A 272393-nucleotide genomic window follows, 5' to 3' on the forward strand; every position below is an offset into this window, starting at 1 on the left:
GGTCTGCTGCTGTGAATTTTACACCTCTCCCGCTTAGCGGAGAGTGTGGTGTGGTAGAGGACATCTCCCCGAACGTGTGGGTATGTCCAGATAGTTGCCTCGCGGAGGCCTCTTTGTCCAGTGTCCATTCTGGGTCCGGAAACGGTACTTTTTGTCAGCATTGACCCCAGTAGAAGGTCTGCTGCTGTGAATTTTACACCTCTCCCGCTTAGCGGAGAGTGTGGTGTGGTAGAGGACATCTCCCCGAACGTGTGGGTATGTCCAGATAGTTGCCTCGCGGAGGCCTCTTTGTCCAGTGTCCATTCTGGGTCCGGAAACGGTACTTTTTTCAGCGTTGACCACAGTAGAAGGTCTGCTGCTGTGAATTTTACACCTCTCCCGCTTAGCGGAGAGTGGGGTGTGGTACAGGACATCTCCCCGAACGCGTGGGTATGTCCAGATAGTTGCCTCGCGGAGCCGTCTTTTGTCCAGTGTCCATTCTGGGTCCGGAAACGGTACTTTTTGTCAGCCTTGACCCCAGTAGAAGGTCTGCTGCTGTGAATTTTACACCTCTCCCGCTTAGCGGAGAGTGGGGTGTGGTATAGGACATCTCCCCGAACGCGTGGGTATGTCCAGATAGTTGCCTTGCGGAGCCGTCTTTTGTCCAGTGCCCACTTTATAAAGTCCATGCACTCCAGTGAATAGCATCCATTTAGATAACTTTATTATTATTATTATAAGGATTTAATTACTTATTCTTACACAGAAACATAATGTGTGTCTTATAGCATCATATAGCATCATTTAAATGCTTAATTTGTAGTTTTAATGTGCAAATTAAACTTTTTTTCAATACTCTAGAGGGTACTCTTATTTTGAAGAGATCGTCCACCGGAAGCCTTAAATCTGTTCATTAGATCTGTTCACTAGACGCTGCCCTAGATGAGCTCACTAGACGCTGCCGTGATAGGATAGGTCGTCCTGTTGTAAACAACAGCGTATCTTCTGATTCTGACGTTTCCAACTTGTAATGTAATAATGCTTGCCTTGCACGAAGAAGTTATAGTTGCATCTCCTGCTCCTTATTCTTTGCATAGTAAATCTGCAACGTAGGGGGGGGAAAACTAAACAAAACAAAAAAATGCCAGAAAACGAAGTGTTCTATTCGGAAACTATGTCCATTGTGGAGATTGTTATTGAAGCTTCAGTTGATGTCATCTGCCGAGGAGGCACACAGAAAGACCACAAGGTGCTGCATGATAACTGGAAGGTGAGATTAATAGTTCACTCACTAGCAGAAGTTGTCATAGGAGTCACAAGTGTATAATTATGTGTACGTATTTAATTGTTATGATGAATTGAAAATGGTGGACCCTGATGTCTTGTGCTTGTTTTTCATGATTTCGTCCACAAAGTACCAGGTTTGTTGTATTGACTTGTGCTTTCGTTTGAAATGTACCCATTATATTTCTAATACATACTGTGAAATAAAAAGAATCAATCAATCAGAATGTTGTTTTGTTTTTAGTTGTGTGGTTGATCAATGCATGTATTTTGGGAGTTGGTCACACAATATAGCCGCAATTTGCGGACACGGCCATATTGGATTTATCGGGATGCATTCTGGGTAGGCAATTGTGCAATCTGTTTTGAGTGTCAACTCAAAACCAAAGATGCACATTCTGTATTCCTGAAATAACTGTACACTTACAAACAGGCTGCACAGTATGTGATATAATGGGAACAATATCATTTTGTGAGATAACATGAGTCCTGCTAGCTTGGGTCCAAACTATAGACCACACTTTCAGCACATATCCAAATGCAAAAAAAGTAGATCATGTCGAAGACTTGATTGTATTAAGAACAAAATTAGTCCTTTGTTTTTGGAAATTAAAATGGATCTATTCTAGCCTGGCATGCCGCATGGCCAGACTAATATCACTGCAGTCTGCAGTGATATTAGATATTAGTTTGTTTTGCTCTGGCAGATTTGTCTTGTTTCCAAGCTAGATATATTCATGTTCTTAATCTGTGTCCTCTCTTAATAATAATAATAATAATAATAATAAAACTTTATTTGTATAGCACCTTTCATGACATCAAATGCAGCTCAAAGTGCTTTACAGAACAATGGAGAATAAAATAAAAGCAAAGCATAAAAGAAAAGCAAGGCAACGACATTAAAAAACAAGCAGTAATGCAATACAGTGAGGACATGAATAACAAAAAATATAAGATCACTTAAAGGCAATGTTGTAGAAGTGGGTCTTGAGCTGAGCTTTAAAAATGTCTACAGAGGCTGCCTGACGAAGGTACAGAGGGAGCTTGTTCCATGCCGATGGCCCGTAGAAGCAAAAAGCTGCTTCCCCGTATTTTTTAGTTGCCATTTTTTTAGGCAAAGCGAGCAGGCCAGCAGTGGAAGACCTTAGCGGGCGGTTTGGGACATATTTAGGCAAGCAGTCATGTAGGTAGGAAGGTTAACATCACAGAATAAGAATAATAATAATAATAATACAACTTTATTTTAATAGCACTTTTTTAAACAAAGTGCTTGAACAATCAAAACAGCAATAACAACAGAATAAATCAATAATGAAATGGCAGTAGAAAATGCAAAATAACAAACAAACAAGATATTAATCAAGGAGATACAAAGGCCATTCTATAAAAATGGGTCTTTAGGAGGGATTTCAAACTTGAGTTCAAGGTTGTACTTTATTGTTCCATCTTGTGTACAGGTACATAAGAGTAAAACTTATTTTTGTTGGCTTCCTTACAGACAATGCAGCAGCATATAGATGGCATGGCATAACATTCAAACAACAAAACCCGGCCCCTATTGGTAAACATTGGCACATAGTCACATAGGTTAGGAGTGGACATAGGGGCAAAGCTGTTCCTTGGAGTGTTTGCACCACTCAAACAATCAGACCAGTCTGAAGCGAATGGTGCAACAGCACCCCCTATTGGTACTCTAAACATCGGCACACAGGGACATAGTCACATAGGTTGGGACATAGGGACAAAGCTGTTCCTTGGAGTGGTTGCACCACTCAAAAAATTAAATAGTAACATATGTGCATGTTTTCCCTGTAGTAGCAAACTATGTGAACAGCTTCACAGTAAGTTAGCCTCAGTTCCCCTGGTAGGCGGTTCCAGTGCAAATTCTAAAGGTTAACCACTTCAACTATTGAAAGATACACCTTGATTTATAAGCTCGTAGATCTGCTATTTTCACGGAATGTTCCAATATCTCGAAATATACTCAGAATAGGTAAGCTGGGGTTTGTAACACGAATAAACCAACACACATTTCTTCTTTGCAATTTCCATTCCCAGGCCCAACATGCCAGCATCCTCCACTCGATGGCACACGAGGCGACTCGAAAGATCGACAGCCTCTTTACCCAGCTTTCCTCACCACTGCTCAGGGAGAACGAGGCGCTGCGCACTAGGCTGAAAGGTGAGCCTAGGGGTGGTAGTATAGTAGGGACGATAGTAACTGCATCGAAAAACCGATTTTAACCCATTCTGACCTGAGATCAGATTCATACGAGGTTTCCACTGGACACACACTGGTCTGATTAACCCATTCTGACCTGAGATCAGATTCTAAAAATGTCAGTCGTTCTTCGATTTTTCAAAAATAGCAGACCTACAAGCTCGTATCGCGCCACTCGGTGGCGCGATATGAGCTTGTAGATCTGCTATTTTTCAATAGCTAAAGCATAACATGATGCTGACACCAAAATGAGTGCCCGGTCAGAATGGGTTAATTTCAAGAATCAAAGTATATCCAAATGTAAACGGCAACTGCAAATATTCGGTTTGATTGTATCAATACTATGTACTTGTGCATTGTATTTAGCAATGTTAAGAAGAAAAAAAGAAAAAGAGGGGTTTAATATCGCTGCACTTGGTCTATTGATAAATGTGTGTATTCTCTGTGTTCATGTCAAGGTACGGATTTGTCTATGTGTTCATGTTCAGATATTATCTATTTACCAGATAATCACTGTTTACTTATTTATGTCCATATTCATCCACATGTTTCACAATTTCTTTGCTAGTTTTCCGATTTTAAGTCATTGAATGAATCGTATCGCCATGATGAACCAATATCATCCATGTATCGTATCAACCATGTATTGTTGTGATACGTATTGTATCCATGTTAAAAGGTATCGTTACACCCCTAGGTGTGTCCGAGAAGGTCGAGGTCGCAACGAGGTGGAGAGAAAACGTGCTCAAAGGCTCTCCGGTCCTTTTCGAAGGTACCGGCTTAGTCTATCAGCTGAAGCCACTGGGGAAGCTAGGAGGAAAACCACCGCTGACCAAAGTATCGCCCGCACCCACAGTGGTGCCGACGGTGGCAGTGCTGCGCATAGTCGTACCGACTGCAGCAGCAGCAGGGGCCCCTCTGCCGCTGTGTAATGGAAGTGATACTGGTAAGCTAATCCCACATAACTCAATAATACATTTTAGAACAGTGGTTTTCAACATTTTTCATATCAAGGCCCATTATTTGGGATTTGAGCCACGGACCACCATTTAGTCTAGTCTAATTTTGTAGACTTGTTGTATGTATCCAACCAGCAGTTGTTCCCTATGGAGACACAAAGTGTCTCCTTGGCTCTGGTGACTGATATTGTTCTAAAGTTTTTTTTCAATAACTTGGGGGAAATGAAAATAATCATACCAGTACTAATCCTACTAGTCTGAATTGACCAGGCAGTGTATTTTGCCCAACAGTGGAGCCACTGGCATATATTCAGTTAAGCACGTGGCATCCTCCCATAGAGTGTATCGATCGCTACACCGTAGATGTAACAAATACCTGAAATGTATTTTCATATTTTGGTAATAATTCCTTTTTTCCCCTCTCACCCATAGGCCCCTGTGATATTGGCAACACAAGCATCAGGCCAGAATCTAGTGAAACTGAAGGGCAAACTGCACAGACCACGAGTTCCGCAAAGAAGCCAAAATGTTTTGTATGTGAAGTCTGTGACAGGCGCTTTAGAGGTGAGGGTTATTTGAAGCAGCACATGAGCATTCACAGTGAACAGAAGATGTTTGGCTGCAACCAGTGCCCGAGGCGCTTCAAGAAGATAAACAATTTGGAGCATCACCTGTTGCACCATGAAGAAAAGAAGCTTGAAAAGGAGCCCGTGTCTGTCAAGTGCCCGCTCTGTGAGAAGGTTTTCAAATCTAAAGATCTTTTGAGAAGCCACCAGCTTGTACATACAAATGCGAGACCTTTCAAGTGTGTAACCTGTGGAAAGGGCTTCAAAACGAAACGTTGCTTAAAGAACCACCAGCTTGTTCATTCTGGTGAAAAGCCACATAAATGCATACAGTGCGGAGAGAGTTTCAAATATGCTTTTTCACTAAAGTGCCATAAGACCGTACATACTGGCCAACTTCTGTACAAATGCACAGTGTGCGCTAAGGATTTTGGTTCGAGGAAATCGCTTACGCAACATCAGAAAATCCATTCAGGGGGGTTTACGTGTGAGGTGTGTGGAGCCAGCTTCACACTCGAAAACAACCTAAGGAGGCATATGCGCTTTCACACAGGCGAGAGGCCCTACAAATGCAAGGTTTGTGGCGAGAGTTTCAGGCAAGGCGAAAAGCTGAAATCCCATATGCTTCTCCATGGCGCCGCTAAGCCCTTCATGTGTGATCTATGTGGAAAGACCTTCCTCTACAACTGCGAGTTGAAGAAACATATGACATTACAACATGATCCCGCGATTATCGGACAGGGAAGATCTACATACGCGCAACGGGGGAGACCGCGCGGCCGAGACCGAGGGAACCGCAGAGTGATATATCGTACAGACAGGACGATAGAGGACGTGTCACAGTTCAGTTGTAAAATATGCCGACGGAGCTTCAACACGACTTACATGTTAGAAAGGCACGAGCAGTGGCACCACAACGGGCCGAAGCAGTACACCTGCGGCGAGTGTGGCAAATCTTTCTTCTACAAGAATACCTATGTGTACCACCAAAGAACCCACACCGGGGAGAGGCCCTTTGCGTGCAGCGTGTGCGGGAAGAGCTTCATCATTCACCAGTCTCTGAAGTCCCACATGCTGTTGCACTCTGGAGAGAGACCCCACAAATGTGAGCAGTGTGGCAAGGCGTTCAGGTTCTACACAAACTTCACCAGACACCTACGCATCCACACGGGAGAGAAGCCATATGAGTGCGAGGTGTGTGGGATGAGGTTCAATCAGATGGTTCACGTTAAGTCTCACATGCAGATTCACACCGGGGACAAGCTGTATTCCTGTGACAAATGTGGACAGGGATTTTCAGACTCAAGACAGTTCAAGAAACACAGTTGTAGAAATTATTAGGAAGCCCTTTGGAAAGAAGTTTACAGAACCCCCCCCCACCTCAGGAGTGACTACATCCTTTCCTTTTTCTCTACTACACATACAATAATACTTTGACATCTTTATTGATATATGTACAATGCATACAACTTTATCAAAATGATAAAAACACAATAAGCTGACAGCATATTGCCATTGTGGTCCTTTAGGGTGTACATAAAATGATGCACTGATGAATAAATGACTGAATGCTTGTTAGTGATGAAGTGCAAGTGAGTGCGCAGGGCTGCACATAGAAAGTATATACGGCTGGGTACAGATTTACCACTGGGTGTGCTTACCACACCAAGAGAGAGGGGAGGACAACAATTATGATGCTTAAATGCTTTTAGAGCAGCAATAGGTAACTTTTTAACAATAGCATTGTAATAGCGACGTGAAAATTAAACTTAAAGTCGCTGAGAGGCGATGGGATGGGCCATGTTGTCAGACACGCTCCGCCGCAAACAAAAGGAATTCGCTGGATCCAAATGATGCATTTTAAGGGTTTTATTAAAGCAAGGTAGATAACTCATAATGGTGCTCAAACGTAAAGCAAAATGTCCACAGCTACAAAGTAAATAAAATAAATGAAATAAAGCGGTCAACAAAAAGTATGGCTTCCCACACCCCCTCTCTCTCTGTGTCCACAGCAGGTGAACAGGTGATGTTAAAGGTAACCTTGGGTCCGCCCCTATGCCCGTCAATCATCCACATCAACACCAGTGACAGCCTACTCATTTCATTGACCGAATGTATAGTCAACATAACCAAACCATTTCATGGCTCTTACAAGCATATTACCGCTTACCGGTATGTTCCACAAAATTAACAATCATCCTTCTTTAAATGTATAGAATTGGGGGACCCCTGCTCTGGGCTTGACTATTACTATGTATTGGTGAGATAACTTTAATCATTTATCATTTATTTGCCAAGGCAGGACCAAAGATTGTTAATTTAGGAAGATACACCATCCTGATTGGGATTGGACTCGGAGCCACTAGAGGTGACCAACACAAAGCCTACAAATTGTCTACTAAGTGGATGCAAATCTCACAAACGTCCTATGGTTTACTGGTGGTTACTCCTGTGGAGTGTGGACTGTTGCTGGGATCATTATTATTACTACTACTACTATTAGTTGTAGTTATTTTTTATTTTTTTCTACTAATTATTACTATTAGCAGTACCTAGTAATATATTATTAACCAATATTAAGTATTATTCATATATCAATCTCCTTAATCCAGGCAGGATGTGATCATACTACAACTACACGCCAGTAGGTGGCGTGGGCGGTGTGTACCTTAAAAGCTTTGGTTGCAACCATATAAATTATAAAGCATAGGCCTATAAGGCGGATCATGAAATAATGGGCGCGTGGGCCACTGACATGCACACGGTCCCCCCGCCCTGAATGGGAGCAGTTTTTTTCTTTTTCGCCGACGCATAATTATGACATTCACACGCACACACACACACAAATGGAACATGCATTGTGTGTGAGTTATGGCTAGTCAGTGGCTTGACTGGGAAGGGGGGTGTAGGCGGGTCTTTGGAGTTCATCATGTCCCGTGCAACGGGCAGGCAAGACACATGTCAGGCCTGGTTGCATCAGTTTTCCACCAAATTTCCGTCAGGGCAAATGGACTGTTGCATCATTGTTAAAGGTATATTCAGTGATTTCACTCAAAAAGCCTTAGGTTTCGTTTTTGGCTGGGACCCAAGCCTTTCATCCAATCAGGATAGAGAGCCAAAAACGAAAACTAAGGTTTTTTGACCCCCAGGCGTTAACTGGGGACAGGGAGGAACTCCTTATATGGTCAGCACACTCTATAGTAGAGAGGATTATCACAACAAAACAAAAAAATAAGTGATATTTGAATTAAGTGAAATCACTGAATATACTTTTAATCGTTGTTGAACGTTGTTGGATTGTATATGAATAGTCAGTATGTTGCTACATATTCTCTAAACAAACAAATCAAACTCCTTAGCCATCTGGTTTTAGATTTCATGGTACTGTTTGTAATCTCTTGAATGGCCTGAGTGTGAAATTACTTTCTTTTAGATGCTACAGCAAATAACGGTATTGCAGGTGAGGACCAAACAAGGCATCATGACATCCAGAATGTCATGAGTGAAGGAGTGTTTTCCACAACTCATTTGAGTCATTGACACCAACCACTAAACCAATTGTGCTACATTATTATTTTTAATAATACTGACTAGCCATACTGTATATATGGCTGATGTAATAGACTGGTCTCCAAGTACTCTTACTTTGTTGTCTTCACCAGGCCGAAGGCATGGGGGAGAGTATGTTTTGCACTTTGTCCGTGTGTCCGTCCGTCCGTTATCAGCTAATCTCCGGCACCGTTGGCCCGATCCATGCCAAACTTTGCACACACACTCCCTGGATGCCAACGACGAACCTCTGCTCCAAATATTTCTCAACGGCCTGTTATAGCGCCACCATGAGGCCGAATTAGGCAAAACACATTTCTGTAGATTACTCGTACACATTTTATCCATACATCACACAATTCGGTATACACTATCTCCATAGTCATGTGATCAACATGGAGCGGCACCATTTCCCATGTTCCATCCTGATTGGCTGAGATTGGCTTCCAAAGCTCACACGATTGGTCCGTTTCGAAAAAATGCCACAAATCACAAACTATTATACACATATATCATTTTCCATCCTAATTGGCTAACATTGGCTTTCAACGTTTGCAGGATTGGCCCGTTTTGAACAAAAAGCCTCAAATCATCCAAGGCAAGAAGAAATGGCACCCTTTTCACATTGGCCTATTATAGCGCCACCAGGAGGCCACAACCTGACCTGCCCTGGTGGAGACCTGTGCCGATGGGCACTTTATCTAGTTTCTTATCATTTTGTCCCTCAATTTTGTAACCCATCCTTCACCCGGTCCCAATGCCTAAGCTGTGATCCTGGGCGCTACTCTCCCTCTGCCAACCTGGGGAGAGCCAACTGAGCTCATGCTTACTTAAATGCATGAGGAGTAAGCAGGCTGCTATTTATCACCTGCCTGGGGGGCGGGGGGGACCTGCCTTAGGGGACACAGGGAGAACATGCAAAAGTACTCTGCATGAGTATAACACAACCAGAACCTTTTTCATGTATTTATACATTATTAGAAAGATATGGTATCCAGTGGACAATTACATCACAGTTGGATGAACTAGACTTTACGGACAACATCACTCTGCTCTCGCATAGTCATAGACAGTCAGGGTGGAACGCATGCAGACGTCAGAGCCAGATGATTTGGAGCTCTAAACAAATAAGCCAGCGGACAAAGCTCAGACTCTCAGCTCAAACGTCAAGCCACTAAGCTAGTACTATTTTACCGATCAGAGACGTGGAGGACAACAAAGACGAATGATGAATGTGCAAACATTCCTCAATAGCTGCCTGCTGAGGATCCTGAGCATCCGCTGGCCAGACACCATCAGCACTAAAGAGGAAGAGGAGATTAAGAGAAGAAGGTGGGGTTGGATCGGGCCACACGCTCTGGAAGCCATCACGAGACAACAAGCCCTTAGATGGAACCCGCAAAGGCACAGGAAAGAGGGGAAGGCCGAAGAACACCTAGCACAGGGACCTTGAGACTGACGTCAAGCAGTGTGAACTGATTTGGAAACAGCTGGTAAAGAAGGCCCAGGATAGAGGACTGGTTGACTAGTCAAACGGCCTATGCTCCATGAAAGGAGCGATATACATAAGAAGAGAGAGGCATTAGAAAGGTTGACCGTGGTGGTTATGACTCGAGAAACCAATGGTTAATAGCAGAAATGAATTTGGTTGTGTGTGAATTATGGCCAGTCACCGACCTGTGCGAAGTTGGGACCGGTCGGCGAATATATTAATCTTGTCCCGGGCAGACACACAGCCTGGTTGCATCAGTTGTTTACCATCGAATTTCAGCCAACAATGGCCTGTTGCATCATTGTCAAATGTCAATTGGTGTGAACAGACAATGGCGTGCTATATCACATGTTCTTTAAACAAACACATCAATTAACTCCTGTTACAGGCTGCAGCAAATAACTGCATACGGGCACTGCATAGACATGATGACATCCAGAGGGAGAAGTTCCAGGTTCCACACCCTTCTCTAAACACTGATTGGCTGTAGGAGGACCTCTAATTTCTCTGGTCATCAGCATCACGAGTGAAGGAGTGTTTTCTCATTTTCAGTGAATGGCTCAGTTTTTGCTCATATGTGACAGAGGTACACTGCAGTCACATAATGATAGGATGAAGTACGGAGCTGGTTCATCAGTCACTAAACCAATTGTGCTACATTATTCTACTGAATAGGTAAGTGCCTTTATTTGCAGATATATTCTTATACTGTACACACAGTATATTATGCTTTGTGGATTTGTCCACATACTTGCCTATACTGTTTATTGAGTATGTGCAAAAACAGAGTAGTAATACTTTTAAATAAAACTATAAGTCAACTGTAAACCCATTAAAGAAGACAGTGGATGATGGATCTATATTTAAGATGTCTTTTTTAGATGCAGTGAGAGAGTTCACCTATACATAACTTTATATTGGGCAAGGAAAGAAACATTTTGGTTATTGCCCTATTATTTATTGAATCCTTGTCAAGTGACAACTGATAAAATGAGTGTTTTTATGCAGAAAATAGAACGGTTCCTGTCAGCATCCAAGAGAGCAGAGGCAGAGAAGGCAAAGGGTTTTTAGGGAAACGGATGAAAGTGAATCTTCCCTTGATGTGTACCTTTTGTATATAATCCATTGCTTAGAATATAGACAAATTACAAACTGCTTTAGGGGGAGTATACATTGCTGTGTCTGACAAGAACATTGATCTGATTTTCATTCTCTCATGCTCTATTCTTTGCCCAGACAGATCATCTTTGGTTATTCGGCTGCTGTCCTCCTGTGAGAGCTCACCAAAATCAGCCATCATGGAGGTATTTTACATCAACTCCTCTTTGCTGCTCATCTCTCAAAGACCCATCAACTACAGCCTTGGAGAGAAGACAGAGTACGAGAGCTGCAGACACATGCCAGCTCTCTTATTGTGGTACCTGATTTTACAGGTCATTAACATGTTGCTAGGAATTCCAGCTAACATACTGGTGCTGTGGCTCATTCGCAAGAGCAAGGGGGAATCATCCACCTCGGATATTTTCATCGTGCACTTGGCGGTGCTGGATATCCTTTTCTGTCTCACCATTCCACTGGAGCTCGCCAACAAACTCTATCCGACACCCAGCAGCACCTGGTACGCACTGCACTTCATCTACGGCGTGAAAGACTCCTCGCCCATTTTCCTCTGCTGCATCTGCCTGGACCGCTACATGGCTGTGCTCCACCCCATCACCTTCAGCAAACTGAAGAACCGCCACCACAGAGCCGTCCTGGTCACAGTAGTATGGCTCGTCACTCTGGCATACTCCACCGCCAAGGGAGCGGATGTGATGGTCAATTCTTACAGGGTCTTCACTGCCATGATCCTGGCGGTGTTTGTCTTCATGGTGTTCTGTAACATTGCAATCCTTTGGGCACTCGGGCAGTCGGGGCCCGGGCGCGATGAAAGGCATCCTGTCAAGAAGAGAGCCTTCAAGATGGTTCTCATCATTTTGGCCATCATAGTCTTTAACTACTTTCCACCTGTAGCATTATTCCCTTTCAAGCACTACTTTTCTCCTGATGTGTTCCGTTGCTATATTCACTATATTGCATTTGGATTGATGGACTTCAGCAGTACCATCCAGCCTCTGCTGTATCTGTCCAAGGAGAGGTTGCCAAGGCCTATGTTGCCAAAAATGCCAAAGTAACCTAGAGTCACAGAACTAATTTGGTGAAGCGGCAGTGGCTCAGGGGTAGAGTAGCCTCAAGCCTGTAGAGCGGCTGGATGGGACCTGCAATGTTCCCTTCCCAGTTTGATTATGCGTAATCTGGGGGCCCGCAGGCTCCCCCAGAGTTAGTGTTGACGTGTCCTTGAGCAAGACTCTGAACCATATGCTCTGAGCCTCTGAACCCCTAATTGCTGCTGTGCAGGTTGGTGCCTTGCTAGCTCTGGTCCATAGCTCTAATGCTTCTATGATTTAAATAATGCAGGGCAGAATCATAGAACAGAGCAAGTGCCTTGCATGGTGTATGAATGTGTGTGTGAACTGTGAATGGGTGAATGTATACAGGCTAATGCACAATGTAGGCCTACTGTACGTAAATGTAAATGCATATAAACGCTATATAAATGCATCATTAACCATTTATCCTTATTGCTCTTGTATAAAGAATGATTGTAGAATTTGCAGATGTCGTTTTTTCTATGTTTATTACATTCAAAATGTGTCATAGATATTAAACGAAAGATGCTAAGTTATTCTGAATAGAATTAATATGGTCTCCACACACCGAGCGCAAATTCGGATTTTTAAGCGGCGTTTCTCCATCAATCAAATCAAATCAAATCAATAATCTGTACATTATGTATTTATTATTTTATTTATCTTATTCATTTAAGACATGAAGTATACACAAAAGACAAACTCCACATTGAATTCAAGTACACATTTCAAAATACCTGGTTATGAAGCCATATTAATCAGTTGCAGTAGTCCTATAATCATACATCATACTTTATACCTTAATTAGTCTCGCTTGTACCCTGACTTGCAAATACTTGGTGGCAATAGACATAGCCTATATACCGTATTTCCTGTGTTCTTAGAACATTCATCTTTAAAAGCAGTAGGGCTGGTAAAACAGTTAATTAATGGGCATACTATAGCACCTCACAATATTAATGTAGAATAACATTGGGAATCTTGTAGATCACATTTTTTTACCACATGTTAAAGAGTGTATATGCTATAAAAGCAACTTCATATAATTAAGAATCTATGTGCTGCATTGCCGGTGGTGTGTCCCTCCATCAGAGCCTTCATCATATCCTTGCCTGTGTGCGTCTCAGATGCTTTTTAAGAGGGGAAGACATTTTCTTTGTTGTGGAACAGCTCTTGTCGTTTCAGGTGGGTGGTCAGATCTGCAGACACACAAATGGGCCATACTCCTCCCCTGTAGTGTGCATCCTCACTCCTCAGGTGCAGTTTGTGGCTGTCAGCCAAAGTACATTTACCATGATTGCCATCATTTTCTTCAATTAAACAGGTGGTCAGAATCACCTCTGAAACAAATAAGAACCATACCCCTCCCCTGTGTGTCAGTTGTCAGATGCATTTTGAGGCTGCTATAGCAACCACTGGTGGAATGTGACTATACAACGTACATTTACCATAATTGCTATAATTGTTGATTTAATTAAATCGGTTATATGTGACAATGCCATCCTCACTTGTAGGTGTAATTGGACACAGTATAAGGGTCCCCAAACAGGTACAGGCTCAGAATAAGCAGAACCAGAGGCTGATGTAACCAGAGCGTCATGTTTACTCCACAGAAGCAATAACACAGGTTCACCAGGCTGTAGCTTTGGACCAAAAATAATATTAAATTAAATAAATAAAAATAAATAAAGAGAGAACTGTATCCAAACAATTAATAGCAACATTGGGATGTAGCCTACAAACTAGCGATTATATTGTTTAAATGTATGGTGTTACTACTCCATAACTAATGATGTGGAATACTGTTGAGTAGGTCTAAAATACATTGCATCGCTGCATCCGAGAAACAGCGCCATCTAGTGATTGATATTATTATAGCCTACTCGTGCGTTAAAAAAAGATGAAGAGCCACAAAACACACAAAGCAAAGCATGTGATGTATGTATATATTTGGCCTGACTGTGAAATCGCCGACGGGAAGTTAGTATAAGTGTATGCTAAAATCCACTGACTGTGAGTGATTCGCCAGGCTGACGCACTAGGTTTCATCTCATCAGACAGTCTGTGCCTCTTATTGTCTGAGATGGACGGTCGGTCACTGCATGGTGGTCGTTGAGTGACATTTTTTAAATAAATAAAGCAGTGGCTGGCTGACCATCACCACCGTAGGCTACAGTCAGTGTGACAGTGACGTATGAATCTGATGCTGCTGGATGGTGGTGGCTGCCTGGCTGGTGGTCCTGATACAGAGACTACCAGACTAATAATACTCAATATGTTACTTATTACAAATTACTCCTTAAAAAAGTAATAATATTATATTACATATTACTTGGAATCGAGACTATTATATTATATTACATTACATATTACTATTGCCCCCCTACCCACAAAAAATGACATAAGTCAGCTTCTTTTAGGACTGAATCCAATTGTTTTGAATAATAATAAGAAGATTCACCAATCAGCCTATAGCAGCAGTCTCTTTTTACGAAATGTTTTCAAATGGTGGCCAACAAATCCTGAGTAATATATCTAAAAACCTTGTACCTTACACTACTCTCCTTATGGGTAAAGTAATAATAATATACAGTAATACATTACTAGTAAGTAGTAACTATAGTTGCCCAACTTGCCCAACACTGCAGACTACTGGGACATATGATCTGGTTACTATACCTAAATGTAATGTTGTAAGTGCTAGTTTGTCAGCTTTCACCCTTGTCCATAACAAACCCACTGATGCACCCATTCTATGGGTTTATTCTTTACAGTGAATTGGCTTCTACATGTAAAATTGGGTATTTTGTCCAAAATGTTAATGTTAAATAGTGTATAGGCTACCTTGCATGTTCATCATTATCAGACTTCATTTTCTCCCTCAACGTCTTGTTTGTTTTATTATTATTAATATTATATATGATTAATTCTATTACTATCAGTATTTCAATAGAACATTTAGAGACATACAAATATACGGTACACTTCTATAAAAACCAGGAATCATCATTATAAAGAAAGTAAAAAAGGGGGAAAACATGATGGGGGGTGGGCTCAATTAATTAATAATGTCTTCTTAATTAGTTTTCTACCACTGTTAGGTTCAGGTGGGTGCGCGTGCACGAGCGCGCGCGGACGGTCGAGAGCAGCAGTACGCGCTCGCTCGCTCACGCGCGCGCACAGCACAGTCCTCGACGTCGTCATCGCCCTCCCTGCCCGCTGCTCCTCCTCCTTCGGTCGTACAGGAACATGATGGAGTAAACATGGCTCACAGTCACAATAGAAGCTCTTTCTTTGAAGGTAAGAATTAGGCAAACGTACGGTGCAACAGACAGACAGGCAGGCGGGCAGGCTCGGTGGCGGCCACACGGCGACAAGACGGTAGCGTACCGACCCACCGACCTACCCTTAGGCAATATTATTACACTGTAAAACCAGTGAACATTTTCTGGTTCGCTTCCACACACACACAACACAAAAAAAAGTGTTTGGGTCCAACACGGGAGCGTTAGCTAAGCTAAGCTAAGCGTTAGCAGAGATAGCGTTGACTTCAACGCTATCTGGGCTAACGCTTAGCTTAGCATCGGCTCCTTCCCACCACCCCCGGCGACGGACGGGGTCCACACAGTCGATATTATTATCAACGACGCCGGCTTGACCGCCTCGTTAGGCTCGTTATCCGGAAAGGAGGCGGAGGAGGCCAAGGGCACTTCGAGCTAGGCATTAATGGGGAGGGGGATGTTGAGTAGAAAAAAACAATAATAATAATAAATAAATAAAAACTGGCCTTGCTAAGTGCTGTGTTCGCTGTCATTATAGCGCTGACGTTAGCTAACTGGCTGGCTGTGTACGGACTGTAGACACTAGACAGGGCCTTCCTGTCGCCTGGCTGTGCTTGTAGGCAAGCTAACGTCATGTATATTATAGCAGGTTAATGGCTGTGCCTTTCCAAACATTTTCATGTACGTCAATGGACATTTGAACAGATTTGGAGACCCCAATAAGATAAAGATCTTAGTCGTTGGATCCAGTACATAATCCTACAACAACTGTCTACTGTAGGTGGGGAGAGAAAGCTAACGGTCATCCTTAAACAGTACAGTCTATCATTCTGGATTATATTCTAGCTACTATAGTAATAGTTGGTGAAATTATAGTGAAGTGAACCACTTTAAACGTGGCGTCCCTATTTTGTGAATGCCATTGGGGGGGGGGGGGAAAGCAGATAAAGCTCACAGTGCATTGCATCTCGACACCTGAGCTAATTGTAGATGAGCTATTTGTGAACTATGGCTTAAGTGGTGTTACTAATTTGTCTGGGGACCCCTGGGGGTCCCCAGACTACACTGAGAACCTCTAGTGTATAGCACAACAACCTGAGCTTGTTTAATATATGAATAATAAGCAAACTGCTAATCCACAGTTCGCATATTAATACTAAAGTCCACTTCCGTGCCACAGGCTGGATAATAGATTGGTTTTCTAAGTTTATGGGAAAAATATGTAACCAAAACTACATTGTAAAATCCAGAGTATTCTGGGTCCATTTGGTTACATTTTGCACACACTCAGTGTTACAAATGGATAATGAGCTTGTTTAATATATGAATATAAAGCAAACTGCTAATCCACAGTTCGCATATTAATACTAAAGTCCACTTCCGTGCCACAGGCTGGATAATAGATTGGTTTTCTAAGTTTATGGGAAAAATATGTAACCAAAAATTAATGACCTTAGCTACGGTCTGTCTCTACACCATCATAGCACGAAGTCTCTGTACCTACAAATTCCATTCTGAACAGGATAGGTTGGCAAATGTGCCAATAAATAGGAATCCCGTAGCCTACATCAGATTCTAGAATACTGTCTGCATGTACTACTGCATAATACTAGTTTTGAATTGACCTATAACAGTAGCCATAGTTCATGGCAGGTAATGATGTAGAAGATAAAACAAAGCCGCAGTTACAGTGTTGGTGCTATGGATTTGTACCACCATAGCATACACGGTATGAAAGCCCTCTTTCAGATCCTTCGCACTCCCTCACCGTACTGTAGCTGCATGGGGTAATAGACATACACTGGTAGCCATTGAAGAAGTTCACCTTCTTGCGTTTATCCGCGGCATCTGTGCCACATTTACACAGTATAAAATAAAACTCCACCGTCGTCGGTGCCTTCTGAAGGAGTAGATGGAGCTGAGCAGGAGTATTTCAAGTATGCAGTAAAAACAGTGACGTCTAACAGTAGTAGCTACATCTGTATCTAGGTGAATGTAGGGCAGCGATTGAGGTAATTACTAATTGGGTCTAGATAGTCTTGATCTAGAGGCCTAAACTGCTGGCTTATGGACAGCAGGACTAGTTGATGTTGTTAACCATAACAATTTGAATTTATATTAAGTTTCTTTGAACACAGGGACAATATTATTAAATGTACCCCAAAATGGATAGTTCAGCTTCTAGCTACAGCACTCTTATTCTTCCAACAACATGGATAACAAATGGATTGCATAGCCTATTTTACTGGTCATGGTCATGGATGTAGACTTGTATCTGATATGCAGCTTTGTAAACCTTTGCTTGGATTTCTGAAAACAGCCAGCCTCATAAAATGTCATCATGGCTTGACAAATCTTAATCTTTAAAGTCAAATTGTCAATGCAACTTTCACATTGTTCCCTGAATCCTTGCTAACATGAGAGGTACACTGCAATGACGACGTGCATATTTTTTTAAGTAACGTGAGTCCTCACAGAATATGTTTGTAGGGATTGCCATTTACCAGCAGTAAATATAACATTTCCACATTGTGGCTTAGCACGGGACTAGCTGTCTAGAAGATCATCTGTCTGTCCCTGTGTCTAATGTATTTTTCACATTATGCTTTATACTGTATACTTTAATGTTATAATGTAACATAAGTCAATGGGGCTCTGATTGGGCTGACACTATGCCCACATTTGGAGTCATACGTCATATAGATATGCAATAAACAACTGATGTCATAGATAATTAATGTTACAGGTATAGCAGACAGAAGCAAACTGCTTGAACATTATTAAACTAGCTCTCACCATCTGAGAAACTAATTAACGTGTCTGTTCTGTTTACCATTGAAGTAGCAGGATCAGCATTGATATCAAGCACCACATTTCAATATAATCACTTATTTTATTTCTGAATCTTTGCTATTGTCAAGACAACACGAGCATAATTACTACCACAGTGGCATTGGTGACCACAAAATGCAGCTTATTTTTTTTTAACCAGCCATTTTGGAATGCTAACAACTGTTCATGCTAACATGCAGCTTTATCGGCCACCCTAGCTGTTTTTTAAACCGTGAATTGTACACATTCAGCTGGCAGTGTTCTGCAGTGAGAGCCAAGCAGGGTTATTTGAACATTCCAAACATAGTGTCACAAGGAAATAACCCCAAAGGGGAGGCACTGTCTCAGGAGGCATAGCGGCCGTCTGGGTCTGGGAGCCAGAAGTTTTCTGGTTCAATCCCTGGCTCATCCTCCTGGCTTTGTGTCAAAGTGTCCTTGTCGCGAGAAACTGAACCTCTACTAACTGCTACCGATGATGAGCAGGTTCATGTCGTGCGGCTCGTGCCTATTTGGCTCTACCATCGTGTCAGTCAGTGAATGTGTTGTGTGAATGTAATACACATTGTAAAATGGATGTGTTGTATCATGCTGTATTATAACAACACAAACTATTATATTTAGCCTACAATAAGCCACTCCCGACCTTATGTACAAAAATAATTTAGCTGATGAGTCTGACCCATTGTCTGCTGTGTCATGGATCCTGTTGAACTGACCTGAATGAATCCTGTGTGTTCTCCTTATTCTTAATTGCTGTTCTCATGGAAGCTCTGGAACGAACTGAGGGGAGGCGAGGTGGAGGCTACAAGCACACCTGGGGTTATTCCCTCTCCAATGACAGCGAGGAGACCAGACATGAGTAAGCACTTATCTAGCCTTTATTTTCTGCACCAACCTCTAAAATGCACACACACACACAACACAAACAAACACGCACACCACGCCACGCACCACTGTCCCCCCAGCATGCATTCACTTGCTTTCCGGCACGTACAGTGCATCCATAAATATACTTGTTCTATGATGTTGAGTTTGTATGTCCTCATTACACTTGGATCCTATTTTGTCCCCTCAAGCGTCCTATTTATCTGTGCTGCGTACAGAATAATTCATCATGTGTACTGTGTGTATACTATTTTTATTTTTATTGTCATTGCTCTTATGAATTTCCACAATGAACACAAAGCAATGGGCTGCGATACCAGAATGTCCTGTGAAGCTGGAAAGTTGAGGCAGCAGAGCACTAGACCATTTTCACAAGCCTGAGAGACATTCTTCTGCTTCAGGCTGTACAGTACACACAAAGTACAAAGATTTTCAGCCTGCCGGTTTTAATTGTTCAAACAATGTAAATGTGCCAGATGCACGTCTCCTTAACATTGTGTCGCATGGCACCACAATAGCACTGTTGATGTTTTGCCTAAAGGAATGTAGCCATTTACAGTAGTCTGTCTTCTTTGGAAAGTACCTTGTAGGGATGTAACACATTTGCGAGACAGTACCTACGTACCTATTATCTCTGGTCAGAGCACGCACAGATCACTGTGACCATGAGTAGATAATAAAGAGTGAACATTTTGTTTGATCACATCTCATGTTGCGATTGCAATAACCAACCAAGTTTATCACACGTGGCAATATGTCCACCGCAGCCCTAGTGCGTGCGGCATTCCTATTTCCTGCCTACAATACATGTGATGATGATACATACTAGTGAGGTCAAGGTTAATGCAGAATGTACACATTTAGAATATTGGCACCCCCGCTCATCTTTCCTCTCGTCTCCTCTCTGTCCTCCAGCTTGTCGGTGATGACCATGGAGGAGGTGGAGCGACAGCAGACCTCCCCGGAGGGGAAGAAGGTAACAGGCTATTAGGCGTGCACGATTATGAAATTATGACCGATATCCGATCTCCGATTATTTGCAGGGTCATATCTGCCGATACTGATTCTAACCGATTCCGATATTATACGGATTATGCTGCCTTCAAACATTAGAAATACACAAAACAAAAGCGACAGAGCCATTGACAGTCACATTATTATTGCGTCATCAATATCTGTGAAAATAATCTGGATTTGTTTTAGACCGATCCGATACCGATATGGCATTTGTATAGCCTATTTCGATATGCTACAGATTATATTGTACATCACTACAGGCTATACCTCCTTCACTTCTCCCCAAAGATCTGTTCTACGTTCTGCCTTGTTTGTGGCTGCTGCTCTTCTCTCTGCTTGCTTTCATTCTTTTTCTTTTCTTTCAAGATCTTCGTCTTCTCTACCACATCCTGTCTTCGTTCACTTCCTTGCCGCCTGTTCTCTCTCTCTCTGTTCCATTATCCCTCTTTCTCTCTTTTATTATTCTCCTTTCCTCTTAGTCTCCATCTGCTGCTACCTGTGTCCACCCCCATCCATGACTCACCCTCACTACATCTCTGATCTCTGCTGCTGTTGTCAATCAGGGACGCTCTCTCTCTCTCTCTCTCTCTCTCTCGTTTGTTTGGCTGTTCTATGGATTGTCATCTGTGCCAACCGCATCATTGGCATCTGGTGTCATGGGGCAATTGCACCCTGGAGGTCCAATGCACAGCTGGCAGCACTGGCACTGACTCATTCTCTATGGGGGGTTGTCCTTGTGGTTCACGAGGTGGAGGCGATGGTGTTATTTGGGAGTAGTAGTACATTGTATTCCATTTATGTCGTATTATATTTTACACTAGGAGTGTAGCAACCAAAAAGTAAGTAAGCCATTGAATTCAATTTAGTTCAGTATGAAAGTCAAATTTAGATTCGCTTAAGTTGAGATAGTTAATCCAACAAACTGAAATCTATGAAAGGAAATCTATTAAAAAGGTTGATCTGCGACACAATTTATACAATGTGTGTTGTGGGTTCCTGCTTCATCTCTCTCTCAGCTAAGGGGTCATTGGGCTGAAATTAGTGTTATGATCGGCTAGGCCTGAAAAGCTAACCCCTTTTTTATCATACATTACACATACAATACATGTGGTAGTATGTGGATCGAGCTGTTATATTTGTCTCACTTTTCACAAAGGAAATCTACTAGTTGGTTGGAAGTAGTGCTGCACAATTAATTGAAAAAAGACCGAGATCTAGATTCAGACAATCTCATTTCTAAATTTGAGCAAGAATCGTGCAGCACTTTGGCTGTCCAGTTAATTTTAGCTACAAGAGGCTTTAAGAGAGAGGTTTAAGTCGAGCACTTTGATGTCGTCTCACTGCCACATTTTGAATGTAGTAATGTCAGCAACTAGAGACGGACTAAAGACAATAAATATCTTCATGGTAAAAACTTGGAATCGTGTGAAAATCGTAACCTCAATTTCCGGTGTGGCACCGGAAAATGTATTGACTGTAGTAGCGTCCATGAACGCTGACTCAGACTTACACCAGGAAACTATGTGTTTTCCTGCATGGTAACGGCTTTACTCACTTTATCACACTGTATATTATATTAAACAGATGTGTGCTCTAACCGTAATGGTTTCTTTCCAAGCAGATGCCTCTGCTGCGTTAAGTAATCTGTTTCTCTCTCTCTCTCTGCCAGTCTCCATCCCTTAGGCACTTCTTGGCGTCGGATCCCTTGAGAACGTATGAAAGAGGGACAAACAATCACAGTAGGCCTCTCAACAAACTAGCACCTGGCAACTTTGGCAAGAGACTCGGGTATGACATGCAAGGATTGCCTAGATCTGTGTTTGTTGCTTTCACGCGTCATTATGGATTACAGTTCTCAGTCTGATTTCACTCATCTGGATTTCATAGAAGCCAGCATGCCTTCTATGGAAGCATGTTGTGCAACGATAATAGCCGATATACAAGCTCTCAATGCGTCACTAGATAGGCTATTTTGGGTCATTATTTTTTAGATTAGAGCATTTGAAGTGGTCAAACTAGCAATCTGTTCAGAAGCATCATCCATAGATTGTTAATACTCTCGGATATTTCATATAAAAGTCAAAGCCTCAGTCTGATTCCTTCACCTAGTTGGCTGTATGTATGAAGAACTGCAGGAACAGTGTTACTAAAACATCATAATGTTACATATTGTGTTAATTGTTTAGGACTTAGCGCTAGTGTAGGATTTGATAATGTTTCGTAATTCACAAATCGCACATTAGGACTTTGAAATACAAACATTTTCAGTCGTGAGATATGGAACCGATGAGAATTTCACATTAACCCATTCTGACCTGAGATCAGATTTAAAAAATGTCTTCTACATCCTGACAGTTTTCTGAAAAAGCTATGTTTCTACGTCAGTCGTTCTTCGATTTTTCAAAAATAGCAGACCTACAAGCTCATAGCGCGCCACCGAGTGGCGCGCTATGAGCTTGTAGATCTGCTATTTTTCAATAGCTAAAGCATAACATAATGCTAACACCAAAAGGGGTGCCCGCCCAAAATGGGTTAAGGACCTAGTGAAATGAAAAAAGTTTTTTACACTTTTAGACCATTATCTGTGGCCATCATATGGGCATACAGTACGTAACAATGGATGCCAAAACAATGGGAACATTTACATTGTTGTGTATTTTTTTATCAAAAGTCCATAATTTCTTTTTATTTCACGCACATTTTTATTTTCCATTTCACCTGGTCTTAATGTACCAAAATAAATGTTTTTCTATTGTGACTATATCAGCTGTGTCTGACAGACCATTTGTTACTCTTTTTGCAGTGATCTCCCAGAACCGGCTATCCATAACAGAAACAACTATTGCATCGTCAGTCACACTCACACGCCAGGTGTCGTCCTACAAGGACGCAACTTTCAACACGCAATAAGGAAACCAGTCCAAAGGTGAAAATACAGGTCACTCAGTCGGGTTCAATCTGGGGTTTGTGTTTGTGTTTGTACATGTATATATATTGTATGTATTGTATATTGACCATTGGTATCCGAGTAGTATCAGGATCTTGGCGTGAAATCACACATTTTGCCTACACGTAGGCTACTGCATAGGAGAGTGCAATGAATGTTGGTGGTTGTGACACATATTTTGAGCATAGAGGTATGCTCATGCATAAAATGAGTGGCAGATCGAGTTTAATGTAATTTAATGCAATCAAATAGGACGTTTCTGTAAAAAAGTTGATCCCCCCCCCCACTCAGTAGGCGTTAACTTCCGGGTATGATGATGATGTCACGACGTCACGTGCATTCTGCTCTATTCATTGTTTCTCCTATGTATTGTTATCTCTGAGCACGCACAAATAACCCATTCTGACCTGAGATCAGATTCATACGAGGTTTCCACTGGACACACACTGGTCTGATTAACCCATTCTGACCTGAGATCAGATTCTAAAAATGTCAGTCGTTCATCGATTAAAAAAAAAATAGCAGACCTACAAGCTCGTAGCGTGCCACTCGGTGGCGCGCTATGAGCTTGTAGATCTGCTATTTTTCAATAGATAAAGCATAACATGATGCTAACACCAAAATGGGTTCCCGTTCAGAATGGGTTAAATTCCAAATCAACTGCAAGATTGTTTTGGCAATAAATGTTTGAATATTATGTGAATATTCTCCATTTATAACAAGTCCAGGGTCAATTTTATTTTCAGAAAACCATATTGCTTCAACTCGGGTTAGTTAACTTACCTGAGTTACCGGAGCATATCAGCATTTTGAATCAAGTTAACATCAGGTATCCGGGTATAATGTCGACAATCGACATTGAAGCAAATCAACATTCTTCACTGATAAGGAGGATTATCATTTTCTGCTGAACTTGACAAAAAAGTCAACTTAGACTTCACTCCATTACATAGACCAGTGGTTTTCAACCCTTTTCATGTCAAGGCCAATTATTTATTCTGCATTTGAGCCATGGACGACCATTTGATGACATCTAGCCTCTCAGCCAAAACCAAAGAATATTTTTGTCCACAATTCCATGATGTAAATTAAGTAATGCAGATGTTTAACAATTTAACTCTTGAGAGCGTGAAATGAAATCAATGGACCCGTACTTCATTTGGTTTCATTTTACGCTCTCAAGATCTATAGGGGTCCATTTGGTTACTAACTCTCCATAATGTAGCTGCATGGGACCACCTGGAACCCCCTCAAGGACCACTGGTTGAAAACCACTGACATAGACTGCTGAGTGCTGACTGCAAGGCCTCCCAAAAAGAACAGATTATTATTATTTAGTACCACTGTATGAACTTCATTCTAGGGGGAACACTGAACATTGTTTTTTAAATGCCCATGCAATTTTAAGATGGTTTTGAGCCTTTGTCAATATAATTGGGGCTTGGGAATATGGGATCAATAAAAGCAAATGAAAGGTTACATTCATACATCTTCAATTTAAACCCATGTCTGTCAAACAAGTACTGTACATTTAAATGTTGCCAAAAACACGGGTGGAGAGAGACTTTGCTTTAAGTGTAGACCACTAAATGCTTTAGTGAAACAAGACTCTTCTTTTTGTTCTTTTTTAAGCAGCCTTGACTTTAAGGAAAGGTAAGCAGTCACTCTTGAGCCCCTTGCTTGGCTCAGAACTGGAATGCGAGCCATTGCATGCCATGCACTTTTTGATATACTCTCTCTCCGTCTTAAAAATAATACAAATAAATATTATACACACGCACACAGAGTATAACATTTTTATGTATAACTTTTTTGTGTGTGTCTCTTAGTTTGTACATTGACCTTTTGAGCTGCATGCTGATTTCTTCTTGCCACCTTTTTGTTATGGCACTTGTGGCTGGCCATGGGCCTGGAAGGGATTTTGCTTTCTCTCCGTTAGTCAAAGCTTATTTCTATAGAGTGTATTGTTCAGTATGTGAGTTTAGGCTAATGATATATTCATACATGCGATTAAAAACATTGCATTACAACATTATAGCTGTTTGTGATTTGGAAATGGGTAGTTTATGTTTTCTTTACAGTATATACAGTATCTGTATCAGAGTTTTAAACAGTACAGACATGCTGTACTTTATCTGAGTTTTAACCCATTCTGAACGGGAACCCATTTTGGTGTTAGCATCATGTTATGCTTTAGCTATTGAAAAATAGCAGATCTACAAGCTCGTATCGCGCCACCGAGTGGCGCGATACGAGCTTGTAGGTCTGCTATTTTTGAAAAATCGAAGAACGACTGACATTTCTAGAATCTGATCTCAGGTCAGAATGGGTTGATCATACCCAGTGTGTGTCCAGTGGAAACCTCGTATGAATCTGATCTCAGGTCAGAATGGGTTAAAAGGTACAGACAATAAGAGTGTGTCTGTAGTACTGGCTTTAGTGCATGTTATCGCTGACATCTCTAACCAACCTTTGGCCTGATCCTAATTGCGAAATACTGTAGTTTGGCCTGACACGACTAATTATCATACATTTTAGGCCCGACCCGGACCTAAAACGTTGTGTCTGGTTTGGGCAGAATTTGAGAACATAACAGAATTATTTTTATTTTTATTAAAAAAAAAATGCAATACATTATTTTACTAAGGAGTCCGAGGCCCAACCCGGCCCTACTGATTAAGCATACATTTTAGGCCCTGCCCGAAAATGTCGGATCGGGCCAGGTTCGGGCAGAATTTGAGAACTATCAAGAATATAGGATTTTATTTCTGCCACTATGCCCATGTTTACCCTGTTTTTAATTACATGATTTGGGTTTATTTTCTGTACACAGGGGGTTTATAGTCGGTACTCAACTATTGACAGTTTTATTTAATGTTCTGGCTTATTTTCTTTTAACGCATTTAGACCAGAGGCAGTTTTTTATGAAAGACAACCTAAAACCTGAGGTCTTAATGAGAAATTTCACAGAATTGAATCCGGGAATCTGGATGGAATCCGGAAAAGTACAGAAAAAGACTACAAAACTACATGCAGACATGCACGCTTTCCCGGCTTCAGAGATAAAGCAACCCTGCCACGGCACCCGGTCTAAAGGTCCTTTCAAACGGGCAGCGATTAACACGCCTAGTAATTCATTTTCAATGAGACGTACCCGCGTTTTTTTTGTACACGCAGAGAAGTCAAGCGGCGACAATGCAAGCGTATTTATTTATGTGAGTGCGGTCCCGTGAAATTGTCGCGTGCATGCTCGTGTCGTGCACAAGGCTTACCAGAATTCTGTTCTGGTTCTTTTTTTTTACGCTTGCGTTGGCGCGCCCCTCATGAGCAGACCTGTCGTTGATCCAGGCAACAACGTCTGCGTTAATCCATGCCAGTTTGAAAGTACCTTTAAGGGGTAAATAACGTGGCCATGTTAGCCCGTCTAAATGGGTTAACGTTGACCAGGAAATCCGCAAAACCAACCAAAAAAAATGAAGACCTGGAAACGTAACAGCAGTTTGCAAAACTAGGTCAATTGAATTGAACATACTATTTGCTGAGTCTTGCTAACCAATATCATCATTTCTTTTACCCTTCCAGAAATAACTTCTGCCCTACGCAGCAAGCAGTTGAAGTGGACAGCATTGTGCTCACCTGTCCAGATATAACAAGTAAGCAGCATCCACATTCATGAGAAAGTCACCACATCTTGTTTGTGAAAGTTGAGTGTAATTCTCTGTTTAGGGTGGTTGACAATTTGCAGCAAGCAAACAAACAAGCATTTCAGGGAGAACACGGTGTTCCTGTGTGTGCACGTGAAGCACGTGCAGGTTTTGTACATGTGTTTGTGCATCTGTGTGCGTGCGTGCACGTACTGTGTATGAGAACAAATGCAGTATACTGTATGTACTGTGGTGTCGATACACGTGTCCCTGCTGTGTGTGCTCTGTAGCATTGACGGGCACATTTTGTGGCTTTGTTTGCGGGGCTGCGGATCTGGGCAGAGTCTCCTGCCTGCTGTCTGCCAGAGAGGGGGATCAGAGCCCTCTCAGATTAATCCACAAAGCCCCTGAGAGAGGAAGGAGGAGTATCCATGCCTTTCTGCCTCCTTCCATCTCCCTGTCTGCCTCTTATTTCCCTACCCCCCGTCTTCCTCTTTTCCTTCTCTATCTCTATACCTGTCTCCCTGCTTCTGTGTCGTATGCCTGCCTGCCTGCCTTCTCTGCTCCCTCTGTCTTTCTCTCTACCTTCCTCTCTGTCCTTCCCTAAGTCCCCGTCTCCTTCCCCTCCCCTCTGTGCCTGCTTCCCTTTCACCCTGGCAGCAGCATCAGATGAGCAAAGAGAGGACGGCTCATCACACACTCGCATAGACAAGCTTAATACGGCTGTGTATAGCTTTGCCAAGTCTCTGAATCCAGGAAATGATTAGAGGATTTCTGTCCAAAAGTGACCTTGGTGACGAGCCTTATTTAATCATCATCTCAACATCTTTGAGTATTTTCTTTCTTTTTATGAACAAAAACTGGAAGCGAAAGAGTAGCTGAAAATGCAAGGAAGTCATACGATGTGAGCAATTTGTGTGGCCTTCCAATATGCTATTGGGCAATTTGATTTCTTGGAGCACAAGGTTAAAAGTTGAGTTGATAATGAGGGGTGACATCTTGGAGGAATTTCAGAAACTCTGGCACACAGAAACTACTCAATGCATTTAGGCTAATCCATGGTGGGCCTTCACAGACGGGCAGCTCTTTGAAGTTGGTTTCTCTTAGTTTGTAATACTTTAACTAAACTACTGCTGAAGTTTGTCCATTTATATTTTGTATTTAATACATTCTGAGTAGCCAATTGTGTTTTACCCCGTTTTCTCCCGTCTAGTCTCAAGTATAGTTGTGCCAAATGGATCTTTATGATCCATAGGGTTCCATTTGTAGCTCTAAGAGGTAAACACATTCAGCAGTCAAATGATTATCACTGAACGTGAAGGACCATGACAGATACCTGTTAACACATTTGGTGTCTCATCCTATAAATTAATTATGCCGGGCGCTCATGACCAGTAGACTCGTATAAAGTCAAAGTCGTACGATTTGTCACACACGTTACCACAGTGAAATTTGTTATCCGCATTTGACCCATCTCTTGGAGTGGTGAGCCGCAGCCGTGGAATCATTTGATTAGTTGATTTGGCGTTTGATATCGCTATAAGAAAGCCTCGCTGTGTTTCATCTTTACAATTTACAATTTAGGCATTTAGCAGACGCTCTTAATCCAGAGCGACTTACAAAAATCAAGAACAAAAGCATGGGAATACATCACAAAAGCATTTATCATAAAACATGCGTAAGCTAAGAAAGTAACAGTGGAATATCTATATTATGAGACTATACATATAAACTATATATATATACTACTATGCTATACATATGTACTATGGCGTGCTATGACTATATACAATGCAATTATAGTGCCGTCTACATAACATGCTATAAGTCTGTATCAGGTGCTATCTAAGTCTACAGAAATGCTATCTAAGGGGGGTAGGGTAAGTGCTATGGGCCATGATGGAGTCTAAAAAGGTGGGTTTTCAGACTACGGCGGAAGATTGGGAGTGATGCTGCAGTTCTGACTGCAATGGGAAGTGCAGAAGTTTTGGAGCCAGAAGGGAGAAGAGTTTGGGACGTGTGGAGCGTTGTCCCGGCATTTTAGTGAGGGTACTTCCAGCTTCCCTGCGTTGGCTGATCTGAGTGCGCGGGAGGGTTTGTAGGGTTCAATCATACTTGCAAGATATGGGGGAGCCATACCTTTGGTTGCCTTGAATGCCAGCATCAGAGTTTTGTATTCTGTGCGGGCAGCGACCGGGAGCCAGTGGAGGGAGCGGAGCAGGGGGGAGACATGGAATCGCTCTGGTTGCTACGGAGGCTTGCTAAGGCCTCGCCAGCACTGCTTCTGTTTCTTCATAGCTTCTGTATTAGCCGCAGCCTTTGCACGCTCTTTTCTCCGAAACTACGTCGCTGTCCGTGGTTTTGAACAAATCGCCGATGTTCGGAGGTCATTTGTGAATATCTGGTGATCGCGATTGGAACATTGGCGTTTTCTAGAGCAAGAATTGGCCTATTTTAGCTCGCTAGCATTAACACTAATAATATAGCATCCAAGATGGAACCCAAAACCGGATGTGCGTCATACTAAAACAGATTCTGACCACCACTTCCGTCCACCAGGTGGCACTCAATGTGCACGGAGCCTGCCAGAAGCGTAGAAAGCATAGATTAACTTTAGTCTTAGTTAACAGCGTAGCCTACGTTTTCTAGGCTTTATATTCTTTGATCCATGTTTTGATCGGATCGCATCGATAGCTGTCTCTCATTAGCATCCCAGTGTAAAGTCAGGTAAATAAATGCCAGAGGTGGGACAAAAATTGAATCTTTTTGTTTCTCAACTGATTCTGATAGAAAATTAGGTCTACTAGCCAGGATAAAAAAAAATCTACCCTAATCTGCTCACTGCTAATACCCTAAATTTGCCTTAATCCAAGATGGCCCTATTGATAACCTATTATAAATCAATATTTTCTACATTTCATTATGCTTTAAGTAGCATGTGACGTGTCAAACTAGGGGGTTTTCATGATTCTGAATCTATTCCAAGCATTAGTTTTGCATGAAAAAGTGGCTATGGCAGAATTTAGCCCAAGGAATGTTTTCGTGCAGAAACAAATGCTTAGAATGGATTCAGAATCCTGAATAACCCCTAGTTTGACATGTCACATGCTACTTAAAGCATAATGAAATTTAGAAAATATTAGCTTATAATAGGTTATCAATGGTGGCATCTTGGATTAAAACAAATTGTGAGCAGATTAGGGTAGATTTTTTATCCTGGCTAGTAGACCTAATGTCCTGTCAGAATCAGTTGAGAAACAAAATTATAACATTTTGTCCAAACTGAGTGGATCTTTTATTTGAAGATGCGCGCGCATCTTTCCGACAGCAGGCACTGTGATACTCGCGGCCGGGTTTTTTTTGCACCGAGCGAGAGAACAACCGGTCAAGACACCACACACAGCATTACGTCATCGTAACATTGGGTTACGGATATTTGGCTCTTCAACATAAGGGTTGAAAGTGATAGATGGTGAAGCGATAAATAGATTAATAAATCCTGGCGGTTAAACGGCTAACAGCAAAAAGCATGAGGATATAGTCCATAAACATTGAATATACTGTAATGAGTAGGCTATATCTACAGTGAATATGAATGTGCAGACAGTCTATCAACCATGAATAGGAGTAAGTCTCATTATCCTTAGTTGTCTAGTAGACTTAGTACATTGCCTTTTAATATGTATTTATTTTTCTGTATGTGTCTGCCTCTCCCCCTAAACACATCTCAGAGTACACACACATTTGCACTTTTTTTGTTTTATCAACTCTTCAAGACCAAATGAAATGGCTTTTCACTACCATATTGTGATATGTGAGATTATTTCTTATTGAAACGGGCTGTGTGCTTCTCAACAAATGATAGCCGCGATGGAGGCAGTAGGAGAGTGTTGTTCATTGACTGATAGGGGATTCACACTGAGTCCATTTGATTCAAACTGTTCCCAAATACGGTTGCCTGGTCCCCTCTGGCCATGATTCACAATTTCACATTGGCCTTGATTCTTCTGCACCCGAGTACACTTCATTCAATTGTATTCAATGCTTTCACATTGCATCGATCTGTATCCGAGTACACTTAAATCGGTCCCGATGCGGTTCCGGGAACGGTTGGGTGATCCGCTCCCGGGAACGGTACGCAGCATTCACACTACCACAACATCTGCCAAGTGGTCCTGAGTGCGCATCCGGGACCATAGTGTGATGTGAATCCCCTATGAGTCGGTCAGTGCAACATGTTTAGTTCGTTCAGCTGACTGTCCAGTCCCCTCGGGCTATGAGATTGATAGGCAATTCACTCTGAGACGGACTGAATCCGTTTCATTGGAACCGTTTCCGAATACGGTTGCCTGGTCCCCGATGGCCATGATTCACATTGCCCGAGATTCAACAGTGCACCCGGGTACACTTGCATAACACACTTTAATCCTCCAGATTGCGGTGTGCTTGATGGCTGGCACGCCCGGACAATGACCATCAACTCTGCGACATTGTCTCAAATAAATCCAGACACACTGAATTGCCTCTTTGGCTCTTTGCCGTTATACTACTTCACTGTCAGCCTGCCTGCTATTCACTGTCAGTCAGTTCTGTGCTCCAGTGTCGTGTTTGATATTAGTTTGCTATGGATTCTACTTTAGCATTATTAATTTGTTTTACTTTGGAAACTATGCCAAGCAAAGCCCAAGAGCCACGTGTAGTCTGCAGAATAAGATCAGCGAGTACTGCGGTGCTGCGTGTATACGCAGATTCAACAGGAGACGGACGCTGTTGAGAAATGATGCTTGGCTCGTCGACTAGAGATTATGTCACGTTCTTAAAAGAAAACAGTCCACTTCCTTCTTTAGGTACGCATGCATTCACATTGGAACGATCCGTATCTGAATACAGTTCAACGGTCCAGAGACCCGCCCCCCATGCGCTCCCGGGGACGGTTGGGCGATCCGCTCCCGGGAACGGTACGCATCATTCACACTACCACAACATCTGCCAAGTGGTCCCGAGTGCGCACCCGGGACCATAGTGTGAATCGCTCCTGAAACTCTCAAAGCTCTTGTCCTGCGCTATGAGACAGTGTAAAATCACGTTCTGATTCGTCTGCTTCTGAGTTTTCACCTAACAAACACCATAACACTATTGATATTAATGCAGACCTGTCGTTGTGTCTGTTCCGTCCCTCCCTCCCTGCTAGATGAAGATCACTTGAACATAAAGCGACGTGTCCCACAGAAGAGGAAGCCCCTCCTAGAAGGCTGCAGTGGTTTCCCCTCTGCTATTAAACCTACACTGGTAAGATCACAACACCAGTAATAAACATATATTGGTTTACATTGGGTAATACAAAAAGTGATTTTCTTTGGTTAAAATAAGTGTTAAAAAGCTCTATATTGTGATTGTACTCATTGCTATAGGGTGTTTGTTCAGTAACAGGAGTCTCTATGTCTCTCCAGCTTTTTATTAAACAGAAAATGCATTTTCAGAAACCGAAACTAGGATACCAATTTTATCCAATCGGGATAGAGAATACAGTCGGGATACAGATTACACAAGTGGAATTGTAAGTAATGACACAAATGAGCAGACAAAATGGAACTGGAACACTATAGAGCACCGAAGTCTGACGTCACTTTCAGTAGAGGGCGTCAGTCCCCAGGTTCATGTATTTGTTTAGTTGCATTGAAATCCCCATTGAGGCGATTTGAGATCGCCTCATATAACAACTGTTAGAAAAATAAACATGTCACCCCGGCCGCTTCACTCATATGGATATGAAGAATCAACTGACTGAGAGAAAACGCTAATGTTACTGCTGCTGAATTAGTTAGTTAGTTATATATGAGTGACTGACTGTTGCAAACGATACAGAGACACCTCCCTGACAATAACGCCGAGACAGCTTGTTTATTTTTGGACCACAACGCTTATAGTAGACGATATTAAGATCACCCCATGTTATTCTCCATAGAGAAATTACTTCCGCGAACCAGGGGAATCGTCGGGATCGTCTGGCTGAAATTTTGTCAGCTACCTGGAAATGTATTTTCTGTTTATTAAAGAGATGAAGAGACAGGGAGACCCCTGTTACTGAACAAACACTCTATAGCTATAGCAATGATTACTATCAGAATATTGTGATTTAACCTAACAAAAAACTTTCTGTTTTAACCAAAAATGTTTACTTACTCTACTTTTTTATTTATCTTTTATATTTTTTATCCCACGATTTTGGAACCCCTGTGTCAATTATCTAATGTGATCCTGGGCTCTACACACCCTCCACCAACCTGGGGGGCAGTGGACTGACCTCATGCTTCCTTCTATGCATGAGGAGTCCAAGCTGCTTCTTTTCACCTGACGGGGGAGTTTCCCTGGTTGGACGTAGCGCGTTGAAGGAACACGTTATTCCAACCAGTTCCGTGCCCCGGCTGGTCAGGGGACTGGGGGAGGCAGTTTCACTTACTCTACCTTTAGTGACTCAATAAGTAATCTCTCAAGAACGGATTCCAAGCTACGCTACTGAATCTGTCGGCAGGGCCATTCAGAACGTGTATACTAAGGTTGGGCGATATGCAAAAAAAAATCGTCTGTCCAAAGATTGCCGATGGACGATATATTCGTTCGTGTTATAAAAGTAAAGTGAGAACAGCTCACTGCGGTTCGCAAAAAAGCCAGATCTACAAGCTCTAAAGGCGTCACATCCTGCCTGTTTTTGCAGCTTCGGTGTCAGAAAATAATAATAAGATAAATTAATTACAGGCGGAGATGAAGTGAAGTTGAACAGACAAGCCGCAGCTAGCTAAGCTAACATCACCACCACTGGTGACAGTGTTGTTAGCTTATCTTGTTGCAATGCTAACGCGTTGTCACTCGATCCTAGTCTATTCCTTTTCTTTATTTATTTTTTTTCCCCCTCGACTTCACGGCCGTGCATTGAAGCACGTCGGGGGATGAGACACGAGACAGCAGTGTTAACTCTATATTATTTAACTGGTTCCGGACTGGAGTGACAGACGTAAACATAGCAACATAGCCTGCCCTACAGTAACTGCTTCTCCCCGCCCCGGATGGTCGGAGCGTCGGACCCCAATGCTGCTGGGGGTTGTTGCGGGCTGCTGCTTGGCCAGGAGCATACCATTACAAGGGGAGGAGGGGTTTCTACCGGCAGCTGCTGGCCCAAATTGATTTGCATTTTGCTCACACTTGTACAGGCTACATTTGAAGAGTTGAATTTTCGATAAGATTGAGTATTATTTTGCTAAATAAAAAATAAAATTAAAATCCTATTGGGCTACAAATGCCCAATAAAAATATTCGGCGATAGATTGCCGATATATTCGTAGCATCACCCAACCCTAATGTATATATACAATACAATGAATACATTGTTGTTAGTGGGAATGAAAACATAGGCGCCCCAGAAGAGGGCCTAAGGGCCGATTCATACTCCTATTTTACCGCTGTTTCGGCGCTGTAGTGCCGAAATGATTTCGGCTCGTCAGAAATTTTCAGTAGCACCGAAGAGCCGACTTTAGGACGGTACCCGCCCCCCCGAACCTCAAATGACGTCAAATTGTAGGCTCTACAGCGCCGAACCGACTTTTATTCGGCTCTAAAATAGGAGTATGAATCGGCCCTAAGATGGAGCAAGCGCGCAACACCTGCTATCCACGTTCTGTTTTTTCCTTTTTGTCTCCACCAGGCCGAAGGCATGTGGGGAGAGTATGTTTTGCACTCCGTCCGTCCGCGTGTCCGTCCGTCCGTTTGTGTGTCCGTGTGTCCGTGTGTCCGTGAACAGCTAATCTCGGCCACCGTTAACCCGGTCGATGCCATATTTTGCACACACTCCCTGGATGCCAACCATGAACCTCTGCCCCAAACTTTCCAGAACGGCCTGTTATAGCGCCACCAGGAGGCCGCTTTGTGCAAAACAAGTTTTTCAATGCCATATTTTGCACACACACTCCCTGGATGCCAACCATGAACCTCTGCCCCAAACTTTCCAGAACGGCCTGTTATAGCGCCACCAGGAGGCCGCTTTGTGCAAAACAAGTTTTTGCACAGTACACCTACAGATTTTGTCCAAACATCACGCAAATTGGTAAACAGTCTCTCTAGAGCCATTCAACGAAACGGGTCTTTCAGATTTATCAGACTCCATCCTGATTGGTTAAGATTGGCTTCCAAAGTTCACAGGAGTGCTCAGTTTCAAACTAAATGCTGCAAATCATGAACACATCGCGTGATTTCCGTGAAATTGTGCACCCACATTCCCACTAGGCCGAGGACGAAATGCCACATGAACAATTTCAACTCAGCCTCAAGGTGGCGCTATAACTGGCCGAAAAGTGTTTTTACCTCTAACTGCACGGATCTGTGGATAACCTGGTGGAGACCTGTGCCCGGAAGGGCACTTTTTCTAGTTTTGCTGATGGGTTCCCAAATTGGTCGACAAGAGATGCACTTTGAAGTCATTATTCATAGATAGTTTCAGTGTCTCTGTCATCTGTTTGACCGGACTGGGATATGTGTAGTTCCAAACTGATGGGTAGGACGGACACATACCTAGGTTTGGGCAATTAACCGGAGATGTATTGAAGTCCAGAAGCATGTTTTTTATGTAATCTACCCTTCGCTTACCGGCGTTTTCCATGCTGACCGTGGTGCACTGGACACACCTGGTACAAATGAATGTACTACTTTCACTACTGGAATCAATTTAATCCTTTTAATCTATCACATAACATAATTTTGTTTACTTTTGGGTCAATTTTGTTATTAAGTAGCCGTGCTTGTAGTCTGCTGTTCTTGAGGCAAACGCCTGAAGTAATCGTGACATCGATATTGCCCAGCCCTTCACATACTCGTAACTAATATAGTATATAACATGGTTTTTCTCATCCATCTGCAGCCTATGCGACCAGCTGTGCACATAGCGTTTTGTGGGGAGTGCAAGACGCCGACGGCGAGCCAGGACGGCGGCTCCAAGTGTCAGAACTGTGGCAGCAGCCTGGCCCTGCCCCCTTCCTGCCAGCACGTCCAGCAAGCCCCTCCCCCGTCCTCGTTGGCCTCCCGGCCCCCCTTCCGCTCGCAGCCCCCCACCTCCCCCGGACCGGCCGCCAACACCATCTCCACCAATGCCACCTTGGCCACCGGCGTCGGCAGCCCCCACATCATCAGCAAGCCTCCGGTCTTCTACGGGCCGGGATCGACCATGAGGGCGCCGCGCATGGAGATCCTCCCGGTGCGGATCACGAACGCCAGGGGTGGCCTGCTGCCCCACCCCAATAATAACAATGCCAATGGGAGGGCCGCGGCAGTGGGACTGGCGGGCACGGCGCCGAGCTGCTGCGGCTCCAGGATCTCTCTGACCAACAAAGGAAAGAGGACGGCGGCGTCCAGGCAGCAGCATCAACTCAACGATCCCAGTAAGTTCTCCAAGGGGGTACAAGGCAGTGGTGCAAAAAGTACTCGCATGTTTTCCTTAACCCATTCTGACCTGAGATCAGATTCATACGAGGTTTCCACTGGACACACATTGGTCTGATTGACCCATTCTGACCTGAGATCAGATTCTAAAAAATGTCAGTCGTTCTTCGATTTTTCAAAAATGTCAGACCTACAAGCTCGTATCGCGCCACTCGGTGGCGCGATATGAGCTTGTAGATCTGCTATTTTTAAATAGCTAAAGCATAACATGATGCTGACACCAAAATGGGTGCCCGGTCAGAATGGGTTAAAGGGGAATGCCATTCAATTTCAACATTGAACTGTCATAAAATATAACTTAGAGATCATCGTACTGTTCATCATGACTGCACTTGTATGTGTCTTGATGAGAGAATAAATAGTGAAAAGTTGAATGGAATGTTAATTCACCAGCGTTGGTAATTCAGTATAAGACTGAGGATTTTGAAATGCAACTGCGTTTAGTAACACTGACACAGAAGACCTGCTGCTGAGTCGCTCCAGGTCAGCCATGAATGAAATACGTTCACAGCTGCTTGCGTGCCGTTAGAGACTAGAGAGAAGATGAATGTTTGATATTTAAATGTAGCTGAGCCGTATTGTCCTAGCCTGACGCTCAGTCCCGCTGTTAACACACGTTCTCTTGGTTTCCCCCCCAGTTGTACTGTCCAGTGACGAAGAGGAGGATGTGGACAATGCCAGCACAGGAAGTGTCAACCGGTTGGACAGCGTTTCGCCTCGGCCGGCGGACTCCGCCCACTCATCTCCAGCGCCCTCTGGTGGTAGGGTGGAGGCGGCGGTGAAGAGCAGCGGGGAGCAAGAGGACATCATGAACTCCGACTTGTTCAACGACATCGACATGAAGATCTCGCTAACCCGGAGGTCTCGAATGAAAGATCCGGTACAATGAATTTAATAAACGTTTGCACAACACCTACTGTCCATTCATTCTGTTTTATGACTGACAACAAAACAAGTGTGCTTCTAAAGGCCATGTTTAAAGATTAGATTTCACATGAAACCATGCCATGAACTGGTACCATGTTATTGTTCAAAATTGTCAAATTGTCTGAACCTTCTGACTTTATTTTTTTAGTATGTTTGCAGCAATTTTTAAACTGCTTTTGACACCCAGATTTCACCATCTTTGTACCACCTGGTTGTCTTTGTAGTCCCTTACAGAGGGATTAGAGAGGTCTGTACCTCCGAAACACCTCAGCCAACCTTTCTTCAAATCTGTACGCAATATCGGTGGCAGGTTGCAGAAATAAAACGTCTATCAATCACGAGTGAATTGAGTGGCTGACCAATCCCATGCAGTGATCCATTTGGTTGTTGTGGGGATATTCGAGTTGGAAAATCTTAGAGGCGCAAGAAATGCCAAAACTTGTTTTCGCCACAATTAAGTTATTCTCTTCTCATTAGCTTGCCGAACTTGGTTTCCGCAAGGAGTACACTGCAGCCTTTAATGTTAAACAGTGCCCTTTCTGACTGTGATGTTAAATGCAATCCTCCCATTCCTGAAGAAGATCCTAAGGGATCGAAACGTTGAATCAAATAAACCAGTGGAGCTGAGTTTTTCATATCAGTGTTGCAGACTCTATTTCTTCTCTTGTACTGCCTTTTGTCTAGCACCTGGGCTAGAGTGGAGGTGCATGCTCTATTTCCTTTGTTAAATGCAATCCTCTCCCCATTGCCTCCATTTTGCAGCATGGAAACTTTAGCATGGACTCGGACTCTCCCAGGATAAAGAAATCCAAACCATCTGACAAGTGTGGAAGCATCATTCTGGAGTGTCGGAGTGTGAGGGTTGGGACGCTTCGCAGGATGGTGACAAAGCCCGTCATAGTAAGTCATTTACAGTACACCAACGCCATACATGAGAACATTTCTGACATTGTGGACACTCTGTGTTGGCTGAACCTCTGCTACTCACTAACTGCAAGGGGTCTGATGCTAAATGGATCCATTCCAGACCAGTGTTATGCTGGGTAAAGTGGAACATAATGAGGGGGTGTGTGGATAACGTCGGGAGGGGATGACTGCACCACTGTGCAGTGGTGGATGACTGAGCTGGGAAGGGTTTCAGCATATGAGCGTTTTATCTCACAGGTTGCAAAATAGATCACACCTGTATTTACTGAAATGGGGGACATATAATCGGGGTCGGCTGGTCCGTTTGCGGCCTGTGGGCCCAGTGGAGGGCTGGTGTCGACACGCAATTATTTGCATACAGTAAATGTTTGTTTCTTTTCAGTTCTCCATAGAGCACATCCAGCTTGAGACTGAAGGTAAGTGAAAATCCTTTCTATCTGATGTTCAAGATATACTGTATCCCATCTCATAGTTCCATATGTAAACATGTTGACAAAGCAAAAAGCAAGCAATCAAGTTGTTGCCGTTTCCAGTTATGCTTTTATAATATATCTCTAAAACGTAAGGCCCAAAGATGCTATGGGAATGAATAGTGAACGATTATGGTATGTGCATGACAGACGAACATCAAAGCAATCTGGAGAGATTTCTTTCGAAAAAAAGAAGAAAAAGGTCTCATCCTCTGTACTAGAAGGATCATTAAATGAAAAGGGTCGTCTCTTCACTCAAAGTTTCTAAATTAAATAGATTAAAGTTCTCAGTCATGTGGATTACAGAGAAGCCAGCATGTCAGCATGTCTTCTATGGAAGCATGTTGCGCAGCGAAAATAGGCAATGTAGATCGTCTATTTTCAGTTATTTGTGACTTTAAATTCGAAGTGGTCAAACTAGCGATAGAATGAGGAGTGTTTGAAGAGTATTTGAATTGTTCAAAGTAGCAGAATAGAATACATGTTCAGAGAAGCATCTTCCATAAAATCCTAATTTTGTATCAGATATTTCATGAAAGCTTAATGTTAAAGCCTCAATCTGTGATTTCGTCACCTGCTTGGCAGTATATAGAATAACAAGATCATCATAGTATAGTATAATATATATATAGTGTGTGTGTGTGTGTGTGTGTGTGTGTGTGTGTGTGTGTATATATATATATATATATATATATATATATATATATATTTAAGTATAGTATAATAAATATATTAGAATAAAAATGTTTCAGTCGTGGGATTTGTCTTTGCCTTATTCCATGAGTCCACGATATGAACAGTAATCGATGGCCAATGGTGACTAGATATGTGCATCTTTGGTTTGTCCGTCTGGGCAGCCAACAGTAAGTGTGACGCGCTGGAGAAGGTGAGCCTCCGGGCATCGGAGCTGATCAGCTGCGAGTGGTGCTGCGTCCGGAAGCTCCCCGTCCTGTTCTTCCAGACCACGCCGGAGGAGTGCCTCCGCCTGCGTACGCAGCTCAACATGACCCGGGAGAAGGGAGGCCAGTGGTACGACTCTGCTGGGGGCCGTGAGTACATTTAATGAACAACATGTTAACTTTACATTATATGAACTACGCGTTACGTTTACATATGTGAACTACACGTTGAGTTTAAACCACTGCATGCTGCAGTGGTTTCTCAATCCTTTTCATTTCAATTAACCCATTATTTAAGGAGAATTCCTCCTTAGCTGTTTCTTTATTAAATTCTGTGGATTCTGAAAAGGTAGGCGTGAGCTAACGTCGGCTCACGGTGAACCATGGACTATGTTTTCACATCATATACGACAGATGTAAAACGGGTTGTGCGGAACTCTCCTTTAAGACCTGATTCTGCAAACGTCTTCTGAATCCTGACAGTTTTCTGAAATACATGTTTCTATATCAGTCGTTCTCAAACTATTTCATGTACACAATTATATGTAATTAGCCTGCAGACCCAAAGCAAAGATTTTAGTTAAAATGTTCGCTGTGGAAGAATGTATATTCAAAGTTTCGCACACGTTTTCACGATTTTTCAAAAATGGCACCTCTACAAGCTCGTAGCGAGGCACTTGGTGCAGCTTGTAGAACTTGTAGATCAGATATTTTTCAACAGCTAAAGTGCTACAATGGCATTTGCCATTGTAGCGTGTGATAATAATGTTCGTTCAACCGGTGTTTTAGTGTGTATGCGTTACAAGGGTTTGTGTGTCTGTGACTCTTAGAGTAAGACCCGCTCTACTCTGTCAGACTGTCTCTGATTGGCTTACCCTGAAATCTGGCCCTACGTTAGCAAATCAATGAGAAGCCATGTGGGCTTACAGATCTGTAAGGTTGATGTTTATCATTTAAACCATGTCCATGAGGAGGCATTGTGTTGAGATAATGCATATGAAACCTAGCAATTTTTTTCAGTCTGAGATTTTATTTAGCATTCATCCATGGGTACTACAGGTTATCAAATCAGACAACCCTCCAAACGTTGACAGACTTACAGTACACACAAACATCCCACACCACAGCGGTGTGTAAGATCAGACAGGAGTTTTCTGTAAAAGTTGTCATTTAATTGTCTCCCAATTATAATGGTATTACTTACTTACTTACTTACTTACTTAATGCCCTTTACGCCGGCTGGCATGTAGGGCAGCCACAAAGGATCTCCACTTCAGTCTTTATAGATCCCCAGGTGTGATGCAGGGTCTTCAACTCTCCCTCCACTGTCCTACGCCAGGTGTTCTTGGGTCGGCCTCTTTTGCGTTTGCCCTCTGGTGTCCAGTGAAGTGCAGTTCTGGTGATGTTGCCTTGTTCTCTACGTATTACATGCCCAATCCATTTCCACCGCCTTCTCATAAGGATGGTATTGTCTTTCTATAATTCAGTTCTTCTTTGTCACTTCAGATTTCCCTTTTTTTTAACGTTTAAAAAAAACCAAAATGGTCTCATCCTCTGTACTAGAATGGATCATTAAATGAAAAGGGTCGTCTCTTCACTCAAAGTTTCTAAATTAAATGGTTTAAAGTTCTCAGTCATGTGGATTACAGAGAAGCCAGCATGTTGTCTTCTATGGAAGCATGTTGCGCAGCGAAAATAGGCAATGTAGATCGTCTATTTTCAGTTATTTGTGACTTTAAATTCGAAGTGGTCAAACTAGCGATAGAATGAGGAGTGTTAGAAGAGTATTTGAATTGTTCAAAGTAGCAGAATAGAATACATGTTCAGAGAAGCATCTTCCATAAAATCCTAATTTTGTATCAGATATTTCATGAAAGCTTAATGTTAAAGCCTCAATCTGTGATTTTGTCACCTGCTTGGCAGTATATAGAACAACAAGATCATCATCAAGGATGGTATTGTCTTTCTATAATTCAGTTCTTCTTTGTCACTTCAGATTTCCCTTTTTTTTTACGTTTTATTTAAGGGCTTGAGATGCAGCATCTCATTTTCGAGGGTGTTCCATAAAACATGAAACTACAAGTATAACGATATATGGCTTCCTCACCTTCTCCCCCACACCCCACCAACCACCACACCATCAGCTGTTGAATAACAGAAGAAAGAAGGGCACGTTGCAAATACATCAGTGTATATGTCCCCACAGGTACAGAAGCATAAGCAAGTTGACGTAGACCTATTATTAAACACTTTATACTCCACTTTTCTCTTTAGGGCAGCCTGTACGTCAAACTCAACCAAACAAAGGTAAATATCGAGAAAGGCATTCCTATTTCTCGGAGGAATGAAGGTTGAATTCTATTTCTGAATGGTGTGGGTTTTCCTACAATAGAATTGGTAGTGGGGTGAAGCCACGTCTAGTTTATAACACATTTTCACATTCCACATTAGATTGTCCATGTCCATTGACTGTCACTGGGGACACGGTTGCACTGGAATTAAAGAGTTCTTTGAGTCTCAATGTGCGAAAAAAAAACTATGTTTTAAAGACTGTCTTGATAAGCCTTTGTTAACAGCGCTAGTGTGCACAGTTCTGTGTTCTGATAGCTTTGGTTGAAAAGTTTAACTTTACCGCCTGCATGTTTTGCTCCTGTCTTTTCTCCAGAGTCAGACGAGAAGTACATTGTTCTCATCTTCGAGAACGGACTGCATATGAAGGAACAGATTATCCTGGAAGAGATTTTGGTGGAGATCGGAAATAGCAACAACCTGACGGACTTCCCCGCCAAGCTGACATTTGATGAGGCCAACATCCGGCTGGTCAACTACAACAAGGCCACCAAGGAGAAGGAGGAGAAGGTCAGGGCTTTTCCTTTCCACTGCTATGCAGGCCGCAGTGTTATTTTTATTTATTTTGTATTTTTTCAAAACTTTTATCCCTCGATTTTGCAACCCATTTTTTCACCCGGTGTCAATTATCTACCGTAATTTCCGGACTATAAAGCGCACCTGAATATAAGTCGCACCAGCTAAATTTAGGGAAAAAACCAAATGTGTACATACTGTATACAAGCCTCACTGGACTATAAGCCGCATAGAGGCCATAGAAATAGATTTAGAAGGTCCCCTAGTGGCCGTTAGCTGTAAAAATCCATACATTAGCCTATTAACCGTTGTATAGGCCGCAGGGTTCAAAGCATGGGGGAAAAAGTAGCGGCTTATAGTCCGGAAATGAGGGTAATGTAATCATGGGCACTACACTTCCTCTGCCAACCTGGGGAGGGCAGCGGACTGACCTCATGCTTCCTTCTATGCATGAGGAGTCCAAGCTGCTTCTTTTGAGTTGTGGCAGGCCGCAGTGTTGATTTTTATCGACTAAAACTATGATGAAAAATCTTCGACTACCTTTTTTCACTGACGAAAACTAAATGGAAACTATATGAAAACTAAGCTACGATGACTAAAACTAAGACTAAATGTATTGACAATTTTTTCAACAAATGAAAAACTAGACTATAATGTTAAGAAGGGACTAGTGGAAATGAAAATAGCAGATCTACAAGCTTGAGCTTTTATATCTGAATTGGGATTTGTGTGTTTGCGTGTACCAAATTTGTCATGATTTGATTGGCTGAGCACTGAATGTGATGTATGTGACGATAAGAGCGCCCCTTTACTTCACACAAGTGTGATTTTTGAGGGACACTAGCCCCTCCTATATTAAACTATTAGTGTAGATTTTCGTCTTGCATAAACATTAAATTCCTATTGACAATGAATGGAGAATTTTCGTCGTGTGTCTGAGCAAATCGACATATTGCGTAATGATGATGTACGATCACTTCACACGGGTGTTTATTTATACTTTTACAATAGCCATTGATATTTTTGAGGGGTGCCATGCCCATCTTTGTGCGTTTGTGTGTACTACATTTGTGATGATTTGATTGGCTGAGCCAGCTTTGTGTTTGTGTGTACCACATTTGTGGTGATTTGATTGGCTGAGCACGGAATGTGATGTATGATGATAAGAGCGCCCCTCTTGTGATTTTTTTTTTATAGTTCTTGTATTTCCAGTACATAAAAATAGTTTTATTTTGGCATGGGTACCATCTAGGAGTGACTGGATAAACCACCATCCCCTTCACATGCAATACTTTTTGTCTCTCTGCAGTCAATGCCTAACAACATCACCCCGGTCACACCAGTTTCACCGGTCACCACGGTTGCCCAGGTGAGTCCTGTGCGAACGCGGATGACCACCCGCCAGCAGTCCAGCACATTCTATGGGGATGACGAAGAGGACATGGGCGAACTTCAGTCCACCTTCTCTGGACCAATCCTCAAGTAAGCGGCGTCTGTGGGTCACGTCTACACAGAAACGTGTCTGCTAGACCAAAGTTTCAGGCGGTGTTGTGTACAAAGATCGGTGGAGAATTGTCTTGAATGCTTTGCTTGTGACCTGAAGTCTGAATGGTGATTTATCTGAATGGTGCTATCATGCAATGCATACACAGAAAGAGACTGAGAGAGATGGAGGAGACAGAGACAGAGGAGAGAGGGAAGCTAAGAGAGAGTGAGAAAGAGAGTTAGGGAGAAACTCCAGCCTGGAAGTCTTGGACACTAAACCGTCCACTTTTTATCTCTATGACACCTCCATTTTTCGGACGCAGCTTACCCGGGGAGCGACCCACAGGCTCGAAATTAGAGTGAAAAAATGTATGGAATTTTTAAATTCCAAATGTGTAGGAACCCTGAAAATTGCATCATTTCAATTATTCAAGTATTCAATCAAAAAGGGTGTAAGTAGTTAACACCTAGAACGGCTATTTGTAACCATTAAATCAGGACGCCCAGCGATTCGTTTCTTCAGGGCCCATTTCAAGGTGCACAAGGCTGTAGCTTGGATGTAGCTAGATGTAGCCAAAACACCCCCGAGGCGATCGACGGGAAGTACGAATACTTCTAACGCGACAAGCGACCGTGATGGGCCGTCAAAAACATTTAACATCAGGCCCAGGCGGTGGCGTAACCGTCTGGGACTGGTAATCCAGTCGCAGTGTGCCGCGGGTTCGACTCCCGAGCCCGACACGGCCTTTACTGCATGTCTTCCCCCATCTCTCTCCCGTTTCCTGCCAGCCTACTGTCTGTCCCTTAAAAAAAAACAATAAAAGGCGTAAGCCGCAAAAAGAATATCTTAAAAAATATATATATATATATTTACATCTAACTTTGGTTAGAATTGGACGGATTGATTTAGATCAAGAGTTATTCACGTTTTAAGATTTTCGATCTCATCCACTGAAATGGAGGGGGACAACTTTGGATGACGTCCCAACCGGAAATGACATCGAATGTTGCCCAACAGGCCTGTGGAGCGGTGCGCTTGGTTATGCGTTCGGTTATGATATTAATGTTCCGTCCTGTGATTATTCTCCATCCTGAGCGCTGAGCGTAACTATTTGATAGGATGGAGACCTCCGTTTATACAGCTCAGGGTGTTAATAACGGCTTGATTATAATTTATTACGGTCATCATGGTAATATTTGTTTTCTTTTGCAGGCTCATAATATACCCCCCTCCCCCAGCCAAAGGAGGTATAACTGTTAATAATGAAGACCTTCATTGCCTTAATGACGGAGAGTTCCTAAATGATGTCATCATAGACTTTTATTTAAAGTGAGTTTTATTCTTTGTTTTTTTTCTAACTGTAGTCAAACGTGCAAATTGTTGGTGTCGGGTAGACATGTTTTTTTTGTAAATTAATTCACTAATTCACAAAACACAAAAGTGAGACACTCTTGTATGATGAAGGAAATGGCAAGTTGTGAGCTTGTAGATCGGCTATTTTCAGTTGTTAACAAAATAGGAATGTTTTTGGACATACGTTTCTACCCGACAGCAACGAAACACTATATCTTTGCGTTCCAACATTTTAATTACCACACTCGACAATTGCATTGCTAACGGCTCCTTTGTTTTCTTTCCTCCAGATACGTAGTTATGGAGAAGTTGAAAAAGGAAGATGCGCAAAGGATCCACGTGTTCAGCTCTTTCTTCTACAAGAGGCTGAATCAGAGAGAGAGGCGGAATGTTCCAGATATAGCCAATCTACCGTGAGTGTGGTCCTCCTCGGCAGCGCACAATTCAGCACAAGGGACCATACCTGTGGTCTGGCATGTTTACAACATTGATTGCTCACTTGACATTATTGTGGACCCAATTGCAAGCTTGTATATGTCTCCCTCCCCCTGTGGGCATATGTGTGTTGAATTTGAATCCTGAAAAGTAACAGTGTTGGACAAGTATGAGGTTTCCAGTTTCCACCCGACAGAGACAATATCACATGAGCTAGAGCAGGGGTGGGCAACTTTGAAGATTGACAGGCCCACTACCTTTCCACCCTTACTCCAGAGAGCCACGTTGCATATAGTCGTAGCAAAAATAGCAGATCTACAAGCATTTTTAGCTCAGCTTGTTCAGCTGAAATCCTGAATAATGTTTAGCCATTTTTTTATTGGAATCCTGAAAAGTTTTTTTAATTTAATTTCAAATGCATGTAGTTATAGTTATGTTAACTTTATGAACAAATAGAAATTCATTGGACATAAAAAACCTTTTAATACTAGTAATTAACTGAAATCAATAATATATCAATGTTCAGATGTGTGCGTGCGTCCGTCCGTGTAGAGTACACATTTTTTCCCTATAACTGCACCCTCCCTCAACGAAAAACCCTTGACCTGCATTTTTCACATCTTATAGTGCCACCAGGAGGCCGACTCCAAAAATCCCCAAAATCTATAGATATTTCATATTTTATCCTAATTGGCTAACATTGGCTTTCAAAGTTTGCAGGATTGGCCCGTTTTGAACAAAAAGTCTCAAATCATGAACGCAGCGTGCAATTTACGTGAAATCTTTCACGCACTTTCCTACTAGGCTGAGGAATATATCCCACCCTTTTCACATTGGCCTGTTATAGCGCCACCAACAGGTGGATTTTTGCAAAACACATTTTTGGAACAAAATGCCTCAAATCATCCAATTGCCATCCATCAAAGGCGTAAGAAGAAATGGCACCCTTTTCACTATTAGCACCACCAGGAGGCCACAACCTGACCTGGCCGGAACTGCACAGTACTGCACCCCAATGCACGGTACTGCACCCCAACGCAACAGTGTTGTGTACCGAATTATATGTACAGGGCTGCACACAACTTTTTTTGGTCTAGTACTCAGAGGAGCACGTTGTGTCAGACAGTCAGACACACATGGCTCCTCGGTGCAAAATAAACAGTGTACACTACAAGACTTTACGATAATAAGGGACAGTATGTCGGGACACGCTGTTGTCGTGTTGATAAGCTTCATGTTGTGCAGCTGCAGTGCCAGTCCGCAATGCTTTGCACTCCTCCCACTCCACTATGGCCCGGTGCCTAGGCTGTGAGAGACGGCATCGCACACGAGCAACTTGCTCCAGCACCCGGAAAACAAACACAGGCACAGCGGTCGAATGGGAAGAGTGCAAAGCATCCAAAGCATGCCCTTTTACAACTTTTACTTTTTAGTTCGCTCCACATCTGAAACGGAGAAGCCGAACCATTTGTGTCAGATTTTCTCAGTAGTAAACTCTTATCCTCCTGTCAACCGCCCTCCTTCCAGCAGTGAGCAGCATGGAATCCTCCCTAGTTTGAGTAAGGACGCGCTGTGATTAGCCACAATGGCCAGTGCACTTGTGCAAGACGTGCTGTGATTGGCCAGTAGTAGCTACTTTGAGTGGCAGTCAGTGGGAAATGCTCTCGCCACAGAATTTACTAGTATTCTGGCCATAATAATCATTCTGGGCGGCTCCAGCTGTTGGTACGCAGAAGCACTTCCCGGCGATTGATTGACAGCGCATAATTAATTTTGACGACGCATGCGCACTGGCGCATGTATGAAGTCCTGGACTGTTAGGCTCGCAGCCTTTCTAACCAACTTGCCAAACGATTAACTTTTTTTCAACAAACCCCTCCATTGCGAAAAGAAATGTCCACGCATTACTCCTCTAGAATAATCATAATCGCCTATATAGTTTTTATTTCCATTTATGGACTAAACGAAACCTTCCATGTGTTTAACCTTAAACTCTCTCCTCCAGTCAGCTCTCATATTGCTAACAGAGTCCTGTCTTTCTCCCTGTGGTTGCCAGAATCCAGAAGAGGAAGCACAATAGAGTGAAGAACTGGACTCGACATGTAGACCTTTTCCAAAAAGACTTCATCTTTGTACCCATCAATGAGTCGTGAGTCTCCCAGTCTCATTTATAAATGTCCCCTTGACTCCCCTACGCGCTACTGCTGTAGTGTGGAGCAGGCTGCTTTATCAATACACCCACCATACACACATACTGCTGTAGTGTGGAGCAGGCTGCTTTAGCACTACACCCACCATACACACATACTGCTGTAGTGTGGAGCAGGCTGCTTTAGCACTACACCCACCATACACACATACTGCTGTAGTTTGGAGCAGGCTGCTTTAGCACTACACCCACCATACACACATACTGCTGTAGTGTGGAGCAGGCTGCTTTAGCACCTCACCCACCATACACACATACTGCTGTAGTGTGGAGCAGGCTGCTTTAGCAATACACCCACCATACACACACACTGCTGTAGTGTGGAGCAGGCTGCTTTAGCACTACACCCACCATACACACATACTGCTGTAGTGTGGAGCAGACTGCTTTAGCAATACACCCACCATACACACATACTGCTGTAGTGTGGAGCAGGCTGCTTTAGCAATACACCCACCATACACACACACTGCTGTAGTGTGGAGCAGGCTGCTTTAGCAATACACCCACCATACACACATACTGCTGTAGTGTGGAGCAGGCTGCTTTAGCACTACACCCACCATACACACACACTGCTGTAGTGTGGAGCAGGCTGCTTTAGCACTACACCCACCATACACACATACTGCTGTAGTGTGGAGCAGGCTGCTTTAGCAATACACCCACCATACACACATACTGCTGTAGTGTGGAGCAGGCTGCTTTAGCAATACACCCACCATACACACATACTGCTGTAGTGTGGAGCAGGCTGCTTTAGCAATACACCCACCATACACACATACTGCTGTAGTGTGGAGCAGGCTGCTTTAGCAATACACCCACCATACACACATACTGCTGTAGTGTGGAGCAGGCTGCTTTAGCACTACACCCACCATACACACATACTGCTGTAGTGTGGAGCAGGCTGCTTTAGCAATACACCCACCATACACACATACTGCTGTAGTGTGGAGCAGGCTGCTTTAGCACTACACCCACCATACACACATACTGCTGTAGTGTGGAGCAGGCTGCTTTAGCAATACACCCACCATACACACATACTGCTGTAGTGTGGAGCAGGCTGCTTTAGCAATACACCCACCATACACACATACTGCTGTAGTGTGGAGCAGGCTGCTTTAGCAATACACCCACCATACACACATACTGCTGTAGTGTGGAGCAGGCTGCTTTAGCAATACACCCACCATACACACATACTGCTGTAGTGTGGAGCAGGCTGCTTTAGCAATACACCCACCATACACACATACTGCTGTAGTGTGGAGCAGGCTGCTTTAGCAATACACCCACCATACACACATACTGCTGTAGTGTGGAGCAGACTGCTTTAGCACTACACCCACCATACACACACACTGCTGTAGTGTGGAGCAGGCTGCTTTAGCACTACACCCACCATACACACACACTGCTGTAGTGTGGAGCAGGCTGCTTTAGCACTACACCCACCAAGTGTGTTCTGGGGAACACACTATACTATTACAATTACAATGCATCACATTGGATGCATTATTTCCAAATGTTATACATTTGGAAACCTGTGAAATGGAATATCCTGGATCATTTCGGATATACTTAGTTAGCATAGTGTGCAAAAACGTGGTAAAGTTTGAATTTGGTCTTATTATTAGATAACTGTATAATGCTTGACAAAATAAATAAATAATACTAAGTATATTTAATGTTAGTTATTCTAACAGAATTACTGTTAAGTTGAAGCATCAGTAGTTGTCGTTATGAAATCAAATGGCAGAAGATTGGCTCATTTTTGGGAAAACAAGACATTGCACCAAACTCTTCATGTTGTATTCTGTCATTCTCCATAGAGCCCACTGGTACTTAGCAGTCATTTGCTTCCCGGGCCTACGGGGCCCCGAGTACGAAAGCAACCCCCTGTACCAGAGCCCCTGCCCAGCCTCTGCCAGCGCCCCAGCCTCCTCCTCTTCCTTGGTGCCCCCCTCGGAGGACCACCTAGCAGACCACTGCCGACCTCTGTCCCCAGAAGGAGATGACGTAGTGGGCTCTGCGCTGCACCGGTCCCCTGGGGGGCAAACGGAGGCGGACGTGAACCGCGACCAGGCCAAGGACAGTTGTGCTTTTAGCAACGGGGCACCTCAAGAGACCTCGAGTGCTGCAGGAGCACCCATGGTTAACGGTGTGCAGGGCGACGCTGGGCCTCATTACAAAAGTGAGTCGCTCTATTTCATTCATTTAGACCTGAGGATGCATCTGTGTCGTTGTCACCTTATAGCTTTAAGTTTAGCTGTTGAAAAATAGAAGATCTACAAGTTCATAGTGTGGCACTCGGTGAACTTGTAGATCTGCTATTTTTGAAATGTTTTGAAAACGTGTGCAAATCATTGAATATATATTCTTTCACAGCTAAGGTTTTTAACTCAAATTTTTGTTTCTGGGAGGTCCCTGAAACGACATTTTTTGAGATGGGGTCCTTGACATGAAAGAGTTTGAGAACCACTGATATAGAAACATAGATTTTTCAGAAAACTGTCAGGATTTAGAAGACATTTTGTAGAATCTGATCTCAGGTCTCAATGGGTTAATTTTTTTAACTTTTGTAAAGAACCTTTTAGATTTGGTTTCAGATAAGCGTTGAGGCATTTTTCTCTTACCCATGGAATCAGCGTAATCCCCTATAGATCATTACAGAATGAAGTCCTGCTTTACTAATGCTTCTTCTTGCAAAAAGCTGGTTACAGGCCTCTTCCTGTCGCAGCTCGATTATGGCAATACTGTCTACCGCTTTGCTAGTTCCTCAACTCTGAGCAAACTCAACCCCTTGTTTGATGCTGTATTGAGGTTCATACATTGGTATATTCTCACTTATAAAGCCATTCTTGGCTCCCACTCTCCCACTGCATTTGTTCTAAATTTGAACTTGTCCAAAACTCTCTCAACCTCACAGATCAAATGCTTGGCTGCGCTACGTTGTGCCCTCAAAGAAATCTGAGGCTGGAAAAAAAGCCTTGCTTATTTTGGACCCTGGTCTTGGAATGACCTACAGACCAGACTCAAACTGGCTGTGAATCCCCTAGTGAGCTTTAAAAGGATTGCCATCATGGGCACAATTCCCAAACACTGCTCCTGCTTTGACGTATAGCAAATGTTCTCTTGCTTTGTAGTTTACTAGCAAATTAGTTTTTATTTATTGGTTTGCGTTACTAGACGTTCTCCCTTTGAGCTTCTTCGGTAGTGGGTACTGTATTTATGAGCATTGTATGATTGTCCTGTGTTTTGTCGTGTATTTAAAGGTATATTCAGTGATTTCACTCAAAAAAACCTTAGGTTTCGTTTTTGGCCTGGGACCCAGCCTTTCGTCCAATCAGGATAGAGAGTCAAAAACGAAACCTAAGGTTTTTTGACCCCCAGGGGTTAACTGGGGACAGGGAGGAACTCCTTATATGGCCAGCACACTCTATAGTAGGGAGGATTATCACAACAAAACAAAAAAATAAGTGATATTTGAATTAAGTGAAATCACTGAATATACCTTTAATATTTATTGTTACTGGCAGAGCTGTGTCACTTATTTTGCCTCTTCACTTGCCCAGTTCACACTTTGTGAAAGAGACTTCAGTCTCAATGTGGTTTTTACTGGTTAAATAAACAAATAAAATAAGGGCTTCTCAAACTTTTTTAAGACCACAATCCCATATTAGAGGGAAATTTTTGGGGCATCATTCATTTCATTTTCTAATGTGTACATGACTCAAAGTCTGCAAATACTTTTGAGTGCGCACAACTCCAGGTATGGACTAGTATTTTATTATTTTATTTTTCTTGTTTTTTAGGTGCGTTGCACAGAATCAGCGTGAGTTACGGGTCGGGGAAAGGAAGTGATGACAACTTTACCTTCTCTGATGACCAAAGCTCCTGTCAGGTACTCGATTCTATGGTTTTAGGAAACCTCATTATGTCTTGTCTCCTGTTGCCAGACTGTTTGTTGCCTCTCGCAAATTTTCAAACACTTCCGTCATACAGTCTGGAGCAACGGAAGCTCTATCATGAGTAAAATATAAAGCGGAAGTGGAGCCTCCTCCCCACTAAGCATATATAGCTTGTTGCTTAGCAGAAAAGGAAATAAAAAAATAAGCTCTAAAGATATTTTTTAAAACAGTCATTTACAAAAAATAAATAAAAGCACACAAAGTTAAAATATATTGAAAAGAGGTTTCTGCCCGACATTGGACCAGACATTGAAGTGATGCTGTCATTCAGAGCAGTGTGTTGCCTGGGTATATCGCTCAGTCAAAGCTTTCACCTAACGGTTCCATTGTTGTTTCCACGTGCAGGATGAGTGCAGTGAGGATGGGACTTTGGCTGAGGAGCCTGTAGTACATCCTGACAACTCTGCCTGGACCTCCAACCCCAGCCTCTGTAAACAGTGAGTCAAACACAACTTCTGTGCTGTCTTTACTTTTTTGCATCCCTCACAATGAGCTTGTACATCTGGTATTTTTGGAAAGGAATGTTGGTGCAGTGTGGAAAATAGAGCACACATAGTAGGTCAAGTTTCCCAAACATTGGGGGTTTAAAAAAAGTCTGAAAAATACACACAAATATTAATTCAACATTAATAGAAAAATATTATATAAAAACAAACAAACAAAACACATTAATTGACATAACATTGATGATAGTGCTGTCAAACAAGTCTATGAATCTATGAAATCTATGAAAGGGTTTGGTCTGCAACATCATTTTATACAATATGTAGTGTGAGTCCCTGCTTCATCTCTCTCAGCTAAGGGGTCCCTGCTTCATCTCTCTTAGCTAAGGGATCCCTGCTTCATCTCTCTCCTAAGGTGTCCCTGCTTCATCTCTCTTAGCTAAGGGGTCCCTGCTTCATCTCTCTTAGCTAAGGGGTCCCTGCTTCATCTCTCTCTGCTAAGGTGTCCCTGCTTCATCTCTCTTAGCTAAGGGGTCCCTGCTTCATCTCTTAGCTAAGGTGTCCCTGCTTCATCTCTCTTAGCTAAGGGGTCCCTGCTTCATCTCTTAGCTAAGGGGTCCCTGCTTCATCTCTTAGCTAAGGGGTCCCTGCTTCATCTCTCTTAGCTAAGGGGTCCCTGCTTCATCTCTCTTAGCTAAGGGGTCCCTGCTTCATCTCTCTTAGCTAAGGGGTCCCTGCTTCATCTCTCTTAGCTAAGGGGTCCCTGCTTCATCTCTCTTAGCTAAGGGGTCCCTGCTTCATCTCTCTTAGCTAAGGGGTCCCTGCTTCATCTCTCTTAGCTAAGGGGTCCCTGCTTCATCTCTCTTAGCTAAGGGGTCCCTGATTCATCTCTCTTAGCTAAGGTGTCCCTGCTTCATCTCTCTTAGCTAAGGGGTCCCTGCTTCATCTCTCTCAGCTAAGGTGTCCCTGCTTCATCTCTTAGCTAAGGGGTCCCTGCTTCATCTCTCTTAGCTAAGGGGTCCCTGCTTCATCTCTCTTAGCTAAGGGGTCCCTGCTTCATCTCTCTTAGCTAAGGGGTCCCTGCTTCATCTCTCTCAGCTAAGGTGTCCCTGCTTCATCTCTCTCAGCTAAGGTGTCCCTGCTTCATCTCTCTTAGCTAAGGTGTCCCTGCTTCATCTCTCTTAGCTAAGGGGTCCCTGCTTCATCTCTCTTAGCTAAGGGGTCCCTGCTTCATCTCTCTTAGCTAAGGGGTCCCTGCTTCATCTCTCTTAGCTAAGGGGTCCCTGCTTCATCTCTCTCTGCTAAGGTGTCTCTGGTCTGAAACACGTTTAAGCTACTCTAAAACAATGAGTCAAACATGCTTGCATACCACTGTCAAAAAAAGAAAAGAAAAAGTCAATCTGTACTTTGACCACTAGTGGGAGCTATTGTACAGCAAAAAACGAATACATCATGCTCTGGATGTCAGGAAAATGGCTGCAGTTTGTTTTAAGAATGTTCTGATCTAGTTTGGAATGTGTTTAGATAGAAGGGCCATGTTTTTGGATGAATTAGTGAGATGGTGTGGGTAGTGTGTGTGTGTGTGTGTGTGTGTGTGTGTGTGTGTGTGTGTGTGTGTGTGTGTGTGTGTGTGTGTGTGTGGATACAGACTAACTATGATATTTCGGCTGAATATTGCTATTGTGATGTGTATTTTGTGATACCTGTGCACACGGCTATGATGACGTTCATCTGTATGTCTTTGTTTGTTCCTCACAGGCCTTGTATTCTCATCATGGACTCCCTACGTGGTCCTACCAGGTCCACAGTGGTCAAAACCTTGCGAGAGTAAGTATTTTACTGCTGCTATTATTGAGGGCCTATGATGTCCAGCTTTTGGTGTGTGTGTGTGTGTGTGTGTGTGTGTGTGTGTGTGTGTGTGTGTGTGTGTGTGTGTGTGTGTGTGTGTGTGTGTGTGTGTGTGTGTGTGTGTGTGTGTGTGTGTGTGTGTGTGTGTGTGTGTGTGTGTGTGTGTGTGTCTTCACACAAACATTGAAGACGAAGGTGAGGATGCAAATTCTGATTGGCCAGAATGAGATTATGAATGATGTACAAGAGAACCCCTCCCTCACTTCACACGGGTGTGATTATTGTTAATACTTAAAACATTTTAAAATAGTTTGAATAGCCTATCTACAAGCTCACTATGTGTCGATGTATATGGGCTAGTTTAATTATTTTTAAATGTTTTTCAAAACCGTAAAATATGGCTAATACCTTTTAAGCATAAGGGGTAAGGCGGCACACAAGATAGGTCCCGATATCGGCTCTACTAAAGTTGCAGCCTGACTCAAAGTTGTGTGTTCGATGCCTTGGAGTCTGAGAGTTGGTGTAGAGAGAACAGGAGCAGACCAAGCACAGAACTAAAGGTCAAATTGACTAAATATTGAGCGTTTAAAAGGTTAACTGTCCTAAAATACACTAATCCGACATATAAATGGTAAAGATAATGTATGTCAGTAAGTCAGTCTATGAAGCTGATGTTGTTTTGTGAATATGGAAAACGGGTGCGCTTTGGAAAGGGTTACGTATCAGGACAGGAGTTCTAATAAGTTCAATTATTTTGTAGATTGTAATAAAACAGGTGGTGAACATAACCCATTCTGACCGGGCACCCATTTTGGTGTCAGCATCATGTTATGCTTTAGCTATTGAAAAATAGCAGATCTACAAGCTCATATCGCGCCACCGAGTGGCGCGATACGAGCTTGTAGGTCTGCTATTTTTGAAAAATCGAAGAGCGACTGACATTTTTAGAATCTGATCTCAGGTCAGAATGGGTTCATCAGACCAGTGTGTGTCCGGCGGAAACCTCGTATGAATCTGATCTCAGGTCAGAATGGGTTAAAGAAGGCCCAAGGCAGCTCTGTTCGGTTCAAGTAGAAAATATTTTATTACATAAAAAGGCGAGGGTTAAAAAAAACCCTGCAGTCTATAAAATCTATGAAAACCTGGAGGTGCGTAAATGATGATGAATGATGGTGCATTATGATTGTTTCAGGTAAAGGATGATGGTGCATTATGATTGTTTCAGGTAAAGGATGATGGTGCATTATGATTGTTTCAGGTAAAGGATGATGGTGCATTATGATTGTTTCAGGTAAAGGATGATGGTGCATTATGATGGTTTCAGGTAAAGGATGAAGGATGACGGTGCATTATGATGGTTTCAGGTAAAGGATGATGGTGCATTATGATTGTTTCAGGTAAAGGATGATGGTGCATTATGATTGTTTCAGGTAAAGGATGATGGATGATGGTGCATTATGATTGTTTCAGGTAATGGATGATGGTGCATTATGATGGTTTCAGGTAAAGGATGATGGATGATGGTGCATTATGATTGTTTCAGGTAAAGGATGATGGTGCATTATGATTGTTTCAGGTAAAGGATGATGGTGCATTATGATTGTTTCAGGTAAAGGATGATGGTGCATTATGATTGTTTCAGGTAAAGGATGATGGTGCATTATGATTGTTTCAGGTAAAGGATGATGGTGCATTATGATGGTTTCAGGTAAAGGATGATGGTGCATTATGATGGTTTCAGGTAAAGGATGATGGTGCATTATGATTGTTTCAGGTAAAGGATGATGGATGATGGTGCATTATGATGGTTTCAGGTGAAGGATGATGGTGCATTATGATTGTTTCAGGTAAAGGATGATGGATGATGGTGCATTATGATGGTTTCAGGTAAAGGATGATGGTGCATTATGATTGTTTCAGGTAAAGGATGATGGTGCATTATGATTGTTTCAGGTAAAGGATGATGGATGATGGTGCATTATGATTGTTTCAGGTAAAGGATGATGGTGCATTATGATTGTTTCAGGTAAAGGATGATGGTGCATTATGATTGTTTCAGGTAAAGGATGATGGTGCATTATGATTGTTTCAGGTAAAGGATGATGGATGATGGTGCATTATGATGGTTTCAGGTAAAGGATGATGGATGATGGTGCATTATGATGGTTTCAGGTAAAGGATGATGGATGATGGTGCATTATGATTGTTTCAGGTAAAGGATGATGGTGCATTATGATTGTTTCAGGTAAAGGATGATGGTGCATTATGATTGTTTCAGGTAAAGGATGATGGTGCATTATGATTGTTTCAGGTAAAGGATGATGGTGCATTATGATTGTTTCAGGTAAAGGATGATGGTGCATTATGATTGTTTCAGGTAAAGGATGATGGTGCATTATGATTGTTTCAGGTAAAGGATGATGGTGCATTATTGTTTCAGGTACCTGGAGGTGGAGTGGGAGGCCCGTAAAGTGACGCGGCGCAGTTTTGCGAAAGAAGTGATGAAGGGCTCCAGCCCACGTGTGCCTCAGCAGGACAACTTCAGCGACTGCGGAGTTTATATCCTGCAATATGTGGAGAGCTTCTTTGAGGTGAGACGCAGATATTTATGCCTAATCGAAAGTAATTAGAATAGAAAGTATAGAATTATTAAATATATGTCAGTAATTTCTTTGTATTGTCTTCCCTGTTCAATGTTTGATGCTCCAGTTTTCAACGACAGAAACAATTAATTAATGTATGACAATTAATCGTCAACATGAATCCTGTAATCGTGACAGCCCCAGGTGGGTGGGGTCTTCACATACTGTACTGTTGCTGTCGGGCAGAAACCTCTCCCTCCCCCCTTCATAAATGAATGCCGTCACACAAAAGTAGCAGATCTACAACTCGAAACGACACGTTATGAGCTAGTCGATCTGCTACGTTTGCAATGCTGAATTTGGGGTTTCCGCCCGACAGAGACGATGTCCTCCTTTTCTCATTTTATATACAAGAACAAAACATTCTCTAAGTTAGTTACTACCACCCTTTTGTACAATGCTGCATACTTCCAAAGACACACTACTTGCCGCACTCAAATGTTGGGTTATTCCTTTTGTTGTTGAGGGGTTGTTATTGTTAAGTTGTCTTTGGGCCTCGTCCTCTCTCTCTCTGCAACCTTCCTTCCTCATGTAAAATACATAAATGTTAAATAGTGGTGTTTTCTTATTTTCCGTCCTCCTGTCGTCAGAACCCCATACCCAGCTTCCACCTGCCAGTGAACCTGTCCGACTGGTTCCCTCAGCAGCGGATGAAGACGAAGCGCGAGGAGATCCGGGAGCTCATCCTCAAGATCCAAACGCAACAGGAGCAGGACATGAAGGAGAGTGGCGTGGGCCCCTCCTCTGCTCTGCTGGCGCCCCACTCTCCCGATGAGGAGCCCGAAATCGAAGAGACACAGCTGTACTGACCCCAGGGCCTAGTTGGTCATCAACTCCTACATGACCACAACGACGACAACAAAAAAACTGAAGTAAAAAAAAAAAAGACTCGGAAAGCCTGATTCCTCTTCACCCTCCCCCAACTGGTTGGCACCGCCAAGTTAAAAACTCTTGAATGCGGTGCAACGTCCTATCAATTGCCCATGACTTTGCTAGCCCCCTCCCCCCAGCCTCCAAGGCTTTCACCACAGAGGGGCCAATCGTTGATTGTAATGCTGCTGGTGTTTTCACTCCCACCCTCCATATATTCCTTCCATTAACCATAGACATGCAGACACACACGCGCACACACACACACACACACACAAACACAATTTTTATTAAATAAAAAGAAACGTTAACTGTACATATGTTTTTTTTTCTTTCTGCTGCCTTTGTAATTTCACCGTTTTCTGCCTCGTTTTTGGCGTGACAACAACCCTCACCGTTAATTTATGTTTTCAATAGATGTGTTATCTGGATCTGTGCGGAATTATAGTACTGTCATGCTCTTGCATCTTATTTTCTTTTTATGCTTAACGAGTGGTGTAGAAAAAAAAGAGGAAAGAAACAAGAAACTTAGCTGTCATTTGTTTTATTATGTATTTATTGTTTGTTTTTTTCTAATTAAAAAGGTGGTACCACAGCATAAAAATGCACAGAAACCAAACGGATGAGGGGGGTGGTCAATGGGACATTACAATGCATGAGAATATAGGGCACATTTTAGATGGTGGAATCACTCAACCAATCAAAAATGGCAAAAGTAGGAGATCTACGAGCTCCAAACATGCTGCGCTGTGTTTCGAGCTTGCAGCTTGTACTTGCTTAAGTACAGTAGGTGTGTTCATTTACCAAAAAAGAAAAAAAAAAACCCACAAAGTGAAGATTGAAGGTATTTCATCATGGGTGGATCATAATAACCCCCCAATGAATGATTTTTAAATAAATGGCCAATTTACAAGCTCCAATCTGATCCATGATATGTCGCTTATTTTTTTATTTTATTTTTTTACCTGAGCCCAATTCTAAAAACGCCTTTCCGAAAACCTTCAAATTCTTATTCAAAAAGGAAAATGATGACGTTGCAAACTTGCATGCACGGTGACTGCCAGGATTGTACAAATAAGTACTGCAATACCGGCCATACATGGTTAGTCAGATTAATCTATTATGAAACAATAAAAATAAAAAAAATCTGTGATTTGTTAATATATAGGCTACTATTAGAAATGTAATGATCACAACAAAAAACATCCATTATTCAATTAACCTCCTCGAGCAAGGAGTTCTACATTTTCAATGTGGCTAATGCCCAGCCCTAGTCAGAGTCCAGAACAATATTGCTGTCATGGTATAGTAAATATAAAGTGTGAGGATGTCAAATTCCATGTGAAAATTGACCTTTGTTGTCCCAAATTATTACATTTTCTCACAATGCCAGACCTGCGTAATAGTATTTCTTTATGCAATTCAAGGAGTTGTGGACGGATTTGAAATTAATTAAATTAAGTTCTTGGATCTTTTTGGAGGTACTACTTCTTGTGTATTTAGGATACATCTAACTGCAAATATAATTCCTCCACAACAAATCTGACTATATTCCTCAGTCACAAATCGACATGCAAAACTTTTAATTGCTACACGTTATTTGAAACGGATACATTACACAAATCCTTCATAATTATTCTATTCCGATTGCCTTCCAAAGTTTGCACGAGGGGCCTATGTCAAACAATTCACCCCATAGTTGACTCACAAAACCATTTGAACCTCTAAACCAGTGGTTATAAAGGTTTTCTGAGCTCTGGTCCACTTGCAAATTTCTCCAAGGACGATTCTTTTCAAAGTGAAGCAAATGTGAAAATCACACCCGTGTAAAGTGAGTGGTGCAACTCTGTGTGGGGGTCCCCGGAAGTTCCAGACCCACAGGACCACGGCCAGGGTGCCGGCACGGTTCCGGCGAGCCGCCACAAGTCCGAAACGGTAGAGAAATGACAGAGTTACCGTGTGGGGGTCAGTCTACTGTACTGTACTGTACTGTACTCTACTGGCACACCCAAAATCATCATATATACAGTTAATATGTTTGTGTGTGTTTCACGCACAGGTGGTGAAAAACAAATGCTATTTTTGTGCTCAGACCTAGCCACCCAGCCACACACATAGCTCCATAAGGGAGTGGTTGCACCACTCAAAATATTTTAATGAACAAAACATCCCCCACACTGCTCTTGCTTAGCAGAAACGACGTTTCGGCCCCACTGGACCTTCATCTTTGTGTCTCCATCATCCATCTTCAAGCTTATCTGTAGTCGGGGCGCAGGGGCAACAGCTCCACCAGAGAACTCCAGACTCCCTCCCCAGAGCAACATTAGTAACTTCCTCCTGGGGGATCCCGAGGCGTTCCAAGGCCATTGAGTCGATGTGATACCATCTGTGCCCTGGTCTGTCACGGCGACATGCCTCGAAAACCTCCCTATGGAGACGCTCGAGAGGCATCCTAACCAGATGCCTATCTCTAGGGAGATGCCAGCCACCTGTCGAAGAAAACTCATTTCGTCCGCTTGTATTCGCAACCTTATTCTTTCGGTCATGACCCATACTTCCTGACCATGGTAAGAAGATTGCTCGGTAGACACTCTAGACAGAGAGCTTTGCCTTCTGCCTCAGCTCACTTTTCGTCACAACAGTGCAATACAGTGACTGCAATACCGCCTCTGCTGTTCCCATTCTCCGGCTGATCTCCTTCTCCGTCCTCCCTTCACTTGTGAACAAGACCCTGAGATATAGTTAAATTCTTTCACCTGGGGTAATGTCTCATTCCCTACTTTCTTTGTGTCTTTTTGTCTTTGTGTCTTTTAAAATGAAATTGGAAATGGTTAAGTGTGTCTAGTATAAATATTTAACCTATGAAAAGTATTAACAAGAGACTATTGACTATGATTGATCTATTGGCAACCAGATCGTTTTTGAGGGGCGCTAGCCCCTCCAATGTCTGGCTTTCGCAATTATGTCATATGGCAGCCAAGTCTATGGACTATTAATGTTTGTTCAGAGCACTTTTAACAGAGTGGCAGCAAAGTTTATGGACTTTTAAAGGTATATTCAGTGATTTCACTTAATTCAAATATCACTTATTCTTTTGTTTTGTTGTGATAATCCTCCCTACTATAGAGTGTGCTGGCCATATAAGGAGTTCCTCCCTGTCCCCAGTTAACCCCTGGGGGTCAAAAAACCTTAGGTTTCGTTTTTGACTCTCTATCCTGATTGGACGAAAGGCTGGGTCCCACAGCCAAAAACGAAAACTAAGGTTTTTTGAGTGAAATCACTGAATATACCTTTAATTGTGTGACGACATGTGTGACGACATGTGACATGTGACATGTTGAGTCAATATAAATGACATCCTGCGCCCATCACTTTACACCGGGGTGATTTGCATTTGAGGGAAACGAGGTGGAGGCACCAAGCGCCTTCTATGAACAGCGGCAGACCAGAACAACTGTTTTTAACACCCCCCATGCCATGCACGCTGCGTTTTAGACAGAAAATACAGCAGCCAGAATGATCATTAAAGAATATCAAGTCGTCCTGCCCATTTCAGTGGAGGAGTACCATGTGGGCCAGCTGTACTCGACCGCACAGGCTAGTAAGAGAGAGACGGGCGGAGGGCAGGGCGTGGAGGTGGTGGTCAATGAGCCTTACGAGGAAAATGGCATGAAAGGCCAATACACGCACAAGATCTTCCACATGACGAGTAACCTGCCTAGAATCGTCAGTATGCTGGCGCCGGAAGGTTCTGTTGATCTCCACGAGAAGGCCTGGAATGCATACCCTTACTGTCGGACAATTACGACTCACCCATACTTTGACAAGGACAACTTCTTCATTAAGGTCGACACGTTGCACAAGCCGGACATAGGAGAGGAGAATGTTCACGGATTAGACGCAACTGAGTGGGAGAATGCCGAGGTTGTTCACATCGACATTGCAAGTAAAGTATCGAAAGGCGACTACAAGCCTGATGAGGACCCTGCTATCTTCAGGTCAGAGAAGACAGGAAGAGGGCCCCTGGGACCTGACTGGAAGAACGTTGCGAGTGACTCCAGTGGTCCTCGCATGTGTGCCTATAAGCTAGTTACAGTCCAGTTCAAGTGGTGGGGTCTGCAAAGTAAAGTGGAGAACTGGGTACACGGCAAGCTAAAGCGCTTGATCACCCTCTTCAATAGACTGCTGTTTTGCTGGATTGACAAATGGATCGACCTGTCAATGGACGAAATACGATGTATGGAGGAAGACACTCAGAAGCAGCTTGATGAGATGATGAGGGAGAAAGGCGAATACAGCGGCATGGTTTTGGAGTGACTAATGGTGAAACTAATGAAACTGACACAAAACCCAGAAAAGTCCAAACTCGACTAGTCCCCGACTAGTCTATTTGCCAACGAGGCCAACAGCAGCTATTGACTCTGCCAGGCCGAAGGCATGCAGGAGGAGATTACGTTTTCACCTGTACAGTATGTCTATCTCACAAACCACTGCACTGATAAGCACCACATTCTTTGTTCACGCTGCCAGCCGGAACTCAATCCCTCAACTCAATTTGTTTTGTGTGAATTAATAATCTCTACAAGCGTTCACAGTGTATCACATTGTGATGTGTTGTGAGCTCCATTTTCACAAAAGTGAGCTTGTAGATCTATTTTCACAAAATTATTAAAATTGGCTATTGGAGGGCCGACGGGTGGGCGACACACAGCTGTGTCAATCACTCCGAAATAGCCATAAACATATACCCGATACACCCTTATGCATGTCATTAGAACTCAGATATAACCAAAACAAATCACACCCGTGTGAAGTAAGTGGTGCAACTCCGTGGGTGGGTCCCCGGGGGGTGTGTGGGGGGGGGGTTCCAGACCCACAAGGAACGCACCCAGGGTGCCGGCCCGATTCCGGCGAGCCGCTCGCGTCCAAAACGGTTGAGAAATGACAGTCACCGTGTGGGGGTCCCTCTACTGTACTGTACTGGCACACCCGAAATCACCATATATACAGTTAATATGTGCGTGTGTGTTGTCCCTGTGATGCAATATGTCTTGTTGCACGTTGACCCACGTTGACCACTTGACCCACATTCTAGTGATTCAACGCATGGAATTTTAGCGTTAACTCCTTGCAACCGTTTGGACCCAAGGAGTTGCATGGTGACCCCTTTGGTGTGGTTAGGGCTTAAGGTTTAAAGTGCTCTAAACAAACATTAAAAGTCCATAGATGTGGCTGCCACTCTGTTAAAGGTGCTCTAAACAAACATTAAAAGTCCATAGACATGGCTGCCACTCTGTTTTTAAAATGCTCTAAACAAACATTAAAGGTCCATAGACTTGGCTGCCTTGGCTGCCACTCTGTTAAAGTGCTCTAAACAAACATTAAAAAGGCTGCCATATGACATAATTCCAAAAGTTCCATGTTAACTATGAATTATGTTCTGTTATAAGCTTTCAGCTTCTACCTATTCCTTTTGATCACCTTCGTGTTTTGTAACAGCTTCCATTCATTGTAAATATTGTATTTGAAACTGAAGGATGATCAAATAAACTGAACTAAACTAAACCAGACTTTGGAGGGGTTAGCCGCTAGAGCCCCTCAGAAAACAGATAGGCCTACTCAAATATACTAAATATGAACTTAAAGACCACTTCACCCATTTTCAACCTATCTTCACTGCTCATTATAATATGGTACAATATGGTAAATATGGTACAATTAATTTTTGTCTCAGACAGTTCAGAATCCTCCTATACCAAAAATCCAAGAATCCAATCCAATAGAAACTGCAATATTTTTGTTCCTGTAAAGGGAAGCCATTGTTCTCGCGTTTAAAAATAAATAAATAAAAATAAATCACACTTGTGTGAATTGAGGGGTGCACTTATCATCATACATCATCATACATCATCACATTCTGTGCTCAGCCAATCAAATCATCACAGTCCGTGGTACAAACACACAAATCTGTGCATAGGAGGGAGTTCCTAGCGCCCCTCAAAAAGGTGTCCTCCGAGACATAGATACGGTAGAAATAATAATTATTATATAATTATATCAGTGAGATGACATTTTACGTCATCATAATTTCAATCATAATTCAAGTCCATATACACTTGGCTGGGCCTGGAAATGTATCATTATAATGGTTCTCAACAAACCATAGACTTGGCATAAGATAGCCTGACGAAGGTCGTGTAGGCCGAAACGTTGCTGTTTCTTTAACTAAAGTTCTTCACTGCATTTGAAGACAGTATGCAGGAGTCCTTCTTTTTTGAGGGCGCTAGCGCTTCCTGTACAGCTTTTGTCCCCACACGTCTCATATTTGCCATGATGTCATCACTCATCAACCTTCTGATCAAAGTATAGGTGACAAAGCTTCAGCAAACAAATGCCTTCTAAATCAGTTTGGTTCTCACATTTGAAACATTTTCAAAAATAAGAGATGTATACTGCTCACTGCACTGCGCAAAGTGAGCTTTTTTATCTGATATTTTTGAATAGCCAATGCAAAAATAATCTAAAATAACACAGATGCTTTCCCAGTTTTAATAAGCTGAGTTGAGCTGAGTGAGTTTTGTGTCTTTTATGCATGCCCAAACAAACCTCATGTCAGAATGGGTTGAAACTTTCCACAGTGTTGTGTTAAGATCTGGGGAACTTTTTGAAATGTTCCATACTTATGGAACATAAATACTTACTTATAAGCTTTTGTTTTAATTGCTGGATGTCAATGGAGAGGCGGCTTCAGTTGAAATGTCGCCCAAATATGGAGATGACTATGTCATAGTACTGATGTCGTAGTAGTGACATAATATACCTGCATGGCTGACATCATAGACTGGCTTCCAGGTTCTTTGTTCCTATATTTAATTTGAGCAGAGCTGGCAGCTCAGGTACCTGGCAACAATGGAAGCGAGCTTTTGTGTGGCATCTCGTCTGAATTCATGTTCTTAAAGTTTTTTTCCAAATACAAGCCAGATGTTGACACAGAATATCAACAGAGGCCACACAAGCATGTCAGACTCGGACAGCGACGAGGACAGCCCCTTCTCTCTAACTGGCTTCCTGTTTGGAAACATCAATCTGGAAGGCCAGCTTGAGGATGACAGCATTCTAGACGTTGAGACCAAGAAGCACCTGGCTGGTTTGGGTTCCCTGGGTCTGAGCTCACTCATCGCAGAGATCACGGAGGGGGATGAGAAAGAAGAGAACAGGGATGCTGAGTTTTGGGAGAAAAGCACAGACGCAGATGCAGTTGATTACTCTGACATCAGTGAAGTTGCTGAAGATGAGACAACAAATTATTCCCAGGCCATGGGAGGTCTGCAGCCAGCAAGGAAAACTGATGATGATGAGGATTATGATGCAGACTTGGAGGATAATAATTCTAATCTCATGCACCCCCCTCCACCTCCAAGTTTAAGTACACCCGGCAAGACAGAGGAACCCTCTCCTCAGACCACTGCAAGTGGGGAAGACGGTGATACCATCATCCCACCTTCCGTCATTGCTCCCTCCTCAGAAGATAAGATGGAATTCAGCACATTGTCAGACTCTGAGTTAAAGACTGACCATACGTGTAAGGGCTCTGGAGCAGGTGGGCCGCCAGGGAGCCTCACCCTTCCACTGGCTGGCATCATGCAGAAGGATGCTGCCAAAGCCTTACCAAGTGCCACTGAGCTCTTCCCGGAATTTAGGCCTGGGAAGGTGCTTAGATTCCTACGACTGTTTGGTCCCGGAAAGAACATACGATCGGTATGGAGAAACGCCCGAAGAAAGAAGAAACGTAAGCATCGTGAGCACCAGCCCCCGTCTCCGGAGAACGAGCCCATGGAGCAATCCCTCGAGAAGAAGTCTGCTTGGACTTACGACTACCCTCCCGCTCCACCATCAGAACAGTGTATCTCCGATGACGAGATAACCATGATGGCGCCTGTAGAATCCAAGATTTCTAAGACATGCTGCGACAGGGACAAGGACACAGAGTCTCAACCCAGTGTTCCGGAGTGGCGACATGGTCCTGCTCAGCTGTGGTATGACTTGCTGGATGTACCCGAGGACGGCACCAACTTCAACTACGGCTTCAAAATGAAAGAGGAGCAAGGGGATAGTGGTGAGAAAGACAAACAGGGCCTTGAGAATGAGCTGTTCTTGATGGTCACCCAGCTCAGGTGGGAGGATAACATCATCTGGGACGGGGAGGGCATCAAAATGCAAAAAGTGAGTCCAACAGGTCTTTCTGGAAGTAAATCCCAGCTGGTGCCCCCCACATCTCCAGCCAGGCCCAAAGCATCTTCGATATATGGCTCGAAGCAGGACAAAGACAACCATGACTATCAAGCCTCTCTTGAAGGCAACTCCCCATATTTCCCCATCTTCCCCATCGATAGCGGGGAGCTGGTATATCAACGCTGGGAGGACCACATAATTTGGGATGACCAGGCAATGGATTGTCTGCTCACGCCACCCGTCCTCACTCTGGACAATGATGAGGACATCATTCTTGAAATTCCCGACGAGAAGGAGGAGAGAACGTCCAACTCCCCGTCCAAAGAGGACAAAAAAGAGTCGGTGATGAAGAAAACACGGATGCTGTTGGGGAAGACGGGGGTGATAAAGGATGACCCACAGCAGATTGTCTCTCAGCCTGATGTAGTGAAAGACCCTTGGAATCTTTCCAACGACGAGTTCTATTACCCCAAACAACAGGGTCCGAGAGGGAGCTTTGTTGGCAATATAATTCAGCACTCCACCCCAGCCGCGGAGCTCCAACAGCCATTCTTCCCTACCCACATGGCCCCCGCGAAACTCCGGCTGTTCCACCGACCCGCCTTGAAGAAGTATTCTTCTGGCGCATTGGCTCAGCCTGGTCCCCACTCTGTCCAGCCTCTAATCAAACACATAACGAAAAAGGCCCAGATGAGGGAGCAGGAGCGCCAGGCGTCAGGTGGAGGAGACATGTTCTTTATGCGAACAGCCCAGGATTTGACAGGCAAAGATGGTGACCTGATCCTGGCAGAGTACAGCGAGGAATACCCTCCGCTCATCATGCAAGTTGGCATGGCCACCAAAATCCAAAACCACTACAAAAGGAAAGCCGGGAAGGATCCTGGAGCTCCGGATTGCAAGTATGGCGAGACGGTGTACTGCCACACATCTCCCTTCCTGGGTTCTCTGGACCATGGACAACTGCTGCAAGCGTTTGAGAACAATCTTTTCCGTGCCCCCATCTACCCACACAAGATGCCGGACACAGACTTCCTGGTTGTGCGAACGCGTCAAGGCTACTACATAAGAGAGGTCATGGACATCTTTGTGGTTGGTCAAGAATGTCCCCTGTTTGAGGTTCCAGGGCCCAACTCCAAACGAGCGAACACCCACATCAGAAACTTCCTAAATGTGTTCATCTATCGTCTGTTCTGGAAAAGCAAGGATCGGCCCCGGAGGATTCGTATGGAAGACATAAAGACAGCCTTTCCGTCACACTCGGAGAGTAGCATCCGGAAACGCCTAAAACTCTGTGCCGACTTCAAGCGAACAGATAGGACGAGAAGGAAAGACTCTAACTGGTGGGTACTGAAGCCTGATTTCAGACTGTCTACAGAAGAGGAGATCAGAGCCATGGTGTCTCCTGAGCAGGGCTGCGCTTACTACAGTATGCTGGTAGCCGAACAAAGGCTCAAGGATGCTGGATATATTCTTCATTCTCCTCTAGATGAGGAGAATGAAGAAGACTTGAAGATGGAGGATGAGCCTGAGGTCCGAAATGCGCCTTGGTACACAACAAGAGCCTTCATTTCTGCCATGAAGGGGAAGTGTCTGTTGGAGGTCATGGGCGTGGCCGATCCCACAGGCTGCGGAGAGGGCTTCTCCTATGTCAAAGTGCCCAACAAGCCCACTCAACAGAAGAACGACAGAGAGCCTCAGCCAGCCAAGAAGACCGTGACAGGTACGGATGCCGATCTGCGGAGGCTGTCACTTAAGAATGCCAAGCAAATGCTGCGTAAATTTGGCGTTCCGGAAGAAGAGATTAAGAAGCTCTCCCGCTGGGAGGTGATTGACGTGGTAAGAACCATGTCAACAGAAAAAGCAAGTATGGGTGAGGGACATGAGCATCGTGACATGAGCAGGTTCGCCAGAGGATCCCGTTATTCTGCGGCTGAACACCAGGAGCGCTACAAGGAAGACTGCCAGAGGATCTTTGACCTGCAGAACAAGGTGTTGGAGTCCACAGAGGTGCTCACCACAGACTCGGACAGCAGCTCGGCCGAGGACACGGAGGACTTGGAAGAGTCGGCGAAGGATATTGAGAACCTGCTGCAGAATAAGAAGACCAGCTCCCAGCTGTCCCGCGAGAGAGAGGAGCAGGAGAGGAAGGAACTGCACAGGATGATGATGGATGAGGATAGCGACAATGATAACAAGGGGCGGATGGAGCGCCACAAAGGATTCTCCAGGGGCTTGTCCCCCAGATGCCCTAAGGACAATGCCTCCTCAGCCACCTGCCTGAATCCCTCTGCCACTGGGCGCCGGCTGAAGATCTACCGCACCATCAGGGAGGAGGATGGCAAGGAGTATGTGCGCTGCGAGACAGTGCACAAGGCAGCGCTCATCGACGCCTACATTAGGTTCCAAGAATCCAAGGATAGCGAGTTCATACAAGAGGAGATGAGGACGAAAGGAAGGCACAAAGGAGGAACAAAGGAACCGAGGAGGCTGAAACGGAAACTGGAGAAAGACAAATTCAAAGCCCCCCCGGAGAAGAAGACAAAGAAGATCAGGGGGAGGACAGGCCTCAAGATCAAATAAAGTGCATCAACACAGGATAAAAACGCATCTACGTAAGCAATTACATACTGTATGTGTCACACTCTACCCCACATTCTAATATGTCTCTTGACATTTGACACCTTTAACATTTGCGACAATTATGTCTATTTAATCCTTTAATCCTGCAGCTTTAATCCTGGGTGTACCTATAGTGGGCAGTATGGCACGAGGTCTTTCAGGTGACCCAATAATGAAACACTCATCCTACTGTTTTCCGCTTACACCTTACAGCCTGGTATAGACTGACTGTTTGGGAGGGCACTTCCGTTTTATATTACTGCCCATTGAAACATTCATAGATTCTTGATTCTTGTTTTGGTGTGTGCTGTGTGTGGAAAGTTAGGCCAAGGAGTTGAGCAGTTTGTCATTTAGTATGATTCATGAATTCTTAAACTTTGCTTTGTCTCGCCTCTCGCCCCATTTCCAAGGTGAAAACATGGACTGGCTTCTAGAATGGTTTAGCATTACAAATATCTCTAGTTATCACAGACTGTTGTGAATTCTTCACTTATGTTTTATGTTAATGATTTGGTGGTTTTGTCAGTTCGAAGAAGTTATTGGTATATATCTTACTATTAAATTAAACAAGGTCATCAATCAAATCAAATCATAAAATTGAGGCAAATTATTTTGGGCAATTATGGGCGAGGTTATTTTTCATTTAATGTTAAATGCTGATATGCTTATCCAAAGTTAATAATGTATAAGCACCTAGGTATTATTCAGGATATGTGTACTATTATGCAATGTGTGGACTGAATGGAGGCCTTATACCATGCACTCAACCTTTCTTGTTCTTTCTTTCTGATTAATTATTCTTTCTTTGAGACCCTGGTTTAAAAAGATGATTTTGATATAATTTTCTAAAACAGAATACATGAGATTCATTGCGATATTAATCACAATATACTGTAGGCGGTGATTTTGAAGCACATCGTTATAATAGTATGTATTGTAAAAAAATAATTACAAGTCAGTTGAATTTGGCTGGAGACCCCTGGGGTGTCCCCGGACCACACATTGGACAAACCCTGAGCCAGTGTGTCATCACCACCACATGCCTCGACTGTATAGGACACAGCATGGCACCACATGCTGGGCCTATACGCTGTGTATAATTGTTTTGGGTGGAAATTGTGGGGAGTACCGCTCAAGGAAATGACGTTGTCACTTTACAAATCATTTAGATTCTGCGTGAATGAAATATGTGTTGTGATTGGTCGAAAACATATCGTATCCGGGGGAAATATATCTGACGGATGTTCCGGCCCGATTCACTATTTGTTGTGACCAGGCTTTTCTCTTCGCCAATGAGTAAGGCTGGGACCGATCGCTAATGGCATCATGTCGTTGGGATCCGGAACCGGACTCGGCTCAAATCGTTGGGATCCGGAACCGGACTCGGCTCAAACAGCATGGCACCATATCATAATGTTGGGATCCGGAACCGGACTCGGCTGTATGGGAGACGGCATAGCACCATGGCATTGGGATCCGGAACCGGGCTCGGCTGTACGGGAGACAGAATGGCACCATGGCATTGGGATCCGGAACCGGGCTCGGCTGTACGGGAGACGGCATAGCACCATCGCATTGGGATCCGGAACCGGGCTCAGCTGTACGGGAGACAGAATGGCACCATGGCATTGGGATCCGGAACCGGGCTCAGCTGTAGGGGAGACAGAATGGCACAATGGCATTGGGGTCCAGAACCGGATACAACTGTTCCATCTCATTTGGGATAGTTTCTGTAACTTTTGTAACCGTCTGTAACCTTATATGCACAGCTTTGTGTGTCTGTTTGTGTGTACCATGTTGCAAATGATTTGATTGGCTGAGCATGGAATATGATGCATGATGATCTAGCCTGGACAGCATTCCATTTGGGGTTTATGATCCGGTCGGGAGCGGAAGGTAACTGTCGTCATGTTGTAGTCATCTAGCAGGAAACCACAAGGCGGAATCAGAACTATTAATGGGTACTTTCTTATTCCGCCTTGTGGTTTCCTGCCTGATGACTACAAATCAAACATGATGTAAATTAGCATCCACTCCAGACCGGTTCACACTGCGATTTTGGAACACGCTTTCCTCCGAGGTGAAAAGCCTGGTGACGCAAGGTTAATGATGATCAGGTTCAGGTTCAGGTTTATTTGTCATATGTATAAATAAATACAATGACATTACTTTGCTTCAAGCAATCTCAGTCTTATATGCACCAGTGGGAACAGGACAAAAACAAACAAACAGCTATAGTGCAAAAGAAATGTAAGAACACAAAATGAGTCTATGGACTTTGTTTAGAGCATTGATGATGTACTGTAAATGATGTACTGTAAATCGTTTGCCATCCAAGTCTATGGGCCGATTCATACTCCTATTTTACCGCTGTTTCGGCGCTGTAGTGCCGAAATGATTTCGGCTCGTCAGAAATTTTCAGTAGCACCAAAGAGCCGACTTTAGGACGGTACCAGCCCCCCCGAACCTCAAATGACGTCAAATTGTAGGCTCTACAGCGCCGAACCGACTTTTATTCGGCTCTAAAATAGGAGTATGAATCGGCCCTATGTACGTAAGATGTCATGTGGCCGATATAAATAGCGGTACAAAGTTGTGACTTATTCCGGCGGTGGCTCAGGGGTAGAGTGCCTGGATGGTAACCGTAAGGTTGCCAGTTTGAACCCGGGCTCCCCCAGAGTTACTGTCGAAGTGTCCTTGAGCAAGACACTGAACCCCTAATTGCTCCCGATGTGCTAGTTGGTGCCTTGCATGGTTTCCGCTGCCATCGGTGTATGAATGTGTGTGTGAATGGGTGAATGTAATGCACAATCTCTGTAAAGCGCCTTGGATAAAGGCGCTATATAAATGCACCATTTACCATTTACCATTTATTCCGTTAAATACAGTAACACACTGCATTTGTGAGCTGGTGGAATTTTAGATGTGTTTTGGTTTGTTGTAATTTTCATTGTTTTATAATTTTGCATGTTGTACAGTGAGATTATTGTCGAGTGATTTTACTTTATTTAGCTTAATATATTTATTTCTGTTTGAACTGCATGATTTTGTATAACTTCATTTTTCCACTGACTGGCTATACCATAACTCACTAGGACCTGCAGTTGAGTGACTGACTTGCACCTGGGACTGGGCGTGGCCAGCAATCAGGAGCCCTATATATTGGGGCTGGCAAAGGGAACAAGGGGAGAGAAACAGAGGAAGGAGAAGGCTGTGTTGGGAGAAGGAGGAATGGGGGCAGCTCCATGGGCTGGGTGGGGCCAGGACACTCCAGCTGGGGGCCAGCGGTAGCCATGATTGTCGACCACAGATGGGCTGTAAGTGCCATGAGAGCCAGGCCTTCGACACTGTAAGCGCCACGACCGCGGCCCCTGGCTGGTGTGTGCCCGGCTTGGCCTTGCCCATGGGCCATGGGGGGTGGCTGTTCGGAGAACATGAGACACACAGAATGCAGCAGGGGACAGAGAGAGAGAGACGACCCAGATGGACGAGGCTGGAGAGAAGGAGCGAGTGCTGCTTACGTGTCATGCATCGTAGGTGGCCGGTTCTGATGCCGGCTGCTGCTGCTGTAAGTAACCTTCTGATGCACTACTCGCTCACATACCTGTCTACCAAAGCCCTTTGATTAATAGAAGATGTTGGAACCGTTGTACTGGCCTACCTGCGTGTGATTGCAGGAGCTGTTTGTGAAGTGGAAGAGTGACCAGGATATTCCAGACTATAGGCCTACTCTTCCAGAGAACCTCCCCTGCACCAATCCCTACCTCTGAGCTAATGTTGCACATGTTGAAGGACTAGAGTGTTTTAAGAGTTGTTTATTTTAATGTAATAAAAGTATTTGTTCGTTCATTCAAATCGGCCTCTGTTTTAAGTTTGCCTTTTATATTTGAAGTTGTCCACGAACCTGTGTTGCCTTGTTTTTATATTAGTATTATTTAATAGAGGACCAGACCTCTCAAAAAGATGGCGTGGTCGGCTGATTGAATCTTTAAGCTAAGCTCCTCTGCAGTATATATTTTTTAGTGCTTTTGTGTTTTTAGCTAGTGCCACACATTCAAGTCTCGTGGAGGAGAATGATGATAGTGCCACTGCCACACCCCTAAAGAACGAGAAGGAAATGGACTTTTTAGGTAGTATGACAGTGGAAATGATAGGGCACGATGACAAGTTTGAGCAATGGTGCGATTGCAATGGTCTTGTCTTGACTTTAAGCCAAGAAAGCACCAGCCAGGTAAATGGAGAAGAACTCTTAAAGGTATATTCAGTGATTTCACTCAAAAAACCTTAGGTTTCGTTTTTGGCTGTGGGACCCAGCCTTTCGTCCAATCAGGATAGAGAGCCAAAAACGAAACCTACGGTTTTTGACCCCCAGGGGTTAACTGGGGACAGGGAGGAACTCCTTATATGGCCAGCACACTCTATAGTAGGGAGGATTATCACAACTAAACAAGAAAATAAGTGATATTTGAATTAAGTGAAATCACTGAATATACCTTTAACCATTACGAGGTGGGCAAGGATAAAGATGATGACGCCACACCACTAAAAGCAAATTGAGTTGAATTTACAAGAGATGACGGTGGAAATGAATGAAAGTGACTCGTGGCAGCCACAGTGCGCGCCCCTCACTTCACCTGCGATTGTTTTTAACACACTGTCTGTCAGAGCTGGCATGTGGACCACCATGTACAAATGGTCCATTTGGTTCCATGTGTACACTCTCTGAGTTACAGACACTTGTGCAGCATGTTGTGCCCCATGTTAGGTTTGCCATCTTCAGTTCAGAGTTCAGACAGAGGTCACAAAAAGTAAAATAATTTGCTCTCTCCTCTGAGATGTAGTGGAGTAAAAGTACTGAGCATTGGAAATAAATAAAGTAAAAGTACTTGAGTATACGGTACTTAAGTAAATGTAATTAGTTACTTACAGTGGTTCCCAGCCTTTTCTGGATCAGAGCAAGTGTCCACTTCCCACCCCTGTCTCCACTTAATGTGGCTGTCGTGGTCAGACAGGTGAGCCGTGAGCATTTTCAGATTTATTTACACATAATCAATCAATCGATTGTGTTAAAAAAAAAAAAACTTGTGTTTTGCCAATTATTTGGGAGCCCACCTTCAATAGTGTCACAGCCCAGTGGCCGGTTGGGAATCGCTACTTTAGCATTAAATGTAAAGACCTTTTTATGTGCTCCAGCAGTAACTGTTTATGGTAACACAAATGTAGGCTACAACATTCCTCAAACTTTTTTGTGTCAAGGACCCCCACATTATATTTGTATATTATCTGCTCTTTTTGAGAATAATAAATAATAATAATACATTTTATTTATAACGCACTTTACATTTGAAACAAATCTCAAAGTGCTACAGGCAGAAAAAATTAAGATACGAATAAAAATAAGAATAAAACAGTTAAAAACAGCACACAGGGCAGCTTAAAAGTCTGACTGGGCAAATGCCTTACTGAAGAGAAAGGTCTTTAGTCCCTTTTTAAAAGCGTCCACGGACTGTGGTGCTCTCAGGTGGTCGGGGAGGGTGTTCTAAAAACAATGTTCTAAATCCTTAAGAGTTTTCTGAAACAATACATTCCAAAATGACACAGATGCAGCTTTCCGGACTTTAATAATTGAAAATAAATAAATTCCGTATATAAATAATTTGAAACTTATAAATGTCATGTAATATAGTAAAATAGGCCTACTATGAAAGGTCACCTGACCAGGTGGTCACTGGTCAGTTCATCTCCATCTTGGACCTCTGGACAAAGAGGTGTCTTCCTCAGACCTCTAGGCCTACTCTGCAAACATATTAAGTACATCAAACAGGAACACATCAACAGATGTGAAATATATCTGTGGCCTTAAAACCGTTTTGTTGCAATGAGTTGACTAGTCACTAGTTGCATTGGTGCGGTCTGGCCTACAGGCCTGCCCTGGCTACCACCAATTATATGAAGATAAGGTTGACATTGGATAAAGCGCTCCCATGGCCTTTTGATTAATCGAAAATGGAGGACCCTGTCCCTGATTCAAACAAGTCTGTATAGTGCTTTTTCTGGTTTTATCCAATAGATTTTGTATTGAGTACCTTCCCTGGACAGTAGAGTAGATTGTAGGCTACCCATTGTGAAATATAGTAATACAAATTTCAATCAATCAATCAATCAATCAATCAATCAATCAATCAATCAATCAATCAATCAAATCGCTGCACCTCATAGTTATATAGTTATATAGCGCAACAGCGCCTCCAAGTGGGAAACACACGCTTTGGTTTGCTTTGGTTTGGTTGCAAACGGTGCGCGTGACGTCACGATTGCAATTCCCATGGAGTTCGTAGCGAGGAGGAGGAGGAGGAGGAGGAGGAGGAGGTTGGCCCAGCCTGCTTGCTGTAACTGCTAGGGAGAGAGAGAGAGCTCGTCGGTCTCATCCGATCTCCACCAACCAACCTACCCCCGGTGCAAGCTAGCAGACAAACTCGCTCCTTTCTCTGTATTTGACTTGATCTCCGCCGGGGTGGACCCACCAGGCCAGGCGAGGCAAGGCGAGTTGGCCCACCGACGAGGTAAGGTAACAATAACAATAATAACCAAAAAAACCTTATGCTGATTTTATATTAAAAGCGCACAGTATGGAATGAATGCGTGTCTCTCCAAGCAAGGACACACACTGAGATGATGTTAGTTAGCCTGACGGGCTCATGGTATATATATTATATATAGTGGTGGTGGTGGTGGTGCTAGCCGACACACACACACACACACACACACACACACACACACACACACACACACACACACACACACACACACAGCCTGTCATACATTCATTCACAACGAGAGAGCGAGGAGGCGATTGTTTTTTGTTCGGGAGGATAAGAAAGTCGTAAACAATAGCAGTAGTCACTGCTGTTTTTCTGCTACTTTGTTTACACGACCGAGATTTATTTCTCGATGTATTTATCCACGTATGGTTAGGCTAGAACTACACAGCCACCCACCATATATAAAAGTCGGGTTGTTTTTTGGTACACAATACAATACATGACAACAAACAGGCTATATAGGCAGCACCCACCCAGCTGGGTCATGCAATGAACCTTGTTGCAACTTGCATTGCTGCTGGCATGATTACTACAACAAGGTTGATTACACACACCGATATGTACAGTCCAGTCCAGTTAACACATAGGGACATCACCCCGGCTTGCACAGGGAATGCATGCACTGATGCGTGCATTTGTTGCATGAGGGGGGCCCTCATGCATGCATGTCATACTGTACAGTGTACATGCACTGTTTTCAAAAGTAACGTCTATATGCCATTGTTCTTATTATTATTATTATTATTATTGCATCCAAAACGACTGTTTGCACTGAAGTGACAATGCATTACAAAGGCTTTACAAAGGCTTGGCCCCTTCAAGAGGACTTACTACACAGTAACATGCTCGGAGTTACAAGTGTGTCCATTTGTTAAGCTCTGAGAGTATACAGCTGTACACACATGTATCCAAATGTACATTTTGCACACTAATGATATTTAAGAGCGACCATCTCTAAGGCATCTAGAAGTCTCATAATATAGGCCTCCCTTTTGGGTGGTGGGTGAAGATCCATTGCGAGTCGCAGGGGTGGAAAACATTCTAACACAACAGTGATATGTTACCATGCATTCTGAAGTTTATTACACACACAGAGTAATGTATACAATAGGACAGATCTATGACGTCCCTAGTAGATTATGGAAACCATGATAACACGCTTGCATCTCATATCATATTGTACGTACAGTCAGTCCCTCTTATACAGTGGTAGACAATCAAGACAATGTCATGGTTATCAATATGCTTATGCAGCCATATCATAACGCACACTAGCTCACACTTAACCCCTACAATAGGCCCCTAATAGTGTGTGTCAGACTCTTAATAATGCAATCCCAACTATGCATTTCGAGTGAACGCTGAATTTGGTTGGATGATTATATAATTACACTCTGAATGTTTTTTGTGTGTGTTCTGCATCCTGGAAGAGCTGTTAGGCTAAAGCCAGAGGATTTAGGATCGACTTTAGTTTGAGTCAGAATTTAAAATAAGAATAATACAAAAAACATTAAAGTACATGTCACCATTTAAGAAAAAAAACTGTCTGTCACCTTTGCCCTCTCATTTACATTACCGGCATTTTATGAGTGAATTGACATAGCCTAGTTAAAGAAGTTATATGCCTCATCGGTACTGAAGTGAGTGAGCCCTAGCTGTTCTTTACTGACATCCTGCAGTAAAAGTTTGAGAGAGAGAGAGAGAGAGAGAGAGAGAGAGAGCAAAGTCCTTCCAGGAAAATGTCTTTAACCCCAGTACACAACTGTAGTTATTGCTTCTTTTGTGTGTCATCATCAGATGTCCAGCTCAGTAGCGTACAGCTACGCCCTCGTCTCAGGTCCCACATCGAAGAGGCCATCCTCTAAGGGTGGTTCATACAGTGGACAGGCCTCTGAGGGTGGTTTATACAGTGGACAGGCCCCTGAGGGTGTTTTATACAGTGGACAGGCCCCTGAGGGTGGTTTATACAGTGGACAGGCCCCTGAGGGTGGTTTATACAGTGGACAGGCCTCTGAGGGTGGTTTATACAGTGGACAGGCCTCTGAGGGTGGTTTATACAGTGGACAGGCCTCTGAGGGTGGTTTATACAGTGGACAGGCCCCTGAGGGTGGTTTATACAGTGGACAGGCCCCTGAGGGTGGTTTATACAGTGGACAGGCCTCTGAGGGTGGTTTATACAGTGGACAGGCCCCTGAGGGTGGTTTATACAGTGGACAGGCCCCTGAGGGTGGTTTATACAGTGGACAGGCCTCTGAGGGTGGTTTATACAGTGGACAGGCCCCTGAGGGTGGTTTATACAGTGGACAGGCCCCTGAGGGTGGTTTATACAGTGGACAGGCCCCTGAGGGTGGTTTATACAGTGGACAGGCCCCTGAGGGTGGTTTATAGTACAGTGGACAGGCCTCTGAGGGTGGTTTATACAGTGGACAGGCCTCTGAGGGTGGTTTATACAGTGGACAGGCCCCTGAGGGTGGTTTATAGTACAGTGGACAGGCCTCTGAGGGTGGTTTATACAGTGGACAGGCCCCTGAGGGTGATTTATACAGGGGACAGGCCCCTGAGGGTGGTTTATACAGTGGACAGGCCCCTGAGGGTGGTTTATACAGTGGACAGGCCCCTGAGGGTGGTTTATAGTACAGTGGACAGGCCTCTGAGGGTGGTTTATACAGTGGACAGGCCTCTGAGGGTGGTTTATACAGTGGACAGGCCCCTGAGGGTGGTTTATAGTACAGTGGACAGGCCTCTGAGGGTGGTTTATACAGTGGACAGGCCCCTGAGGGTGATTTATACAGGGGACAGGCCCCTGAGGGTGGTTTATACAGTGGACAGGCCCCTGAGGGTGGTTTATACAGTGGACAGGCCTCTGAGGGTGGTTTATACAGTGGACAGGCCTCTGAGGGTGGTTTATACAGTGGACAGGCCCCTGAGGGTGGTTTATACAGTGGACAGGCCCCTGAGGGTGGTTTATACAGTGGACAGGCCCCTGAGGGTGTTTTATACAGTGGACAGGCCCCTGAGGGTGATTTATACAGGGGAGAGGCCTCTGAGGGTGGTTTATACAGTGGACAGGCCTCTGAGGGTGGTTTATACAGGGGACAGGCCCCTGAGGGTGGTTTATACAGTGGACAGGCCTCTGAGGGTGGTTTATACAGTGGACAGGCCCCTGAGGGTGGTTTATACAGTGGACAGGCCCCTGAGGGTGGTTTATACAGTGGACAGACCTCTGAGGGTGGTTTATACAGGGGACAGGCCCCTGAGGGTGGTTTATACAGTGGACAGGCCCCTGAGGGTGGTTTATACAGGGGACAGGCCCCTGAGGGTGGTTTATACAGGGGACAGGTCGGCTGGCCATAGACGTAAAAAGGTAGACACCTCCTTCGGCAACATGGAGGCAAGCTTTCCCGAGCATAGCGGGAGCATGACGGAAGCTTGCCAAGCTTCTGTGTGCGTAACGGAAGGAGTCGTTCGGTAAACCAATCAGACAGGCAATGTAAACGTTTGTTTTCTCATGCCAATAAAGCTCCCTTGGATTGAATTGATTGAAGTCCTGGAAAAGACGCGTTGTGATTGGCCAGTAGTCACTTGAGTGGCAGCGACGCAGCGTGCCTTCCACACCGCTCCGCTTGACTTCCGCCTCACGCTGGAGACACATTGCTCCAATGAACTGCAGCGGCCAATGAGGCATCTATTTTGTCATCTATGGTCTGCTACGGCTCCCGGCACTCACACGCTGCTCCATCCACCAGGCCCCACTTCCTCATGGATGTTTTGAAACGTCCGACCCCAGTTCACAGGCAGCAGGGTCCATTGCCGGCGTGACAGTTCCTCTCCTTCCATGCCGCCTCTCCAGGGTCCTGGATGTATCGGTGGCTGCGTGTTAGCCCGGCTCACTCCCACTCCTGCTTCCAGGCTGCTGCCAGCCATGCCTCTGTACTGTAGACTGGTCCTCAGGGGGCAGTGGAGCTGCTCTTGGGGCAGCTCTTGTGTCACCTTGTTGTTGTACGGGTGGCGGGACTTGAGTCTATTTAGAGGCAGGACTGTTGTGGCGGTGTTGTGCAGTACAGGATATGCCAGTCATATCCCCAGGCTTTCCTTGCTATGGGTGAGGGCAGCAGCCTCTCGTCGGAGGTCGGCCGGGGAAATTCTGGCAGGTGGAACACAGGGGGTGGGCTTCAGGGAGCCAGTTATGGTCCGATTGAGCATTTCCTATGGCAACGTCCACCTTCCTGGCATGTGGGCTCTCTGTACCATGCTGGGGCACAGTATTTGGCTCTGTTCAGATAAATTATTCCTGTCAGCGTTGAATACTAAAGGACATGGCCACTCCTTACAATTTATTCATTTAGCAGACGCTCTTAACCCAGAGCGATTTACATTAAGCAAGAACAAAAAAAGCATGGCAATACATCACATACATAACAAGTAGTTATCATGAAACATGCGTAAGCTAATAACGTAACAGTGGAATGTCTATATAATGAAACTGTACATATATACTATAAAGTGCCTACATTTAGTGCCTACAAAATGCTATTGTAGTGTTGTCTACATAAAATGCTATAAGTCTGTATAAAATGCTATCTAAGTCTACATAAAGTGCTATCTAGGTTACATAAGTTGAGCCTTTGCATATGCCTGTAAGGTCGTCGGGGCTAGGGCAAGTGCTATGGGCCATGATGGAGTCTGAAGAGGTGGGTTTTCAGACTACGGCGGATGATTGGGGTTGAGGCTGTTTTGATTGTAATTTTGGAGCCAGAAGGGAGAAGAGTTTGGGGAGTGTGGAGCGTTGTTTTTAGTGAAGGTACTTCCAGCTTCCCTGCGTTGGCTGATCTGAGTGCGCGGGAGGGTTTGTAGGGATCGATCATACTTGCAAGATATGGGAGAGCCATACCTTTGGTTGCTTTGAATGCCAGCATCAGAGTTTTGTATGCTGTGCGAGTGTGCGGGCAGTGACCGGGAGCCAATATTGCTGTGGTTATTATGCGTTTTATATTATTGTGTCCGGGTAGCTCAGTCGAAGGAGCACTCGCCTTTCAACCGCAAGGTCATGGGTTCGACCCCGGGCACCGCCAACTCAGCGTATGAGGAGCATGGCTTGAAGTCGTGTGGTGCCGGACCCGGTAAGTACTGGGAGCTGATGGTAGGTGTTGTGCTCCACCTCACCATTCCATCTCCCAGAGGTCTAGCCGGCGCATTGAAACGAGAATAGACTTAGACTTAGCTTGTCTCACCGCATTTCGAGCTTGTAGATCTGGTACATTTTATTTTGATACTTTTGTGTGTTGCTGTGGTTATGATCAAGTAAGTAGGCAGTTCATTTGCGGGGGGGCGGGGGGGGTGGGAAAGTTACAATATGGAGATAGGTTTCTTTTTTGCTCTCTGCCATTAAGGTGGAGGTTCAAACACCAGTCCATGGAGCTTTGGTCACAGGGGGAAGAACCCATGTCTTTCTCTATAGTAGACTATTATGTGACCATTTATTTTGGATTACAAAGCAGATTCGGATTATCTTGCTCCATTATTATTTTACTTGACGATTAATTGTCACTCAAATAATTGCCATTAACAAGTTGATTATAGGGACATTATGGATAGAAATTCACACCTGTGTGAAGTGAGGGGCGCCAATATATTAAAGTCTAACTCATGTTGATTAGGTGATGGACGCCTTTTGAGCTTGTAAGATCTGCTATTTCTGCTATTTTTGAAAATGTTTGAAAACACATTCACACATTGTTTTTGCCATGGAAATTAAGACTATTATACTAAAGAAAGAAAGGAAGGGAAAAATGCGATTATCTCAAACAATCACTATTAGGCAACAGTCACGTAATAATTGTGACTGGCCCAAATGCAGATACACCCCGCTAGACGTAGAATATTGTTTGAAGGACTTTCACTTTAGCAGAAAGAGATCACTCCACTGGTCTGATGGCGGTGGAATGGGGAGGGTGTGCACCTATATCCTGTTACTGGGGGTGAGATACTGTAAAGACAGGAGGGAGGGGGGGGGGGGGGGGGGTTGTCCTGGACCTCCATTGAGCCCCCCCCCCCCCCCCCACCCATGTGCCTTTTGTAATTAGTGGAATATGAGCTGAATTAGTCATGCCTGGCAGAGCAGACTGCAGTCTGGTGGTGACTGTGATGAAGAGTTTCACCTTACACACACACACACACACACACCGTCCTTCAGTTCACACCAGATGCTTTCCATATTGTTGTCGTCGGGGCGTAAACCTCTCGTCGCCATATTTTAACTTTTTGTGCTTTTTTCCGTAAATGAATGCCGCACTTGATCATAACCACGGTGTCACACAGAAGCATCAAAAGTAGCAGATCTGCAAACTCAAAACGCAACGCGAGGCGACGGCTCGCTTTGACGGATCTGCTCTCCTGAAAAGTAACAGTTTTGGACATACAGTATGAGGTTTCCACCCGACAGACGATATCCATGGACACACACACACACACACACACACACACACACACACACACACACACACACACACACACACATGAACTGAGAGGATGATGTAAAACTGTCAGTTTATATGTCCCCGTTTCTAAAGTCTGGTCCGCGGCCTTCCAGGGTTTCCATTTGCATACACTCAATAGATATACAGACCCGTAGGGGTCCATTTGGACCCTCTGGTGGTCCCCGGACCCGATGTTGAGAACCAGTGGTTGTAGGTGACTCAGCGTAGCTAAACATGCAAAGTTACCACACCCATAGTTCTGGTTTTCAAGCTCTGTAACCATGCCTTGTGCCTACGCAGTACACACACACCGATCATAGGCCTGTCACCATTATCACGCAATCATTTGCCATTTGGTGTTTGAGATAATCGCAAATATTTAGCATAATCGTCTTAATCGTTTCCATCTATTTTGCATATATTTTATTTTTTAAATGTTATTCAAAAATGGTTGAAATAGCAGATCGCATATTGTGAGCTTGTAGATTGGCTGTTTCAACTATTAATGTTTTTTATAATAAGTATAATACATATTAAATATGTCAGTAAAGAAAGTTATTACATATGTCAGTCATTTCCTTGCATAATAGGTCATTTGTCATCATGTCTGCCCTGTGCAACTTCCAAACAACAATCGGAAATGTAGTTTTTAATTAATTATAATTATTTGCGTGACGATGATAACCGTCATGTAAAATGTCGGTTATAGCCCATATACGACACAGAATATAGCGATGCCTGTCCCTGCTGCCTGCTGTGTGCAGGATCACGTGTTAACTTGTGTGTGTGTGTGGCCTTTGGACCCCAAAAGGCCCATCGGTATGGAGTTTAGGCTAACTCACTCACTCACTGTACCAGGCAGACAGTGCCTCAGCTACAGTGATTACCGTGTGTGTGTGTGTGTGTGTGTGTGTGAGAGAGACGCCAAGGAATTTTAGCTGGGTAGGGCTAAAGAGGGCTGCCAAAACGTTGCTTTTCATTACCGGTACTCTGAATAAAATACATTTTACCCAGAATAAAATACATTGTAGCACTTTGGCTACCAGTGTGTGCAGCCACTTTATTTCCTTGAAGACTATCATTAGGGTTAAGGCAGTAGCCATTGATTTTGTGTGTTTAGTATGAATATTCGTGTCATCATGTTACTGTTAGTTTTCTATCTTGATCGGTCTGAATATTAGATGTAACTAAAATGGCAACAAAGGTAGGAGTTGTACTGGGATTGTGAAGAGTGAAACAGTACAGTTCACACACTGTGAACAAGACAGTAATAATCTTAACGGGCACAGCCCTAAATGTGCGTGGTAAAAACTATTAGGTGTTACATTTTACTTGACGAATATTATTGTTGCTCAAATAATTGCGATTTATAACAATTTAATTTAGTTTCTGTCGTTGGAACAGTGGTACATTATGCATTATACATTTGGTTTTTGTTTGGCTTTTCAGTGTTGCAAATAGGCTGCAACCTGCATCCTTAGACTGCATCCTTGCTGTCATGTCACCCTCCGGGGGTCCTGGGATGCATGATGCATCATGCAATACTGTACTCAGTACTGTACTGTACTGTAACAGAATCCAATCGTGGTTGGATCATTTTGCATGGCCGTGTCGTATCAGACTTCATCCTACTTTGCAGACAATAAAATCCACGTATAAATCGTCGTCGAAATTCGTAATGATTGTGACGGTTGTCGCCCAGAGCGAACGATGTCAGTTTGTTTTGTGTCACTGTGCCTCCAGCTGTTAGTCCACTGAGATGTCCCTGTTGACTGCAGCGTGATGCACTTCTAGGCTGTGTTTGTTTAAAGCCTTATGTCTGTGTTGACTTCCGTCGCTTTGATGCATGCTGCCTTATATAACCACATGAGCCAACCCTAGTGTCCCCATTCTGGGGCGAACATTCAGCCAAAAAAGAAATAGCAGATCTGCTAAGCTGACGATTGCCACACGCTGCATTTTGACTTTTTATTTTCTTTTTTTAAGCATAATTTTAAGAGACGATATTAGGGGCTATATCTTGCACCACCCCTTAACCCTTATCCTTGAACTTATTTGCCATTATTTAAAAAACCCTTTAAAAAATAGTTTAAATAGCTGATCGACAAGCTCACAACGTGTAGATGTAGATCGCTAGTTGAACTATTTTAAAATGTTGGCCACATCTATTGTGATGTAGCTACTGTACAATGAAGTGAATGAACCAAACTCTCAGTGTTTGCAAAGCCTGTGAAGTAATGCATGCCAACTCTCTTTGTCCCCCTTTTCACCAGGGGTTGAACCGGTTCGGTTCTAATATTGAACCAGTGCAGAGTGTTTCCACTAAACATAAAGTGGTTCAGAACTGGATAGTACTGGAACCAAAAAAAATGTCCGCCGGTTCTGTGAAATCACCAAGGTTACTACAAGAATCTAACCCAAAGTTTGTTTGTTTGGAAAAGGAGCCTTCATGTAACACTTGTCTAAGAAACATAATGTTTCAAGTTATAGATCAGGCGCTTTTACACTTATCTGTAGGCTAGTAGACCTACTGTACATTGCGGTCGGGTCATCTATGTGCTTTTCTTTTTGTTTTACCCCTAAATAACAAAGACATGACTTTGAAAATAGCTGATGTACTGCTTCATGCCTCCTTGTGAACTTGTAGATCCGCTGTTTTTGAAATAGTTTGTAAATTGTTCACAGTTCTCTTTTTTCCCCACCTTAGTTTACTTACATGCCCTTAATATAAACTGGTGTTTGAGTTTGTCTACTATGTGGATTTCATATCCCAACAACCCTCTTTTTGTGAGACCAATGTGGTTTCATGCCTCATTGGCAGTGTAGTAGTCGACGTCCATTGCTGCTCATTTCCTTGTTAACCAATTTGGCCAATTGGCACTTTGATTGTTATCCCTGTGTGACTAAATTGAGCTAGCAGTTAGCGTGTGTACACAACAGTATGTGTTAATGCGCTGCACTGTCATGTGTGTCTGTATATAATATATAGCCTTAAGCCAGTTGTTCTCTAAGTGGGGTTTGTGCGGGGACCCCCGGGGGTCCTTGGGGGTGTTCCAGGGGGTCCCCAGCTAATTTTGTCTGTTTTTTTCTTTTTCTTTTGAATGTCTGTTTCTTGTTTCCTGTCCAAATGTCAGAAAAAGGGCTAGGGAGAAGCCATAGACTTGTCGGGCCCTAACCCTGGAGTCCATTTGCTTCATTAATTACACATGTGTACTTGAATAATGCAACTTCATAATTATGAATGAATTAATGAATGAATGCAATAATTTGATTCTTTTCTGGGGGTCCCCGCCGGCACAAAACATTTTCAGATGTGGGGATCCGGCACCTAATAATACCATATCATTTTGGGGGTCCTTGAAAAAAGTTTGAGAAGAACCACTGGCCCACATGCTTCTCGTCTTGATAATAATGAAGGGAGTGGGGGCTCCATTCCTTTGGTTCCTCGGTGTCTCCTCAGTATCTTATCTCAGCCTCAGAGACTTCCTGCCTTAGTCGTCCTATATCCTCATGTCTGGTGTCTGATGTCTGCACAGTCTCTCTGTGAGTCCATCCTGTCCCATAGGCCAGAGGTTCACAAACCCTATTGTCTCGGGGTAACCCCTAAAGTTTTCATCCAAGGCACCCTTGAATTTTTATTGTTAATTATAGAACCTTAATATTATTATGGTACGTACATATTTAAAATCTTTCCCCCTAAGATACAGTATGTGTCACGAGGAAAACTAGAGGGAATAGTAGTTTCCAGACTCACAACGTGTCACAATGTACTGTAATGCGTTGTGAAACTTGTAGTCTTACCAAGTCTTAAGTGTTTTAACTGAAGTGATATGGATAAATTCCTAATCTTATCAAACTGTTCAGTGGCATCCCTAGACTTGGCGTCACGGCACCCTAGGGTGCCAAGACGGCACCCGCTTTGAGAACCCCTGCCTTTTAGTGTCCCTATCTCCAGGTGAGAACCCCTGCCCTATCTCCAGGTGAGAACCCCTGCCCTATCTCCAGGTGAGAACCCCTGTCTTAGTGTCTCTATCTCCAGGTGAGAACCCCTGCCTTAGTGTCTCTATCTCCAGGTGAGAACCCCTGTCTTAGTGTCTCTATCTCCAGGTGAGAACCCCTGTCTTAGTGTCCCTATCTCCAGGTGAGAACCCCTGTCTTAGTGTCTCTATCTCCAGGTGAGAACCCCTGTCTTAGTGTCTCTATCTCCAGGTGAGAACCCCTGTCTTAGTGTCTCTATCTCCAGGTGAGAACCCCTGTCTTAGTGTCTCTATCTCCAGGTGAGAACCCCTGTCTTAGTGTCTCTATCTCCAGGTGAGAACCCCTGTCTTAGTGTCTCTATCTCCATGTGAGAACCCCTGTCTTGGTGTCTCTATCTCCAGGTGAGAACCCCTGCCTTTTAGTGTCCCTATCTCCAGGTGAGAACCCCTGTCTTAGTGTCCCTATCTCCAGGTGAGAACCCCTGTCTTAGTGTCTCTATCTCCAGGTGAGAACCCCTGTCTTAGTGTCTCTATCTCCAGGTGAGAACCCCTGTCTTAGTGTCTCTATCTCCAGGTGAGAACCCCTGTCTTAGTGTCTCTATCTCCAGGTGAGAACCCCTGTCTTAGTGTCTCTATCTCCAGGTGAGAACCCCTGTCTTAGTGTCCCTATCTCCAGGTGAGAACCCCTGTCTTAGTGTCTCTATCTCCAGGTGAGAACCCCTGTCTTAGTGTCTCTATCTCCAGGTGAGAACCCCTGTCTTAGTGTCTCTATCTCCAGGTGAGAACCCCTGTCTTAGTGTCTCTATCTCCAGGTGAGAACCCCTGTCTTAGTGTCTCTATCTCCAGGTGAGAACCCCTGTCTTAGTGTCTCTATCTCCAGGTGAGAACCCCTGTCTTAGTGTCTCTATCTCCAGGTGAGAACCCCTGTCTTAGTGTCCCTATCTCCAGGTGAGAACCCCTGTCTTAGTGTCTCTATCTCCAGGTGAGAACCCCTGTCTTAGTGTCTATCTCCAGGTGAGAACCCCTGTCTTAGTGTCTCTATCTCCAGGTGAGAACCCCTGTCTTAGTGTCTCTATCTCCAGGTGAGAACCCCTGTCTTAGTGTCTCTATCTCCAGGTGAGAACCCCTGTCTTAGTGTCTCTATCTCCAGGTGAGAACCCCTGTCTTAGTGTCTCTATCTCCAGGTGAGAACCCCTGTCTTAGTGTCTCTATCTCCAGGTGAGAACCCCTGTCTTAGTGTCTCTATCTCCAGGTGAGAACCCCTGTCTTAGTGTCTCTCTCCAGGTGAGAACCCCTGTCTTAGTGTCTCTATCTCCAGGTGAGAACCCCTGTCCTATCTCCAGGAGAGTAATGGATGGAAAAGGTCATTTTGTGTGTGTGCGTGTGCGTGCGCACACAATGGTGACACTTGGTGGTGAAAATCAACCAAATGCTATTTTCGTGCTCGGACACAGCCATCCAGGGACACACAGCTGTCTATAGGAGTGGTTGCAGTTGCACCACTCAAAGTGTGAGAACCACTACAGTAGTGGTTAATTTGCTAACTTGCTTGTTGCTCTTAACCCATTTAGGCCTGACGTCGAAATAAATAAAAAGTCTTCTGAAATAATAGATTTTCAAAGATTTGTGCCTCATTATCACGATTTTTCATAAATAGCAGACCTACAAGCTCGTAGCGCGCCACCGAGTGGCGCGCTATGAGCTTGTAGATCTGCTATTTTTCAATAGCTAAATAATGCTTAGTTAAAACACCAAAAGGGGTTCCCGTCCAGAATGGGTTTTGGACCACTTCACCACTTTTCAACCTATCTTCATATAATTGGTCCTCACTATTGTTCATGATATAATGGCACCATTTTTTCCTACTCAGTCTCTGTCTCGATGGGAGGGCTGCAACCAGTGACATCATCGATGGGGAATCCAAGCTAATAGAAACGGCAGGGTTTCTATTCCTGAAAAGTTGCAATGCAAAAATGGAAGCCATCGTTCTCACGATAATACAAATCTCACAAAGTACAAAGTCGAACAAATCTTGTTTAAAAAAAAGAAAAATCTGCCTAACGATGATGTCACTGGTGGACGGGTTTCTGAACAGCCCACAGCCCTCCTATAAGACACCGACAGAGTAGGAAAAAAATAGTGGTATTTTATCATGGACAACATTAGTGAGGACCAATTACATGAAGATAGGTTGAAAAGTGGTTAAGTGGTCCTTTAAGGGACTTGTTGGGTTGTGTGTTATGTTGGGTTGTTTTGGACACTAGTGCTGGACACTGCTGGACTGAGAACTGAGCTGTAGAATTGACAGTCTGAGTTCCTTAGTGTCTCTTCAAAGGAATTACTTTAGGTCCAGAAATAGCTGTTTTTTCTTTTTCTCTCTTATTTTCAAAGAAGGCCCCAGCGGGAAACTTAAATGGATTCTGGGGATGATTCGATTGCTTTTTGCTTGACTGTCTTACCGTAAGCCCTCGCCTGTCTGTCTGTGTAATGTACAACTTTTTAGCCGCTTATGGGAGCATTTTATTGGTGTTGGACTTTGACTCGGGCAAGGCGGTTTTGGTCAATCTTTAAGCTGTGTCACAGGGCTTGTACAAGTTCAGCACTTCAGAAGACCAGGAAATGAAAAGGCTTCTCTGCTGAAATCATCAAAAATAGGTTTCAGTCATGTGACAAGGGCGTGGGCGAGTCAGGTGTATTTGGGGTGGAGTGTAAATTACATGTGTGTCTGTCATTTATAGACTTTGACTCTGGCATAGGGGTGTAACGATACAGTAACTGCATCGGAGCATTTCAACAACCAAAGTATATCGATATGTAAACGGCTAAATATTGTGTCGTTTGACTTTGTATCTTATTGTTTTGCAATGCAGTCTATCGATAGATGTGTGTATTCTGTGTTTTAATTGTCCATATATGTTGAAATAGAATGTCCATGTCACACAGATTTAATTTATTTGCTAAGTATGATTGATTAATACTTTTAACAGTTTGCAGAAATATTTTTGGGGAATTTTTGATAGTTTTTACTGGGGCCGGTTTCGAGTTGCAGTCCCCTGTGCTCTTTGAGTGCAGTTTTGAAGGAGAGTAGGGATTCACATTAATTTACAACTGTTACACATTGGCGTTACACAATTTCTAGGAGAACAAATGTAACCCGTTGTTTGAGCCAAATCTAGGTTGAACATTATTAGTGGAGCTCCCTCTGGTGTTGTGATTGTGGACGGCATTGATATGATATGATATAGTACTTTATTATCAGTTCACACTGAAATTTGTCTTGCGACACAGCAGCCAAGTATGCAGAACACATATACAAAACACAAATAACAAGACAATTTACATACATAAAGACATGAGCAATATCCACCGCTTAGATTATCCTGTGGCTACTACATCTCCTGATTAAGCCTCAAGGTCGACTGGTAGACAAAGGACCTCTTTAGTCTGACCTTATTGTATGCTGGTACACCATATCTCCTTCCTGAAGGCAGCAACCTATATTCTCCATACAACACATGCTTAGTATTAGAGGTGATATTCCTTGCTAACCTTAGGATGCTGTTAGGAAGTAGTTTTACATCCAGGGTGTCTTTGTGGTACAGCATGTCTTGCCTGAACATCAGGCAAGACATTGAATCGTAACTTATCACCTGCCACCATATGTTGTACCGTCAACCATGTATCGTCTTCGTCATGCGTATCGTATCACTGTTAAAATGTATCGTTACACCCCTAATCTGACAGCTAATAAGTTTGTGTGTGCGTGTAGGTTTGTGTAATGTATGTGCTGTGTGTATGTATCTATCCACTCTACCACTGACCCACCGCCGCCAGTCTTTGGTTAGCCAAAGACTCTGAAAAACGGGACCCAGTTTAGCGTTCAGCATCAAGGGTTGGATTGGGGTATGTCCCTGCGACATAAGTATCATGTCCATGGGGTGTACTTGTACATCAAGCTGCCTCTCGCTAAGGAAACAGGAGATAGGCTCCTGCCACTTGATCGTGTGTTTCTTTGTTGTTTCTGTATAGCTTTTGTTATGTAAACACAGGGCTAAGTTACATAGGTACTAGTGATGCACCGAATATTCGTCCGCAGAAAATATTCGGCAGAAAATGTCTAAAAATGCATTTTCGAATAGGCAGAAAATATATCACCGAATTGTGTATGCAATTAATGCATTCAAAAGATCTGAATAAATGTTTTATGGACCCATAATAGTGATGGTAGGAATGGTAGGAAAAAAGATATAATATTAATCGTATTCGGATATTCGGTATTCGGCCAAGAATTTCCTTTCGGTGCATCCCTAATAGGTACTATGCTTTTCAACCACTTTGCTTGTAGACTTGCTATTGTGTGTGTGTGTGTGTGTGTGTGTGTGTGTGTGTGTGTGTGTGTGTGTGTGTGTGTGTGTGTGTGTGTGTGTGTGTGTGTGTGTGTGTGTCCATGCATGGGTGTTTGCAGTGCTGGAAAGTACGTTTACTTATCTGTCATGTACTGTACTTTAGTACAATTTTGAAGTTATTTTTATATTATATATCTTTTCATTTGTACGTAAAATATTGCACTTATTACTTGACCACAATTATTTCACTACTTTACTTTGGATCTTCTGCGACTGCAAGTATATTTTCATGCCAATACTTTTGTATTTTTACTCAAACGTTTGAATATAAGACTCTTACTTATATACAGTAGCAGAGCATTTTTTATGTTGTGATATTGCTATTTTTAGTACTTAACCCATTAAAACCGGGAAATGATCTGTCATTTTAGATTTTTGCGTTGGCAGTTCAAAAATAGCAGATCTACAAGCTCGTCACAGCACGTCACTTTGTGCCACGCTGCAATCTTGTTCAATTGAAAAAATATTTTATAAATCTTCAGTGTGAGAACTGCTGGTTTTAGAAAGCATTTGTAGAATCTGCCTCAGGTCTGCCATTGTACTGTCGTCTTCAAGCTTTCAAGTTGTAGTCTGAAGATCACAGGGTGTGGGATCGTATCCTAGCAACAGTGAAAGCGCTCTCCCATTGGTCGTGTCATCATGAGTAAATGAGCCAATCAATGAGCTGCTGAGCATTCTCAGACATCAGGTTCTCACACAGCTCACAGGCAGTAATACCATAGAGTATTAAAAGGATAGAGACTGAACTGGCGCGAAGCTCCGCCCCCTCCACTATTCATGTCAGTGGAAGTTTCTCAGTGGCGTTTTGAAGCCGCCAGAGGGACCGTCTATTTCCGCCTTTTTGGGCGCATTTCCGCATTTGACCACCACATTTTGGAGGTCAAATGCGGAAGTGCAACCGAGCGCTCAATGTTAAAGCCCAGCTGCACGGGGTTTCCTCGTCATGAATCCACAGGTCCGCCTGCAGTCCTTCCTCTTACCACTAGGGCCCACTAGTGAGCAACAGATTATGCTGTGATCTTTGTATCTTTTGCACCTGCCCGTGACACACGGCAAAGGTCCTCGGGATCGGGACTCGAACCCGTGAGGGCCGTGATGCGCTGTCAGGCTGCATTGGAGCTATGCCAGCGGCCCGGGCCTGAATGTGACATTTCTGTCCAAATCCGGGGCATCTTGGCGGCCTGAACGTCCAGGTGTGAAGACAGCCTAGCACCCAGAGCATCTACATGTATATGTGAGGTGCTTTTGATTTAACGTGCCGAATCCTGAAAAGTAAACCGTTTTGGACATACATGGTTTCCACCCGGCAGCGACAAAATGTTGATATGGTTTTCAGATATCCAGGCCATTGAGCAGTACGGGAAAGTATGGTATTCAATGACAATAGAACAGCCATATCCTGACCTGAAATGAAATATTCTGCATTAGTGGGCAGGACAGGATTGATTGCAGAGGTGTTGGAGCTTGGGGACAAATTCAGCAGCCACTTTGAATATTTGAGCCCATTTAAACAGGAAAGCATCTTTGTGTGATTTTAGATTTTTGCCATGGCCATTCAAAAGTAGTGAAGATGTACAAGAGATGCGCTGTGAGCTTGTGTATCTGCTATTTTATGAAAAGTCTAGAAAGTGTTTGAAAGATGCTGAATATATATATATTTTTTCCAACAAATCTTCTGGGTGCATCCTTGGCACAAAGCATTTTCAGATGTGGGTCTGCGGCCAAATATATATCCATTTTGAGGTGTCCTTGGCAATGTTCCCTCTCATTTTTCATGGCTGGCTGTGTACCAAAGTTTGGTAGAGTGAACAAACCTGCCATTAACCATTAATGGGTTGTGGTAGTGTCACATCACATGCTAATTGCGATTGATCCATAGCCGTGGACTCGTGTGACCTGTGGCTTCAGCGAAAACGGCTCTAATGACAGTGATCCTCTTAAAGGCAAATTGCTCGGCCTGGGGAGAGGACAGTTTGTCAGACTAAATGCTTTTAGAATAAAGGATGCCTCCCTGCTCTTAACCACTTAAGCCCTATTTTTAAACTCTTTGTCGTACAGCGGTGTTGCGCTGTCGCTGTGCAAACATAGCCCATCCACACGCTTACTCAGATCGGCTTATTATTCTTTTTGGAATGATTTTGAAAATATCCAAAACCTTGACATGCCCAAGTTTAATGATCCAAAATAATGTTTGGAATATTATTACAAAACTTTAATGGTTAAATTTTTCTTTTTCTCAATCTGTATGGTAGAGTATGTTAATACATTTGGCGTGGTTTTATTTTGTCTCCCTGCTCTTCTAATGAGACAATTAGATTGTGTCAAAGGTCATGGCTCACCTAACAAAGCATCTGATGCAGCCTGGGAAGCCATTATTGGTTGTGTTCATAAATATACTTCATCAATATGATCAAAACATGGGGTGTGCAATGTACATTTCTCCACCGGGTGTACTGGACCAAGGTTAGGTTAGCCAAGATTTATGCTAATGTTGATCCAATGTGCGATAGATGCCACCAGGCTCTAGCTAATCTTTTTCATATGTTTTGGACAGTCTTATGGGTCATCTATATTTGACACATTTCGGATGTGTTAGGTCCATCCCCTATTTGGTGTTCAGGAAGCTGTTTCCATCCCCCTGCCATAAATATCAATTAGACCCTGTTGCTTTTGTGACTCAAGATGTCTTATTCTGATCAACTGGAAAAAGAACATACCCTCCCTCACATTCCCGTTGGATCTCTGATACAGATAGGCCTATACTGTACTTTTATAAATTGGGAAAAATGAAATACAAATTTAATGCATGGTTCCATCTCAAACTTCTATAAAGCGTGGATAGCGTTTGCTATCGCACGTTGACAATCTGGCATTTGTGCCCCCGTCTGAACCCGATGTAAGGTTGCTTTCTAGAGTCTAGAGTTCATGGTCATGACTCATAAACACATCCAGTCAAGATAGGCTCTAGACCATGCCTATCGTGACTGGATGTGTTTATGACCATGAACTGTTCTGTAGGCCTATACTAATTTTACTGGAGAGTTTACGTTCCGTTTTATTTTATTTTCTCGTTTTATTTAACCCATTCTGACCTGAGATCGGATTCTAGAAATGTCAGTCGCTCTTCGATTTTTCAAAAATAGCAGACCTACAAGCTCGTATCACGCCACTCGGTGGCGCGATATGAGCTTGTAGATCTGCTATTTTTCAATAGCTAAAGCATAACATGATGCCAACACCAAAATGGGTGCCCGGTCAGAATCGTTTAAAGGACCACTTCACCACTTTTCAACCTATCTTCGATTCTTCATATAATAGGTCCTCACTAATAATCATGAAAAAATGGCACGATTTCTTTCTACTCAGCCTGTGTCTCATAGGACGGCTGTGGGCAGTTTAGAAACCGTCTTCCAGTGACATCATCATTAGGCAGATCTTTTTTTAAACAATATTTTTTTACAAAAATATTTAGATTTTCATTATCGTGAGAACGATGGCTTCCATTTTCGCATTGCAACTTTTCAGGACTAGAAAGCCTGCAGTTTCTATTAGCTTGTATTCCCCATCGATGTCACTGGAAGATCGTTTCTGACCATTTGACCATGATTATTACTGAGGACCTATTATATGAAGATAGGTTGAAAAGTGGTGAAGTGGTCCTTTAATTTCGTCATTTTATTAGCCTATTGTTCATGTGTGTATGTGTTTGCTTTTGTTTAGTTTTTTGTAGTTTGTCACTCTGGTTTCAATTCAATCTTTATTCAATTCATCCTTGAATATGTAAAACAAAAATAATAAACTGAACGTTTAAAGTTACATAACTCCACTTCTTACTGCTGCCTAGTTGCCATTGGAGGTAGTTAGCTTCTGCCAACGGAAATGGCTGAATTACTACTCATTTACATCCGGTCTCCCATACTGAGAGAAGAAGAAACGGCATTAGCTCACGATGTTTGTTTACCTTTCGCCAGAAACGGTAATATGTTGATCGTGAATGGATGAAAAATCACAAATCACATCCGAACATCGGATGTTTGGTCAAATCCATGGATAGCGCTCGACCGCTCGTAGTTTCAGAGATAACGGCCAAAGAAAATCCTACTTTTAATGGGATCCTATGGGTTGTGCGCACACTCATCCTGGTGCTGGGGGTGACGAAGGCGTTGCCTAGCAACCGGAACAGGACCAAAGGTTGGTTTTAAGCGTAGCAATTTCATATTGATATAAAGCGATCAAATTCTTAAAACGCATTTAGCCTGTGTTTATACTAAAATCACTGATGCATAGAACTGTCAAGATCATCTTTAACAAAAATTGCACGGGCAGATATACAAATGAATGGCCGGTACCAGTAGCTTATCTAATTAAATACTGTACTACTGTCCTAGTGTGTGCATTCCACAGACTGTAATAAGTGTGTATGAACACGTTCACTGTTTAGGGGCCGAGCACCATGTTGACCTGCAGTGACCGTAGCACCAAAGCAACCTGCTTCCATTACAGCAGACCCAGTAGGCCTATACCACTGGTGTCTACTGTTGCATAACAACCTGCTTCCATCACAGCAGAGTGAGCAGACCCCCATACAAGTATACATCTGTCCCTCAAATGAACAGTTTGGGTCACCTTAGGGTCCAAGCTTAATGTCTCTCCGCAAAGGGTTCCTTGATCTGAAAAACATTAACCCATTCTGACCTGAGATCAGATTCATACGAGGTTTCCGCCGGACACACACTGGTCTGATGAACCCATTCTGACCCGAGATCAGATTCTAAAAATGTCAGTCGTTCTTCGATTTTTTTCAAAAATAGCAGACCTACAAGCTCGTATCGCGCCACTCGGTGGCGCGATATGAGCTTGTAGATCTGCTATTTTTAAATAGCTAAAGCATAACATGATGCCGACACCAAAATGGGTGCCCGGTCAGAATGGGTTAAAGACCGTCAATGTTGAAGTTAACTGCTTGTTAACTGGATTACATGTAATACTGTCATCATAAGTGCAAAGTTAATTGTCCTATGAAGAGGTTCTGTACAGTATTTGGGTGAATCCCTGGGCTTGTCGGAGAGAGAGACTGTGACTTTCCCGTAGACTTATGTTGTAAACAGAGACCATATTAACATAATATTCAAAACATGTATTGCCAAAACCAACTTACAGTAGATTTTGGAATTTCTTACTGTGTGCTCAGACGCCGATATAACAGAACAAGAAGTAGCGGCAAGATCAAAGAGTGTTGTAAACATTTTCAATAAGACAGGATGAAGCGGTCACCTGTCCTGTCCTCTCCTCTCTGCTCCGCTCTGTTCAAAGATTCAACTGCGGTGCTTACATCTTTGCAGTGGCAGGGCACTGCTGCTGAATGCATATGGGGGAAACACTGCCATCATGTTTGCTTATTATAAGCAACTTCCTGGGGGCTGGATGTTGTCTTGGGGTCCCGACCCCCACACGGTACAGTTGCACCGCTCACTTCACACAGGAGTGATTTTCAATATTCTTTTGAAAATGGCAAAAATATGTAGACCTATATACTGTAGGTTTTAACTAAGTGGTCGTGTCACTCATGTGACCTAGTCGCTTCCTTTCCATAGCTTCGTTTTCATAGACCTGGTTGCTCGCAAAATCTGGCAACACTGCTGCCAATGGAAGCCACTAAGCCAGTGACATTACAAACTGACAGGCGACACTGCAAAACAAAACCTGACCTGGCTTCGCCTTTTTTTTTGTGCGCCAATGACGCAGTGAATTGTCAGTCAGTCTTGTTTATGTTTCACCTTTTTCCCCACTGGCCTTCTCTGTCCCCACAATTACTGCTCCTTTCCTTGAAAGGAAGAAAACCCATTCTCGCTATCAACGCTTCCCTGTGCTCTTTTCATTTACACGGTACGGCTTGAGCATCACACTGCAATGTAGTCGAATGACCACCCTTTGTGGCTTTTGTCGCCACTAGTGTGAACAACAACACAGCATAATCCTGTTATGTCCTAATCGTGCTGCATTCACAGTCACGGCTACATGCCATACGGAAGAACGTTCATCGATAGCGAAACCAGAATACATCTGAGAAAAACAGGTTCCTCCTACAGTAGGTTCCTCCTACTGTATGTGAGGACCTAGCAAGGTTTGTGCTAAGCTAATGCCCTGGGGAGAATGAAGTGTACACTCTCTTTTGACAAGTGTGGGAGGCCCACTCTGCTGCTATTGGAGACACAGCAGTCGGTGTAGTTTGGCATTGGGCTTTACTGGGAGGGAAGGATCAGATGTCCAGTATAATTGTGATGAATAAGCACGGCTCGGTGGTTGGAAATGATGTCCGATAATTAGTCAGCAAGTTTATTACGGTTTACTATGAAAGGTCAGCTGTTAGGAGAAATCGACTGCATTCAGTTCACTAAAGGCCTTGAGGGCTATCTTTCTTTCTTTATTTTATGACGGTCGGTGCATATTATTGAACATTACATGTAAATGCAACTTAATTATACCGAATTTAGCAAAGATGCTAATTTCCATCCGCAGTCCCCACAAACAAAACAGGCAGGCAGTGAAGCACATTACATTACACTGCGCAACACAAAGTATAACAACCATACAGTACATCTTTTACTGTATGCTCTGTGTGGAGTTTGATTTTAAGGGCTGTATAGTTAGGCTGGCCTACTGTTCTCTATATTCTCTGTGGACTTTGACTTTGGTCTCTGCAGTGCTGCCTGCAGGGCCATTGTCTACACACACACAAACACACACACACTCACTCACTGGGTTTCTATTGGTCACGTGACGATGCTGTTTCACCACCACCACAGTACGCTCTCAGTCAGTGTTGCCATGTCTGCTTATTATAAGCGAGTTTGGGCTAAAGTATAGTTGTTGTTCTGGGCTTATTTCCTAATGTCATTTAAACCAGTGATTCTCACACATTTTCATGTCAAGGACCCCCAGATTAATGTATTTGTCCAAGGACCCTGCCTACAACATCTAAACATATTTTGTGCCAGGAACCCCATACCAGATTTGTGATGTTAAAAAATGTCAAAAATATTCCACATTTGTCACTCCCCCCCCCCCCCCCCCCAACAGTTCAAATCTAGCCTAGTGGCTTCTTTTGGGCTTGTTTTCATAGACCTGGTTTGCTTGTTTCTCTTCCAAATCCTGGCAACACAGTCAGTGTTGGGACAGGCTTCCCAGGCTGCATGTTGGGACAGTCCAACAACAATGGTCTGATTGTCTTTTTGCGCGGTGGTCGGTCGGAGACAGTGAGTGGGCCGTTGTGCATAGCTGCCAGGCCAAATCAAACTGCTCACCACCACTTCCTCTGTTTTGGGACAGAGGACTATTTTTCTCTTTATCTTTTATTATTATTATTTTTTTACTACCAATCAGTGTTAATCTTGACAGCAGACATTTGATTTAGTTTAGTTATAGCCTTGTGAATAAAAAGCCATTTTTTTTTAATTTTTTTTTAAGATATTTTTTTGCGGCTTACGCCTTTTATTGATTTTTGAAGGGACAGACAGTAGGCTGACAGGAAACGGGAGAGAGATGGGGGGATGACATGCAGTAAAGGCCGTGTCGGGTCCGGGAGTCGAACCCGCGGCACACTGCGACTGGATTACCAGTCCGGTGCCCAGACTAAAAAGCCATTTTTATTGACTAAATCTACAGATGATTTAGTCGACTAAAATGTATTTGGGCGTTTTGATGGTGTAATGACAGATTTTACACTTGGTTTTCATGCTGAAAGTAGCCGATCTACAAGCGACGCGTTGCAAGCTTGTAGGTCATCGATTTTCAATGTAATGGGTCCCTTTTCTAGATGGGTCCCAGGGACATTTTATGAGTCCTGTACTCCTACTTCAACGACGTTAGAGTACTGTACTGAGTACAGTATTGCATCCCAGGACCCCCAGAGGGTGACATGACTGCGTTCTTTCTCGATTTAGTGAGTCTAAGGATGCAGGAGGCAGGATGCAGGCTATTTGCGTCACTGGATCATTCAGCAATCATACTAGTTATCTAACAAAAAAAACATAGAAGTTGACTGGCAGTCAATGACTGGCTGCTATTTATACATTTATACATATTATGTCATGACCTAATGGCGTTATATCAACAAGGATAGGGTGATGCCAAAGAGGTTATGCTAACTCCTGTTCTGACTTCTGTAGCACTACCGTCTCACTGTTATGCTTTCAACTTTGGTTTAGGGAGGAGGGAAGGACGGAGCACCATTTTCTGTGGTCTCGGGTTTTCTCTGTGTTCTGAAGCCTTTTGAGCTGCAATGAAAATGGGAAAACGGGCCTCCCAGCCTCATCTGCTGGGAAATTGTTACGCCATATATAGGTTTTGTGGATTCTTACATCACAGTCCACAGGAAAGTTTGAGCCAGAAAACCCCAGACCCCAGAAATATACTGAATGTTCAAAGTTCAGGTTTTTTGGGTGCAATTATTCTCAGAAAACGTACATTGTTATTATTTTTTTATGTCACGATCCCTTTAAGCTTTGATATTCCTTCTGCGATGCACAGTAAGTGAATAAGGAGTGTATGTTAGCAGGAAAGAACAGTAGCACAACATGTATGCCAAAGCAGAGTTATTTTTTAGATAGTTAAATACAAATCTGCTTTGTCAATAAACTCAATGCATAATCTTGATAAATAAATAATCCGGTGGTGAGCTGACCACCGGAGCTGAAATAACGTTGAGCGGTGGTGAGTAAAAACAGAGAGAAGGGCTGGAGCGGTGGCGGTGGTTTGCTCTTCACCGCGGCTCGTGACGTCATGTTGTAGTTCGGTGGTCACCTCCTCACCACTGTAAATCTGGCTCTATAAAAGTCAAATCATACTCCCTCACGGCTAGCGCAGACTTGGCTTCTTAATATTGGAGGTTCTTGACATGGATGATGGATCTGTAGTGTGGCCGGGAAATTAACCTCGCACCGCAGATACATAAGCTGACTGACCCTGTGTGTGTGTGTGTGTGTGTGTGTGTGTGTGTGTGTGGTAATAGTATGTCATCAATGTGCTATGATTTTTCCTCTGTGTTAAGCATGTGCAGCAGTTGTATTTGGTTGGACCATATAATGTAACCTTCTGATCAGTTTTTCTGATCTATTGTATTGCACCTCTTGTGTAGATGCAAATACAAATAATTCAAGTCTGGGTGTGGGTGTGTCGTGGCTCGACACAGTTCAATATTTTAAGATTTTTTATAGTATAGTTTGTTGGTTATTTTTACAAACGTATTGGTCTTATTATACACTCATCTCATCTCATTAAAAAGGACTTAAAAGTCCTTAAATTGGGCACGGCGGCACAGTTGGTAGTGCTGTCGCCTCACAGCTAGAAGGTCCTGGGTTCGATTCCCGCTCGGGACGCTGTGGGTGCTGGCGGCGTGTTTCCTCCTCCGCGTCATCAGTGCCCATACCCGAAGGCGGGTTTGGCGAAAGGGCCTTTCTGTGTGGAGTTTGCATGTTCTCCCCGTGTCCCCTAGGGTAGGTACCCTCACAAAAAACATGCAGTAATCCTGGTCACTAAACTGCCTCCCCCTGGCCAGCCAGGGCGCCTGATGGAGGGGAAAGGAACTGGTTGGAATAACGTGTTCCTTCCACGCGCTACGTCCAACCAGGGAAACTCCCCCCTGTCAGGTGTAAAGGAGCAACTTGGACACTCAGGCATGAAGGAAGCATGAGTTCAAGTCCGTTGCTCTCCCCTTGTCCCCTATGGGGACTAGGTTGGTGGAGGGTGTGTAGAGCCCAGGATCACATTAGATGATTGACACAGGGGTGAAAAATGGGTTACAAAATCGTGGGATAAAAAAATATTTAGAGAAGAAAAGTCTCTATTTTTATCCACCCTCTCCTAATTTTTTTACTTTTTGAGTGCTCGGATCACCGCCTTGTCTTCAGTATTCCAGTCCCACTGATCTTTGAAGCGCCCTACTCTTCACTATTACTTTTTGCATCTCCATCGTGCACCTGGTTGATTTTATTTCTGTCCTTAAATAGTCTCATTAGAAATGTGATTCAATAAATTGAATCTAATCTAATCTAATCTAATGTGCAAATACTCTGTACAAGCGACAATGTAAGCCCATTAAGCTAATCATCATCATCCCGACCCCCAGTTTAGGAACCACTTTGACTTCACTACAGTGACACAGCAGCTTTGTATTGCAGCATGGCATATTGCCCTCCAGAAACAGAGCGTGTGTGTCCTTTTGCTTTTTAAAGCGCTGAGACTTTGGTCGGGGACAGAGAGTCTCCATCTGTGATGCTCTACATTATATCGTCTCTGTCGGGTGAAAATCTCCAAAAGTCCAAAAGTGTTACTTTGCAGGATTAAAATGCAAAGTACTACTACTACTAAGTACTACTAAGTATACTACTACTAAGTATACTACTACTAAGTAGTACTACTACTTTTGATGCTTTTCTGTGAAGCTATAGTTTGATGAAGTAGGGCATTCATTTGCAAAAAGAATAAGTTAAACCATGGAGAGGCTGCTTCTGCCCGACAGCAACTATATACTCTTGTGACTCTCAAACACACAGATGAGCCTGCTGCTGCTGCTAGCAACTTGGGCATTTAAACTGAACACACTTGTTATATATAATATATATATATATATATATATATATATATATATATGACAGCATTCACCGCAGCACCCAAATACAACTTCCTTCAATTAATGCATATGTATGGGATGCAAAGGTGTGACTAATTGTGCCACACCAACCACACCTGTCAATTTGTCTGTTCCAAATGTATGTGCTTATTGAAGCTTACACGTGTTCAGTCAGTGCTACTAAATTCTGGACACATTTTCTGCCACAAATTTTAGCTGACCCCAAGTACCACCAGCAATGAATTATTGGGTGAGTGAGTGCACACACGCGTGCACGCACACGCACGCACACACACACACACACACACACACACACACACACACACACACACACACACACACACAGTGCAAATTAGAATGCCTTGGAGATTAATCCCTTCGTTAGGAATGCACCCTAGTGTTCCATAGCTTTGCTATGGATACAGTAGTACATGCAATGTACTGTATGGAATATCAATCTATCTGATGGCCTATAATATAGGCGGTCCCAAACTCCCTGTTACCTCCTGACCTAGCTGAACCCTCCAGCACTCAGTCGGACAAAAAAATATATATATTTTAATATGCTTATGGCAAATAATCACAGAATGTCACTGAGAGACATGCAGCTGCTGTATACTCCCACAGCTGCTCCATACATCTCCTTACGATGGTGTTTTCCCAGATTTAGCCATTTGTGTTAAATAACACCATAAAACGCCATTACGCTTTTCATGTCACGCACCCCCTAGAGGGCGTTCGCGCGCCACAAGGGGTTTGGGAACCCCTGGCCTATATAATGAACTGGAGCTATTGAACTCCATTATTACAGAAATAACAATGCACCTTATTGTCAATGAATGTACCCTTCATGTCCTCTCTATTCTGTTTCGTTTACCCACCACATTACACCATCTCATGCTAGCCTGCCCTATACCACATGTCTTTGTACTCTGCAGCCTCGTCTCTGGTGCTGCATGTCAGAACATACTCTGGGTATTCTTAGATCAATATCTTTTGAATATGTAAACTCAGAGAGAGACGCGCACAGGCAATGCAACCAAATACGTCTCTGATGAACATGTCAGTGCTTTGTAAGAGCCAGGTGTGTTCTGCTCTCTTCTTTGTTAAAAGGGGGAAAAAAAAGAAAAGAGGTTTCTCAGGCTTGTACACACCTGCTGCGTTGTGGGTGTTGCCACCCGCACGTGGCAGGTCAGGTGAGTCAGTCCACATTAACCGCCTAAGCCCTGTGTACTTAGCCTCATGACGAATCTTGTGAGCCTGTATTTTCGCTGTTTTTGAGAAATATTTTAAATTTATGTTCGTAATTTGGCTCCAAGTATAGAGACACCAAAGCAATGTTGTTATGCTCTAATACAGTGGTTCCCAAAATGGGGGTAGGGACCCCCAAATTAATTTGGGGTGTCCCTCAGACGATTGGCTTAATGTGCAACATTGTTTTTTCACTCAACAGTAAACATAACATACCAACATACAGTTTAAGGGCATACAAGGTATCTGCACATTTCTAAAATTTCAATTTTACTGACTTTTAAGACCCTTTTAACTTGGCCAAAAGAGGCAAACATTGTGAGCTTACAACTAGTTTGGCTATTTTCGCAAAGTTTATCTGTGGAAATTACTAAATATAATGCTTACAATTCAAGTAAGCAAGTCCTTGTCATGGTGGCGGGGTCCCCCAGTTCAACTTCAAATATGCTTATTTTGGGGGTCGCAACCAGAAAAGTTTGTGAACCCTTGTTCCAATAACATGTCAACACTGTTGTTGTCTTGCTGTGGGTTTCTATACACTACAAATTGGGCTCAGGTGTCTGGAAGCTGACGTGAAAGATGGGACGTGTGTGAAAGTAAAAGTGTCTAGTCCTACAGTATATTCTGATATTGAACGGTGTGCTGTACATGTGACTTGTGAGGCTTTCCAAATACACAACAGATTCTTTTTACATGCATTTTACGATCATTCTAGGATCCCTGGGGTATTGTTTGGGTACAAACAAATGTAATCTAGTTGGTATAATAGTTTTACTGGATAGTCTGTCGGCCACATGACCTAAATATGCATTATTTCAATGAGCATAATTCATTTTGCGTTTTTTCCTTTTATTGGTACAGTAATTAATTAGACAGGAAAGGGGGAGAGAGATGGGGGGGAACGCATGCGGTGGAGGCCTGCGGGCTCGGGACTCGAATTATTGTCGTGTCACATGTGTACACGTGCAACTAAAGAAGTGTGTGAAATTTCTTTTTTGTGCAAGATGATAATAAGATGTACATTCATACATGGTCTGATTGAAATGATACAAATTTACTTTGTGAAGGTCTACAGGCTCAACCTGGAATGTTGGTTGGCTGAAGGTCAGAGAAATGCTTGCACTGGAAGGTCGTTGGTCAACAACACAGAGAAAACCTTGTGAAAACATGAAAACATGTTTTCACTTTTCACCCTACCTCAGCATCCACTATCAAACATTTCTGTACCCAGTTCAGGTCCCAAGTCATAGACCCTGACGTATGCGGAACTGCCGTTTACCGCTGTGCTGTGCAAATGGGTCCATTTGGTTTCATTTGTACACTGTCAGAGTTACAAATGGATAAATGTGCGTGGGCTATATATAGGCGGTTGGATCAGGCTAGGTCTTGTCGTATTTTCAACACTGCCGATGCCTCAGGCAAGTGGAAGCATGCCTGTTTTTCATTGAGGCTCATATCTTATGGTAGTGCTTGGAGTTGCGTTGTATTCATTTACGCTTCTAGAAGATATGCAGTGTATGTAATGTATGGCTTTCTGTCATTCAGGACAACATGGTGGCATTTATTATGCCATTTCACAGCCACTGGAATTGGGCAACTGAAGATGATTTCCTTTTTCAAAACGTTTCATGTTCATTACATTTACTTCTTGCTTACTCTGTAGACTACACACACCTTCAATCTTAGTTTGCCCCACTGACTTCAAATTCGACACACATGTTCCACACCCCCACAGGGAGTGCAGTGCCCGGTGTTGAGTCCGTCAGACCCACAGTAGACCCGAACCGCCACAAAAGGCCTCTGCCTGGGCTCTGCACAGGGCCCATGTATAATGGAGCTGGCCTGTCATGACATCACAACACTCCATATTTGGGCATACCTGACACAGAACTCCATATATAGGAATAAAGGACACAGAGAGACAGATACAGAAAATTCCATATTATGGTCATATGAGGGACACAGACAGATGGGTGTAACGGGTACTCTAACACGGGTACAACGGGCATTGCATAGCCGGGTTGGGCATGGATCTCCAACTTCCGTTGTTACTGACTCAGTGCACTACAGCCGGCCACCGTTGTAGTATCATCTAATGCTGTGTAATTGGAAATGGAGAGCCTTAAACTCAAGAAGTAATGGGCAGCCCTTTTGACCTGGGCATTTTACAACTGGGTCAATAAGTTACCCATGACCTTTGTTCCATATATCATCAGTTTGACTCAACACCAGAGAACACTTAACAACTTGTCTCTTTGGGAGGCATGCCATGTGACACCAGTGTGCAGCGTACTGAGTAGGGGTTCAGTTCACTGCTTAGGGGGCACGTTAACTGCTGTGAATATCAAAGTCCTTAACGTCACATAACAGTCTATCATGAGATCAATAAATCAACTGAACTCGTGTTATGCTATGCACAACTATTGTCCAATTCTATGTCCCTTACTGGATTGTGATTGTCTTGTCTTCCTTTCGTTTACTGCAGAATAGTTCTCAATTGTTTGACTAGTGTTTGGCCAGTGAATGAAAGCCTCCATTCAAAACTTCTCCTGCATTATGGAGTTTGCCGTTTGACATCAGGCCAAGATCGCCGTCTGTCATAGAGAGAGCCCTCGACTGCTACAGACAAGCTTCAAGTTAGCCACAGCTGTGTGCTGGAAGACTTAAGGCAGAACTTTGGCATAGTTTGTTGGCAACAAAGTGAGCCTATTACCATGAGCGACAGACTGTCATGGACTCTATCCTTGATATTCTGTCAATCTGTCACAGTAGCTAACTAGAAAGAAAGATTGTGGTTGCCCATCTCTGTAGGAATTGTTCAATTAGAAGAGGGTAGGAGTTGTTGCTGGTACTGTGCATAGATAGAACGACACACAATGTTGTGTCATTGTGTTGGCATGATGTTAAAAAATCACACCCGTGTGAACTGAGTGGTGCAACATCCCCCCCCCCCCCCCCCCTCTCTCTCTCTCATTAGCAGGCAACAGAGGAGGCAACTCATAGGTGTCCGTGCTCAGATACACATAGGTGAACACAGACATTGCTGGTTGTAGGAGTGGTTGCACCACTCAAAAACATGAAAATCACACTTGTGTGAAGTGAGGGACGCTGTTATCATCATACATCATCACATTCCGTGCTCAGCCAATCAAATCATCGCATTCCGTGGCACAAACGCACAAAGCTGTGCATATGAGGGGCTGGCGCCCCTAAAAAAAAAAGAGAGAACGTTTGAACGCTGCTTTCTATGTTTGACATTGCTATTGGTGTTTTTCGATGGTTTTGAAAAAGAAATGTGTGACCGTATATTGTCAAATCAAATGAGGGCAAAGCACACAAAATCCTTGGGAAGAGTTTCAGAATCGCTGGCCAATCGGAGGGGAGAATAGTCAGTTATGGCACGATTTAAACCTTTTTAAACGATTTCAGTGCAATGACAGTAGTCTGTCTAGAGGCAACCACACTAATACGTCTCCACTTTGAGAACTGTATCAGCGTGACTGTTGACAATTCTTCTTGGTAAGGACACACTGATGCACGTTTTTACTGAAGGCCTGCGGTGTTGTCATATGTGATTCACAAAGCATTGTCTGAATAATTGCTGGCAAAGCAATGGTAACCGAGTTCCCCATCATTATTGAGGCTACCTTGCATCAGTCCTGTATTACTATAATATACACAATGAATTCCTCTGCGTCAGTGACTCAGTATACTGCAGGAGGCACACTAATGCAATGTTTATATATATTTATATACTAGGGGGTTTTCATGATTCTGAATCCACAAAAAAACATTTTTTGTGCCCAAATGTGCTGACCTCATCACATTTTTGAAGACTGCTATGGCCGTTTAGTTTTATGGGTTACAATTGAAAGTTTTGTTCATTATAAAACAAGTTCCGGATTTGCGGATTGTAGCTTTAAGCCTCTTTTTAAGGGTTCTTAATAGGTGAATCCAGGCCAGGGTCATGTAGTAAGAAGTGCAACCCAAGCAGTGGCTGTACAGTATGTCTCTAAACTGCTCGGGTGCATCTACCGGTAATATACTTAGAGCTACTGTAGCTGAACAGAACTGTAAGCATGAAAAGACAATGAAGCAATTGCGATTTGCCACGTCGCCATTTATTCTTGCTTGCCTTGATATTATTTTCATAAGCCCCCTTTGGGTCTTTATCTGAGCTACAGAAGTTAGGTTATTTGCTTCGCATCTTTCTGTATGTCTCACGTTGTCCCCAATATGCTATTCCACTGCACACATCGCTAAGGAAGGCGAGCGACTGTGTTTACATAATACATTTGCATTTATATTCCAATACACAAATTGCCATACCGTGCATTCCCATTTGAAATCGACAGTATGATCATTCTGTGTATGAGTCTCAACATATGGATCCCCAGCCAGGGTGTTCTTGTTCACACAGAACACAGAACACACAAGACAATTGGATGCAACATATTGAAGGGGAAAAAGTTGTCAAAATTTAAGTTAAAATCTTAAAATTGTTTGAGTTGTTATCCAGAATGCTGCTAGGTGATATCACAATTACAAGCTTGTAGATCGGCTATCCTCAACCTTTTATTTTTACTCCATTCGTGTTGATTTGTTGATATACAGTATTAGAAAACTGCTTCATTATTCAAACTTACGAGCAGGATTAAGTTGGTTATTGGTTCTAAAATATAGTTTTTTTAATATATTTTCGGTCAATTGCTCAGCCTAACTATCCAGAATACTGTATTCATGTAAACATGAGGCCTTCAAGTTCTTACTGCTCTTTCAGAAGTTGTATTTCCTGTTTTACTCACACATGGTGTTAGTTTGTACCCTGACCTCCTTGTGGGCGACAGGTTTTTCACAGAGTAACCTGTAAACCAGAGCGGTCGTAAACTAAATGACGACACTCAATCTTTCACTCTACTGTAATTAAATACGTACGTTATCTAAGTGTTTCCGTTGAGATACTCTTACTTCACCATTAACAATGTCTGTAGTTGTACACAGTTACAGTTCCTCTTTCCCTCTGGTCTACCAAATCGTTTAGCCAAAAAAATGCATCACGTTGCTACATTCTGAGTTTGTAGATAGGTTATTCTCTACGAATGTTCATCCTAGAAGTGTTGATTTTGACAGCAAAGTTTGATTTAATTTAGTCAGTCTTTTGAATGTAGTCATATAGAGATCTGAAAAGTTGAATTTTAGTCTAGTTTTTGTTGACTAAATATACGATTTTAGTTGAGTAAATCTCATACGATTTTGACGACTAAAGCTACAGTTGATTTTGTCAACAAAAAAAGAATTGATAGCGTCGTAATGCCTGATTTTTCACTTGATTGCATGCTGAAATAATCGATCTACAAGCTCGCAGCATCAAACTGCTGCGACGTGTTGTGAGCTTGTAGATCTTCTATTTTCAGAGTGCAACACCCGAGCGCAACCAAACATAACACGACTTGTCTTTTAGTTCTACTAGATCTCTTCTCCACTAGTCCTTCCCTAACATTTTACTCTATTTCTTTATTTGTTGGTGAAATTGTCAATATATTTAGTCTTAGTTTAAGTCATCATAGCTTCTTTTTTTTATCAGCTTGCAAAGCTGAGCAATGATTGGAATTTCTAGTCTAGTCACATGGTCTAGTAGCAATGTAGTGGCGAGATTTTCACGATTGGCTGGCCTCTACGCCAATGGGTACGATATATGCAAGAGAATGGAATGCAAGCTGATATATAATGACTTGAGTCATTTCTTGTTTTTCATTTTCATCAGTGAAACGTCATAGTTTCAGTTGACGAAATGAACACTGACGGTAGGCGTCATGCGGTCGACCCGTTTTGGGTAAGACAACACGGCCCGCTGTGGTAAGAAGCGTGTCCCAGAGGTGAAAGGGGCTCGTCCTGTCACTACATGAGCTGTAACAGGATCAGCTGTTAGTCTGGCTGGATAACAACACCACAACGCCCAGGAGAGCACTGGCGTAAACGGGATTAGGTACACTTAAGTGTGTGTGTGTGTGTGTGTGTGTGTGTGTGTGTGTGTGTGTGTCGCATGCCCAAGCCGAGAGCTAAGGCATCAGCAAAATTCTGTTCAGTGTCTGCAATAATTGGCAGTCGCCATATATGGAGAAGGCGATGCTTTCTGTACCCGTGATCTGTATCTGAAGCACTTGTTGTAGAGTTTTCTCAAGTTTGCGCATCCACTATTGTTTGTGTTCAAGAAATTTCTTGTAAAATGTGAATACAAATAAAGATGTTAAGTGTGTGTGTGTGTGTGTGTGTGCGTGCGTGCACACTATATTTCAGATATCCATCATTTGTAAGTCGAACTAAAGGACCAGTTGCAGCAGTCTTCCATTCTGGCACACACAACCATTTAACCCATCCCCTGAGTCCCCTCCCCAACACTGCAATGCACAGCCCTGGAAATGCTTGCGTTTATATTCGTGGCAGCAGTGACTGACGAGCCCTTAACTACTTAACCTCCAGCATCCGTATTGTGTGGAAAGCTTTAGCAGAAAATAGCAGATCGACAAGCATACCAAAAGGGATGCATGTATGTGATGGACATAGGCCTACTCCCCCAAGGCACTGGTCTGGACTGGCCAATACATTTTATAATGGGTTAAATGCAAATTCTCTATGTAAAGTATTAGAGTGCAGCAGTCCCACTGATAGACTCAGGGGTGCACTGCACATCCCATGGGGCAGTGGTTCTCACAAACCAATACAAACAGTAAGTGCCAAATTGGTTGCTCTCTATCGTTAATGAATAATGGTCATCACGATACTTTTTCACAAGTAGAGAAACTCGTTCCGTATACTGTACGGAATGTGGTGTGCTGTGTTTTCCATGATGGCCGTTTTTAAAATGTTCCGAGGATGTTTCAGAGTGTAGCATTTTGTCTACACTCTGCCATAATGTAAGTCCACAAGTGAACACCCGAATCATGAAAGCTGGTATTTTTCTAATATACTTTTTATCAGACGATTTGCAACCCATTTTTTCACCCAGTGTCAATTTTCAAATGTAATCCCCTGGGCGCTATATTTCCTCTGCCAACTTGGGGAGAGCAATCAGGCGCCCCGGCTGGCCAGGGGAAGGCAGTTTAGAGACCAGGTTTACTGCATGTTTTTTGCGAGGGTACCTACCTACCCTAGGGGACACGGGGAGAACATGCAAACTCCACACAGAAAGGCCCTTTTGCCAACCCCACCTAGAGAACACGCCCACAGTGTACCCACTACCCAGTGGGAATCAAACCCAGGACCTTCTAGCTGTGAGGCGACAGCCCTTCCTATGATGGTATTTTATTGACTGTCTTTTTTTCCCCTCCAGAGTGGTCCGCGTGCCGCGTGGTGAGATGGAGGACGGGAAGCCAGTGTGGGCGCCCCACCCAACGGACGGGTTTCAGCTGGGAACCATCGTGGACATTGGCTCAGACAGCCTCACCATAGAACCGCTCAAACAGAACGGAAAGGTGGGTAATGTTACCCTATATACGGTACTTGGTTTCCTGGGGTGCCCCAGCGGCCTGCTTTCCGCCCTCCTTTTCCCCCTCTTATTTTCTACACCATATCTCAGTCGAAAATAGCCGTTGTGCCGTGTTGTGATCTTATACATAAAGGTGTTTGTCTATTGTCGACCAAATGCAGATCGACGCTCATCCATTTTTTTTTTGCAACCTGGCTGTGTCCCTGGGTCCGTACGGAAATCTCTCTCTCTCTCTCTCTCTCTCTCTCTCTCTCTCTCTCTCTCTCTCTCTCTCTCTCTCTCTCACACACACACATACACACACATACACCGTCCGTCTGTCACTCACGCTTCCATTTATGGATACACCTCGTGACATCACGTCTCCATATATGGTCACGCCTCGTGACATCACGTAGAGCTGAAACATGAATATCCCCACGGGACTAAAACTGTAAATTAATCAAATCCAAATCAAATTACCGCTATACACAGATTCTCTTGGATAACCTTCTGGTCTCCACAGCCTTAGCCACTGAAGTTAAGCCCACTCTATATACTTCGTCGTAGGAACTGCAAGCATGAAACGCACTGCAGATCTGTTCTGTTTGCTCCAGGATCATTTGCAGTATACCAGTTTCAAGGAGGAAAGTCAAGTGGTCTAAAGTCTAAAGTCAAGTGGCTCTTAACCTCTAGACAAATAGGTTTTTCAACATACTGCCCTTTCATTTTTCACCAACCTTTCCAACATAACGTTCAAGTATGGAACATATCCGTTCCACACAGTGCAAAGCTCTTAACATTTCAGAGAGCCTTTCTCCATAGTAACCCCCATACGCGTGCTGTCTGTCCGGCCCACTAATCTTTCCCCGGATGGTCTGTTGAACTGAGTACTGTATCTCCCCTCAAACAATCTGCCCTCTAATTGTGTTTACAGGAACGGGGGGGGAAAAGCTCTCAGCGTGATCTCGCTCTCTCTCTCTCTCTCTCTCTCTCTCTCTCTCTCTCTCACTATCCAGTTTGTACTCTAATCTTACCATTAACTTCGACATGAGTCCCTTTTCTATTCTTATTTGTTTAGTTCTATTCCATGCGTGGGTGAAATAAGCTCTCTATCCCTCTTCTCCTCCGTCCATCCATCTCCCTCTCTCCTTCTTTCTTGTGCTGATTTCTTCTGCCTGTAGGCTAGCCGGGTTATTGCGTGGGCGAGATAGGCCCTCTCTTTCCTCTCTCCCTCTTGTATCCTATTTAAGGTTAAGCATTAAGTGGTGACCGTATTATTACCTCCCCTGGGTTCCATTTCTTTACCTATTTTAATTTTAGTCGTGTCGTCGTCGTCCCCCGCTCCCTATCTCAGCATTTCACCTTCACCCGTATTGCATTATCACTATTATCAGAGTCGGTGAAGTGAACCAATCATGTTTTGAATGAATGCTTTATATTTGCAAGGACCCCCTTAGCTCTCAGAGTGTACAAATGGAACCGAAATGGACCCTTGAACGCTCTCGGGAATAATTACAGACATTCAGGGCTAGCTATTGGTAGTTTCTGGTGGTGGTATTGTCTATGTCTAGGACATAAATGCATGACCGTGTCGTCATGCATGATCATTTTGTTCAGTGGTGGAAAAAGTACTAAATAGTTTTACTTAAGTAAAAGTATCAATCCTACTACTACAGTAGAGACTCCAGGAGGGGTCCACGCGCACCTGCCTTATTACGGCTATTTATAATTTTTTTCAGTTTGGATTTGGACATTACAAGTAAAACGTCAAGAATTCTAAATGTATTTAAAGTACCAAAGAGAGGGGGGGTGGGTGTACTCTCTTAGTTAAATGTACATTACATATTACAGTGCAATGTGGGCTTCTATGTCCGTCTGTATGTCTCTGTGTATGTCTGAGCACGGAAATAGGGTTTTTTCACCACCAAGTGTCACTGTTTATTGATTGATTGATTGATTGAAACCTTTATTTATTCTCGAAAAGAGCATTGAGGTTCTCCCTCATTTTCAAAGCTGACAAGATCACATAATATAAAACAATTTAAGACAGGTCAAATCAAATCTTCATGTAAGGCATAGAGACTCACCAAGTTAAAAACAGTTACATATTGAGGTAGGGAGGTTCAGAAGCAGGTTATTAAATTGACCATATGATAATGGGGTACCATGTAAAGTGTTCCACGTGGTTGGGGCATCGAAGCAAAAAGCTGATTTTCCCAGTTCAGACTGCACGGATGGGACCTCTAGTTTAAGCCATTCACTTGAACGGGTCTGGCGAGTATTTATTTTCCATTTTAACAGCAACGTGATGTAGGGTGATAGCTTCCCATCAATGGCTTTAAAGATAAACTGGTGCCAGTGCATGGTTCTCCTCTCAGAGAGGGAAGACCAACCTACTTTATCATAGAGGGTGCAATGGTGAGTGCTGCAACTTTCACCTGTGATAAACCTTAGTGCTGAGTGATAAACTGTATCTCGGGGTAGAGTGGTAAGGGCAGCATTTCTATAAACTGTTGCGCAGGATCACACGCACGCACGCAAGCACGCACGCACGCACGCACGCGTACAGTACTACAAGTACAGTTACAGTACAGCACCACTCAGTTCAGACAGGTCAGTTTTTTTTTAAGTATTCTTTCCACTAAGTGCTCGGACGCTCTTCACGGAAAAAAGTACATACGATCAGCTATGATGGAAATAGTTGTGCTGCTACTGCTACAGTAAGTTGTCTCATTAAAAATGTAAGATAATATACTTGGGAGCTGTCCAAGACTATTACATTTTTAACGGCTATAATAAAATGGTAAATGGTGCATTTATATAGCGCCTTTATCCAAGGCACATTACAGAGATTGTGCATTACATTCACCCATTCACACAACAATGCCTGAGGAAACCATGCAAGGCACCAAGCTGCACATCGGGAGCAATTCTTGCTCAAGGACACTTCAACACTAACTCTGGGGGAGCCCAGGTTTGAACTGGAAACCCAGTTCAAACCCAGGTTTGAACTGGGTTTCACTCTGTAGAGAGAGGGAAGTAGCCTGATTCGCTGCGTTCCGCTGATCTGAAATGACTTGCGAAGTGACATTTCAGCCCCGCGGAACGCAGCAAACCAGGCTGGAACCCAGGCTAGGAGGGAGGGAGACTCTGGTAGTATTCAAAGACTGCCGGGACAACTAAGAAACACACGGTGTATATACCAGGGGTCATCAAATCAAATCAACTTTTATTTGTATACAGTAGCACATATCCGTACGGTATCACACAATCAAAGTTGACCAAAGTGCTGAACAGGGAAGAATATAGCAAGGCTGAGAGAGAGATGAAGCAGGGACTTTCACTATGAACATGTGTTTAACTCCGAGGACCCCCAGGTTGAAGACCCCCTGGTATACTACATACCATGCATTTTGCCATATTTAAACTCCTCATGACAGTGCGCTTTTTCCCCCCTTCTTTATTTGAATGGATTTGACCTCATTTTCTCTGAGTACCGTTTCCTGTGGGCTAAAACGATGGAACACAGTAACAATGTTCTGTTTGTGTTCTGCTGTTGCCAGTCTGTGCCAGTGTCTGACAGGCTTACTGACCCTACCAGGCCAGCTCTGTGGCCTAGCTATAGCTTGCTGGCCGGCAAACCACCCAAGCCCTACTGTAAACCACCCAAGCCCTACTGTAAACCACCCAAGCCCTACTGTAAACCACCCAAGCCCTACTGTAAACCACCCAAGCCCTACTGTAAACCACCCAAGCCCTACTGTAAGAATTAGGAAATATGTTGAAAGCTGTGTCGCCTGGTCTGCTTATTATTATAGGCGACTTTGGGCTTGTTTTTCAGTGAAGTCTCTTGCAAATATTGGTGGTTGTTTTTTCAAAAAGTGTTGTTACTTATTTGGGCTTGCTTTCTAAAGGCTGTTTAAACCAGTTGCTTTTCAAACATTTTCATGTCAAGGACCCCCCCCAAATGTAATTGTCCACGTATCCCCATCAGAACTAGATTTGTGCCAGGGAGTCAGGCCCCCTGCAACAGATTTGTGTTGTTAACACGATGCACGCCAAAACGCCTTGCAACACGTCAGATGACGGGTTAAAATGTAACCCCGGAGGTCGCCATACCCGTCAAATGGCGTGTAGTAAGGGTTATATCAATACCATGCAGCCGAAGCTCAACACTAACCTTTCGTGCTGCCCAGGCTGCTGCTAGACAGTTCTTCCCATCGTGAGGAACAACGCGTGCGCCTCTCATAAGGATCCACTCATTGTCGTTTCTTTGTTGCCCACGTAGCTTTAAAGTGCTTATGTGGCCTATAGTCGTTTCTTTTGGCCTTGTTTCCACGGACCTGGTTGCTTATTTCTCTCGCGTAATCTGGCAACACTGTTTGAAAGAGCGAGGGACATAGGAAGGAAGTGAGGGAGAGATGAGGGAGACACATGAAAAGAAAGGTTGGGATGAAATTGGTGATACTATGTGAGTGGGTGCATGTCACTGGTGTCACACACTTGTAGTACAATGACCAGTTGTGTGTTTGTGGGCTATACTGTAATTTATCCCAGATCACTCTGCCTTTGCTTTGGTGTTGCTCAAAGAGACAGTTGTTGTTTGCAGCTTGCTTTCGTGAACGCACGTGGTCAAACCAACATCACTCCAGTAGTGTAACTGAGGTTATGCCACTGAACTAAGCGTTGAGTTGGGACCTTTTTGCAGCTTTGTTTTAGTTCTATTTTGTTGGTGATAGTGGAGTGTCCCTTTTGTACCCATACAGTATATGGAGATCACTATCTCTCTCTGACTGCCTGTGTCCTTTTTATGCCCACATACCTGTTTATGGAGGTCTCTATATCTGTCCCTCGGGTCGACTGCGACGTGTGTAGCGAATTTGAGTTATTATTGAGTTATAGTAAGAAGATTACTGTGCAATTTGTGGGAGTAGTAAAACTTGCCAGAAGGCCTGAAATATCATTAACACAGACGATGAATATTCACGTGCACAACATGAATAATTCACAATGCATAACAGACTCATCAGTTAACTAGAAAAAGTGCCCTACTGGGCACAGGTCTCCACCAGGATGAGCAGATGTGAAGAATTCCAGTCAAAGGTTTTTCCTTGGCCTCTAGGGAGTTGGCATAGAAAGTTATCCACAGATCCGTGCAGTTAGAGGTAAAAACACTTTTGGGCCAGTTATAGCGCCACCTTGAGGCTGAGTTGAAATTGTTCATGTGGCATTTCGTCCTCGGCCTAGTGGGAATGTGGGTGCACAATTTCACGGAAATCTCGCGATGTGTTCATGATTTGCAGCATTTTGTTTGAAACTGAGCACTCCTGTGAACTTTGGAAGCCAATCTTAACCAATCAGGATGGAGTCTGAGAAATCTGAAAGAGCGGTTTGGTTGAATGGCTCTAGAGAGACTGTGTACCAATTTGCGTGATGTTTGGACAAAATCTGTAGGTGTACTGTGCAAAAACTTGTTTTGCACAAAGCGGCCTCCTGGTGGAGCTATAACAGGCCGTTCTGGAAAGTTTGGGGCAGAGGTTCATGGTTGGCATCCAGGGAGTGTGTGTGCAAAATTTGGCATCGACCGGGTTAACGGTGGCTGAGATTAGCTGGTCACGGACGGACACACGGACACACGGACGGACGGACGGAGTGCAAAACATACTCTCCCCATGCCTTCGGCTGGTGGAGACAACAATGTTCAGTAACACCATGATGGTGACTGACTGGCGTGTTGGAGGTCTCGAACCTGTGACCCTGTGCAAGTCAAGCCAATTGCCTCAGTACCGGTGAAATGTCTCTCTATTTGTCTCTCTCTCTCTCTCTCTCTCTCTCTCTCTGTGTGTGTGTGTGTCTCCCCTGTCTTTATCTGTCTCTGCTCCCATTATCTCCCTCCCCCCTCCTCGGTCACTCTCTCTTTTACTTCCTTGCCCGTGGATCAGTGCTATGGAGCCCAGGCTGCCTGGGCTGAGAATGTGGAAAGAATGAATCGGGTGTACGTCACCTTGGCAAACCAACCTTGGCACATTAAAGCTCGCTAATGCCTAGCCGCGGAGGGTGGGGGCACAGATATAGCCATTGTGGAGGGGCAGAGAAGTCCCACGCTTGTGTGCAACTATATAACCGCCATGCTTTGGCTCTGTCCCGAGCGACGGGTTTTATGTCTTGCTGTGTGTGCCTCCAGGGCCAGGGTCGAATGTGTCCACACAAACCTCTGCCTATTAGTGCACCGTGGTTTGTTGCCAAATACCAAGCATGTGGGTGATTAAGAGTTGGAGACTGTTCACTCTGGAGTAGGGCAGGGTGGAATAGTGAAACAAACACTCTTTAAATACTGACTGAGAATTAGGTGGAGTGCATACACTTCATTTAAGCATTTACATTTCCAAACATGTTAAAGACTCGGCAACTTTGATGTTCTACCCTGGATTTGAACTTGGTTTAGAATTCTTCTCTGGTGTGTGTTCGCCACTCATGATGAGTGTTGCTTGGTGATGGTGACAGTTATTTGGTGAATAATGCATGGTGACTGTCCTGTTCTGCTGTGGAGTTGCTGATGGCATCATGGGGACAGGAGAGGAGAGGAGAGGAGGGACCGACTCACTGACCACAGACAGACAGACTGACAGTCAGTCAGTCAGTCAGTCAGTCATAGAGCTGATCAGAAGAAGAACTGTAAACGGGTGCTCTTTGGAGAGGGTTCTTTAAAGTTCTACTATACATTTGTAACAGAACACAGTGGAAAGAAGAATGATGGTGGTCCAAGGCAACTCTGTTCAGAAAAATCCTTTATTCCGTTAAAAAAAAAAAGGGTTGGATATCTATATGCAGGAAAGAAGAAAGTTTGAGCGCTTTTACCACAAAAAGTAAAGGGTTTATTGGCTTAATTACAAACGGCACAGCTGTAGGGTCTCTTATCTTATTTACAATACAAATAAGTGTCTTCAACGACCAGTGGGAAACTTCATGTGTGTTGTTCCTCAAACTGACAGCAACAGATATCTGTACAGAGTGAACTAGAGTGTGAACGCATATCAGCTGCTGTCACCATGCACACGATTTCTCTCCCTTCCTGTAAAAGTTCTGTACTTACTACAGTGACTTTTCTCCATTTCCCTCCTCCATCCTCATACATAGTATAACCTACCAACATTTATACTTTTCTTTTTCCTTTTCTTTTTCTCCATTTATATACTGTATTTCCATTTGGTTTTTTTGTACGTAATTTTCAGTTTACTAATGGTCTGTAATAGTTAGGTGTGCACAACTAGGTATTTGTCGTTTTTTTCTGCATTATTCTGATGATGATGTGAAGTCATGTGATCTAATGAGATGCTGATTGCTGGCACTACTTAATGACGTGTCAAACAGTCATCTTTAGTCGACCCTGATGAAGGCCCATGCAGGCCGAAACGCGTTGGTCGTGTTTTTAACCCTTGTTTTTAATATTTAAGTAATTAATGAAATAAAGGATTTTTTCTACTTCAACTGGACAGAGCTGCCTTGGACCCTCTTTTAAGTTCGCCACCTTATACCTCCTTCCACAGTGACATTGACTCAAGGTATAGAACTTTTTAGGAAATATTGTGCTTTGCTATATGAAACCCTCTCCAAAGAGCACCTGTCTACAGTTTTCTCTACATATAAAGGGTTAGGGTTAGGGTTAGGGCTAACCCTGACCCACGTAGCGCTTCTTCTTTTCTTTTTCTCTGTTACAAATACGTTTTTCTTTAAATATTTTCAAGCTTGTTTCACAAACGGCACAACTTGAATGAGTCGGGGAAAGGGTTGACAGCATCTCTGCTCATATCTGTCTTCTGATCATCTGACTGCCTCTCCATCCTTACTGTTGCCTGCATCGTGGCATATGGACAATTTGGACATTGAACGTGTTTTCTAGCAATGGTGCATTGCTAGAAAAAGGGCTGCGTCAACACTTGAGTGTGCGCAAACTGCTCGCGCAACAGCTTTGAGACACACAGCAGCTCTTGTAGCTCCGATGAGGCCATCATTTGCCTCAGTCAGTAACTGTTTTTGTTGCTTTGTTGTCTGTGCATGAGCCTGATGCTAGTATCCGTTGGATCATCCAAACTTGATGCCTACACCTCCTTGGGTCCTCAGTTACGCATCTGCCAAATGTCCACTTCATACAGTTTGTGGTTTTCAAGATAGATAAGTCAGTTGAGTTTGTTGCAAATTGCAATTAGTGCGAGTTTGACCCCCATTTTTGCATAAATTGCCTGGAATGATGCATAGCTTGCGAGGATAGTTCAGACAGTATACTGTACACCCGAGACGTTACACTCATACACATCAATTATCTAATGTGATCCTGGGCTCTACACACCCTCAGCCAACCTGGGGAGAGCAACGGACTTTAACTCATGCTGAGTGTCCAAGTTGCTCCTTTACACCTGACAGGTGGGAGTTTCCCTGGTTGGACGTAGCGCGTGGAAGGAACACGTTATTCCAACCAGTTCCTTTCCCCTCCTCCATCAGGCGACAGGCGCCACGGCTGGCCATATACATGTGTGTACAGTGTATACTGATGTGGCAATCAGCTGACCAACTGGGCGGGTTATTTAAGCTCACCTAAATCTGTGTTCCTTCTGCGTATGTGTCCCTGGTTTGGTTTATGTGGCTGTTTTCCCCCACCCACTAGCTAGCTAATCTGCTATTAGTTATTTTTGTCAAATATGTTTTTATTGAACAGATTATAAATTATTACAAAACAATTAAGACAAAAAAGAGAAAGAAATCCCTTAACCCTCCAACCCATACTGCTCGTACAGCGTACAGTCAACCATATCAATGGTATCCTGTCTATTAATCGTTTCTACTCAGGTAATGGACAAGGGGCAGCCAAACATTATCAAACTGGCTCTCCCTTTTTGTTTCTCAGAATCTGCTATTAGTTCTGTTCGGGGAACTAATAGTCCCAGCTCTTAATGGCTAATGATGGTTGTCTAATTGTGAGCATTATATCCATTATCCACGTACTGACTGTGCCTTTTCTGTTCTTTGCTCCTGTTTCTTCTCAATTCTCTCATTCCCTGTTCTACAGTAACTCTTTCTGTAGCTGAAATGTTTAGCCTGATTCCAGCCCTGAATCGCTAGCCACGCACATTAACCCATTCTGAACGGGGACCCATTTTGGTGTTAGCATCATGTTATGCTTTAGCTATTGAAAAATAGCAGATCTACAAGCTCATAGCGCGCCACCGAGTGGCGCGCTACGAGCTTGTAGGTCTGCTATTTTTTAGAAAAATCGAAGAACGACTGACATTTTTTAGAATCTGATCTCAGGTCAGAATGGGTTCATCAGACCAGTGTGTGTCCAGTGGAAACCTCGTGTGAATCTGATCTCAGGTCAGAATGGGTTAAAAAACAAATGTTCTGGTAATTCAGAATTAAGTGAAACAAAATGAAAATTCAGGCTGAGTTTCAGGCTAGCAAATGTTGGGAGCCTGCACGAAAATAATTCCACCCACTTCATAAGCCTGTGATTAAAAGTGTTTGTTTTTGTGCGTTTCTGTTTTCCTCCAGACATTTACGGCTGCCATCAACCAAGTGTTCCCTGCAGAGGATGACGTCAACAAACATGTGGAGGACAACTGTGAGTATGGAGTATCAGCCAGGCCACTCAGAATGCCTCTGATGCAGTGGTTTTCAACCAGTGGTCCTTGGGGGGGGGGGGGGGGGTTCCAGGTGGTCCCCAGCTACAGTAAATGATGGAGAATTGGTAACCAAATGGTCCTTCTTGAGAGAGTAAAATGAAACCAAATGGACACGTATGGGTCCATTTGGTTTCATTTTACGCTCTCAAGAGTTCAATTATTGCTAAACATCTGCATTACTTAATTTGCAAGAAATCTACACAATTAGAGAATGTACTGTAGAAGAATTGTTATTTTGATCAATGTTTGCCTGTTGTCTATCCTAAGTGTACCAATACAGCATAGTATCTTATCCAACGACAACAAAATATTCTAAATATTAGGCCTGAAACGAGTATTTCAGCTAGGTCGTAAGAACAACACGATACATCATTACAGAGAAAACAAACAAACTGCATTGCCAAACTTCTTGAACACAGCATTTTCTAACACCATGGAACACGCACACGCACACGCACACGCACACACACATCACTCACTCACACACATTGCTTTTACAATATAAATTGATTTAGAAATGCCATTAAATGGGGGTCCGTAGACTAATGCATGTCAGAACTGGGGGTCATTACAATTAAACACGTTGAGAATCGCAGTTAGAGCCATACAAATCTTCTCTTATGGAGGTCTCTGGCATTAGCCTGGTTAATAAACCAGACCGAATCAGCCGTTGGCAAAAAATAATTGCCTACCGGTGGATTTCGGTCTGGAGAGGCTAAATTTTACGCCCATTTCCTACTCCAGAGAATGTGGCCTCCAATAGGGATACGGTATGCAATATGGGCGGGCTTTGGTACAGTGACGTTCAATGCTTGAGACCTTTGACTGACAGTAGCTCTGACCAATTGCGTCAAAGAGAAAATGTTTCCCTGGAAATGAAATCCAAGCTGAGCCTCCCCAGACTAATATCCTGCGGATCCGTGCGATATTAGTCTAGTTTATTAACCAGGCTACTCTGGCATATCTTTTCAAATGGGGGTCTGTGGGCTAATTAGTGTCAATTTGGGGGTCCTTGACATGAAGAAGTTTGGGAACCACTGTTTTAGAGTAGATCTATCATCTGTCTCTGTGTCTTCCAGGTTCTTTGATGTACTTGAATGAAGCCACTCTACTAAACAACGTCCGCGTGAGATATAGCAAAGACAAAATCTATGTAAGTATGCTAACCTGTATGTATGGGCTCACTTTGAGGAGTGATGCTTTATTAATTGTGGCTTCTGGTCAGGTGACTGACTGACTGGCTGAAGACGGACACACTCAAATAAACACATGCATTATGCATGCACATGTACGGCCCATGTCATGTCCTCATGACAAGTGCACGCATGCTCATTCATGCACACAAAAGGGCAGAATTAATTTCAACGCACACGCACGCACGCACGCACACAGACACAGGCTCAGGTGATGTGGTCGTGGGTACTAGTGCCTCAGGCTGGGCTATCCTGTTGCTCCCTGAACCTCATCAACCCTCTGAAGTGGGGAGGGGAGGGCGGTTCAGACGCCAGCTGGCCTCTGTCTACGCCTAGTGGTCAGGACCCATGTACCGGTACGGGGCTCGAGTAGTGATGCACAATTCATCGGTAGCTTAATCGGAATTGGCTATAATCGGCCATGAAAATGCCATATCGGTATCGGAACGGTCTCAATAACACAGTCATATATTTAATTTTGCTAGTTTTCACCAGCATAAATGGTTATAAATTCATAATCGTGCACCCCTAGTCTCGAGTAAATCCCATTTTGTTAGAAAAAGATTTTCTAAAATTCAACAAGAACATGGGGGGGGGGGGGGGGGGTTAGAGGGAGAGGGAGAGAGAGAGAGAGAGAGAGAGAGAGGCTCACATTTGTCAAAATGTATTAAAATACAGCCTCATAATGTGTTCTTGTAAGTTGGCTACATTTATCTTTTGAGTCTCCAGCAGAACAGGTAAACGCTCTGCCCACCTGGGACTCACAGAAGGCCTATATGGCCATCTAGTGGTGGAAGAAGGAACTGCACATGCAAAGTTGAGGCTGCCAGACACAGTGCTATGAGTAAAATCCTAGTGTAGTGGTTCTCAAAGTGGGGTCCGGGGGTCCTTGAGGGGGTTCCATGGGGGTCCCCAGGTAAATTAGTTTAAACACTTTTTCTCATCTCATCTACAAACTCAAACAATGTTGACAAATCTACTCTTATGGGGGAACATCATATTTTTAGGAAAATGTTTGGGAACAACTGGCTTCGATTCATTGAGATGCATCTTTTTGTTTCGGTTCCTAAAGGCTTGATTTTCCTCAAATATTTGAATGGAGATAATTAAAATGTATATTAGCTGAGTAAGACCAAATATGTACTGAGTATATTTACTTAGCTGAGTAAGACCAAATATGTACTCGGCCACATTTAAGGCTAATCATAATAGGGCAGGGGTTCTTTTAACCTGTGGTGGAAAGTACAAGTAAGTAAAAGTATGAATACTGCAATTTAGAAACACACTTACAAGTACACATCCCTAAAAGTACAAATGTATTGGTATCAAAATGTACTTCAAGTTTTCAACAAAAGATATTTTGAAAATTTGTAGATCGGCTATTTTCAAATGGCCGAAATGTATATGGGGTTGAATGTATGTTTGTAAGTGGTTGAAGATGGATGGACTTTAACATAGTTCTCTGTACCATGTAGACGTTTGTAGCCAACATCCTGATAGCGGTGAACCCGTACTATGACCTCCCCAAGCTCTACTCTCCAGAGACCATCCAGCAGTACCGGGGCCGCTCCCTGGGCACGCTGCCCCCCCACGTCTACGCCATTGGTGGGTCAATATTAACCCATTTTAGGCCTGAAAAAAAGAATATATATTCAAAGATTTGTGGCGCATTTTTACGATTTTTCAAAAATATTTACATCTCTTTTTAAAATATTTTACATCTCTCTCTCTCTCTCTCTCTCTCTCTCTCTCTCTCTGTTTCAGCTGACAAGGCGTACAGGGACATGAAGGTGTTAAAGATGAGTCAGTCCATCGTCGTTTCCGGAGAGTCTGGAGCTGGAAAGACCGAAAATACCAAGTTTGTTCTCAGGTCAGGATCACAATTTCCTTTTTTTATGCCATGGACCCCCAAATTAACCCATTCTGACCGGGCACCCATTTTGGTGTCAGCATCATGTTATGCTTTAGCTATTTAAAAATAGCAGATCTACAAGCTCATATCGCGCCACCGAGTGGCGCGATACGAGCTTGTAGGTCTGCTATTTTTGAAAAATCGAAGAGCGACTGACATTTTTAGAATCTGATCTCAGGTCAGAATGGGTTCATCAGACCAGTGTGTGTCCGGCGGAAACCTCGTATGAATCTGATCTCAGGTCAGAATGGGTTAATATCTATTTGTCCCCGTCCCCCCCTCCATCAGATTGTTTTTGTGCCAGGGAGCCCCCCTACCAGATTTGTGGTGTTAGAATGTTTCAAAAAGTTTACTTACCGGTACCTTTGAACAATCTCAGAATATTTGGCGTCGCTCCATTCCACGCACGGATGTCCTAGAATCTGAAAATAATCGTGGTCACCACACGTACAATTTACAATTTACAATTTAGGCATTTAGCAGACGCTCTTAATCCAGAGCGACTTACAATAATCAAGAACAAAAGCATGGGAATACATCACATAAAAGCATTTATCATGAAACATGCGTAAGCTAAGAAAGTAACAGTGGAATATCTATATTATGAGACTATACATATAAACTATATATATACTACTATGCTATACATATGTACTATGGCGTGCTATGACTATATACAATGCAATTATAGTGCCATCTACGTCAATCTGTTTGCAAAGATATAGGCTGTGATTGAGAGCCTGCTCTGCGTGCAGTTGTCCCATTGGAATGCATTATAGAGGGTATGCGCGTGACATCATCATCATCATACCCGGAAGTTATGCGGGAATGCCTACTGAGTGACAAAAAACTACTTTCTGGCCTTAACAGCCCCTACATCCAAACAGAAAAGTCCTATTTGATTGAATTACATGACTTTTAAACAACGTTAAATTCACTTTGTCACTCACTTTGCCACTCGATTTGCCACTCGATCTGCCATTCACTTTATGCATGCGCATACCCTCTATAGTGGTGTTTTCGACTGGTTCCCTATGCACGTGCCTGATGATATTTCTTTCCGGAGAGTTCCGAATTCTCACGAGAATCATGGAAACCATGGATGATCCATAGGTTAGCAAACAGAGCCCTCCAGTGGAAAACACGCAAAACACGCCAAGGGCACAGAATGAGCTTGTAGACCAGCTATTTTCTGATATAGTTTTAAAGTGCTTCTTTAGGCTTATTTTTCTAGACCTGTCACTGATCTGTATACGTAACCGCTTCAATTGTATTCCCCCACAGGTACTTGACAATTATTTATGGAACAGGTCAAGACATAGACGAGAGAATAGTTGAAGGTAAGAATGGCATGTTTCTTTACCTTATGGAAGACATTAGTTTGATTCTACAGGTCTGTTTTATAACGTAAATGTTTCATGTTTTTGAACAATGCAGCCAACCCGTTGCTGGAGGCCTTTGGAAATGCTAAAACAGTACGCAACAACAACAGCAGCCGCTTTGGGAAATTTGTGGAGATCCACTTCAGCGAAAAGGTCAGAGAGTTGTAAGAGTTGTCTTAAATCATGATTATAATGTTATCAATGAATTACCTGCCTAGCTCCTACCACTAGGACAGAAGATTTGCAGGGTAGGTAGTGGTACCCTCACAAAAAAGCATGCAGTAATCCTGGTCTCTAAACTACATCCCCTGGCCAGCCGGGGTGCCTGATGTGTGTTCCTTCCACACGCTATGCCCGGCTGGGGAAACTCTCCCCTGTCAGGTGAAAAGCAGCTTGGACTCCTCATGCATAGAAGGAAGCATGAGGTCAGTCCGCGGCCCCCTCAGGTTGGAGAGCTAGTGTAGTGCCCAGGAATACATTAGATGATTGACACTGGTTGAAAAAATGGGTTGCAAAATCGTGGGATAAAAATGTATATATAAAAAATGATTTGCAGTATACTATAGTTAGAGGTGTTTTATTCTCTATGTCATTCAGTGTTTCCCCTATTATGCACTAGGGGAAACGCTGGTCATTATATAAAATAATACTATAATGCCATTCAGGAATCCTCAAGTATTCCCAGCATGCTTTCCTCTGGCTCCTCCTGCTCACTGTGCTTCTCTCTCCTGTACACCCCACTACCAGAGCCTTGGTGGTGGGGGGGCATCTCTCTACTGTACACCCCACTACCAGAGCCTTGGTGGTGGGGGGGCATCTCTCTCCTGTACACCCCACTACCAGAGCCTTGGTGGTGGGGGGCGTATTAGTCTCCTGTACAGCCCACTACCAGAGCCTTGGTGGTGGGGGGGCATCTCTCTCCTGTACACCCCACTACCAGAGCCTTGGTGGTGGGGGGGCATCTCTCTCCTGTACACCCCACTACCAGAGCCTTGGTGGTGGGGGACATCTCTCTCCTGTACACCCCCACTACCAGAGCCTTGGTGGTGGGGGGGCATCTCTCTCCTGTACACCCCACTACCAGAGCCTTGGTGGTGGGGGGGCATCTCTCTCCTGTACACCCCACTACCAGAGCCTTGGTGGTGGGGGGCGTATTAGTCTCCTGTACACCCCACTACCAGAGCCTTGGTGGTGGGGGGGCTTCTCTCTCCTGTACACCCCCACTACCAGAGCCTTGGTGGTGGGGGGGCTTCTCTCTCCTGTACACCCCCACTACCAGAGCCTTGGTGGTGGGGGGGCTTCTCTCTCCTGTACACCCCCACTACCAGAGCCTTGGTGGTGGGGGGGCTTCTCTCTCCTGTACACCCCACTACCAGAGCCTTGGTGGTGGGGGGGCATCTCTCTACTGTACACCCCACTACCAGAGCCTTGGTGGTGGGGGGCATCTCTCTACTGTACACCCCACTACCAGAGCCTTGGTGGTGGGGCTTCTCTCTACTGTACACCCCACTACCAGAGCCTTGGTGGTGGGGGGGCTTCTCTCTACTGTACACCCCACTACCAGAGCCTTGGTGGTGGGGGGGCTTCTCTCTACTGTACACCCCACTACCAGAGCCTTGGTGGTGGGGGGGCTTCTCTCTACTGTACACCCCACTACCAGAGCCTTGGTGATGGGGGGCATCTCTCTCCTGTACACCCCACTACCAGAGCCTTGGTGGTGGGGGGCATCTCTCTCCTGTACACCCCACTACCAGAGCCTTGGTGGTGGGGGGGGGGCTTATTAGTCTCCTGTACACCCCACTACCAGAGCCTTGGTGGTGGGGGGGGCATCTCTCTCCTGTACACCCCACTACCAGAGCCTTGGTGGTGGGGGGGCATCTCTCTCCTGTACACCCCACTACCAGAGCCTTGGTGGTGGGGGGGATCTCTCTCCTGTACACCCCACTACCAGAGCCTTGGTGGTGGGGGGGCATCTCTCTCCTGTACACCCCACTACCAGAGCCTTGGTGGTGGGGGGGGCATCTCTCTCCTGTACACCCCACTACCAGAGCCTTGGTGGTGGGGGGGCATCTCTCTCCTGTACACCCCACTACCAGAGCCTTGGTGGTGGGGGGGCATCTCTCTCCTGTACACCCCACTACCAGAGCCTTGGTGGTGGGGGGCATCTCTCTCCTGTACACCCCACTACCAGAGCCTTGGTGGTGGGGGGGCTTATTAGTCTCCTGTACACCCCACTACCAGAGCCTTTGTGGTGGGGGGATCTCTCTCCTGTACACCCCACTACCAGAGCCTTGGTGGTGGGGGGGCATCTCTCTCCTGTACACCCCACTACCAGAGCCTTGGTGGTGGGGGGGCATCTCTCTCCTGTACACCCCACTACCAGAGCCTTGGTGGTGGGGGGGATCTCTCTCCTGTACACCCCACTACCAGAGCCTTGGTGGTGGGGGGGCATCTCTCTCCTGTACACCCCACTACCAGAGCCTTGGTGGTGGGGGGGGCATCTCTCTCCTGTACACCCCACTACCAGAGCCTTGGTGGTGGGGGGGCATCTCTCTCCTGTACACCCCACTACCAGAGCCTTGGTGGTGGGGGGGCATCTCTCTCCTGTACACCCCACTACCAGAGCCTTGGTGGTGGGGGGCATCTCTCTCCTGTACACCCCACTACCAGAGCCTTGGTGGTGGGGGGGCTTATTAGTCTCCTGTACACCCCACTACCAGAGCCTTTGTGGTGGGGGGATCTCTCTCCTGTACACCCCACTACCAGAGCCTTGGTGGTGGGGGGGCATCTCTCTCCTGTACACCCCACTACCAGAGCCTTGGTGGTGGGGGGGCATCTCTCTCCTGTACACCCCACTACCAGAGCCTTGGTGGTGGGGGGGCTTATTAGTCTCCTGTACACCCCACTACCAGAGCCTTGGTGGTGGGGGGCATCTCTCTCCTGTACACCCCACTACCAGAGCCTTGGTGGTGGGGGGCATCTCTCTCCTGTACACCCCACTACCAGAGCCTTGGTGGTGGGGGGCATCTCTCTCCTGTACACCCCACTACCAGAGCCTTGGTGGTGGGGGGCATCTCTCTCCTGTACACCCCACTACCAGAGCCTTGGTGGTGGGGGGCTTATTAGTCCAGTGGTTTTAGAATCAGTGCTCCAGGGATCATCATCACTCTCTCTGCTGTACTGTCCTTGGGCGGTGGTGGGGGGCTTCGTGTAACACACTCTCTCTCCTGTACTGTCCTAGGGCGGTGGTGGTGGTGGCTTTGTGTAACACTCACTCACTCTCTCTGCTGTACTGTCCTACCCAGAGTGCGTTGGTGGTGGTGGTGGTGGTGGTGGTGGTGGGGCTTTGTGTAACTCTCTCTCTCTCTCTCTGCTGTACTGTCCTACCCAGAGTGCGTTAGTGGTGGTGGTGGTGGGGCTTTGTGTAACACTCTCTCTCTCTCTCTGCTGTACTGTCCTACTCAGAACGTGGTGGTCGGGGGTTTCGTGTCCCACTACCTCCTGGAGAAGTCGAGGATCTGCAGACAGGGCCCTGAGGAGAGGAACTACCACATCTTCTACCGGCTGTGTGCCGGAGCCCCCGAGGACATCCGGGAGAAGTTCCACCTGGGCTCTCCGGACACGTTCAGGGTGAGGACGGGACGGAACAGGACAGGGGGAAAAAAAAAACTCACACTCACAAGTAAAAGGTTCAATACGGCAATGTATGCTTGTATGTTTACTTCAACTAGCCGATCTATAACGACACGTTGTAAGCTTGGAGATCCGTTACTACCGAACTATTTTGAAAGGGTTTTCAACATAGTAAAAAAACTTTTTCTGCATCATTTAAAATATACTCGTACCCCCCAGCTATGGGACGTTATCAGCCAACTACGTACATGTTCCTACCCCCTTAGTATACTCCGTGTATGTAATGGTTTAGCCCCACAGCAGTTTCTGGCATTGATCCAGTTGCTATGGCAACGCCCGTCACTTCCAGCTATGGGACGTACAAATCTGACCAGCGTAAGCAGTGTGTGCTTGCACTGATGATAGCAGTGTGTGTGTGTGTGTGGCAGTGTGCTGAGTGTGTGTGTGGGGTGGGGTGGGGGAAAACTCGTCCTCTTAAAGTGGACGCGGATAGCGGCACAGCTTACATTCATAAATGCTAATGCTAGCTGGCATAGTAAGTATAAGGTGTAAGGGGTGGCACAATATATAGATAAGAGTACACTCCAAATCAGAGTGAGTGGGATGTCCAGGGGACAAATTGAACTGTTGCCAGTTAGTGTTATGATGAAGCCATGACTAAACGTTGCTAGGGAATTTCGGAATTTCAGATCTAGATATAAAACCCATACAATACACACCTAAAACCACAAAGAACATCCAGAGTCTGGCCAATGTGCTCCCATGTTATGAGAGCATGTCAAACTACTTCTGTCTTTGTTGTGGTCATTTCTATGGGCCACGTCATATAACTCCAGATGTTTTTGTGACCACTGGTTGTGCGTGAACAGATCCAATCAAATGAACAGATCCAATTTTGTTCACTTCAGGCCTTGACCATCAGATGGCATCGCTGAGCCACAGTTGGATGGTCTTTGGCACTAAAACATGATTTTATCATATTGCCTCTTTAGGTGTTGATGTATTTGATTTTCACAACATACCTGTGTATAATACAGCAACCTGTATATAGCCTACACATATGCATAATATATTAGTTCTTTCCAAAGGAGAGATGAGTGAAGAGCGATAGTTGTGGTGCAGGTGAGGATGTCAGGACTTCGGTAGTCTATTATTCTAAAAGCAATTTAAAATAGTGACAATAACCGTGCACCACACCTTGCATCGCAAAGGCGTTGTGTGCTTGTTGTAGATCTGCTATTTCCACACACAAAAAACAGACACTTGTTTCTGCCTCTAAAATGACACAGATGCTTTCCCAGGTTGAAAGGTACAACAACGTTGTAGGCTGTCGCCTCGCAGTTAGAAGGTCCCCAGTTTGATTCCCGCTGGGGACGCTGTGAGCGTGTCCTCCTCTGTGTCATCAGTGCCCATACCTTTCTGTGTGGAGTTTGCATGTTCTCCTTACAATTTACAATTTACAATTTAGGCATTTAGCAGACGCTCTTAATCCAGAGCGACTTACATTTAAGCAAGAACAAAAGCATGGGAATACATCACATAAAAGCATTTATCATGAAACATGCGTAAGCTAAGAAGGTAACAGTGGAATATCTATATGATGAAACTATACATACACTATACATAATAAACTATACATATTCACTACTATGCTATACATATGTACTATGGCGTGCTATGACTATATACAATACAATTATAGTGCTGTCTACATAACATGCTATAAGTCTGTGTCAAATGCTATCTAAGCCAACAGAAATGCTATCTAAGGGGTTAGGGTAAGTGCTATGGGCCATGATGGAGTCTGAAAAGGTGGGTTTTCAGGCTACGGCGGAAGATTGGGAGTGATGCTGCAGTTCTGACTGCAATGGGAAGTGCATTCCACAGTTTTGGAGCCAGAAGGGAGAAGAGTTTGGGACGTGTGGAGCGTTGTCCCGGCGTTTTTAGTGAGGGTACTTCCAGTTTCCCTGCGTTGGCTGATCTGAGTGCGCGGGAGGGTTTGTAGGGTTCAATCATACTTGTAAGATATGGGGGAGCCATACCTTTGGTTGCTTTGAATGCCAGCATCAGAGTTTTGTATTCTGTGCGGGCAGCGACCGGGAGCCAGTGGAGGGAGCGGAGCAGGGGGGAGACATGTGAGAATTTTGGCTGGTTGAAGACCAAGCGAGCTGCTGCATTTTGGATCAGCTGGAGAGGCTTAAGTGCACATGCTGGTAGGCCAGTAAGGAGGGAGTTACAATAGTCGAGTTTTGACAAGACTGTTGTCTGGATTAGGAGCTGGGCTGATTCCTGGGTGAGGAACGGTCTAATTCGTCGTATGTTATAGAGTGTGAACCTACATGATCGAGTGCTCCTTGCCCCTACCTAGGGTAGGTACCCTAAAAAAAACATGCAGTAATCCTGGTCACTGTACTGCCTACCCCTAGTCCGCCAAGGGCGCCTTATGGAGGGGAAAGGAACTGGTTGGAATAACGTGTTCCTTCCACGCGCTACGTCCAACCAGGGAAACTCCTCCCTGCACCTGGGTAAAAAATGCATTACAAAATCGTGGGATAAAAAAAAAGAAAAATTAATAAATAATAATAATAATAAACGGGTTAACCCCTCTCTCATTCTTTTGAAGGTTTTCCCATTTTATTTATACAGTGGTGAAAGATGGGAAGGGAAGGCTTGAGGGAGGCATGTAAGCTACAAACCCTGGAGAGCAACGTGGACAATAATGGAGACAGTAATATTGGATGATACAAGATTCAAGACTTTATTGCCATGTCAACAGAGTTGATTGGAATTTGTTTCAGTGCACTAAAAACATACCGGTACATACGATACAAACACATATTCACATCACATAATCAGACAGAACATGATACAAAAGTACAGACATCATATGAGGGGGACCAATAAATAAGAAGAATGCAAAACGTTACAATTCATGTTGAATAAATAAATAGCAAATTTATCACAGTTCATCGTTTTACAAAGCAGCTTCACGCTGTAAAGTGCGAGTGAAAAGGGGGTCAGCATTCAAGAGGCGAACAGCCTCGGGATAAGCGCTGTTCTTGAAGCGGGAGGTATTGCACTTTAGAGACCGGAGTCTCTTACCTGAGGGCAGGGGTTGCGAAAAGAGAGCAGGCAGGGTGGGAGGGGTCGGCGATCACCTTCTGCATTCTGCGCTTAGTGCGTATGGTGTAGATAGAGGAGACGGATGGGAGGTCGAGGCCAATGATTTTTGACGCTGTGCGTATACCACCCTTTCCAGCCGTTTCCTCTCTAAGTCGGTGGTGTTTCCATACCACACTGTGACTGAGAAGACGAGGACACTCTGCACAGTGGCTCTGTAGAAGTGAACCAACGCCACCCCGGTCACACCGAACTTCTTTAAGAGGCGTAGGAAGTGAAGCCTCTGATGGGCTTTACTCAAGATGTTACTAGTGTTAACTTCCCATTTCAGGGAGCATCATATAGTGGTGCCAAGGAATTTAAAACTGTCGACCCTTTCGACAGGCTGGTCGTCGATTACCAGGGATGGGGGCATAATCCCCTTTTTCCGGAAATCAAAGATAATTTCTTTGGTCTTTTTTTTTGGCCAGGTTTAGGATAAGGTTATTCGAAGTGCACCAGTCTACGAGGGCTGCCACCTCGGCCCTGTAGGCTGATTCGTCACCATTTTTAATATAGCCAACGACAGTTGTGTCATCTGCATATTTAAAAAAATAAACAAATTGAGAATGTGAAATAAAGTCATTGGTATAAAGTGCGTAGAGGAGGGCTGAGAGAACACAGCCCTGGGGGGCCCCAGTGTTAAAGGTTTTGTTAAAGGACATTCATTTTAATTTATTTTTATTTTTCGTTTTTCTTTTAGGTTTTATGACCTCAATTACACCCCAAAATCCTGAACTTTGAACATTCAGTGGATTTTCTGTGGTCTGGAGTTTTCTTTGGAAGCCTTTTGAGCTACAATGAAAACAGGCAAGACAGTGAAAACAGTGACATCTGCTGGCAAATCCCATTGACATATATGGGATTTGCAGGCTCTTACATCACAAACTGCCGGCAAATCAGAGCACCTGTTTGAGCCAGAAAACCCCAGACCACAGAAAATCTACTGAATGTTAAAAGTTCAGGTTTTTTGGGTGCAATTGAGCTTAGAAAACCTAAAGAAAAATAAGAACAATTCCAAAACCATTTTTTTAATGCCACAATCCCTTTAAGAGTCATGGTTTGAGAAAGCATGTTGCCAATCTTAACCAATTGCTTCCGGTTTGACAGAAAGTCTAAAATCCAGAGACAAAGAGTGATTAATACCCATGGCCAAGAGCTTATAAAATAATTTGATGGGCAAAATCGTGTTAAACGCAGAACTGAAATCAATAAATAAAACTCTAACATATGTGGCGGGGGCCTCCAGGTGCTGTAGGATACTGTGGAGGCACAGAGACACAGCATCCTCTACAGACCTGTTAGCTCGATAGGCAAACTGGAAGTTATCCATCTCAACATTGGACAGGCAATGCGTTCAAATATTTTCATCACGACAGAGGTCAAGGCGACAGGCCTGTAGTCATTCATGCTAACAGCATTAGGCTTCTTAGGGACAGGGATAACCACAGCAGATTTAAAACAAGCAGGGACTTTGCATAGTGTAAGAGACCAGTTAAAAATACCAGTAAAGACATAGACAGGAGATAATTGGTGGGCACAGTGCTTTAAAGTAAAAGCAGAGACCTGATCTGGGCCTGCTGCTTTCCTGCTGTTTTGTTTAAGGAGGAGGGTTCTTACCTCTTGCTCACTAATTATAAAGGGAGGGGGGGTAGTTTGTTCTATACTAACTGCTGCTGCTTCACTGGGATGGACATCTCTGGGCATGTCAAATCTACAATAGAACTCGTTCAATCTATCAGGGAGGAGGGGGTCATCATCTGGGGCTCGGTGGCTGCCTTTATACCCTGTGATGGTCTGCATCCCTTGCCAAACACCCTTGGTGTCATTGGCACGTAGCTTGGCTTGCAGACTGTAATTATATTTGGCTTTAGCTTTTTTCACAGCATGTTCAAACTCATATCTGGCTAATTTAAAAGCCTCTTTGTTGCCACTCTTAAAGGCTTCGTTTTTCTTTGAGCAGAGGGTTTTAACCTCTTTACTGAACCAATGTTTGTTATTGCTAAAAACAGTAACAGTCTTAGATGGGATACAGAGAGACTCAGAGAACTTTATGTAGGAGGTAACTGTATCAGTATACTCATCCAGGTCATCGCATGCATCTTGAAAAACAGACCAGTCAGTTAAATCAAGGCAGGCACTCAGGCTATCAGCGGCCTCAGGGGACCATTGTCTTACAGTCTTAGAGCAACGTTTGTTGGTCTTCAGCTGCTGACGATACTGGGGGATCAGTAAGATAGAGTTATGGTCCGACAGACCGAGGGGGGCACGCACCACGGCACCAAACGCGTATGGTGCTGTAGCACTGGTCAAGAGTTTTCTCACCTCTAGTGGCAGCGTGGATCTGTTGTTTATACCGCGGAAGCGACTTCCTCAAGTTAACATGATTCAGATCTCCCATAATAAGGACGGCTGAATGTGGATGGGCATTTTCCAATTCCGGGATATGTGCAGCTAGCTGAGATCATCATATACAGAGATAATGATTTTGACATTTACAACTGAATCCTCAATTAAACCGGGACTGTTGACCTTTTCGCGCCTTTTCGGTGCCTGCCAGCGTTGCCCCATATATTCTTTTCACTGAATTAAGAAGACGGTCCGTTTTCGAGTGCGTGCTCAAGGTGTGTGTGTGTGTGTGTGCGTGTACATAGAAAACGCATCACTCCTCCACCATATTCTCCCACGCTGCCCTTGATCAGTCACGATTAGCCTCAGCAATTAACTTACATTTACATATTGACTTCATTGCCATAATGAATCTCCAATCGGGTCAGGCCACGTCTTAATAACATAATTATTTCATGCCGTATTGGGTTTTTTTTTATATCGTTTTAATTACTTCTCGGCCAGCTTACAAAGGCAACTGATAGTCGGAAGGTTGATATCTCCTTCTTTAGTGACTCGTTCTAAAATAGTATTTAATCTGTAATAGTTTGGTCAACCAAGCGTTTGAAAGTTTAGAATTTGTTTAAAAAGCGACAGTCCGTAACATTGTTAGTTGTTGAGGTCTCATATTGTGTGCGTGACAGCAGGCACATGTCTGGTCTGTGGAGTGACGTTCATCATCTACGAGGGCATCGGACATGACGCAAGCCCTATAACAAGATAATGTGTCCCAAATGTCAAATGTTTCCTCGAATTTCAAAACGGAATGCGTAAGCCGCTCCCCGTTGTGCGCCAGCAAAGTGTGTCTATGAACCGTCAAGTATGATTTCAGGATTGTGGCGACCTTAACTTGGTGTGAATTACTCTTTAGATCCATTGGACCTTTCATCGTAATGAAAGTCATGGTTCACGTACGCGTCTGTCGAGCTTAACCTCGCTTTTCTATAACCAGGATAATCTCCGGCTTACAGACCCAATGTCGGCGTGTTTATTGCTTTCTTTCTGCCTCTCAGCCTTCCTTCCCACCTGAGGCACGCTCCTTGCATAGCTTATCGTCAGGCCGGATCTCGCGTGACCGCAAACCACCGGCAAGTCTTTCGGGGACCGATCCCAGAACCTATTAAACCCAGACTCGAAAAACTGGCTTTTATGTAAATGTGAGTTAATTGCTGTGGAGAATCGTGACTGATCAAGGGCAGCTTGGGAAGAATATGGCGGAGGAGTGATGTGTTTTCTACGCACGCACGCACGCACGCGCACGCTCGCGCGCACGCACACGCGCACGCACACGCGCACACGCACACGTGCACGCACACGCACACGCGCACACGCACACGCACACGCACACGCACACGCACACACACACACACACACAGGATCACAAAGTGGAGTTCCTCTGACTGCTAAGTGTATTGCATTCACTGATGTTACTGTAGTAACTCTCTCTCTCTCTCTTTCTCCCCTGCAGTACCTGAACAGAGGATGCACAAGGTTCTTTGCCAACAAGGACACAGACAAACAAATCCTGCAGAATCGCAAGAGTTCTGAGGTAGGTACAGTGCACACGTCTTATTCATTCTAGCATCTCTAAAAGACAAGTTCTAAATCAGTGGAATCAGTAGAGGTTTGGGCTGCTATGCGGCCCTCAGGCCGATCCGGCCGATATGCCCATATGTGGACATCTCTGTGTCTGTCAGCCTTTGTCCCTTTTATGCCCATATGTAGACATCTGTGTCTGTCAGCCTTTGTCCCTTTTATGCCCATATGTAGACATCTCTGTGTCTGTCAGCCTTTGTCCCTTTTATGCCTACACACAAGTGTCGCCATGATGACGTTTATGATGACGTCCTCCGGTTACATTCAGGACTAGGCCAGATCACAGCCCACATGGGGATGATCTTTATGTAATCTGCAGCAACGTCTTCACCAGTTGAAATAATATAGCTTATTCTGGGCCAGATCTGACTACCGGTAGTTATGATATGACTTAAGTTGATCTGGCCTCGATCGGACTCTCTCCGATTCCTCCAGTTGGTTGAAATCAGGTGATATTCTGACTTCATCTGGCCCCAATCGAGACATCACTAATTCGTCCACGTTCTGGCCGTGCTTGCTGGCTAAAGTGAAGCACATGAGTGCGCTACACGCCGCTACAAGGTGCAGGATTTTGTCGGATTGCTCCAGCAATATTTGCGTTGGGATCCAAATCCTGATGCAGGGCTCTAGTAAACAGTAACTATATACAGTAGCATAGCATATAGCCTGAATACACCATTCTATGATTAAAATTAAACTGTTTTTATTATCACTGATTGATTCGTGGGTGTGTTGGTGTGTTGGTGTGGGTGTGTGTGGGGCTGGTGTGTGTGACTGTGTATGTGCGTGTCTGCACAACTGCACATGCGTAAGCCTCCCTGCAATTCTCTTCAAAATCCATTACATTTTTAATAAAAAAATGTGATTAGATGCCATTATGCACCACTGTGATAAATACTAACTATAATGAATATGAACACTATTGCTGCAAGTAAATCTCACATAATACTGTATATCACGAGTGTTATTAAAGGTCTGTCCAAGACAAACCTATTCATGTCCAGGCATCGACAGACAGACAGACAGACAGACAGACAGACAGACAGACAACGCAGTGGGTATTTTAATTAGGCAGTGCGCGGTGAAGCACCACATCAATGAGAATACTTCTTTGGCTTCATGAACTGAGCTCTGCTCGTGCCTCTGTCTTTGATTAATTATGCAGAAGCCTTCCATTATAGTGGCTGTGCACAGCATTCCCCATCTGTGTCCGGCTAATTAATTAATATTTTAAGTAAGGGGCAGGGCATCGGTTTCCCCTCTTAGATGGTAAATTACATTCCACTTTTGATGGTAATTTGCTCTGAACATCATGCATCTGTGCTGGGTGACATTACAATCAATGTCCGTGTGATATTGATTTGAAGCCTAGCTTATGATTAATGAATTATTCTTTTTTATAACAGTGAGAATAGGCAATCTAAATACACTGACAAGACGCCCACACATGCGTTGTGAATTGCGTTGTGAAAGTGTTTAATCAGACTTGAATTGTTTCATATAAGAAAGAAATAATTAATATATATATATATATATATATCCACTTGACTTAGAACCATTTTTTTTTTTTTTTTTTTTAGATATTTTTTTGCGGCTTACGCCTTTTATTGATTTTTGAAGGGACAGACAGTAGGCTGACAGGAAACGGGAGAGAGATGTGGGGATGACATGCAGTAAAGGCCGTGTCGGGCTCGGGAGTCGAACCCGCGGCACACTGCAACTGGATTACCAGTCAGTTGCCCAGACCGTTACGCCACGGCCTGGGCCTAGAACCATTTTTAAAACTATATTTGTTAGTTATTTTGCTTAGTGTGAATAGCCCTTAAGCTTAGAGTATATATTAATAGAGACAACACCCAATTTCTCCTCCCAACCACTTGCATTCATTTGCTCAAAAGCGCATGAGGCGATTTCACTCCTCTTTCCGGGTAGGAACAGTGCATTCTGGGATGGATTTGGGCCAAATGGTGAACGCGCTGGCCGTTGACTATCATTGCATGCGTTCACGTATGAAACAGCGTTCACGTGGTGTAATTGCCCCCAATAACATGAACGTGTGCAATTGCCCATTTACAGACGCGGCCATGTTTCCATCAGAGTTTAGTTTGGAAGCACTCGTTTTCAGTAAAGCAACGTCCTGCTGCCTCCTGCATTATGTGCTAATTCAAAACAGGTGGCAGTTGAGTGATATCTAACGAGCACTTCCAAACTACAGCACTTAGAAAATGAATCACCTGCAAGGACACAAAGTAGCTCATAACATGTATACAGTGGATTTTACTTTGAGGATAGAAAGAGAATAATTCAACCATTCCGTACAGCTGCAATGTTGGTGAGTTACAGTTAGATATGACTTTTCTGTTTGGATGAATGGGCTGCCATTGGAAGTTGCACCTAGGTAGCACCTTAAGTTGCCATTAACTTATATGGTATGGTCTGCATATGGAGAATGATAGTCAACGGCCCAGTGCTGGCTCGAGCTGCAATACCAAATTCGGCCACTATGTCCATTCCGCCTCAAGGTTTCATCTCAGTGACGTCTCTATTATATTTATACTCTAAGCCTTTAAGTCGGTCATTGTTTGTAAATATGGGTTTGGAGATCTGCTATTTTCATTATATTTGCCACAACACCACTGTGCAACAAACTATAAAATAGGGCTCAAGTCGTTTTTATTTGTGTATATGTATGTGTGTAATTGTATATGTGTGTGTGTATATATTATATGTGTGTGTGTGTGTGTGTGTTCATATATATATATATATATATATATATAATGAGAAGCGCAGGACAGGTAACCTGACGCTGCCAGATGGGGGCGGTATTGGGTAACCATGTTCCCCAACACAGCCTTCATCTGGGATCTCTCAGGGAGTTGAGCTGACACCAATCCGTTCCGTACCGAACCAATCAGTGTGAGCTAAGGTGCGAAACCGGATGTGAAGCTATATAGACACGTCAATATGATTGGTTGTGTTTGCACGCCCACACGGTGATAGACAGACGGTCCCATCCAATCATCTACCAAGTATCTTGAAAAAAAGGAACAGCCCCGTCATCGAATTTGCTTCCGCGATCCCAGATCCCAATAAGCTGTGAAACAAATTTGTGTAGCAAGCTTCTTGGAACTGGCAGCGTCAGGTTACAGGACAGGGACTACAGATGAAATTTAGCTTCGGCTAACTCTGGCCCATTTACATTGATGTGAAAACTGACATGTTGATTAATGAGCTTTGTCCCTGTCAAATAAATAAATAAATATATTTATATATTTTAATATTTGATTAATCGAAAAAGTAATAAATTGAATAATCACAAGCTAGTTCACACTAGCTATTAGTTGCAGAGTTGACACTGCTCACTTTGCTCAACAACACGCTTGTTAAAGTCATCCAGCATTGCATAGGTTTGTGGGAGCGTGGCAAGACTTTGTTTTTCTAGAATCAATTCGATCGAAAAAGAAGTCGTGCACATCCACAAGACCTCTTGAAGGCAATAGTCTGACCCCAAAGTGAACTGAGATGAAAGCAATAAAAGCTCCCATTTATTTGTTAACTCTGTAGAGTCTGAAGAAGAGCATGGGCCCGCAACTTACAGTAACTAATAAAAGTTATGCAAAATAAGCTATAGCTCTTCTTCTATGTCTTTGAATAATAATTAGTTTTCCCCCATTACAAGCAAGAGTTGTGTGGCAATGAAGCCAGCTTTGTTGTAGCTTTATTTACTGTTTGTATCTTCATGATGCTTCGATCGTTAGATAAAAGTAGACTAATAGCTCAGAGCGTAATTGAGAGTTGCGGCCATAAAGGATCAATATCACATTGACTTGAAGCATTCTGTGAGTGTTTGAATTGCCCACAGTGGGATATACAATCAGAAGAAAACATTATTTCTGAATTATAGATGAAATAGGTATGGAACAGTATTGATTCATGTAATTGTTGCCTCATATAATAGCCAAAGATATAATGTATGTATGTCTCTTCACTTTTCCTCATCTTGTATCACACAGGACAATAAGGTGACTTGGTTTTTAATAAAGGACGCCCCGGTTGATTTTGAAATAGATTTGAGATGTTTGATCGCTCGGTTTGTGAGCATGGTGTGCAGTGTTTCTTCATTTGCCTCTTTCTCTTTCTCTGTCGCCTCTTCCCTTGTTCTGTATACTTCCATCGCTCTTTTATACAGTATGCAGTTCTTTGCTGTATCTCTGAATGTCACAGGTCACATGGTATACATCTCTGGTTTATCTTAAATTAGTTTTTTCGCGAAACATTTAAAAGCACCACATCGAAGTGATTTAAAACTGAGTTTTTTTTCAAAACCAATTACAAAAATGTCCAAGTAAGTTAAATCAAAGTGGTTTTAGAGATTTTTTGCTTTTGGAACCATTTACCCTTTCTCACAAAATACTGCAGAAAGAGACTGAGTCACAGGGCTTAAAGTTCAGTCCTGGGTACTGATTTCAGTCCTGAGGATTTCATAGGGGTCATTTAATGGCATCAGTGCAGATTTGCAAAACATCATTTTCAGTCTTGGGATTTCTTTGGGCTTTAAAGGAGAATTCCATGCTAGAAGGCTTTCTTACCTTTCTTTGTAGTCGTTACGTCCCCACCAAAGAGGTCCAGGTGTTATTTTGTGCAAAAGCTCCTTATTGGCTATTTCCCCTACCATAAGCCCTAAATGAATTGCATTGAATTGAATGGGAATTGAATGGGACTATGGGGTGTTTTAATAATTCTTTTGTATATATCCTCTCTTCATAATGTAAATAATATCCCAAGCGGCACAGTTTACTACTTATTCCTCAATGGAGGACGTTTAGCATTTGACATATTTTGTGTATACATTCAGAACAATGAACACGACAAGTATTAAACGAACAACGTAATTTTCTGTTTCCCCTAGCTCACACAATAAACAAAGTCTGTCTGCCTCTGGAGTGTCCTAAAACCTGCTGCTATGTTTTTCCTTATTAGTTTATACAGTCCCATTGATCCCCCGTTCAGGGAAGCAATACAAAAGTTACAATTGGCTATTAGCAAAACTTTTAGGCCTATATAATGTTCCTGAACGACGCATACTGTAGAGATCTTTGACTTGTGTTAAATTATTATACTTCACATAATGAGCTTCTGTGTATCAGCGGAACGTGCTGTGTGTGTGTGTGTGTGTGTGTGTGTGTGTGTGTGTGTGTGTGTGTGTGTACCAGTGTCCCTGTGTCCGAGCACGGAAATGGCATATTGTCACCACCAAGTGTCACTGTTGTGCAGTCTAACACATAGACAGAGGCCAGGGAGGAGAGCTTGTACAGCACAGCACAGCACAGCACAAGTACAGTACAGCTGCAGCACCACTCACTTCAGACAGGTCAGATTTTTGAGTGGTGAAACCACTCCTATAGACAGCTATAGGAGTGTCCCTGGTTCTGTCCCTGGCTGGGTGGCTGGATCTGTCCGAGCACAAAAATAGTGTTATAGCATTTGTTCACCACTAAGTGTCACTGTTGCACAGCTTAACACACACATACACACACCGGCCAGGGATGAGGGCTTGTACAGTACGTACGGCACAAGTACAGTACAGCACCACTCACTTCAGACTGGTCTGATTTTTTATTAATGCCCTGCTTCGTTATAGAAAAGTGTTGCTCGATAGTAGATCTACAAGCTCGTCACGACGCATTGTGATCTTGTAGATCTGCCATTTTCAGTATTTTGGAAATGTTTCTAAAGTTAATAGTGGTCCACTCTGCCTTTGGTTATATAGGAATACCTGAGCACCGTGACCGACCCAAAACAAAGAAAAATCTTAACTAGGTACAGACTCAGTGAGCACAGTCTCGTGATCGAGAAAGGCCGTCATAGGCAGACCTGTATTGCGAGAGAAGACAGACTACGCACCCACTGCACACAAAATGAAGTGGAAACCGAGCTACACTTCCTAACCATCTGTCCATTGTACCAAGACATCAGAGACACATACCTCCCACAGATTACAACCACACACAGAGATTTTGAAAACATGACCAATGACAAAAAACTCCCATATCTCCTGGGCGAAGTACAACAATGTGCAAACACAGCAGCAAGATTTGTGAGTTGCTGTGATAGGAGAAGGATATCAAATGGAACACAAACACCCTAAAGACTAATCATTGTGTATATATCATTGTGTATATTCCTGCACTATACCTCGAGTGACCTTGGTACATAGAATTTGATCTATTGAAGATTCTGACCTTCAAATGTACATAATTTTCGTTTTGATTGTATTGCTGTATTGTTGTATTGTTCTTTCTGCTTTGGCAATGTAAACGTATGTTTTCTCATGCCAATAAAGCCCTTGGAATTGAATTGAATTGAATTGTGAGAACCGCTGCTTCTAAAGAGAGACCGACCCTGTACGAAAAGTGCTGCTAGTACTGATAGTACTTATATATAATCAGTACTATCAGTAAAGGATGAATACAACATTAATATCAACATCTTAAAACCAAAATGTTGAATTGTGGGTTTGAGTTCACATGCCCTTTTGATGTAAATCAAAAGGGGGGGGGGTAACTACCTGTCAGTGGGGAGTGTTGGCTGGGAGGAGGAGTAGGATATATAATATATAAAAAGGATATTCATGCTGAGGAAAGTTTCCATACTTACATTTGACATTTGCACATACATTCATGTATTAATATTATATATTGTGTATATAGATTTCCGGGGCAATTACACTATTTATGAGGCTGCTACATTGAACAAAGGATTATCACTGTTCATTTCTGCCACTAGACACCTGCACTCACACTAGTGGTTTACTGTAAGGTGCAGTGGAGTTGGCTGATGAGACCCTATAAGGGTCCATTTGGTTACATGTGTACACTCTATAGTATATTAACACTACATATAGTATCAAATCAAACTATCTATATAATGTATCACATTTAAAACAACATATGCTGACCAAAGTGCTGTATAGGGTTGAGACAAACGGAGCATCAAATTCAACAGCACCCATCGACGGCGCATAGGCAAATTAAAACAGTATCAAGTATCAAGTATCAAAAGTGCAATTAAAAGCCAAAGATAATATGTGGGTTTTTCGTAATCTATGATAGGATAATATACATTTTGCTTTTTAGAATCCAATCCGATCATTATTGGCAGTGAAAACAAAAACCCACATGTTAGCTGAGTTTGCTGTTTCATTTATTAATAAAGGACACAACCATTTTGACTATGATTATGAAGCATGAAACTGGGACATTCTTCTTCTCTGTGTGTGTGTGTGTGTGTGTGTGTGTGTGTGTGGCGCCGTGCATGCGTGTGTTTTGCTCTCTTTCAAGATTTGATTTGCTGTGCTTTCTCTCGTGTTAAGAATGGTGTGTGTGTGTGTGTGTGTGTGTGTGTGTGTGTGTGTGTGTGTGTGTGTGTGTGTGTGTGTGTGTGTGTGTGTGTGTGTGTGCGCACGTCTTGACAAATACATAAATATGCGTTTATAAGTAAACTGAGAAATGTATGGAAATGGAAATGTTATTAGTGAACCGTCACAAACAAACCCTGCTTAAACCCAGTGGTGTAAAGTAACCTAAGTACATTTACTCAAGTTTTTTTTTTGTTTTACTTTCCTGGAGTATTTCCCATTTCAAGTACTTTTACTTCTACTCCGCTACGTTTGAGAGGCAATCCACTAAATTTATTTGAAAACTTTAGTTACTAGTTGGGTATATTTGTATTATTATTACATACATTAACCACTTCAGTCGTAAAATAGATTTCAGTCATTTGAAAATAGCCGATCTTCAAGCTCAAAATGCGTAAAAAAAATTGTAAAAAAAAAAAAAGTTTGAATGCCCCCCCTGTCACAAATTGCTAAAATCGGTAAAATGAAATAAAGCAGCAAATGAAAACCAATTAACATTTTTTTTTTTACTTTCTCTAATAACAATCTAAAACATGAACCTTGGTTGAAAAAAAAGTTGTCCTTTAAACCCGGGTCAACCTCTGCGTGGTCTCGTCTGTCTCTCAGCACCTGAAATCGGGACCCCTGAAGGACCCTCTGCTGGACGACCAGGGAGACTTCAACAGGATGTGCGTGGCTATGAAGAAGATCGGCCTGGACGACACGGAGAAGCTGGACCTGTTCCGGGTGGTGGCCGGAGTCCTGCACCTGGGCAACGTCGACTTCGAGGAGACGGGGAGCACCTCAGGTACTGTACACCTTAACCCATTCTGACCTGAGATCAGATTCATACGAGGTTTCCACTGGACACACACTGGTCTGATCAACCCATTCTGACCTGAGATCAGATTCTAAAAATGTCAGTCGTTCTTCGATTTTTCAAAAATAGCAGACCTACAAGCTCGTAGCGCGCCACTCGGTGGCGCGCTATGAGCTTGTAGATCTGCTATTTTTCAATAGCTAAAGCATAACATGATAACACCAAAATGTGTTCCCGCGCAAAATGGGTTAACACACATGTTGTAGTTTTAGAGGAGACGGGGAGCACCTCAGGTACACCTTAACACACGTGTTGTAGTTTGATTCAGGAGTCCTGCACCTGGGCAACGTCGACTTCGAGGAGACTGGTAGCACCTCAGCTACCGTACACCTTAACACATGTGTTGAAGTTTTAGAGGAGACGGGGAGCACCTCAGGTACACCTTAACACACATGTTGTAGTTTTAGAGGAGACAGAGAGCACGTCAGGTACACCTTAATACACGTGTTGTAGTTTGATTCAGGAGTCCTGCACCTGGGCAACGTCGACTTCGAGGAGACTGGTAGCACCTCAGCTACCGTACACCTTAACACATGTGTTGTAGTTTTAGAGGAGGCGGAGAGCACCTCAGGTACACCTTAATACACGTGTTGTAGTTTGATTCAGGAGTGTGGCCTATAAGTATTTTTTTGAGGATTTTTTTCTATCTGTTTTTTTTGGCCTAAAGGTGGCCGTACACTAGCCAATAATCGGGCATTTTTGACGCTCGGGGGGGTGCCAGACTCAATCGGGAGCGATTCTCAGGCATAAATTATCGTCTAGTGTGAGTGTATAAAAGAGCCCGAGTTTTAAAACCGTGTAGTGTGTGCTGCATAAAATAATCGGGCCCGATATCCGTCCGTCCGTCTACACAGCACATAACTCAAAGTCTGCAGGTACTTTGAGTGTGCACATCCCCGGATATGGACTACACAAAGAATGCATGTTATTTCCAGCTGGAACTGATGCTCCAGAAGCACCCTATCCATCTCTCTCCCATGGTGGCAGAGGGTCCATCTCTCTCCCATGGTGGCAGAGGGTCCAGAAGCACCCTATCCATCTCTCTCCCATGGTGGCAGAGGGTCCAGAAGCACCCTATCCATCTCTCTCCCATGGTGGCAGAGGGTCCATCTCTCTCCCATGGTGGCAGAGGGTCCAGAAGCACCCTATCCATCTCTCTCCCATGGTGGCAGAGGGTCCATCTCTCTCCCATGGTGGCAGAGGGTCACCCTATCCATCTCTCTCCCATGGTGGCAGAAGCACCCTATCCATCTCTCTCCCATGGTGGCAGAGGGTCCAGAAGCACCCTATCCATCTCTCTCCCATGGTGGCAGAGGGTCCAGAAGCACCCTATCCATCTCTCTCCCACGGTGGCAGAGGGTCCAGAAGCACCCTATCCATCTCTCTCCCACTGTGGCAGAGGGTCCAGAAGCACCCTATCCATGTCTCTCCCATGGTGGCAGAGGGTCCATCTCTCTCCCATGGTGGCAGAGGGTCCAGAAGCACCCTATCCATCTCTCTCCCATGGTGGCAGAGGGTCCAGAAGCACCCTATCCATCTCTCTCCCATGGTGGCAGAGGGTCCATCTCTCTCCCATGGTGGCAGAGGGTCCAGAAGCACCCTATCCATCTCTCTCCCATGGTGGCAGAAGCACCCTATCCATCTCTCTCCCATGGTGGCAGAGGGTCCAGAAGCACCCTATCCATCTCTCTCCCATGGTGGCAGAGGGTCCAGAAGCACCCTATCCATCTCTCTCCCATGGTGGCAGAGGGTCCAGAAGCACCCTATCCATCTCTCTCCCATGGTGGCAGAAGCACCCTATCCATCTCTCTCCCATGGTGGCAGAGGGTCCAGAAGCACCCTATCCATCTCTCTCCCATGGTGGCAGAGGGTCCAGAAGCACCCTATCCATCTCTCTCCCATGGTGGCAGAGGGTCCAGAAGCACCCTATCCATCTCTCTCCCACGGTGGCAGAGGGTCCAGAAGCACCCTATCCATCTCTCTCCCACTGTGGCAGAGGGTCCAGAAGCACCCTATCCATCTCTCTCCCATGGTGGCAGAGGGTCCAGAAGCACCCTATCCATCTCTCTCCCACGGTGGCAGAGGGTCCAGAAGCACCCTATCCATGTCTCTCCCATGGTGGCAGAGGGTCCATCTCTCTCCCATGGTGGCAGAGGGTCCAGAAGCACCCTATCCATCTCTCTCCCATGGTGGCAGAGGGTCCAGAAGCACCCTATCCATCTCTCTCCCATGGTGGCAGAGGGTCCATCTCTCTCCCATGGTGGCAGAGGGTCCAGAAGCACCCTATCCATCTCTCTCCCATGGTGGCAGAGGGTCCATCTCTCTCCCATGGTGGCAGAGGCTCCAGAAGCACCCTATCCATGTCTCTCCCATGGTGGCAGAGGGTCCAGAAGCACCCTATCCATGTCTCTCCCATGGTGGCAGAGGGTCCATCTCTCTCCCATGGTGGCAGAGGGTCCATCTCTCTCCCATGGTGGCAGAGGGTCCAGAAGCACCCTATCCATCTCTCTCCCATGGTGGCAGAGGGTCCATCTCTCTCCCATGGTGGCAGAGGGTCCAGAAGCACCCTATCCATCTCTCTCCCATGGTGGCAGAGGGTCCATCTCTCTCCCATGGTGGCAGAGGCTCCAGAAGCACCCTATCCATGTCTCTCCCATGGTGGCAGAGGGTCCAGAAGCACCCTATCCATCTCTCTCCCATGGTGGCAGAGGCTCCAGAAGCACCCTATCCATGTCTCTCCCATGGTGGCAGAGGGTCCAGAAGCACCCTATCCATCTCTCTCCCATGGTGGCAGAGGGTCCAGAAGCACCCTATCCATCTCTCTCCCATGGTGGCAGAGGGTCTATCCATCTCTCTCCCATGGTGGCAGAGGGTCCAGAAGCACCCTATCCATCTCTCTCCCATGGTGGCAGAGGGTCCAGAAGCACCCTATCCATCTCTCTCCCATGGTGGCAGAGGGTCCAGAAGCACCCTATCCATCTCTCTCCCATGGTGGCAGAGGGTCTATCCATCTCTCTCCCATGGTGGCAGAGGGTCCAGAAGCACCCTATCCATCTCTCTCCCATGGTGGCAGAGGGTCCCACGGTGCAAATAGATTCTGTTCAGACCCCCTGTCTGAATTCAACCCCCCCCCCCCAAAATAATTACTCCTATTTGCCCTTCCTGAGTCGCAAATCACTCAGTCACTCCATATCATACCTGAGAACCAATCTCATTTGATCGATTCCTATAATATTTAGCTCCCACCTGCCCTCTCCTCCGAACCCATTAAGACCTGAGACCGGATTCTACAAAATATCTTCTAAATCATTTTTCGGCTTTCTGAAAGACCTGTGTTTCTATGTCAGTGGTGCTCAAACTATTTCATGTCAAGGAGCCCCAGAATTATCTGTATTTGGCCACGACCCCCATCTGAAAATATGTTGTTCCATGGGGCCCCAGAAGCAAATATTTGAGTTAGAAACGTTCACTGTGAAACTATATTCAAAGATTTGCACACGTTTTCATGATTTTTCAACAGCTAAAGAAGTGTAAAGAAGTGGTTAAAAGCTATAAGGTGATGCAGATGAGTCCTCAGGTCTAAATGGGTTAACCTGTGAGGGTTAACCCAGGATAAGCTCTCCCTCTCCATTCATTTTTGATTGCCAGTGGGAAGACGGCACTTTACTTGTTCCATGAATCCTTTTTTTCCCCCTCCCATTTCACCACCGTTACGATGGTTTGAGGGGGCCGGGTAAGGGGGGGGGGGGGATGATGTGATTTTCAATTTCATACATATGGGCGCAGGCAGCATGGGATGCCTGAGCTCCTCTCCTTATTACTGATGCCGCTTTAGACCACCCTCAAGGAGCCACATCTCCACTGGTGTGTGAATCAAGTTCTCCCTTTGAAGCTTTCCCTCCATGTTTGTCTCTTTTTATGCTTCCCGTGTATTTATGCACCCACGCCTCTCCTCTTCGGAGGGCTTCTGAGCCACAGTGTGTGGTGCACATTAAAGACGGCAGTCCTCGCAGCGGGGTACTAGTGCTATCGCTGCACCGACACCGAGATAAGACCGAGTTCTGACACAGTGTTCTGCTTTAGAAAGAACGCTATACCTCGGCCACAGTACAAGGGGTTCTTTTTTTCTTCATATCAAGGACCACCAAATGAATATGTATTTGGGCCCCCATCTGAAAGTATTGTGTGCCCAGGGACCCCCATACAGGATTTATGTTGTTGATATGTTCCAAAAAAAACATCCCAAATTATTCTAAATATTTAAAGATTATTTTGACAATTTACGATCTACAAGCTCACAATATGTCACATTCAAATAGCCGATACAGTGGTTAAAATGATTGTGATAATATATTAATAATAGGCTAAAAAAAATTGCGGGGGACCCCCTGAATTCACACAGTACGGCCTGTCCATTCCCTGTCTTTTTCAGTTTCTTAGTAGAAAAATAAAATAAAAGAATAAACAGAATTACATACTGTGCAAAGGCTACTGCCTAACCACGTGATCATGGGCACAATGCTCTGCTCACCGAGTCCACCGGCTTGATTCCAGACTCTGAGCCAGACAGACCATGTTGCTAAATGGCTCTCCTACTGCCACTGTCTAGAAAGGCAAAACAAGGATAAAGTGCCCTATAGCTACGGTTATTTGAAGGAGAGTTCGTGATCTACTTTTACTTCCAAAATGAGAGTCATTGGGGCAGGTAGCACAGCGGCAAAGCTTGCGCCCACCAGCGTGGGGCTCAATTCCTCCATGGGCGATCCTATCGGGGACCAAACTGGATAGGACTCAAAAGCAGGCAGATACAATAACACGTTTTAGCAGGTTTTATTAACCCGGGGGAAGGCAGAGATACTTAGCCTCGCGTTGGAATACTAATATACCACTGCGCTGGGCTATACGTGGATGCAATAGGGGCGGGTGAAGTGTGGCTGCGCTAGCCTGGTTAATAAACCAGACTGAATCAGCCGTTGGCAAAAATAAATTGCCTGCCGGCGGATTACGGTCTGGAGAGGCTCAATTGTACGCCCATTTCCTACACCAGAGAAATGGGGCGGCCAATCCGGACACGGTATGCAATATGGGCTTTCTTTGGTACAGTGACTTTCAATGCTTGAGACCTTTGACTGACAGTAGCTCTGACCATTTGCGTCAAAGAAAAAATGTTTCAACCCGCCCCCCTGGAAATGAAATCCAAGCTGAGCCTCCCCAGACTAATATCCCGCGGTCCGTGCGATATTAGTCTGGTTTATTAACCAGGCTATGGCTGCGCCAGCCTAAGAGATACTAGTAGCCTAGTCGAAAAGGGAAACGTGGGTCAGCATTCCGGGGAAGCCGTCCGAGGCGTCGGGTCCGATAGTCGTTTGGCGAGCTGCGTGTCATGAGTGTCGTCCAGGTTTGTTCACAAAGGCTCTGTCCAAACAGGCAGAGGTACAGAAGTCGTTAAGCAGAGAATAATGAGTTACAGGCAGAAATAACAGGTTCATGTTTAAAGTGTGCTAACCTATGGTGAACTTGTCTGATCAGCAGGCAGAGAACCTGTTGAGGCATTTTGTGGTCCTCACCGCACACGCTTGTCAACGCATAATGTATTTTATATCAAAATATAGATTTTGTTGGTAAGGAGCCGTCTACAGTAATAAGCGAGACAGTGTACAGTGAGGCACAGTGTTGATAATGTTTTATTTAGTTTAGTTTAGTTTATCTTTTGAATGAAATTTCATTTAGTTTTAGCCACATTTTAGTCATCTTTAGTCTAGTTTTAGTATCATTGATTTTAGTCGACTGAATCTACAGTTGATTTTGTCGCACCGTGACACGTTGGGGATTCACCAAATCTCTCTTTTGCGTTCTCGAAATGAAAGGATTCAGGGACCTCCCCCCCCCGTCCCCCCCCCCCCGTCGGGATTGATTGAGTTGACCACTGACAGCTTAAAATGTCAGTGGTTGTGTTCTGTGCTGGCTTTAGCGCTAACATGGGAATCTTAAGTGTGCAGGCAATAAAACGGGGAAATCAATCAGGGGAGATCAGTGATAATTAAGTTATCTCTGTGGGTCTCTGTGGCTTTGTTCTGTGTCTACTGGTATTCATTGATTTGATCAATGGCTCACATCGATTTCCTGGCACTGATTGGAGTGGCAGGCTGGCAGCGCTACAGTGCTAATTGCCAAGGCAAGAGCATTTTGCTTCTAGGAAATAGTGGCCAAGTCACCAGTCGGACTTGGGAGTCCAAATGGACCCTACAGGTCCGTACCTCAGGGTTATGGGGGTCCAAATGGACCCTACAGGTCCGTACCTCAGGGTTATGGGGATCCAAATGGACCCTACAGGTCCGTACCTCATGGTTATGGGGATCCAAATGGACCCTACAGGTCCGTACCTCATGGTTATGGGGATCCAAATGGACCCTACAGGTCCGTACCTCAGGGTTATGGGGATCCAAATGGACCCTACAGGTCCGTACCTCAGCGTTATGGGGATCCAAATGGACCCTACAGGTCCGTACCTCAGGGTTATGGGGGTCCAAATGGACCCTACAGGTCCGTACCTCAGGGTTATGGGGATCCAAATGGACCCTACAGGTCCGTACCTCAGGGTTATGGGGATCCAAATGGACCCTACAGGTCCGTACCTCAGGGTTATGGGGATCCAAATGGACCCTACAGGTCCGTACCTCAGGGTTATGGGGATCCAAATGGACCCTACAGGTCCGTACCTCAGGGTTATGGGGGTCCAAATGGACCCTACAGGTCCATACCTCAGGGTTATGGGGATCCAAATGGACCCTACAGGTCCGTACCTCAGGGTTATGGGGATCCAAATGGACCCTACAGGTCCGTACCTCAGGGTTATGGGGATCCAAATGGACCCTACAGGTCCGTACCTCAGGGTTATGAGGATCCAAATGGACCCTACAGGTCCGTACCTCAGGGTTATGGGGATCCAAATGGACCCTACAGGTCCGTACCTCAGGGTTATGGGGGTCCAAATGGACCCTACAGGTCCATACCTCAGGGTTATGGGGATCCAAATGGACCCTACAGGTCCGTACCTCAGCGTTATGGGGATCCAAATGGACCCTACAGGTCCATACCTCAGGGTTATGGGGATCCAAATGGACCCTACAGGTCCGTACCTCAGTGTTATGGGGATCCAAATGGACCCTACAGGTCCATACCTCAGGGTTATGGGGATCCAAATGGACCCTACAGGTCCGTACCTCAGGGTTATGGGGATCCAAATGGACCCTACAGGTCCGTACCTCAGGGTTATGGGGATCCAAATGGACCCTACAGGTCCGTACCTCAGGGTTATGGGGATCCAAATGGACCCTACAGGTCCGTACCTCAGGGTTATGGGGATCCAAATGGACCCTACAGGTCCGTACCTCAGGGTTATGGGGGTCCAAATGGACCCTACAGGTCCGTACCTCAGGGTTATGGGGGTCCAAATGGACCCTACAGGTCCGTACCTCAGGGTTATGGGGATCCAAATGGACCCTACAGGTCCGTACCTCAGGGTTATGGGGATCCAAATGGACCCTACAGGTCCGTACCTCAGGGTTATGGGGATCCAAATGGACCCTACAGGTCCGTACCTCAGGGTTATGGGGATCCAAATGGACCCTACAGGTCCGTACCTCAGGGTTATGGGGATCCAAATGGACCCTACAGGTCCGTACCTCAGGGTTATGGGGATCCAAATGGACCCTACAGGTCCGTACCTCAGGGTTATGGGGGTCCAAATGGACCCTACAGGTCTGTACCTCAGGGTTATGGGGGTCCAAATGGACCCTACAGGTCCGTACCTCAGGGTTATGGGGGTCCAAATGGACCCTACAGGTCCGTACCTCAGGGTTATGGGGATCCAAATGGACCCTACAGGTCCGTACCTCAGGGTTATGGGGATCCAAATGGACCCTACAGGTCCGTACCTCAGGGTTATGGGGATCCAAATGGACCCTACAGGTCCGTACCTCAGGGTTATGGGGATCCAAATGGACCCTACAGGTCCGTACCTCAGGGTTATGGGGATCCAAATGGACCCTACAGGTCCGTACCTCAGGGTTATGGGGATCCAAATGGACCCTACAGGTCCGTACCTCAGGGTTATGGGGGTCCAAATGGACCCTACAGGTCTGTACCTCAGGGTTATGGGGATCCAAATGGACCCTACAGGTCCGTACCTCAGCGTTATGGGGATCCAAATGGACCCTACAGGTCCCTACCTCAGGGTTATGGGGATCCAAATGGACCCTACAGGTCTGTACCTCAGGGTTATGGGGGTCCTCAACACTGTGAGGTCTTTCTGACCCATTTTGAAGTTTATTATCTTTTGCCCATGAAGCTCTCAGAAGGTTCCTCTTCCATGACTTTTTCCTAAATATTGGATTCAAATCTTCTCTGTTTTTTTTCCCCATCTGAAACATTTTTTGAAATATGAATTTTAGTGATACTTATACCATCGCTTCCTGTTCATCGGTCAAACTGTCGGTCAAACTGTCACCCTTTCTCCCCCATGGGAGTGAACTTCACACCTCCTGAAAGCCCATTGTTCAAGCAGTCGATATTAAAAGACGGCTCTACCCCGCTGGGGCTAGTGTCTCCCCTTGGAGCTTTCCCCCCCCCAGCGGGGGGGAGAAAGCCATTGACCTTTTAATATCGATTAGCATACAAGCTCACAACGCTGCACCTTGCAATGTGTTGTGAGCTGGAGGTTTGTGAAGTTCACTGCCTTGGGGGAGAAAGGGTGACGGGGTCAGTTTGACCGACAAGTAGCAAAAATTAACAGGCAGGCATGATATACTGTAAGTATGTCTAATTTCATTTTTAGAAAATGTTTCAGGTAAAACAAAACATGATTTGAATCGAATATTTTCGAAAGGTCATGGAAGGGGAACCTATGAGAGCTTCATGGGCAAAGATAATCGACTTGGGTCAGAAAGACCTCACAGACACTCAATTGTTAACACATCTGTCATTTTATTTTATTTTATTTTGTATTTGTTTTAGCAGATACACACACTTCATGCCATGCTGCGAGCTGAATTGTACATCTTCTAATTTTGCAAATGTTTCGAGAAATCTTGAAAGTACACATGTACAAATGTTTGAGAACTACTGATTTAGAAGGCATTTATAGAATGGGCCTCAGGTCTTAATCCCTTAAACCCTTTGAGAACCAGTGAACTACACAATGCTTTCCATCTGTTGTCCCAGGTGGCTGGACCATAAAGCAGTGGGGTCCCGGGACCCCTGGGGTCCTTGAGGGAGTTCCAGGGGGTCCCCAGCTAAATGATAGATAGTGAGGAACCCTTTTGGGTCTGTAACTCAAAGAGTGTACAAATCTCTAGGTCCGTAGCCTAATGCATGTCCGAATGGTTGAGAATCACTGCTAGAGTCGTACAAATCTTAGCTTATGGGGGTCCCTGCAGCATATCTTTTCAAATGGGGGTCCGTGGGCTAATAAGTGTCAATTTGGGGGTCTTTGACATGAAAATGTTTCCTTTTATGCCGCAAGCTAATGGTGTCCTCTGTCCTCCCAGGAGGATGCACCATACAGAACCAGTGACCTAATGGTGTCCTCTGTCCTCCCAGGAGGATGCACCATACAGAACCAGTGACCTAATGGTGTCCTCTGTCCTCCCAGGAGGATGCACCATACAGAACCAGTGACCTAATGGTGTCCTCTGTCCTCCCAGGTGGATGCACCATACAGAACCAGTGACCTAATGGTGTCCTCTGTCCTCCCAGGAGGATGCACCATACAGAACCAGTGACCTAATGGTGTCCTCTGTCCTCCCAGGAGGATGCACCATACAGAACCAGTGACCTAATGGTGTCCTCTGTCCTCCCAGGTGGATGCACCATACAGAACCAGTGACCTAATGGTGTCCTCTGTCCTCCCAGGAGGATGCACCATACAGAACCAGTGACCTAATGGTGTCCTCTGTCCTCCCAGGTGGATGCACCATACAGAACCAGTGACCTAATGGTGTCCTCTGTCCTCCCAGGAGGATGCACCATACAGAACCAGTGACCTAATGGTGTCCTCTGTCCTCCCAGGAGGATGCACCATACAGAACCAGTGACCTAATGGTGTCCTCTGTCCTCCCAGGAGGATGCACCATACAGAACCAGTGACCTAATGGTGTCCTCTGTCCTCCCAGGAGGATGCACCATACAGAACCAGTGACCTAATGGTGTCCTCTGTCCTCCCAGGTGGATGCACCATACAGAACCAGTGACCTAATGGTGTCCTCTGTCCTCCCAGGAGGATGCACCATACAGAACCAGTGACCTAATGGTGTCCTCTGTCCTCCCAGGAGGATGCACCATACAGAACCAGTGACCTAATGGTGTCCTCTGTCCTCCCAGGTGGATGCACCATACAGAACCAGTGACCTAATGGTGTCCTCTGTCCTCCCAGGAGGATGCACCATACAGAACCAGTGACCTAATGGTGTCCTCTGTCCTCCCAGGTGGATGCACCATACAGAACCAGTGACCTAATGGTGTCCTCTGTCCTCCCAGGAGGATGCACCATACAGAACCAGTGACCTAATGGTGTCCTCTGTCCTCCCAGGAGGATGCACCATACAGAACCAGTGACCTAATGGTGTCCTCTGTCCTCCCAGGTGGATGCACCATAAAGAACCAGTGCGGCCAGACGGTGCAGTACTGTGCGGAGCTGCTGGGTCTGGAGGAAGAGGACCTGAGGGTCAGCCTCACCACCCGGGTCATGCTCACGTCCGCCGGGGGCGTCAAGGGAACCGTCATCAAGTAAGAACCAGCAGCATGCACTTTTTCACTGTCAGGAGAGATGCAGAATGTGGCAGGCAATGCCAGGCATGTATGTACGCGAGGCCAAAACGCCAGGGCTCCCCTGAGTGCTTTGCGTCGTGTTGGCGTTCCAAACGCGATGCGCAGGGTAACGTCGGCAGTGGAGCACCCTTCATAGATTTAAAAGGGAACGTTCCCTGCGTTGACGATGACGCGACGCTGACGAACGCCCGGTGGCTGCAGTGGAGCTCCGTCTTTAGGTACATTGCACATTAACTCATTACCGGTATATGCATAGAAATAATCGCACATCAGGACCTGACCATACACAATGTTTCAGTTGTGAGATTTTATTTCCATGTGTACCTAACCACTTGTTTCTCAAGTCCAGTTCTCGAAGACTACAGGGGTTTAAGTCAGTGGTTTCCAACCTTTTTCATATCAAGGCCCATTATTTATCCATCATTTGAGCCACGGTGTAGCCTCTCAGAACCAAAACTTATGTTTTGGTATTTGGTATATGTTGTTGTCGTTGCATAAGGTTTTGTCCACAATTCCATGCTGTATTGATCATGTTAGTATACCATTAGGAGAGATAACAGGCAAATGTTGATTAAACCATGCTCTAATTCTGTAGACTTCTTGTAAATTAAATAATGCAGATCTTTAACAATAATTTAACTCCTGAGAGCGTAAAATGAAACCAAACTCAATTTTTCTGGAAAGAAAACTGGCTACACTGTACTTTAGGCAGGTAGTAATATGTAAATTAATAATATAACTGTTTTTAAAGTAACTACCGGTAGTAATAGGTCATTTTTCCAACACTGATCTAAGAACTGGAATGATATCCTCCACCTCTACCTTCTTGTCATTAGTGAGGACTCCAGCAGCAGTTCTGAATTAACTGCAGCCGTCCCATCAATGTTTTATTTTTATTTTTTATTCTGGCTAATTTAACCACATCCGTAACTCTGAGAATCTACAAAAGGTCTGGATCCATTCCAGTCTGCCCTCTCTTCCACCTCACCTGCATATTCTGTCTGGCTTACAGACGGAGGGTGCAGACTTTTAACCCATTCTGACCTGAGATCAGATTCATACGAGGTTTCCACTGGACACACACTGGGTCTGATTAACCCATTCTGACCTGAGATCAGATTAAAAAAATGTCAGTCGTTCTTCGATTAAAAAAAAAATAGCAGAACTACAAGCTCGTATCGCGCCACTCGGTGGCGCGATATGAGCTTGTAGATCTGGTATTTTTCAATAGCTAAAGCACGACATGATGCCAACACCAAAATGGGTGCCCGCCCAGAATGGGTTAAATAGCCTGCACTCAGACATATCAGACACCTGTCTTGTGTCTGTCTGGTGTCTTGTCCGTGTTTTAATTGATTTATTTCATTTTTCAAAAGTTGTGAAAACAGCAGATCTGCAAGCTGTGTGACGAGGTAGGCCTATAACATGATGGGGTATGAAAGCATGGAGTTATAATATACTGTAGCTAGAGAGCGGATGAGGAGAGACAGCCCCGCCCCCCTCTACTCCCTTCAATGGAAGTTGCTCAGTGGCGTTTTGAAGGACCCGGAAGAACGACGAAGTATTCCGGGTAGTACCCCTCGAGCGGTGATATGATTGGTTGGCTCCTATCATAGTACCCCTCGCCCTCGCGCTGTTCTTGTGGTACCTGTACGTCACGTCCTACGTCACAGAATGTATTCATGAATTTAACCTGGGCCCAGTGGCACGCTCTCTTGGCGGCGACTGTGGCTCAGGAGGTAGAGCAGGTCGTCCAATGATCCATGGGTCGGCGGTTCGAATCCCGGCTCCTCCTGTCTACATGTCGAAGTGTCCTTGGGCAAGACACTGAACCCCAAATTGCTCCCGATGTGCTGGTTGGTACCTTGCATGGCTTCCGCCGCAATCGGTGTATGAATGGGTGAATGTAATGCACAATCTATGTAAAGCGCCTTGGATAAAGGCGCTATATAAATGCACCATTTACCATTTACCATGTAGTTTGCCCGCCTGCAGTTCCAGTTTTGACCACCACTACCGTCTGTGGCTTCAACGTTGCCCAGCCGCTCTGGGGGCTTGGGTATAAGTGGTAAATTGATGTGTTGATTCTGTACATAAACATACAAAATGTGCTTTTCTAATACTTGTAAAACTAACCGATAGGCCCAGGCCGTAGCGTAACGGTCTGGGCACCGGACTGGTAATCCAGTCGCAGTGTGCCGCGGGTTCGACTCCCGGACCCGACACGGCCTTTACTGCATGTCATCCCCCCATCTCTCTCCCGTTTCCTGTCAGCCTACTGTCTGTCCCTTCAAAAATCAATAAAAGGCGTAAGCCGCAAAAAAAAAAAAAAAAAAAAAAAAAACTAACCGATAGAATAATTACACAAATGTTCATTGCAGCCTTATTTCTCTCTATTGTGGTCTCCCTTTCTCACCATTCCACATCTGCCCTCCCAGCCATTAAAACGTTGGTATACCTGTCCTATAGACCGATTCACAGAGGGTTTCCTGAGATCAGATTCATACGAGGTTTCCACTGGACACACACTGGTCTGATGAACCCATTCTGACCTGAGATCAGATTCTAAAAAAATGTCAGTCGTTCTTCGATTTAAAAAAAAATAGCAGACCTACAAGCTCGCCACTCGGTGGCGCGCTATGAGCTTGTAGATCTGCTATTTTTCAATAGCTAAAGCATAACATGATGCTAACACCAAAATGGGTTCCCGTTCAGAATGGGTTAATGATACAGCTATAATGTTATTATAATGTTATAATGTTAACCGCATATTAAATCTCTCGGTCGATCGGCAGCTCCGTGTTCGATTGCTGGCTTTCCCTTCAGCCTCAATGCATGGAAAGTATTCCAGCTCAGATCGCGCTGGATGAACAAAGCGACCGTGTTTAGCGGTTCAATAGCAACTCCCAGTGACCGTGCGTCTAAAACATGTATGAATGCCTCTAAAGACCCTTACTGTAGGTACTAGGTAGTTAATAGTCCGATCCGCGCGACCACCTCCGCCATTGCTGTTTTTTGCAGTCCGAGAGGCGGGCTTCTTCTACGACGTAATATAATGGAAGTGAATAGTGGCATATGCTGAACTATCGCTAGATGGTGTTGGTGATCTAAGAATGTTGCCTATAATGACATGCCCAAAATGTGTTTGCATGTTCTCCCCGTGTCCCGGTATATCCTCACAAAAAACATGCAGTAATCCTGGTCTCTAAACTACCTTCCCCTGGCCAGCAGTATATGACATTAGAACATTTAGTAAACATTTAGGTGTTAACGGCTGCTTTATAAAAGGGAGTTTTCAGGAGGGATTTGAAGCGGGGAACAGACTCATTCCAGAGAGTTGGGGCTCTGAGGGCAAAGCCCGGTCGCCTTTCGTTTTCATCTTAGAAGTTGGGATTTCAAAAAAGTGCCATGTCTGAAGACCTCAAGGCACACATAACACACCACAGCTCAACACAGAACACACCACAGCTCAACACAGAACACACCACAGCTCAACACAGAACACACCACAGCTCAACACAGAACACACCACAGCAGAACACATAACACACCACAGCAGAACACATAACACACCACAGCAGAACACAGAACACACCACAGCAGAACACATAACACACCACAGCTCAACACAGAACACACCACAGTAGAACACATAACACACCACAGCTCAACACATAACACACCACAGCAGAACACATAACACACCACAGCTCAACACAGAACACACCACAGCAGAACACATAACACACCACAGCTCAACACAGAACACACCACAGCAGAACACACCACAGCAGAACACATAACACACCACAGCTCAACACAGAACACACCACAGCTCAACACAGAACACACCACAGCAGAACACACCACAGCAGAACACATAACACACCACAGCTCAACACATAACACACCACAGCAGAACACATAACACACCACAGCTCAACACAGAACACACCACAGTAGAACACACCACAGCAGAACACATAACACACCACAGCTCAACACAGAACACACCACAGCAGAACACACCACAGCAGAACACATAACACACCACAGCTCAACACAGAACACACCACAGCAGAACACATAACACACCACAGCTCAACACAGAACACACCACAGCAGAACACACCACAGCAGAACACATAACACACCACAGCTCAACACAGAACAGAAGTCGTCTCATACTGAGTCATACACATAGTGAACATACTGTACATATTGCATGGCAGAGAGACGGGTTCTGTTAATAAACATGTTGACTCCTCACAGACTCTGCAGTGAACAGCTTGTTGGACTGAAGGGTGTCTGTGTAGTGTGACAGACGGATGGACAGACAGACAGAAGGTGCCAATGTAGCATGTCTATGAGACAGACAGACCGATAGATTGTGTCAGACACACAGAGCGGAAGCGAAAAGCTGGTGGTGTGTGTGTGTGTGTGTGTGTGTGTGTGTGTGTGTGTGTGTGTGTGTGTGTGTGTGTGTGTGTGTGTGTGTGTGTGTGTGTGTGTGTGTGTGTGTGTGTGTGTGTGTGTGTGTGTGTGTGTGTGTGTGTGTGTGTGTGTGTGTGTGTGTGTGTGACACAGAGATAATGAGGCTAGATAAAAGGAGAGAGAGTTTGTGTGTGTGTGTGCGCGTGTGCGTGGCTGTGAAACAGTGGGTGAATCAACACAGACCTGTATTTCAGAAATTCCTCAAATAATAACCGCTATTTGAGAGGCGAGGCACAATGTTTGTCGCTATGATGTAGGAAATAGAATGGAACAATAGTAATTATGTTTACATTATAAACTTCAGGAGACCTCTTAAACTAGGCACTATGCTTCAGCCTAGATACATGTATTTGTATTTTGTGTGTGATGTGGATGGACGTGCAGTGCACATTTCTTAAACACATTTTTATCCCACGATTTTGCAACAATTGTTTTTGCCCAGTGTCAAGGCTCTACACTTCCTCTGCCAACCTGGGGGGGCAGCGGACTGACCTCATGCTTGCTGACCTGCATCCATCCATCCATCCCTCTGCACACGTGACTTTTACACCGGCGGCCCAAGGATATTATAGTTAACAAAAACGTAACAAAATAACGAAAACTAAACTCAAAACAAGCTCAAAGGAGCAGGTAATTTTGCTGTGCTGGACACTGCCACAGAGCAAAGGAGTTGGTCATTTTGCTTTGCTGGACACTGCCACAGAGCAAAGGAGTTGGTCATTTCCGATATTCTTCTGTGGCACTGGAGAGTGGAGATCTGGAAATGTGAGAAACTTGTCCTGTCGATGGGCAGGGCATCGACAGGACAAGTTTCTCACATTTCCAGATGTTTTTTCCGAGTAGGGAGTATAGGGACACAGGACTGACTGTGAATGAACTTGGTGGAATTATAGCAACAGAGATCAGTGGAAGCAGCTTGTGTCACAGATCTCAAGGGTGCTCGACTGATAATGATGATGATGAATACACTGCAATTACAATACAAAATACCCCAAAAAAGACAAAAAGAAACAAAGCTACGTGTATACGCAAAATACACAATGAGCTATATAAACATTGACGACTGAAATTATTTGACACGGAACTCGAGAACCCTTCGCCCCACCGACTTCCACCCGTTCCACACCCCCACAGGGAGTGCAGTGCCCAGTGTCGAGTCGGTCGGACCCACGGTTGTCCAGAACCGCCTCAAAAGGCCTCTGTCCGGGCTCTGGACAGGGCCCCCTCTGCCCATGGTACATATGTGGAGCTGGCCTGTTCTGACATCACAGCACTCCATATTTGGGCATGCCTGACACAGAACTCCATACATGTATATAGGAATAAAGGAACACGGAGAGACAGATGCAGAACTCTCCATATACTGTATGGGCATAAAAGGGACACCGACAGGTGGAACGGGTACCCCTAGATGTCCATATATGGAGCTGACCCGCTCTGACATCACAATTCTTCTTTTCATCATAAATCATCACATTCCGTGGATGATGTATGACATAACATTATTATTTTTTTTACTTTTTTTCCCCATATAGAGATCTAAAGGTCAGAGGTCATTTGACGAATGAGTGTGAGCTTCAGTTTCTGAGGGATCCTCACGGCCCTCTACCATATTGCCGAATTTCGTGAAAAACGATAGCTCAGAACTGCCAAAACTGTTAAACGGCAGAATCTTTACGATAACAATAAGGTGTCTCTACGCTCTTCGGGCTTGACCCCTAATGAACAAGTTAAAATGGAAAGCTTCGCTCAAATCTAATGAAGCCATAAAACACTTGTTCAGCAAGTGAGCATTGTAAGGGAAAGCCTCTACAGCTGGGACGTTGTGTTGGTAATTGCATTCAGAGGCCAAACAATTGTTCACAGAGAGAGAGGTGGAATACGTATCAGGCTTCTTCATTATGCAAGCTTTGGCATTCAGACCACCCGCTATCTAAGTGGGAGGCTATAACCATGACATTAAAACTCATGGCATCTAAGCACTGGCTGTAGGTGCTATGAATTAAACATCGGGGGATTAAGTAAGACAAAATAGGTGTTTTTACTAAGAGCTATGGGGCTGTTGTTAGTGGAAAAAAGGTAAAAAGGTCAAGTTGGAGGAAATTTAACATTTCTGCATGGTTATCGCCATGCCCCGGGGAGCAGTTTAGACAACTCATCAGACCGATTTCCTCTCAGCTTGGGTAGTGTTTCACCACTGGTGAGGATGCTTTCAACGAGTCCTGCTCTGTAGGCCAGAATAAGGGGCTGAGCGAGTCTAGCCTTCTTCAGTATCTAGCATTTTTTTGTTTATAAGAAAAATAATTTAAAAAATACATAATATACGGTATACCGTATATATTAATCAGCTTCTTGATTATTCAATGAACCCCACTGTACATTGAACAAGAAGTCAGTTATTGGTTCTACATGTTGGTTTCAATATATTTTCTGTGAATTGCCCAGCTCTACTACAGAGCCAGCTGTGCTTCCAGTTCATATGAGCCATTCTGGGGCCATGATGTCTGGCTGAAACGAAATGAGCAGAAGAAATGCTTTAGCATAAAATGACACAGAGGCTCTCCTGGTTTTAAATGGGTTAATCAGTGGTCAATGGACTACCAGTGATCCATGGCATAATTGCAGTTGGTCCATGGGAAAATGTTGTTGGAAAGATCATTTTCTGTTTTCACTTCAAACTAGGCTGATGACCAATGGTAGTCCAGGGCCTGAGGTCCTGGGTGACCTTTCTCTCTAGGAGCATAACATGAAGATAAAGATTATTTAGAAGATAAACATCTTCCATTTTGTATTCTCCCGGAGCAAGGTGATGCACCTAGCAAAGGTCACATCACCACAGACATGACAAAGTTAGTTGTTTTTACATAGAAAGAAAAGTGTGATTGATCTCCTGTGTTTTTAAATTTTGTCTTCACATTTTCTTTATTTTTATCAATCAGCCAATATTTTCCTTTATCGGTCAATATCGGTATCAGCAAATCAAACTGACATTAACTGATGGCTCTCTACGTCGTCCTCAGACGAGCCCTCCATCGGCGTCTCCAGTCATCTCGGTTCTCCATACATCTGGCCAGCTCATTTGTGCTTTCCGCACCAGTATCTTTCTTTAGTACGTCCACGTAGGTAGGTGTGGGACGTCCTCTCCATGCCCGTGTGTTGGTTCCCACAGTACTAGCTTTTTGTCCGGGAGTTCTTGGTGTCGGTGACAGTGGCCAGCTAGTCTCATCGGCAGTAGCCGATATTTATCTGTTGTTGATATGCATATTTTGCATTGGCTATGTTGGTGTGTTGGTTATCTGCAACCTACTGTACCAAGCTGTAGATTTTGAACATGTACTTCTTTTATTGAAGATGTATTTGTTTCCCTGGCACAAAAAAAAAACAACTAAATAAACGTATATCGGTATCGGTATCGGCTATCGGCTAAATTGTCATCTGTATCAGCCAAGAATTTCCATATCTGTGCATCCCTACATATATAATACAGTATAAGTCTAAGTCTAATGTTAGTGGCGTGAAAAGATGTACAGTAGGCTGAAGCCAAGGCTCATTTTGCCTAAAATGCCCAAAACAAAAGACGACATGACATAATATATAATGTTAATATAAAGTTATAACGGGGTTGGAGCGGTTCCGTTCTTTTTTCCCCACCTAATTTTGAAGCAAATGAATTGGTTCAGTTCCTAAAAGTTGGTTCGGAACTGGAACCAAAAAGTACCGTACTTCTTCTTGCCCTGTGGGAACCTGTGGGAACCAAAGTGGGCAAGTCATGATTCAGGTTGGAAGATGCAGATCCTGTGGTATAAACGTGGTGGTAGCATAAGCACACCTAACATGTGCCAGCCGTCCACTCTCACTCTACGATCCTCTGTTTCATTTCTGGCTTATCAGTGAGGTGGGGGCTGTTGTTGTGAGCACAGTGATACCTCTCGTCATAAACGGTTACATGTCCGGAGCGATGCGAGACAAAGTCACAAATGATTTACGATCGCCAGGATGCGCGGCGGCTCACCATGGACTGCGCTCGGAGCTTTAGAGATACAGGGCTTTGAAAATCCTGCTTTTAATGGATTTAAATGGAGCCTGGATGTAAAATCCCATGGGTGGTGGGGATGGAGGCGCTCCATAGCAACCGGAGCAATGCTAAAAGGTCAATTGACGGTCGGCGCTTTCATATAGGGAGTGTACGCGGGGTACGAACATGTATGTAGCTGGCACCTGCCTAAGCGGTACTATTATAATCGTAGATAGCAGAGAAAGAATTACGTTTTTTTTTGTGGAAAAGGGGCTCAGAGTTACAAACCTGTTATTTCCGGTAATATTATGTTTGTCCACTCATTGTGTCCGTGGCAAAACATATTTTTTTTGACAAATGTCCACCACAAGCCAACATGATACCAACATGATACAATTTACAATTTAGGCATTTAGCAGACGCTCTTAATCCAGAGCGACATGTTGATACATCAAATACATAAACATAGTCATCAAGAATCACACGTATTAAGCTAATAACAGTTGAATATCTATATAATGAAACTATGCGTATACAGTATAGAGTGCTATGTCTACGCCGAGGCTACGACATGTGCTACGGGCTAAGATAGAGTCTGAAGAGGTGCGTTTTCAGACTATGACAGATTGATGGATTGATGATGACTCCTTCTCATGTATGTTTGTTTTCCCAGGGTGCCGTTGAAGGTGGAGCAGGCAAACAATGCGCGGGACGCCCTGGCCAAGGCGGTGTACAGTCGGCTGTTCGATCACGTGGTCACCAGGGTCAACCAGTGCTTCCCCTTTGACTCCTCCTCAAACTTCATCGGAGTCTTGGACATCGCTGGCTTCGGTCTGTCACCTACCTCCACCCTCTTATCCTCACTGTTGGGGCACACACTTTGTGTGTGTGTGTGTGTGTGTGTGTGTGCATTTTCAACCCTTTTCATATTAAGGTCCGTTATTTAATCGCCCTATGCTGTGAACAAATCGCTGAAGACTGCCGCTTTGGCAACGCCCATTCCAGAAACTTCTGCCGTGGTGAATAAGTGAAACAAAATGAAAATTCAGTGCCAGGCTAAACAAAGCTTTTTGGGGCAGCTGATTTGGGCTTTCATATTCCGCTCACTCTGCTCTGTTTATCGCTGAGCTGTTGAGGCAAATTGGTTGTTTGAACTAACTTGAACGGCAACTGGCCTCTTGACATTTTACAAATTACCTTCATCTTGTTTAAGATCCGTTGTTTTGTTATCCAAACAGCCTCCAGCTCAGACGAGCAAGCGAGGCACATTTGAGAATTAAATCTTCCGTTGACACTCACAGAGAGTGTCAGCTTTTGGATGACAGGTGTTGCCAATGATTCTAATGAAGGATGTGGTTCTCAATCTTTTACATTTCAAGGAACCCCATAACTTTGAGAGTGTACCCATTTGTACACTCTCAGAGTTACACACCCTTAAAGGGACATTTCACAGCTGGAAGAAACTGCAGGCACTCAATGTTAATAGTATTTGTAGTAGATAACAGTAGCACAATTTGACATTTTGAGTGTGTTTCCAGTGAGCCAACATGCACAATATTGGAAACCTGACTGTGTTTCACCAGAATGGAACAGAGCCCTAATTTGTATCATTGGTAACACCTGTGAAGGAAGTATTGAAGGGGCCCGGAAGTAGGAAGAGTTATTTTGTGTGCATAGAGAGCCTATTGTATTTCACTAAGCAGGATTCAAAAGTGATCTGCCCCTGGCCCATCCACATCCAGCCCCCGAAGCACCCAGTGGAATTCTGCTGCATATGATAACATTGCACCCTTGGTTGATTATCTTATGTCAGGTTAGCTGATTATAGTTGTTTTTGGTGCCTTGTGCTGAAAAGAGACGATGTACAATCTTGTATCGTAGATCGGTTGTATACTATTTTGCTTTATTATGAAATAGAGGAAAGTGCATTTAGATGAAAGCATGTTTGAGATAATGTCTTCCCACAGTACTGTACAGTATTTTGTACTTGGTACATGTTGTGAATATCTGCAGGTCATCAACATTATATAGTACGCTTATGTGGTATACCTGTATCAGTAATGTCATCAAGCACAATACTTGGACACGCATTTGGTTGATAATCACATCTTGTTCTCTTCCCCTCAGAGTATTTTGAACACAACAGCTTCGAGCAGTTCTGCATCAACTACTGCAACGAAAAGCTGCAGCAGTTTTTCAATGAGCGGATCCTTAAAGAGGTGGGCCAAGACTGAAATCTATCAAAATCACGTGCTATATGTCAATTTCCATTTCCCCCACCTGAACTGTGTTTGAATATTTACAAAATCAATTAATGCCTATTAATTAATGTCTTTGAGTCTATTGTGTGCTCAATATTGGCCTGGCTCTGTGTCAGCAAACCAATTTACAGTTTATTTTCCACTGAAGACGATTGATTTACAGATGTCTGCACTGTGACCACCCCCCCCCCCCCCCAGGGCACTAGCCCCTCCTATATCCAGCTTTAGGTGTGTGTGCACAAACGTTGTCCTACACAAACATTAAATTCCCATTGACAATGAATGGATAATTTTCCGTCAGTGTCTGAGCAAATAGACATAGGTCCTCATTCACAAAAGAGAAATATGCCACAGTGTAAATGATGCGTAAAAAGATGCGTAATTATATCGTATTAATCCGTTGAGAGGACGTGTTATTCAGGAAAGCTGGTGTAATCACTTCATTTGTGCGGATCGCAGAGTGTATCCTTTCCGCATTTTTCCTAAGCGATTCGCCTGGTGTCGCCTGGTTAGATGGAATCATCCACGCCCATTCTACACCATATTAGGCAACAGGAAATATCGAAAAACATAATCATAGCCTGCAGGGAGGATTCCCAAGCTTTAAATTATATACAACAGCCGCGATGAGCTTGTAGAGCAGTTAATTTTGACAGGCGGGTCTCTGCACGGACAGATCTTCAAGCAAACAGCACGAGTTATGTATATATAATTATAAATGAAACTTGCCAACTTGGCACGCATTGCTTCACTCCTTGTTAAATGTCAGAACGTTAACTGATGTTACAGTTACTTTCACATAATGAGAAAGAAGTTAATTTGTACTGTTCACCACACGACCAAATGCTATATTACAACTCGGCAATGATAAAAGCCCTTACTGATGAATTACCATGCACTGCAGGGTTATAAAAAAAAGAGAGAACAATTGCACACTCGCCTGCAGAGGTAAAATAGATATCCGATTCTTTTTTTTATCAGAGCTGCATTGATTCATGCGGAAGTCCGTCTTTTAGATTAATATCATCTCACTGTCATCTGTCTGAATTCCATGTGGAGAAAGGATTTGTTCTGATCATGGACATGTAGGCATATAGCTATTAAAAATTTCAACCATATACGGAGGGTAGCCTATATCTTCTTTGTCAGATGTACATAAGTGCAGGATCATTTCATGATGTCGTCATATTAAAATGATTTGCGGGACATTTGGCACCAAACTTGATTGATCTCATGAGGAGATCAATGTAGTAGCCTACAGCCTACACAGCTACAGTTGCCCATATTATAATGAATTAAGGTGAGCTGGGTTCAAACTATGACTGGCCGAATTGCACGCGCTGAGGCCATAATGTGGACTTCTATTTTGTATACGGCTAATTAGCCCTTGTGACTGCTGTCTGTCTGTGAACCATATAGAATATAGAGCACCGAAGTCCTGACGTCACTTTCGGAAGAGGGCGTCAGTCCCCAGGTTCATGTATTTTTTATTTGCATTGAAATCACCATAGGGGGATTTTAGATCTCTTCATATAAGAACTGCGTTTGAAAAATAAACCGATCACCCCGGCCTTTTCACTCATATAGATATGAAGCATCGACTGAAGGTGGAAATGTACAAATATACCCAAAGAGTAACATAAGCGTTAGAAACGAGTCAAATAACCCAGAGACTACATTTCCGGGTAGGCGGGTGGTTGCATCTGCCTGTCGCACAACATAAACTGAATGTTAATTACGTTTATTTTTATTTTTATTTCATTGATATTTAATGTTTCGTGGTTAGTACGAGTTGAGTCACCACCAGCTGAGCTTATGTCAACGAGGAATCTCAGGAACGCAATGTGTTGACAGCTGGGCGTGAAGTATATTAAAAAATACATGAACCTGTGTACTGGCGCCCTCTACTGAAAGTGACGTCAGACTTCGGTGCTCTATTAGAGCTAAAAGCCGGTCGGCCGTGTTCTGTCTGTGCCGGGCTCACCGCGCCGCTATATTAATTTTCCAATTTCACCCAGATCGCATCAATACAATAATTCCTGCTGTGTAGAGTCAATACCTTTCATTGTCATTGTGTTATGGTTTACCAATAATGATCGATTAGGTCAAATCGACAGTCAAAATAGAGCACTTGTTTGAGCCAGAAAAGCCCAGACCACAGAAAATGTACTGAATGTTAAAAGTTCAGGTTTTTGGGGGTGCAATTGAGTTCAGAAGACCGTTAAGGCAGGCTGTTAACGGCCGCTGTGGCGTGTTTGCGTTTGCAGGAACAAGAGCTGTACCAGAGGGAGGGCCTCGGCGTCAACGAGGTGCATTACGTCGACAATCAGGACTGTATAAGTAAGTACTCCCCGCCCACTATACCACACACTACAACTACACCAATCAGGACTGTGTAGGTAGTAGGTACGGTACGCCCCGCCCCCTATACCACACACTGCACCAATCAGGACTGTATAGGTACGGTACGCCCCGCCCCCTATACCACACACTGCACCAATCAGGACTGTATAGGTACGGTACGCCCCGCCCCCTATACCACACACTGCACCAATCAGGACTGTGTAGGTACGGTACGCCCCGCCCCCTATACCACACACTGCACCAATCAGGACTGCATATGTCTGCAGCTCTGCACATGTCCACTTCAACCATTATTTTAGCTGTCGAAAAATAGCAGATCTACAAGCTCAGAGCACGACACCAAGTGCCACGATACGAGCTTGTAGATCTGCTATATAATTTTTTCACATATCATTTTGAGGATCTTTTAACATGAAATTGTTCGAGCACCACTGATATAGAAACATAGGTTTTTAAGAAAACTGTCAGGATTTAAGAAGACATTTGGTATAATCTGGTCTTGGGTCTTGATGGGTTAACCCATTCTATACGGGCACCCATTTTGGTGTTGGCATCATGTTATGCTTTAGCTATTGAAAAATAGCAGATCTACAAGCTCATATCGCGCCACCGAGTGGCGCGATATGAGCTTGTAGGTCTGCTATTTTTGAAAAAATCGAAGAACGACTGACATTTTTAGAATCTGATCTCAGGTCAGAATGGGTTCATCAGACCAGTGTGTGTCCGGCGGAAACCTCGTATGAATCTGATCTCAGGTCAGAATGGGTTAAGTGGCAGGGGCTCAGGGGTAGAGTGGCCGGATGGGAACCGCAATCTATGTAAAGCGCAAAATGCACCATTTTCCATTTAAGTGCTCATATTCAGCAACACCCTGCACATAGACAATTTGACACACACACACAGACTGCACAAACCTGGGAGCTGACCATTACAACCACAGTAGAGGTTCAGTTCCTTGCTCAGGGGGCTCTCAGTGGTGTTGGGGGAGGACTGAGTGCACTGCTGGTTTGCCGTTCACTTCCCCACCCAGATTCTCCCCACCGGGAGTCAAAACATCGACCATCCGGCAACAAGAAGTGCCCTCCTCTAAACTTTTAGGCCTAGGGTCCTTGAGTTGGGATTTCCGGGGCTCCCCCAACAAAATGATTTAATATAGCCTGAAAATCTGTTACATTTTACAGTTGATTACTGTTTTCTAAATCTCGAAAAAGGTTAGTTTTTGTCTCTGTTCGGTTTGACCGTGTCACTGTGTGCACCGGGACAACTCTCCACGAGTCCCAAACTCTTCTACCCTTCTGGCTCCAAAACTATGAAATGCACTCCCCATTGCAATCAGAACTGCAGACTCACTTCCAATCTTATGCCGTTGTCTGAAAGCCCACCTCTTCGGACTCCATCTTAGCCTGCAGCACCTGCAGCACCGTAGCCTCGACGACCTTACAGGCATAAAGGCAAAAAGCAATCAGAATAGTTAACAAGGCAGGATATCTGGATCACACTAATATACTATTTTTACAATCACACATTCATTTATATAATAGTTAATGGACCTTGTACTGCACAAATTATGTTTAGAACAAGGACAAATATTTTACCAGGTAATGTGCAAAAAAAGGTTCAGTGATAGAGAGGGGGGTTATAATTTAAGACGAGAACTTAATTTCAAAGTACACTGTGTTAAATTAAAATCGAAGAGTATGTGCATCTCAGTTTGTGGAGTTCAACTGTGGAACTGACTGAGTAAGGAGGTGCAACTCAGCCCTAACATGAACCACTTTAATGTTCCTCTAGTCCTTAACTTTTCCGATGAGGCAGCATTGGAGAAAGTGGAGGAGTTTAAGTACCTAGGACTTTGGCTGGATCCTCAACTCTCCTTTAATAATAATAATAAACTTTATTTATATAGCACCTTTCATACATAAATGCAGCTCAAAGTGCTTTACAGAGCAGAAAAGATAATAAAAGCAAAACAAAACAAAACAAAACAGCATTAAAACAGGCAAGCAGTTAAAACAATAGGACAATGGTACAAAGATAAGAACAGATCAAATAAGGCAACGACATTAAAAACAAGCAGAATAAAAATAATAAAATAAAAATAAAATAAAATAAAGATAACTTAAAAGCAATGTTGTAGAGGTGGGTCTTAAGCTGAGCTTTAAAAATGTCTACAGAGGCTGCCTGACGAAGGCACAGTGGGAGCTTGTTCCATGCCGACGGCCCGTAGAAGCAAAAAGCTGCTTCCCCGTATTTTTTAGTTGCCATTTTTTTAGGCAAAGCGAGCAGGCCAGCACCTTAGGGGCCGGTTTGGGACATATTTAGGCAGGCAGTCAAGTAGGTAGGCAGGTGCGAGACCATTGAGAGCTTTATAGACAAGTAAAATAATTTTAAAATCAATCCTAAAAACAACAGGAAGCCAGTGCAGTTTAAGACTCATATTAACTCTATTGTTCAGAAAATAAATTTCAGTTTGAAAACTCTATATCGATCCATCAATAGTTTTACCCTTCAGATTAGAAAAAGATTAATTTCACAGCTGCTACTACCCATAATAGACTATGCGGATGTCATATATCAGAACTCCACCGATACAAACCTCTACCCCCTCAATGTCACCTATAATAACCTACAGTATGTAGATTCATACTGAGATGCCCATATAGAACTCACCATTGCTCCATGTACGAGTCTTTAAACTGGCTATCACTTAAATCAAGAAGACACTCACATTGGCTACAATTTATTTTTAAATGTATTTTCTTTCCTTATCCACAGTACCTAAAACAATTTCTTGTCCCATACACACCACACTATAATTTAAGACACACGGACCATCCCTACTTTACAGTCCCCACAAGGATAAAAAAGGAAAGTGGGCGCCGTGCCTTCAAATTTAAAGCTCCATCTGATTGGAATGACCTACCAAGTCCACTCGGATCAATCACTTCCCTCAACGTATTTAAGGAATCAATTTTCATACACCTTCTAACGCCGTGCTCATGCTTCTAAATTAACGTACTCTTCTTGGCAGTTGTCCTTGTTTTCCATAAATATAACATACCGAGTACGACCGATCTGTATGTACCTTCATAATTGTGTTCCCTGCTGGCTCGATGCTGCTGTTCATTATTATCACATTATGCATGCTGGTATTGCTTGTTTGCTTTTGTTTAGTTTTTTTGCCTAATAACATGGTCTTATTGTGCAAAGGGTATATATTTTTCCCCATATGAACTCTGCTATTTAGGGTTGAAACAGTGGGGTGGGAGCTATCTTTGGGAGAGCTTTTGTTTTGTCTTGTTTTGTTTTGTCCTTTCTGTGTGTATGGTTGTACTGTTGTATTGCTTTGTGAACTGTATTGTACAATGTATCTGTGTTGAGGACCCCCTCTAAAATGAGATGCGACATCTCAAGGGGCTTATCCTTTCAATAAAGGTATATATTTAGGAGGTCATATAAAATGATTATATTTAGGAGGTACTTAGACGAGGAGGGGCGGTGTTGACGCATTGAGTCAGCACAACTCTGGTTGTTTGTTAAGTTATATGGGTAAAAGCAAAAGGGGGTAGCGGCTTAATAAGTTTAATACTTCACCCTACTCGTTTTCGGACATTGTTGGAGTATTTTCTTTTTGTTTCAGTTTTGTTTTAATGTATTTGATTTCAAATAATGTTCGAAATAAACTCATTCATTCATTCATTCATTCATATCCAAGGCTCAACTATTATGTAACTTATGTAGACATGGCACTCTATAGTGTATACGCATAGTTTCAGTTTCAGTTTTCTTATCTTTTTATTAAAGTTTTTGTGACAAACCCAGGGGCAAGCATTAAACAGAGACATATCAAATATGAAAATAAAAAATAAAACTAAATCCCCTATCCCACCCACCCACAATCCCAAGGATTTACGTATGATTCTTGATGACTATTACCATGTTTTGTTCTTGCTTACTGTAAATCGCTCTGGATGAAATGCCTAAATCGTCAATTGTGTGCACTAAAGACAAATAGAGAGGAGTTTAATGATGAAGATGGTGGGGAGGAGAAGAAATCAGAGTGAAGTTCACAAGAGAACGCCAAATGGTAGAGGGAGGGCAGAGGAGAGAGGAGTGAAGCATGTGCAGGTAGAAGCAAGCAGCTGTGAGAGGAACAGAGAGGTGAGGCAAAGCGTGGGCAGTGGCGGAAGTACTTTAGTCACTACATTTGTTGCAAAAGTAGCATATGCACAAGCTAGAAACGCGTCGCTTTGCAACGCTTTTCCAGCTTGTGGATCTGCTACTTTTGGTACTTTGGTGTGACGCTGTAGTGCGATCAAGTAGGGCATTCATTTACGGGAAAAGATTAAGTTAGAATATGGGCGACAGAGACGGTATATCTGAATACTTCCTCCACTCGTGCAGAGCAGACAGATGGCCCTTTGTGATAGCGGTGAGGAGAGGGAGGTCAATACGCCTCCTCTCTCACGTCCAACGGTGAAACACCATCAACCATTCTGCTGCTGCAGTAGAGTCTGCAGAAATTGCTGGCTGGGGTCAGCCTCACTGGCTCAGTGCAAGGCATCGACTCAAATAATTAAAATACATCCATATTATATTATATTAATGTTCACACCTGTTTTATTACCCTGTGGGGGAATCTGCCTTTTATATTATTTAATTGTAACAACAGCGCTTTTACAGTATATATTATATACTGTATGCAAAGTCCTGAACGGCTGGCGCTCACTTTCCACCCAGCTGCACCTAATGAGAAGGTGGAACTCTTCTCCCGCTGTGTTCAAAAAGAAAGAAAAGGCTACCCAATAGGGGCCGTGTTCTGGGCATGTTGTAGTAGGCGAACATCTGGTGAAAATAGCAGATCTACAAGCTCTCAACGTTGTGGTTGCAATCAGCAATCGGCTGGTTTCGGTAAAGAGATTTTGTATAGAGGAAAAGACTGCATCCACCTCTTAAGCTTTATTCAATAGAGCACCGAAGTCTGACGTCACTTTCAGTAGAGGGCGCCAATACACAGGTTCTTTTTTTTTAATATATTTTTTATCCCACAATTTTGTAACCCATTTTTCACCCCGGTGTCAATCATCTAATGTGATCCTGGGCTCTATACACCCTCCGCCAACCTGGGGAGAGCAACGGACTTAACTCATGCTTCCTTCATGCTTGAGTGTCCAAGTTGCTCCTTTACACCTGACAGGGGGGAGTTTCCCTGGTTGGACGTAGCGTGTGGAAGGAACACGTTATTCCAACCAGTTCCTTTCCCCTCCATCAGGCGCCCCGGCTGGCCAGGGGGAGGCAGTTTAGAGACAAGGATTACTGCATTTTTGTGAGGGTACCTACCCTAGGGGACACGGGGAGAACATGCAAACTCCACACAGAAAGGCCCTTTCGCCAACCCCGCCTTCGGGTGCCAATACACAGGTTCATGTATTTTCATGTATTTCTGCAGTGAAATCTCCATAGGGCGATTTTAGGTCGCTTCATATAAGAACTGTGTTTGAAAAATAAACCGACCACCCCGGCCTTTCTGTCAGGGGAGTGGCTGTGCGTCGTTAATGATGTCCATTTATATTTGATACAGCCAGTTTCTGGAGAAAATGGAATTAATGTGGCCGCAAAAGCCTTGAAACTACATATGAAGGCAATGTCGCTGCTAATATACGTCACGCCCAGCTGTCAACACATTGCGTTCCTGAGATTCCTCGTTGACGTAAGCTCAAATGGTGGTGACTCGACTCGTACTAACCACGAAACATTAAATATCAATAAAATAAAAATAAACGTAATTAACATTCAGTTTCTGTTGTGCGACGGGCAGATGCAGCCACCCGCCTACCCGGAAATGTAGTCTCTGGGTTATTTGACTCGTTTCTAACGCTTTTTGTGTTACTCTTTGGGTATATTTGTACATTTCCACCTTCAGTCGATGCTTCATATCCATATGAGTGAAAAGGCCGGGGTGATCGGTTTATTTTTCAAACACAGTTCTTATATGAAGCGATCTAAAATCCCTCTATGGAGATTACAATGCAAATAAAAAGTGGACCAACCTGTGGATTGGCGCCCTCTACTGACAGTGACGTCAGGACTTCGGTGCTCTATGGCAAGCAGGCATATGATTTCGTTCTCTTTTTTTGTGCCGTGCTATGAGCTTGTAGATCTGGTGCTTCAGAAGGTCAATTTGAACAAAATGACAGACACTGCAGAGTAAACAAACAGCACAGTGCCTTGCAGAAGTTATTTTTCTGCATTTCTTGCACCTCCAAGATTTTCTAAGCAGCCAAATATCACTGCAGAGACGCTCAATGCGAATGTGATTTATATTGTCTGCTGGTGTTGACCATGGACAATTAAAAAAAAATGGTTTGGCTGAGGCGGTTAGGAGATACAAAACTCTGCAACCTATACGGCATCTAATTTATGGAGAGAGATGAGCATACAGTGTTCACTGTGTCTGTCGCCAGAAAATGGCAAAATCTCCGAAACGAATGATGTCAAGGTCGATGTAAACAAACAGCAGAGAAGCGTGGTGAAGTATAAAGCGTTTTTGTCCTCTGAGAACCTTTTTAGCGTTGGCAACACCTGGCCGAAGCTGAAAGATGTTGGAATTAGTTTGCCGTACATGCGGCCAGTTAAACTTTGTTTGATTCTTTAGGGATGGGCGGGCCTGGATTAACAATTGAATTTACTGGAGCGCCAGGGTCCGCAGCTTGCAGGGCCCTGTGCAAGACTATTTCAAATAGGTACAGCTGTTGCTTCCGTCGAAACTGTACGCATAGGTCACCAATTTCAATGTAACACAACACAGGAACCCCAGCCAGTGTTTTTGTCATCCAACAGTTTCTTAAATACTATACGTATAACTCTATGGGAGCAGTGGCGATGTGCTGAACACGCAAAAAGTGTCTGTGTTACGCACGTGCATGGGGCCTTTTGATTTGGTGTAACACCAGGGCCATCGGAGGGGTTGATTTGGCACTGGGGATGGGCTGTATTATTTGTCCATGAAGGACTGGAAGTGGTTGTGAACCCGATTAATCTCCCATCACTAACAGCGGCGCAATCATACGATACGTTTCGAGCTTATTTTTTATTCCTGAAAAGTAACAGTTTTGGACCGTTTCCACCCGAAACAGCATGCTGTAACAGCTGGCTTTCTACCAAACGGATAGAAAGATAACTTAAGGTAGATAAGGGATGTGAGCCATCCCTCCTTGTGAATGCTATCATATCTTGAGACACCCCTCCCCCGTTCAGTTTTTCTCGATTTGAATGGCTTCTCGATGTTACTGTAACATATTCATGCCCATAATATGGCATACATAATCGTATAATTTGAATAGGAGTTGAAATGTAATTTATGTGGTCTAACAGGCAGCTGTGTCCCAATTCAGGGGCTGCATTTGAAGGCTGATTACATCACATCGTGTGGCGCTACCGGGGCTGTCCCATTTCAGATGCTCCTTCAAATGCAGCCTGTAAAATGTTGAAATTCATAGGAAGAAGGCAAACAATGCATCCTTTGGGATAGCCTAATATTCAAGAATTAATTTCACACCAAGACAGCTTCAGCAAAGGTGAAATAGTTTCAATAGTTTGAAATAGTTGAAAATGGCACTGCGGCTTTCTGGGATGTGAGGTCCTGCTAGACGAGCCAGCCAGGCGTTAAGTGCTCATGTACCCTGGCGAGAGCAGCCTTTTTGTCGACAAGTCCTGTTCTCTGGTGTACCTGTAGTGATTAAACAGGAGATATAATTTGTTCTGGGTGTTAGGTTTCAACTCATTTTTGGTTGATTAAACTTTAGAGCTACTTCCCACTATTCACTGCGCTGCTCCCGTGTGCATGCACGCACGCACGCAAAAATGGGGGAGATGTTATACAGATTAACACAGAGATGAATTCAGTGAACTGAGGTTGAACTGAACATTATCTATGGAAGGTGTGGGCTACGGTTAAAATATTTCCAAAGAAAGTTTTCTTATGCTACTATCTCTATAAAAGATGATACCCAGGCGGCAAACAAACCCAGACCTTCACAGTTATGTGGTTTACACATTCAACTGCTCGAGAAACGAGCCTCTGTCCAAAAATTGACCAGTCGATCAATGTGTTATTGTCTTCAGCTGAAAGATGTTTGCTGCGGGTGCTGCTTTTTAAGACTTTGTTAAACCGGTACTTCAATCATAATATGACATCAGAAGCGTGTGTGCGTGCGTGTGTGTGTGTGTGTGTGTGTGTGTGTGTGTGTGTGTGTGTGTGTGTGTGTGTGTGTGTGTGCATGCGAATGTGCGTGCGCACTAAATTGTTAGTTGTAGGCATAATCTCAGTGCAATACATTTTTAACAACCAAATTCCCCTTCTGCTTCTGGGCCCTAGAGTGAGCGGTGAGATCAAACATTCACTGCATGCAACGTCAAAATATCCAATATTTTGAAGTTGCATGCAGTGAATGTTGTTGGTTCAAGAACATCTAAATAAATGATGCAGTGTGTATAGCATCATGCATGCTCTGCTTCACATGCTAATCAGCTTTCAGCGTTAATGAGAGTACATCCTGAGCTCCACACCTGATACCATTTCATATATAATATAAATGATGAACTGAAATGATAAAGATGGGGGAAATCTCGCCAATCTCGAAACCCATTTGGTAAAAAAGGACAAATGTTTTTGTCACTGGGGCACCACTTCCTTTTTTGTGTAGAACTCTGTTCGGCTCCTCCCCTGTCTTGGTCGACTTCCTCCTGGGTGCTTCTGTGTTTTTTCCTACTAACAACATCATTACATGTTTAGAGCAATGGTGCTGACAGATTATGCTCTCTTCTCACTTCTTTTATGGTGGCTCCCTGTCTCAGATTTCGGGAGGTGTAGTTCCAGACTCTACTCTATATTCCATTCTGAGATTGTGGAATAGTTGTCTGGCTATGCGAGACTACTATCTCGCCGACTTACTTTTTTTTCCCTCTGTCATCTTAGCCCATTAAGCTCTGGAACGTATCCTTAGCTTTTAACCACTTTAACCATTATTTTATGCTTTTGCTGTTGAAAAATTGCAGATCTGCAAGCTACGTATACGAGTTTGTAGATCTGCTATTTTTTTATCTCACAATTTTAGAAAAATAGCAGATCTACAAGCTTGTAGTGCAAATCTTTTAATATATATTCTTTCACAGCGAACGTTTTTAACTCAAATCTTTGCTTCTGGGGGGTCCCTGGAACAACATATCAGATGGGGGTTGGTGTCCACGTACATATAATTTTGGGGGTCCTTGACATGAAATAGTTTGAGAACAACTGACAGAAACAAGATTTTCAGAGAACTGTCATGGTTTAGAATACATTTGTAGAACCTGGTCTAAGGTCTTAATGGGTTAAAGGAGAATTCCATGCTAGAAGTCTTTCTTACCTTTATTTGTAGTTGTTACGTCCCCACCAAAGAGGTCCAGGTGTTATATACAGGTGTTATATACAAAACTAATTGATTTTTGAGCGATGGAAATAAGCGAATTGGCACAATGCCCCAATCAATTCAATGCAATTCAATTACATTCATTGCGGGCTTATATTAGGGGAAATGGCCAATAATGCGCTTTTGCACAAAATAACACCTGGACCTCTTTGGTGGGGACGTAACAACTACAAAGAAAGGTAAGAAAGCCTTCTAGCATAGAATTCTCCTTTAACGTTTCTCCTCCTCTCCTCTCCTCTCCTCTCCTCTCCTCTCCTCTCCTCTCAGACCTGGTGGAGTCCAAGGTGGTGGGCATCCTGGACATTCTGGATGAAGAGAACCGCCTACCTCAGCCCAGTGACCAGCACTTTACCGACACGGTCCACAGCAAACACAAAAATCACTTCCGCCTCACCGTGAGTATCTGTCAGAGACTGGAACGCCCCAGAGCTTGCTCTCCTCTCACGGCCAAAGACCAAAGGACTAAAATGTTGCCGTAGATGTACGGCAATGGTGCTAAGCGCTGAGCGCAATACTAATGTTAAGTTATAACCTTCAATCTAAGGCTGCATGACGAAAAAAATGTGTGCGTGCGTAAAATTATAGATTATTTATGTTCAGGATTGATTGAAGAAAAGTCCTTGCGATCTGTTTATAATCACGACAGATACAGTGTTCCTTTAATCATTTGGCCGTTGGGTTGAGTCTCACACAAAACTGCTGATCTGAAAGCTTAGAATGCAAAGTAAAGCGCTGTGACGTGTTATGAGTTTATTGATCGGCCATTTTATGTGCAAAGACGCAATGTGCTTTCAATCAAGCTTGGTATTTGGGTACATTGATCGGGAAAACTGGCGGTTGAACCTGATGAACGTTATTGATATTCCTGAATTGTAGTTCTCAGAATGATAGTGTTAATTATTAGTATTGTAGTATTCATATTTGATGGGCTGTCAAACTGTCAGAGTGTGTGTGTGTGTGTGTGTGTGTGTGTGTGTGTGTGTGTGTGTGTGTGTGTGTGTGTGTGTGTGTCTGTGTGTGTGTGTGTGTGTGTGTGTGTGTGTGTGTGTGTGTGTGTGTGTGTGTGTGCGCGCGCGCACCTCAGATACCCAGGAAGTCTAAGCTAGCGGTCCACAGGAATGTGCGAGACGATGAAGGCTTCATCGTCAGACACTTTGCAGGAGCCGTTTGCTACGAGACGGTATGCTAAAACCTTACACTTAGTTTTTTTAAGGGTGACTTTATTGTTCTTTGATTGGTATTCACTCTAGAGTTCTCAACGGGCCTGGAAATTAAGGCTGGGCCCTAACTGGCCCGGCCTGACACAAAAATAAATACACAAACAGACAGAACAGAATTATTATTTTTATTATTATAATATATTATATATATATATATTATTAAAAAAACTCAATCCTGGGCGCTACACTCCCTCTGTCAACATGGGGAGCGCAACGGATTGACCTCATGTTTCCATCAATGCATGAGTCCAAGCCGCTGGACGTAGCGCGTAGAAGGAACACGTTATTCCAACCAGTTCCATTCACCTCCATCAGGCACCTCGGCGTGCCAGGGAAGGCCGTTTAGAGACCAGGATTACTGCATGTTTTGGTGCCCCCCCATTAGGGGAGGCAAGCGCAGTCAACATCTTTAAGCGTCAATTGAAAACCGAGCTAGCTTTTAATGAGTGTCTTATGAGGTGATTCTATTGTTTTGAGCAATTGCATTTGTGTTCTCTTTTCAATGTATTAGTCCTCTGCTATTTGGACTGACTGTATTGTTCAGCACTTAGCCAATGTTGTTTTTTAATTCATCCTTTTTTGGCCCCTTGTACGGCACTTTGAACTGCATTTCTGTGTGTGAAAAGTGCTATAAATAAAGTTGACTGTCGTTCTCCTTCTCTAGGTTAAGTTTGTGGAGAAGAACAACGATGCCCTTCACATGTCCCTCGAGTGTTTGATCAGTGAGTCCAAGGACCGATTTGTCCGGGAGCTCTTTGAGAACCTCACCAACAGCCGGGATGGCAAGCAGAAGGCCGGGAAACTCAGCTTCATCAGCGTCGGGAACAAATTCAAGGTGAGCTGTTAAAAAAACAACAACGTAAAGGTCCCAAGCTGGGAGGTCGATAAGCCACACCATCAAGAGAAGAAAGGTTTAATTAGCAATCTCTTCCAATTAAGTTTTATCACATCACTCACTACACTGAGTACACTCCATCATCAGCTTTTGCCTTTGTCAATTGAAGTGTCCTTTTCACATTGAATACAACACTTAAAGGAGAATTCCATACTAAAAGGCTTTCTTACCTTTCTTTGTAGTTGTTACGTCCCCACCAAAGAGGTCCAGGTGTTTTTTGTGCAAAAGCTCCTGATTGGCAATTTCGCCTACCATAAGCCCTAAATGAATTGCATTGAATTGAATGGGAATTGAATGGGGCTATGGGGTGTTGTGCTAATTCGCTTATTTCCATCGCTCAAAATTTTAATTTCTTTGTATACATCCTCTCTTCATAATGTAAATAATATCCCAAGCGGCACACTTTACTACTTCTTTCGATGGAAATAAGTGAACTAGCATAACACCCCATAGCCTCATTCAATTCCCATTCAATCCAATGCAATTCATTGAGGGCTTATGGTAGGGAAAATAGCCAATAAGGAGTTTTTGCACAAAAAAACACCTGGACCTCTTTGGTCCAAAATAATTGCTCCAGTGACTAGAAATTGATAATTCAAAATATGCTCCTCATTGACTTACAATGTACGCTGAAACAGCTCTCAAAGTCACTCAATTTAGTACGTAAACGAACACAAACAAAGTTGATTCAGACAATATAGATTATAGAGCATCACCAAAACTCATAATGTTTTTATTTTTTTATAAAAATGTTAACTTCCTGTCGACCTACAGACTTGGGAAGGCAGACTGTCCGTGTCCAATATATTACTTTCAGACAGAAGTGTCAGATCGTCCCTGGGCTTTAATAAAATCCCATTGTTTGCCTCTTCTTTGGCATATAATATACTAATGGGAGTAACAGAGCTCGTGTCCTGGTTTCTCTGTCTGAACTTTCTGTCTGCAACACCACCTGCCTCTTGTCTCCTAACCGTGGTGGACAGTGTGCCATCTGTTGTCACGCTGGCTGGCAGCGGGACTCCAGTTAACGGAGTGACGGACGGTCAGTGGCAATATCAGAGGGAAGCTGATGAATGGCTTGAAGACACACACACAGATACCAGTGTAGGCTCAGCGCTGGATCGAAAAGGTTAAGCGGAAGAGAGAGCACAAGAGGTAGACTGTGCAGAGGGAAAGAGATACAAAACAGGTTAAATTCAAACAAATTAACATATTTAATATAACGCACAGTCTGTATAAAAGCAGCTCTGCGTGACATTTAGAACACTATAGCATGTGCATGTTCTTTAAAAAAAAACGTTCGCATCATACGGGTATGCAGGTGAAAGGAAGGAGCAGCAGGTAACAAGTCTCTTTACGCTGCTGTTTCAAAGACCAATTTGTGCTGCGTGGAAAGGTCAAAACGCCCACCTGTTTCACATGGCCACAAACCACCTCTGGCAGGCACGGTTCATGACTTATTCAACAGTCTGGTGGCAGCCGGCGAGGAAGAATTATACATGACACCATATTGTTGTTTATCTAAGCTTTATATTGTGCCATCACTTATAGTACGTATATAATACATTATTTATGATGTGAAGGAGCCGAGATGTCTCCGTTAGGGCTGATAGCTATAGTTTCTGTTACAGCCTGTCCTTGTAGCAGCTAGTATAACTATGATCTGCATGAGCCCCATGTGCTTGTTGGCAGAACTACCTTACCACCAAAAAGTTGAGCTCTGACCACACACCACCCCCCTCTCTCTCTTGTGCAATTCACGGACGGAAGGGCAGCTCGTTCCCGATTGATCTGCATGTGTCACGTTGGCGCTGTCATCGACAGAGAAGGCAGTCAATGAATGTCTTCCCTTTGTCACTGTGTGTTAAATAAATATGTGAGGTCCCTGATTATATGTGCCACCGCCTGTCACTTCTCATGACACACCGACTCAGTCGCCATCAGCCACCCACGTCCCCGCGTGAGTTCCCCATTCTCCGAGTATGACTGTGATACAGCACCTAACCCATTATGTCAGCAGTAATGTAGACTGGCCTTGGCTGCCCTTTCATGAGCAGCGAAGGGAAGAAATACTCAGATTAGCAATACCACAATCTACAAATATTCTGTTGAGTAAAGTAAAGTAAAGTTACTGCATTCATAACTGCCTACTTGAGTGAATAAAAGCAGGCCTGGAATTTCATCTTTTTAGGGGCAAGGCAACTTTTGGCCTTTCGTGTTTTTTTTCTTATTATTTTTTTGGCACAAAGGCCAAAGGCAGAAATGAGTCACTCGAGCGACTCGACTCATTTGAAGTGCCTAAATATAAAAGTATAACTTGTAAGTATAACTTCTAAGTGGTTCCGTTTGTACCCTCTCAGAGCCAGTGACTCACGTCCTTATTCTGCTCTGTCCTAGAGCTCCTCTAGCCAGAGTCATGGGGTGTCTTTCTTTAAAGGAAAAGGTTTGAAGCACTGCCCCAGTAAAAGGTTATTTGTAGTTGGTCCCCGGGCTACATTACTTCTCTGCATTTGACCCGTCCTTTTAGAAGTCGGTCTCCCGGGCTACATTACTTCTTTGCATTTGACCCGTCTTTTTAGAAGAAGGGGTCGCATAGGGACCAGTTAGGGGTTCAGTGCATGTAGTTGATGTAGTTAGTTAGTTAGTCATAGTTTTTTGAATAAAAATATATTTTGTTTATGACTATAGGGTCAACTAGTCACAACAAATTAATATCTCTGTGATACAATTATTGTGTTTTTTGCGTCACGATAATAGTGATTATCGTCCCATCCCTAATGGCAATGACCTTTTTAATTTAAAGTAATTTCAGACATGCATTATTCCACAGGCTTCCAAATGAAGTTGTCTGTCTATACAATGCTGTTCAAATCATTTGTGTTCAAATTATTTCCCTCCAGTTGTCCTGACTCTTTACATGCACCTTGCTGGTGGTTGACGTTGAGGCAGAATAGTCAATTCTTTCTCAGAATAGGCTAAATAAAATGTTATTGAGTCAGTACTACTTTCATACCACCTTATCATCACTGAGAGAGACTTCTTATTCCCTATCCGAGCCAACTCCAGATACATATCTTCTTATTCCCTATCGAAGCCAACTCCAGATACATATCTTCTTATTCCCTATCGAAGCCAACTCCAGATACATATCTTCTTATTCCCTATCGAAGCCAACTCCAGATACATATCTTCATAGCAGAGACTAGTCTTATTCTCTATCGAAGCCAACTCCAGATACATATCTTCATAGCAGAGACTAGTCTTATTCTCTATCGAAGCCAACTCCAGATACATATCTTCATAGCAGCTAACTCGTCTTATTCCCTATCGGAGCCAACTCCAGATGCATGTAGTTATAGCTTGCAGACGGGGTGCATACTTAGTTTAGACTAGTCATTGGTTAGACATGGGTTAAGGTTAGGTTTAGGTGTGCTGCCCTGTGGGAGGTTAGGTTTAGGGTGAGGGTTTGAGATAGGTTGTAGTTGTAGGACTAATAATTACTGGTCTAAACAATGACTAGTCTCAACCAAAAACTGTCTAAACTAAGTACTGCACCCTTGCAGACACATGGGAAATTAATGCATAACAGTTCACGGGAGCATTTGATGTACAAATCAGTTAGTGCTGTTCAGCTTTTACGCTTAATGTGATGTGAGTCATAAGCGTGCCGTGGGGCCTCATCAATTTACCTAAATTCAGCACAGTGATGCTTAATGGGACTTGAAAGTGTGAAGCATTACTCAAGCATTACCAAGCCTTAGCGTTGAGCCGCTATCCCTTCAGGGCGGCTGTAGATTAGTTCTGCCGTTCAATAATAAGTTGTACTTTATATCGTTAGAAAGCCTGATTAGATATGTCACCTTTAACACTGATGTACAACATGCAAGTATGCGTGGCACCCGAGCAGACTGACGCTGCATTTCTGCCATGCCATGGAATGACTCCGTTTGTCTGATCTCAGAGGTTTGGAACCCGGCACCTGACCTTCCTGTCCCAGAATGCATTAGTAATTCCATGGCTAGCGGCGGTATAATGGGTTTAATCCCCCTGAAAGGCAGAAATGGGATGATTGCATTGTAATTTGTGCCTCTGCCCGGTGCCATCTCCCTCGGCCCCGGGGCCTGTTTTCTGGAGCTTGTTTAGGCTATTTGAACTATTAAAAAAAAAAAAAAAAATAGTAAAAAGAAAAAAAGGGGGCAAAGAAGTTTCGGGTAAAGCACTGGCGTAAAACCACACTAAAAGCCCCACTCATCTAGACCAGTGGTTTTCAACCCTTCTCACATCAAGGCCCATTGTGTATTCAGCATTTGAGCCACGGACCATCATTTGATGAGATTTAGCTTCTCAGACCAAAAACGAAAGAATATTTTGTTATCGTTGGATAAGAGTTTGTCCACAATTCCATGCTGTGTTGATGTTGGTACCATTAGGTAACAACACTCCATGGGCATGGCTGACACATATATAGGAATAAAGGGACACAGAGAGATACATACAGAAATCTGACATCATTCTGACGTCGGGCGTAAAAGGGACACAGACATAATATCTGGGTGGGGCATGCATTTCCAACTTTTGAAAAGTAGGTCAGTGCCCAACAAGCACCGCGGTAGAGGCCCCACGGGCACCTCTCTAGTGATTAAAATGCCTTAAAACGAGTATACTCGTCCTTAGCATCCAATGTTATAAAACGCATTATTCAGGCACATTTCAGCCACCTCTTTTGCTCATTAGGACCACTCTATGCAACGTCATCAAACGGCAACGTGCACCTACTATATGGTAACATCATTCTACAGGCCACATGTTTTTGCGTTACACCTTGTTTTTTGGGGGGTTTTCTCGTAGCGCTCTAATTTAAATGTTTTCTCATCCCACGGAAATCTCCATTTGCCTCTTGTGAACGCGAAACATTCTCCTAGTAGGTTAGCAGCAGCGTGGCTTGAAATTGAGATAAGTCATGGCATCTCTGTAAGAAGAAAAAATAAATACAATAAAAGATGTCTATAACCTTTTCCCTGTTTTCTTTTTTCTGTGTGCAGACCCAACTGAACATTCTGCTGGATAAACTTCGCAGCACGGTCAGTATGTCCTCTCTGTGTCTTTTATCGCAGTCAGTATGTCCTCTGTGTATTTTATCACTGGTCAGTGGACAGTATGTCCTCTGTGTATTTTATCACTGGTCAGTGGACAGTATGTCCTCTGTGTATTTTATCACTGGTCAGTGGACAGTATGTCCTCTGTGTATTTTATCACTGGTCAGTGGTCAGTATGTCCTCTGTGTATTTTATCACTGGTCAGTGGACAGTATGTTCTCTGTGTATTTTATCAGTGGTCAGTGGACAGTATGTCCTCTGTGTATTTTATCACTGGTCAGTGGACAGTATGTTCTCTGTGTATTTTATCAGTGGTCAGTGGACAGTATGTCCTCTGTGTATTTTATCAGTGGTCAGTATGTCCTCTCTGTGTCTTTTTTCAGTGGTCAGTGGACAGTATGTCCTCTGGTCAGTGGTCAGTATGTCCTCTGTGTATTTTATCACTGGTCAGTGGACAGTATGTTCTCTGTGTATTTTATCACTGGTCAGTGGTCAGTATGTCCTCTGTGTATTTTATCACTGGTCAGTGGTCAGTATGTCCTCTGTGTATTTTATCACTGGTCAGTGGACAGTATGTCCTCTGTGTATTTTATCACTGGTCAGTGGACAGTATGTCCTCTGTGTATTTTATCACTGGTCAGTGGACAGTATGTTCTCTGTGTATTTTATCACTGGTCAGTGGACAGTATGTGTCTGTGTATTTTATCACTGGTCAGTGGACAGTATGTCCTCTGTGTATTTTATCAGTGGACAGTATGTCCTCTGTGTATTTTATCACTGGTCAGTGGTCAGTATGTCCTCTGTGTATTTTATCACTGGTCAGTGGACAGTATGTCCTCTGTGTATTTTATCACTGGTCAGTGGACAGTATGTCCTCTGTGTATTTTATCACTGGTCAGTGGACAGTATGTCCTCTGTGTATTTTATCACTGGTCAGTGGACAGTATGTTCTCTGTGTATTTTATCACTGGTCAGTGGACAGTATGTCCTCTGTGTATTTTATCACTGGTCAGTGGACAGTATGTCCTCTGTGTATTTTATCACTGGTCAGTGGACAGTATGTCCTCTGTGTATTTTATCACTGGTCAGTGGACAGTATGTCCTCTGTGTATTTTATCACTGGTCAGTGGACAGTATGTCCTCTGTGTATTTTATCACTGGTCAGGGGTCAGTATGTCCTCTGTGTATTTTATCACTGGTCAGGGGTCAGTATGTCCTCTGTGTATTTTATCACTGGTCAGTGGTCAGTATGTCCTCTGTGTATTTTATCACTGGTCAGTGGACAGTATGTCCTCTGTGTATTTTATCACTGGTCAGTGGACAGTATGTCCTCTGTGTATTTTATCACTGGTCAGTGGACAGTATGTCCTCTGTGTATTTTATCACTGGTCAGTGGTCAGTATGTCCTCTGTGTATTTTATCACTGGTCAGTGGACAGTATGTCCTCTGTGTATTTTATCACTGGTCAGTGGACAGTATGTCCTCTGTGTATTTTATCACTGGTCAGTGGTCAGTATGTCCTCTGTGTATTTTATCACTGGTCAGTGGACAGTATGTCCTCTGTGTATTTTATCACTGGTCAGTGGACAGTATGTCCTCTGTGTATTTTATCACTGGTCAGTGGACAGTATGTCCTCTGTGTATTTTATCACTGGTCAGTGGACAGTATGTCCTCTGTGTATTTTATCAGTGGTCAGTGGACAGTATGTCCTCTGTGTCTTTTATCACTGGTCAGTATGTCCTCTCTGTGTCTGTTATCACTGACCGCTTCACCCTGCCCGCTATTCCTGACAAATCTTCTACGCTGCCTTTTGAAACTTTCCTGCCGCATCGCACGCATGCATTAATGACTGTAAAGCACACCCTTGAGTGTAATATTGCTTAAATGAAACCTTCCGTGTGGCGCTCTCTCTCTCTCTCTCTCTCTCTCTCTCTCTCTCTCTCTCTCTCTCTCTCTCTCTCTCTCTCTCTCTCGGTCTGATATATCTCGACTTTGTTTTGTCACTGTTGTCGTCCTTTTCTTTGTCGTCTTCTCTCGTCCCTTGGACCTTCCTCACAGGGTTCCAGTTTTATCCGTTGCATCAAGCCCAACTTGAAGATGGTGAGCCACCAGTTCGAAGGTGGTCAGATTCTTTCTCAGCTGCAGTGCTCAGGTCAGTGTGGGACACGGCACCAAATCCCTGGTCACTGGGAACACTAGGCGTCTATATAAAATTGAGACAGGCTGTGACTTTCGCCAAGTTATAGACTGTGGTGTATGTGGAGTGTGCAGAAGTGGCGTTGACGCCTCTGCTGCGGCTGTGCTCTGACTTCACTCACTTTACTTCCGTGTTTTCAACCCAGTTTTTGCAGCTTTCGTTTCTCAAATCCGACTCTGTCCGTCTAAAAAGTCTATTTCTCTTCAGAAGCATTAATACTGTAACCTCGACACAGCATAACATCAGAAATGATCCCATAACGTCCACATTCTGTTCAATCACCGCGGACGCAGCCTATATTCAGAGAAAACAGCCTTTTAAAACTGTCAGGAACTGAATCAGGAACTGGACGCTGTTGTGATAAGTTTCAAGTTTCATGTTTCAAGTTTCAAGTTTATTTAGTGTCCCCGAAGGGCAAATTGGGTTGCAGCATAGACAGTACATTAAACAATGAATGAAACAGTACAGACAACAAACAGTTCACATAGCGGATACCAGAGTAAAAGGTGCACACAACCATTAAAGTGCAGGCGTTTAAAGTGCTATGCGATGGGTCATAAAAGTGCGTGTGCAGCATCAGATCGGATACACAGGGCTTTGTTAAGTACCTGTTTCTTAAAGATCTGGTCTAGGCCGTTCATTTGTGAGCCAATGATTTTTGAGGCCACTTTTACAATTCTCCCTAGGGAATTTTTGTCTCTGATGCAGAGATTACCATACCAACAGATAATGGAGAAAGAAATGACGGACTCGATGTAGGCACTGTAAAACAGTTTCATCAGAGTCTTGTCGACATTGAACTTAGCCAATGTCGACAAGACTCTGATGAAACTGTTTTACAGTAAGAGATAAGACTGCCCCCTGCGGGGAGGCAGGTGGTTCTATAATAAAGATGGCTGACTGATCACACCAGGACCGGGTCTCTCTGAATAATATCATAATACTGCATGGTGTACTGCAGACGCCTGTGTTTCCTTCTTTCGATTGGCAGATATATATATATATATATATATATATATTCTTTCTTTTTTTTTTTTTACCTGTGTTGCTTGATGTGAGTGTGCCGAAGGTGCGTGAACCTCTAGTTTAGCACAATTACACATAGTTTGGTATATGGTTTGATATCATATTGGCAGGAAGTGATGCACTGTGAAGTTGTATGTGCTATTTTTGAATAGTCAACGCATAAATATATATGCTTTCCCAAATTCCCATTTTAATGGGTTACAATTGTCCGGGGTGCCATCCAGGCATTAATTATGTTCTTTGTACCACTACAGTATTAACCACAAACCCTAGTAAGTAACACTTGACACACGGTAACAAACGATAATTGCACAGACACAGAATACTTTAGGTATGTTCAGAGTTTGGATACCAAAGTTCACTTAAGTTCAGCCACTATGCTGAAACACAATTCCAACAAGGTTCATTCTGGTTCAATCCAAGACTGATTACTATCACATTTGGTGGTCCTTGAAATTGAAAAAGATTTAGAATCACTGGCGTAGAGGGCACAAAGGATATGATACACCCCCCTAGAGAGTTAGAGGGGCGGTAAAAATAATCTGTTTGTCAGAATTGTAGGCAGGATATTTCATTCCGGCAGATAAGTAGATTTATGGTCAGCTCAGGTGTCTGGGGGAGAGGGCTGACTTACCATCCTGAAGATTAGCGCCACGGCTAAATAGAAGTGGTGGAAAGTAACTAAGTACTGTACATTTTACTTAAGTAATGTAGTTTAAGTACAATTTAGAGGTATTTGTACTTCCAATATATATATATACCTTTATTAAAAGGATAAGCCCCTTGAGATGTCGCATCTCATTTTAGAGGGGGTCCTCAACACAGATACATTGTACAATACAGTTCACAAAGCAATACAACAGTACAACCATACACACAGAAAGGACAAAACAAAACAAGACAAAACAAAAGCTCTCCCAAAGATAGCTCCCACCCCACTGTTTCAACCCTAAATAGCAGAGTTCATATGGGGGAAAATATATACCCTTTGCACAATAAGACCATGTTATTAGGCAAAAAAACTAAACAAAAGCAAACAAGCAATACCAGCATGCATAATGTGATAATAATGAACAGCAGCATCGAGCCAGCAGGGAACACATTATGAAGGTACATACAGATCGGTCGGTATGTTATATTTATGGAAAACAAGGACAACTGCCAAGAAGAGTACGTTAATTTAGAAGCATGAGCACGGCGTTAGAAGGTGTATGAAAATTGATTCCTTAAATACGTTGAGGGAAGTGATTGATCCGAGTGGACTTGGTAGGTCATTCCAATCAGATGGAGCTTTAAATTTGAAGGCACGGCGCACACTTTCCTTTTTTATCCTGGAGGGGACTGTAAAGTAGGGATGGTCCGTGTGTCTTAAATTATAGTGTGGTGTGTATGGGACAAGAAATTGTTTTAGGTACTGTGGATAAGGAAAGAAAATACATTTAAAAATAAATTGTAGCCAATGTGAGTGTCTTCGTGATTTAGGTGATAGCCAGTTTAAAGACTCGTACATGGAGCAATGGTGAGTTCTATATGGGCATCTCAGTATGAATCTACATACTGTAGGTTATTATAGGTGACATTGAGGGGGTAGAGGTTTGTATCGGTGGTGTTCTGATATATGACATCCGCATAGTCTATTATGGGTAGTAGCAGCTGTGAAATATCAACCACAATATCAAATACTTACTTCTACTCCACTACATCTGAGATCCAAATATTGTACTTTTTCACCACTACATTTCTTTGACAGGTACAATGCTCATTAATCAACACGTCAGTTTTCCATCCATGTAAATGGGCCATGTCCATGCAATCTGTTATGGGAACTCAGCCAGTAAAGAGAAAAAGACAATTCATTGAGGCAAGAGAAGCGTTTCAAGGATTGAGTGATTATTATTGAGGTATACCATCAATTGGTGAACACATAACTTACATTCAATGTATCCACAGTTGAGATGTATTGGAAACCCATAGTATGTGTCACACTGAACATGTAAAGACAGAGTCTACATGTTAGGTAGGGATAGGTCGAGCCTGGCTCATGGACTATTCACATCACCATGGTGCATCGGCAAGAATGGGTAGACAAGGAGATTCCGTTTGAGCCTTTATTTCCATTGCACACACGCATTTATATTGAGCAAGGAGGTGGTGAGGCATCACGGTTATGGTTTTTGAACTATGAAAGATAGAAACACATAATTATTATACAATTCAACCACATTTAAACAATACACCAAGTGAATATTCTCCCAAGTCTGTAATCATTGCATTTCCCTGACGTTCACAATAGGCCAAGCACATGTGCATTTGCATTACACAAACATATCTATACTATGAGCTTCAATGAGCTTCAAGGCAAGCAAGTAGCTACAAACACACCTATACTATGAGCTTCAAGGCAAACATGTAGCTATAATAGACAGTATCTCCATCACAAGCCCATTAAAGTACAACATATGCATTCATTAAGTTAACTGAACTCACTTCGTGAGGGGGGTGGATCCCACCCATGGAATAGGCCAGGGGAGGGTTGTTGCTGCTCACCAGGATGACTCTTTTCTACACTACATATACACTTTCTTAAGTCCAACCCCTAGCCCCCTCACGGGAAGTCTAAGGCAATAAGGATTTACAACAGGTAATTTTTGATGAATTGAACAATGTGGACCCTGTTGTAAACAAGTGTAATGCTTAATTGGGTCGTCCACTCACAGTTGACAGTCTTTGTATTGAGTTTGTGCTTAAAATGTACTGTAAATTCTACAAACTGTTAATAAATATTTCAATCAAAAAAAATCAATCAAATCAAGGCTATAACAATAGAGAAGAAACACAGTAAAACACAGCTGTGTTTTACAGCTACATAAACACTCCCTAAGGTACTTCTTGAATGTTTCACCTCGAAATTCCTTGACAGCCAGCGTTAGCCAGAAGCCCTAATTTACATAATGTAGTCCCTGAGCAGGCTCTTAAAAATGATGATAAAACTATTCATGCAAAAACACATACATGGTCTGTGACCAGGGGCCTATTTCACGAAACTTGGATTAGAGATTAAGCCGGGCTTTAACACATATCCTGGCTTAATATATCCTGGATCAGTGCTTAACCGGTTTCATGAAAGCTGGTTGATCTTGCCAGATTAACTTAACCAGTTAACCTGGATATGTTGAGGCTTGATTCGGTTTCATGAAAGTGATGCTACATAAGTTACCATGGAAACTAATGCTTTGGACTTAGCCTGCTCCGGACCAGGCTAACAGCCTGGTTTAACCTAATCCTGATGTCTTTACTGTTCATTAAGCAGTCAAACTGATCACAAACCAATGATGTTTTCCAGATTTATCGGTCTGCATTAAAGGACTAATTTAAGCACTATATAAAATCAAATAACCAAAATATATAGGCTGCACATGACAGCTTGTGAGCTTGTAGATCAGCTGCTTTTGGTGAATGTTCCCCATGAATAGGTTTGCTGTCGTGCAAGTGCACGGTTAAGAAGAATTATTATATTATATTATATTATTATATATATTTTTTTGTAAAAGTGAAAACCACTAAATATTACCATTACTCATTTAATTGTTTTACAACATATTACCATTGTAACGTTTCACCCACTACTAGTCCTACATACTTACACCTAGAAACCCCATTCAAACCTATTTAGGTTCATCCTACGGTGGACATGTGTGCCTGAAAAGGAATCTTTGAAATGTTTCATCGTTTTAGAAATATAGTGCTTTCAAATTTGAGACATTTATAGGCAGATAGTGGCACTTAAAAAAATCACTTTCACCTAGAAACTCCATTCACACTTTGTAAAATTCAGCTTACTGTGGAGACACATGCTGGAACTTTTTACTTTGAAATGTTTTGTAGTTTCTGAGTTATTTAACTTAAACGCCCAATGCATTCTCAATGGCAATAGCACAAACTTTGGCATGCTACATGAACCCATGACCCGGTCTGGACAACAACCCCCTTCCCCAAAGGTAGCTCCCTCAGAGGAGGGAGTTATGGCCAAATATCACAATGCGACAATATCATTATGCTTACAATATTAAGAATTCTGTTTTAAGTTAATAGTAGTGGTAAAATATAAACTATATTTTTGGGGTAGTTAATCATTCAGTCTATCCACTATTGAGAGTATGTTCTCTCTTTAATTACAGCAGCAGTATTTATTTTAGAAGCTTAAATCCTTGTATCAGTAAGTCTTGAATAGATTAGTAAAGATAATGAGATATACAGAAGGGGGCTGTAATGCAACTATTAAGGATGCAAACTGCCATAATACTGCATGAAGAAGAAGGATCAGTAAATCTGTGATCCACATAAGGGGTCTTGAGACAAAAAGCCAGACTGTCTATTAAGCCAGGCTTGCTGATCCCGGCTCGCCAAATCCACCAATTCTGAGCCTCGCTTGGCTTTAGTGGAACGGAATAAACCAGGCTGTAAAGATCAGGATTTAAAAAGCCTGGCTTTGGCCTAAATCCTGGATTAGTTAATCCAAGTTTCGTGAAATAGGCCCCAGGTTGTGAAAAAGTATGTTATGTGGGAAAAAATCATAGCATGCATGAAGAGTTTAGCAGCGTCTGTTGTTAGATATGGCCTTATGTGTCTGAAGTTGGATAAATTGAATTTGATTGTATTGGCTACATTTTTAGCAAGTTACTTTACAGATTTGGATTATTATTACAAAACATACATTACCACTTCAGCCCCTATATACATTGTGGCCATTTGGAAATAGCCGATCTACAAGCATTGTGAGCTTGTACTGTAGATCTGCTATTTTCTAAATATTTGTACACATTTGAAATGTTGAAATACTGTATGGGACATTATGCATAATTAGTACTTTTGGTACTTAAGGTACATTTTGATGACAACACTTTTGTACGTTGTACTAACTTTTGAATTCTGGACTTTTACTTGTAACGGAGTAGTTCTACATTGCAGTATTGATACATTTACTTACTGATTTAGATCAGGTTGTTGCATTCAGACTGAGACTGATCTCCTGAAATCAGATTTGAAACCACCTCTGACCACCACCTCTCGAAAAAATCAGATTCCATGTGACTTGTATGTGACCTGTCTGCATTTAGAACCAATCAGATTTCATGTGACTTGTATGTGACCTGTCTGCATTTAGAACAAATCAGATTCCATGTGACTTGTATGTGACCTGTCTGCATTTAGAACCAATCAGATTTCATGTGACTTGTATGTGACCTGTCTGCATTTAGAACAAATCAGATTCCATGTGACTTGTATGTGACCTGTCTGCATTTAGAACAAATCAGATTTCATGTGACTTGTATGTGACCTGTCTGCATTTAGAACCAATCAGATTCCATGTGACTTGTATGTGACCTGTCTGCATTTAGAACCAATCAGATTCCAATCTGGATGTGGCACAGATCTGATTCAGGCTAGATTTGGCTGCCAGTGTAAATGGGGCCTAAAAGACAAGTCCTTTTATGTTTGGTTGCTCTCTGAAAATAGCCGATCGACAAGCTCATGCAGCACGTTGCGATACGTTGTGAACTTGTATAGCCACAACAATAGCTCTGCTATTTTCAGCATGCAACCAAGTGTACTGTAGAATCAGGCATTATGACACCATCGAGTTCTGCCAAAATACTTTTTAGTAGACTAATTCAACTGTAGATCGGGCGGTGGAGCCCTTCCTCGTGTCTTTGACCGGAAATAGCCGATACGTCACAACGTGCTGTGTTGTGTGCTTGTAGATCTGATATTTTCACTAGTTTGGGTCCCGGGCAAACGGGTTTTGGGTTCCTCTCGACCTAAAAAGTTTGGGAACCACTGTCCTAGACTGTCCTACAAAATTTACGTGACACACTAAAACCTCTGCTACTTAACTCAGCATCGTCTTCTTTGTAGCTTTTCTTCTTCTTCTCGCTCTGAGGCAAGACGTAAATAATGAAAGAAAAGCATCCCAAGCGGCCGCCCCCTCCCGCTTTTTAATCAGTGTAGTCAGACAGTTCTACAGGCTTTATGTTGTTCCATCTCCTCTGAGGTTCACGACATCTTCTTTTCTCTTGTACCATCCCAAACTGGTGTTTTACACAGTGTGTGCACTGGAGCATGCTGTGCATACTGCCCGTTGAGATTACACTGAAATACAGTATCATTGTGATTAAATAATGCTGAGTGTACTATGACGAGAGTGATATATGTATAGGCTGTGTTGTTTCCTGGACTGTCCAAAGTGCATTGAATATGAGATGCTGTTCTTACAGTATGTACTTCTATCATTACACAATACATGGTAATACTGTACGTCCCTGAACCAAAGTCAAGGAGACAGCAGCTTCCTCCATACAGTAGTTATGCTGCCTTTACATTAGCGGTAGCAAACCAAACAACCAAGTGCGCTCAACACTGCCGCAGTTGACATCATTCATCATGCATTTGTCCATTGTGGGAGCGAAGATTGAGAAAAATACAAAGGTAAATATAAAGGCTTCAAAAGAATAGGGCAGATGTCAAGAATTGGCTGAATTACCTGTTCCGGATCAAAGTCGCCGCACATCAAAACCCCTGCAGTGAACTGAGTTCAAAGCGGGAGTGCTGTACTCCCTTTGAAAAAACCTCATTACTGAATCGACATACGTACACTGAAGAAGAATACACACTCTTTATGACCTCTTGCACACCTACTCCAACATTTCTGTTTGAGTGGCTGTTGTAATGTTTTTCAATCGAAATAAATTCGATTCCAGCATTATTTATTTTTCAAATGCATTGACCGTTGAAACAAAAAAGCACCAGCCTCTGCTGTGCGGCCTGAAAGTATATCCAATCTTTTCAAGGTATAGAGGGGCAGATTCAAACTAGTGCTGGAAACCGACGCCGGCTCCCCGTTGGTTCACCAACCTATGTAAACGTGACATCATTTGGCAGACAAGTCTATGGACTTTTAATGTTTGTTTACAGCAGTTAAACAAACATTACCAGGCACACCACACTTGACATCACGACAAAACGTCTGGGTCCGCAAGGCTATAGACTGTGTGGAAAGACCTTTATCTGTACCAGGCATTCATGTATTGTGTGAATTTGTGTCCCTTTCCCCCTCCCGTAGGCATGGTGTCGGTGCTGGACCTGATGCAGGGCGGCTTCCCCTCCAGAGCGCCGTTCCACGAGCTGTACAAGATGTACCAGCAGTACATGCCTCCCAAACTGACCCGCCTCGACCCCAGGCTCTTCTGCAAGGTTGCTCTGCCCTTCACATCTTACCACACACGCAAACCCAATGCACATTACCGTGTTTTTGTTTTTTTTAATTAAGGACCTACTTGATCATACTATGGCGTCACATACTGTACAATAATCAATAAAGCAGCAGCAAAACTTGTAGATCTGCTACTTTTTAATATGAATCCTGAAAAGAACAGTTTTGGACAGATAAGAGAACTCCTTAAGGCTCATACATAGTCTGGATTTTCGGTGGTGAGGTGACCACCGAACTACAACATGACTATGACTATGAATAGGCCTTTAAAGAACATCTGCAACTAGTATAGGGTGTTGAACTGTGTTATCTAAATGGAGAACCTTTGTATGGTGCTCAAAATATCAATAAAGCTGCATTAATTAAGCAATATGGGGGAAGGATAGTGGATTTCTATGTATGTAAATTTCAGTTTACCGTGCCAGACAATTTTAATAGGAGTTCAATCAATTTGTCATTTCAGTGGCTCTTCTGAGATTGATTGAAGTAGTTTTGACAAGCAATTGCAATAATCACTGTGAGTGAAATTGATCATTTAACCTGCAGAAATGAAACTTATCAAACAGTAAAGAGAGCAAAGTTTCCTTTCAACGCTACACTTGTGCAATAATGCCGTTGTGCTCCCTGTGTGCTCATTGCAGGCTCTCTTCAAAGCTCTGGGCCTGAATGAGAATGACTACAAGTTTGGCCTGACCAGAGTGTTCTTCCGCCCGGGGAAGGTGAGATGCCCCCCCCCCCCCCCCCCCCCCACACACACATACAAACACAAACACACACACACACACACACACAATACAGACACATACGCATTACGCGCACATGGATATACGCATGCATGCCGACGCGTGTGTGTGTGTGAGAACAGCCTTTGGTACGGAGGGACATAGCATCTGATCAAGTGTGACTTCATCACTGTAGTCAGCTGTGAATGCATTAATACCTATATTGCTCTGTTGAGAAGACGTGTTACTTGTGCTACAATTGCAGTGTAATTTATTTCTGTACTTTTTTATTATTAATTGAATAATCAAGATAGAAGCTTGTTTTTTTTCCTAATCTATATTTTATATATAGATATTTTATTTTAATAATCTATGAATTTTATCCATTGGCTCGATTAACTGTTTCACCTGTAGTTTGTTTTCATCAAGTTCCAAATTGGTTGTGGCGTATAAGAGTAATTCAAAATGTTTAGCAAAAGGCACTCACGTACACTACGGTCTGCGGTAAATCCCCAGTCTGTCTCTTATTGATCCTTTAATTTATTAACACCAATGTTTGGAGGCTCTAGTCTAGAACGAGGTAGAGATGGGTTGGGAATGTCTCTGTGGAAAAAAAACCATTGATGTCTGAAGCTGCCAACTTTAGAGAAGTACTGTATTGGTGGAATTTGATCGAAATCATTGAACCTTCTTCGTTGATAGATAGATAGATAGATCTTTATTTGTCATTGCAACGTGTACGTTGCCTTGCTTTTCTTTTATTCTCCATTGTTCTGTAAAGCACTTTGAGCTGCATTTCATGTCATGAAAGGTGCTATACAAATAAAGTTGTATTATTATTATTATTATAATTGAAGGGTCATGTGGCATGAAGATATGCCTAGTTTAACCACTCTCTGGACTGGTGGTTGTATAGTTTGCAGAGTTTAACCTCTCTCTGGCCTGGTGTGGTTTGTGTACAGTTTGCAGAGTTTGACTCGATCATGAAGTCGGATCCTGAGCACCTGGCTGAGCTGGTGAAGAAGGTCAACAAGTGGCTGATCCACAGCCGATGGAAGAGGCTGCAGTGGTGTTCCCTGTCCGTCATCAAACGTACGTATACTGTACCATCGGCTTTACGTTGCCCTGACACATTAAAGTTAAATTATTACCACACGTGATTTAGATTTAGTTTAGTTTTTCATAATTGTTTTCAGTGCAAGACTTAACCACATTAAACCTGTCATTATGCTAAATCTTTCAAATTATTGAAATTTTTTTCCTCAAGTAGTGAAAATAGTCACTGACATCACACAATGGTCATGCGACACCATTGTATATGGTATATTGTATATTTACTATAGTGTAAATATACAAAGAATTGACTGACAAGGACTTCTACCCATGAGGCCATATCTTTGTCATCCAGCTATTTTTATACAGATGAATGGAAACCGTTATGCAAATTGTGAAACAATAATTGCATTTAGCTCAAATAATTGCGATCAAGCCATTACATTAAATTGTGACAGGCCTAGAGGGAGATGACAGGCCTCTTGCTGGTTTACTTTGTAGCCATTTTGTGAACTGTAGAACAGTGGTTTTCAACCTTTTTCATATCAAGGCTCATTATGTTTATAGCATTTCAGCCACAGACCACCATTTGATGACATTTAGACTTAATGACACAAAACTAAAGAATGTACCGGTAGTTAACGTTGGATTTTGTCCACAATTCCGTTCTCTAATTATGTAGACTTCTTGTAAATTAAGTAATGCAGATGTTTAACAATGATTTAACTCTTGAGAGCGTAAAATCAAACGGTTTAAAATGGTTTAATTTTACACTCTCAAAAGTTAAAGAACTAATAAGGGTCCATTTGGTTACAAACTTTATATTCTCAAACTCTATATTATTTAGCTGGGGACCACCTGGAACCCCCTCAAGGACCACTGGTGGTCCCCGTACCACTGGTTGAAAACCACTTCTGTAGAAGGTCACAAGCTGTTTTCCAGCGGTTTATTTTGCTCCTGAATCAACTTAAAGTGTAGGCACCATGCCAGTACATGCACACATAATGCAGTTATCTGGCAATAAAGCAACATATGTATATTTTTTGTCTTTTGAAACAAGGTTAATGCAATTATGCAAATAAAAACCTGCATGAAGGGCAAGGCTGTTGAAATATATTAACTTTTGCATTGTTTCTTTGTCATGCCCGACATCCTTCAGCACCCAACTAGTAATAGGTCTGAATAAAGTGAAGAAAAGTGTTTGACACATGCTGCATAGACACCATGGGGACCAAAAATGGATGGGAACCCGTCACCGATGGCTGTTTACTTAAAGGACTACTTCACCACTTTTCAACCTACCTTCATATAATTGACGGATGTTCATGATAAAATGCCACAATTTTTTCTATGTCTCTTGGGAGGGCTGTGGGCAGGTCAGACACCCGTCCACCAGTGACATCATCGATGGGGAATCCAAGCTAATAGAAACTGCAGCCTTTCTATTCCTGATAAGTTGCAATGCGAAAATGGAAGCCATCGTTGTCACGATAATACAAATTTGAATATCATTTAAAAATAAATATTGTTTAAAAATAAATCTGCCTAACGATGATGTCACTGGTGGACGGTTTCTGAACTGCCCACAGCCCTCCTACTGTATGACAGACTGAGCAGAAAAATAATTGTTATTTTATCATTAGTGAGGAGTTGCGTTGGGCGATGGGGTCTCTCTGTTCAAAGTCTTCTGTCGGGCCACAGGAAGCTGTACTGACGCAGATAGTAGTAATAATTATTGTTATTATTATAATTTTTATAGCAGAGCTGTCTGTGTCTCGATCTCTCAACCCTCGCAGCTTGTGTGTTTATCTAACGCTTCATTTTGTGTCTCTTGTCTGCTTGTCTCGCAGTGAAGTATAAGATCTTGTACAGAACGAGTGCGTGCATCAAGATGCAGAAGACCGTCCGCATGTGGCTTTGCAGGAGGAAACACAAGCCTCGGTAGGTGTTTCTCTGTCTCTATCTCTCTCTCTGTCTTTCTTGTCTCTGTGTGTTAGAGCCCGACCAGTCCCGTTCAAAGCATAGCAAAGCAGATGTTTTTAAATGTGTGAAAACCTTCAACTATAATGATTGGAACACATCGGTCGTCACATAAAATCAAATAATGGATGATATATCGGCCAGACGACATGGGTCAGACTCTAGTCTCTCTCTCACACTGGCTGTCTCTACTCACTCACACACACACACACACACACACACACACAGAGACAGGCGTTTGTGAAAATCCATACTTGTGTCCTCTTATCTTGTGTCCTCTTACCTTGGGTAAAGTGTCAGCAGATGTGACAGAAAACACAAGACCTGGAAGATGAAGTGAAAAGGAGGAGAGGGAGAGAGGGGGGGGGGGGGGGGTGTATGAATTTCCCTTAAGGGAGACGAGGAAGGAAGAGACCGGAGGAGAGAGGTGAACATTTCACATTAGGAATAGGTTCAGGTTGGTGTTTGGATTAGACATTTCGAGGGCAGGTTTAACCCATTTAGGATTGAGACCAGATTCTACAAAATGTCTAAATCATGACAGTTTTCTGAAAAACCTGTTTCTCTATCTGTGGTTAACAAACTATTTCATGTCGAGGACCCCAAAAAATATATGCAATTGGCTGCTGACCCCTGTGTGTGTGTGTGTGTGTGTGTGTGTGTAAATGGTGCATTTATATAGCGCCTTTATCCAAAGCGCTTTACATAGATTGTGCATTACATTCACCCATTCACACACACATTCATACACCGATTGCGGCGGAAGCCATGCAAGGTACCAACCAGCACATTGGGAGCAACTTGGGGTTCAGTGTCTTGCCCAAGGACACTTCGACATGTAGACAGGAGTAGCCGGGATTCGAACCGCCGACCCATGGATCATTGGACGACCTGCTCTACCTCTTGAGCCACAGTCGCACTGTGTGTGTGTGTGTGTGTGTGTGTGTGTGTGTGTGTGTGTGTGTGTGTGTGTGTGTGTGTGTGTGTGTGTGTGTGTGCGTGTGTGTGTGCGTGCGCGCGCGTGCGTGCGTGCGTGCGCGCGTGCGCGCGCGCGGAGGTCAGCCGTACCTTTGACTGGTGGTGCAGGTGTTTACAACAGTATTGTGTTGTGTGGTGCAGGTGTTTACAACAGTATTGTGTTGTGTGGTGCAGGATCGACGGGCTGGTGATGGTGCGTAACCTGAAGACCAGGATGGACCGTTTCAACGAGGTGGTCGCCGGCCTCAAGGAGGACAAACAGGAGATGAGCTCCAAAGTACAGGAACTGGAAACGTCCATCGACGAGCTGGTGGTCAAAATCAAGGTGGGTGAGATGATGGGTGCTACTGTATGTCCTCTACAGCCCACCCAGGTGGGTGAGATGGGTGCTGGCTCTACAGCCCACCCATCTGACCACTTAACCCTCTAAGACCCAGCGTTGCTTTATAGCAACAAGTTATATTTTAATTAATTACTTAATTATTATTATTTTTTTCTGTTCCTTTTTCATCTAAACGTCATCAGTGATGTTCATTGCAATGCCATTTCAATGCCATTGGTCATGATATTTGCATATAAATACCCCCCACAGAGGCTGAAATTCACACAAATTAAAAGTTTCTGGATTCTGTGCAATTTTGAACATTTTATATTTGCACAATCCTTACTCCCTTGTCAAGTTGTTTTAAATTGTTTTAAAATGTTCTAGTATAAAAAACACAAAGTAACTTGGGAGGGGGGGGGGGGGGGGGGGATGCAAAAAAATCATAATATTGAATCACAACATAACTAGAAAAAGTGCCCTTGCACAGGTCTCCACCAGGATAGGAATGTAGGACATTGCAGCTTGCCTTCATCTGGTGGTTGGATAAAAGGGCAACAAAAGTAAACTAGGGAGTTGGCATACAAAGTTATCCACAGATCCGTGCAGTTAGAGGTAAAAACACTTTTTGGCCAGTTATAGCGCCACCTTGAGGTTGAGTTGAAATTGTTCATGTGGCATTTCGTCCTCGGCCTAGTGGGAATGTGGGTGCACAATTTCACGGAAATCACGCGATGTGTTCATGATTTGCAGCATTTTGTTTGAAACTGAGCACTCCTGTGAACTTTGGAAGCCAATCTTAACCAATCAGGATGGAGTCTGAGAAATCTGAAAGACCGGTTTGGTTGAATGGCTCTAGAGAGACTGTGTACCAATTTGCGTGATGTTTGGACAAAATCTGAAGGTGTACTGTGCAAAAACTTGTTTTGCACAAAGCGGCCTCCTGGTGGCGCTATAACAGGCCGTTCTGGAAAGTTTGGGGCAGAGGTTCATCGTTGGCATCCAGGGAGTGTGTGTGCAAAATTTGGCATTGACCGGGTTAACGGTGGCCGAGATTAGCTGCTCACGGACACACACACACACACACACACGGACGGACGGACACACGGACGGACGGACGGACGGAGTGCAAAACATACTCTCCCCCCATGCCTTCGGCCTGGTGGAGACAATTAAGAATGGGAATATAAATCAAACCAGCAGGTATCGAGATCGCATCCAATCTGTGTGAATTGTGAATTGAGTCTCCATCAAATTATTCATTCATTCAAGTTTTATTCATTCTCTAAATTACACTGAGTAATCAAACTCATTTTCAGAGTATTAAATACAATCACTTTTGTAGGTCGTTCCATGTATTAGGGGCGGGCCACAGAAGCTAAAGGCAGATTTACCCAGTTCAGAGTTAACTTTTATTATTAATTATTGGCTCAGAAATGCAAAAAAATTATGTATTTATTAATTCAATTATTTTCTTTGTATAAAGTTATGCTATCAATAAAATCTTTGTGTTTTACTGATTGTTCACTTGGCCCACTTGGCCCGATTGGCCCACTTGCCCACTTGCAATATCCTGACCTCGGCCCACAAGTAGAATTGCTGGTCTACATTTCTCTTTTTTTTAACTTTAATTTGGACCTGTTCCTTAACTTAACAACATTAAGTAACCTGGTTTTTATCTGTACAGTATACACATTTTTCTCAAATGGTGCATCATTAAATGTCCTCCTGACAAGGTTTGTTCAGGTCTCCCCTTCCCATAACCATAAATCATATTTTTAATCATAACGTTGACTGTGCATAGCAGATCATTTCATATGTGTGACATTTTACATAATTTATCATTCATACAGTTTCTACCACCCCATGAATAATGTTGAGCAGACTAGACTGGACATTGACAGCAGATGTGTCTGAATATTCATTGTGGCCAAATGTGCTTTTCCGTTCAAATTCACACCACTGTGAGCGCAGAAAGCACAGGGAGCGCAGGAAAAGCAGGCTTAACAGTGATAAGAATAGAGGCCTGTCACGGGGGATTATGAGGACACAGAAAGTTGGGGTTATAGGAAACGGAAAGTTGAAAAGTTTAGTCTTTGGTACATAACAGTACATACAATAGTACAGTACAGTTCTTGGTGGTGGCGACTCTGGTGAGTACTGTACGTATGTACTTTAAGTACATTGAGTACCTGTGCTTTACTTGCGTATTTGTACAATTTTTGCTTCCTTCCCGGCGACTTGCATGGTTCACGGCTAGGTCAGTGCCCGTCCGTCTAGTCATCATATCCAATAGCGCACCTACCTTTTTATCGAAGCAGTCAACTAATTCAGATGCAAAACATGATACTGTAAGTGAATGCCAAGTCTCGCTAAAACATGTTGGCATGTCCCTTACATTTACTGCTGACAGTGTTGGCAAAATATTACTTTAACACTAATATACTACTTATTACTTATTAAAAAAGTAATAAAGTTACACTACTTATTACTCCCTGAGAAAAGTAACTAGTTACTTATTACTTTTTTCTCTCGCCCCCAGTAATTGCATATTTTGTCCCCAAAAGTCTTACTTTGCATTTTCAACATTAGCAGGCCCCCCTCCCCTATTCTGCAGTGTTTATTTAACTCATGATGATGGATCCATTTGTACACATAGATTAGAAGTAGATTTCGACGTGGAATATAGCTTCTTCCGTATGCACAACTTGCAGCGGACAATAATGTTCATCTCGTCTTGATCACGGACATACTCAAAATAATGCGAATAGTTCCAAGTATTGAATGTTATAACGCTTTGTTGTGCCGGTGTTTCTGTCTCCTCCACCTCCTCCATTGTTAGTTTATTTACATCTCTTCTCTCTAACAGTGCAGTCTAACGAGTTACACACACTAGTTTAGGTTGTTGTTCCGTGTTTCGGGCGGTTTAAGGCCCGCCCTTCTGCATCCGATACTTCACACATACGTACCGACGAGTGTGCATCGTTTCCGTATCCGCTCTAGAGTCTAGATCTAGAGCGGATCAGCAGTCTGCAAAGCAACTTGACTTCAACCCAGTCTACCATTATAAACAAACACTCAAACCCACAGTTCCACCAAGGCTCGTGAAAATAGTAATAATATTACTTTTGAAAAAAAGTAAATGTAATATTATTACTCAAAATGTAAAAGTAACTAGTTAAGTTACATATTACTGGAAAAAAGTAATAATATTACTGAAAGTAGTATATTACTTAAGTTACTTGCCAACACTGACTGCTGAACAATGTTTTCTGTATTGTAAGACAACACTCTGGTACCACCACCCACTTACAAAACAAACATGGGTAAATTGTAAATTCTCCTTCTACAGAACTGCCACCCACATGTGGAATGCCCTGACCCTACCTACGGTTCTCCCGATCCGATCATGTGATCGGAAGTCGGGGCCGATCACGCCATTTTTAAATGATCGGAATCGGGTCGGGACCAAAAATACGTGACCGGGACATCCCTATAGTATCAAGCTTGTAGATCTGTTATTTTTGCTTGTAGATCTGTTATTTTAGAAAAATCGTGAAAACCTGTGGAAGATTTTAACTCAAATCTTTGCTTCTGGGGGTCCGTGCGTGCTTGCGTGCGTGCGTGCGTGCGTGCGTGCGTGCGTGCGTGCGTGCGGTGTGGTGTGGTGTGGTGTGTGATTTGGCAGAGCACCATCATGACCCGCATGGAGATAGACCACGAGTACAAGGCCCTGGTGACGCGCTCGGAGCAGCTGCTGACAGCCATGCAGAACAAGAGGAAGGAGCAGGAGGAGCGCGAGAGGCTCCAGCGCATCCAGGAGGAGATGGAGAGGGAGAGGAAGAGGAGGGAGGAGGAGGAGACCCAGCGCAAGCAGGAGGAAGAGGACAGGCGCTTGTAAGTGACACATGGCATTGGTTCTCAACGTGGGGTCCGGGGACCCCCAGGGGTCCTTGAGGGAGTTTCAGGGGGTCCCTAGTTAAATGATAGATGGGAACCATTTGAACACTCCGAGTTAAATCAACATAGATTTTACAATATAAAGTCTGGTTCCAGAGATAAAAATTTGCACGTCAAACTGGGGGTCATTGGAATTAAAATGGTTGCGTGTCTTATTGGGGTCCCTGGAATGTATTTTTCAAATGGTGGTCCGTGGGCTAATAAATGTCAATTTGGGGGTCCTTGACATCAAAAAGTTCAAGAACCACTGATGCATGCGACAGGTATAGGAGGCTGTAGGATAGTTGGTTTTAACCACTGGTGGAACAGTACTCAACTACTGTACTTGAGTACAATTTTGAGGTATTCTTTTTGTTTTTTTCAGTACTTTTACTTCTACTTCACCACATCTCAGAGCCAAATATCTGCAAACTCATTTTATTTCATTGTTTTGCTACTTTTACTATTTTAAACTAATTAGAAAAGTTTTGGACACAGTTTTGGACAGGTTTCCAAGTGACAGACATGAAACTCGTCTATGGAGCAAAGCCCAGTAGTGGCTGAAGGGCATCGCCCTGGAAACCGTGGGATTTTATTTGAACATGTACTGTTTAACCCATTCTGACCTGAGATCAGATTCATACGAGGTTTCCACTGGACACACGCTGGTCTGACGAACCCATTCTGACCTGAGATCAGATTCTAAAAATGTCAGTTGTTCTTCGATTTTTTTCAAAAATAGCAGACCTACAAGCTCGTATCGCGCCACTCGGTGGCGCGATATGAGCTTGTAGATCTGCTATTTTTCAATAGCTAAAGCATAACATGATGCTTCTGGGTGCCCGGTCAGAATGGGTTAACGACCTTGATAAAGTAATTTGAGTTTCATAAAGAGATAGACTTGCTGCACATGGTCTTTTATGAGGCTCTTACAGACTTTATAAAAGCTCTGAATTATTATGCAAAAGTGATTTCCCAGCACCAGATAATTAAAGATTAAGGTGTAATAATAAGGCTGCGATGTTGCTTGAAATTCTGCTATTCATGTCTCTGCACTTTTACACAGGATAATCACGGTAAATGGTGCATTTATATAGCGCTTTTATCCAAAGTGCTTTACATACTGTAGATTGTGCATTACATTCACCCCCGTTCACACACACACATTCATACGCTGATGGCGGAGAAAACCATGCAAGGCACCAACCGGATCTACAAGCCTACAGCACGTCGCGATGTGACACTTTGTGTGCTTGTGGGTCGGTTATTTTTCGTTGTTTGTCGTACGATGAAGTATATACTGTAGGGCCTAAGTGGTTAAACACTTTCCCTGCGGAACACGATAATCCCAACTTTTATGTTTAATTCGCCGTTTTTTGACAGAGGAGAGAGTGAGACAGAGGAGAGAGTGTGGGTAGATTAAATAGAGACAGAGGAGAGAGTGTGGGTAGATTAAATAGAGACAGAGGAGAGAGTGTGGGTAGATTAAATAGAGACAGAGGAGAGAGTGTGGGTAGATTAAATAGAGACAGAGGAGAGAGAGTGGGTAGATTAAATAGAGACAGAGGAGAGAGCGTGGGTAGATTAAATAGAGACAGAGGAGAGAGTGTGGGTAGATTAAATAGAGACAGAGGAGAGAGTGTGGGTAGATTAAATAGAGACAGAGGAGAGAGTGTGGGTAGATTAAATAGAGACAGAGGAGAGAGTGTGGGTAGATTAAATAGAGACAGAGTAGAGAGTGTGGGTAGATTAAATAGAGACAGAGGAGAGAGTGTGGGTAGATTAAATAGAGACAGAGTAGAGAGTGTGGGTAGATTAAATAGAGACAGAGGAGAGAGTGTGGGTAGATTAAATAGAGACAGAGGAGAGAGCGTGGGTAGATTAAATAGAGACAGAGGAGAGAGTGTGGGTAGATTAAATAGAGACAGAGGAGAGAGTGTGGGTAGATTAAATAGAGACAGAGGAGAGAGCGTGGGTAGATTAAATACAGACAGAGGAGAGAGTGTGGGTAGATTAAATAGAGACAGAGGAGAGAGTGTGGGTAGATTAAATAGAGACAGAGGAGAGAGTGTGGGTAGATTAAATAGAGACAGAGGAGAGAGTGTGGGTAGATTAAATAGAGACAGAGGAGAGAGTGTGGGTAGATTAAATAGAGACAGAGTAGAGAGTGTGGGTAGATAAAATAGAGACAGAGGAGAGAGCGTGGGTAGATTAAATAGAGACAGAGGAGAGAGCGTGGGTAGATTAAATAGAGACAGAGGAGAGAGTGTGGGTAGATTAAATAGAGACAGAGGAGAGAGTGTGGGTAGATTAAATAGAGACAGAGGAGAGAGTGTGGGTAGATTAAATAGAGACAGAGGAGAGAGTGTGGGTAGATTAAATAGAGACAGAGGAGAGAGTGTGGGTAGATTAAATAGAGACAGAGGAGAGAGCATGGGTAGATTAAATAGAGACAGAGGAGAGAGTGTGGGTAGATTAAATAGAGACAGAGGAGAGAGCGTGGGTAGATTAAATAGAGACAGAGGAGAGAGCGTGGGTAGATTAAATAGAGACAGAGGAGAGAGTGTGGGTAGATTAAATAGAGACAGAGGAGAGAGAGTGGGTAGATTAAATAGAGACAGAGGAGAGAGAGTGGGTAGATTAAATAGAGACAGAGGAGAGAGTGTGGGTAGATTAAATAGAGACAGAGGAGAGAGTGTGGGTAGATTAAATAGAGACAGGAGAGAGAGCGTGGGTAGATTAAATAGAGACAGAGGAGAGAGTGTGGGTAGATTAAATAGAGACAGAGGAGAGAGTGTGGGTAGATTAAATAGAGACAGGAGAGAGAGCGTGGGTAGATTAAATAGAGACAGAGGAGAGAGTGTGGGTAGATAAAATAGAGACAGAGGAGAGAGCGTGGGTAGATTAAATAGAGACAGAGGAGAGAGTGTGGGTAGATTAAATAGAGACAGAGGAGAGAGAGTGGGTAGATTAAATAGAGACAGAGGAGAGAGTGTGGGTAGATTAAATAGAGACAGGAGAGAGAGCGTGGGTAGATTAAATAGAGACAGAGGAGAGAGTGTGGGTAGATTAAATAGAGACAGAGGAGAGAGCGTGGGTAGATTAAATAGAGACAGAGGAGAGAGTGTGGGTAGATTAAATAGAGACGGAGGAGAGAGCGTGGGTAGATTAAATAGAGACAGAGGAGAGAGTGTGGGTAGATTAAATAGAGACGGAGGAGAGAGCGTGGGTAGATTAAATAGAGACAGAGGAGAGAGTGTGGGTAGATTAAATAGAGACAGAGGAGAGAGCGTGGGTAGATTAAATAGAGGCAGAGGAGAGAGCGTGGGTAGATTAAATAGAGACAGAGGAGAGAGTGTGGGTAGATTAAATAGAGACAGAGGAGAGAGTGTGGGTAGATTAAATAGAGACAGAGGAGAGAGTGTGGGTAGATTAAATAGAGACAGAGGAGAGAGTGTGGGTAGATAAAATAGAGACAGAGGAGAGAGCGTGGGTAGATTAAATAGAGGCAGAGGAGAGAGTGTGGGTAGATAAAATAGAGACAGAGGAGAGAGCGTGGGTAGATTAAATAGAGGCAGAGGAGAGAGTGTGGGTAGATAAAATAGAGACAGAGGAGAGAGTGTGGGTAGATAAAATAGAGACAGAGGAGAGAGCGTGGGTAGATTAAATAGAGACAGAGGAGAGAGTGTGGGTAGATTAAATAGAGACAGAGGAGAGAGTGTGGGTAGATTAAATAGAGACAGAGGAGAGAGTGTGGGTAGATTAAATAGAGACAGAGGAGAGAGCGTGGGTAGATTAAATAGAGACAGAGGAGAGAGCGTGGGTAGATTAAATAGAGACAGAGGAGAGAGCGTGGGTAGATTAAATAGAGACAGAGGAGAGAGTGTGGGTAGATTAAATAGAGACAGAGGAGAGAGTGTGGGTAGATTAAATAGAGACAGAGGAGAGAGTGTGGGTAGATTAAATAGAGACAGAGGAGAGAGTGTGGGTAGATTAAATAGAGACAGAGGAGAGAGTGTGGGTAGATTAAATAGAGACAGAGGAGAGAGTGTGGGTAGATTAAATAGAGACAGAGGAGAGAGTGTGGGTAGATTAAATAGAGACAGAGGAGAGAGTGTGGGTAGATTAAATAGAGACAGAGGAGAGAGCGTGGGTAGATTAAATAGAGACAGAAGAGAGAGTGTGGGTAGATTAAATAGAGACAGAGGAGAGAGTGTGGGTAGAGTAAATAGAGACAGAGGACAGAGCGTGGGTAGATTAAATAGAGACAGAGGAGAGAGTGTGGGTAGATTAAATAGAGACAGAGGAGAGAGTGTGGGTAGATTAAATAGAGACAGAGGAGAGAGTGTGGGTAGATTAAATAGAGACAGAGGAGAGAGCGTGGGTAGATTAAATAGAGACAGAGGAGAGAGTGTGGGTAGATTAAATAGAGACAGAGGAGAGAGTGTGGGTAGATTAAATAGAGACAGAGGAGAGAGCGTGGGTAGATTAAATAGAGACAGAGGAGAGAGTGTGGGTAGATTAAATAGAGACGGAGGAGAGAGCGTGGGTAGATTAAATAGAGACAGAGGAGAGAGTGTGGGTAGATTAAATAGAGACAGAGGAGAGAGTGTGGGTAGATTAAATAGAGACAGAGGAGAGAGTGTGGGTAGATTAAATAGAGACAGAGGAGAGAGCGTGGGTAGATTAAATAGAGGCAGAGGAGAGAGTGTGGGTAGATTAAATAGAGACAGAGGAGAGAGTGTGGGTAGATTAAATAGAGACAGAGGAGAGAGTGTGGGTAGATTAAATAGAGACAGAGGAGAGAGTGTGGGTAGATTAAATAGAGACAGAGGAGAGAGTGTGGGTAGATAAAATAGAGACAGAGGAGAGAGCGTGGGTAGATTAAATAGAGGCAGAGGAGAGAGTGTGGGTAGATAAAATAGAGACAGAGGAGAGAGCGTGGGTAGATTAAATAGAGGCAGAGGAGAGAGTGTGGGTAGATAAAATAGAGACAGAGGAGAGAGTGTGGGTAGATAAAATAGAGACAGAGGAGAGAGCGTGGGTAGATTAAATAGAGACAGAGGAGAGAGTGTGGGTAGATTAAATAGAGACAGAGGAGAGAGTGTGGGTAGATTAAATAGAGACAGAGGAGAGAGTGTGGGTAGATTAAATAGAGACAGAGGAGAGAGTGTGGGTAGATTAAATAGAGACAGAGGAGAGAGTGTGGGTAGATTAAATAGAGACAGAGGAGAGAGTGTGGGTAGATTAAATAGAGACAGAGGAGAGAGTGTGGGTAGATTAAATAGAGACAGAGGAGAGAGTGTGGGTAGATTAAATAGAGACAGAGGAGAGAGTGTGGGTAGATTAAATAGAGACAGAGGAGAGAGTGTGGGTAGATTAAATAGAGACAGAGGAGAGAGCGTGGGTAGATTAAATAGAGACAGAAGAGAGAGTGTGGGTAGATTAAATAGAGACAGAGGAGAGAGTGTGGGTAGATTAAATAGAGACAGAGGACAGAGCGTGGGTAGATTAAATAGAGACAGAGGAGAGAGTGTGGGTAGATTAAATAGACAGAGGAGAGAGTGTGGGTAGATTAAATAGAGACAGAGGAGAGAGTGTGGGTAGATTAAATAGAGACAGAGGAGAGAGCGTGGGTAGATTAAATAGAGACAGAGGAGAGAGTGTGGGTAGATTAAATAGAGACAGAGGAGAGAGTGTGGGTAGATTAAATAGAGACAGAGGAGAGAGTGTGGGTAGATTAAATAGAGACAGAGGAGAGAGTGTGGGTAGATTAAATAGAGACAGAGGAGATAGTGGGTAGATTAAATAGAGGCAGGAGAGAGCGTGGGTAGATTAAATAGAGACGGAGAAGAGAGCGTGGGTAGATTAAATAGAGGCAGGGGAGATAGGACATTTTGCAGTGAGATTCAAACCACTACAAGTAGGTTCAGAATGATAATCCGCCAATACAATATGAATGCTTCTGTTCATTATTGGATTGCTTTTCTTCATCTCCATCATCCGTGAAGTGAAAACAGATTTAATTAAATGATAACGAAAGTACCCCCCCCTCTGTTTAACTCTTCTAGACGTGCCAGCAGGACACTGCTCTGTTGTTGCGTGAGTCGCACCTGTGCAGACGTAACCTGGACTGAGCAGTTAATGAGAGTCTTGTGAGGCGTTTAGGAAGCGAGCTAGTAGTAGTGCCTGTTCCGTGTTGATCACACTATCCATTCCTGACTACCGATGTCTGACAGCGCTCCCCTATCTTCTCTCTGTCACTCCACTCCTCTACCGATGTCTGACAGCGCTCCCTCGTCTCTGTCACTCCACTCCTCTACCGATGTCTGACAGCGCTCCCCTATCTTCTCTCTGTCACTCCACTCCTCTCTCTCTCTCTCTCTCTCTCTCTCTCTGGTCTATCTCGTTCTCTCTCCCTTATCTCTCCCTCTTCTCTTTGACTCTCCCTTGCTGTTATTTTCTCAGACCGGTTTAGGTTTAAAAAGCCATAATAATTATTGATTATTAATATTAATCAATCCCTATTTTGGGCATATCATTGTAGGCGATGATTCAAAATGGCAGATCTGCAAGCCCTTGTGAGGAGGAGTCATCAAGGATAAAATGTGTCCGTTGCAAGACTTGGCAAATTCTATTCTATTTTGTTTTTACACGCCATTATAATGTTCTTATTATGATCATGAGACCCAATTAACTGTACGTCAGTACAGGTTGTCTTCAGAATATGAATGACCGCCTCATAACTCTGAGTGTGTACAAATGGAACCAAATGGACCCTACATATATGTATATGTGTCCCTTTGGTTCCATGTGTACACTCAGAGTTACAGACCTGGAATGGTCGTTTAGAGCTAGCTCTTTATGTGTTTGTCTGCTCATGTATGTCCGTGGAAAAAAATAGAATTTTGACAAAAGTGTCCACCACAAGCCAGCATGGCAATGGTGAACTTGTACTGTACTATCTGTATTTTATTTTTTGCATGACTCCGCTGTGCAACAAAGTATAAAATTGGGCTTAACTGATAAATAATAAATAATGGTTTACAGAATGGTGGATAATTTCAGACCTGATGGTGTGTGTCTCTCTCTCCTCAGGAAAGCGGAGATGGAAGTGAAGAGGAAGCAGGAGGAGGAGGAGAGGAAGAAGAGAGACGAGGAGGAGAGGAGGATTCAGGTCTGTGACCTCATAATCCTATCTATTATTACATTTGAGAGAATTCCACAGCCATATTTTTGGCCACACACAGGAATGTAAGCCACATTGTAACCACTATAGGTGCATGGAAAGCCGAGTTTTTGGCATGTTTTCTTTGTTTAGTTTTTTACTTTTAATTGTTCTTATTAGTATATATTTTTTTAACCCATTAGACGTGAGTGTGCAAAATGCGCACAAACTTCTAGTTGAACACAATTACCCCAGCTGACCCACTACACAAGTGCCTCACAAACATTTTCATGTCAAGAACACCTAACTTTTTGGGGGGGCTTTTTCTGCTGATACATGTACGGTAGCTACATTAGACTGAAATAGGGAGAGAGAGAGAGATGGGGAGTGACACACAGCAAAGGTCAGCGGGATCGTGATTCAAACCCATACACCAGCCGTCCCGAGCCAAGGACCCCTAACTTGATGTGTATTTGAACACACATCTGAAAAGATTTTGCGCCAAAGGGCCCTATACTAGATTTGTGGCGTTAAAAATGTCAAATAATATTCAAACATTTTCAAAGAATGTCAACATTCTTTGAAAATGCCTGATGTATAGGGGGTCCCCGGACCCCACTTTGTGAACCCCTGCATTAGACCACGGACCACCACAACTCTGAGAGTGTAAAAATGAAACCAAAACACCAAATGGACCCGTACATCTTTTTTACACTCTGTTTACAGTACAGATAATTTATCTGGACCCCACTTTGAAAACTACTGCGCTTCGAGTCCTGATCAGACACCGGTCAGACAGCTTACTGTGATCAATGTCCACATTTCGATCTATGTCTCCCTCTCTGTCAAAACGAAGCAGAAACGTGCCCCCTCAAAACTAATACCATCAGTCTCTTCCTCATTCAATACCAATTGACACACATACCAATTAAAATTGAGCATTCACCATTGGCATAATGTAGGGGGGCGAGGAAGCCGCAGGAAATGAGAACCTTTCTGTTCTGGTTCCACAGCCCAGATGGATTGGTATGTTTGGACTAGTATTACAGTAATAAATAAAGCAGTATCACAGTATGACCATAAAATATAGGCAGTATTATCAAACTATATATAAACGGGGATAAAACCTATCCCTGCGCCGGCAGTAAAAGTGTTTTACTTGTGTTTGTGTTTGTGTGTGTGTGTGCGCGTGTGTGCATGTGCGCATGCTTGCGCATGCATTTCCCCTCAACAAATCCTATCCTGTTTTTGCACAAACACGTGTGAGCCTGTGAGAAATTGCCGTTGCGCTCTTGCGGCCACAGACAACGGCAGCAAACGGAAATAGCAGCTCTTCCATTCCAGTTTTGACACTGTAGTGATCACCATCTTGGTCACGAAGCTTTGCCAGGCAGGAGAAATGTGAAGCTGATCCATGTACGCCCATCTGTTAAACGCTCCGCTTCCCTTCCGTTTTACTTCTCTGTCAGGTGTCAACACCCTCCACTGCACTCTCTCTCTCTACATCAACACTTCTTTACTAGCCCATTAAGACCTGAACCGCATCTGTGTCACCTTAGCTTTTAACCACTTTAACCATTATTTTAAACTTTAGCTGTTGAAATAGCAGATATACAAACGCATAGCGCTCATAGCTTGTAGATATGCTATTTTTGAAAAATCTTTGAATATATTCTTTCACAGTGAACGTTTTGAACTCAAATCTCTGTTTCTGGGGGTCCCTGGAGCAAAATATTTTGAGATGCGGGTCAGTGGCCAAATACATATAATATTTGGGGTCCTTAGTATGAAAAGGTATAGACATAGGTATATGACATAGAAATATTTTTTTTTTCAGGAATTTTCAGAATTCTTTAGACATTTTTGTAGAATCTGGTCTCAGGTCTTAAAGGTGTCTCCTCAAACAATCAATTAAAGGGTAAAAATATGGCAGGTTGCATGAGGCTATCCTTATAGAACACCATGATGTAAGCGACACAGCTGCAGCTAATACAACTCATAATGTGTGTGTGTGTGTGTGTGTGTGTGTGTGTGTGTGTGTGTGTGTGTGTGTTAGATTTTGGCGTGCCAGTGTGCAAGCATTGGCAATACCAGATAGATTATCTGTGCTTGCACACTGGCACACCCATGGCACTGGGCACGGCTAAATCTCAACGCACACATTATTAATTATTATTAGCCAAAGCTTGTGTTGTTTACTAGGCTGCCATGTTGTTACCCTTCTGCAGTTTTTAACCTTTACGAGAAAACAATCTACAGTATCAGCCTGGGGTTCCATTGCCCTTTAATGAGATCGTCCTCTCAGATCACTGTTCCTGTAGAGCCCGGAATCCGTAGCAGCATCTCACAATAAAGGCTTTTTAACTTTGATCTTTTAAACTTTTAATCCAACTTGTCTTCCGTGCAGTTCTGCCCTTTTTGCTGTAAATATGTTGGATTCCCACTCTTATATTATATATATAATATTATGCGCTCCTGAACTCGTGGGGTCGAGATTTGGAAGTTTTGTTGTTGTTTGTTATAGTGACTTCTCTTACATTTTGGTACCAAAGTGTTGTGCTCCGATTATCACTGTACACCCAGTATAATCAGGAATTTGCTTTTTCCACTGTGTTTTATCCGGGTGCAGACGTACAGTTACTGATACGTTTTCTACCTCTTGCATTTTAAACATTTAGCAACGGCACTGATCCAGATGGAACATACAGAACAAGACCTAATCAGTGAATTGTCGTGTTGTTACCAGCAAAACAGCGGATACAGGGTTCAACAGACATTTAATATGGATAGAGACCGGTCAATCCTAAAAATGAACACAATCTATGCCAACCTGGAGATATCTCGAGAAAAGCTATTAAACCCATCTTGGCACATCCAGAATTAATAATAATATTTTACCCGATTTTAGCTTCAGTCGCTAGCCACCGCTAGCTAGTTAGTTAGTTACTGCGAGAGTGAGGTCTAGCCAACACCAATTCGGGATTCCTGGATTGCTGCAATTTCCCGCATAACTTCTGGGTATGATGATGATGATGATATGATAATGATATACTTTATTGTCAGTTTTCACTGAAATTTGTCTTGCGACCCAGCGGCCTTGTATGTAGAACATATACACAGTACACACATATTTGATATAACAGAGAAAAAGAAAAGAAAACTACATACATAGAGCAATGTCTACAGGTTTTAACTGTGTGTGTGTGTGTGTGTGTGTGTGTGTGTGTGTGTGTGTGTGTGTGTGTGCAGATGGAGATGGAGCAGCAGATGGAGGCGGAGCGCGAGGAGGAGGCGTCTCGGCAGACTGTGTTGGAGCAGGAGAGACGGGACAGAGAGCTGGCCATGAGGATCGCTCAGAGCGAGGCCGAGCTCATCCCAGACGACAGCCTGAACGACGGCCTGCGCAGGTAGATAAACACCCCCCCCCCCCCCCCCCCATAGCCGTTAATAATAATAATCTTTATTGTCCTGAAGGATATTCGTCTTCACAGGTCTGTTCAACACCCACACCATAACAACACATAGTACAGAAAACATTACACCAAGACAATACAAAAACCTGAGGTCTCCACTCCACTGTATACAGAACATATCCTATTATGTATCGGCGTGGAAGTTTGTTTAATGCCGTGATGTCTGAGGGAACAAAACTCCTACTAAAACGGACCTTTTTCCATGGCAAGGTTCTGTATCTTTGAGGTTCAAAAAGGTTTTTATAAATGGGACCCTGATGAAGGCTGAGTGCCGAAACGCGTTAGTCCTTTTTATTTTGTAATGTTCTTTGCCATGCCTTAAACTCTTAAATAAAAAACTTTAACCTCGCCAACAAACAAACAAACAAAGGACCATGGCAGCGCTCCCTTCCTCTATTCAAGGTTTTTATGAAGTTCATGTTTTTCAAGACAACAATGGTTCCAGGCTTTCCAGTTTTGACCACGGACCAATTGTCCTCCAAACCGGAGATGAGAATCCTCTTTGAGGCTTTCTTTTAATGTTTTAACACGGAAAACGCCAAACTCCACCTTCCCCAATACAAGCTGCAATACAAGCAAACAAAACAAACAGTATAATCACAATCTCCACTCTCTCTCTCTCTCTCTCTCTCTCTCGTTCTCCTCTCCCAGCAACGGCACCTCGGGTGTACCATCGTCTCCTGAGAGAGCAGCGTAAGACCCAGTTGACTTAACCTTTTGTTCTTTTAATCCCACCTCCACCCGACCTTGACCCCTTCCAACCTTAACCGACCGCTGCATGCTGTAGCAACTCCCCCCCCCCTCTCACCCAGCTCAACAACGCCCTCTATCTCTAACCATGACACACAGCGCTAACGCAGAACTTGGCAGATCTCACTGTAACAACAATCAACAATGCTTTGAACAGCTCACTAGACTAGAGCATTGGAAGTTAATTTCATTTTCATGATTTGGCAAAAGAAATAGATCAAAATCATGTTTCCGCTATTATCAATGTATCGATTTCTGGCTTATTTGGCGATAACTTTTCTCATCGTCTCAATTAGGGGCCTTTTTCTTCCCGGACACTTTGAAAAGTGTTCAATCAATCCTTGAGGAAGACTAGTCACCACACTTGTCCCTCTCTCTGCCTGTAACACCAGCTGATTCCTGGAGCACGGAGGCTGTTCGATTCACGCCGTGCTAGCGGGAACACAGGTCGATATCGACACATCCAAACTGTCCAATTCCTTGGCAGACCCGTGTCTGATTGATGCTCTTGATGGACACAACAACAATCTCAATCAGTAAAACGTGGAACAAAGACAATCAGTTTCCATAGTGGCAACCGAGATAATCAATCGCCGTTTACCCTGTTGTTGATTCAACCACTCTTGTATCGAGTAGCACTGTTCTGTCCCTTAACCATCATTATTTGTCTGTTTACAGAGCTGGTGGGAGTCAGAAAGTGAAGAGCTTGACCATGTAGGTTTTCAACCTTTTAAACAGCTCAAGCATTTATTTAATTTTTTAATATTTTTTTTTAGCGCAGGTCTGACACGTTTGCATGATTGCAGAACAAGTTTGCACATTTTGCTCCGATTTCAGATGCTTGGAGATATTATATTGGCACAGTGAAAATCCTCAGTGTTAATGTATCCATTTGTAACTCAGGTCTGTTTTTGGGGTTTCATTTATTAAACCGTCCATTACGGTCAATACTGCCACCATATGTCAGTGGTTTTCAAAGTGGGGTCCAGGGACCCTCATGGTTCCTTGAGGGGGGGTTCCAAATGGACACTTAACAAGTTCGTAACTCTGCGAGTGTACAAATGGATCCACGCGGACCTTGACCGCTAATGTTAATTTGAAGGGAACGTAACTGTTCTAAATCTCTTGAGTTACAATAGGATATATTAAAGGGATGTTTAAGTGATGTTTTTGTTCAAATCCCGTGTTAAATAGCCATATTCCAATTTTGTATTGCTGGAGTGCAGGGGTATTCAACTAGATTAGGCCCGGGGGCCACAACTATAGAATGATTGTGTGTGAGGGGCCGCACAGCGTGAACATTTTTGGTCTCTCAAAATGCATTTTGTGTTCAAACACAAAAATGTATAATACTTATACATATGTATGTACTAAATAGATGTAGATCTATTTGACAGTGCATAAACATAATTGCCTTGACATTAACGACACACACACACACACACACACACACACACACACACACACACACACACACACACACACACGCACACACACACACACCAGCACTACTCTAGTCTAAAGGTGTCATTTCTCTCCAAACACCCTTGAATATCATAGAATATGATTAAGGATTACGGTCATTATGATAATCTCACACTTCATATAGCACCATACCTGTAACTTTCATTGGCTCTCTCTCTCTCAAAAAGAAAAAATATATATTTTTTATTTTATTTATTGTTCCAAGGGCCACTAGGGGGCGCTCGTGGGCCAAATGCGGCCCGCGGGCCGCCAGTTGAATACCCCTGCTGTAGTGTGTTTGTTCAGTAACACCCTCCAGCTATTTAGTAAATGGAAAATGAGATGTTCAGTTCACGATACCAATTGCATCCAATCAGGAGAGAGAATTTCTCCAGGATGCAGGATAAACAAATTAAATTGGAAGTGACAAGATGAACAGAGACACATATTGGAACTGGGACACTAAAATTGAAGCTGATAAATGATCTTCACTGAGTTCTCTCTCCCAGCAGAATCAAATTGAGTAGATTCTGAGACCTGAAAATGTATTATCTGTTTACTAAAGAGCGGATGAGAGACAGGGAGACCCTGTTACTGAACAAACACTATAGTCATGATTGGAATTGGAATTTAGATCTTTAAAAAAAAAACATGGTATGTGTCAGTTTGCAAAGCTCTGGTCTACTCCATCCGAGCTTTACACCAAAACACTCCTACTCCTCTGCTCTCTTTGCCCAAAGCAGCCCACATACATACGTAGCAGGTCTCAGTGAGGCTTGAAATCGGTGTGTGATGCAATGAGTCACACACACACACAGACACACACACACACACACACACACACACACACACACACACACAGACACACAGACACACAGACACACACACACACACACACACACACACACACACACACACACACACACAATACTGGTCAGATTGGACTTAATGTGTTGTCGTTTGTTTTAGTTTTTAGGGTGGGAGTAGTTACTTGCTCTCCAACATCTCATTGGATCCCCCAATTATTATCTATTTTTTTGGCTGCTGCGGACCCCACTTTGAGACCCGTGCTCTGGAGAATGCGGCTGTTTTCATTAGATAGCACAGTGACGAATGAGAGAGAGAGTGCAAAACGGCTAAAATCTAATTTGTGGCTGCAAATCTCTCCTCTGCAGTAATCTGACTCACAAAAGAGGAAAAACGACAGCAAATCCTAACAATACTTTTTTGTGATCATCATGACATGACATGTTGAAGCTGTTTTTGTTCGTTTGTTCGTTCAACAAAATATTTTGAGATGGGGTCGTCGGCCAAATATATATATATATATATATATATAATTGTGGGGCTCCGACGTGACATGAAACATTTTGAGAACCACTGATACGTAACGAAACATACGTTTTTCAGGAAATCCTGAAAAACGTCTTAATGGGTTAACACTGAGTAGATTGTGGTCCCAGACATGCACTGTATAGCGTTGGTGTCGTGCAGAAACCGCCATGTTCTAACCCTTTGTGTGGTTTGGTAAATTAACGCCCTATTTGGTCATACAAGAGCATCAAAAGTAACGAGATCTGCAAGCTGGAAACGCGGTGCGAAGTGACACGCTTTGAGCTTGAATTTGAATCCTTTTGGACATATGAGGTTTCCATCATTACATACATACAATACATTACATACATTACATATGAGGTTTCCATCATTACATACATTACATACATACAATACATTACATACATTACATATGAGGTTTCCATCCGGCAGAGACAATGGGCCCTATTTTTGCCTCTAATTGATTATGTTTTCAAAATAGTAAAAACAAATACAGTTGAAATTGATTACATAATCAATTTCAAATACAGTTCAACTACTGTAGCTGATCTACATCGACACGATGTGAGCTTGTAGATTGGCTATTTTGAACTATTCAAAAATGTTTTTCAAAATAGTAAAAAAGTATAGTATAAGGATAAGGGGTATAGCACCTGTGAAAATAGGGCCTGATATCTTTATTTTCTTTCTTTATTTTTGCAAATGGGAATCCGTGGCTTGATGCATATCAAATATCATATCTTATTGCAAACGGCATCCTTGAACTTCAAAGGGTTGAGAATGATGACATTCACCAAAATCTAATCCTCAGAGACTGACACTCTGTACAATACCCCCTGTACTAACTCTGATATGCTGTACCACAACAATGGTACTCTTTTAGGGAGGAAATGGCCAAGGAAATGACGGAACTTCTGTCTAGGTGGGTAGTGATCGTTCTTTTTTTTTCTTTTTTTTCTTTTCTATCCAGTGCAGAGCAACACGTTCAAGGGACATTGCATCTTCGCAATCACCCTCCTTTGTTTTCAAACAAAGCCAAATTGAATTAATCAACTAACGAAGCATGTAGCTGGGTTGCATGTCATCCCGAATAATTACAATGATCATCTCAATTAAGACCTTTCTGATTCAAGATCCCATTGTTCACAAATCAGAGTATAAATTAAATGTTATAATATAATGAATCTTCTATAAATCAGTGCCAGAGTGCTCACATTTAAGTCGTTAGATTCTGGGTTGGATATACCAGGCATTCGCTGTATGAGTAGCAGCACTGGGGTGGTAAGTATTGGGAGATGACAGTAGATGTGTGCATTGTAAAGGGAATAGACACCCTCATAGCTCGGCTGATGCCAACAATAAGCCACAAAGACCTACTTAACTTACTTAATAGTGCAATAAAGTGATACACTGATAAAAGCCAGCCAGCCAGGCGTTCAGATAAGATAAGGCATTGCGGGACAGCCAAAGAGGAGAAGGTCATGAAAAAGTCACGACTATAGTGCAGCGACTGAATATAGACCAGCTTGCTTCACGAGCTGGGAAAAAGTGTGAGAGCCCTATACTGCCTTATTTACTTCTTCAAAACCACTGGGAAACCTGGTTGTTGAGGCCAGCTTTGATGGGCATTGACACTCGAGTGAGTGCCAGCCATTGGGTTTCGAGGAGAGCAGCAAAGGTCCAGCGTCAAACTAATAATTTATTATTCAGAATGAGGCGTGACCTGCTCCTCTACAAACAGCATTTGTTTTTAATATAATTTCCCATCCACACACCTTTGTTGACCTCTCGTCCCATGAAGATGCTGCTTATACCCGAAAATGCCTGTTTTTTTTCCCTCTTTCAATGTAAATAATCTGTTTTTCTTCTCAACTTTTAACGTTTGCAGTGAATTTCCAGCAGAGCCCGACCGATATATCGCTATGGCCGATATTGGTTTGACACATCCATGTATCGGCCATTATTTGACTTTTTTATTTTGACATCTGTGTCTGCAATTGTGTAGCCGTTATGTTCCAAATTTTAACAGCTTTAAACCTAGTGTCCCTATTTTGCAGTGGTGAAAAGTACTGTTCTCTGTACTTAAGCAAATTACTCATAGTTTTATTGTCATAGGCTTTTGGGCATCTTATCAAAGGGAAAGTTTCATGAAATCTTTTTTTGCCCAAATTGTTTTCCAGATTCTGCGCTTCATCTCTTCTTTGTTTTAACAAAACAAAGTCGTTCAAAACATTCGTAATCATCAGTGGTCTAGAGCAGTGGTTTTCAACCGGTGGTCTGGGACCAACAGTGGTCCTTGAGGGCATTCCAGGTGCTCCCCAGCTAAATTATGGAGAATTGGTAACCAAATGGACCCTTATAGATATTTAACTCTTGAGCAAGAGTTACATTATTGTTAAACATCTGCATAACTTAATTTACAAGAAGTCTACACAATTAGAGAATGTAGAAGAATTGGCTAAATATCATCAAATTGTGGCTCAAATGCCCAATAAATAATGGGCATTGGCATGAAAAAGGTTGAAAAGCACTGGTCTAGAAAACTCTCCAAACTGGAGATTGGCATCCAGACACCAGAATCGGTCGGACTCTTATATCCTTCAGTGTGAAGAGCTACAGCCATCATAGAAGTCCAACCACTCCACAGCATCATAATAATTCATAATAAAGCTTTATTTATACAGCACCTTTTAAAAAGTGTAAAAAAAAACTAACATCTAAACGCATGATGCTACAGATTATATTCCTTGTAATGCCGAATTGCCAGAGAAGTCTTAGTTCCTTCCTTTTTACCAATTTGCGGTGCAGCAGTAATTCACAGTGGATGTGGTTCAAAGTGGTATTTCTAGAATGGCTCCATTTGTTTTATGAAGCTCCTCTGTACAATGCCTGTCAGACAGTGTACAATGAATCAAGCTGACCTGGTCCAAGTAGTTTTTTCTTTGCTGTCAGTCATCATCACACACTTAACTCCATTGTGTTTTGTGTTTTTCGTAAATTAGTGGCCTGCTTGATCATACTACACAAAAGCATCAAAAGTAGCAGATTGTCTTCGCGCCACGTTTCGAGATCTTCAATCTGCTACTTTTGCTATTTAAAAAGAAAATACAAAAAATCCTGAAAAGTAACCAGTTTTGGACATAATATAAGGTTTCCACCCCGACAGACGATTTCCAAACCTCTTTATGGTTTGCTCCACGACACGTGCACGTGGAGTTTCAAGAAATCCTGAGCGCAGTGTGAGTTTGAGTGTGTGATTTGAAAACTGTCGGACAGCATCTGCAAAGGCCATCCATTTGGTTCTCTGTGCAGTCAAAAACTACTTGCTTTACAAACTTCCATCAATATTTGACCCACGTCGGTAATCATTTACGCTACAGAAACCTTAGCCTCTCTACTCTCTACAAACGTGCCCTGTGCTTATCCTCCTACCCACTCTGTGCGTGCGTGTGTGTGTGTGTGTGTGTGTGTGTGTGTGTGTGTGTGTGTGTGTATATATATATGTGTGTATACTGTATATATATATATATATATATATATATGTGTGTATACTGTATATATATATATATATGTGTGTATATATATATATATATATGTGTGTGTATATATATATAGCAGAGGGGTGAGCGTGGCTTTGTGCTGACCTGTCCTGTCTCCTCGGTGTGTTTTGTCTCAGGGGTCCTCAGGTGCAGGCCACCAAGGCTGCGGCCGGAACCAAGAAGTACGAACTCAGCAAGTGGAAATATGCAGAGCTGCGTGACGCCATCAATACCTCCTGTGGTAAGAATGAACGCTATCATGTCTTCTCCTTAACTCCCTCCCTATAAAATGTGTCATTAAAAGCTAAGATCATAATTATTTTGTACTGTATTTATATTTTATTTTATCTGGGTTTCTGTTAGCCGATATACAGTACTATATATCCCCGCCATTGACCGATTGACGTTTGCATTAGATAGCTAGATGGACCTTTATTGATCTTGAAGGAATTTCTGTTGTCCTAGCATTATCAAGTTTGTTTAATTTAAACTGTTTGCTGGAGCTCATTCCACGCAGATGGAGCTGAGAACTGAAAGATATTATTATTATTATTATTATTATTATTATTATTATTACACACAATAAGATGGTGTTGTGTGAACGCAGTAATATTCATTTGTCTGCTAGACAAGGCGTCTCCATAAATAAAATGGAAACGGCTTCAGCGGAGCCTCATAAATAAAACGGAACCCATGACTCACCTGTTGTTGCGAGGCTGTGGTCTGCTCTCTCTCTTTCTCTTTGTCTCTCTCTTGCTCTCTCTCTCTCTCTCTATCGCTCTCTCACTGTCTCTCTATCGCTCTCTCTCTATCGCTCTCTCACTTTCTCTCTCTCTCTCTCTCTCTCTCTCTCTCTCTCTCTCTCTCTCTCTCGCTCTTCAACGAGATTGTATCAGCAGGACATGAATAACTGGGATTACGGATTTACGGCAGATATGGAAATACATTAGAAAAAGCATTCAGACAGACGTGCCAGCTCCTCCCCTTGCATCTGAAATTGACGTGATCGACCGATTGTTGATATTGTATTTGTGTGTTAATTTTCAGGAATGAATGTAGCACAGTGTAGTTGGCATTGATCAAAAATAATTGTGCTAATCATGTTTGGCCAACAATCTGTCTTGTAGCCTTATTAATATGCTTACTTTGTGTCTGATTATCTTATTACACAGCCATTTTCATTCAACATCAAAGTGAAATGCTGTCGGGGTTCCCGAGGGATCCTTAAAAAGTCAAAACCGTCTACAATGTACAATTTGACTTTGGTAGATTGGGAAACCCATAAACGACAAAACGCAAAACACCACCACCTTGCAGGGTACACATGGGCTTTGGTCGGTTGGAGCAGGGGTTCTCAACCTGGGGGTCGTGACCCTTTGAATCCTGAAAAGTGTCCACCTGACAGACGATTATAAACCAAAGATCCTTCGTTGGAAAACATTCAAACTCAGGAAATCAGGTGTTAAGGGTTTTAGTGGTAATAATTATGGTAAATTCAATAAAGCTCAGTAACGGGCGATACTGTTGTTTCATTTGTTGATTTTCTTTGCCACAGCAATGGCATTCAGTTGATTCTTTTAGAGGTATTGAACAGTCAGATTTGTGCTGTGCTGATACCGCGGAAGACCTACGGTATCTCGGCGTAGTTGAAATCGCACACATTATCATCCTTTTCTTGATAGTGAGGTGGAATAATTTCCAAGCCGGTGGCGTTGGTTATGAATGGGTTCAGAGGGGAGAGATATACAGAGAGAGGGGGGGGGCAGAGAGACCGACACACGCACGTGCAATCGTGCATGCACACACACACACACACACACACACACACACACACACACACACAGACAGAGAGATCGAGCACATGTTCCTACCAACGACATCATCCTTCTCTGTCTAGGCCCTCATTTCAGAGAGAGAGAGTGTGTGTGTGTGCGTGCTTGCGTGTGCTATACTCCACAAGGATACGACATTGGACCATATTTCCTGGTCCTCACTTTATGGTTAAAAGAAACATGTATTTCTAGCAATAGGTTTACATTTGGAAAGATTCAAGTTAGGGTTATATGATTTAAGGTTATATTTAGAGGTTAAGGTTTGAGTTATTTCTGATTTATGTACACCTATTTTCACACCGGACGTCGCGCATAAAATGTCAGATCTACAGGTCCATCCAATATTTTGTAAAAGTTCATTTTCTTTCGTAATATAATTTTCACTGTCAGTGGATCAACAGCATAGCAGATAACATAGTCTAACCCATTCTGACCGGGCACCCATTTTGGTGTTAGCATCATGTTATGCTTTATCTATTGAAAAATAGCAGATCTACAAGCTCATATCGCGCCACCGAGTGGCGCGATACGAGCTTGTAGGTCTGCCATTTTTGAAAAATCGAAGAACGACTGACATTTTTAGAATCTGATCTCAGGTCAGAATGGGTTCATCAGACCAGTGTGTGTCCAGTGGAAAACCTCGTATGAATCTGATCTCGGGTCAGAATAGGTTAAATCATCACTGTGTTTTGTCATGTCCAGAGTCTCAACACACGCAGCTGGAAATGGAAGATCAGCATCAACATAAAGCTTGTCAATGTACGGAGGCACACAGTGCTGTAAAATATCAATAGATGGTTGTGTTGAGACTGTGGACATAGTGATGATTTAATTAGGCCATGACCTGCTATGGTGTTGAACCACTGACAGTGAAAACTTAACACTGGTTTCAACACAGCCATCTTTTTAGAGTAAATTGTGCTTCAGTATGTTGACAAGCTTCATAATTTTCCTTTCCAGCTCGATTTGGCACCTGCCCACAGAGCCAAAACTACCAGTAACTGGTGTACTGACCTTGGTGTTACTGTGCTTAACTGACCAGCCAACTGGCCTGACCTGAACCCCACACAGAATCTAGGTTGTATTGTCAAGAGGAAGGTGTGAGACATAAGACTGAACCAAACCTGGGCTTCCATAACACCTCAACAGTGCCACAGGCTGATCACCTCCATGCCACGCACCATTGATGAAATGATGTGTTCAAAAGTAGCCCAGACCAAGTATTAACTGCATACATTAATATACTTTTCAGATGGTCGACATTTCTCGTAAAATATTCTAATTCATTGGGATAGGATTTATTTTATTTTCATGAGCTGTACGCCATAATCATCAAGATTAAAACAATAAAAGGTTTTAAATACTTCACTTTATGCACAATGAATTGAGAATATATGAAAGTTTCACTTTTTTAATTATATTACGGAAGAAAATGAACTTTTACAAAATATTCTAATTACATGGGATGGACCTGTACAAGCTCACGACACGCTGAGCTTGTCCCTCGCTGCGAGCGTGCAGAGTCTGCAGACGTTGTGGCTGGAATACAGATGTGCTTATGCTCGGTATGATGTGCACTGCCAGACCGTAGAAGATGAGCACGACATGGCATCGTAACGCAGCGAGCGGCTTTGGGATTGTTAGCAAGCCAATTATTTCCCCTTCGTTTCCGCGCAGCATTTAATCAGGCAACACTCTGGGCTGGGCTAAATTAAGTCCCAATGTGTTGTTTTTGGTTTCCCATAATATCGGTCTAATCGGAGAAGAATCACGTTTGATGTTGTTATTCAGGCTCGACTCAGCCCACACGCGCACTTTATTCCTCTTGGTATTGTTCATAAATGTGTTTTTTTCCCCCGCCAGATTCACAGTTCTGATCAGCATTTTAAAGTGCAATCAAAGGCTGGTGTTTAATATTCATCTTTTTGGATTTAATCGCTTAAAGCCTTAACCCTCTAAGACCCACATTAATTTCTACTTGCAAAAAATTGATTTCAACCTTACTACTACTTTGTACTACTAGGACTAAGACTAAAAAAATGTTAAAATCCAGGACACTTCTAAATTGATAGAACTGTATTTCTTTTATAGATAGAAAGTTTTAACATACGTCACAATACTACTTTTTTACCTCCAAAAACTAGGTACGTAGCAAATAGCTAAACCTAATAATTCAATATTTCAGTCGTTCTTTCACAGAGAAGCTGAGATTTGACAGTTTGTAGCGGTCGACAGTACTTGCACACCAATAGGCCATTTATGGCCTACTAGTGTGCAACAAGTAAGTAGGCACTCGACAGAGTGCAGTTCTAGTTTATTCTGCATTTGAGCCACGGACTACCATTTGTTGACATTTTGCCTCTCAGGCCCAAAACTAAAGAATATTTTGTTGTCGTTGAATAAGATTTTGTCCACAATTCCATGCTGTATTGATGTTGTGAGATAACAGGCAAACGTTGATCAAAATAACAATTCTTAGTAATACAGTAATACAGACAATAATTTGACTCTTGAGAGCGTGAAATGAAACCAAATGAACCCGTTACACTCTCTCCGCTATGCAGCGGTTCACGGGGGGTTAAGTGGTACATTGAACAAGCACTGTAGTGATGTTGACATTTCGGGGAAATGCCAACATCAGCCAGTCATATCGATACACCATTATGCTGATCACACTTACAATGTGTACTGTGTGTGCGTGTGTGTGTGTGCGCATGTGTGTTCTTGCGTGCGCGTTTGTGTGTGTGTGTGTGTGTGTGTGTGCGTGTGCGTGCAGACATTGAGCTCCTAGCGGCATGCAGAGAGGAGTTTCACCGCCGTCTCAAGGTCTACCACGCCTGGAAGTCAAAGAACAAGAAACGTGGAAGCGCCGAGACAGAGCTGCAGCGCGCGCCAAAGTCTGTCACCGATTATGGTAAGTAAGGGAATGTACAGTATGATCTACTGCAGGGTTGAGTAAGGGCATGTACAGTATGATGGTGGGCAACCTGTACGATGTAGAGGGCCACTATAGGTCCAAACTCACTCACGAGGGCCATATTGCATATTTCTGTCGTATCAAAAATAGCAGATCTACAAGCTCAAAAATCTACAGCGCTGCGACGCTACAATGGGATTTAAATCCTGAAAAATGCCTTTAGTTATAGCTGTTATGTTAACTTTCTGAACTTTAAATGCAAATACACATAAAAACATTAAATAAAAAGACAATATAATTCTAATACTATAGTCATTCAGCTAACTAATATAGACTGAAGTAATTAAAGTTTGGAATTGTAACGGGTGAAACAAATAATATATCAATATCTGGATATTAACCTGCGGGCCGCATTAACCCATTCTGAACGGGAACCCATTTTGGTGTCAGCATCATGTTATGCTTTAGCTATTGAAAAATAGCAGATCTACAAGCTCATAGCGCGCCACCGAGTGGCGCGCTACGAGCTTGTAGGTCTGCTATTTTTGAAAAATCGAAGAACGACTGACATTTTTAGAATCTGATCTCAGGTCAGAATGGGTTCATCAGACCAGTGTGTGTCCAGTGGAAACCTCGTATGAATCTGATCTCAGGTCAGAATGGGTTAAATGAAGGTGTGGGCTGCATGTGGCCCCCACCTAGTGGCATATGTGGCACATAATTTGTGTTAACACTAATTATGCTAGATGTGTATACACGTCTTTATGTCCTTTTTTGAGTGCTGCAACGGAGTTACGTGTGTGGGTGGGTGGCTGGCTGGGTATGAGAACGAAAACAGCATGCTTGTTTTTCACCACCTGTGCGCAACCTAACACACACACACACACACACACCCACACACACATATTAACTGTATATATGATGATTTCGGGTGTGCCAGTAGAGTACAGTACAGTACAGTAGAGGGTACAGTAGAGGGGCCGGCACATGGTAACTCTGTCATTTCTCAACCGTTTGGGACGCGGGGCACGGACGCGGCCCGGCCCCCTGGGTGCGTTCCTGTTGGTCCCCCCGGGAACCCCCACACGGAGTTGCCCCCCTGGGTGCGTTCCTGTTGGTCCCCCCGGGAACCCCCACACGGCCCGGCCCCCTGGGTGCGTTCCTGTTGGTCCCCCCGGGAACCCCCACACGGAGTTGCACCACTCACTTCACACGGGTGTGATTTTATTGATGTAAAAAAAAATCATTTCTGACTTCAGCACGCACCTCGCTTGGAATATCAATGCTTGTAGACTGTAGAGAGTCATAAAACGAGGTAGCTTGTGGTACTAAGGGAAAATTATGCCTTCCGGTTTTGGGGGGTAATGGAAGTAAAAATACTGGAAATTGGAAATATTCAAGTAAAGTAAAAATGTTATAAAAAAAAAACCCTCAAAATTGCAGGAAACAATAGCAGATCTACAAGCTCATAGCACGGCACTGAGTGCGTGAAAATGTGGCGCAAATCTTTGAATATATATTCTTTCAGAACGTTTTTAACTCACATCTTTACTTCTAGGGGGTCCCTGGAACAACATATTTTCAGATCGGTGTCGGTGGCCATGAAATAGTTTGAAAACCATAGACATAGAAACAGGTTTTTCAGAAAACTGAGTTACTTTCCACCACTGGGAACCGCCGGACACTACAGTTCCACTACACTGCGTGTGTACCAACATGTTAAATTCTTGTTTATTTCTTTTCAATTACTACTTCAGTTCATATAGGTCAGTTCTTCTTGCTCCCTGAGGTTTCTCCAAGCATCTTCCCAGTGGCGTTGGGCATCGCGGTAGCCTCCGGCGATAATTAACCCATTCTGAACGGGAACCCATTTTGGTGTTAGCATCATGTTATGCTTTAGCTATTGAAAAAATAGCAGATCTACAAGCTCGTAGCGCGCCACCGAGTGGCGCGCTACGAGCTTGTAGATCTGCTATTTTTGAAAAAAATCGAAGAACGACTGACGTTTTTAGAATCTGATCTCAGGTCAGAATGGGTTAATCAGACCAGTGTGTGTCCAGTGGAAACCTCGTATGAATCTGATCTCGGGTCAGAATGGGTTAACATTCTCGGCGAGAGTCTTGACAGCGTAGCGCGTAGACCGCTGGTGCTGTGGGGCGCTGCATGCGCACAGCCAGACGAAGGACAAGACACAGCACGTGGTCCATGCTTTAACCCATTCTGACCTGAGATCAGATTCATACGAGGTTTCCACTGGACACACACTGGTCTGATCAACCCATTCTGACCTGAGATCAGATTATGAAAATGTCAGTCGTTCTTCGATTTTTCAAAAATAGCAGACCTACAAGCTCGTAGCGCGCCACTCGGTGGCGCGCTATGAGCTTGTAGATCTGCTATTTTTCAATAGCTAAAGCATAACATGATGCTAACACCAAAATGGGTTCCCGTTCAGAATGGGATAACATATCTGGATATTTTTTATTTCTTATTGGTTAAAAAAAAATATATATCATACTATAATTAACCGAATGTCTGAGTGTGTGTCTGTGTGTGTGTCCGTGTGTCTGTCAGAAACAGTGCCGTAACTCCTTACTGCCTGCACCAATCACTCCCACTTTTCACACAGGCATTGACCATATGCATATGGAGGGCGTAACGAAGCCCTTTTTTCGATTTGACACATTAATGATTATTAATTCATTTATTAGTAAATTACAAACGCACCCGGGCGCAGTACCCTTCACGGCAAATATCTCACAACGGGTAAGGACTAGTATATATAAAACACAGACAGAATGAACCGCTTTAAACCTGGTCCATCTTCGGGACGAAACGATACAATTTGCGGGATTAAATGGGACTTTTTGTTTTGTTTTGCGGGCGGGAGCGGCGGACTAGGCAGTCACCGCGGGTGGTCAAAAATAAAAATCATTGCGGGCGTGGGCGGGATTGGTCTGAAATTCAACGGGAGCGGGCGGGAACGGGACCAATAAATCACGCAGGGCTCTAGTTCCAAGGCCAGTGAGTCAATGTGATCCCTCCATCTGCGCCTTGGTCTGCCCCGGGGTCTCACCCCAGCGAGATGCTCGAGGGGCATCCTAAAACAGATTCCCGAAAACCACCTAAGCTGGCTCCTTTCCAGGCGAAGAAGACTCTACTCCGAGTCTTTCTCGCGTGACTGTTGTTGCGGCAACATGTCATAAAATGAATAAATAAAAACGGCCGATCCACAAGCGACCAGCCGCTTTTCTTTTTTTTTGGCGATGAATTGGAAATCCGGGGGTTATTAAAACGCAAGCCGCTTCATGGCCTCACTCCCAGGCCTTTATTGACGACCACGTCGAAGCACTGTTGACTTCGTCGGCTATGACAAAAAATGTATGTTACCTATCAGGATGTATTAGGATGTTGATATTCATTCATCAGCCAACACTCCCCACTCACAGGTAGTACCCCCCCCCCCCCCCCCCCCCAGAGAGGACGTATATGGCCTTAGTCCTACTCCTCCTCCCAGCCCAAATCACACCTTGTCTATTTCAAACATGACTGGGGGGTCATATTTTGACAGCAGGAATTGCCTGTCATAATTTGACCCCCCAGTATCAGGATGTATTAGGATGATGATACTCATTCATCAGCCAACACTCCCCACCCACAGGTAGTACTATACCTTTTTTTCACAGACGAATTAAAAAGTGAAAATTTAATACGACTAAAACTATACTAAGACTAAATATATTATTGACAGTTTTGTCAACAAATAAAAGCTATATAAAATTGTTGAGGGACTAGCGGAGACACGTTGTGAGCGGCTCTTTTCAGCATGCAACCATGTGTAATCAGCCATTACGACACCATCAAAAAAAATCACACCCCTGTGAAGTGAGTGTTGCAACTCTGTGTGGGGGTCCCAGAGGGGTCCCCGGAAGTTCCAGACTCACAGGAACATGCCCAGGGTGCCGGCCCGGTTCCGGTGTGCCGCCCTGCGTCCGAAACGGTAGAGAAATGAGAGAGTTACCATGTGGTGTCCCCGGAAGTTCCGGACCCACGTCCGAAATAGTTGAGAAATGGCCGCCACACGTCCGATACGGTTGAGAAATGACTGAGTTACCATGTGGGGGTCCCCAGAGGTCACTGTACTGTACTGTACTGTACTGTACTGTACTGTACTGTACTGTACTGTACTGTACTGTACTGTACTGTACTGTACTGTACTGTACTGTACTGTACTGTACTGTCACACCCAAAATGATCATACAGTTGTGTGTTAGTGTGTGTGTGTTAGGCTGCGCAACAGTGACACTTGGTTGTGTAAACCAACCAAACGGACTGACACCCGATGTTCGTGCTCGGACAGACCCAGGGACAGACCCAGCCAGGGACAGACCCAGGGACAGACCCAGGGACAGACCCAGGGACAGACCCAGGGACAGACCCAGGGACAGACAGACCCAGGGACAGACAGACCCAGGGACAGACCCAGGGACAGACCCAGGGACAGACCCAGGGACAGACAGACCCAGGGACAGACAGACCCAGGGACAGACAGACCCAGGGACAGACAGACCCAGGGACAGACCCAGACAGGGACAGACCCAGACAGGGACAGACCCACCCAGGGACAGACCCAGACAGGGACAGACAGACCCAGGGACAGACCCAGGGACAGACCCAGACAGACACACATGGCTCCTTTAAAGGTCGAATGTCACGCCCCTCGGGAGATAAGAACGGCTATCTTTCAATGCTATCATGATGATGACGTCAGAGTGGCGATGAGCTTTCCCCATTGTCTTCTATGCGGGCTTGGTGGCAGTAGTAGCATAGCAACTTATGCTACTATACTATTTTGGTTTCACATTTTGCTTCATACTGGGTGAAAGTCTCATTCAAAGAAATATTTTTTCGCTCGAAAATCTTAGTTACAAGGACATTGAGTTGGCGTGTTTTTTGTTTTAGGGTAACTGTTGCATAATCGCAATTTCGCACTCGAGTCCCATGCCCCGGCCATCTATCTCTCTCTGTCGCCCGCTGACATGCCCTCAACCACGGCTAAGTTCAGCCTGCTCACAGGTTGAGTAGCAGCAGCACTTAAAAAATGCTAAAATGCATATCCGTCTTCAAATATCTTATGTACCACAACATTGTTCAAGTGAACTGTGTGTCTGTGTGTTTATGCTTATTCATTGTAATGATCATTATCGCTATGATGATTTATCGCCGCGCCGCACCGCTCCGCATGACAGCATGTAGTCTACAGTAGCCCGTCTCAGATGCCCCCTCTCACCGCCGACTTTTTGTGCAATCCTGATAATTCTGTACTGCTCTTCTATGAATTGTATCATGAATATATCAAATAAATCAAATCAAAGAGAGAGGCATTCGAAAAGGCGTAAGCCGCAAAAAAATATCTTAAAAATAAAAAAAAAGAAAAAAAGAAAAGAGAGGCATTCTGAGGCCGCGGACAACCGGGGCGGTGTGTGTGTGTGTGTGTGTACTCAACTTGTCAACTTTTAGCCGTGGCTAGTGCATGTCAGTGGGGGACAGAGAGCTAGATGCCCGAGGCAGATTCCGTGCCATTGCATGTGTGTGTGTGTGTGTGTGTGTGTGTGTACACACACACAGGCTCATTATCTCGGCCGCAAGACTATGCCTCAACTCGGCTCGGATAACCAGGCCGATAATTCATCGTAGCGATATTGATTATTACAATGAATACAAACATAAACACACTATAGTTCACTTGAACAATGTTGTGGCAACTGACTACGGTATTACAGAGGGGTGTGCATGTCAGCCTGCGGCTGAGAGGGGAAGAAAGAAAGGGAAGAGAACAGTAGTCTGCTGCGGCGCTGAGGGCTCTCAGAGCGGGGAACGTGGGACTCGAGTTCCGAAATTTGCGCTTGTGCTGCAGTTCCCCTAAAAAAACCCACGCCAACCTCAATTGCATTCTAACTAAGAGTTTCGGGCGAAAAAATATTTTTTTTCAATTACATTTATAGCCAATATGACGCTAAATGTACCGTCAAAAACGCTAGCCTGACCTAGTAGCCACTTATTGCTAGCGCCGTAGCCCGTCGCGAGCGCTCTCAAACTGCATTTTTGTTGACAAAATCAACTGTAGATTTTTGTAGACTAAAATCATGTTATTTAGTCGACTGAAACTAGACTAACATAAAACTGAAACATTTCAGAGGACTAAACCGTGACTGAAACTAAGTGGAATTTTATTGAAAAGCCCCAATTTCATGGGACCGCGCCCACGTAAATATGCTTCCGTTGTTTGCCCCTCAACTTCTCTGTGCGTACAGAAAATAACGCAGGTCTCATTGAAAATGAATTACTAGGCAGGGTTGAGTAAGGGGATGTACAGTATTACCATTTGAAAGGAACTTTACTCGTTTCTCAAACGTACAATGTAACATTGTGTGAAGTAGAAAACAACAAGAGCTTAATCGAATTGATGATATTCGTACTGTATAAGAAAAACACGAACTAAATTGAAAAGGTAATAGAAAAATCATCAATAGCTGCAGCGATAACTTCAGTAGCAGTGTGCCACAGTTGGATGCCTGCGTCAGATCCTCTCTCTCTCTCTCTCTCTCTCTCTCTCTCTCTCCCCATTGTTCTGTGTTCAGAGCCATCAAAGCATCTCTGTTCACCAATAGCATCACCACATCCTCTTATGCCATTGAGATCTGAGAACTGATTTTACGAAATGTCTTCTAAATCAGTTTTCTGAAAAACCTGTGTTGCTGTGTCAGTGGTTCTCAAGGACCCCAAAAATTATATGTAATTGGCCGCCGACACCTATCTGATGTTGTTCCGGAGAACCCCCCAGAAGCAAAGATTTGAGTTAAAAACGTTTGGGGCACGGTGGCACAGTTGGTAGTGCTGTCGCCTCACAGCTAGAAGGTCCTGGGTTCGATTCCCGCTCGGGGCGCTGTGGGTGCTGGCGGCGTGTTTCCTCCTCCGCGTCATCAGTGCCCATACCCGAAGGCGGGGTTGGTGATAGGGCCTTTCTGTGTGGAGTTTGCATGTTCTCCCCGTGTCCCCTAGGGTAGGTACCCTCACAAAAACATGCAGTAATCCTGGTCTCTATACTGCCTCCCCCTGGCCAGCCGGGGCGCCTGATGGAGGGGAAAAGGAACTGGTTGGAATAACGTGTTCCTTCCACGCGCTACGTCCAACCAGGGAAACTCCCCCCTGTCAGGTGTAAAGGAGCAACTTAGACACTCAAGCATGAAGGAAGCATGAGTTAAGTCCGTTGCTCTCCCCAGGTTGGCTGAGGGTGTGTATAGCCCAGGATCACATTAGATGATTGACACAGGGGTGAAAAATGGGTTACAAAATCGTGGGATAAAAATAAAATAAAATAAAATAAAAAGTTTGCTGTGAAAGAATATATATTCAACGATTTGCACACATTTTCTACAAGCTCAGCACCAAGTGCCACACTATGAGCTTGTAGATCTGCTATTTTTCAATAACTAAAGCATAAAATAATGTTTATAGTTGTTAAACGCTAAGGTGACACAGAATGGATGTGTTCCATGGTCTTAATGGGTTAAGCCAAACGCATGACGTTGTCATGACTACAAAGAGCCCTTATTCCCCGAGACCGTATGCACGCACGCTTTTATTTTGACGCAAGCTAGAGCCAAATGATTGGAAATTGATCCCACTCGCACCACTCCTTCCCATCTGTGTCTCCCTCCTTCACTTTATATTTAGTTATTTTTATTTTTGTTTCATGCACACAAAGTGCCTAACCCAGAGCCGTAAAAACAATACGTGATAATAGCAGATCTACAAACTCACAACGTGTTGATATGTGACACGTTGTGAGCTTGTAGTCTTGTAGCTTGTAAGTCTTCAACAAAATATTCTGTCTTCTCTCTCAAGCCTGCCAACAAAAAAAGGTTCCCTTCCTAAAGCATAACTCAAGTTTTTTTATTCAGCCAAAATAAATCAGCATAAATGGATTGTTTGCAACAACTACAACAACGAAAGAAAAACCAGAAGGGAACAATACAACTAAAGATGAAACTCAATTTCAATGCATGCTGTGCTGTTATTTTGAGGGCGCACTCTTTTAATTATTTTGTTTTCATGTTGCCAGACAACAAAACAACAACATAAAAGCAATTTCACCTTCTGTCGCTCACACAATAGACTCAGTCTGTCTGTGGCTGTGGAGTGGCATTGTACTGTGTGGTCTCTGTGTCCAAGGATCCTGGATGGATGTACTGTGTGGTCTCTCTGTGTCCAAGGATCCTGAATGTTACTGAAGTATATTTTCTAGCAACTTAACCCATTCTGACCTGAGATCAGATTCTAAAAATGTCAGTCGCTCTTTGATTTTTCAAAAATAGCAGACCTACAAGCTATGAGCTTGTAGATCTGCTATTTTTCAATAGCTAAAGCATAACATGACGCTGACACCAAAATGGGTGCCTGCCCGGAATGGGTTAAGAGAGAAGAGAACGGAAATATACTTCATTACCATACACACACTGGCATCTTTTTGTCTTTCATTTAAATGATACTTCACAATAAGCAAAGCTTCTACACTGCAGCTTCTTTTTATGAGTCAACAATACGTTTGTAATATTCTCTCCTTTTCCTTTCGGCTTGTCCCTTCAAGGGGTCGCCACAGTGAATCATCTGCCTCCATGTCACCCTGTCCTCTGCCTCTTCTTCTCTCACACCAACTAACTTCTTTCACTACATCCATACATCTTCTCTTTGGTCTTCCGCTAGTCTAGACTCTAAGCCTCCTGCCTGGCAGTTCCAACCTCAACATCCTTCTACCGACATACTCTACTATCCACAAGATTCCACATGTCCAAGCCATCTCAGTCTGCTCTCTCTGGCTTTAGCTCCAAAACATCCGACATGCACTGTCCCTCTGATGTACTCGTTCCTGATCCTATCCATGCTTCTTACTCCCAGAGAGAACCTCAACATTTTAGTCTCATTTTATGGCAATACGTTTGTAATGTTTGTTTAATATAAGCACAGACTGTCGTTCTCTGTAAATGAGAAACATTTTGCTCCTCCTGCTCCTGAGCAGCATAAAGTAACCTGCTAGGGGAAATGAATGACAAATCATTAGAATCTGATCTCAGGTCAGAATGGGTTAAATAAATACTATGTTTACTTCCAGGTCGTGCGCCGCCTGTGAGCAAAGCATGTAAGTTTGGTACTGCACCATGTTTGATGCTACTAACAGCACCACAGCACTGAAAACCCTTCATTAACCCACAGATAATGGGAAAGGCTGGCTGGCTGGCTGGCTGCTTGGATGAGTGGGTTCTGCTGTGTGTGTGTGTGGGGCAGGAAGCTAACTTTTTTTTTTGTTCATGTCCATCAGCCATAGTGGTGGGTGGCTCAACCCAAATCACACCAGCTGTTAAGGCTGCGTTGTGAGCCAAGCTCATTCTTCCATCAAAGAAGGACTTGCAAATGATGCCTGCCGAGACAATTAAAGCTCTGTTATACTTTGCTGGCGAAGACAGCCGATCCGCAAGCTCATATTATCGTCGTGATGTGTTGTGACTTGTGAGCTTGCAGATCGGCTATTTCCAGCGTGCGACGCTGTGGTAAATTGTAGGCATGCGCCTGTCAATTTAGATCAATTCTGATAAGCTGACACGGTCGTAAGAACAAAATTGACCAGTGTGCATGTGACATGAATCCGATAATTTAGTGTGCACACTTATTTTGTGCGCAAATATGGATAATTGGATTTCGATACGCATCAGTTTATATGAGGCCCAGTGTGTAATTGCAAGTTGTTGAGGACGGTGAAGTAACCTTTTTGCTCACTGGCCACAGAGCTCGGTTCATCTTAAAATTCACCATTGATTTGCCATTCACTTTATGCATGCGCATACCCTCTAAAGAGCAGAACCTACCTAATGTCTTGTCTCCCGCCAAAATGGCACCCCCAAAACATAATTTCAGAAGAGAACCTGCCCTTCATTATGATAGTTGGTTTCCTGCAAAAAAAAATGTCCCGGGTGAGAAATGTTCTTGGGGAGTGGCTGGTCGATTTCGTCCATTGCTTAGCAGAATTTGGCCTATTGCATTTGGTGGCCACTTCTTACACTGGGAATATAGTAGGATTCTGGGAACATAGTTTTTTCGTTCTTCTTCCTGGTTTCTCGGTTGAGGTGACGGGGGAAGGATTTGTGTGGAATCGTGGCTTTTCCGTCAAAATCCACAAATCCGTTGCGCTCTGAAGCTGCTCAGCTCAGAGCGTGATGGCAGCTGGTGCAGGCGCCACGGGGCAGGTATCTGTAGGATCCTGGAAGAGCCATGTGCAGTATACTGTATGCCTGGCAAGCAGCCTGAACTTCCATGAGCACTGCAAAACAACAGCTACTGGCCTGCAGGGTTCAAAACCTGTTTCCTCTCTTCCACCTACTGTACCTCTTAGTATTCAAAACAAATGTCTCTGTGTGAAACACACACCAAACAGAGGGCTTTCCAGTGGTAATCACGTTTCTTACTTCAGTAAAAGCATCAATACTGCAATGTAGAATTTAGAAATACTTAAGTCAAGTGCAAATACCTCAACCAAATTAATTAAGTTACTTTACACCACTGGGACTTTCTACCTTCAAGCATAGTGTTGGAATGAGAAGAGACAATGGGCTCATTGTTCCATTCTACCCGGACTCACCCAAACGCACAGAATTGCAATTCTGTACATTCTGTACATACACGCCTAGACATCAATTCTGTACATACACACCTAGAAATCAATTCTGTACATACACGCCTAGAAATCAATTCTGTACATACACGCCTAGACATCAATTCTGTACATACACGCCTAGAAATCAATTCTGTACATACACACCTAGAAATCAATTCTGTACATACACGCCTAGAAATCAATTCTGTACATACACGCCTAGAAATCAATTCTGTACATACACGCCTAGAAATCAATTCTGTACATACACACCTAGACATCAATTCTGTACATACACGCCTAGAAATCAATTCTGTACATACACACCTAGACATCAATTCTGTACATACACGCCTAGAAATCAATTCTGTACATACACGCCTAGAAATCAATTCTGTACATACACGCCTAGACATCAATTCTGTACATACACGCCTAGACATCAATTCTGTACATACACGCCTAGAAATCAATTCTGTACATACACGCCTAGAAATCAATTCTGTACATACACGCCTAGAAATCAATTCTGTACATACACGCCTAGAAATCAATTCTGTACATACACGCCTAGACATCAATTCTGTACATACACGCCTAGACATCAATTCTGTACATACACGCCTAGAAATCAATTCTGTACATACACGCCTAGACATCAATTCTGTACATACACGCCTAGAAATCAATTCTGTACATACACGCCTAGAAATCAATTCTGTACATACACGCCTAGAAATCAATTCTGTACATACACGCCTAGACATCAATTCTGTACATACACGCCTATAAATCAATTCTGTACATACACGCCTAGACATCAATTCTGTACATACACGCCTAGACATCAATTCTGTACATACACGCCTAGACATCAATTCTGTACATACACGCCTAGACATCAATTCTGTACATACACGCCTATAAATCAATTCTGTGCATACACACCTAGAAATCAATTCTGTACATACACGCCTAGAAATCAATTCTGTACATACACGCCTAGACATCAATTCTGTACATACACGCCTATAAATCAATTCTGTACATACACGCCTAGACATCAATTCTGTACATACACGCCTAGACATCAATTCTGTACATACACGCCTAGACATCAATTCTGTACATACACGCCTAGACATCAATTCTGTACATACACGCCTAGACATCCGAAGTTTGGTAGAGCCGACTCAACCCTGTCCGAGTTGTAACCCGATAAGGACAGAGTAAATTATGTCAAATTCCAACTCACCCAGCCAGACCCAGCCACGGAGAAATAGCATTTACCTGTACGCACTAGTGAAAGCCACACCTCTGTCACGTTCAAAACAGTAGTCGTGTAATGTGTGCAGATTTGGGGGTCTTCTAGGCGTGTATGTACAGAATTGCAATTCCGCGCTATTTCGGCGTATTCCTGTGACATGGGGTTGTTGCATGTCTTTGCTTTCGCATACCTTTTGGTGAGTGGCGTGAAGGAGGCTTGATGGTGGAAGAGTGTCTTGCCCTGTACTGTTGGTTTATATATTGTTTAAAAAAATACAATTATTGAAGAGATTTCATGTTGTACTCATTTGTGTCGTTTTATTGAAGGAAATAATAATAATTAATAATAATCTACCATGGGCATGAGCTATGTTTTACTTGTGTCTTTGTCTGTATGTGTGTCGCAACTTCTCGAACACATAATCTTATGGAAATAATATGAAATTATTGCAAACCAAATTGTTTTAGGATAACTGTCACTACGTTAGGGCACATCCCCAAAACAAGTTTAGCTGCAGTGGAAATCACACCCGGTTGTTGTTATTATTTTTCTTTCATTTGAAAAGAAAAGTAATGTCGAGGTTTAAATCATCAGTAAGATGAGGATGGTTATTTTGTAAGCTTATTACTTCCAACACTCGCAGATGAAATGATCCAACAAGCCAACAAACCTCAGCCTCCTCCTGCTCTCTCCTCTCTGGTCCCTGATCTTGTCGAGAACCCCGCATCAATCTCATGTTTTGCACGGATACGGTTTACTTTTTTTTTTACACAACCTTCTCAAGCCAAGTAATAATAATAAAAAAATATATGTTGCTTGTTGCCCTGATTGGTGCTGCTACTACTACTGACTAGAATTTAGAACTCCAATCTCTACTCACACCACTCTACTCACACAAAGATATCCCATTGAACAACCCTAGTCTAGAGCTTTGAACTTGAAATGATCACCAGCTCTGATTAAAGTCCGTTTAGCTCTCTGTGTAATTATCTCACTGAGGAAGGCTCCGCTCCCAAATGTATGTTGCTGTTGCTGCTGCTGCTTGCTCATTAAATAAATGCAGCCTAAAAGGAGTAAGGACTTATCTCCTCTTTAAATGAACCACACAAACCCCAGCATCTCTATTGTGGGGCGTAAACGTTAAATAAAAATCTACAAGCTCACAACGCATCACTTTGTGAACTAAAGTTTGAAATATATTATGGTTAAAGTGGTTTAAAGCGGAGCTAAGAGCGAGTGAGGTTCCAAACAGAGCTAGTACAGCACTTGGTTAAATGTACTTTGTTACTCTCCACCGCTGCTAAGTGCTTGTTAGCGTAACGTTTGTGTTAACGGCGCTATGTCTCGTCGTATCAACGCAGCCCAACAGAACCCCGTCATGGCTGCTCCGCCCATCCCGGCCCGGCAGCACGAGGTGGCCATGAACCGGCAGCAGCGCTACTTCCGCATCCCGTTCATCCGCCCGGGGGACCAGTACAAGGACCCCGGCGGCAAGAAGAAGGGCTGGTGGTACGCGCACTTCGACGGGCCCTGGATCGCCCGGCAGATGGAGCTCCATCCCGACAAGCACCCCATCATACTGGTGGCAGGTGTGTGTGTGTGTGTGTGTGTGTGTGTGTGTGTGTGTGTGTGTGTGTGTGTGTGTGTGTGTGTGTGTGTGTGTGTGTGTGTGTGTGTGTGTAAAATGTCTTCTGAACCCCAACAGTTAGAAACAGGTTTTCATGTCAGTGGTTCTCAAACTAAAGACCGCCAAAATAATATGTATTTGGCCACTGACCTCCATCCCCCCCCCCAGAAGCAAATATTAGAGTTAAAACGTTTGCTGTGAAAGAATATATATTCTTGGCTAAAAGCTATGGCGACACAGATCCCTGGTTAACTTATGATTCCTAGGACGTCCACACACGTCCTATGAAAAGAAACCACGGGGTGCCTGGCATGTGTGGGGACATCTTATTTTCTTTTTTATCGATATTTTTTGACAGCGGCCGTTGCTAGGCAACACCTTGCTCAGCCCCTCCGGGATCTGCTTTGCTGCACGCGCAGCCATTCACTTCCTGGTTCACGGCCCCGACAAGCTCCGCGCAGATTGATTAATTTATAATGCCCATGTTCTGTCCTAATTTCTGACTTCATGATGTATCTCGGTTAGAATATTAACGCTTCTAAAGAGAGATCTCTTTACACTGGCGATGTTGTAATGGAAGATTTCCCCTCTCGCTTTTGGGGGGAAATGGAAGGTTCTCATCTGCTTGACACTCTAGACTGATCGATCTATCAAGCTATTTTTCTGACTCCTTATCTTCCGTTCCAGGGAAAGACGACATGGAGATGTGTGAGCTGAGCCTGGAGGAGACGGGCCTGACGCGGAAGCGTGGGGCGGAGATCCTGCCCCGCCAGTTCGAGGAGATCTGGGAGCGCTGCGGCGGCATGCAGTACCTCCGCCTGGCCATCGAGAGCCGCCAAGCACGGCCCACCTACGCAACGGCCATGCTGCAGAGCATGCTCAAGTGAGAACGCGGAGAAAAGAGAAATTAATAAAAAATAAAAACCCATGAGGAGACCGGCCGCCCGCGACCAGGGCTTCTCTCGCTACAAGCAACTTAAGGGACGGAGCCGCCCACCACCCCCAGATACCTAATAGCACAGTGGTTCTCAAACACCACCCCCCAAATGAGTTAATGTCCATTTTTTTGGGCCGCGGACCACCATCTAAAAATATTCTGTGCCAGGAGCCCCCCCCCCACCCCCTCCCTATACAAGATTTGCTGGTAAGATGTTAAAAAAATGCTCCAAATTTTAACATTTATTTTCAAGATTATTTTATTTTAATAGCCAATGTACACAGGCTCAGAATAATTTGGACAGAACATAGCCGAACGATAAGCTCACAACGCATATGTTTATTTTTATTTTTTTTATTTTCATGAAGGCTTTCCCCACGATACTGATGCTGGGGTTCAAGTTGTTAAAATAATTTCCCAGGGGATCCCCGCGGAACCCATTTTGAGAACCACTGCTGCCGAGTGACATGCACCCCCCCCCCCCCCCCCCCCACCCACAAGGTGACCACGACGGGCCTCTCTCGCCGCGGACAACTTAAAGGGACGAAAGCACCACCCCACCTAGCTACCTGTAAAGCAACCCAGACCGCCATTCTGACAAAACCTACCACACCACTGGGCTTTGAGGCTCTGACTCGAGGCACGACGTTTTCCCTCATTGTCCCTTAGTCCTTTAGTCACTAAAGGACTAAGGCCTATGAGGATATATACACACACAAAAGTGTAGTGTGTGTATATATCCTCATAGGAGGGGGAGGGGGGGGGGGGGTCATTGAACCCTATGGAGGAGAATCACACGTTGATTTTGTTCAACCCTCAAGAATTATGCTTATTTTCCGTAAGATTTCTGCAGTCTGACTATGAGGCCTTAAACACTTAGTTAACACAGTTTGATTGCTTACAAACTAGGACTTTTGTTTTTCTTTTTTCGAAGCTGCTTCCCCAAAAGAAATTACAATGATTTAATTGTATTATTAATTGATTAGTGTTCATAATTATGCATTCCAGACGACTCCAGAGGTCCCATGCACCGATCCGTTTAATTGTATTAATTCATGTACATGCATTCCTGATTACCACAGTGGTCCCACTGGTCTGATTAGTTTTTTTTTGTTTCTGTCTTTACTTTTCAGCAGGGCTAGGCGATGACACTTCAAATCGTCATTGCGATTATTTCCAACTTTTGCCTCGATTTACAATTAACGCATGATTATAGTTTTGTTTAAATAGTGAAAGTAGCAGATCTACAAGCGCACAGCACGTCACTCACATCGTTGGAGTCGATTATAAGACACTCGTTTGAATCCTTCCATGTTGATGGAAATGTAAGAGAATATATAAAATGAACCCTGCTTCTCTGATATTCGATTTACCTAGACATGATGTGCACGATTAAGTCTGTAATGGGTTACAAATGTGCGTTTTGATAACTGTCCGTTATTTGCCCAGCCCTGCTATGCAGTCAGTGATTCCTCTCCAACCTGCTGTTTACATTGTCGTCTTGTAGTTCAGGGCAAATACTTGCACACAAAGTTTGCGCGTCTTGCGTTTTGTTTGCGAGACAGACAGTGCTGCATGAGCCATGTCACTCCAAGATCATTCCTTCACAACTGCACTCGTAATTATAAGACAAATATTTGTGTTAACTTTATTTTGTTTTTCTTTCTATTTTACCTTTGGGTCTTTTCTCAAACAGAATGTAATTTTGAGTTATCGTTGATCCATAGAAAAAGAAAATCCTGTTTGGTTGTTCTCTTATAGTCATTCATGTATGTGATTTATATAATAATATAATAATATGCTAATAAGAAAGGTGAATAATTGCCTTTCTTTTGACTTCAGGCATTACTCTTTTGAAACAGTCATCTCATCTCATGTTGTTTTAAGTTTTAAATGATCCTCATCCCTATTATTAGTAGACATTAGTCATCAGAGACAAAACAAGGATGGACTCTACCAGCTGTTAAACCATACATTTCCCCAGATATACAGCTCCACACTCATTGGAGTTTTCATACTGTTGGACAAATGTGTGTTTGAGAGCGCAGCTGTGAAAGTGATTGTGCTCCATAAAGGAAATCATTGGAATAAGCTGCTTTACCTTGCATCCAGTTTCAGATCATATTTTCTTATAACGAGCAGAAATCTTCCATGAGGGTGAGTCGCAATTAAACGTAAACATTAATTTTACTTTCTAAAGTTCCCCTCTGTTTCTTTGTACCGTGAACACCTCCTGGAGGCATTACTTTGGACAACTCATTTTTTTTAAGGACCCAGAGTTTGACAGCCGTTGGGCCACGGACCCCCATTTGATATACAGTATTCTATTTTTTCTCTGTGACCCCAATCCACACTGTCAGAGTTGACCCGTGAGTGTCCATTTTTACTGCATAACTATCAATCGTTTAGCTGGTGACCCCCCCTAGCTAGGGGTCCATGAACCTAGCTGGGGACCCCCCCCCCCCCCCCAAGTACCCCTAGGGGTCCATGAACCCCACATTGAGAACCGGTGACTTTTACTATACACACCGTTTCCACTGGGAGCTTCTCTCTGCGTGTGTGTGTGTGATGTCACAGATGCCAAAAAACCATTATTGTCCACTATGCAAATTAGCCACTTGGTGTAAAAGTGAGACAAAGCTTGCTTTGAGCAGCGGTGATTGGCGAGGCACAATGCATGTGCTATTTGCATATTTGAACATTCATATATCCAGAATTTCTCGTTGAAGAATAATAAGAGTAGATGTGCTTCCAGACCCTTTTCAGATTTTCTTTTTCTAACATTTATGTGAAAAAAACTAAACAATTACGGTAGTCCTAGCAGCGTATGTATACATTTACATACTTTAAAACTTGTCCGGAGGGGGACTTTAAATGGATTTATTGAAATACTGGCAGTTTCATTTTTGCTTGACGACAAAGAAATACGATTTTAAGATAAAAAACAAGAATATATTGCGTGTTGAGATGAATTAGTTGTCTTGTGTGAGTGCTTCTCAGCTGCAATCTAAATGTTGCACTGACAATTATGTGAGTGCTCCTCAAACCTTTTAATGTCGAGGCCCGCCGTAACTCTGAGAGTATACAAACGGAACCGTAAGGGTCTGTTTGGTTCCATTTGTATACTCTCTGAATTTCAGACCTGTAACTGTAAAGGTCCATTAAAGGACCACTTCACCACTGCTCAACCTATCTTCATATAATTGGTCCTCACTAATTGTTCATGATAAAATACCACATTGTTTTCGCATTGCAACTTTTCAGGAATACAAAACCTGCAATTTCTATTAGCCTGGATTCCCCATCGATGACGCCATTGGTGGACGTGTTTCTGATCTTGCCCACAGCCCTCCTATGAGACAGACTGGGTAGGATTATTAATTTCTTTGGCCATTTTATCATAATCATTATTGAGGACAGATGGGTTGAAAAGTGGTGAAGTGGTCCCCCCCCAAGGAACCCTGAGGGTCCCTGGAAAACCCCACGTAAAAGAACCACTACACTAAATGAAAGATGCAGCCTTCACTTATAACATTAACACACTGAATATTTTATATACAAGAAGTCTAACAAAGAGTGATATTCCAACTGGAATGTACGCGTTTATTTTTTGAATTCTCTTTCTACTCCAGAATGGTTTGGGTATGTGGCATTGTTGTCTATCTAAGCAATAATTGTACCCAAACCTCTTAAGCCACGTGGGGGGGGGGGGGGGGGAGGGAAGGCGTGCTTTTACATAAACTTTATTTAGAGACAATCTCGCGTTGAGACTAAACCTGCAGCGTAAAGGGGCGTGTCCACAGCAGAAAGCATTTCAAGAGCGGAGGAGCATCGTCTGTTGTCCGTTGGGAACCTCGTATGTCCCCAAACTGTTTCTTTACAGGATTCAAAATATATGCCAAAAGTAGCAGTCAGATCTACAAGCTCAAAGTGTGTAGATATGTATACGTGTACTGTATATACAAAAAAAAGGTAAAAAAAAAAATATATGGAGATACAAGGTTTGTGCGCGACTGAGACTACATTGCTTCCAGAACGCTAGACGTGCCACTGAGCGTGACCCACTGTTGATTTTGAAAGCAACTTTTAGTCATAGTCTCTTGAATAGGTTTAATTTAGTTTTAGTCACCTGGAATGTTTGTGTTAGTCTAAGTATAAGATTTTAGTCGACTAAATCTAAAATGTATTTATGTGGGCCTTGCGATGCCGTCGTAATGGCTGATTCTACACTTGTTGAAAATAGACGATCTACAAGCATACAACGCGTCGCGCTGTGGCGCCAAGTTTAAACTTTAGTTTAGTTCTACTGGATCTCTTCTCCACTAACATTTTAGTCAAATTTGTATTTGTTGAGGAAATTATATATATATATATATATATATATATATATATATATATATATATATATATATATATATACATAGTCTTATAGTTTTAGTCATCATAGCTTAGTTTTCATTTTGTTTCCATTTAGTTTTCGTCAGTGAAAAAAGGTAGTCGACGAACATTTTTCGTCATAGTATTAGTTGACGAAATCAACACTGGCGTGACCGCTCTGCTCAATGATCTCTCCAACCCCGTGTATGCATAGGAAAGACATACGATGAGACGCACTCCTCTCCCAAAAGTTACATTTTCGCGCCTGAGGAGCCCAGATTGCTCATATAAAAAAGAAAAGCCGGACATCCAGCGTGTCTCTTACCATTAAAATGCATGGCAGAAATGTTGCCGGCAGCTCGGAGAAAAAAACAAAAACGCTTTCCGCGAACGCGAGTCCTATTAGGCTGTAGGTTTAGGCGACCTATTTGGTTGTCTGAATGACACCTATACCTCGCGCTGTTTCTGTGTCACGAGCGTCTACCTGTACTCATGCTGTTTCTGTGTCACGTTTGAGGCCAGTCCTGTGAGTTATAAAAAGACTGAAGTATTGAATTATGACTTGAACACCAGAGTGTGGGTATACTCCTATGCACTGTGGCTCTCCTGGAAAAACATATTGTATTGTATGGCGTTTTTATATTATGCAGAGTTTCATTGCAAGACGTTATTATCCATTTTTGGAAGAGTTCATTGGCACCTGGAACTCATTGTGATATTACAGAAAAAGACGAGTCTGTCCTCAAAAGCACAACTATCGTGTTTTGCATAGATGTTTTGATGACTTTTAACTTTGAACCTTTTCATGCTTTACATTACTTCAATGCCAGTAGCTATTTTTTGTGAGATTTCCTTCAAAATGATGGATACGGTATGGCCTTTTGAAATGAAACTCTCCATAATGACCTGTGTGGTATCTCTACGTGTTACAATCATTCCTTGGATAGTTCTGCCTTTTTCACTGTCGTTTTTTCTAATGCCGAATCTCTTAACGAATGAATAAAAATGCATTTCACATTTCACTCCACAGAATTCTTTCATGCGCTTCTCTGTTCCTAATGAGATTAAATTAGAAACAACGGTTATTGAGATGAAAGCCTCGCGCCTGCCAATAATGGGTGGAGGGAAACATTGACAGTTTAGTTCACACACCCATTCCGTGTAAACATTAATTTCACGTACTAAAAACTGCTAAACTGTCGATGTGGATTGTCTACAACAGTATAGCATAAACGCTTACTGAAAGGTAATGTGTGTGATGTTTTGGTTAGGTCTATATTCTGATAGTAGTCATTTCTATAGTGTTTGTTGGAGCAGATGTGGCTCAGGAGGTGGAGCAGGTTGTCCAATAATCCATGGGTCGGCGGTTTGAATCCCGGCTCCTCCTGTCCACATGTCGAGTGTCTTTGGGCAAGACACTGAACCCTACATTGCCTCCAATGTATTCACACACCATTGGTGTGTGAATGCGGGAAGTGAGGACGCTGGTGCCGTCTGTTTGCCGCTTCACTCCCCATTTTATGAAAGAATGAACCATTGTAAAGCACTTTGAAAAGCTATAAAAAATTATTTGTTCAGTAACGGTTCTCTTCATGTCGGTAATAAACAGAAACTACATTTCCCAGGTGAAAATGTAATCGGCTCAATAAGTTGCATAATTGCATTAATGGGACATTTCACCGCTGGCAGAAACTCAATATTAATAACAATAGCACAGTTTGAAATTTGCACCCTATGGCCAGAAACATTGCAGTCTGTGTGTTTGACTGGATTGCTAAATTCCTACAATGCCTATAATGCTTTAGTGCACTTCCCCTCCTTGTGGAGAGGGGGAGGCTGTAAAATTGTAATGTATATTTAACAACAGTGTTTGGGAATCAGTGCAGTGCGTAAGAACTTTCAAGTGTTCCCATGGTCATGACATTCCTGGAAATATTTTGAGATTAGAAAACACATTTTCCCTGAACCCTGACTTTATGGCCTGGAACTGTCTGGGACACATTCCTGTCAGGGTCGTCTGGGTCAACAGAACATTCCTGTGTCAGGGTCACACTAGTCTCTCGAGACAGACTGTTCCGAAGAGGGCGCTGTTTTCCCTTTATTTTTTGACGATGGGTTCTCAGATTGGGGTCACACAATCACAATTAGAGTCGATTAGCGGTTCTCAAACAGTTTTATTTCAAGGACCCACGATTTGGTCAACTTTTGTACCTCTCTGGGTCTGGGACCCCAAACTACACTGTAAACTTGTCAGTGTACAAAGTACAGATCACATTTCTACCAGGTACTCACACGGTATCATGTTATGGTAAGAGGTGGACAGAGTACTCAACCAGTGCTCGAGTCAAAGTATAGATACTTCTGTTCAAATAATACTACAAGGGAAAGTAAGAACAACCAAAAGTACAAAGTACAAAAAAATATCAATAATAGTGAAATAATAGCAGATCTACAAGCTCACAACGTGTCGCACCACGACACATTGTGAGCGTGTAGATCGGCTACAGTACAACATGTACTATAGCCGATCTAAAGTAAAGATATTCAAGTGCAAATGTACTTAAGTACAGTACTCAAGTAAATGTACTTCGTTAGCGTCCACCACTGGTTATGGGAAGCACATTAGAATGAGAAGAGTATATTCCTCATCTTTAGTGCCGTCTGATTCTCCACCTAACCAAGTTAACCTAAGTTAACCTCAGGTGCTGCAAAGAAAGCAAGAATCAGTGGCACTCACAGTGTAGTGAATTGAACTTGATGTCCACACAGTGAAGAGCTGCTCCTAATGCACCCCCGGAGTACAATGCCTAGTTCATGCAGATGCACCTGGCAGCAACGTTTTATTTTTCTGGTTCTGATATTTCCCAGTTGAACCCTAGCATCTCTATTCTGCTATTCTGGCGGAAACATTCTCAGGCAGATACACGAGAGCTCTCAACACGACGCGTTGTGAACCGGCTCGGCTATTTTCAACAAAGATTTTGTGTAGATAAAAAACTACATGATTTAGTCGTAGCCCGCCTTGCCGACCTCAGTCTAACCCATTCTGACCTGAGATCAGATTCATACGAGGTTTCCACTGGACACACACTGGTCTGATTAACCCATTCTGACCTGAGATCAGATTCTAGAAATGTCAGTCGCGCTTCGATTTTTCAAAAATAGCAGACCTACAAGCTCGTATCGCGCCACTCGGTGGCGCGATATGAGCTTGTAGATCTGCTATTTTTCAATAGCTAAAGCATAACATGATGCTGACACCAAAATGGGTGCCCGTTCAGAATGGGCTAAGTATAGGTGTTTAAAGGTGTGTTAAATCTTTATTTATTTATATCTTTACAAAGCTCCTTGTAAAGTACAGTAAAAAGCCTATTTGACGAAATGCCCCGGAGCAGTCAACCCTAAAATGCAGCCCATATAATAACACAAAGCAACCTGTTCTCTAGAGGGGAAACACATACTGTAACTGAATCAGCAAAGTACAGTAGAAAATAAACAACATCAACAAACCACATGCTGCACAATCTTTGCAGCCTCTTCTGCATTGTTGTTGTGACAATGAAAACAACAGAGAATGTCTGTCATTTTTTCTCTCTTTTTTTTCTTCTAAAATGTCTTGTTTTTTTGCCCTCCCGGAAAGGAGACAGCTAGCAGTCCCTTCCCCTGTGAAGTTCAGAGGTTTGGAGACTGGTTTATTATTTAAAGTGTATTCTCCTGTTTGTACGTCAGTCAGTTAGTCGGCAGGCAGGCAGCTTGCGGCCTGTCACCAGGTGTTGTTGTTGTGTCATCAGCAGCGGCAGAGACTTGACGAGGTCAGCTGCTCCCCGGCTGGTGTTAATCCACTTAATTCCTGGAGGGATAAAGAAAACAATAAATGTCGCTGTTGACAGGCAGAAACCACGTATCTACAAATGTAAATTATTTGTGTGTGTGTGTTTAGATTTTTTAATTACTACCCTACTAACTACAGCATCCTATAAAAGTGGCAGCGGCCCAACACATTTTGAGCTTGTAGATCTGCTACTTATAGCAGTGGACATGCGGACACTTTGTGCAGCGCGTGGAACCGGCCCGTTGCCTTAGTGAGATTTATAGATTTTGGGGCCTAAATAATATTAGAATCTGTGCACGCCACTGACTTTTAGATTAGACTCCTGACAGTTTTGGATTTACGAGATTAGTAGTACACAGTACACAAAAATGAGCCGCTGACCCCCATCTGGAAATTATTTTGTGCCAGGGACCCCCACCATAGAGTACCGAAGTCCTGACATCATCATTCTTGATTCTTCATATCAAACCGCCGGGATCATTCATTTTGTTTAGAATATGGCACCATTTCCATCTCGTCTACTCACACTGCAGCTCTTTGGACATTGGACAGTTCAGAAACCCTCCGGACCAATGGCATCGTCAATGGGGATTGATGTCACTGGTAGGCAAGTTTCTGTGTCCACAGCCCTCCTCAGAGACACAGAGCCAGTAGACAGAAATGGTGCCAACTTACAATGAGCAGGCGTTAAAGGGACATTTCACCGCTGGAAGAAACTGCAGTCACTCCTTGTTAATAGTATTTGTAGTAGATTGCAGTAGCACCATATGAAATGTGCACCCTATGGCCAGAGAAATAATGAAGTCTGTGTGTTTGACTAGGGTTTGACTGGATTACTGAATTCCTACAGCGACCATAATGCCCCCCCTTGTGTCCAGGAAGGAAGTGCATATCACACATTTTCATGACACATTTTGGTCATGAACATGGCGTCATGACTAAAATATCTAAAACACATAACACAATCCCAGGAAACCCCAGGAAAGTGTGTATTGTGTCCTATAAACATCATTAACATAGGATCTGGTTGTAAAAGGGGTGAAGTGGCCCTTTAATGAGGACCGATAAATACGAAGATAGTTTGAAAATGTATGAAGTGGTCCTTTAATGCAGACCTTACAATTTACATCATGTTCTCAGTGACCTAAAGACAATCTATCGTTTTCCTACAGAGGGTATGTGCATGCATAAAGTGAGTGGCAACGTGGGTTTAACGTTGTTTAACATCCTTTAATGCAATCAGATATGACTTTTCTGTTTGGATGTATTTGTCATGGCCAGAAAGTAATTTTTTGCCACTCAGTAGACGTTCCCGCATAATTTCCGGGAATGATGATGTCACGTGCATAGCCTCTATTAAGGTTAGAACTTGTTGGCCTGGGCCGTGGCTCAGCGGTCCAGGCACCTTGGCCGGTAGTCCAAGTCTGGTAGTGTGCTGTAGGCTCGACTCCCGATCCCGACGGCCTTTACTGCATGTCACCCCCCATCTCTCTCCCCCATTTCCTGTCAGCCTACTTACTGTCTGTCCCTCTATAAAAATATAAAAGAAGAACTTGTTTCAGTTGTCTCGTCACTTGCTCCGGGAACTCTTATTCTGATGCCAAAGTCGTCCACCTCTTAACATCAAAGTTGGTCGAAGCTACTTTGTTTTTTAAATGTGGTATCAGATGTACTACTAACTTCAAAGCACCTTCCACAGATTCAGAGATCCAGATTCCTCTCTTTGAACATTTTAATCTATTCATTGCTAAAACTGCAGGGCAACTCTCTGCAGACAGCAGGAACAGAACCATGGAAATGTGCCTCAGTTCACAATTTGTTAGAGATTAGTTGCAGTGCATGATCTGAGTCAGATATACAGTATGTGCAGGCCAGATCTGATCTGCGGAGCATTCCGTTGCTGTCGGGCAGAAACCCTGAATCTCCATGTTACTACTTTTCTTTTTTAGGTTATAGAGCATAGCAGTAGGTGTGTTATTCTGGACCCACTGAAAGTTCGATAGAGATTTACACAAAATATTAAAAAACATATTTTAAGCTTAGAATCAAGCCATCCAGGATCCGGGTGAATCATGCCCATAAAACCTTTGATTCTGTGGAAAAATGTTTGAAGAATAATTATATGATATACTATACTTTTAATAAATACCCTTTGTTTAGCGTTTTTCATTTTTCTTTCTTCACATAATCAAAGGTGTTTTGGCCATGATTCACCAGGATCCTAGCCGGACCTAAGCAGAGACATTTCTGGCCTAGATGGGAGGGTCGCGCCTCAGAAAAGCGCGCACCCTGATTGGATCTCATCGATCTGTCCGTCACCCCCGGCCCCTCCTCTCTTCCCTAGTGCAGCGCTACGTCACATCATTTAGAGCGACGCCCACCCGGAAGGGTTGACTCCCACTTTTAGACTGGTTCAGCCCACGGCTTTTTCCAGGCTTTCATCTTTCGCACAGACGAAATGAAAGCCTGGGTATCGAGGCTACCAGGATCCTGGATGGCTTGATTCTAGGCTTAAAATAATTGATATAATTTGTGTAAATCTCTTTTTCAGTGGGTCCAGAAAACCACATCCTCTGCTATGCTCTATTTTTTTATATATTTTTTTTCTTAAATTAATGTCCTACTTTGTCACTAGTGTCACACAAAAGTACAGAGAGCGTTGTGATCTTGTAGATCTGCTATTTGAGTATTTTATTTTATTCTTTGTGAAAGTTTTAGGTTTGTCTGGGTTTTATTCTGAAGGAATGATTTTGGACATACCAAGTTTCCACCCAATAGTGGCGTGTAAAACAAATCCATACTGTCTGAAGTTTAGTTAATTAGTTGCAAAATAATACAACATGCAGGAAAAGATTAGCACTAAGGGTGACAAAAGAATCAATATGACAAGACAAAGACAACTGGTTTTGAATTTAATTCAACTTAATCTCTTCTTCAGAAGGAGTAGTACCTTAAGGCTAAATAAATATACTGTAGCATGGGGGCCATGCAAGGTTAGCGGCCTGCGGCACTGAGAAAACAGGCTGAGTGTTCAGTGGGCCGAGAGATAAAGCACGTCCGTTCACACAGTCCAAATCGTTGTCTGCTGTCGAACGCTCTGACATGTAGCCGTGCGCGCTTGTGTACAAGCTTGTAGATTGTCTATTTTTTGACGAAGAGATTTGGGTGAAGACAGAAAAAGTGGTCAAAGTAGCCTACAGTTTATTATGTTATGTGGTTAAATGTGGAAGGTTTGGCTAGAGCTACATAGCCTGAGCTAACGCTAGACCCTTCTGACATAGATGGGAGGGTCGCGGCTCACATTTGCGCACACCCTGATTGGTTCACCGATCTGTCCGTCACCCCCGGTCTCCCCCAGTCCTTCCTCTTACCACTAGGGCCCAGCGCTTCAACGTTGGAGTGCCTCACCGGCCCCTTAGGTGCACACCGTTCAGAGCCCTGACGTCACATCATTTGGAGCCTACGTGGTTGACTCCCACTTTTAGTGCCCAGGTCACACAAGTTCTTACCTCGTGTAATATTCACTGGCGCCATCCGATCCCAAGTAGCCTCTCCTAACTGACTGGTCCTGAGCGGATGGAGCCGTCTTTGTACCTTGAATAGATAAACAACAAAGTTTACAATTACTGGAACTCCGATCAAGGCAAAACGTGAAAGGTAACACCTCCCTGGCTCCCATCTTTGTTTCTATAAAAACTGAAACGTGAACAGGATGGAAATGGAGAGCAACTATACACTGAAATAGAAACTACCGGTATCCACGCTGGAATCTGTATGAATAGTTTATCTTGGTGGATTTTGAAGGTAATACTGTAGCTGGCTTAATTTGGTTCCATAAAAGAGGGACACTGAGTGTGTATTTGAAACAAAACATTGCAAACACCGTACGTCTGAAGTTTATTGAAAGAGAAAACCAAGACTGCAAAGTAAAAATAAAGATTAAACTCTCAGTAATTTTGTCCCAGAAGAGAAAACTTGAAATGGGACATTCTGCATAATGAATACTTTTACTTTATACTTTTGGTACTTTAAGTACATTTTGATGCCAATACCTTTGTACTTTTAATCAAGTACATTTTGAATTCCAGACGTGTACATTGCAGTATTGATACTTTTACTTAGTAAAAAGAGAGTAATTATTTTCCACCACTGCAGAAGAGACTGCACAATGTGCAGGATTTTCTGTATAAAACGATTTCATACAGAAAATCTGTATGCCGTAAAATACTGAAACTGTACACAGTAAAATACTGAAACTCTGTATGCAGTAAAATACTGAAACTCTGTACACAGTAAAATACTGAAACTGTACACAGTAAAATACTGAAACTGTACACAGTAAAATACTGAAACTCTGTACACAGTAAAATACTGAAACTCTGTACACAGTAAAATACTGAAACTGTACACAGTAAAATACTGAAACTATGTACACAGTAAAATACTGAAACTCTGTACACAGTAAAATACTGAAACTCTGTACACAGTAAAATACTGAAACTGTACACAGTAAAATACTGAAACTCTGTACACAGTAAAATACTGAAACTGTACACAGTAAAATACTGAAACTCTGTACACAGTAAAATACTGAAACTGTACACAGTAAAATACTGAAACTGTACACAGTAAAATACTGAAACTGTACGCAGTAAAATACTGAAACTCTGTACGCAGTAAAATACTGAAACTGTACACAGTAAAATACTGAAACTGTACACAGTAAAATACTGAAACACTGTACGCAGTAAAATACTGAAACTCTGTACGCAGTAAAATACTGAAACTGTACACAGTAAAATACTGAAACTCTGTACACAGTAAAATACTGAAACTCTGTACACAGTAAAATACTGAAACTGTACACAGTAAAATACTGAAACTCTGTACACAGTAAAATACTGAAACTGTACACAGTAAAATACTGAAACTCTGTACACAGTAAAATACTGAAACTGTACACAGTAAAATACTGAAACTCTGTACACAGTAAAATACTGAAACTGTACACAGTAAAATACTGAAACTCTGAAAATACTGAAAAGTTTGTTCAGTCACGGGTGTTTTCCTCCTGTCTCTCCAACTCTTTATTTAACATTTTCAGAATTTCAGATGGCAATTTCTTCCAATATATCTGGAGAGATAACTCATGCAGGATAAACAAGTGAAATTGCAGATGACACAAAGAAATGAGCAGACACATCAAACACTATAAAATGTATGCCGAGTGATCTTTCCTGACTGGAGGAAATTGGCAACGACACTATTTTCTGTTTATTGAAGCTGGAGAGACAGGGAGACCCCTGTTGACTGAACAAACACTCCATATAGCAATGATCAGAATGCAGAGCTTTAAAGTGCAAATAACATGCATTTTAAAACTGCTTTTAATATTTAATATCATATTGTCTATGTCCCTCAAAGTTATTTCTAATGGTTTGAGCCTCAATCACCACACTGATATAACGAGTCCTTCTTTCTGGACATTGAAAGCAGTTTTAGCTGCAGTACCACAATGTCCTGAGGTGGTGGGGGTGCTTATTATGCAGATTATTTAATATTTGAGTCATTATAATACTGATACTAGATAAAAACCAGGCTTGTTTCCATTCCATGCCAGCTTGGAAAATCAACAATGGTGGACATTGTAAACAAAGTGGAAATGCAAATTTGGAACTGAAGACTGAAGAAGAGGAGGAATTATACAAAGTATGGTATTTTATGTTTTAACTACCGGTAAGCATATTTTGAATATCGCAAAAATATCGTTAGGGTTAGGGTTAGAGAGAATACCTGGTTCCATTAGGATAAATTGAAACTAACTTTTATGGGGGGAACATTCACCAAAAATAGCATATCTACAAGACTTGGTGTGCTGTCGACTGAAAAAGAAGTAAAGTGCAAGTGACATTGATCAATTCCGAAACTATTCAGAGGCACACCTAGATTTGCGTCAAGGCACCCACTTTGAGAAATCCTGCTCTAGTCTAGAAGAGTATAATTACAATTATACAGCATTAAGAGATTTTGGAATAGTTGTCTGGCTTGCGAGACTACCTGGCACTGAAATGGTATTTGTTGCCCTTTTCAGATGCGGCGGTCAACTCCGCCAAGTTCCAGGCAGAGATTAAAGGGCCAAGATTGATCACACACATCTCGTGGGTTCCCTTCAGAAGCATGCTGTTTGCTGGGTGATGCTGGGGTGTGTTTTGTTTGTTTACTGGCTGTGCTCTTCTGGTTGTGTCTCATGGGGGGAGGGGGGCAGGATTAGGCCAAAGAGGTTTGTTGTTAATGAGAGTAGCAGATCTGTCTGGCATGTTTGTGTGTTTCTTGCGAAGTGAGATCATTTTTTGCTGCCCCTCACCTCTAAGAGGGCTGTGTAGGAAACAGACACATGTGTGTAATAATAATAATAATAATAAACACGTCATTTAACACAACTAACAATCAATCAACAGATACAATATGGGCGTGCTGTTACAGTATACGTCCTAGTCTCTGTGTCTCTAGAGCAGTGGTTCTCAAAGTGTGGGCGCAGGGGCAAAAGTATTAGCCTACCTACAAATCGGATGAACCACTTAATGTACATCGGATATTTTAAAATGGGTGATTTAGAAAAATAGGTGAGCTATTTGTGAGCTATTACACAAATACAGTAATGGTCCTGAAGAGATTGAACAATTTGGAATATTAAAATAAATAAATAAACTAAACATTTTAACAACAAAAATCTTGTAAGGGGTGGGTCCCTGGCACTATATTTTCTGTTTGGGGTTCGCAAATGATTAAATATTAATTTGTGCGTTCTTGACATGAAATGGTTTAAATGAGGTGTGAAAAGACGTAAGTGGCTTTGAAATATGCAATTTCTCTTCACAGGGGGACAGAATGAGGCCACGGCAACCAGTGAAGTATGCATTAGTAAGACAAATCAAAACAAAACAAACTATTTGTCTTTCTAGCAGGCCTTTCTTATTCCCCAACCCACACCTTTTCTTTTCTTTTTTTTAAAGGGATTGTGACATTAAAAAAAAGGTTTTGGAATTGTTCTTATTTTTTTTAGGTTTTCTAATCTCAATTGCACCCAAAAAACATGAACTTTTAACATTCAGTAGATTTTCTGTGATCTGGGGTTTTCTGGCTCAAACAGGTGCTCTGATTTGCCGGCAGTTTGTGATGTAAGATCCTGCAAATCCCATATATGTCAATGGGATTTGCCAGCAGATGTCACTGTTTTCACTGTGTTGCCTGTTTTCATTGTAGCTCAAAAGGCTTCCAAACCCCAAAGAAAACTTCAGACCACAGAAAATCCACTGAATGTTCAAAGTTCAGGTTTTTTGGGTGTAATTGAGGTCATAAAACCTAAAAGAGGGGCCAGATCAAGTCAAACCAAGACTAGTCAAATCTGTCCCAGAATATCACCTGATTTCAACCAACATAAGATCTGCCCACTGAGACAGACGAACCCTGGAGAGTTCCATCGAGGCCAGATCAACTTACGTCATATCATAACTATAGTCAGATCTGGCTCAGAATAAGCTATATTATTATTATTTCAAGTGGTGAAGACGTGCTGAAAATGACGTAAAGATCATCCCCATGTGGGCTGTGAATGTGATCTGGCCTAGTCCTGAATGTTACAGGATCATAACGTCATCATGACTTCATTCGGCTTGCTGGGCAGAGTTACATTTAAAGTCTGGCTTCGTGGTGCAAGATGACAGAGGAAATCCACCACTGTCAATTTTGGGGCAGAAAAGGAATTCATCGTGCTACTAATTATGACTGAAAGGATCCTGTGCTGCACATCTCTGGTGGAATGCATTAGATTAGAGCAATGCTTCTCAAATGGTTCTCAACCCAATTCATATGTTGTCGTTGTATTCGATTTTCTCCACCTGGAAACCCCCTCAGGGAGCACTGGTGGTCCCCGGACCACTGGTTGAAAACCTTTTCTGTTGGCTTCGGTACGCCTTTAGCTGACCTCTGAACTATAGGGGTGTAACGATACATTTAAACTAACCAACCTGTGTGTGATGCTAGGACTTCCGAAGAAGAGCACACACCCGGAAATAACATGTTTAGTCTAATGTTATAGGATGTTATAGGATTTATAAAAAAATACATTGTTCTCTGCTTTCTGTTCCCAGACAACGTTTTTGGTGAAAACAAGCTACATTCAACTCAGGGCTCCAGACTAAGGGGGTCCCGACGTCCCAGGGATTTTAAAATTATCTATTTGGGACGTAAAGCCTCAAAGGTACCCGGGTGCCCCCTGTTCCGTCTTTCTCACTTTTACTGGTTTCTCGCTCTTACTGTGTTACAGTCTGTAACACTATATATAAACATAGATTTTACCACCACCATACATACCTGCACACGGCTCCGTGTCCCGGGACGAGCTGGCAGCTTCCACCTGTGTCGTTGCAGTAGTCTGGCTGCAGGACACAGAGGCTCTGACAGGGCTGGCCGTCCACAGACGCATAGCCCGGGTCACACACACACTCTGCCTCTTTGGTCCATCCGTTCACCAAACACTGGGACACCTCACTGCACGCCAGGAACCGGCACGGGTCCGCCTGGTCCGCTGGGAGGCACAGGGGGGGAGAGAGAGGAGAGGGGAGGGGCGCGACAGTTAATAATCCATTTGATCACTGGTGGAAAAAGTGCTCCAATCTTTTACTTGAGTAAAAGTATCAATACTGCAATGCAGAACTACTCCATTACAAGTAGGCCTACACGTACGGTAATCAAAATGTACTTGACTAAAAGTACTAAAGTATTGGTATCTAAATGTACTTAGAAGGCCTCAATCCTAAATGAGTTAACTTGAAAATCGTTCATGGCAGGCTGAGGTATTTTATATCCAACAGACAGACAGAAGCTCTTGGACATATTTTTTTTATATTGTATACAATATAGATTTTACGTTTTTAAATTGAAATATAAGGTTTTATTGATCATGATTCGCCAGGATCCTGGATGGCTAGATTCTAGGCTTTAAAATAATTTATATAAATATTTTTGTAAATCTCTATGGGAAGAAATAATGGACGATTTATCATCTGCTGCAGGTGTGCAAGCCTGATGGGAGAGGATACACAGTTAGGGGTTAAGCACTGCCACAAATGAGTGAACGAGTGACGTCCTCACGCAACACTAAAGGCTAAAACAAAACATCTCTCTGCAGAGTAAACATAATAATTATTCCAACAGATGGTTGGGTAAAGGTTAGGCTTCACTAGCTGAAGGTTGCTGGTTTTTCAATCTTGGTCCGGTCAAATCTTTATTAAATAATGTTCTACTCCTAGCCTTATAAACACTATAAGGCTATGGTATTTATAAGGCGAGAAGCATGGAGGCAGCCAACACATTTTTTATTTACGGAATAATAATAAAAAATTTTGGCAGCTGTTTTTATCAAGTCGAGTCAAATCTTTGTTTTGGCCAAGGTTAAAAGTTTTTCTTGTTGGCATTTTTTGTTTGATACTGTAGTTATTTTAGTTTTTTATTTTGAGACTTTGAGATTGAGAGAGTTTTGATTCTACAACTTCCGGCTTATGGACTGCTGATATATAAAATGTGCCACGCTGACATGGTAGAAGTTAGTGATACGAAACTCTTCGAAGCTCTCGAAACATTAATGTCTTACATTTAACACAGGGAAAGACGTGCTGGACGGTTCCTAGAAGATGTTTGCCTCCTGTGAGCGCACATTAGTATTCAGAGAGCACCTCCCATCCCCTTCCTTTGGCTCGCCCCTCCGTTCTCGCAGGAGGCTGTGTGAGATGTGCCTGCTTTTAATGAGCCACTGGATCTCCAGTCCGCATCGAAATGATGAGCTCTGGTGGCCAGCAGGGCTGCCTTTCTCAGACTAAACGTTATCTATGCTCATCTTGGGAAATGACTCTGTGCTTTCCACACATTCACACTGGATGTGTAATTTAGGGGATGCCAGGTCAATCATCTAGGCTACTTATCTGTCAGCGTGCGTGCATGTTATACTTATGAAGAGCACAAATATAGTAGAATATATGAGAAATAGACATTGCGATTACCATTTTCTTGGTCCTCACAAGATTATTTTTTATAAAAAATCTCTGCTGTCTGGAAGAAGCAACCTAACTACAACATCCAGCTCAAGTGGAGTCGAATCACTTCTTAATACTTTGTTGGTTAAAAACATATTGAATCAAAGTCACACAGATGTAAAGGGAGTTCAATAACACTGATTTAAAAATACATCTAAAACCTACTTTCTTCCGGACAGCAACAACAATTATGTTTCCAATTAGAAAAGGATTCCGGTTAGTGTTTAGGAATAGACATTTAGAGGTTAGGGTTTGGGATGAGAGATTCGAGTTATGCCTGATTTACGGGCGGCGGTGGCTCAGAGTGCCTGGATGGTAACCGTAAGGTTGCCAGTTCGAACCCAGGCTCCCCCAGAGTTACTGTCGAAGTGTCCTTGAGCAAGACACTGAACCCCTAATTGCTCCCGATGTGCTAGTTGGTGCCTTGCATGGTTTCCGCTGCCATCGGTGTATGAATGTGTGTGTGAATGGGTGAATGTAATGCACAATCTCTGTAAAGCGCCTTGGATAAAGGCGCTATATAAATGCACCATTTACCATTTACCATTTACACCTATATGCACGCTGGTGTTGTACACCAAAAAACATTGCAGCACACAACGCATCACGCTAGTGTGATGTGCTTGTAGATGAAGAGAGTATATGTCAGGGGTGGGCAACTTTGACGATGGAGAGGGCAACTATATTTCCACACTCACTCCCTAGGGCCATATATTACTGTCGTAGCAAAAATAGCCGATCTACAAGCTCAAAACGCGTCGCGCTGCGACACGTTTTGAGCTTGTAGATATTTTTGCTATATTCAAATTGGAATCCTGAAAATTTTCATTTTTATGTAATTTCAAATGCCTTTAATTATACGTGTGTGTTGAGCACTGAGCTACTAATTTAGACTGAAGTAATTAAAGCAGGTCATGTTTGCATGTTGTGGAATTGTAAACAGCTGAAACCAATATTATAATCAGTATTCTGACATTAACCTGAGGGCCACATTAAGTGAAGGTGGGGGCCGCATGTGGCCCCCGGGCCGCCAGTTGCCCACCCCTGGTATATGTACTGTAAGTGTGTGTGTGTGTGTGTGCGTGTGCGTGTGCGTGTGCGTGTGTGCGTCAGTGAACATACCTGGCTCTACATCCAGTGAGCGCGTGTCTATGTGGATGTGCAGGCGCTGGGCTGCGTCGCTGCAGAACCTCTCCAGCACACAGTGGACAGCCTGCGTGACGTTGTACGGAACGGAGCTGGCAAACTGCATCTTGCTGTTCACCACCACGCTGCCCTCCCGGAAGTTCAGGATCTCCAGCTTCCTGAAGCCCGTCAGGTTGGACTGAAGGTATGGCAGCAGCTAAATACAAAATAGGGTTTTTTTTTTTTTGGCATTTTGGCATAATAAGTTTCATAATAAGTTCCATAATAAGTTCCATATAATTTCAGTGGGTCGGGACCAATTTGTGGGTCACTCACGACGGACCAATTCTCACGACTTGAGTAAAAATCCCAATTGTATTTTCCTACACTTATTTATTGTCCTACAATATATTGTTTTCAAAAGTAACGTTATAAATTTTAACACACAAATCTAAGAAATTCCATAAATAAAAATAATAGTTAAGTCGTGAAAATAGCTGAAAATGTAGATTGCAAAGACTGTAGCCTATACAGGTAGACCACATGACATTCCCCTAAAAATATCTATAATTGAAATATATACTTTTTGCATCTGTCACTTGTATTAAGGTGACTTGATTGATTGATAAAAAAGGGAAAAGGGCATGTCAGCTCAAACCCACAATGCAATAGAGTGCATGCGCACAAACATCAATAGCATTACAATGTACGGCCTTGAAAGAGCTCATTATTGTTGTGGCTGTCATCAATGCGATAAAGAAACCGCTCACAAATTCCAGAACACAATGATTAATATGGGCTTTGTATGTGATAATTGCTATGTTTTTCACGGTCACCTCTGGGGTGATACAGTACATGCCACTTCGATTTTCAACCAAGGGGCCTTCTACAGCGCCACCAGCTGGCCCTGAATGTGAGGCTAGTGACCTGCTAGTGATACGGGGGCTGGAGCCAGGCTACCTAACAGACAGACCAAAACTAATTTGAGTACTTTTTCCACCACCACCATCGACCTCCTGCTACTTTTACTGAACAACCTACTTTTGTAAACATTAAAATGTCTTGTTTTCCTCAGCTCATATATGCCCTTACTGAATTGCTACTTGGTAATACAATGACAAATATATCTCCCCAGCCTAACATTAAACTTGTCACTGTAAATCATTACAGTGAAAACTAGAGCATATGGCAAAGAAAGAGGCCATTCAAGACCTATTTTTGAAGATTACTTTTACTTTTTACATTTTGGGAAATGTCAGCCCATGATGACATGACTAAAATTGAGACACCTGGTTCATCATTCAGAAAAGGAAACATCACATCTCGATGGATGGGTGTAGATAGAAATTTCATAGTGCCAAATTAAAATTAACCCAATCTGAGCCAAAACGAGATAATCGTGAATAGCTATTGTATCCACCTGTACCAAAACGAGATTACGAGATTTGATTAAGTATCATTAATCCAGCATTAAAAATAATAACGCTATTCACTTCAATGGAAGTTGCTCAGTGGCGTTTTGACCCGGAAGAATGAATGAATGAGCCTGGATTTTGTTTATTTTTCAAACACAGTTATTATATGATCGGGCGATCTAAAATCTCCCTATGGGGATTACAATGCAAATAAAAAGTACATGAACCTGTGGATTTGCGCCCTCTACCGATATTGACGTCAGACTTCGGTGCTCTATAGACCGATTCACAGAGGGGTGCCTTGGGCGCGGCCATTACTGAGGTGTAATCCATGGAGCAGGTGCTCCGTAGGCCAGGTGTGGCTAATCAGTGCTGTTGCGCTTAATGGTACACCTCAGTAATGGCCGCACCCAGGAAATCCTCTGTGAATCGGTCTATAGGCCTGGTGTATCTGCTGGACTTACGCTGCGTGTGTGGCAGGATGGACGTGCGATGACACGGCCCATCTCCCACCCCGGTTGGTGGATGGATTTGTGTCACAGCCACCCTCCGCCCACTGATTAGTGGTTTGATTAGTGGCATGGTGTAGCGTTATAAGGCTGTTGTTGTTGTCTTCTGTATGCGTCAGCTGTCTGTCTCTCTTCAGCTCTGTGTGTGGGTGCCACGCCACACTTCACGGCTGGGAACTAAGCTAATCTAAACTAAGCTGCCCCATCGGGTGACAGCTTGTTGTTGATGTGCACAGCGGTGCAGGTACGTGCAGGTACGTTCCTCCTCTTGCTGTTTAAAACGATCAGCTGCATTTATTGTTGGTTGTTCTTGAACTTGACAGACTCTTGTCTCTTTAGCCTCGGGGCTACTGACTCTTCCTACTCCCTCCTTTTGGAGCCCGGTGTCGGCGTGCGGTGACACCTTACCACGCCACCCAGTTGTCCTCTTACCTGGCCACCGCCGCAGTGAGCACAATGACGTATGCGTTGGCCTCATTAAAGGACAACTTTAGTTTTTTTCAACCAAGGTTCAGTTTTTAGTTTCTTATTAGAGAAAGTAAAATATGAGTGTTAATCTTTTTTCATTTGCTGCTTTCTTTCGTTTTAGGGATTTTAGCTGTTTTTGACAGGGGGGTGGGGGCATTCGAGCATGGGGCTAAATATGTATTTTTTACACAATTTTATGGTGATTTCTTTTTTTATGGTTTACTATAGTCCTAATAAACTTCAGGAAATTACATCTGGCCACAGAAGATCACAGGATCTACTGAATGTGAAGGTAGCCTACTGGGGGAAGGCTTATACTGTGTGTATAGGCTCAATATGTCAGTTTGTCACATTCAATAGATCCTGTGATCTTTTGTGGCCAGATGTAATTTCTTGGGGTCTAGTAGGACTATAGTAAATAATAAAATTATAAATCGCCATAACAATTTGTAAAAAAATACATATTTAGCCCCATGCTCGAATGCCCCCGCCCCCCTGTCAAAAACTGCTAAAATCCCTAAAACGAAAGAAAGCAGCAAATGAAAGAAAATTAACACTCACCTTTTAGTTTGTCTAATAACAACCTAAAACAAGAACCTTGGTTGAAAAAAACTAAAGTTGTCCTTTAAAGCCGGTATGTTTCATTGTGCCTCTCTGTCCTAGCCTCAGCGAACTGTAACGCCACACCTGCTGCTTTGCTGGGGTTTACACTCGGGACAGAACATAATCTCCCGTATTATACTGCCTGACGTGCCTTGGCTTACGTTCACACACTCCCACTTATGATCGCCGTGTGAGAGAGTAACCACACTCTCCCTGGGTTGCTTGTCGCCTGAGTGAGGGCTTGGTTTATTGTTTGTAACCCTCTGTTATTTGATTTCCTCAATTCGGCTCATTCTTTACATTATTGTATTCTATGTTCTATTGCCTTATATGCATTATATATGTGCTGTATTCTATATTATGGTAACTTGGATGCAACTGGGCCGTAGGCAACAACCCGTCTGCTTTAAAGAAAGGATACTGTCATTTTAAATAGCCGCCCTATACCTTCTAGTGTGAAGCACTGGCCTATATTTGAGATCTCTGTACTTATGCACTTTATAGTCTCCTGTAATTTTATCCCTGTTGACTGTATCTATTTTAATGGTTGAAGTTGAATAATGAAATGTCTTAATGATGATTTTATTAACAACTGCATACTTGCTGAAGGATTAATTGAATAAAGCCTTTTGTACTTTTGGTTACACACATTTCTGCCTTATGTGTCTATATATTGTATAACGAATCTGTGTGGAGGAGTCATTTAAGTGCTCCGGGTGTTCAGTATCATATCTTAGTAAATATCTCCTGGGGCGCAACTCCCCAGGTGGTGTAGTTATAATTCAGATCATCCTGTCACACGTGTATAATTTACACACACAGGACTATGCTTACGTACACATTATGTATATCTTGATCTTTTCATGTTCTCTTTGACAAGCTTATTTAAAAAAAATAGCTTGCGCAAAGACTATATAATAATAACGCTCGCCCCTTCCCTGTGTAGATGAGGTGTCATGCACTCACCACTTCCATGAAGGAGCTCTCCAGCGACCTGTACTCCTCAGTGTTTCTGTTGAAGAGGTCCTCGGAGAACTTCATGTTGGTGACGCGCAGGCTGAAGAATACCACCAGCTCCCCGCCGTGGCTGGCCGTGGTCATGGAGGGCGTGGTCATGTACCTGTTGGTATTGTACAACAGCATTAGTGTCTCCACCAGGCCAAAGGCATGGAGGGCGTGGTCACGTACCTGTTGGTATTGGACAAAAGCATTAGTGTCTCCACCAGGCCAAAGGCACGGGAGAGAGAGTATGTTTTGCACTCCGTCCGCAGTGTGTCCGTCAGATCCGTCAGCAGATCTACAAGCTCATAGCGCGCCACCGAGTGGCGCGCTAAGAGCTTGTAGGTCTGTTATTTTTTGAAAAACTCGAAGAACGACTGACATTTTTTAGAATCTGATCTCAGGTCAGAATGGGTTCATCAGACCAGCGTGTGTCCAGTGGAAACCTCGTATGAATCTGATCTCAGGTCAGAATGGGTTAAATTAGTTGTAATGTTCTCTGTACTATGTGTTGTTTTGTTGTGGGTGTCGAACAGACCTGTGAAGATGAATATCCTTCAGGTCAATAAAGATATATATTTTTTTTATTATTATTATTATTACCTCAGTGGAGGCGGGGCTGTGACACCGCGCAGTGTGGCTTCTTCCTCCTCGCCGGCGGCGGCGGCCATGGGTGGATAACCATAACCATAACCATAACCATAACCGCTCCCCTCGACGGAAGGCTCAGCGGGAGTGGGGGGGTCCTCCATGTCCCCTGCGGGAGTGGGGGGGTCCTGGTCCCATGTCTCCATGTCCCCCCCGAACATTTGGCCCAGAGCCGACAGCCAGTCCCCAAGCTGGTCGAGCTCGGCCGCGAGGTCCTGCAATGTAGTGTTGTTTTTTTTACAGGAAATTTGGATTTAGTTTTTTTTGTCAGTCTTTTGACTAAAATTCCATTTGGTTTTAGTCACGTTATAGACTATATAGACTAAATATCATAAGATTTTAGTCGATTCAAACTACAGCTAATTCTGTAGACAAATTTGTATTTTGGCAGGCCTTGATGGCGTCATAATTGGCTGATTAACATTTGGTTGCATGTACATGGTGAAAATAGCCGATTGCATGGTGAAAATAGCCGATCTACAAGCTTGTAGAGCGGCTATTTTCACCATGAAACCAAGCATAAAATGACTTGTATTTTAGTTCTCTTCTCCATTAGACCCTCCCTATAACATTTTAGTCAGTTGACGAAATTGTCAATACATTTCGTCCTAGTTTTAGTCATAATAGCTTAGTTTTTATTTCATTTTCCTCTGTGAAAAAAGGTAGTCACCGAACATTGTTCGTCATAGTTCTAGTCAACACTATACCTGCAGGGTCATAACAGTGTCGTCATCGTCGTCGTCATCGTCGTCATCAGGGATCGGTTGAGTAGCTTGAGTTTGGTCGACACGCTCCACTTCCTCCAGGTCTTCATCTATGACGACCACGGCAGGCTGCTGTACGGCAGCCGGAGGCGTGGGCAGGGCGTCTGGAAGGGGTTCGTTTGTCCCACCGACATCTATATCTTCTCTGGATGAATCGCTTTCCTCCGCCTGCGCTGGCAAAACATCTGTGATAAATAAAATCAAAAGATTGAATGAAGTTATGTATTCGGCCAGAAAACATTTCCTGACATTTCCTAATACATTCCCCAAGGTTCTGATGCATAATGCATTCATAGTGCTTTATATTCTCCAGGTATAGAAGCCATTATGCTGCCAGGGATGAATGCCTGTATGGGTGTGGGTGTGGGTGTGTGCGTGTGCACGTGCACGTGTGTGTCCAGAGATAGTTTCACAAACCGCAAGGCCTATCAGGGCTACATTTCTTGGGTGCTGCTGCTAGTCGGCCAAAGAAGTGCACACATTTGTTTCCATATGTTTTATATTATCAACCCTTATCTTTTTTTAAAGGGGATCAAGGCTGAAACCTTGAGTCCTACGTACGTTCATGGATCATGGCCACGCGAGGACCCAGATACACATTGGAGCCATGCTGGTCCCATGTGGACGATCCACATGATCCAATTTATATGAAGCAAATACAGTATAGAAATATCACAGCTGTCTAGTAAGTTACAGAGTCTAGTTATTGCGTTTGTGCGGTGTTTCAAATAATAAAAAGACAGACGCAGCCTCACACCACACCACAACTAACAACGAAACACCAATGTATCTCAAAGGAAAGTTAGTTATAGACAATGTACAATATATTGGTTATTCCACATACTCGCTGCTCTATGATGGATGCGTTTGTCCTATACTCCTGGTTGGTGTTTGGGGTTTTAAGGATCTCAAAAAAGTTGATTCTATCCAGAATAGAGCCATGAGGAGTTTCCTTGGGGTACATGCATTTATACTTCTCTTGCAATGGGTTGGGAACCGATGGAGATTAGGCAAGAGGCAGAAGTGATATACGCTTGTGGAACGGTCTGATTAATCTGCCAGAAGGTATAGGATAGCAAAAAAAGGTCTTCAACTGAGATAAGGCACACAATGGCCTCTGGATAAAGGAAGTTCTTTCTAGTCTCAGAGAGGCAGATTTAGCTTTTATCTTTCATAATGTGCTTTTCATTAATATGTTGAAACAAAAAAATATTTTGTAATTACAAAGATGAATGGTCAAACGACGTATGGTCTAAGCCAATACTGAGAACTGGTATCCTGCCTCTTGCTATTGAGGTAGATCGGTTCTCAGCGGTGCCAGAAGAGAATAGGATGCAATGTACACTACAGTATGTGACCCAAATTAAGTTGGAGTGGTTATTAAATTGTGAAGTAAGACGGCACAGCCTAGAGACAATCTCAGCTCTTTAAGTTGGTCCGATGTCCAGTCACCTGTTATGATGTGAGGCAACAGGCCCAATGTTGTATTTTATGTTGGATTATTATAACTAGCCCTTACCCGTTATTATTATATTCCCCCCCCCCCCTTGTGGCAGTAGGGGGTACTGCGCCCGGGTGCGTTTGTAATTTACTAATAAATTCATTAATAATCATTAATGTGTGAAATCGAAAAAAGGGCTTCGTTACGCCCTCCATATGTGAAAAGTGGGAGTGATTGGTGCAGGCAATAAGGAGTTACGGCAGTGTTTCTGACACACAGACACACACACAGACAGACAGACACACACTCAGACATCGTTAGAATTATAGTATGATGATGATGATGATGATTATAGTATGATGATGGTGATGACGATGATGATAGTATGATGATTATGGAATCTGCTTGAGAGTTTTTAGTTGGCTATTCCTTTAACTGTTTAAGTGCCAGGGACGTCATCCCGTATCTAAATCAACTATGCACTGAGTGCCATGCCCGTAAAGACGTATAAAAAAAAATGAACGCCCTCTTTTTTTTAATAATGGGAGATCTGGCACTCAGAGCCTAAACTGGTGACCACTAGGTGGCACTGAAGGAGTTTCAGTGATTGTGAACTATCATGTCGGCTCATTGTCTATGTCAAATTAAATGTTAAAGTGTCCTGTAAGTCTGGGCTGGGCTTCCTTGGAAGCATGACCCTTAAATAAAGAATCAATCAATCAATCAATGATATACAATAAGATTGTATAATTATTGTCTGTAACATTGAAGGGAAATTTGTCATGTTTAGTAACTTTAGTAACTTTCATACATACAGTATGTGGAAAAATCTATTATCTGTTCCTCACCTGCTACCCCAGTGTCTTCCACATCTTGAAGCTCATTCCCATTTGTTTCGGCCTGTGTCTCCTCTCCATGCACCTCATCCTGGACATCATCACTGTCGACATCCTCCCAACTAAAGACGTCACCTCGAATGGGATGGTTAAAGTCCTCCAGAGTGTCCACGGGATAGAGTATTTTAATGCTCTCAGCTGGTAGCTCAGTAACAATGGCCTCCGCCTCTGGTTCTAGAATCACAACAGCCTCCTGCTGTAATTCTGGCTCATCAATAACCTCCAATTCCTGATCTACAACAACTACTTCCTCCGCTACCGGTTCTTCTTCTGGTTCCAGAACCTCTTCTATTGGGTCCGGAACATCATCTACCTTATCTTCCTCAGCTTCAAAGACGACAACGTCTTCTTCTGGTTCTGGCTCTTCTTCTGGTTCTACTGCTGGGGAATACTCTAAACCCTTAAATGCTTCCTCTATTACTACATCATCTAACTCTTCCTTGGGTTCTGGTACATCAACTGCCTCTTCCTCTGGAGCTTCGACAGTCTCTTCCTCTGGTTCTGATTCTGGAACTACTTCTTCCTGTACTTCTGCGACCGGTTCATCTTGTGATTCTGAAACCTCAAATGTGTCCTCTTCTGCTTCAGTAACTTGGACAGCTTCCTCCCCTGATTTGGAAACCTCTACTTCCCCTTCTTCTGGTCCTAGAAGTTGCACAATATTTTCTTCTGCCTCTGAAGCAACCTCTTCTTGTGCCGCAACTGATTCTTCCTCGACGACCTCTTCACCCTCTGACACTGACACGTCCGCCGCCTCTGCCACCACCTCAGGAGGGTCCTCTCTGTCCCGAAGCCCCGCCATCGGTTCAGTTGGCGGCTGGCCCGCGATGGCCGACAGAGTTGTGAGTGGCATTTCTGCTTCAGCTGGAGCTGTAGTGAGCAGCAACTGAATGGCGGCGGTAGGGGGGGCAGTGTCTAAACGGGTGCTTTCATCCTCTGGGGATAAGGCTTCGTCCGTCTCGAGCTCGAGAATCACAGGGGTCATTGTCGGGTTGTAGTCTCTGACGAGCTCGCCAAAATCATCGTGATGAATGGTCTCAATCACATACGTGACTGCCACCTCTTCCTCTCCAACCTCCACCTCGTCAGTCGAAGGTCCGGGCTCACTGACGATAACTGTCTCTATCATGTCCTCGGGCATAGGCTGAGGTTCTTCTTCCGTTGTGGTGTCCAGCAGGGTCACAAGAGCATTTTCTTTCTCCACAGGGGTCAGTGGAACCTCCAGGCGTAGTTTGCCTTCCTCCAGCTCATCGGGGGAAACTTCAAACTCGTTGTGTGATTCAGGCTCACTGGCCTGTGAAATAGCAAAGATATATAAGATTATGACTATATGATTGAAGAGCAGGGGGTATAAGTAGGACAGGGTTTCTCAAAGTGGGTGCCGTGGCAAAGGCCAAGGCTTCCTCTGGAATACTTATTAATAATATATACTTATATTACTTCAGTTGAACCACTTAGACCCTCTAGACTAGCAAAATCAGTTGTACTGTACTTGGTGAGTTATTTTTCGACACCATAATCTCTCTATGGTATCTAAAAGCTCACAATGCGTCAGCTTGTTGATTGGCTATTTTTGGTGAAAGTCCGTCCCTTTCTGGGGTTAAACGTTCATTTTCAATCTGTACTTTTCAAGGGCATATAAACAGGTATATAAACAGCTATTCTCTCATTTATGTACCGTACTATGACATATAAGATTAAGTAACTTACAGCACCCCTGTTGTAAATTGTTTTTCTCTGAAATTATTAGTAATTCTATTCATGATCCAATTTACATACAAAGTACATTTGTAGATTAATTACTATTAATCACTATTATGCATACAGTAACAATACAGTATACATTTCTTTGTAGAACTTTCAATTCAGTCAGACTGTTTCGCACTTACTTCCGCTGAAATCGATGAGATTAACGATGAAGCTGGAATAATGATTATTTCTGTAGAAAAAGGAAAACAAAAAATATATGTATTCATAATTCACAACATTGATATTTCACAGGCACTATAATAAGATTACTGTCCTATACCTGGTTCAAAATTCAGTGAGTCTAGATCAATGGGCAGAGAGGCCTCTTCGCGTAAAGCCGTGGTGATGATTTCCTGCAGACTGGGCTCAGTTGAAGTGTCCAGCGGTGCTGTTCCATCACCGGGGGAACTGACCTCGAAAAGCAGAGAATAGTGCACTGATACTCCTCCGCTGGCTCTGAAAGAAGAATACGACAATGACAGAAAGCAATTATATATCTGGAAACAAGTGATGAGGAAAATGAGTCAATAGCAATTGTGATTGTATTATCTGTCTGTGTTACTAGTTGAGAAGGGGCGGCGGTGGCTCAGGGGTAGAGTGCCTGGATGGAAACCGTAATGTTGCCAGTTCGAACCCGGGCTCCCCCAGAGTTACTGTCGAAGTGTCCTTGAGCAAGACACTGAACCCCTAATTGCTCCCGATGTGCTAGTTGGTGCCTTGCATGGTTTCCGCTGCCATCGGTGTATGAATGTGTGTGTGAATGGGTGAATGTAATGCACAATCTCTGTAAAGCGCCTTGGATAAAGGCGCTATATAAATGCACCATTTACCATTTACCATTTAGTTGAAGTTTCCAATAATCTTGCTTCATTCCTTCCTTCCTTCCAAACACCCCTTTAGTGAACATCAATGTCATACTGTAGGCCTACATGTAAAAAATGCCATACATCAAACTCAATAAGCCAAAACAACAGAAGACAAGTCTATGGAAACTAAGGCATCAGATCAGGCCGTGCCTAAATCCACAATGTGAATGCTGAATGTGCTATAGTGACCTTGAATTTAAGACACGCTTATAAACAAAGACAAATCCAAGGGTGCTTTATGTTTATAAGGTCAGCAAGCTCATGCAAAATTCAGATCAGAGACATAAAGTATTTATTGGACGTGGACTTGTGTGTTGGTGTTGTAGGCTACTCTATGAAATATTAGTAGGAGTGCACATGTAGCTCAGATGCAATCATTTATTGAGACATTAAAAAATAAGTTCAATCAGCTATAAGCTGCCTTCCACAGTATTGATTGATGAAGGCATAGCTTAGCTGCGCTGAAATATATTTTAGTCTCTGTAAATTGCATTGGCCGACAGCACAAACACATATCTTTATGCGTGTTTGCATTGGCCGACATGTCATCATTACAGCTGATCATTGACTATTTCCACAGTGTTTACTGTCAGCGAGAACACCTTCTGTATTATACAGCACATCTTTTCTATACTTGTGATAAAGGCAACATGGATTTGTAGTATTGGCTGTTGAAAAATACACGATTGCTGAACACACACACACACACACACACACACACACACACACACACACACACACACACACACACACACACACACACACACACACACACACACACACACACACACACACACACACTCACACTCACACTCACACACACAGCATGAATAAACTGTGTCGCAGTATTGGACACACTGAACAAGCACAACATGAGCACAGATGTCCAATGCATTTCTGAAAATCATAACGACTCCATCAAAAACAATCAATATTCAGTGCAGCCAGTGTCATCGGCGGAGAATAAATTGTTCAACGGTGACTCTGATTTGACTGATAATGATGGGAACTGTGCGTGCGTGTGTGTGTTCTTGTATAGCCTGCCCTACTGTACGTGTGAGGACCCCACCCACAAATATGTAGAATTTAATAAATATAACTTTAGCTCCCGCTTCGAATGCTAACAGTGAATTGAAAGGGACAAAATCACATTGAATCACTGCATTGAATGCTGTCAGTAGCCATCTACTGACCTAGCCTGGGTAAACCCACTCCCCCTGCTGGACAACATTTTATTCTGCCAGGAGGGGTGAGTCTGGCTAAATGGTAATACAAAGTCCTTAAGATTGTATCAGCTTTGGTACGAGCCAATCCGCGACCGAGCTCAGGGCTCTGTGATTGACAGCGCACGTTGGCCAATCAGGAACGATTTGAGCAGTTGATGACGTGTGAACTCCTCGACTCATTCACAACAACAAACATGGGAATGAGGAAGTAGGAACGGAACGCGTTTAGATGATGCCTCTTGTTTTGATATACGCTGATTGGCTGAAGGGGTTGTCCGTCAACGCTACTCTCCCGCCCCACGGCTAAACAGCCACACAGGCGATTATGCCAGACTCACCCCTCCTGGCAGAATGAAATGTTGTCCAGCAGGGGGAGTGGGTTTACCCAGGCTACTACTGACCTACAAAGATCTCAGTAGGCTGCATCCTGTGCGTTGTTCATGAGGCTATGTTTTGTCAGCAACGAAACTGACTTATGTGGCCTGTGGCCACCTGATATGAAGTTAGGGGACTTACTGTATGTGGCCTGTTAAGACTGATATGATGTTGGGGGACTTACGTGGCCGGTTAAGACTGAAATGATGTTAGGCTACTTACGTGGCCGTTAGATTCAGTGTTAGGGTTAGTAATGTCGGCAGAGGTGAGAGCGGCGGCATGCAGGCCAGCTAGGCCACAACGAGGGAAGACAAGGTAACGAGACAAGGCCAGCTAGGCCACAACGGAGGAAGACAAGGTAATGAGACAAGGCCAGCTAGGCCACAACGGGGGAAGACAAGGTAACGAGACAAGGCCAGCTAGGCCACAACGGAGGAAGACAAGGTAACGAGACAAGGCCAGCTAGGCCACAACGGAGGAAGACAAGGTAACGAGACAAGGCCAGCTAGGCCACAACGGGGGAAGACAAGGTAACGAGACAAGGCCAGTTAGGCCACAACGGAGGAAGACAAGGTAACGAGACAAGGCCAGCTAGGCCACAACGGAGGAAGACAAGGTAACGAGACAAGGCCAGCTAGGCCACAACGGAGGAAGACAAGGTAACGAGACAAGGCCAGCTAGGCCACAACGGAGGAAGACAAGGTAACGAGACAAGGCCAGCTAGGCCACAACGGAGGAAGACAAGGTAACGAGACAAGGCCAGCTAGGCCACAACGGAGGAAGACAGGGTAACGAGACAAGGCCAGCTAGGCCACAACGGAGGAAGACAGGGTAACGAGACAAGGCCAGCTAGGCCACAACGGAGGAAGACAAGGTAACGAGACAAGGCCAGCTAGGCCACAACGGGGGAAGACAAGGTAATGAGACAAGGCCAGCTAGGCCACAACGGAGGAAGACAAGGTAACGAGACAAGGCCAGCTAGGCCACAACGGAGGAAGACAAGGTAATGAGACAAGGCCAGCTAGGCCACAACGGAGGAAGACAAGGTAACGAGACAAGGCCAGCTAGGCCACAACGGGGGAAGACAAGGTAACGAGACAAGGCCAGCTAGGCCACAACGGGGGAAGACAAGGTAACGAGACAAGGCCAGCTAGGCCACAACGGAGGAAGACAAGGTAACGAGACAAGGCCAGCTAGGCCACAACGAGGGAAGACAAGGTAACGAGACAAGGCCAGCTAGGCCACAACGGGGGAAGACAAGGTAACGAGACAAGGCCAGCTAGGCCACAACGGGGGAAGA

At 43.4% G+C, this 272393-nt stretch overlaps 7 protein-coding genes across 18 annotated transcripts in view; 6 read left to right on the top strand and 1 right to left on the bottom strand.

The window, feature by feature from the left end:
• Nucleotides 1–982: 982 nt before the first annotated feature.
• LOC310876254 (uncharacterized protein) lies at nucleotides 983–6379 on the top strand. Its single transcript, XM_083789739.1, has 4 exons — nucleotides 983–1249; nucleotides 3322–3445; nucleotides 4182–4430; nucleotides 4876–6379. The coding sequence occupies exons 1-4, from the start codon at nucleotides 1121–1123 to the stop codon at nucleotides 6348–6350; spliced, it is 1977 nt and encodes a 658-aa protein (XP_083645865.1). The 5' UTR covers nucleotides 983–1120; the 3' UTR covers nucleotides 6351–6379.
• A 4969-nt stretch (nucleotides 6380–11348) lies between these two features.
• Nucleotides 11349–12224, top strand: LOC310876455 (proteinase-activated receptor 3-like; the record flags this gene model as incomplete). Its single annotated transcript, XM_083789996.1, has 1 exon — nucleotides 11349–12224. The coding sequence occupies one exon, from the start codon at nucleotides 11349–11351 to the stop codon at nucleotides 12222–12224; it is 876 nt and encodes a 291-aa protein (XP_083646122.1).
• A 3231-nt stretch (nucleotides 12225–15455) lies between these two features.
• senp6a (SUMO specific peptidase 6a) lies at nucleotides 15456–58276 on the top strand. 3 transcript variants are annotated; one of them, XM_083790411.1, is made up of 25 exons: nucleotides 15456–15539; nucleotides 19121–19211; nucleotides 20153–20213; nucleotides 21924–22042; nucleotides 23058–23180; nucleotides 24834–24854; nucleotides 26784–26854; nucleotides 32037–32134; nucleotides 35754–36270; nucleotides 36970–37211; nucleotides 38021–38158; nucleotides 38568–38601; nucleotides 39513–39704; nucleotides 41829–41861; nucleotides 42220–42413; nucleotides 43729–43901; nucleotides 45118–45234; nucleotides 45549–45671; nucleotides 47750–47842; nucleotides 49744–50105; nucleotides 51727–51815; nucleotides 52228–52319; nucleotides 54084–54152; nucleotides 56614–56764; nucleotides 57406–58276. In XM_083790411.1, the coding sequence occupies exons 1-25, from the start codon at nucleotides 15503–15505 to the stop codon at nucleotides 57622–57624; spliced, it is 3459 nt and encodes a 1152-aa protein (XP_083646537.1). In that variant the 5' UTR covers nucleotides 15456–15502; the 3' UTR covers nucleotides 57625–58276. The 3 variants fall into 3 exon arrangements, with proteins under 3 accessions (XP_083646537.1, XP_083646538.1, XP_083646539.1); XM_083790412.1 differs by lacking the exon at nucleotides 41829–41861; XM_083790413.1 differs by lacking the exons at nucleotides 24834–24854; nucleotides 41829–41861.
• A 2925-nt stretch (nucleotides 58277–61201) lies between these two features.
• On the top strand, nucleotides 61202–62002 carry LOC310876457 (phosphatidylinositol transfer protein beta isoform-like; the record flags this gene model as incomplete). Its single annotated transcript, XM_083789998.1, has 1 exon — nucleotides 61202–62002. The coding sequence occupies one exon, from the start codon at nucleotides 61202–61204 to the stop codon at nucleotides 62000–62002; it is 801 nt and encodes a 266-aa protein (XP_083646124.1).
• A 2700-nt stretch (nucleotides 62003–64702) lies between these two features.
• On the top strand, nucleotides 64703–68497 carry LOC310876458 (transcription initiation factor TFIID subunit 1-like; the record flags this gene model as incomplete). Its single annotated transcript, XM_083789999.1, has 1 exon — nucleotides 64703–68497. One exon carries the CDS (start codon nucleotides 64703–64705, stop codon nucleotides 68495–68497), a length of 3795 nt encoding a protein of 1264 aa, XP_083646125.1.
• A 6454-nt stretch (nucleotides 68498–74951) lies between these two features.
• LOC310876594 (unconventional myosin-VI-like) lies at nucleotides 74952–240185 on the top strand. 10 transcript variants are annotated; one of them, XM_083790160.1, is made up of 36 exons: nucleotides 74952–75099; nucleotides 109209–109350; nucleotides 118893–118962; nucleotides 120103–120176; nucleotides 121692–121821; nucleotides 121981–122086; nucleotides 123413–123468; nucleotides 123566–123663; nucleotides 126976–127140; nucleotides 134159–134239; nucleotides 142310–142490; nucleotides 153203–153347; nucleotides 162572–162729; nucleotides 164026–164117; nucleotides 166427–166499; nucleotides 176261–176388; nucleotides 177078–177173; nucleotides 177878–178048; nucleotides 183151–183189; nucleotides 185264–185357; nucleotides 193549–193679; nucleotides 194340–194417; nucleotides 195383–195512; nucleotides 197324–197414; nucleotides 198606–198756; nucleotides 202442–202650; nucleotides 209791–209869; nucleotides 213110–213267; nucleotides 213985–214026; nucleotides 214762–214797; nucleotides 217766–217804; nucleotides 220559–220662; nucleotides 225030–225167; nucleotides 234343–234369; nucleotides 238507–238734; nucleotides 239460–240185. In XM_083790160.1, the coding sequence occupies exons 2-36, from the start codon at nucleotides 109234–109236 to the stop codon at nucleotides 239657–239659; spliced, it is 3915 nt and encodes a 1304-aa protein (XP_083646286.1). In that variant the 5' UTR covers nucleotides 74952–75099; nucleotides 109209–109233; the 3' UTR covers nucleotides 239660–240185. The 10 variants fall into 10 exon arrangements, with proteins under 10 accessions (XP_083646286.1, XP_083646289.1, XP_083646290.1 ...); XM_083790162.1 differs by having other exon boundaries at nucleotides 74956–75104; XM_083790163.1 differs by lacking the exon at nucleotides 234343–234369.
• Nucleotides 240186–247626: 7441 nt separating this feature from the next.
• impg1a (interphotoreceptor matrix proteoglycan 1a) overlaps nucleotides 247627–272393 on the bottom strand; it is a gene marked incomplete at its 5' end in the record, with an annotated part of 44980 nt that continues 20213 nt past the window's right edge. Inside the window, 10 exons of the mRNA XM_083790001.1 lie at nucleotides 247627–247936; nucleotides 251428–251512; nucleotides 256292–256505; nucleotides 259132–259351; nucleotides 263096–263249; nucleotides 263732–263991; nucleotides 264484–264725; nucleotides 266830–268171; nucleotides 268767–268816; nucleotides 268907–269082. Of these exons, the coding sequence (XP_083646127.1) occupies nucleotides 251473–251512; nucleotides 256292–256505; nucleotides 259132–259351; nucleotides 263096–263249; nucleotides 263732–263991; nucleotides 264484–264725; nucleotides 266830–268171; nucleotides 268767–268816; nucleotides 268907–269082 (2698 nt within the window). The 3' untranslated portion in view covers nucleotides 247627–247936; nucleotides 251428–251472. The remainder of the gene's footprint in view (nucleotides 247937–251427; nucleotides 251513–256291; nucleotides 256506–259131; nucleotides 259352–263095; nucleotides 263250–263731; nucleotides 263992–264483; nucleotides 264726–266829; nucleotides 268172–268766; nucleotides 268817–268906; nucleotides 269083–272393) is intronic.

The sequence above is a fragment of the Protomyctophum parallelum genome, assembly GCF_964188405.1.
Source record: "Protomyctophum parallelum genome assembly, chromosome: 19".
Taxonomy (NCBI): Eukaryota; Metazoa; Chordata; class Actinopteri; order Myctophiformes; family Myctophidae; genus Protomyctophum; species Protomyctophum parallelum.

Bases quoted from the DNA above. Each gene is read 5' to 3' on its own strand.
- senp6a (XM_083790411.1), top strand. From the start codon at position 15,503: ATGGCTCACAGTCACAATAGAAGCTCTTTCTTTGAAG. The intron at 32,135-35,753 runs GTAAGATCACAA...ATCCATCTGCAG, and splicing joins CTGCTATTAAACCTACACTG to CCTATGCGACCAGCTGTGCA. The intron at 56,765-57,405 runs GTGAGACGCAGA...TCCTGTCGTCAG, and splicing joins ATGTGGAGAGCTTCTTTGAG to AACCCCATACCCAGCTTCCA.
- LOC310876254 (XM_083789739.1), top strand. From the start codon at position 1,121: ATGCCAGAAAACGAAGTGTTCTATTCGGAAACTATGTCCATTGTGGAG. The intron at 3,446-4,181 runs GTGAGCCTAGGG...TTACACCCCTAG, and splicing joins GCTGCGCACTAGGCTGAAAG to GTGTGTCCGAGAAGGTCGAG. The intron at 4,431-4,875 runs GTAAGCTAATCC...TCTCACCCATAG, and splicing joins GTGTAATGGAAGTGATACTG to GCCCCTGTGATATTGGCAAC.
- LOC310876594 (XM_083790160.1), top strand. From the start codon at position 109,234: ATGGAGGACGGGAAGCCAGTGTGGGCGCCCCACCCAACGGACGGGTTT. The intron at 194,418-195,382 runs GTGAGATGCCCC...GTTTGTGTACAG, and splicing joins TGTTCTTCCGCCCGGGGAAG to TTTGCAGAGTTTGACTCGAT. The intron at 202,651-209,790 runs GTAAGTGACACA...CTCTCTCCTCAG, and splicing joins GAGGAAGAGGACAGGCGCTT to GAAAGCGGAGATGGAAGTGA.